Source organism: Haliotis asinina, chromosome 1 (genome assembly GCF_037392515.1).
Source record: "Haliotis asinina isolate JCU_RB_2024 chromosome 1, JCU_Hal_asi_v2, whole genome shotgun sequence".
In the NCBI taxonomy this organism is placed as follows: domain Eukaryota; kingdom Metazoa; phylum Mollusca; class Gastropoda; order Lepetellida; family Haliotidae; genus Haliotis; species Haliotis asinina.
The window spans coordinates 53,331,003-53,586,146 of NC_090280.1; the positions used below are offsets into that span (position 1 = coordinate 53,331,003).

Here is a 255,144-nt window from a genome sequence, read left to right on the forward strand (position 1 = left end):
TATCTGGAATGTAAGAGACTCATGGCAGTAATTTACCAGAACAACACAAATACTTTCAAGTTTGGATCACTTGAAACTTCGACTCCCGACCCACAATGACCAACCATCAACAACAATCGTGTGCGGACCTTGAAGGGAATATTTCATATGATATCATGCAACCAGGCAGTACAAATATGTAAACTGAGAACGTGTCTCCAATCTCTTGTATATCAACACGATCTACTCAGTTGTGTTCTTGTGTTCTCTGCAGCGATGTATTGAGTGAATATACTTCTACATGTGTATATTCAGCACTTTATGACTCAACAGCTGAACAAATATGTACTGATACTTAATGTGCATTAAACACTTGTAAACAGTTTGGAAAGAAGAAATCCTGAACACTTAACAACAGTCATACCCGTAAAGAGTGTGTATATATATCCACAATCACACGTGTTTGTATTCAGACTGCAACCATGAAGCTAACGCTGTATGCCGCTATCATCGTTCTGGTTGGGATAGCCACAGGTATGTATTCATGTGTTTGCGCTTAGATGATCGATTTCCTAGTTTTCCTAAATATCATGATCTATGAAACAACAGACTTTGGTCAAGAAGTAGCATACAACTCGTCCAAACAGACAGTCTGTAACGTTCTGGTCAGATGAATCTGCGAGTATGTCTATGAAGCGAAGGAATTAAAGAAAGAAAGAAAGAAAGAAAGAAAGAAAGAAAGGAAAGAAAGCATGTTGTTATGACAATGATGTTCACCAATGTGAACAGATATGTTATTATGCCAATAGTGTCCACTTACGACATGAACTATCATGGTGTTATAACAATTGTGTCCACCTGCGACATGAACGATCCTTTTGGTATGCCAGCTGTGTCCACTTGCGATGTTAACAATGTCAGTGGTGTCCATCTTCAGTATGAACAATAATGCTGTTCTGTCAGTTGTGTCCACCAGAAATACAATTCTGTCCACCAGAATAATCATGCTGCTATGTTAATGGTGTTTAGCTGGGATATCAACAAATGATGATGCCCTTATGTCATTGGTATTCACCAGCAATATGAGCAGTCAGGTTGTCATGTCAATGGTGTCACACTTAAAGAACTTCCTACACTTCAACAATTCATGTGGTCATGTCAAGTACATATTCTGCTACTATACGAGCACAACATCAGGTTATCTCTGACGACCATGATTGAAATTAAAATCAAACGCAATTATAAGTTAGAGAAGTTCCATAAACTTGGTACTATTTGTTTTCTTGGGCACAGTTGCGACCTTAAATCAGAACAATGTGGACTGTCCCGCGGACCGGAGGTTCCTGCATGATCTGAAGTCACTTTTGAGGTTACACCTGGGAGAGAAGATTATACCGCCTGAAACTGACTTTGCATACTGGACCAGCTCGGGTAAACGCTTAGCTAATTCTACGATGTCATACTGGATAACCGATGAAGAACCGGGATAGAACTGATCTTCAGTAGCCCATGCTTGCCGAAAGAGGCGACTAACGGGATCGGGTGGTCAGTTTCGCTGATATGGAAGACACAGGTCGACGCTCATGCTGTTGACCCCTTGATTGTGAGGTCCACACTCGATTATTTACCCTTGATTATTGACCTGCCGCCACATATCTGGAGTATTGCTGAGTACAGTGTAAAACTAACTCACTCACGTCGTCGTTTAATGAGACCTGATATTTTCTTTGATTTTCTTGTTTCATTTGGCGCTGCAGGAGCGACATTCACACGCTGGGGAAGGACAACATGTCCGAAAGGAAATGATGTCGTGTACAAAGGTACGTAAAAGCTGTGAAATCCTGTTTACGTGTGTACACTACTTAAACAAGAAACGTACAGCTGAAACTTGTTATGAGTTTATGCACTTAAGGTTCAGTAATACAGGACAGTAAAGAAAAACACCTGAATGAACATTAACGGTCCAATGCTGCAAGAAACTGTACGTCACAAATGACAAGTCTTCCAAGGTCAAGGTCGCAGAGCAGTCAGTATCTTGTGTGGCCACCGTTAGCATCAAAGGTTGCTTGGCATTGGTGTCCCATAGTTTGGACCAGATTCCGGATGAAGTGCCTTGGAATGTGTTCCCTCAACGCCACAAACAGTGCAGGTAACGTCTGTGGGTGAGGGTCACGCTGTCGCACACGACGATCCAATTCGTCCCACAAATGTTCAAGAGGGTAAAGATCCGGTGATCGTGAGGGCCAATCAAGAACCTGAACGTTGTTCTGGGCAAGGAAATCCCTGCTTATTCTTGCTGTATGCGACCAAGCATGATCATGCTGAAAAATGACGTTCTGGCGGTTCATGAAAGGAAGGACATGAGGTCTGATGATTTCATCACGGTAACGTCGAACTGTCCAATTGCCCTGAACCTGAATGAGATCTGTCCTGCCATTGTATGAAATGCTAACCCAAACCATGACACTTTCACCACTAAATCTGTCCACTTCCTGCACACAATGTGCAGCGTAGCGTTCATTACGACGTCGATGGGTCGGGACGTCGCAGCATGTAACGTGACTCGTCACAAAGCTAACAGTTTTCCACCTTTCCAGTGGTCATGGGAGATGTTGGCGACATCGTTGTAAGCGGTTCCTCACAGTCTGATCTGATCAGAGTCCTGGCACTACCGATGCTGCGAAGGATGCTGTGGTGAACCTGTTTCGCACATGTCGAAGCCGAATAAACCTGGAATGTGCGTGCAAAAGGAAACGTGTGAATTTTTGTCCCGTTCAGAATTTATTGCATTTATTGAGGAAAACAGATTTTGGTGGGTTTTGGCGAGTTGTCCTCAATGACAATGGATTCAAACTTGGAAATGCTTGCATTCAGCGTTCACCATCGATAATATCAGTATATTATACTGATTACATAGACACATGTGATTCAAATTCGAAAAGGGAAAATACTACCTATTCGTTTCTTGTTTTGAGTAGTTTACATAAGAAAGACTGGATGTGTTTAGTAGAAACGTTGATTGCACCTTTCTGAATATATATGTCATAGAGACAAACACATTTCCGCCAATAGGGGACACATTACACGTGTGAAAAACACATGCACATGCAGGTCAACATAAAGTGAGCATAAGGAATTGCTTCGGGGATGATTTGGGGCTCTGATGCGTCAAACATGGAAATAGCTCCAACGTGTCTGTCATGAAATCCTTTGGAAGCTGTATTGAGACCCTGAATGTTGTAGCCTTGATCAAAGAAGAGAGAGTGGGGTTGTGGCTCATGAGAAATTCAGTTGTGAATCAGTTGAAAAATGCAGTTGTGTTTACGTGTTTGAATCATTAGGTTGAATACCGGATATGACTCGTTGACATTATCCCGAACACCTGGTGTCAAAGTTTTCAGTGACGCTCTCCTTCAAATGTTACCGTTTTGTACACCTTTCAGATGGAAAATCTATTTAGTCTGTTTTGTTGATGTTCGACCATCTTGTAAACCCATGACGTCATTTTCTGTTCCCATTTCTCACTCACTCCACAAACCTAACGCATAATAGGGCCGGCGGTTTACGCATTCGCTCACCACACCGAAGACCCGGATTCAGGCCCATTTCCGGTAATAACCGCTATAAAAAGCGGCGTAAAACCATACTCACGCACTAACACATAACCACATGTTTCTATGTGATTCCAAAGTCTATTACGCACTGATATGTGTTTGACTAGTTGGATAGATTTTGCACAAAACACTAGGCGGTGCAAACAAATTGTCTACTTGAAATCTTATGTGTTTGTACGATGGCTGCTAAATTGAAACTTGAAAAAATACAGTATAGCATTAAACAATTTTAGAAACGAAATAACTCCCTTTGTTGACTTACTAAGTATGGTTTTATACGCTTTTAGCAATATTCCAGCAAAATCACAGCGGGGAACACCAAAATGGACTTCAAGCAATGTATGGAGAAGAATCCGAGCCTACGGTTTGACAGGAGAACCCTTGAACCACTAGATTGCCCGAAGCCCCAAGGATGTCAAATGGTTACATCATATGCAGTTCCGTCAGTAGTCATCCTCATCACCATTACTGTTAATTACGGTCAGAACTGTACCAATGTCATCAATTATGGACTAATTTCAGGTTATGCCGGTGGAAGTCATTATCAGGCGAAAGGGGGTCCGGGAACAACGCTGTGCCTCTCCGAAGCACCCATCTACGAAAAGTACACTAGTGAGGTATCAGATAGTTATATCTATGGAACTGAATATCAAACAGATAGAAAGGCATCTCCTCTTCACCGGCTGTATCAAGACGATGTCCCGTGTGTGGTGTGCTAGAGTCATCACAAAACAAGTGCCATCATGGTACCTGCCAGGAACGAGTGTTTTCCTGGATGGCACCTGGAATACAAGGGCTATCTGTTTGGTGGCCCTACTGCACACACTGCTTCCAGTGATTATGTCTGTGTAGATAGTGAACCAGAAGCTATCCCTGGGGGTAAAGCAAACACAAACGGCCATCTCTTGTATATGATCGACGCCAAATGTGGTGCCCTGCCCTGTCCCCCTTATGTCGACGGCTGGGAGTTGACATGTGCCCTTTGCACTAAATAGAAATATTGTAAACAACCTGTGTGTTATCTCAAATTCCGTATAAGTCGACTCAATGTAGCCTTAAAGGAGACTTTCCACGTTTTCTCCCGTTTGTAAATTGTTATAAAAGGAAACATCATTTGTGAATGAATTGAGGAAAACTTCTCATGTGGTATGTATCCACCAGTCCGCATATACAACAGATTCTGTATGGGTCGAAATGCGTATACTAAACTAGTGTTAAAAAGAAGGTGTCCAGGGTGTTTGACCAAACTTGAAAAGAAAAGAAAAACATCTATAAATGAACATCTATTATATTTCAAAACATACTTCTCTTTTACAGCAAATGTACACAATTTCATTTCATAATACGTCGAAAATACCGTTAGACTGACACTGAAGGACGTGGTATGGTTTTCTCCACAATGTCATCATAAGTTGAATCAATAGTAAGTGTGTCAACTATTGGTGTCAGTACACATCAAAACTCGTCGACTCATTGAGGATGTAAGCCGACGAAAGACGTTAGACGTGAATCTTGGTCATTCCCATGGGAACCATTGTTCAAACAACGATGAGATGTTATAAAGAAAGTATACAGATCGTTTGCGTTATCGTGATAGCAGACAATGCGACGTGGTAACTGCTGGTAAAATGGCCTCACAATTGGTTGCCAAAACCTTATGCCTTTGTCTTCGAGCATTCAGATTGTCATCAACAAGCAAAATTGTCGTTTTAAGGTCCCTGTCAGGCTACCGGCTCCAAACGGTTGAACGCATTTCGACGCTAAACCCACTCGTCTGTAAACACAAGACCGACCGTCATTACTCAAAACCTATTCAGGTCGTTGAACATCACACGTCGTCAATCACGCATCTGACAACGTCGATCTCCGACTGGCCCATGTCAGTCCACGACGTCGGTTATGAAGAGTCAGACGCAGTCCGCGGTAGGGTGCTCGAATACCATGTTCACTTAGTCTCCGATGCACTGTATATCGACTGATACGGTGGCCTAGTGTCGTCGCTGCCGTTGACGTCAACGTTACAAAAAGAATTCTCAGATGAATTTTGTGGCGATCATCACCGGACGTAGTCAGACGTGGTCGACCACTCCATGGTCTGTCTGACGTATTGGTAGTTTGTCTTAGTCGTTGCATCAACGTGATAACAATGGCTCTGATGCAGCCGATAGTTCTGGCAATGACGATCGACTCCTTGTTCAGCTCTCCGATAGCTCTCTCTTTCTTACGATGTGAATCAAACATGTGTTTTTCACAACTGGGTTGGTGGCGTGTCGCGTGGGCTGATTTGTAATGTCAGTATGCGTGTGCATGCTGTGTAGTTTTTTTTTGGTTTTTTAGCACTGGCTCATTTATCCTATTACATCGCTTTTAGGACTGAATATCGATATAGGTAATAGGTACCTGTAATCCTTAGCTTGATATCGATCAATCAAATACGCACCAACTCAACACCACTTTTAGCAATATTTCAGCAGTATCACTGCGGGGCATGCCAGAAATGAGCTTCACATATTGTACCCATGTGGGGAATCGAACCCTGGGTTTTAGGTGACAAGCCAACACTTTATCCATCAGGCTACCACACCGTCCTCAGGTTCATTAATGGGGTATGGTTCAGTCACTGTGAGTAGCAGACAAGCAGAGATGTGCATCAATGAGGGATCACCCAGGTCAGCATCGATATGGGATCGGATATATATATATATATATATATATGAGCATGGATACTAGCATTTGAATATACAGATCAGCATCGGTATCGGATCAAGTAGATCAACATAGATATGGAATCACATGGATCAGCATGTATGCTCAGTGTGTTTTGGTGGTTACTTCTGTACACTTTGTTACAGAGGAATGTTAGCAGGCAGCATATTTGTTCCATGTACCAACCTGGTGAGGAGTTATTGGCGTGAATAAGTGGTATCTGGAATGCAAGAGGCATATGGCAGAAATTTACCCGAACAACACAAATACGTTCAACTGTGGAACACTTGAAACTTCGACTCCCGACTCACAATGACCAACCATCAACGACAATTATGTGCGGACCTTGAAGGGAATATTTTAGATGATATCTTGCAACCAGGCAGTACAAATATGTAGACTCAGAACGTGTCAGTAGTCTCTTCTATATCAACACGATCTACTCAGTTGTTGTTCTTGTGTTCACTTCAGCGGTGTGTTGAGAGTACAAAAAGAAATTCACACACGTCAACCCTGTTGTTTAGGAATATACAAACGTATGTACATATTCAGCACTCTATGGTTCAACAGTTGGGGAAATATCTATTGATACTTAATGTGCATTAAACACTTCAAAACTGTTTGAAACGGAGACATCTTGAACACTTCACAACTGTCATACCCGTGAAGAGTGTGTATATAACCACAACCAAAGGTGTTTGCATTCAGACTTCCAACCATGAAGCTAACGCTGTCTGTTGCTACCATCGTCCTGGTTGGGACAACCAGAGGTATGTGTTCATATGTTCGCGCTTAGATGATCGATTCTCTTGTTTTCCTAAAGAACACGACAGTCTCTAAGACAACGGGCCTTTGTGATCATATCATATCATTCGTTAAAACTGACCCAGCCTGTAAGGGCTAATGAATCTGCAGGTATGTCTATCACACGAATGACTTCAAGAAACCATGTTGTTTTGACAGTGCTGTCCATCGTCTTTATTATACACAGTCATGTTGTTTTATCAGTTGTGTGTTGATACGATGTGAACAGTCATTTTGTTTTATCATTTATGTCTAGATACGATCTGACCAGTCATGTTGTTTTGTCAATTGTGTCTAGATATGATGTGAACAACCATGTTGGTTTACAGCTGTGTCAAGATAATAATCTGAACAGTCATGTTGTTTTATCAACTGTGTCTAGATAGGAAATGAATAGTCATGTTGTTTTATCAGTTGTTTCTAAGTACGATCTGAACAATCATGTTGTTTTTTTGAGTTGGTTCTAAACACCCTCTGAAAAATCATTTTGTTTTAACAGTTGTGTCTACATATGATCTAAACAATCAAGCTGTTTTATCAGTGTTGTCAAGATACGATATGGACAGTCATGTTGTTTGATCAGTTGTGTCTAGATACGATGTGAACAATCATGTCGCTTTATCAGTTGTGTCTAGATATAAGCTGAACAATCATTTTGTTTTATCAGCTGGGTCTACATACGGTCTGAGCAATCATGTTGTTTTATGAGTTGTCTCTACATGCGATCTCACCAGTCATGTTGATTTGTCAATTCTATCTAGATACGATATGAACAGTCATGTTGTTTTATCAGTTGTGAGTAGTATCTAGATACTTTATGAACAATCATGTAGTTTTATCATTTGGGTCAAGATACGATATGAACAGTCATGTTGTTTTCTCAATTGTGTCTAGATACGACATACATTGTCATGTTCTCCTATCAGTTGTGTCTAGATAAGATCTGAACAATAACGTTGTTTTCTCAGTTGGGTGTAGATACAATATGAACAGTCATGTTGTTTTATCAGTTGTGTCTAGATGTCATCTGAACAGTCATGTTGTTTTATCAGTTGTGTCTAGATGTCATCTGAACAGTCATGTTGTTTTATCAGTTGTGTCTAGATGTCATCTGAACAGTCATGTTGTTTTATCAGTTGTGTCTAGATGTCATCTGAACAGTCATGTTGTTTTATCAGTTGTGTCTAGATGTCATCTGAACAATCATGTTGTTTTATCCGTTCTGTCGAGATACGATATGAACAGTCATGCTGTTTTATCAGTAGTGTCTATATACATTATGAAGAGTCATGTTATTTTATCTGTTGTGTTTAGAGACGATCTGAACAACCATTTTGTTGTATCAGTTTTGTGTGGAGACGATATGACCAGTGAGTTTCTTTTATCAGTCGTGTGTAGATACGATATGAACAATCATGTTCTTTGATCCGATGTGTCTAGATACAGTATGAAAAATCGTGTCAAAATGTTGTGTCTATATACGATATAAAGAGTCACTTTTTATGGGTTGGGTCTAGATACGATGTGAACAGTGATGTTTTTTTCATCAGCTGGGTCTAGATGCGTTATAAAAGAGTCATGTTGTTTTGTAAGTTGTGTATAGATACGATGTGAAGCATCATGTTGTTCTATCAGTTGTGTCCAGAGACGATATAATGCATCATCTTCTTTTATCAGTTATGTCTAAATGCGAGCTAAACAATCACGTTGTTTTTTCACTTCTGTCTAGATACGATCCGATCAATAACGTTGTTTATCAGTTTCGTCTAGATACGATATGAACAGTCATGTTGTTTTATCAGTCTTTTGCAGATTCGATATGAACAGTCATCTTGTTGTGTCTGGATATGACATGAATAGTCATGTTGTTTTATCAGTTGTGTCTAAATGTGAGCTAAACAATCACGTTTTTTTCTCAGTTGGGTGTAGATACCATATGAACAGTCACGTTGTTTTATCATTTGTGTCTAGATACAATATGAACATTTATGTTGTTTTATCAGTTGTGTGTAGACACGATCTGAACAACAATATTGTTTTATCATTTTGTTCTAGATACGATATGAACAGTAATCTTGTTTTATCAGTTGTGTCTAGATACGACCTGAAGAATAACGTTATTTTCTCAGTTGGGTGTAGATACGATATGAAGAGTCATGTTTTTTTATCAGTTATGTCTAGATACGATAGAGATAGTCTTGTTGTATTATCAGTGGTGTGTAGATACGATACAAACAGTGATGTTGTTGTATCATTTGTGTCTAGAGACGATTTGAACCATCATATTGTTTCATCAGTTGTGTCTAGATACGATATGAACAATCATGCTGTTTTTCAGTTGTCTAGATATGATATGAACAATCATATTTTTAGTGAATAACGTCCACCTGCGATATGAATAATCACGTTGTTGTGTCAGTTGTGTCGAAAATAAAGAAGGGAGTTCCTACTCTGGGTATTATTTGTTTCGTTGACACAGCTGCTGCCCTGAATCCGAACAATGCGGACTGTCCCGCGGACCGGAGGTTCCTGCATGACCTGAAGTCACTGTTGAGGATACACCTGGGAGAGAAGATTATACCGCCTGAAACTGACTCTTCACAATGGACCAGAACGGGTAAACGATTAAGTTAACCTTACAATGTTATACTGAATTCACCGGTGAAAACCGGATTACACTTGATGCTTGTGGTAAGAGGCGATTAACAGGGGGTCAGGCTCGCTGACTTACAAGACACGGGTCGAGGCTCATGCTGGTGACCCCTGGATTGTATGGTCCACACTCGATTATTTACAAACCGCCGCCATGTATGTGGAATATTGTTGAATAGGGCGTAAACTAACTCACGCACTTGTACTCCATTACTATCTGATATTTTCTTTGATATTTGTTTCACTTGGAGTAGGAGGAGCGACATTCACACGCTGGGGAAAGACAACATGTCCCAAAGGAAATGATGTCGTGTACAAAGGTACGTAAAAGTGGTGAAATCCTGTTTACATATATGCATAAGTCTTGATTTGTTTAGTAGAAAGGTTGATTGCACGTTTCTGAATATATATGTGATGGAGACAAAAAGGCCTCCACCAATAGGGGACACACCCGGTCGTGCACGTAAGACGTGTCACAAACACATGTACAGACAAGTCAACATAAAGCCAGCATTAGGAATTGCTTCGGGCATCATTTTGGGCTCTGATGCGTCAAACGTGCAAATATCTCCAATGTGTCTGTCATAAAACGCTTTGGAAGGTGTATTGAGACCTTGAATGATGTAGTCTTGATGAATGTACTTTTGTGTATGCTGTTGTGGCTCACGTCAATTTCAAGTGTGAATCGGTTGAAAATGCAGTTGTGCTCCCGTGTTTGAATCATTAGGTTGAGTACCAGATATGCTGATCTTATTCACAACACCCGGTCTCAGACTCTTCAGTGACACTTTCCTTCAGTTGTTACCGTTTTGTACACCGTTCCGATGTGGAATTTATTTAGCCTCTTTTGTTGATGTTCAGTCAGTGTTCATCCTCATCATTATCATCGTCATCATCAATATTGTTAATTATGTACAGAATTCGAAGGGCACCCGTACAATATCAATTATGGTTGGACTAATTTCAGGTTATGCCGGTGGAAGTCATTATCAGGCAAAACGGGGTCCGGGAACAACGCTGTGCCTCCCCGAAACACCCATCTACGAAGAGTACACTAGTGAGGCATCAGACAGTTATATCTATGGCACTGAGTATGAAACAGATAGAGAGGCATCTCCTCTCCATCGGCTGGATGAAGACGATGTCCCGTGTGTAGTGTGCCAGAGTCATCACAAAACAAGTGCCATCATGCCAAAGAAGGTATGCAGGGTGTTTGACCAAACTTGAAGAGAAAAGAATAACATATGTAAATTAACATCTAGTATATTTTAAAACATAGTTCAGTTTTACAGCAAATGTACACAATTTCTTTTCATAATACATCGAAAAAAACGTTAGACTGACACTGAAGGACGTGGTATGTTTTTCTCCACAATGTCATCATATGTTGAATCAATAGTAAGTGTGTCCACTATTGGCATCAGTACACATGAAAACTCGTCGACTCACTGAGGATGTAAGCCGACGAAAGACGTTAGGCGTGATTCGTGGTCATTCCCGTTGGAACCATTGTTCCAGCTGTTTAGTCTTCTGATTTGTAGGTAGTCCCATAAGTGTTCTATCGGTTTCATGTCGCAGTAAAGACTGGACACAGCAAAGCTGTATGCGTTATCGTGTTGGCAGATAATGCCACGTGCTAACTGCTGGAAAACTGGCCTCACAATTGGTTGCCAAAACTTTATCACTGTATATTCGAGCATTCATATTGTCATTAATAAGCAAAATTCTGGATTCTAGATCGCCGCAGATCCCATCCCTATGAAGGATAGGGTTTGAACGCATTTCGGCGCTAACCACAAATCCTATTCACACATCACACATCGTCAATCACGCATCTGACAACGTCGATCCGGGCTGGCCCATGTCCAGCGACGTCGGTTTTGAAGAGTCAGACGCAGTCCGCGGTAGTAATCGTTGCATCAGTGTGATGACAATTGCTCTGATGCAGCTGAAAGCTCTGGCAATAAACCCCTGGTTCAGCCATTCCCTTAGATCTCCCTCTCTTTCTCTTACGATTTGAATCAAACATGTGTTGTTCACATCTGGGTTGCTGGCATGTCGCGTGGGCTGATTTGTGATGTCAGTATGCATGTGCATTTCGTTGCACATCAGAAAAAGTCGTTTTGCGTTTTTCGCGGGTTTGGTTTGTTCCCGGATGTGTTGGTATGTGTAACATCTCTCAGTATGTGTCGGTATGTGTGACATCTGTGTCGGTATGTGTGAGATCTACTCTGCGGTAGGGTCGAAGTGCTCGAATGCCATTTTCTCCTTGTATACTGTATATTGACTGATACGGTGGCCTAGTGTCGTCGCTGTCGTTGACGACGTTACAAAAGGAATTCTCAGATGAATTGTCCGAATGTGGCGACGTTGTCAGATGTGTTTGACCACTTCAAGGCCTGTCTGACGTATTGGCAGTTTGTCTTAGTCGTTGCATCAGTCCGATGGCTATTGATCTGATGTAGCTGAAAGTTCTGGGCAATGACGAAAAGCTCCTTGTTTAACCATTCCGGTAGCTCTCTCTCTGTATCTCTTATGATTTGAATCAAACATGTTTTTCACAACTTTGTTGCTGGCGTGTTGCGTGAGCTGATTTGTAATATCAGTGTGTACGTGTATTTCGTGTTACATCCGAAAAAGTTGTTTTGCGTTTTTCGCGGGTTTGGTTTGTTCCCGGATGTATCGGTGTGTGTAACATCTCTCAGTATGTGTACGTATGTGTAACATCTACTCTGAGGTAGGGTCGTCGTGCTCTGATACGGTGGCCTAGCGTGGTCGCTGTCGTTGACGTTGACGTTACAAAAAGAATTCTCAAATGAATTGTCCGAATGTGGTGACGTTGTCAGATGTGTTTGACCACTTCAAAGCCTGTCTGACGTATTGACGATGGTTTTCGCGGGTTTCTGAATATCGATATAGGTCCCTATAACCCTTAACTAAATAATGATCGATTTTCTAGGAATATCGGAGACATAGTTATGAGGAAATATGCCCCAACTCAACATATTTCACATCACGGTGTTTGTTGGAATTATTAGCAACAACATCCTGAAAATAATTTAGAAGTAGACCATTAAATGTAAGAAAATTACAGACTGTGTGAGGAACGTCTTTCCTCTAACAAAGGTTCATGTATGACATTATCAAAATGCAATTTTCATGTCGATTAAAATCTTTTCCGATCGAAAATGTTTCAGATCATTGGTGTTTTGGGGGTCAGACCAAAGCGGTTTTTCACATTTTGGACCTTGAGTGGTCAGGTGAATTTAAGGCATAAACTATGTTGAACAAGGGCTCGAATCTCCTATTCAGTCTGACAGTTTAGTTTGTCACGCCCAGATTCGTGGTCTTCATGACACTGGAGAATATCAACACAGTTCTCTTTGGCTTATCTACAACTCACAGAAATACATACATACAGGCGAGTAATGGGATTGGGTGGTCAGGCTCGCTCACATGTCATCGTGTTCTAATTTTGTAAATCGACGCTCATGCTGTTGATCACTGGAATGTCTGATCCAGAGTGGAATATCTAAAAACAGCTTGAATGTTGCTGAGTACGGCAACCACACGTCAGCATGCCTTAAACGGGTCATCGTTATACATTAAATTCAAAAATAATACTTACAGTTTTGTACACATATGTAAACGCAAACATTTTCTTGGGGTTGCACATTGGTTCTGGAATGTTTTATAAGATCATGCTTGACCAAACGCAACCAAAACTGATTTGGAACGGTGTTATCAATCAGGATTGTTATGATGTACGTGAATCTCATGCAGCACGAATATCAGGTTTCTCATGAGCAAAGCATTAGTACAGCATGTGACTATGAAAGATCTAAATGAATATCACAATTTCATCCACGATCTTTGATAGTATAGTACAGGAAAATGGGACGTCTCAACGCTGTCGATCGAAATCAGGCAATTGGATGATTGCACGCTGGCGAATCAGAGAGTGAGGTGGCGAGGATCTTCATCGTTCATCCCATTACATTAACTCGATTGTGGGATCGATTTCGTCAAATAAATCCGACAACTGGCCGTCTAAGATAAGAAAGACCTAGAGTTCCCACACCTGCCCAAGATCGGTAGATCCGGGTAACCCACCTACGTGACTGCCATCGTATCGCATGAGACACAGCACAAGAACAGTTTGGAGCCCGAAGAGTGTCCGATCAGACAATTAGGAACCGTCTCCGAGAAGTAGGAATACGTGCCAAAAGTCAAAAAGTTGTCTCCCTCCTAAACACGACTACATCGACGTCAACGAGTGAGATGGTCTAACACGGTGCTGTCATGGAACCAGACAAACTGGAGGCACATATATGGTTTAGCGATGAATCCCGTTATCTCCTCAGGCAACGTGATGGTAGAGACCGTGTCTACAGACGACGTCATGAACGTTTTGCTCCTAACTGCATCGTGCAGGTGAACAACTTCGATGGCGAGTGTGTTATGGTGTGGAAGAGAATCTCATACACCCACAGATTGGAACTTGTGGTGCTTGTCCAAGGAAATCTGACGGCCAATCGATACATCGACCAGGTTCTCCGTCCGCACGTTCTTCACCTTGTTGACTGTCAACGGCAGCTCTCCCAACAGGACAACGCCAGGTCCCACACAGCACGTGCCACCGTGGACTAGCTGGCCAATAACAACATCAATACCCTCCCCTGCCCCTCCAGATCGCCGCATCTAAATCCCATCGAACACCTTTGGGATCAGATCGATAGACGGGTACGTCGACATCGTAATCCACCACATAATCTTCAATAGTTGTTCCACATGCTGCAGGAGGAATGGAGACGAATTCCACAACAAAACATCCAACGACTGATTCGATCTGTACCCAGGAAGTGTCGAGCAGTGGTAGCAGTTGGAGGTGGTCATACGAGGTACTGACGTCAACACCACCTGTTGGACAGCAGTAATAACTGTGATGACTGGTATTCTCATGAAATATGGACAAGACAGCAATGCATTACTCCACAAAATTTCATTTACGTATCTTTGATCTACACGTTCTTAAATTTAGGTTTTTTCGTTTCAGTGTACATTCCAGCAAGATGTTGGTGCAAAGAGCTTTTGGGGAAACGGTATGTTTTCAAATGACTCCAAGACTACTTTCTAGTTTGGTGTGGACGGAATGAGTGGAATTACCTTCGACAAAAGGGTCGTTTGGGGAGGTTCAGAAATGAGTGGGTTTACGTCACTTTTAGCAATATTTCAGCAGTATCACTGCGGGGCATGCCAGACATGAGCTTCACATATTGTACCCATGTGGGGAATCGAACCCTGGGTTTTGCGTGAGAAGTCAACACTTTAACCGCAAAGCTACAACACTGTCCTCAGGTTCATTAATGGGGTATGGTGCAGTCGCTGTGAGTAGCAGACAAGCAGAGATGAGCATCGATGCAGGATAACCCAGGTCAGCATCGATATGGGATCACATAGATACTAATATTGGAACATACAGATCAGCATCGATATGGGAGATTAACATAGATATCGGGACACGTACATCACAATCGATTTGGGATCACATGCATTAACATCAATAAACGGATCACACAGATCAGCATTGATATGCAATTATACAGATGGGCATCGATATGGGATCACACAGAACAACACTGATATGGGATCATATAATCAGCATTCATATGGCATCACATACATCATCATCTACACAGAATCACTTACATCAAAATCGATATAGGAGCACACAGATCAACATCGACATAGAATCACATAGATAAGCATCGATGTGGGATCATATAGAAAAGAATCGATACGAGATCACATAGCACATTGATGTGGGATCACATAGATCAACATCAAAAAGGGATTACATAGATCAGCATCGATATAGAATCACATAGATCAACATGGATATAGCATCACACAGATCAACATCGACATGGTATCATACAGATCAACATCAATATGGCATCATATAGATCAGCATCCATATGGGATCACATAGATCAGCATCTATATGGGATCACATGGACCAGCATGGATATGGTACCATATAGATCAGCATGTATGTACAGTGTGTTTGGCGGTTACTTCTGAACACTTGGTTATATAGCAATGTTTAGCAGACAGCATATTTGTTCCATGTACCAACCTGGTGAGGAGTTATTCCCTCGCTAGGTGCTATCTGGAATGCAAGAGACACATCGCAGTAATTTCCCTGAACAACACAAACAAGTACAACTTTTGAACACTTAAGCATTGGACTCCCGACCCACAATGACCAACCATCAACGACAATGGTGTGCGGACATTGAAGGGAATATTTTATATGATATCTTGCAACCAGGCAGTACAAATATGTAGACTCAGAACGTGTCAGCAATCTCTTGTATATCAACACGATCTACTCAGTTGTTGTTCTTGTGTTCACTTCAGCAATGTGTTGAGAGTACAAAGAGAAATTCACACACGTCAGACCATTGTTTATGCTAATGTATATATGTGTTCAGCGCTCTATGGTTCAACAGCTGAGCAAATATGTACTGATACTTAATGTGCATTAAACACTTGAAAACTGTTTGAAACGGAGACATCTTGAACACTCCACAACTGTCAAACCCGTGAAGAGTGTGTATATAACCACAACCAGACGTGTTTGTATTCAGACTGCAACCATGAAGCTACCGCTGTATGTTTCTACGATCGTCCAGGTTGGGATAGCCACAGGTATGTATTCATGTGTTTGATACGATCTGTTCCTTTATCAGTTGTCTCTACATATAATCTGAACAGTCATGCTGTTTTATCAGTTGTGTCTACATAGGATATTGTTTCCTTGGTCACAGCTGTGGTCTTGAATCCGAACAATGTGGACTGTCCCGCGGACCGGAGGTTCCTGCATGACCTGAAGTCACTGTTGAGGATACATCTGGGAGAGAAGATTATACCACCTGAAACTGATTCTTCACACTGGACCAGATCGGGTAAACGATTAAGTTAACCTTACAATGCCATACTGAATTCACCGGTGAAAAAAAACAGATTAGAATTGATGCTTGTCGTAAGAGACGACTAACGGGATCGGGAGATCAGACTCGCTGACGTGGAAGACACAGGTCGATGCTCATGCTGGTGAACCCTGGATTGTGGGGTCCACACTCGATTATTTACAAACCGTCGCCATGTATCTAGAATATTGTTGAATACGGCGTAAACTAACTGACTCACTTGTACTGCATTACTGTCTGATTTGTTCTTTGATATTTGTTTCACTTGAAGCAGGAGGAGCGACATTCACACGCTGGGGAAAGACAACATGTCCCAAAGGAAATGATGTCGTGTACAAAGGTACGTAAAAGTGGTGAAATCCTGTTTACATATATGCATAAGTCTTGATTTGTGTACTAGAAACGTTGATTGCACCTTTCTGAATATATATGTGATGGAGACAAAAAGGCCTCCACTAATAGGGGACACACCCGGTCGTGCACGTAAGACGTGTCACAAACACATGTACAGACAAGTCAACATAAGGCCAACATAAGGAATTGCTTCGGGCATCATTTAGGGCTCTGATGCGTCAAACGTGCAAATATCTCCAATGTGTCTGTCATAAAACGCTTTGGAAGCTGTATTGAGATCTTGAATGATGTAGCCTTGATCAATGAACATTTGAGTATGCTGTTGTGGCTCACGTCAAATTCAAGTGTGAATCGGTTGAAATGCAGTTGTGCTCCCGTGTTTGAATCATTAGGTTGTGTGCCAGATATGCTGATCTTATTCCCAACACCCGGTCTCATACTATTCAGTGACACTTTCCTTCAGTTCTTACCACTTTGTACACCGTTCCGATGTGGAATTTATTTAGCCTCTTTTGTTGATGTTGTGGAATTTTGTAGACCCATGACGACAATGAATGTGGGCAATCGAACCCGTGTCTTTCGGGTGACGAGGGAACGCTGTCACCACTAGACTGCCCCAAATCTCCAAAGATGATAATGGCTACATCGCGTGCAGTTCAGTCAGTGTTTATCCTCATCATTATCATCGTCATCATCAATATTGTTAATTATGTACAGAATTCGAAGGGCCCCCCGTATCTTATCAATTATGGTTGGACTAATTTCAGGTTATGCCGGTGGAAGTCATTATCAGGCGAAAGGGGGTCCGGGAACAACGCTGTGCCTCCCCGAAGCACCCATCTACGAAAAGTACACTAGTGAGGCATCAGGCAGTTATATCTATGGCACTGAGTATCAAACAAATAGAGAGGCATCTCCTCTTCATCGACTGTTTGAAGACGATGTCCCGTGTGTGGTGTGCCAGAGTCATCACAAAACAAGTGCCATCATGGTACCTGCCAGGAACGAGTGTTTTCCTGGATGGCACCTGGAATACAAGGGCTATCTGTTTGGTGGTCCTACTGGTGACACTGGTTCTAGTGATTATGTCTGTGTAGATAGTGAACCAGAAGCTATCCCTGGGGGTAAAGCAAACACAAACGGCCATCTCTTGTATATGATCGACGCCAAATGTGGTGCCCTGCCCTGTCCCCCTTATGGCGACGGCTGGGAGTTGACATGTGCCCTTTGCACTAAATAGAAATATTGTAAACAAGCTGTGTGTTTTCTGCAAATTCTGTATAAGTCTGTGTATTGAGCGAATTATTTCAGTATTGACCATGACTGTCGTACATGTAGATTAGATTCAACAATAGGGACTTGTATTGCTGAAAATAGTACGTCCTGGGTCCAACAAGTGTGCACTGATATCCATATACATATAAAGAAGGAAAGGGATGTAACGCACTCAAAATTGTCAAACACCCCACTCTCGATTATGGGCGAATTCTGAGTGGGAACTTGTAGAAAATACAGCCGCGATTCTTACTGAAATAAGGCCAGAAACATTCCCAGATACATTCCCTCAACAGGCTTGCACCAACACGATATATCACGCCACGAAATATAAATAATACTATTATGTTTCAAAATATAGTTCAGATTTACAGCAAACGTACACAATTTCATTTTATAATACGTCGAAAGTATCGTTAGACTAACACTGAAGGACGTGGTATGGTTTTCTCCACTATGTCATCATATATTGAATCAATAGTAAGTGTGCCCACTACTGGCGTCAGTACACGTCAAAACAATTCGACTCACTGAGGATGTAAGCCGACGAAAGACGTCAGGTGTGATTCATGGCCAGATCCATGGGAACCATTGTTCCAGCTGTTCAGTCTTCTGATTTGTAGGTAGTCCCATAAGTGTTCTATTGGATTCATGTCGGAGAACAGACTGGCCACTGCAAAACAACCATGTGGGCGTTATCAAGAAAGTTGTTTGTCAGTCTAGCAGCCGCATGAGGCCTTGCGTCATCATGTTGGCAGATAATGGGACGTTGTAATTGCTGGAGAAATAACCTCACAATTGGTTGCCAAAACCTTATCCCTGTATCTTCGGGCATTCAGATTGTCAGCAATATGCAAAATTCTCGTTTTGAGATCGCCACAGATCCCATTCCTATCACGTTACTGGCTTCAAACAGTTTGAACGCATTTCGGCGCTGAACCCACTCGTCTGTTAACACAAGCCCGACCGTCATTACTCAAAACCTACTGAGGACGGTGAACATCACACGTCGTCAATCACGCATCTGCCAGCGTCCATCCCGACTGGCCCATGTCAGTCTACGACATCGGTTTTGAAGAGTCAGACGCAGTCCGTGGTAGGGTCGTCGTGGTCGTATGCCATGTTCTTCTAGTACACTGTATATCGACTGATACGGTGGCCTAGTGCCGTCGCTGCTGTTGACGTCGACGTTACAAAAAGAATTGTCCAGATGTGGAAATCATCACCGGACGTTGTCAGACGTGGTCGACCACTTCAAGGCCTGTCTGACGTACTGGCAGTTTGTCTTAGTCGTTCCATCAGTATGATGACAATTTCTCTGATGCAGCTGAAAGTTCTGGCAATGACCATAAGCTCATTGTTCAGCCATAGCGTGCTCTCTCTCTCTTACCATTCGAATCAGCTCTCTCTTTCTCACGATGTGAATCAAACATGTGTTTTACACAACTAGTTTCCTGGTGTGTCGCGTGGGCTGATTTGTAATGTCAGTATGCATGTGCATTTCGTGTTGCATTAGAAAAAGTAGTTTTGCGTTTTTGCGGGTTTGGTTTGTTCCTGGATGGGTCGGTACGTGTGACATCTCTCAGTATAGTTTTATCACTTTATCTTTAATTATGTGAATCCTTATGCAATATTCCTCGGTGTGTAGTTCTTTTAGCACTGATTCATTTATCCTATTATATTGCTTTTAGGACTGAATATCGATATAGGTCCCTATAACCCTTAACTAAATAATGATCGAATTTCTAGGAATATGGGAGACGTAGCTGTGAGGAAATATGCCCCAACTTAACATATTTCACATCACGGTGTTTGTTGGGATTATTAGTAACAGCATCCTGAACATAATTTAGAAGCAGACCATTACATGTCCGAATATTGCAGATTGTGTGAGGAATTTAAAACTTACTTTTTTCACAAAGGTTCATATACGACATTAACAAAATGCAATTTTCATATGAATTAAAATCTTTTCCGATCGAAGATGTTTCAGATTATTGGTGTTTTTTGGCCAGACCAAATCGCTTTCTCACACTTTGGACCTTGAATCTAAGGCTCAAACTATGCTGAAAAAGGGTTCGAATCTCCTATTCAGTCTGACATTATGGTTTGCCACGCCCAGATTCGTGCTCCACTTTTAGCAATATTTCAGCAGTATCACTACGCATCATGCCAGAAATGGGCTTCACATATTGTACCCTTGTGGGGAATTGAACCCAGGGTTTTGACAAGCCAACGCTTTAACCTCAAGGCTCCCACACCTCTCTCGGGTTCATTAATAGGGTATGGTGCAGTCACTGTGAGTAGCAGACAAACAAAGATGTGCATCAATGAGGGATCACCCAGGTCAGCATCGATATGGGATCGGATATATATGAGCATCGATACTAGCATTTGAATATGCAGATCAGCATCGGTATGGGATCAGATAGATGAACATCAATAAGGAATCACATGGATCAGTATCTATATTGCATCACCTAGGTCAACATCCGTTTGGCATCATATAGATCAGCATCGAGACTAGTATTGGAATATACAGATCAGCATCGATAGGGATCACATAGATCAACATCAACAATAGATTTTGAGAGATCAGCACTGATCTGGAATTACACAGGCTGACATCGACATGGGATCACACAGATCAACATACTTATGGGATTATGGTTATCCATATGGGATCACACATACTTATGAATCTTGATAATATTATGAATTATACAGTACAATGTATCCGCCCTAATATGCTCAATATCTGTTGATCATTGTTTGACCATCACCGTCACTTTCACCGATTTGCGAATGCCTTTCAGTTCAGAACAATTATGTAAACAAATGTATCAGATTGGTATAAACAGTAGTAATGTGTTGGTAATTAAGAACATAATACTGAGTGCAATTGGGTGATTTCGTAATTTGTATACACATCACATGTTCAACATTCGGGTTTGAAGCATCCATAAAAGAGTGATGTACGCATTGTCTGTTATTTCATATGGATTAAAGTGGCCAAAGGTAGTTTGTATATTATTCAGTTCACGAGTAATATGTATATAGAAACTATTTACAGAACTTGTATTGTTTTTTACCGCTACAAGGAATAAAGTCAACATTCCATGGGTTAACTTACTGTTATAAAATCTCGAATGAGATTGACACAGTACAGTAAATGAACCATATTATTTTCCCTAGCCCCGCCTACAGTGCTCTAAATAGGTCATCCGAGTTAGTCAGTAGTCCATGCTTGTCATAATAACCAAATAACGGCATCGGGTGGTCAGGCTCGCTGACTTGCGTTGAACGATGCTCATGCTGTTGATCACTGGCTTGTGGAGTCCAGACTCGAATATTTGCTGATCGTCGTCTTTTTCCTGGAGTACTTTCGAGTACAGCATTAAACAACAATAACTCAATAAGTTAATCAATCATTTTATTCTGAACATAGCTTTAAGTCGTAATACTTTATTGGAACAGGTCTTACATTTGCCAATTTCGACATAATAGGGAACGAGACAACATTTACAGGAAGGAAACTCAGTGTTATAATTACCATAAACCAACATGTATTTAGTCCGTGTGCAAGTCCAATCGGTATCCTCTTCTCTTCTCTAAATTGGGATGCTATAGTATACTTCCCTATTACTGCAGCTGTGTAGGTACAAGGTACTACCTTTACACTGTGTTTCATGGGATTAGTGATATTAGAGACTACCCCACCGTCGCTCTTTCGCTGGACCCTACTGGGTCAGGTCCTGCTTTGAGGAACAACACATCTTTGTTAACGTAACACTGAACTTGACGTTGCTGATGACATAGATGAGGAAGTCATTAGTGGAGTTAATGGACCAACCGAGAGACGTCAAAGAATGCATCATGTTTCTGAAATTTTTCTCCGGTTCCGTACGCCCAAATCGTTGTGGATTGTGTGTTTCGAGAACATGTACAGAGATAAACGGAATATACACGACTAAGAAAAACTCTGAAATTGTCGTCAAGGTCAATGTCACCTTCCAGTGTTCCTGTTCAGCTGGACCCATGAAGAATAGGCCTTTAGCAACCCATGCTTGCCACAGAAGGCGACTATGCTTTTCGTAAGAGGCGACTAACGGGATCGGGTGGTCAGGCTCGCTGACTTGGTTGACACATGTCATCAGTTCCCAATTGCTCAGATCGATGCTCATGTTGGTAGTCACTGGATTGTCTGGTCCAGACTCGACTATTTACAGACCACCACCATATGGCTGGAATATTGCTGAGTGTGGCGTAAAACTAAACTCACCCCTCACCCCTGTTCAGCTGTGCCAAAGAGGGACTTCCGTTGACGTCTGATTACAGCCAACTAAATCCAGATACCAATGTTCAATGCCAGAAGAAGACACGGTGCAATATATCTGAGAAATATTTTAATTACTATATTGTCGTAAGTTTTAGAAATGACAACGTGTTTAATGGACTTCCCAAACAAAGCGCGTTTGAAATATTTTAGGAATGTGCAACATACATATGATAAGAAACAGAGCAATGCTCAATGAGTGATGAAGAAAGTCTTTGCCTTGCTCGGAAAGGATATGACAATCAGTCTCTCAAGAGCCAAAAGACAGATGATGATTGCGGACACTTTGGGAAAGGCGAGTCCCATGTAGTGCTTAGTTGAAACAGTCAAAACAGATGACAAGTAATTAGAATACATGACGTCATACTGCGTTCATATGTCAGCTGGCAGTCGCAGGATTCCACAGAGGAGGAACCCACAGTCACATATCGGTAGGATATGCGACGTAACGATTTGTGTAGAAGTACACAACATCCGATGACATTCATCACTAAACCGGAAATACAAACGATGGGCCTTAGGATACGATTAACATAAAATGTTGTTCTTTCTACTGTGTGGGTGGTGACGATTCCTGGTGTTTTATGAGGCCTTTGCTTTGCTGGAGGTGATGAGGATACATTTCTATGAGTTGCCAACGAAGATACTGTGATGTTACTGCTCTCCCTAAAGGCAACAAGGAACTGGAGGATGAACACTTTTAAACTCAGTGGGATCATTTCCAAGTTTGGTGGTTTTCTCTACAACAGACAAAGGTTACATAACAGACGAACGTAATGTGAATGTATGTATAGGAGAAAACATGCCTCTGAGGTTTCGGTAGACAAGGGTTTGGAGGGAAATTTTCCGACCTGGATGATTTTACATTTTTCTACCAAAACTGAGGAGAAGTGTTTTCTTTAACATATATACCGTCAATGATGGGTAATTACAATGTAGATGAGCATTTAATGAAGCTACATAACAATGACTGAAGCGTGCGTAAAATCAATTTAACGACAGTAACTATATATAATAGTTTAACCCCACCACCTTTGTCGATCCGGTGGCCGTGCGGAAGAGCGTTTGCTATTAAACACAAATGTTTTGCGATTTGCGGTTCAACACCCCCTTCTGAAAACATTTGAATTGTGAGTTTAATCTTGAAAGATTTGAATGTTGATGTTCATATAAAGTTAGGAAAAGTAAAATCTGGGAAGTGGTCTTACTAACGAAAAGTAAAACCTGGGAAGAGGTCTTTCTAGCGAAAAGTAAAATCTGTCCCTCCAAAACAAAAACCTCAAATACGGTTATTCTGGGAAGGCAAGAGATGACCTAATATGTGTATTGGAGAAACGACGCCGCCGAGGTTTTGGTAGACAATGTAAAACTGGAGTGGGAGGGACCCCACCCCGATTATAACGAGCTGATTGCTATAACGCGTCCTTGGAGCTACAGCATAAAGCACAATTCTTAGCGATAACTTCTTTGTGAGGCATTTAGAAGTTTGGAATGATAACAAGATATGGGTGCATGAAATCTTTTCTCTGTTTTGCCAATAATGCCTGTCGTTGAAATGGTCGTTACTTAATGGTCCCAAAGAGTTCGTAACAAAGGTGGATTGTACGATGACCAAGCACCAAGTAACCTGACCCCCCTCAGACACAATCCGTCATGCCATACATTCTAAGAACACAACCCTTAGACGGACCGGATCTCTATTCATAAACAATCTAGATTGTTCTATACTTTATGAAGAGGTGCAGACAGCATGACCTTAAGTGAGACGTCATATACTGTCTCTGTTTGATGATGTCGTAAAATGATTCACAATGCATCTACTTCACCGGTTACACATGTTATGTGTTTTTAAGCATATTCAGCGTAGTTCTGTAACGCAGAATGAGACTGATATAATATCAGTTCCAAACCAGACCACCAAACCCTTCTAGCGGCAGAGCCTCGTTTTGAGATCGCCATAATTTCCTGGTGTCAGTTTGTCAGAGCACGCTTTACGACGTGTTTGAAAGAATTATGAGCATGGTGTTGCAATATACAAGTGCGCAGATGCATCGGATCATACTGAGTAATGTTTATGTATCCAGTTAAATGTATTAGTCTAGACATTCGGGACTGGTTATTGCACTAAATGGCACAATAAGACGGAATCCAATCAACAGGAAACGGGAATGTTGTGTAACCAGTGTTTTTACTTGATGGTTTGGTTTCTCTAATTACGATGAGGAGGTCGTACCCCTAGCCTGACTGTGAATTTTCAGAAGATGCAGTCGAAAGTTAAGAGACAGGAACTTTTTCTCCCACATACACATTTTATCGTTGTATAAAGACAAAATAAGCTAACAAATGTTTGGAATAATTCCCCCAATAAATAAATGAGTGAGTGAGTGAGTGAGTGAGTGAGCGAGAGAACGAACGAACGAACGAACGAACGAACGAACGAACGAGTAAATGTCGATGCTTGTGTATACCTGTTAAAAATTGAGCAGCTTATATGCTTCTGAAAAAGGGTTACTAACCTGATGGGGTCAGACTCGCTGACTTGAAAACTCATGTCATCATGTCCCCATTGCTTGGATGCATGCTCATGCCGTTGTTCACTTGATTGTCTGGTCCAGACTCGATTGTTTACAGACCACCATCATATCGCTTGTATATTGCTGAATTCGCCATCAACAACCAACGAATTAAGCAACCGCTGTTTCCAGAAACTAATGATAGAGTGGAAAAGCTCGGAGCTTGAATTTTCTGCAGCATACCGATGTCCATTTGCATGACATTAGATTCCGTGGGCTTTGAATTAGGTGTGGATTGGCATGTAGCATGTGTTTTAGAGTTTCCTTGCAGGTTAGCGCCACATTCATGCCAGCTGTTTGGTTACTGGCTTTTGTATAAAATGACTACGAGGATGCGTAGTGGAGCTCAAGGAAACACGATGTGTTATCCTGGGTTTCCGGGTCGGTGGTGTAACCATAGCGTTAAAGTTTCCCATCCCCATGCTAAAGACCCGAGTTCGATTCCCCACGGACAACGTGTGAAGCCCGTTTCTGGTATCCCACGCCAAACTACAGTCAAACCCCGTTGTGTCGAACTCGTCGGGTCCAAGGGGAAAATTCGACTTATCCGAGTGTTCGACACATCCGTCAGCACTGAAAAGACCAAGAACCAACACGACCCCGGTGCTTAACACATCGTTATTTTGCAGTAGGATACACATACGAAAAATATATCTTTGCAATAAACGTTTACGGCAGTATATATCTTTAAATTACAACATATACAAATGTAAATCAATTCAATCACTTTATTCGTCATGGCAAATAAATATGCATACAAAAAGATAAGAACAAGAATAATTTAACAAACTCACAAGCGATCCCATTTAGTTGACAGCACTAATTCATTTTCAGTCGGTATAAAAGTTGTATAGTTCATACAAACGAAATAATAATGTACATACGTGTACATGTGGGGAATTTATCTCTTAAAAAATCCGAAATTACAGTCTGTTTGGCGTTCGGGCATGGCATCAAGGAAATCACATGACCGCTAACATAGACTGTCACATGACAACAACATGCGCCATTGTTTGTTTAGAGATATCCTGTCGGTCCGTGATCAACGTGTCACTGATAACAACTTAATTATGGTTAATTGTTTGAGTAAAGTTCAGTTGGTAAGTGTGCTGACAATGTGTGTATAGATGCGTAGTTAAACATGTCACTTGATTGTTGAGTCCGTTAATCGTTACTTTTGATCTTTAGGTAGCACGTTTATGAGGATGACTTCCGATTGCGTGACTGAAGTTTTCAGTTGCAACAAGCAGCTTTGACAGTTCGAGACAAAAGGGTAAATTTCTACTTGTTAGAGCCTTTGGGGACCCTACAATGAGTTCGACACAACCGGGAATTCGACAGATCTAGTTCGACACATCAGGGTAAAAATAATGATAAATATAAGGAAATCGGCAGGGACCGAGATGTCAGTTCGACACATCCGAGAATTCGTCTCAACCGAGTTCGAGACAATGTTGTTGAAATATTGCTTAAGATGCCGTAAAACACAGCTCACTCACTCTCGCGGGTTTTCGCTTACTGCTTAGAATCTTGTCGATATCCGAATGCATAGCAGTGTTTTCACCAGCTCGAAATGTGTTCTTGGTCTTGCAGGAGAATAATGACAGTATCCAGCAAACACATCATGCAATACACTGAATCGGTGGAATTAATTTGCTGAAGGCAACCGTGGTGTTCCTTTGTAATCTCGACTTCTGGATTTATAAGGTAATGTAAAAGCATCACGAAAATACGGCCTTGCCTTTGGGGCACAACCGATTGATGAAGTATCAGTCTGCACGGAATTCTCTAGAGAACTCTACAGTAGATCATTTGTTCCAGCATTCAAGGTATATGGATGGACGGATGCGACAAGCGGAAAGATCATCTGTTCAGCTGTAGCTTGTTGCCAGACTGTAAGATGTAGTCTTTTACATCAATAGTGCATGTATGTATGATCCGGTCATCGCTAAGGTTGAAACCTTCACTCGCACTAAGATACCAAATCTAACACGCTCAAGCCCAAGCTGAACCCACAAACACCTAATGCCCAACCCCTAAACCGTTTTCGAATTCCTGGATTCGCCTTTTGTAATGTGTATGAGCGACCAAGTGTGAGTGAGTATGGTTTTACGCGACTTACAGTACTGTCATGGCAATTTTCTGGACGAGGACATCAGAAATGGCCTTCACACGTTGATGTGAATGGACACGGATCCTTGGCGTCACGTGCAAATGTTTTAAGCACTAGGCTGTACCGAACGACCAAGAAAACATTTCTAATAAAGCATGATGACAGATATTACAATTAGTGTTTCACTCCATCAATTGAACATCTACATTTCAAAGTCGGCGAAAAAAATGCTCCATGATAATAAGTTGAGTTGTACGCGGTACACTTTCACAATATTATTTAGACTCCCCATATTAGGAGAAACGTCTTATATCGAGATCTTAAAACAACATCCAGTAGTTTGACATATCGTAGTTTCACATCATGCCGTTGTGGAGCGTAATCTTGCGTCAAAACATTTGAGTATAGCGTAAAATCAAAACATATGTGATCGCATATCAGTGTTGATCTTGTGTGATCCCATATCGATGCAGATCTATGTGATCCCAAATTGATGCCGATCTATCTGACCCCATATCGATGCTGATCAATGTGACCCCATATCGATGCGCATCTTGTTATCCGATATTGGCTCTGATCTATGTGATCCCATATTTATGCTGATCTATGTTATCTATATCGATGCTGCTCTAAATGATACCACACCGATGTTCTTTTATGTGATCCAATATGGATTCTGATGTATGTGATCCCATGTGATCGCATATGGATTTTGATCTGTAATATCCAATATCGATGCTGATCCTTGTGGTCACATATCGATGCTGATCTATGTTATCCCCTATCGATAGTGATCTATGTGATCCCAAGTTGATGCTCATCTGTGTGATCCCATATCGATCTACGAAATCATATAGATCAGCATCGATGAGGGATCGAATAAATCAGCATGTATACACGGTGTATGTAGTGATTACTTCACTGCACCTGGCTAAAGAGTAACGTTTAGGAGGCAGCACATTTCTTCCATGTACCAACCTGGCGGAGATATTGCGTCACTAGGTGGTATCTGGAATGCAAGAGACTCATGGCAGTAATTTACCCGAACAACACAAATACTTTCAAGTTTGGATCACTTGAAACTTCGACTCCCGACCCACAATGACCAACCATCAACGACAATCGTGTGCGGACCTTGACGGGAATATTTCAAATGATATCTTGCAACCAGGCAGTACAAATATGTAGACTCAGAACGTGTCAGCAATCTCTTGTATATCAACACGATCTACTCAGTTGTTGTTCTTGTGTTCTCTGCAGCGATGTATTGAGTGAATATACTTCCACATGTGTGTATTCAGCACTTCATGACTCAACAGCTGAACAAATATGTACTGATACTTAATGTGCATTAAACACTTGTAAACAGTTTGGAAAGAAGAAATCCTGAACACTTAACAACAGTCATACCCGTAAAGAGTGTGTATATATATCCACAATCACACGTGTTTGTATTCAGACTGCAACCATGAAGCTAACGCTGTATGCCGCTATCATCGTTCTGGTTGGGGTAGTCACAGGTTTGTGTTCGCGTGTTTGCGCTTAGATGATCGATTCTCTAGTTTTCGTAAATATCATGATCTATGAAACAACAGACTTTGGTCAAGAAGTAGCATACAACTCGTCCAAACAGACAACCTGTAACGTTCTGATCAAATGAATCTGCGAGTATGTCTATGACGCGAAGGAATTAAAGAAAGCATGTTGTTATGACAATGATGTTCACCAATGTGAACAGTTATGTTATTATGCCAATAGTATCCACTTACGACATGAACTATCATGTTGTTATAATAATTGTGTCCACCTGCGACATGAACGATCCTTTTGGTATGCCAGCTGTGTCCACTTGCGATATCAACAATGTCAGTGGTGTCCATCTTCAGTATGAACAATAATTCTGTTCTGTCAGTTGTGTCCACCAGAAATAAAATTGTGTCCACCAGAATAATCACGCTGCTATGTTAATGGTGTTTAGCTGGGATATCAACAAATGATGATGCCCTTATGTCATTGGTATTCACCAGGAATATGAGCAGTCAGGTTGTTGTGTCAATGGTGTCACACTTAAAGAACTTCCTACACTTCAAAAATTCATGTGGTCATGTCAAGTACATATTCTGCTACTATACGAGCACAACATCAGCTTATCTCTGACGACCATGATTGAAATTAAAATCAAACGCAATTATAAGTTAGAGAAGTTCCATAAACTGGCTACTATTTGTTTTCTTGGGCACAGTTGCGACCTTAAATCAGAACAATGTGGACTGTCCCGCGGACCGGAGGTTCCTGCATGATCTGAAGTCACTGTTGAGGCTACACCTGGGAGAGAAGATTATACCGCCTGAAACCGACTCTCCATACTGGTCCAGCTCGGGTAAACGCTTAGCTAATTCTACGATGTCATACTGGATAACCGATGAAGAACCGGGATAGAACTGATCTTCAGTAGCCCATGCTTGCCGAAAGAGGCGACTAACGGGATCGGGTGGTCAGTCTCGCTGATTTGGAAGACACAGGTCGATGCTCATGCTGTTGACCCCTTGATTGTGAGGTCCACACTCGATTATTTACCCGCCGCCACATACCTGGAATATTGCTGAATACGGTGTACAACTAACTCACTCACACGTCACTGTGGTCGTTTAATGAGATCTGATATTTTCTTTGATTTTCATGTTTCATTTGGCGCTGCAGGAGCGACATTCACACGCTGGGGAAGGACAACATGTCCGAAAGGAAATGATGTCGTGTACAAAGGTACGTAAAAGCTGTGAAATCCTTTTACGTACATACACTACTCAAACAAGAAACGCATAGCTGAAATTTGTTATCAGTTCATACAGGGCAGTCATGAAAAAACCTGAATGAACATTAACGGTCCAGTGTGCAAGAAACTGTACGTCACAAATGACAAGTCTTCCAAGGTCAAGGTCGCAGAGCAGTCAGTATCTTTGGTGGCCACCATTGTCATCAAAGTTTGCTTGGCATCGGTGTCCCATAGTCTGGAGCATATTCCGGATGAAGTGCCTTGTGCCCTCAACGCCACAAACAGATCTAATTCGTCCCACAAATGTACAACAGGGTTATGATCCGGTGATCGTGAGGGCCAACCAAGAACCTGAACGTTGGTCTGGGCAAGGAAATCCCTGCTTATTCTTGCTGTATGCGACCAGGCGTTATCATGCTGAAAAATGACGTTCTGGCGGTTCATGAAAGGAAGGACATGAGGTCTGATGATTTCATCACTGTAACATCGAGCTGTCCAATCGCCCTGGACCTGAAAGAGATCTGTCCTGCCACTGTATTAGATGCTAACCCAAACCATGACACTTTCGCCACTACATCTGTCCACTTCCTGCACACAATTTGCAGCGTAGCGTTCGTTACGACGTCGATACACACGTGCTCTTCCGTCGGGACGTCGCAGCATGTAACGTGACTCATCACTTAATAACAGTTCTCCACCTTTGCAATGGCCATGGGAGATGTTGGCGACACCACTGTCTGCGTTGTTGCCACTGTTGACGTGTAAGGACAGGTCCTCGCAAATGTCTTCTTGAACAAAAACCAGTCTCACGGAAGCGGTCCTCACACTCTGATGAGAAATTGTCCTGGTACTACCGATGATGTGGAGGATGCTGTGGTGAACCTGTTCCGCATATGTCGAAGCCGAATAAACCTGGCCGGTGTGGGCGTGGTCACACGGGGTCGACCTGACCTGGGGCGATCACGTGGTGACCCTTGTTGCTGGTAGTGATGACAAAGTCTTGCTATGGTACTCTGTGACACATTCAGTTGCCTTGCAATCGAAGACTGAGAATGATGCATGGAATGTGCGTGCAAAAGGAAACGCGTGAATTTCTTCCCGTTCACAAATTATTGCATTTACTGAGGAAAACAGATATTGGTGCGTTTTGGCGAGTTGTCCTCAATGACAATGGATTCAAACTCGGAAATGTTTGCAGTCAGAGTTCACTGATTACATAGGCACCAATGATTCAAATTCGGAAAGGTACAGGGAAAATACTACCTATGCGTTTCCTGTTTTGAGTAGTTTACATAAGAAAGACGCGATGTGTTTAGTAGAAACGTTGATTGCACCTTTCTGAATATATATGTCGTAGAGACAAACACATATCCGCCAATACTGGACACTCACTCCTCAGATCTAACGCAAAATATGGCCGGTGGTTTAAGCATTCGCTCGTCACACCGAAGACCCGCATTCGATGAAGATATGGGTACAATGCGTCAGGCCTATCTGTGGTGTTCCCCGCCATACTATTGCTGGAATATTCCGTAAAGCGGCGTAAAACCATACTCACGCACTAACACATAATCACATGTTTCTATGTGATTCCAAAGTCTATTGTGCACTGATATGTGTTTGACCAGTTGGATTGATTTTGCACAAAACAGGAGGCGGTGTAAACAAATTGTCTGCTTGAAGTCTTATGTATTTGTACGATGGCTGCTAAACTGAAGCTTCAAAAAATACAGTAAAGCATTACACAATTTTAGAAACGGAATAACTCCCCTTATTGACTTACTAAGTATGTATTTTTACGTTTTTAGCAATATTCCAGCAATATCACAAGGGGGACACCAAAAATAGACTTCAAACAATGTAGGGAAACGAACCCGTGCCTGCGGTGTGACCAACAGACTGCCCCGAAGCTCCAAGGATGTCAAATGGTTACATCATATGCAGTTCAGTCAATATTCACCCTCATCATCATTACTGTTAATTACGGTCAGAACTGTACCAATATCTCATTAATTATGGTTGAACTAATTTCAGGTTATGCCGGTGGAAGTCATTATCAGGCAAAAGGGGGTCCGGGGACAACACTGTGCCTCCCCGAAGCACCCATCTACGGAAAGCACACTAGTGAGGCATCAGAAAGTTATATCTATGGCTCTGAATATCAAACAGATAGCAAGACATCTCCTCTTCACCGGCTGTATCAAGATGATGTCCCGTGTGTGGTGTGCCAGAGTCATCACAAAACAAGTGCCATCATGGTACCTGCCAGGAACGAGTGTTTTCCGGGATGGCACCTGGAATACAAGGGCTATCTGTTTGGTGGTGGTACTGGAGAAACTGGTCCCAGTGATTATGTCTGTGTAGATAGTGAACCAGAAGCCATGCCTGGGGGTAAAGCAAACACAAACGGCCATCTCTTGTATATGATCGACGCCAAATGTGGTGCCCTGCCCTGCCCACCTTATGTCGACGGCTGGGAGTTGACATGTGCCCTTTGCACTAAATAGAAATATTGCACACAACCTGTGTGTTTTCTCCAATTATGTATAAGTCGACTCTGTATTGACAGAATTATTTCAGTACTGACCATGACTGTCGTACATGCAGATCAGATTCAACGCCATACATGATATACAATGATTAATGATATTTCGATGACAGTGCAGATCAATGTAGCCTTAAAGGAAACTTTCCCCGTTTTCTCCTGTTTGTAAATCGTTATAAAAGGAAACATCATTTGTGAATGAATTGAGGAAAACTTCTCATGTGGTATGTATCCACCAGTCCGCATATACAACAGAATCTGCATGGGTCGAAATGCGTATACTAAACTAGTGCTAAACAGAAGGTATCCAGGGTGTTTGACCAAACTTGAAAAGAAAAGGAAAAACATAAATAAATTATCATCTATTATATTTCAAAACATAGTTCACTTTTACAGCAAATGTACACAATTTCATTTCATAATACGTCGTTTTTCTCCAGAATGTCATCATATGTTCAACCAATAGTAAGTGTGTCCACTATTGGCATCAAAACACATCAAAACACGTCGACTCATTGAGCATGTAAGTCGACGAAGGGCGTTAGGTGTGACTAGTGGCCATTCCAAAGGGAAACATTGTTCCAGCTGTTTAGTCTTCTAATTTGTAGGTAGTCCCATTAGTGTTCTATCGGTATCATGTCGCAGTAAAGAATGGCCACAGCAAAACAACGATGAGAGCGTTATAAAGAAAGTCGTTTGCGTTATCGTGATGGTAGACAATGCGACGTGATAACTGCTGGTAATATGGCCTCACAATTGGTTGCCAAAACCTTATCCCTTTGTCTTCGAGCATTCAGATTGTCATCAACAAGCAAAATTATCGTTTTGGAATCGCAGCAGATCCCATCTCTATCAGGCTACCTGCTCCAAACGGTTGAACGCATTTCGGCGCTAAACCCACTCGTCTGTAAACACAAGACCGGCCGTCATTACTCAAAACCTATTCAGGTCGTTGAACATCACACGTCGTCAATCACGCATCTGACAACGTCGATCCCGACTGGCCCATGTCAGTCCACGACGTCGGTTTTGAAGAGTCAGACGCAGTCCGCGGTAGGGTGCTCGAATACCATGTTCACATAGTCTCCAATGCACTGTACATCGACTGATACGGTGGCCTAGTGCCGTCGCTGCCGTTGATGTCAACGTTACAAAAAGAATTCTCAGATGAATTTTGTGGCGATCATCACCAGACGTAGTCAGACGTGGTGGGCCATTCCATGGTCTGTCTGACGTATTGGTAGTTTGTCTTAATCGTTGCATCAACGTGATAACAATGGCTCTGATGCAGCCGATAGTTCTGGCAATGACGATCGACTCCTTGTTCAGCTCTCCGTTAGCTCTCTCTTTCTTACGATTTTAATCAAACGTGTGTTTTTTCACAATGGGGTTGGTGGCGTGTCGCTGGGGCTGATTTGTAATGTCAGTATGCATGTGCATTTCGGGTTGCATCAGCAAAAGTGGTGTGTAGTTTTTTGGGTTTTTTTAGCACTGGTTCCTTTATCCTATTACATCGCTTTTAGGACTGAATATCGATATAGGTAATAGGTACCTATAATCCTTAGCTTGATATCGATCGATCAAATATGCCCCAGCTCAACATATTTCACATGAGTGGCTTGGTGTCGACAGAATGAGCGGACTTACGTTCGACAAAAGGGTCGTTTTTGGGAGGTTCAGAAATGAGTTGGTTTACGCCACTTTAAGCAATATTTCAGCAGTATCACTGCGGGGCATGCCAGAAATGAGCTTCACATATTGTACCCATGTGGGTAATCGAACCCTGGATTTTGCGTGACAAGCCAACACTTTAACCACAAGGCTACCACGCCGCCCTCAGGTTCATTAATGAGGTATGGTGCAGTCACTGTGAGTAGCAGACAAGCAGAGATGTGCATCAACGAGGGAGCACCCAGGTCAGCATCGATATGGGATCGGATATATATATGAGCATGGATACTAGCATTTGAATATACAGATCAGCATCGGTATGTGATCAAGTAGATCAACATAGATATGGGATCACATGAATTAGCATGTATATGGCATCGCCTAGGTCAGCATCCGTATGGCATCATATAGATCAGCATCAATACTAGTATTGGAATATACAGATCAGAATTGATAGGGATCCCATAGATCAACATAGATAAGGAATCAAATAGATGACAATCGATTTGGGATCACATAGATCAACATCAACAAGGGATCGCACAGATCAGCACTGATGTGGGATGATATAATCAGCTTTCATATGACATCACGTACATCAGCATCTACATAGAATCACATACATCAACATCGACATGGAATCACATAGATCAACATCAATAAGGAATCACACAGGTCACCACCGATGTAGAATCACATAGACCAGCATTGATATGGCATCATATAGCTCAGCATCGATATGGGACCACATAGATCAACATGCATATAAGATGACACAGATCAACATCGACATGGGATCATACAGATCAACATTGATATGCGATCACTTGATCACTTGATCAACATTCATATGAGATCACATAGATCAGAATCGATGTAGGATCACATAGATCAAGATCCATATGGGATCACATAGATCAGTATCCATATGGGATCACATACATCAACATCCATATGGGATCACACATACTTGTGAATCTAGATAATCTTATGAATTATACAGTACAATGTACTCGTCCTAATATGCTCCTAATACCTGTTTATCATTGTTTGACCATCACCGTCACTTTTACCGATTTGCGAATGCCTTTCAGTTCACAACAAATATGTAAACAAATGTATCAGATTGGTATAAACAGTAGTAATGTATTGGTAATTAAGAACATAATATTGAGTGCAATTGGGTAATTTCGTAATTTGTATGCACATCACATGTTCAACATCCGGGTGTGAAGCATCCATAAATGAGTGATGTACGCATTGTCTGTTATTTCATATGGATTAAAGTGGCCAAAGGTAGTTTGTATATTATTCAGTTCACGAGTAATATGTATATAGAAACTATTTACAGAACTTGTATTGTTTTCAGTTTTTTACCGCTACAAGGAATAAAGTCAACATTCCATGGGTTAACTTACTGTTATAAAATCTCGAATGAGATTGACACAGTACAGTAAATGAACCATATTATTTTCCCTAGCCCCGCCTACAGTGCTCTAAATAGGTTATCCGAGTTAGTCAGTAGTCCATGCTTGTCATAATAGCCAACTAACGGAATCGGGTGGTCAGGCTCGCTGACTTGCGTTGAACGATGCTCATGCTGTTGATCACTGGCTTGTGGAGTCCAGACTCGAATAATTGCTGATCGCCGTCTTTACCTGGAGTACTTCCAAGTACAACATTAATCAACCATTTTATTCTGAACATAGCTTTCAGTCGTAATACTTTATTGGAACAGTTCTTACATTTGCCAATTTCGACATAATAGGGAACGAGACAACATTTACAGGAAGGAAACTCAGTGTTATAATTACCATAAACCAACATGTATTTAGTCCGTGTGCAAGTCCAATCGGTATCCTCTTCTCTTCCTCTACATTGGGATGCTATAGTATACTTCCCTATCACCGTGTAGGTACAAGGTACTACCTTTACACTGTGTTTCATGGGATTAGTGATATTAGAGACTACCGTACCCCACCGTCGCTCTTTCGCTGGACCCTACTGGGGACGATTGTTTACCCTGTGAGCTACTGTTCCGGGTGGTCCAGACTGTGTGTTTTTGTGCTGACATGGTCAGGTCCTGCTTTGAGGAACAACACATCTTTGTTAACGTAACACTGAACTTGACGTTGATGATGACATCGATGAGGAAGTCATTGGTGGAGTTAATGGACCAACCGAGAGACGTCAAAGAATGCATCATGTTTCTGAAATTTTTCTCCGGACCCGTTCGCCCAAATCGTTGTGGAATGTGTGTTTCGAGAACATGTACAGAGATAAACGGAATATACACGACTAAGAAAAACGCTGAAATCGTCATCAAGGTCAATGTCACCTTCCAGTGTTCCTGTTCAGCTGGACCCGTGAAGGTCCCGGGGTAGAATAGGCCTTTAGCAACCCATGCTTGCCATAGAAGGCGACTATGCTGGTCGTAAGAGGAGACTAACGGGATCGATTGGTCAGGCTCGCTGACTTGGTTGACTCATGTCATCAGTTCCCAATTGCGCAGATCGATGCTCATGTTGGTAGTCACTGGATTGTCTGATCCAGGCTCGATTATTTACAAACCACCACCATGTGGCAGGAATATTACTGAGTGTGGCGGAAAACTAAACTCACTCCTCACCCCTCACCCCTGTTCAGCTGTGCCAAAGAGGAACTTCCGTCGACGTCTGATTACAGTCAACTAAATCCAGATACCAATGTTCAATGCCAGAGGAGACACGGTGGAATATATCTGAGAAATATTTTAAATACTGTGTTATTGTAAGTTGTTAGAAATGACAACCTGTTTAATGGACAAACCAAACAAAGCGCGTTTGAACCATTTTAGGAATGTGCAACATACATATGATAAGAAACAGAGCAATGCTCAATGAGTGAGGAAGAAAGTCATTGCCTTGCTCGGAAAGGATATGACAATCAGTCTCTCAAGAGCCAAAACACAGATGATGATTGCGGACACTTTGGGAAAGTTCCATGTAGTGCTTAGTTGAAACAGTCAAAACAGATGACAAGTAATTAGAATACATGACGTCATACTGCGCTCATATGTCAGCTGGCAGTCGCAGAATTCCACATAGGAGGACCCCACAGTCACATAACGGTAGGATATGCGACGTAACGATTTGTGTAGAAGTACACAACATCCAATCACATTCATCACTAAACCGGAAATACAAACGATGGGCCTTAGGAAAAGATTAACATAAAATGTTGTTCTTTCTTCTGTGTTGGTGGTGACGATTCCTAGTGTTTTATGAGGCCTTTGCTTTGCTGGAGGTGATGAGGATACATTTCTATGAGTTGCCAACGAAGATACTGTGATGTTACTGCTCTCGATGGGGGCAACATGGAACAGGAGGATGAACCCTTTTAAACTCAGTGGGATCACTTCCAAGTTTGGTGGTTTTCTCTGCAACAGACAAAGGTTACATAACAGACGAACGTAATGTGAATGTATGTATAGGAGAAAACATGCCTCTGAGGTTTCGGTAGACAAGGGTTTGGAGGGAAATGTTCCGACCTGGATGATTTTACATTTTCTACCAAAACCGAGGAGAAGTGTTTTCTTTAACATATATACCGTCAATGATGGGTAATTACATTGTAGATGAGCATTTAATGAAGCTACATAACAATCACTGAAGAGCACGTAAAATCAATTTAACGACAGTAACTAAAATAGTTTAACCCCACCACCTTTGTCGATCCGGTGGGCGTGCGGAAGAGCGTTTGCGATTAAACACAAATGTTTTGCGATTTGCGGTTCAACACCCGCTTGTGAAAACATTTGAATTGTGAGTTTAATCTTGAAAGATTTGAATGTTGATGTTCATATAAAGTTAGGAAAAGTAAAACCTGGGAAGCGGTCTTACTAACGAAAAGTAAATCCTTGGATGATGTCTTTCTAGCGAAAAGTAAAATCTGTCCCTCCAAAACAAAAACCTCAAATGCGGTTATTCTGGGAAAGCAAGAGATGACCTAATATGTGTATTGGAGAAACGACGCCACCGAGGTTTTGGTAGACAATGTAAAAGTGGAGTGGGAGGGATTATAACGAGCTTATTGCTATAACGCGTCTGTGGAGCTACAGCATAAAGCACAATTCTTAGTGATAACTTCTTTGTGAGGCATTTAGAAGTTTGGAATGATAACAACATATGGGTGCATGAAATCTTTTAGCTGTTTTGCCCATAATGCCTGTCGTTGAAATGGTCGTTACTTAATGGCCCCAAAGAGTTCGTAATAAAGGTGGATTGTACGATGACCAAGTACCAAGTAACCTTGACCCTCAGACATAATCCGCTATGCCACACGTTCTAACAACACAACCATTAGACGAACCGGATCTCTATTCATAAACAATCTAGATTTCTCTATACTTTATGGAGAGGTGCAGACAGCATGACCTTAAGTGAGACGTCATATACTGTCTCGGTTTGATGATGTCGTAAAATGATTCACAATGCATCTACTTCACCGGTTACACCTGTTATGTGTTTTTAAGCATATTCAGCGTAGTTCTGTAACGCAGAATGAGACTGATATAATATCAGTTCCAAACCAGACCACCAAACATTTCTAGCGACAAAGTCTCGTTTTGAGATCGCCATAATTTCCAGGTGTCCGTTTGTCAGAGCACGCTTTACGACGTGTTTGAAAGGATTATGAGCATGGTGTTGCAATATACAAGTGCGTAGATGCATCGGATCATACTGATTAATATTTGTGTATCCAGTTAAATGAATTAGTCTAGACATTCGGGACCGGTTATTGCACTAAATGGCACAATAAGACGGAGTCCAATCAACAGAAAACGGGAATGTTGTGTAACCAGTGTTTTTACTTGATGGTTTGGTTTCTTTAATTACGATGAGGAGTTCGTACCCCTAGCCTTACTGTGAATTTTCAGAAGATGCACTCGGATGTTAAGAGACAGGAACTTTTCCTCCCACATACACATTTTATCGTTGTATGAAGACAAAATAAGCTAACAAATGCTTGGAATAATTCCCCCAATAAATAAACGAGTGAGTGAGTGAGTGAGTGAGCGAGAGAACGAACGAACGAGTAAATGTCGATGCTTGTGTATACCAGTTGAAAATTAAGCAGCTTATATGCTTCTGAAAAAGGGTGACTAACCTGATGGGGTCAGACTCGTTGACTTGAAAACTCATGTCATCATGTCCCCATTGTTTGGATGCATGCTCATGCCGTTGTTCACTTGACTGTCTGGTCTAGACTCGATTATTTACAGACCACCATCATATCGCTTGTATATTGCTGAATTCACCATCAACAACCAACGAATTAACCAATCATTGTTTCCAGAAACTAATTATAGAGTGGAAAAGCTCGGAGCGTGAATTTTCTGCAGCATACCGATGTCCATTTGCATGACATTAGATTCCGTGGGCTTTGAATTAGGTGTGGATTGGCATGTAGCCTGTGTTTTAGGGTTTCCTTGCAAGTTAGCGCCACATTCATGCTAACTGTTTGGTGACTGACTTTTGTACAAAATGACTACGAGGATGCGTAGTGGGGCTCAAGGAAACACGATGTGTTATCCTGGGTTTCCGGGTCGGTGGTGTAACCATAGCGTTAAAGTTTCCCATCCCCATGCTAAAGACCCGAGTTCAATTCCCCACGGACAACGTGTGAGGTCCGTTTCTGGTATCCCACGCCAAACTATTGTTGGAATATTGCTTAAGATGGCGTAAAACCCAGCTCACTCACTCTCTCGGGTTTTCGCTTATTGCTTTGAATCTTGTCGATATCCGAGTGCACAGCAGTGTTTTCACCAGCTCGAAATGTGTTCTTGGTCTTGCAGGAGAACAATGACAGTATCAAGCAAACACATCCTGCAATACACTGAATCGGTGGAATTAATTTGCTGAAGGCAACCGTGGTGTTCCTTTGTAATCTCGGCTTCTGGGTTTATAAGGTATTGTGAAAGCATCAAGAAAATACGGTCTTGCCTTTGGGGCACAACCGATTGATGAAGTATCAGTCTGCACGGAATTCTCTAGAGAACTCTACAGTAGATCATTTGTTCCAGCATTCAAGGTATGTGGATGGACGGATGCGACAAGCGGAAAGATCATCTGTTCAGCTGTAACTTGTTGCCAGACTGTAAGATGTAGTCTTTTACATCAATAGTGCATGTATGTATGATCCGGTCATCGCTAAGGTTGAAACCTTCACTCGCACTAAGATACCAAATCTAACACGCTCAAGCCCTAGCTGAACCCACAAACACCTAATGCCCAACTCCTAAACCGTTTTCGAATTCCTGGATTCGCCTTTTGTAATGTGTATGAGCGAGTGAGTATGGTTTTACGCTACTTTCAGTACTGTCATGGCAATTTTCTGGACGAGGACATCAGAAATGGCCTTCACACGTTGATGTGAATGGAACCGGATCCTTGGAGTCACGTGCAAATGTTTTAAGCACTGGACTGCACCGAACGACCAAGAAAATATTTCTAATAAAGCATGATGACAGATATTGCAATTAGTGTTTCACACCATCCATTGAACATCTACATTTCAAGGTCGGCGAAAAAAGTGTTCCATGATTATGTTGAGTTGTACGAGGTACATTTTCATAATACATTCATTAAATTATTGAGACTCACCATATTAGGAGAAACGCCTTATATCGAGGGTAGACATCGCCTGCTTGAGGTCTTAAAACAGCATCTAGTAGTTTGACATATCGTAGTTTCACATTATGCAGTTGTGGAGCGTAATCTTGCGTCAAAACGGTTGAGTGTAGCGTAAAATCAAAACATATGTGATCGCATATCAGTGCTGTTCTTGTGTGATCCCATATCAATGCAGATCTATGTGATCCCAAATTGATGCCGATCTATCTGACCCCATGTCGACTCTGATCTATGTGATCCCATATTTAATTTATGCTCATCCATGTTATCCATAACGATGTTGCTCAAAATGATACCACATTGATGCTCACTTATAATATCCACTATGGATTCTGATGTATGTGATCCCATGTGCACGCATATGGATTTTGATATGTATCCAATATTGATGCTGATCCTTGTGATCACATATCGCTGCTGATCTGTGTGATACCATATGAGCGCTCGTACTTGTAATCCCATATCGATTCTGATCTGTGTGATCTTATATTGATACTGATGTATGTTATCAACTATCGATAGTGATCTATGTGATCCCAAGTTGATGCTCATCTGTGTGATCCCATATCGATCTATGAAATCATGTAGATCAGCATCGATAAGGGATCGAATAAATCAGCATGTATATACGGTGTATGTAGTGGTTACTTCACTGTACCTGGCTACAGAGTAACGTTTAGCAGGCAGCATATTTGTTCCATGTACCAACCTGGCGAGGAGATATTGCGTCACTAAGTGGTATCTGAAATTCAAGAGATACATCGGGGTAAAATTTACGTTCAACTTTGGAACACTTGAAACTTCGACTCCCGACCCACAATGACCACCCATGAACAACAATCGTGTGCGGACCTTCAAGGGAATATTTTATATGATATCTTGCAACCAGGCAGTACAAATATGTAAACTCAGAACGTGTCAGCAATCTCTTGTATATCAACACGATCTACTCAGTTCTTGTTCTTGTGTTCTCTGCAGCGATGTATTGAGTGAATATACTTCCACATGTGTGTATTCAGCACTTTATGACTCAACAGCTGAACAAATATGTACTGATACTTAATGTGCATTAAACACTTGTAAACAGTTTGGAAAGAAGAAATCCTGAACACTTAACAACAGTCTTACCCGTAAAGAGTGTGTATATATATCCACAATCACACGTGTTTGTATTCAGACTGCAACCATGAAGCTAACGCTGTATGCCGCTATCATCGTTCTGGTTGGAATAGCCACAGGTATGTATTCATGTGTTTGCGCTTGGATGACCGATTTCCTAGTTTTCCTAAATATCATGATCTATGAAACAACAGACTTTGGTCAAGAAGTAGCATACAACTCGTCCAAACAGACAACCTGTAACATTCTGGTCAAATGAATCTGCGAGTATGTCTATGACGCGAAGGAATTAAAGAAAGAAGGAAAGAAAGAAAGGGTAGAAAGCATGTTGTTATGACAATGGTGTTCACCAATGTGAACAGTTATGTTATTATGCCAATAGTGTCCACTTGCGACTATTCATGTGTTTTCGCTTAGATGATCGATTCTCTAGTTTTCCTAAAGTACACGACAGTCAGCAAAACAACAGGCCTTTGTTAAGGATCATATCATTCGTTAGAACTGACATAGCCTGTAAGGTCCTAAACAATTGAATCTGCGGCTATGTCTATGACACGAAGGACTCCAAGAAACCATGTTGTTGTGACAATGGTGTCATCTTCATTATGCAGAGTCATGTTGTTTTATCAGTTGTGTCTATAAATGATACGAACAGTCATGTTGCTTTATCAGTTGTGTCTAGATACAATCCCAGTGAACAGTTATGTTGCTTTATCAGTTGTGTCTAGATACGACATGAAGAGTCATGTTGTTTTATCAGCTGTGTTTAGATATGATTTGAACAATCATGTTGTTTTTTCAGTTGTGTCTAGATACAATCCCAGTGAACAATCATGTTGTTTCATCAGTTGTGTCTAGATCCGCGAATGTCCCGGCGTAGAATGAGCCTTCAGCAACCGATGCTTGCTATAAACGGTGACTGTGCTTGTCGTAAGAGGATCGTGTGGACATTCTCGCCGACTTGGTTGAAACAATGTCATCGGTTCCCATTGCTCATTTTGTTGATCAATGGATTGTCTGGACCAAACCCGATTATTCAAAGACTCCATGTACCTCGAATATTGCTGCGTGCGGCGTAAAACTAAACTCACTCACTCGCCCTGTTGTGTTTAGATACAGTGCCAGTCAACAGGCATGTTCTTTTATCAGTTGTGTCTAGATATGACATGAACCGTCATGTTGTTTTATCAGTTGTGCCTAGACACGATATGACCTGTCACGTTTTAAGTGAATTGTGTCCATCTGCGATATGAATAATCACGTTGTTATGTCAGTTCTGTCCACCTGTGACATGAACAAATGATGCCCTTATTTCAATGGTGTCCACCTGCGATGTGAATAATCTTCTTCTTGTGTCGGTGGTGTTGAAATTTAAGAAGGAAGTTCCTACACTGGGTATTATTTGTTTCCTTGGTCACAGCTGTTGTCTTGAATCCGAACAATGCGGACTGTCCCGCGGACCGGAGATTCCTGCATGACCTGAAGTCACTGTTGAGGATACATCTGGGAGAGAAGATTATACCGCCTGAAACTGATTCTTCACAATGGACCAGATCGGTTAAGCGATTAAGTTAACCTTACAATGTCATACTGAATTCACCGGTGAAAACCGGATTACACTTGATGTTTGTCGTAAGAGACGACTAACGGGATCAGGAGGTCAGGCTCGCTGACTTGGAAGAAACAGATCGATGCTCATACTGGTGACCCCTGGATTGCGTTTTCGACACTCGATTATTTACAAACCGCCGCCATGTATCTGGAATATTGTTGAATACGGCGTAAACTAACTCACTCACTTGTACTGCATTTCCATCTTATATTTTCTTTTATATATGTTTCACTTGGAGCAGGAGGAGCGACATTCACACGCTGGGGAAAGACAACATGTCCGAAGGAAATGATGTCGTGTACAAAGGTAAGTAAAAGCGATGAAATCCTGTTTACGTATATGCATAAGTAAGTCTTGATTTGTTTAGTAGAAAAGTTGATTGTACCTTTCTGAATATGAATGAAATTGAACGACGTAGCCTTGATCAATGAACTTTTGAGAGTGGGGCTGTGGCTCACCTCAAATTGAAGTGTGAATCAGTTGAAAATGCAGTTGTGCTCCCGTGTTTGAATCATTACGTTGCATACCAGATATGCTGACCTTATTCCGAACACCGGGCGTCATACTCTTCAGTGATACTTTCCTTCAGTTGTTACCGCTTTTGTACACCGTTCCGATTGGAAATCTATTTAGTCTTTTGTTGATGTTGTGGAATTTTGTAAACACATGACCTCATTTTCTTCTCCCACTTCTCACTTAGACCTCAGATCTAACGTATATTAGGGCCGGTGGTTTAAGCATTCGCTCGTCATACCGAAGACCCGGATTCGATGACGACTTGGGTACAATATGTCAGACCCACTTCTCCTGTCCCCTGCCTTAATATTGCTGGAAAACTGAAGAGGTACATACAATCTTACTCACTTACTAACACATAATCACACAGTTTCTATGTGATTTCAAAGTCTATCATGCACTGAATTGTATGACCAATTGGATTGTACCAAAACAGCAGGCTGTTCAGACAATTTTTTTCTACTTCATATCTTTAACTTGAAAAATAACAATATAGCACTACACAATGTTAGAAATAGAATCAGTCCTGTTATTGAAGACCATTTGATGTGAGGACAAGAGAATGTGGCTTTTGTCAACGCGTCGTATGTGATCAACGTGATTACATACATGCAATACTTTGACGAAATGATGAATGAATACGTTGATGAAGACGAAGACATAGTTTAGTTCGCACTTCTTTAGTTGGTTTCACAAGACATGACAAACAAGTATACACGAATGAGGTGAGCGGACTTCCAGCTCAACACCCGGGCCTTTCCTGCGAGCGGCATAATCCTGCTCGCGGTCGTCCCTACAAAGACAGTCGGAATGCCGGTCTCCACACTCACATCTCACCTCCCAGTATAGATGTGAGCATACATATATATAGGTTTTTAAGAACAATAGACAGGCAAAGATTCAACAATGGACAGATAGAGAAACTAATAGCACTTCCTTCTACAGTTGATGTGATGACAGACACAGCCAAGGGAGATGACCAATAAAGGCCATTAATGTCATATACAGTAATTAATGGAAGTGACAAAGAGGAGCAAGGTAGCTGACAAAACATTGTACTCTGCGGTAGTGATAAAGATCAAGATTGTAGATTGAATAAAAATAACTAAATATCATATAGCCTGGCTACCTAGTTTTTGTTCTGTAGAAATATTTGGACATGGCTGTCCTGACACTATAACACTTTGTTTTTAAACAAGGACTGACTGAGTATGGCTTTATGCCGCGTTTAGCAGTATTCCAGCACAGTCACAGCGGGGAACAACAGAAATGGGCGTCAATGAATGTGGGCAATCGAACCCGTGTCTTCGGCGTGACGAGGAACGCTATACCCACTATTCTGTCCCAAAGCTCCAATGATGATGACTGCTACATCATGTACAGTTCAGTCAGTATTCATCCTCATCATTATCATCGTCATCATCAATATTGTTAATTATGTACAGAAGGGCACCCATATCTTATCAATTATGGTTGGACTAATTTCAGGTTATGCCGGTGGAAGTCATTATCACGCTCTGCCTCCCCGAAGCACCCATCTACGAAAAGTACACTAGTGAGGCATCAGACAGTTATATCTATGGCACTGAGATTCAAACAAATAGAGAGGCATCTCCTCTTCATCGGCTGTTTCAAGACGATGTTCCGTGTGTGGTGTGCCAGAGTCATCACAAAACAAGTGCCATCATGGTACCTGCCAGGAACGAGTGTTTTCCTGGATGGCACCTGGAATACAAGGGCTATCTGTTTGGTGGCTCTACTACACACACTGGTTCCAGTGATTATGTCTGTGTAGATACTGAAGCAGAGGTTATCCCTGGGGGTAAAGCAAACACAGACGGCCATTTCTTGTATATGATCGACGCCAAATGTGGTGCCTTGCCCTGCACACCTTATGTCGACGGCTGGGAGTTGACATGTGCCCTTTGCACTAAGTAAAATATTTCAAACAAGCTATGTGTTTTCTCAAATTCTGTATAAGTCTGTGTATTGAGAGAAATATTTCAGTATTGACCATATGCATGACTGTCGTACATGCAGATTAGATTCAACGCTATACATGAAATACAACGCTTCGAAGACAGTGCAGCCAATCAATGAAGCCTTAAAGGAAACTTCTCGCGTTTTCTCCTGTTATGAAAGGGAAACATCATTTGTGAATGAATTTGGAGAAATTTCTCATGTGGTATGCATCCCTAGTCCGCATATACAACAGAATCTGTATTGGGCGAAATGCTTATACGAAGCTATTGCTAAACAGAAAGTATGCAGGGTATTGGATCAATTTGAAGAGAAAAGGAAAACATATATAAATTAACAACTATTATATTTCAAAACATGGTTCAGTCTTACAGCAAATGTACACAATTTCATTTCATAATACGTCGAAAGTACCGTTAGACTGACACTGAAGGACGTGACTTGGCTGAAGCATGTCATCGTGTCCTAATTGTGTAAATTGACGCTCATGTTGTTGATGACTTGATTGACTGATCCTGACTGGAATATCTAAAGACAGTTTTTATCTTGTTGAGTGCGGTACCCACACGTCAGCATGTCTTAGACGTTTTACCGTTATAAGTATCATCCGTTATCGTGCATTCATCGATATGGGATCGCATAGATACTGATAGGGATCAGTACCGATACTAGTATTGGAACATACAGATCACAATCGACTTAGGATCACACAGATCGACACCAATAAGGAATCATAGAGATCACCATCGATATGGAACCACATAGATAAACATCGATACAGGATCACATAGATCAACATCAGTATGGGATTACATAGATCAGGATCGATATAGAGTCACATAGATCAACATGGCTATAAGATCAGACAGATCAACATCGACATACTATCATACAAATCAGCACTGATACGGTATCACATAGATAAGCATCGATATGGGACCACATCGATCAGGATCGATACGGCATGATATTGACCAGCATCAATATGGGATCACATAGATCAACATCCATCTGACATCACGTAGATCAGCATCGATATGGCATTATATAGATCGGATCGCATGTATATACAGTATATTTGGTGGTTACTTCTGTACACTTGGTTACAGAGGAATGTTTAGCATGGAGCATATTAGTTCCATGCACCAACCTGTTGCGGAGATATTGTGCCAGTAAGTGGTATCTGGAATGCAAGAGGCACATGGCAGTAATTTACCAGAACAACACAAATACGTTCAACTGCGGAACACTTGAAACTTCGACTCTCAAGCCACAACGACTAATCATCAACGACAATGGTGTGCGGACCTTGAAGGGAATATTTTATATGATATCTTGCAACCAGTCAGTACAAATATGTAGACTCAGAACGTGTCAGCAATCTCTTGTATATCAACACGATCTACTCAGTTGTTGTTCTTGTGTTGTGTTCAGTTCAGCGATGTATTGAGAGTACAAAGAGAAATTCACAAACGTCAACCCTGTTGTTTAGGAATATACAAATGTATGTACATATTCAGGACGCTATGGTCCAACACCTGGGGAAATATGTACTGATACTTAATGTGCGTTAAACACTTGAAAACTATTTGAAACGGAGACATCTTGAACACTTCACAACTGTCAAACCCGTGAAGAGTGTGTATATAACCACAACCAAACGTGTTTGTATTCAGACTTGCAACCATGAAGCTAAGGCTGTATGCTGTTACGATCGTCCAGGTTGGGACAACCAGAGGTATGTGTTCATATGTTCGCGCTTAGATGATCGATTCTCTAGTTTTCCTAAAGAACACGACAGTGTAGAAAACAACATGATCATATCATTCGTTAAAACTGACCCAGCCTGTAAGGGCAAATGAATCTGCAGGTATGTCTATCACACGAATGACTTTAAGAAACCATGTTGTTGTGACAGTGCTGTCCATCATCTTTATTATAGACAGTCATGTTGTTTTATCAGTTGTGTGTTGATACGATATGAGCAGTCATTTTGCTTTTTTCAGTTATGTCTAGATACGATCTGACCAGTCATGTTGTTTTGTCAATTGTTTCTAAGTACGATCTAAACAATCATGTTGTTTTTTCAGTTGGTTCTAAATACCTTCTGAAAAATTATTTTGTCTTATCAGTTGTGTCTAGATATGATCTAAACAATCATGCTGTTTTATCAGTGGGGTCAAGATACGATATGAACAGTCATGTTGTTTGATCAGTTGTGTCTAGATACGATGTGAACAATCATGTCGCTTTATCAGTTGTGTCTAGATATAAGCTGAGCAATCATTTTGTTTTATCAGTTGGGTCTACATACGATCTGTGCAAACATGTTGTTTTATGAGATGTCTCTAGATACGATCTCACCGGTCATGTTGATTTGTCAATTCTATCTAGATACGATATCAACAGTCAGGTTGTTTTATCAGTTGTGAGTAGTATCTAGATACTTTATGAACAATCATGTAGTTTTATCATTTGGGTCAAGATACGATATGAACAGTTATGTTGTTTTATCAGTTGTATCTAGATACGATCTGCACAATGACGTTTTTTTGAGTTGTGTCTGGATACGATATTAACCTTCATGTTGTTTTATCACTTCAATGCAAAAAGGATATGACCAATCATGTTGTTTTATCACTTCTGTCTAGATACGATCTGAACAATCATATTCTTTTAACAGTTGTGTCTATATACGATATAAATAGGCATGTTGTTTTAACAGTTATGTCAAGAAACGAGATGAAGGATCATTTTGTTTTATCAGTTGTGTATAGAGACGATATGAAGTATCGTGTTGTTTTATCAATTGTGTCCAGATGTAGGGTGAATAATCCTGTTGTTTTATCAATTGTGTCGCGATACGATGTAAACCATCATGTTGTTTAATCCCTTAGGACTAGATAAGATGTGAAGAATCATGTTGTTTCATCAGTTGTGTCTAGACAGCATATGAACAATCATGTTGTTTTATCAGTTGTGTCTAGACACCTTCTGAACTATCCTGTGTTTTCATCCGATGGGTCTAAATACCATATGACTAATCATGCTGTTTTGTCAGTTGTGTCCAGATACGATCTGAACAATCATGTTGTTTTATCAGTTGTTTCTAGAGACGATATGAACTACTACGTTGTTGCATGAGTTATGTCTAGATAAGATGCGAACAGTCGTGTTTTTTATCATTTGTGTCTATATACGATCTGAACCATCATGGTGTTTTATTCATTGGGTCTAGATACGATATCAAGAGTCATGTTGTTTTACCATTTGTCTTTAGATACGATATGAACACTCATGTTATCAGTTGTGCGTAGATACGATGTGAACAATAGTATTGTTTTATCATTTCTTTCTAGATACGGTATCAACAGTCATGTTGTTTTATCAGTTGGATCTAGATACGATATTGGCAGTTTTGTTGTTTTATCAGTTCTGTTCTGATACGATCTGAACGAACCATGTTGTTTTATCAGTTGAGTGTAGAAACGATATGACCAATCATGCTGTTTTATCAATTGTGGGGCGGTTGGGTAGCCTAGTTGTTGAAGTATTCGCTCGTCAAGCCGACGACCCGGGTTCGATTCCCCACACGGGATTCCCTACAATGAGTGAAGCCCATTTTCTGGTGTCCCCCGCCGTGATATTGCTGGAATATTGCTAAATCGGTGTAAAAGTAAACTCACTCACTCACTCACTCACTCACTCATTTTCAGTTGTGTCTAGATACGATCTGAACAGTCATGTTGTTTTATCAGTTGTTTACAGATTCGATATGAACAGTCATCTTGTTTTATCAGTTGATTTTTGGATACTATATGGACAGTCATCTTGTTGTATGAGTTGTGTCTGGATATGACATGAATAGTCATGTTGTTTTATCAGTTGTGTCTAGATAAGATCTGAACAATAACGTTGTTTTCTCAGTAGGGTGTAGACACAATATGAACAATCATGTTGTTTTATTAGTTGTGTCTAGATGCCATCTGAACAGTCATGTTGTTTTATCCGTTCTGTCTAGATACGATATGCTGTTTTATCAGTAGTGTCTATATACATTATGAAGGGTCATGTTATTTTATCTGTTGTGTTTAGAGACGATCTGAACAACCATTCTGTTGTATCAGTTTTGTGTGGAGACGATATGACCAATGAGTTTCTTTTATCCGTCGTGTGTAGATACGATATGAACAATCATGTTCTTTGATCCGATGTGTCTAGATACAGTATGAAAAATCGTGTCAAAAAGTTGTGTCTACATACGATATAAAAAGTCACTTTTTATGAGTTGGGTCTAGATACGATGTGAACAGTGATTTTTTTTTATCAGCTAGGTCTAGATGCGTTATAAAAGAGTCATGTTGTTTTGTAAGTTGTGTATAGATGCGATGTGAAGCATCATGTTGTTCTATCAGTTGTGTCCAGAGACGATATAATGCATCATCTTCTTTTATCAGTTATGTCTAAATGCGAGCTAAACAATCACGTTGTTTTTTCAGTTGTGTCTAGATACGATCTGATCAATAACGTTCTTTATCAGTTTCGTTTAGATACGATGTGAACAGTCATGTTGTTTTATCAGTTGTTTACAGATTCGATATGAACAGTCATCTTGTTGTATGAGTTGTGTCTGGATACGACATGAATAGTCCTGTTGTTTTATCAGTTGTGTCTAGATAAGATCTGAACAATAACGTTGTTTTCTCAGTAGGGTGTAGATACAATATGAACAGTCACGTTGTTTTATCAGTTGTGTCTAAATACAGTATGAACATATATGTTGTTTTATCAGTTGTGTGTAGATACGATCCGAACAACAATATTGTATAAACAGTTGTGTCTATGTACGATAGAAACAGTCTTGTATTATCAGTGGTGCGTAGATACGATACGAACAGTGATGCTGTTGTATCATTTGTGTCTAAAGACGATTTGAACCATCATGTTGTTTTATCAGTTGTGTCTAGAGACGATATGAACAATCATATTTTTAGCGAATAACGTCCACCTGCGATGTGAATAATCACGTTGTTATGTCAGTTGTGTCCACCTGTGACATGAACAAATGATGCCCTTATTTCAATAGTGTCCACCTGCGATATGAATAATGATGTTGTTGTGTCAGTGGTGTCGAAAATAGAGAAGGGAGTTCCTACACTGGGTATTGTTTGTTTCCTTGGTCACAGCTGCTGCCCTGAATCAGAACTATGCGGACTGTCCCGCGGACCGGAGGTTCCTGCATGACCTGAAGTCACTGTTGAGGATACACCTGGGAGAGAAGATTATACCACCTGAAACTAACTCTTCACAATGGACCAAATCGAGTAAACGATTACGTTAACCTTACGATGCCATACTGAATTCACAGGTGAAAACCGGATTACACTTGATGTTTGTCGTAACAGGCGATTAACAGGGGGTCAGGCTCGCTGACTTGGAAAGCACGGGTCGATGCTCATGCTGGTGACCACTGGATTGTGTTGTCGACACTCAATTATTTACAAACCGCCGCCATGTATCTAGACTATTGTTGAATAGGGCGTAAACTAACTCACTCACTTGTACTCCATTTCTATCTGATATTTTCTTTGATATTTGTTTCACTTGGAGCAGGAGGAGCGACATTCATACGCTGGGGAAAGACAACATGTCCCAAAGGAAATGATGTTGTGTACAAAGGTAAGTAAAAGTGACGAAATCGTGTTTACATATATGCATAAGTAAGTCTTGATTCGTTTAGTAGAAAGGTTGATTGCACCTTTCTGAATATGAATGCAACTGAATGAGGTAGCCTTGATCAATGAACTTTTGAGAGAGGGGTTCTGGCTCACGTCAAATTCAAGTGTGAATCAGTTGAAAACGCAGTTGTGCTCCCGTGTTTTAATCATTACGTTGCTAGCCAGATATGCTGACCTTATTCCGAAAACCGAGCGTCATACTCTTGAGTGACACATTCCTTCAGTTGTTACCGCTTTGTACACCGTTCCGATTGGAAATCTATTTAGTCTCTTTTGTTGATGTTGTGGAATTTTGTAAACCCATGACCTCATTTTCTTCTCCCTTTTCTCACTTAGACCTCAGATCTAACGTTTTATTGGGCCGGTGGTTTAGGCATTCGCTTGTCATACCGAAGACTCGGATTCGATGAAGACTTGGGTACAATGTGTCAGGTCTATTTCTCAGCATTAATCTCGCACTATCACAGCTGGGGACAACAGAATTGGGCTTTAATGAATGTGGGCAATCGAACCTGTGTCTTCGGCGTGACAAGGGAATGCTGTCACCACTAGTCTGCCTCAAAGCTCCTAAGACGATAATGGCTACATCACGTGCAGTTCAGTCAGTATTCATCCTCATCATTATCTTCGTCATCATCAATAATATTAATTATGTACAGAAGGGCACCCATGTCTTATTAATTATGGTTGGACTAATTTCAGGTTATGCCGGTGGAAGTCATTATCACGCTCTGCCTCCCCGAAGCACCCATCTACGAAAAGTACACTAGTGAGGCATCAGACAGTTATATCTATGGCACTGAGATTCAAACAAATAGAGAGGCATCTCCTCTTCATCGGCTGGTTCAAGACGATGTCCCGTGTGTGGTGTGCCAGAGTCATCACAAAACAAGTGCCATCATGGTACCTGCAAGGAACGAGTGTTTTCCGGGATGGCACCTGGAATACAAGGGCTATCTGTTTGGTGGCTCTACTACACACACTGGTTTTAGTGATTATGTCTGTGTAGATAGTGAAGCAGAGGCAATCCCTGGGGGTAAAGCAGACACAGACGGCCATCTCTTCTATATGATCGACGCCAAATGTGGTGCCCTGCCCTGCCCACCTTATGTCGACGGCTGGGAGTTGACATGTGCCCTTTGCACTAAGTAGAAATATTGTAAACAAGCTGTGTGTTTTCTACAAATTCTGTATAAGTCTGTGTATTGAGAGAATTATTTCAGTATTGACCATGACTGTCGTACATGTAGACTAGATTCAACAATAGGGACTTGTATTGCTGAAAATAATACGTCCTGGGTCCAACAAGCGTACACTGATATCCATATACATATAAAGAAGGAAAGGGATGTAACGCACTCAAACTTGTCAAACACCCCACTCTCGATTATGGGCGAATTCTGAGTGGGAACTTGTAGAAAATACAGCCGCGATTCTTACTGAAATAAGGCCAGAAACATTCCCAGATACATTCCCTCAACAGGCTTGCACCAACACGATATATCACGCCACGAAATATAAATAATACTATTATGTTTCAAAATATAGTTCAGATTTACAGCAAATGTACACAATTTCATTTCATAATACGTCGAAAGGACCGTTAGACTGACACTGAAGGACGTGGTATGGTTTTCTCCACAATGTCATCATATTTTGAATCAATAGTAAGTGTGTCCACCATTGACGTCAGTACACATCAAAACACGTCGACTCATTGAGGATGTAAGCCGACGAAAGACGTTAGGTGTGATTCGTGGTCATTCCCGTGGGAACCATTGTTCCAGCTGTTCAGTCTTCTGATTTGTAGGTAGTCCCATAAGTGATCTATCGGATTCATGTCGGAGAACAGACTGGCACACTGCACAACAACGATGTGGGCGTTATCAAGAAAGTTGTTTGTCAGTCTAGCAGCGGTATGAGGCCTTGCGTCATCATGTTGGCAGATAATGCGACGTTGTAATTGCTGGAGAGAAAAACTCACAACTGGTTGCCAAAACCTTATCAATGTATCTTCGAGCATTCAGATTGTCATCAATAAGCAAAATTCTCGTTTTGAGATCGCCACAGATCCCATTCCTATCACGTTACTGGCTTCAAACAGTTTGAACGCATTTCGGCGCTAAACCCACTCGTCTGTTAACACAAGCCCGACCGTCATTACTCAAAACCTACTGAGGACGGTGAACATCACACGTCGTCAATCACGCATCTACCAGCGTCCATCCCGACTGGCCCATGTCAGTCTACGACATCGGTTTTGAAGAGTCAGACGCAGTCCGTGGTAGGGTCGTCGTGGTCGAATGCCATGTTCTTCTAGTACACTGTATATCGACTGATACGGTGGCCTAGTGCCGTCGCTGCTGTTGACGTCGACGTAACAAAAAGAATTGTCCGGATGTGGCGATCATCACCGGAAGTTGTCAGACGTGGTCGACCACTTCAAGGCCTGTCTGACGTACTGGCAGTTTGTCTTAGTCGTTCCATCAGTATGATGACAATTTCTCTGATGCAACTGAAAGTTCTGGCAATGACCATAAGCTCATTGTTCAGCCATAGCGCGCGCTCTCTCTCTGTCACGGTTTGAATCAGCTCTCTCTTTCTCACGATGTGAATCAAAGATGTGTTTTACACAACTAGTTTGCTGGCGTGTCACGTGGGCTGATTTGGAATGTCAGTATGCATGTGCATTTCGTGTTGCATTAAAAAAAGTAGTTTTGCGTTTTTGCGGGTTTGGTTTGTTCCTGGATGGGTCAGTACGTGTGATATCTCTCAGTATAGTTTTATCACTTTATCTTTAATTATGTGAATCCTTATGCAATATTCTTCGGTGTGTAGTTCTTTTAGCACTGGTTCATTTATCCTATTATATTGCTTTTAGGACTGAATATCGATATAGGTCCCTCTAACCCTTAACTAAATAATGATCGGATTTCTAGGAATATGGGAGACGTAGCTGTCAGGAAATATGCCCCAACTTAACATATTTCACATCACGGTGTTTGTTGGGATTATTAGTAACAGCATCCTGAACATAATTTAGAAGTAGACCATTACATGTCCGAATTTTGCAGATTGTGTGAGGAATTTAAAACTTACTTTTTTCACAAAGGTTCATGTACGACATTAACAAAATGCAATTTTCATATGAATTAAAATCTTTTCCGATCGAAGATGTTTCAGATTATTGGTGTTTTTTGGCCAGACCAAATCGCTTTCTCACACTTTGGACCTTGAATTTAAGGCTCAAACTGTGCTGAAAAAGGTTTCGAATCTCCTATTCAGTCTGACATTATGGTTTGTCATGCCCAGACTCGTGCTCTTCATGACACTGGAGAATATCATTCCAGTTCTCTTGGATTATCTACAACTCATAGAAATACATACATACAGGCGACTAACAAGATCGTCTGGTCAGGCTCTCTGACTTGGTTGAGACATGCCATCGTGTCCTAATTGTGTACATTGACGCTCATGTTGTTGATCACTGGATTGTCTGATCGTTTTCGGGAGGTTCAGAATGAGTGGGTTTACGCCACTTTTAGCAATATTTCAGCAGTATCACTACGCATCATGCCAGAAATGGGCTTCACATATTGTACCCATGTGGGAAATCGAACCCAGGGTTTTGCGTGACAAGCCAACGCTTTAACCTCAAGGCTACCACACCTCTCTCGGGTTCATTAATAGGGTATGGTGCAGTCACTGTGAGTAGCAGACAAACAGAGATGTGTATCAATGAGGGATCACCCAGGTCAGCATCGATATGGGATCGGATATATATGAACATCGATACTAGCATTTGAATATACAGATCAGCATCGGTATGGGATCAGATAGATGAACATCAATAAGGAATCACATGGATCAGCATCCGTATGGCATCACCTAGGTCAGCATCCGTGTGGCATCATATAGATCAGCATCGATACTAGTATTGGAATATACAGATCAGCATCGATAGGGATCACATAGATCAACATCAACAAGGGATCGGAGAGATCAGCACTGATCTGGAATTACACAGGTTGACATCGACATGGGATCACACAGATCAACATACTTATGGGATTATGGTTATCCATATGGGATCACACATACTTATGAATCTTGATAATATTATGAATTATACAGTACAATGTACCCGCCCTAATATGCTCAATACCTGTTTATTATTATTTGACCATCACCGTCACTTTCACCGATTTGCGAATGCCTTTCAGTTCACAACAATTATGTAAACAAATGTATCAGACTGGTATAAACAGTAGTAATGTGTTGGTAATTAAGAACATAATACTGAGTGCAACTGGGTAATTTCGTAATTTGCATGCACATCACATGCTCAACATCCGGGTTTGAAGCATCCATAAAAGAGTGATGTACGCATTGTCTGTTATTTCATACTGGATTAAAGTGGCCAAAGGTAGTTTGTATATCATTCAGTTCACGAGTAATGTGTATATAGAAACTATTTACAGAACTTGTATTGTTTTGCAGTTTTTTACCGCTACAACGAATAAAGTCAACATTCCATGGGTTAACTTACTGTTATAAAATCGCGAATGAGATTGAAAAAGTACAGTAAATGAACCATATTATTGTCCCTAGCCCCGCCTACAGTGCTCTAAATAGGTTATCCGAGTTAGTCAGTAGTCCATGCTTGTCATAATAGCCAACTAACGGCATCGGGTGGTCAGGCTCGCTGACTTGCGTTGAACGATGCTCATGCTGTTGATCACTGGATTGTGGAGTCCAGACTCGAATATTTGCTGGTCGTCGTCTTTTACCTGGAGTGCTTCCAAGTACAGCATTAAACAACAATGACTCAATCAGTTAATCAATCATTTTATTCTGAACATAGATTTCAGTCGTAATACCTTATTGGAACAGTTCTTACATTTACCAATTTCGACATAACAGGGAACGAGACAACATTTACAGGAAGGAAACTCAGTGTTATAATTACCATAAACCAACATGTATTTAGTCCGTGTGCAAGTCCAATCGGTATCCTGTTCTCTTCTCTATCTTGGGATGCTATAGTATACTTCCCTATTACCGTGTAGGTACAAGGTACTACCTTTACACTGTGTTTCATGGGATTAGTGATATTAGAGACTACCGTACCCCACCGTCGCTCTTTCGCTGGACCCTACTGGGGACGATTGTTTACCCTGTGAGCTACTGGTCAGGGTGGTCCAGACTGTGTGTTTTTGTGCTGACATGGTCAGGTCCTGCTTTGAGGAACAACTTTGAGTTAATGGACCAACCGAGAGACGTCAAAGAATGCATCATGTTTCTGAAATTCTTCTCCGGACCCGTACGCCCAAATCGTTGTGAAATGTGTGTTTCGAGAACATGTACAGAGATAAACGGAATATACACGACTAAGAAAAACGCTGAAATTGTCAACAAGGTCAATGTCACCTTCCAGTGTTCCTGTTCAGCTGGGCCCGTGAAGGTCCCGGGGTAGAATAGGCCTTTAGCAACCCATGCTTGCCATAGAAGGCGACTATGCTAGTCGTAAGAGGCGACTAACGGGATCAGGTGGTCAGGCTCGCTGACTTGGTTGACTCATGTCGTCAGTTCCCAATTGCTCAGATCGATGCTCATGATGGTAGTCACTGGATTGTCTGATCCAGACTCGATTATTTACAAATCACCACCATATGGCAGGAATATTACTGAGTGTGGCGTAAAACTAAACTCACTCCTCACCCCTGTTCAGCTGTGCCAAAGAGGGACTTCCGTCGACGTCTGATTACAGCCAACTAAATCCAGATACCAATGTTCAATGCCAGAAGAAGACACGGTGGAATATATGTGAGAAATATTTTAAATACTGTGTTATTGTAAGTTGTTAGACATGACAACGTGTTTAATGGACTTCCCAAACAAAGCGCGTTTGAAATATTTTAGGAATGTGCAACATACATATGATAAGAAACAGAGCAATGCTCAATGAGTGAGGAAGGAAGTCTTGAGCGAAAAGGATATGACAATCAGTCTCTCAAGAGCCAAAAGACAGATGATGATTGCGGACACTTTGGGAAAGGCGAGTCCCATGTAGTGCTTAGTTGAAACAGTCAAAACAGATGACAAGTAATTAGAATACATGACATCCTACTGCGCTCATATGTCAGCTGGCAGTCGCAGAATTCCACATAGGAGGAACCCACAGTCACATAACGGTAGGATATGCGACGTAACAATTTGTGTAGAAGTACACAACATCCGATGACATTCATCACTAAACCGGAAACGATGGGCCTTAGGATAAGATTAACATAAAATGTTGTTCTTTCTACTGTGTGGGTGGTGACGATTCCTGGTGTTTTATGAGGCCTTTGCTTTGCTGGAGGTGATGAGGATACATTTCTATGAGTTGCCAACGAAGATACTGTGATGTTACTGCTCTCGCTGGGGGCAACATGGAACAGGAGGATGAACACTTTTAAACTCAGTGGGATCATTTCCAAGTTTGGTGGTTTTCTCTACAACAGACAAAGGTTACATAACAGACGAACGTAATGTGAATGTATGTATAGGAGAAAACATGCCTCTGAGGTTTCGGTAAACAAGGGTTTGGAGGGAAATTTTCCGACCAGGATGATTTTACATTTTCAACCAAAACCGAGGAGAAGTGTTTTCTTTAACATATATACCGTCAATGATGGGTAATTACATTGTAGATTAGCATTTAATGAAGCTACATAAAAATGACTGAAGCGCGCGTAAAATCAATTTAACGACAGTAACTATATATAATAGTTTAACCCCACCACCTTCGTCGATCCGGTGGCCTTGCGGAAGAGCGTTTGCGATTAAACACAATTTTTTGCGATTTGCGGTTCAACACCGGCTTTTGAAAACATTTGAATTGTGAGTTTAATCTTGAAGGATTTGAATGTTGATGTTCATATAAAGTTAGGAAAAGAAAAACCTAGGAAGCGGTCTTACTAACGAAAAGTAAAACCTTGGAAGAGGTCTTTCTTGCGAAAAGTAAAATCTGTCCCTCCAAAACAAAAACCTCAAATGCGGTTATTCTGGGAAAGCAAGAGATGACCTAATATATGTATTGGAGAAACGACGCCACCGAGGTTTTGGTAGACAATGTAAAAGTGGAGTGGGAGGGACCCCACCCCGATTATAACGAGCTGATTGCTATAACGCGTCTGTGGAGCTACAGCATAAAGCACAATTCTTAGCGATAACTTCTTTGTGAGGCATTTAGAAGTTTGGAATGATAACAAGATATGGGTGCATGAAATCTTTTCTCTGTTTTGCCAATAATGCCTGTCGTTGAAATGGTCGTTGCTTAATGGCCCCAAAGAGTTCGTAACAAAGGTGGATTGTACGATGACCAAGCACCAAGTAACCTTGACCCTCAGACATAATCCGCCATGCCATACATTCTAACAACACAACCCTTAGACGGACCGGATCTCTATTGATAAACAATCTAGATTGTTCTATACTTTATGGAGAGGTGCAGACAGCATGACCTTAAGTGAGACGTCATATACTGTCTCTGTTTGATGATGTCGTAAAATGATTCACAATGCATCTACTTCACCGGTTACACCTGTTATGTGTTTTTAAGCATATTCAGCGTAGTTCTGTAACGCAGAATGAGACTGATATAATATCAGTTCCAAACCAGACCACCAAACCCTTCTAGCGGCAGAGCCTCGTTTTAAGATCGCCATAATTTCCTGGTGTCAGTTTGTCAGAGCACGCTTTACGACGTGTTTGAAAGAATTATGAGCATGGTGTTGCAATATACAAGTGCGCAGATGCATCGGATCATACTGATTAATATTTGTGTATCCAGTTAAATAAATTAGTCTAGACATTCGGGACTGGATATTGCACTAAATGGCACAATAAGACGGAATCCAATCAACAGGAAACGGGAATGTTGTGTAACCAGTGTTTTTACTTGATGGTTTGGTTTCTTTAATTACGATGAGGAGGTCGTACCCCTAGCCTTACTGTGAATTTTCAGAAGATGCAGTCGGATGTTAAGAGACAGGAACTTTTCCTCCCACATACACATTTTATCGTTGTATAAAGACAAAATAAGCTAACAAATGCTTGGAATAATTCCCCCAATAAATAAATGAGTGAGTGAGTGAGTGAGTGAGCGAGAGAACGAACGAACGAACAAACGAACGAACGAACGAACGAACGAGTAAATGTCGATGCTTGTGTATACCAGTTGAAAATTGAGCAGCTTATATGCTTCTGAAAAAGGGTGACTAACCTGATGGGGTCAGACTTGCTGACTTGAAAACTCATGTCATCATGCCCCCATTGTTTGGATGCATGCTCATGCCGTTGTTCACTTGATTGTCTGATCCAGACTCGATTATTTACAGACCACCATCATATCGCTTGTATATTGCTGAATTCGCCATCAACAACCAACGAATTAACCAACCATTGTTTCCAGAAACTAATGATAGAGTGGAAAAGCTCGGAGCGTGAATTTTCTGCAGCATACCGATGTCCATTTGCATGACATTAGATTCCGTGGGCTTTGAATTAGGTGTGGATTGGCATGTAGCATGTGTTTTAGAGTTTCCTTGCAGGTTAGCGCCACATTCATGCCAGCTGTTTGGTTACAGGCTTTTGTATAAAATGACTACGAGGATGCGTAGTGGGGCTCAAGGAAACACGATGTGTTATCCTGGGTTTCCGGGTTGGTGGTGTAACCATAGCGTTAAAGTTTCCCATCCCCATGCTAAAGACCCGAGTTCGATTCCCCACGGACAACGTGTGAAGCCCGTTTCTGGTATCCCACGCCAAACTATTGTTGAAATATTGCTTAAGATGCCGTAAAACCCAGCTCACTCACTCTCTCGGGTTTTCGCTTATTGCTTTGAATCTTGTCGATATCCGAGTGCATAGCAGTGTTTTCACCAGCTCGAAATGTGTTCTTGGTCTTGCAGGAGAATAAGGACAGTATCCAGCAAACACATCCTGCAATACACTGAATCGGTGGAATTAATTTGCTAAAGGCAACAGTGGTGTTCCTTTGTAATCTCGGCTTCTGGATTTATAAGGTAAAGTAAAAGCATCACGAAAATACGGTCTTGCCTTTGGGGCACAACCGATTGATGAACTATCAGTCTGCACGGAATTCTCTAGAGAACTCTACAGTAGATCATTTGTTCCAGCATTCAAGGTATATGGATGGACGGATGCGACAAGCGGAAAGGTCATCTGTTCAGCTGTAACTTGTAGCCAGACTGTAAGATGTAGGGTCTTACATCAATAGTGCATGTATGTATATGATCCGGTCATCGCTAGGGTTGAAACCTTCACTCGCACTAAGATACCAAATCTAACACGCTCAAGCCCTAGCTGAACCCACAAACACCTAATGCCCAACCCCTAAACCGTTTTCGAATTCCTGGATTCGCCTTTTGTAATGGACATCAGAAATGGCCTTCACACGTTGATGTGAATGGACCCGGATCCTTGGCGTCACGTGCAAATGTTTTTAGTACTAGGCTGTACCGACGACCAAGAAAACATTTCTAATAAAGCATGATGACAGATATTACAATTAGTGTTTCACACCATCAGTTGAACATCTACATTTCAAAGTCGGCGAAAAAAATGCTCCATGATAATAAGTTGAGTTGTACGAGGTACATTTTCATAATGTTATTGAGACTCCCCATATTAGGAGAAACGCCTTATATCGAGATCTTAAAACAACATCCCGGCAGTAGTTTGACATATCGTAGTTTCACATCATGCCGTTGTGGAGCGTAATCTTGCGTCAAAACATTTGAGCATAGCGTAAAATCAAAACATATGTGATCGCATATCAGTGTTGATCTTGTGTGATCCCATATCGATGCCGATCTATGTGATCCCAAATTGATGCCGATCTATCTGACCCCATATCGATGCTGATCAATGTGAGCCCATATCGATGCGCATCTTGTTATCCGATATTGGCTCTGATCTATGTGATCCCATATTTATGTTGATCTATGTTATCTATAATGATGCTGCTCTAAATGATACCACACCGATGCTCTTTTATGTGATCCGATATGGATTCTGATGTATGTGATCCCATGTACTCGCATATGGATTTTGATCTGTATTATCCAATATCGATGCTGATCCTTGTGATCACATATCGATGCTGATCTATGTTTTCCCATATCGACGCTGATCTGTGTGATACCATATCAGCGCTAGTACTTGTGATCCTATGTCGATTCTGATCTGTGTGATCTTATATTGATACTGATCTATGTTATCCCCTATCGATAGTGATCTATGTGATCCCAAGTTGATGCTCATCTGTGTGATCCCACATCGATCTATGAAATCATATAGATCAGCATCGATGAGGGATCGAATAAATCAGCATGTATATACGGTGTATGTAGTGGTTACTTCACTGTACCTGGCTACAGAGTAACGTTTAGGAGGCAGCACATTTCTTCCATGTAAGAACCTGGCGAGGAGATATTGCGTCACTAGGTGGTATCTGGAATGCAAGAGACTCATGGCAGTAATTTACCAGAACAACACAAATACTTTCAACTTTGGAACACTTGAAACTTCGACTCCCGACCCACAATGACCAACCATGAACAACAATCGTGTGCGGACCTTGAAGGGAATATTTCATGTGATATCTTGCAACCAGACCGTACAAATATGTAAACTGAGAACGTGTCAGCAATCTCTTGTATATCAACACGATCTACTCAGTTCTTGTTCTTGTGTTCTCTGCAGCGATGCATTGAGTGAATATACTTCAACATGTGTGTATTCAGCACTTTATGACTCAACAGCTGAACAAATATGTACTGATACTTAATGTGCATTAAACACTTGTAAACAGTTTGGAGAGAAGAAATCCTGAACACTTCACAACAGTCTTACCCGTAAAGAGTGTGTATATGTAACTATCAACAATCACACGTGTTTGTATTCAGACTGCAACCATGAAGCTAACGCTGTATGCCGCTATCATCGTCCTGGTTGGGGTAGCCACAGGTATGTGTTCGCGTGTTCACGCTTAGATGATCGATTCTCTAGTTTTCCTAAATATCATGATCTATGAAACAACAGACTTTGGTCAAGAAGTAGCATACTATTCGTCCAAACAGACAACCTGTAACGTTCTGGTCAAATGAATCTGCGAGTATGTCTATGACGCGAAGGAATTAAAGAAAGCATGTTGTTATGACAATGATGTTCACCAGTGTGAACAGTTATGTAATTATGCCATTAGTGTCCACTTGCGACATGAACTATCATGTTGTTATAACAATTGTGTCCAACTGCGACATGAACGATCCTTTTGGTATGCCAGCTGTGTCCACTTGCGATATCAACAATGTCAGTGGTGTCTTCAGTATGAACAATAATTCTGTTCTGTCAGTTGTGTCCACCAGAAATAAAATTCTGTCCACCAGAATAATCATGCTGTTATGTTAATGGTGTTTAGCTGGGATATCAACAAATGATGATGCCCTTATGTCATTGGTATTCACCAGCAATATGAGCAGTCAGGTTGTTGTGTCAATGGTGTCGCACTTAAAGAACTTCTTACACTTCAACAATTCATGTGGACATGTCAAGTACATATTCTGCTAATATACGAGCACAACATCAGCTTATCTCTGACGACCATGATTGAAATTAAAATGAAACGCAATTATAAGTTAGAGAAGTTCCATAAACTGGCTACTATTTGTTTTTTGGGGGGCACAGCTGCGACCTTAAATCAGAACAATGCGGACTGTCCCTCGGACCGGAGGTTCCTGCATGATCTGAAGTCACTGTTGAGGATACACCTGGGAGAGAAGATTATACCACCTGAAACTGACTCTCCATACTGGACCAGCTCGGGTAAACACTTAGCTAATTCTACGATGTCATACTGGATAGCCGATGAAGAACCGGGATAGAACTGATCTTCAGTAGCCCATGCTTGCCGAAAGAGGCTACTAACGGGATCGGGTGGTCAGTCTCGCTGATTTGGAAGACACAGGTCGATGCTCATGCTGTTGACCCATTGATTGTGAGGTCCACACTCGATTATTTCCCCGCCGCCACATATATGGAATATTGCTGAATACGGTGTACAACTAACTCACCCACACGTCTCTGTGGTCGTTTAATGAGATCTGATATTTTCTTTGATTTTCTTGTTTCATTTGGAGCTGCAGGAGCGAAAGACAACATGGGGAAAGACAACATGTCCGAAAGGAAATGATGTCGTGTACAAGGGTACGTAAAAGTGGCGAAATCCTGTTTACATATATGCATAAGTCTTGATTTGTTTAGTAGAAACGTTGATTGCACCTTTCTGAATATATATGTGATGGAGACAAAAAGGCCTCCACTAATAGGGGACACACCCGGTCGTGCACGTAAGACGTGTCGCAAACACATGTACAGGCAGGACAACATAAAGCCAGCATAAGGAATTGCTCTGGCATCATTTAGGGCTCTGATGCGTCAAACGTGCAAATATCTTCAACGTGTCTGTCATAAAACGCTTTGGAAGCTGTATTGAGATCTTGACTGATGTAGCCTTGATCAATGAACTTTTGAGTATGCTGTTGTGGCTCACGTCAATTTCAAGTGTGAATCGGTTGAAAATGCAGTTGTGCTCCCGTGTTTGAATCATTAGGTTGAGTACCAGATATGCTGATCTTATTCCGAACACCCGGTCTCATACTCTTCAGTGACACTTTCCTTCAGTTCTTACCGCTTTGTACACCGTTCCGATGTGGAATTTATTTAGCCTCTTTTGTTCATGTTATGGAATTTTGTAGACCCATGACGACAATGAATGTGGGCAATCGAACCTGTGTCTTTCGGGTGACGAGGGAACGCTGTCACCACTAGACTGCCCCAAAGCTCCAAAGATGATAATGGCTACATCGCGTGCAGTTCAGTCAGTGTTCATCCTCATTATTATCATCGTCATCATCAGTATTGTTAATTATGTTCAGAATTCGAAGGACACCCGTATCTTATCAATTATGGTTGGACTAATTTCAGGTTATGCCGGTGGAAGTCATTATCAGGCGAAAGGGGGTCCGGGAACAACGCTGTGCCTCCCCGAAGCACCCATCTATGAAAAGTACACTAGTGAAGCATCAGACAGTTATATCTATGGCACTGAGTATGAAACAGGTAGAGAGGCATCTCCTCTTCACCGGCTGTATCAAGACGATGTTCCGTGTGTGGTGTGCCAGAGTCATCACGAAACAAGTGCCATCATGGTACCTGCCAGGAACGAGTGTTTTCCGGGATGGCACCTGGAATACAAGGGCTATCTGTTTGGTGGCGCTAGTGCACACACTGGTTCCAGTGATTATGTCTGTGTAGATAGTGAAGCAGAAGCCATGCCTGGGGGTAAAGCAAACACAAACGGCCATCTCTTGTATATGATCGACGCCAAATGTGGTGCCCTGCCCTGCCCACCTTATGTCGACGGTTGGGAGTTGACATGTGCCCTTTGCACTAAATAGAAATATTGTAAACAAGCTGTGTGTTTTCTCAAATTCTGTATGAGTCTGTGTATTGAGAGAAATATTTCAGTATTGTCCATACATGCAGATTAGATTCAACGGTGTACTCGCTCCATAATATTTCGAAGACAGTGCAGCCAATCACCTGTTTGTAAATCGTTATCACAGGGAAACATCATTTGTGAATGAATTTGGGAACATTTGTAATGTGGTATGTATCCACCAGTCCGCATGTACAACAGAATCTGTGTGGGTCGAAATGCGTGTACTAAACTAATGCTAAAAAGGAACTATGCAGGGTGTTTGACCAAACTTGAAAAGAAAAACATAAAAAATTAACATCTATTACATTTCAAACCATAGTTCAGTTTTACAGCAAATGTCATTTCATTTCATAATACATCGAAAATACCGTTAGACTGACACTGAAGGACGTGGTATGGTTTTCTCCACAATGTCATCATATGTTGAATCAATAGTAAGTGTGTCCACTATTGACGTCAGTACACATCAAAACTCGTCGACTCATTGAGGATGTAAGCCGACGAAAGACGTTAGGGGTGATTCATGCCCATTCCCATGGGAACCATTGCTCCAACTGTTTAGTCTTCTGATTTGTAGGTAGTCCCATAAGTGTTCTATCGGTTTCATGTCGCAGTAAAGACTGGACACAGCAAAGCTGTATGAGGCCTTGCGTTATCGTGTTGGCAGATAATGCCACGTGTTAACTGCTTGAAAACTGGCTTCACAATTGGTTGCCAAAACCTTATCACTGTATATTCGAGCATTCAGATTGCTATCAATAAGCGGTTTGAACGTATTTCGGCGTTAAACCCAAATCCTACTCAGGTCGTTGAACTTCACACGTCGTCAATCACGCATCTGACAACGTCGATCCCGACTGGCCCATGTCAGTCTACGACGTCGGTTTTGAAGAGTCAGACGCAGTCTGCGGTAGTGTCGAAGTGCTCGAATACCATGCTCACTTAGTCTCCAATGCAATGTACATCGACTGATACGGTGGCCTTGCGCCGTCGCTGTCGTTGACGTCGACGTTCTCAGATGAATGTTTCGAATGTGGCGATCATCACCGGACGTTGTCAGACGTGGTCGACCACTTCAAGGCCTGTCTGACGTACTGGCAGTTTGTCTTAATTGTTCCATCAGTGTGATTACAATTGCTCTGATGCAGCTGAAAGTTCTGTCAATAAACTCCTTGTTCATCCATTCCCTTAGCTCTCCCCCTCTTACGATTTGAATCAAACATGTGTTTTTCACATCTGGGTTGCTGGCGTGTCGCGTGGGGTGATTTGTAATGTCAGTATGCATGTGCATGTGCATACATCAGAAAAAGTCGTTTTGCTTTTTTCGCGGGTTTGGTTTGTTCCCGGATGTGTCGGTATGTGTGACATATCTCAGTATGTGAACTTATTTGTGACATCTACTCTGCGGTAGGGTCGTCCTGCTCGAATGCGACTTTCTCATAGTATACTGTACATCGACTGATAGGGTGGCGTAGTGCCGTCGCTGCCGTTGACGTTGACGGTACAAAAAGAATTCTCTATTGAATTGTCCGAATGTGGCGACGTTGTCAGACGTGTTTGACCACTTCAAGGCCTGTCTGACGTATTGTCAGTTTGTCTTAGTCGTTGCATCAGTCCGATGGCAATTGCTCTGATGTAGCTGAAAGTTCTGGCAATGACGATAATTCCGACAGCGCTCTCTCTCTCTTATGATTTGAATCAAACATGTTTTTCATAACTTTGTTTGCTGGCGTGTCGCGTGGGCTGATTTGTAATATCAGTGTACACGTGCATTTCGTGTTACATCCGAAAAAGTTGTTTTGGATTTTTCTCGATTTTGGTTTGTTTCCGGATTGACATGGTTCAATATAGTTTTAGCACTTTATGTTTAATTATGTGAATCCTTAATATGCAATATTCTTCGGTGTGTAGTTCTTTTTAGCACTGGTTCACTTATCCTATTATATTGCTTTTAGGACTGAATATCGATATAGGTCCCTATAACCCTTAACTAAATAATGATCGATTTTCTAAGAATATGGGAGACGTAGCTGTCAGGAAATATGTCCCAAATCAACATATTTCACATCACGATGTTTGTTGGAATTATTAGCAACAGCATCCTGATCATAATTTAGAAGTAGACCATTACATGTCCGAAAATTGCAGACTGTGTGAGGACCGTCTTTCCTCTAACAAAGGTTCATGTATGACATTATCAAAATGCAATTTTCATGTCGATTAAAATCTTTTCCGATCGAAAATGTTTCAGATCATTGGTGTTTTTTTCTGACCAGACCAAAGCGGTTTTTCACATTTTGGACCTTGAGTGGCTAGGTGAATTTAAGGCACAAACTATGTTGAACAAAGGCTCGAATCTCCTATTCAGTCTGACGGTTTGGTTTGTCACGCCCAGATTCGTGGTCTTCATGACACTGGAAAACATCTTTCCAGTTTTCTTGGCTTATCTACAACTCATAGAAATACATACATACAGGCGACTAACGAGATCGGGTGGTCAGGCTCGCTGACTTGGCTGAAACATGTCATCGTGTCCTAATTGTATAAGTCGCCGCTCATGTTGTTGATCACTGGATTGTCTGATCCTGACTGGAATATCTAAAGACGGCTTGAATGTTGCCGAGTAGGGTAACCACACGTCAGTATGCCTTAAACGGATTACCGCTATACATGTCATCCGTTATTGTGCATTCAGTGAACGTGTCAGTTCTCTGTGCGTATCTACGTGCATTCCAGCGAGATGTTGGTGTCAAGAGTGTTTGAGGAAACGGTATGTTTTCAGTTGACTCAAGGACTACTTTCTAGGTTGATGTAGACGAAATTAGTGGAATTACGTTCGACAGAAAGGTCGTTTTGGGGAGGTTTAGGAATGAGTGGTTTAACGCCACTTTTAGCAATATTTTAGCAGTATCACTGCGGGGCATGCCAGAAATGGACTTCACATATTGTACCTAATTGGGGAATCGATCCTGGGTTTTCCATGATAAGCCAACGCTTTAACCACTAGACTGTGATACCGCCCTCAGGTTCATTAATGGGGTATGGTGCAGTCACTGTGAGTAGCAGACAAGCATCGATGAGGGATCACACAGATCAGCATCGATATGGGATCACATATATAAGTATCGATACTGGTATTGGAACATAGAGATAAGCATCGATATGGGATGACATAGATCAACATAGATATGGGATCATATTGATCACAATCGATTTGGGGTCACATGCATCAACATCGCTAAGGGATCGCCCTGATCAGCATTGGTATGGAATTAAACAGATTGACATCGATATGGGATCACACAGATGAACATTGATGTGGGATCATATAATCAGCTTTCATATGGCATCACGTACATCAGCATCTACATAGACTCCCACAGATCAACATCGACATGGAATCACATAGATAAGCATCGATATGGGACCACAGAGATCACAAGCGATTTAGGATCACATAGCTCAACATCAATAAGGAATCACACATATCACCTTCGATATGGAATCACATAGATCAGCATTGATACAGGATCACATAGATCAACATCAATATAGGATTAGATAGATCATCATCGATATAGAATCACATAGATCAAATGGCTATAAGATCACGTAGATCATCGACAAAGCATCATACAGATCAGTATCGATATGGGATCACATAGATCAACATCCATATGGGATCATATCGATCAGCATCGATATGGGATCCCATAGATCTGTATTGATACTAGTGTTGGAACATGCAGATAAGCATCGTTAAGGGATCACATAGATCAACATAGATATGGGATCACATCAATAAGCAATTGCACAGATCAGCATTGATTTGCAATTACACAGTTTGACATCGATATGGGATCACATAGATCAACATCCATATAGGAGCACGCAGATCAACATCGTCATGGAATCACATAGATAAGCATCGATATGGGACTACAGAGATCAAAAGCGATTTAGGATCACATAGATCAATAGCAATAAGGAATCACACAGATCACCATCGATATGGGATCACACACATAAGCATCGATGTTGGACCACATAGATCAGCATCCATATGATATCACGTCGATCAGCAACGATATTTGATCACGCAGATCGATATGGGACCGCGTAGAACAGCATCGATATGGCATCATATAGATCATCAACTGTATGGGATCACATAGATCAACATCCATATGGGATCATATAGATCAGCATCGATATGGGATCACATAGATCAGCATATATGTACAGTGTGTTTGGTGGTTACTTCTGAACACCTGGTTACAAAGGAATGTTTAGCAGGCAGCATATTTGTTCCATGTACAAACCTGACCAGGACATATTGCGTCGCTAAGTGGTATCTGGAATGCAAGAGACACATGGCAGTAATTTACCAGAACAACACAAATACGTTCAACTGTGGAACACTTGAAACTTCGACTCTCGAGCCACAACGACCAACCATCAACGACAATCGTGTGCGGACCTTGAAAGGAATATTTTATATGATATCTTGCAACCAGGCAGTACAAATATGTAGACTCAGAACGTGTCAGCAGTATCTTGTATATTAACACGATCTACTCAGTAGTTTTTCTTGTGTTGTGTTCAGTTCAGCGATGTATTGAGAGTACAAAGAAAAATTCACACACGTCAACCCTGTTGTTTAGGAATATACAAATGTATGTATATGGTTCAACAGCTGAGCAAATATCTTCTGATACTTAATACGCATTAAACACGAAAACTATTTGAAACGGAGACATCTTGAACACTTCATAACAGTCATACTTGTGAAGAGTGTGTATATAACCACAATCACACGTGTTTGTATTCAGACTTGCAACCATGACGCTAACGCTGTATGCTGCTACGATCGTCCAGGTTGGGATAGCCACAGGTATGTATTCATGTGTTTTCGCTTAGATGATCTATTCTCTAGTTTTCCTAAAGAACACGACAGTCTGCAAAATAACAGGCCTTTGTTAAGGATCATATCATTCGTTAAAACTGACATAGCCTGTAAGGTCCTAAACAAATGAATCTGCGGCTATGTCTGTGACACGAAGGACTCCAAGAAACCATGTTGTTGTGACAATGGTGTCATCTTCATTATGCAGAGTCATGTTGTTTTATCAGTTGTGTCTATAAATGATATGAACAGTCATGTTGCTTTATCAGTTGTGTCTAGATACAATCCCATTGAACAGTCATGTTGTTTTATCAGTTGTGTCTAGATATGATTTGAACAATCATGTTGTTTTTTCAGTTGTGTCTAGATACGATATGAATAATCTTGTTGTTTCATCAGTTGTGTCTAGATCCGTGAATGTCCCGGGGTAGAATGAGCCTTCAGCAACCGATGCTTGCTATAAACGGTGACTGTGCTTGTCGTAAGAGGATCGGGTGGAGAGGCTCGCCGACTTGCTTGAAACAATGTCATCGGTTCCCATTTCTCATTTTGTTGATCACTGGATTGTCTGGACCAAACCCGATTATTCAAAGACTGCCGCCATGTAGCTCGAATATTGCTGAGTGCGGGGTAAAACTAAACTCACTCACTCACTCGCCCAGTTGTGTCTAGATATAATCCCAGTGAACAGGCATGTTCTTTTATAAGTTGTGTCTCGATATGATATGAATCGTCATGTTGTTTTATCAGTTGTGTCTAGATACGACATGAACAATCACATTGTTTCATCAGTTGTGCCTAGACACGATATGACCTGTCACGTTTTAAGTGAATTGTGTCCATCTATGATATGAATAATCACGTTGCTATGTGAGTTGTGTTCACCTGTGACATGAACAATCATGTCAATGGTGTTGAGTCAATGGTGTTGAAATTTAAGAAGGAAGTTCCTACACTGGATATTATTTTTTTTTCCTTGGTCAAAGCTGCGGTTTTGAATCCGAACAATGCGGACTGTCCCGCGGACCGGAGATTCCTGCATGACCTGAAGTCACTGTTGAGGATACACCTGGGAGAGAAGATTATACCGCCTGAAACTGACTCTTCACACTGGACCAGATCGGGTAAACGATTAAGTTAACCTTACAATGTCATACTGAATTCACCGGTGAAAACCGGATTACATTTGATGTTTGTCGTAAGAGACGACTAACGGGATCGGGAGGTCAGGCTCGCTGACGTGGAAGACACAGGTCGATGCTCATACTGGTGACCACTGGATTGTGTTGTCGACACTCGATTATTTACAAACCGTCGCCATGTATCTGGAATATTGTTGAATACGGCGTAAACTAACTCACTCACTTGTACTGCATTACTGTCTGATATTTTCTTTGATTTTCGTTTCACTTGGAGCAGGAGGAGCGACATTCACACGCTGGGGAAAGACAACATGTCCGAAAGGAAATGATGTCGTGTACAGAGGTACGTAAAAGTGGCGAAATCCTGTTTACATATATGCATAAGTCTTGATTTGTTTAGTAGAAACGTTGATTGCACCTTTCTGAATATATATGTGATGGAGACAAAAAGGCCTCCACTAATAGGGGACACACCCGGTCGTGCACGTAAGACGTGTCGCAAACACATGTACAGGCAGGTCAACATAAAGCCAGCATAAGGAATTGCTCCGGCATCATTTAGGGCTCTGATGCGTCAAACGTGCAAATATCTTCAACGTGTCTGTCATAAAACGCTTTGGAAGCTGTATTGAGATCTTGAATGATGTAGCCTTGATCAATGAACTTTTGAGTATGCTGTTGTGGCTCACGTCAATTTCAAGTGTGAATCGGTTGAAAATGCAGTTGTGCTCCCGTGTTTGAATCATTAGGTTGAGTACCAGATATGCTGATCTTATTCCGAACACCCGGTCTCATACTCTTCAGTGACACTTTCCTTCAGTTCTTACCGCTTTGTACACTGTTCCGATGTGGAATTTATTTAGTCTCTTTTGTTGATGTTATGGAATTTTGTAGACCCATGACAACAATGAATGTGGGCAATCGAACCCGTGTCTTTCGGGTGACGAGGGAACGCTGTCACCACTAGACTGCCCCAAAGCTCCAAAGATTATAATGGCTACATCGCGTGCAGTTCAGTCAGTGTTCATCCTCATCATTATCATCGTCATCATCAGTATTGTTAATTATGTACAGAATTCGAAGGACACCCGTATCTTATCAATTATGGTTGGACTAATTTCAGGTTATGCCAGTGGAAGTCATTATCAGGCGAAAGGGGGTCCGGGAACAACGCTGTGCCTCCCCGAAGCACCCATCTATGAAAAGTACACTAGTGAAGAATCAGACAGTTATATCTATGGCACTGAGTATGAAACAGGTAGAGAGGCATCTCCTCTTCACCGGCTGTATCAAGACGATGTTCCGTGTGTGGTGTGCCAGAGTCATCACAAAACAAGTGCCATCATGGTACCTGCCAGGAACGAGTGTTTTCCGGGATGGCACCTGGAATACAAGGGCTATCTGTTTGGTGGCTCTACTGCACACACTGGTTCCAGTGATTATGTCTGTGTAGATAGTGAAGCAGAAGCCATGCCTGGGGGTAAAGCAAACACAAACGGCCATCTCTTGTATATGATCGACGCCAAATGTGGTGCCCTGCCCTGCCCACCTTATGTCGACGGTTGGGAGTTGACGTGTGCCCTTTGCACTAAATAAAAATATTGTAAACAAGATGTGTGTTTTCTCAAATTCTGTATGAGTCTATGTATTGAGAGAAATATTTCAGTATTGACCATACATGCAGATTAGATTCACCGCTATACGCGCTTCATAATATTTCGAAGATTTGTTTGTAAATCGTTATCACAGGCAAACATCATTTGTGAATGAATTTGGGAATATTTCTTGTGTGGTATGTATCCACCAGTCCGCATATACAACAGAATTTGTGTGGGTCGAAATGCGTATACTAAACTAGTGCTAAAAAGAAACTATGCAGGGTGTTTGACCAAACTTGAAAGGAAAAACATAAATAAATTAACATCTATTATATTTCAAAACATAGTTCTGTTTTACAGCAAATGTACACAATTTCATTTCATAATACGTCGAAAGTACCGTTAGACTGACACTGAAGGACGTGGTATGGTTTTCTCCACAATGTCATCATATGTTGAATCAATAATAAGTGTGCCCACTTTTGGCGTCAGTACACATAAAAACACGTCAACTCATTGAGGATGTAAGCCGACGAAAGACGTTAGGCGTGATTCGTGGCCACTCCCGTGGGAACCATTGTTGTTTAGTCTTCTGATTTGTAGGTAGTCCCATAAGTGTTCTATCGGTTTCATGTCGCAGTAAAGACTGGACACAACAAAGCTGTATGAGGCCTTGCGTTATCGTGTTGGCAGATAATGCCACGTGCTAACTGCTTGAAAACCGGCTTCACAATTGGTTGGCAAAACCTTATCACTGTATATTCGAGCATTCAGATTGCTATCAATAAGCAAAATTCTGGTTTCTAGATCGCCACAGATCCCATCCCTATCAAGCTACCGGCTCCAAACGGTTTGAACGCATTTCGGCGTTAAACCCAAATCCTACTCAGGTCGTTGAACATCACACATCGTCAATCACGCATCTGACAACGTCCATCCCGACTGGCCCATGTCAGTCGACGATGTCGGTTTTGAAGAGTCAGACGCAGTCCGCGGTAGTGTCGAAGTGCTCGAATACCACGTTCACTTAGTCTCCTATGCAATGTACATCGACTGATACGGTGGCCTAGTGCCGTCGCTGCCGTTCACGTCGACGTTCTCAGATGAATGTTTCGAATGTGGCGATCATCACCGGACGTTGTCAGACGTGGTCGATCACTTCAAGGCCTGTCTGACGAACTGGCAGTTTGTCTAAGTCGTTGCATCAGTGTGATGACAATTGCTCTGATGCAGCTGAAAGTTCTGTCAAGAAAATCCTTGTTCAGCCATTCCCTTAGCTCTCCCTCTCTCTCTTACGATTTGAATGAAACATGCGTTTATCACATCTGGGTTGCTGGCATGCCGCGTGGGCTGATTTGTAATGTCCGTATGCATGTGCATTTCATGGTACATCAGAAAAAGTCGTTTTCGGTTTTTCGCGTGTTTGGTTTGTTCCTCGATGTGTCGGTATGTGTAACATCTCTCAGTATGTGTAGGTATGTGTGACATCTGTGTCGGTATGTGTGACATCTAAGTGCGGTAGGGTCGTCCTGCTCGAATGCCACTTTCTCCTAGTATACTGTACATCGACTGATACGGTGGCCTAGCGCCGTCGCTGCCGTTGACGTTGACGTTACAAAAAGAATTCTCAGATGAATTGTCCGAATATGGCGACGTTGTCAGACGTGTTTGACCACTCCAAGGCCTGTCTGACGTATTGACAGTTTGTCTTAGTCGTTGCATCAGACCGATGGCAATTGCTCTGATGTAGCTGAAAGTTCTGGCAATGACGATAATTCCGGTAGCATGCTCTCTCTCTTATGATTTGAATCAAACATGTTTGGCGTGTCGCGTGGGCTGATTTGTAATGTCAGTGTGTACGTGCATTTCGTGTTACATCCGAAAAAGTTGTTTTGGATTTTTCGCGATTTTGGTTTGTTTCCGGATTGACGTGGCTCAATATAGTTTTATCACTTTATGTTTAATTATGTGAATCCTTAATATGCAATATTCTTCGGTGTGTAGTTCTTTTTAGCACTGGTTCATTTATCCTTTTATATTGCTTTTAGGACTGAATATCGATATAGGTCCCCATAACCCTTAACTAAATAATGATCGATTTTCTAGGAATATGAGAGACGTAGCTTTGAGGAAATATGCCCCAAATCAACATATTTCACATCACGGTGTTTGTTGGAATTATTAGCAAAAGCATCCTGATCATAATTTAGAAGTAGACCATTACATGTCCGAAAATTGCAGAACGTCTTTCCTCTAACAAAGGTTCATGTATGACATTATCAAAATGCAGTTTTCATGTCGATTAAACTCTTTTCCGATCGAAAATGTTTCAGATCATTGGTGTGTTTTTTTTTGGCCAGACCAAAGCGGTTTTTCACATTTTGGACCTTGAGTGGCTAGGTGAATTTAACGCACAAACTATGCTGAACAAAAGCTCGAATCTCCTATTCAGTCGTATCTGCGTGCATTTCCAGCGAGATGTTGGTGTCAAGAGCGTTTGAGGAAACGGTATGTTTTCAGCTGACTCAAGGACTACTTTCTAGGTTGATGTAGACGAAATTAGTGGAATTACGTTCGACAGAAAGGTCGTTTTGGGGAGGATCAGGAAAGAGTGGTTTTATGCCTCTTTCAGCAATATCTCAGCAAGTTCATTGCGGGGCATGCCAGAAATGGACTTCACATATTGTACCTAATTGGGGAATCGAACGCTTTGAACACTAGGCTGTGATACCGCCCCCAGGTTCATTAATGGGGTATGGTGCAGTCACTGTGAGTAGCAGACAAGCATCGATTAGGGATCACACAGATCAGCATCGATAAGGGATCGCATAGATAGGTATCGATACTGGTATTGGAACATACAGATAAGCATCGATATGGGATGACATAGATCAACACAGATATGGGATCATATTGATCACAATCGATTTGGGGTCACATGCATCAACATCGCTAAGGGATCGCCCTGATCAGCATTGCTATGGAATTATACAGATTGACATTGCTGTGGGATCACACAGATGAACATTGATGTGGGATGATATAATCAGCTTTCATATGGCATCACGTACATCAGCATGTACATAGACTCACACAGATCAACATCGACATGGAATCACATAGATAAACATCGATATGGGACCACGGAGATCACAAGCGATTTAGGATCACATAGCTCAACATCAATAAGGAATCACACATATCACCATCGATGTGGAATCACATAGATCAGCATCGATATAGAATCACATAGATCAAATGGCTATAAATTACACATAGACCATCGACAAAGTATCATACAGATCAGTATCGATACTGGATCACTTGATCAGCATCGATATGGGATCTCATAGATAAGCATAGATGTGGGATCACATGGGTCAGCATCGATATGGGACAACATAGATCAACATCCATATGGGATCATATCGATCAGCATCGATATGGGATCCCATAGATCTGTATGGATACTAGTGTTGGAACATACAGATAAGCATCGTTAAGGGATCATATAGATGAACATAGATATGGGATCACACCAATAAGGGATTGCACAGATCAGCATTGATTTGCAATTACACAGTTTGACATCGATATGGGATCACATAGATCAGCATGTATGTACAGTGTGTTTGGTGGTTACTTCTGTACTGTTGGTTAGAGAGGAATGTCTAGCAGGCAGCATATTTGTTCAATGTACAAACCTGCCCCGGAGATATTGTGTCGCTAAGTGGTATCTGGAATGCAAGAGGCACATGGCAGTAATTTATCCGAACAACACAAATACGTTCAACTGTGGAACACTTGAAACTTCGACTCCCGACCCACAATGACCAACCATCAACGACAATGGTGTGCGGACCTTGAAGGGAATATTTTATATGATATCTTGCAACCGTTCAGTAGAAATATGTAGACTCAGAACGTGTCAGAAGTCTCTTCTATATCAACACGATCTACTCAGTTGTTGTTCTTGTGTTCACTTCAGCGGTGTGTTGAGAGTACAAAGAGAAATTCACACACGTCAACCCTGTTGTTTAGGAATATACAAACGTATGTACATATTCAGCACTCTATGGTTCAACAGTTGGGGAAATATCTCCTGATACTTAATGTGCATTAAACACTTGAAAACTGTTTGAAACGGAGACATCTTGCACACTTCACAACTGTCATACAAGTGATGAGTGTGTATATAACCACAACCAAAGGTGTTTGCATTCAGACTTCCAACCATGAAGCTAACGCTGTATGTTGCTACCATCGTCCAGGTTGGGACAACCAGAGGTATGTGTTCATATGTTCGCGCTTAGATGATCGATTCTCTAGTTTTCCTAAAGAACACGACAGTCTCTAAAACAACAGGCCTTTGTGATCATATCATATCATTCGTTAAAACTGACCCAGCCTGTAAGGGCTAATGAATCTGCAGGTATGTCTATCACACGAATGACTTCAAGAAACCATGTTGTTTTGACAGTGTTGTCCATCGTCTTTATTATACACAGTCATCTTGTTTTATCACTTGTGTGTTGATACGATATGAACAGTCATTTTGTTTTATCATTATGTCTAGATACGATCTGACCAGTAATGTTGTTTTGTCAATTGTGTCTAGATATGATGTGAACAACCATGTTGGTTTACAGCTGTGTCAAGATAATAATCTGAACAGTCATGTTGTTTTATCAACTGTGTCTAGATAGGAAATGAATAGTCATGTTGTTTTATCAGTTGTTTCTAAGTACGATCTGAACAATCATGTTGTTTTTTTGAGTTGGTTCTAAACACCCTCTGAAAAATCATTTTGTTTTAACAGTTGTGTCTACATATGATCTAAACAATCAAGCTGTTTTATCAGTGTTGTCAAGATACGATATGGACAGTCATGTTGTTTGATCAGTTGTGTCTAGATACGATGTGAACAATCATGTCGCTTTATCAGTTGTGTCTAGATATAAGCTGAACAATCATTTTGTTTTATCAGCTGGGTCTACATACGGTCTGAGCAATCATGTTGTTTTATGAGTTGTCTCTACATGCGATCTCACCAGTCATGTTGATTTGTCAATTCTATCTAGATACGATATGAACAGTCATGTTGTTTTATCAGTTGTGAGTAGTATCTAGATACTTTATGAACAATCATGTAGTTTTATCATTTGGGTCAAGATACGATATGAACAGTCATGTTGTTTTCTCAATTGTGTCTAGATACGACATACATTGTCATGTTCTCCTATCAGTTGTGTCTAGATAAGATCTGAACAATAACGTTGTTTTCTCAGTTGGGTGTAGATACAATATGAACAGTCATGTTGTTTTATCAGTTGTGTCTAGATGTCATCTGAACAGTCATGTTGTTTTATCAGTTGTGTCTAGATGTCATCTGAACAGTCATGTTGTTTTATCAGTTGTGTCTAGATGTCATCTGAACAGTCATGTTGTTTTATCAGTTGTGTCTAGATGTCATCTGAACAGTCATGTTGTTTTATCAGTTGTGTCTAGATGTCATCTGAACAATCATGTTGTTTTATCCGTTCTGTCGAGATACGATATGAACAGTCATGCTGTTTTATCAGTAGTGTCTATATACATTATGAAGAGTCATGTTATTTTATCTGTTGTGTTTAGAGACGATCTGAACAACCATTTTGTTGTATCAGTTTTGTGTGGAGACGATATGACCAGTGAGTTTCTTTTATCAGTCGTGTGTAGATACGATATGAACAATCATGTTCTTTGATCCGATGTGTCTAGATACAGTATGAAAAATCGTGTCAAAATGTTGTGTCTATATACGATATAAAGAGTCACTTTTTATGGGTTGGGTCTAGATACGATGTGAACAGTGATGTTTTTTTCATCAGCTGGGTCTAGATGCGTTATAAAAGAGTCATGTTGTTTTGTAAGTTGTGTATAGATACGATGTGAAGCATCATGTTGTTCTATCAGTTGTGTCCAGAGACGATATAATGCATCATCTTCTTTTATCAGTTATGTCTAAATGCGAGCTAAACAATCACGTTGTTTTTTCACTTCTGTCTAGATACGATCCGATCAATAACGTTGTTTATCAGTTTCGTCTAGATACGATATGAACAGTCATGTTGTTTTATCAGTCTTTTGCAGATTCGATATGAACAGTCATCTTGTTGTGTCTGGATATGACATGAATAGTCATGTTGTTTTATCAGTTGTGTCTAAATGTGAGCTAAACAATCACGTTTTTTTCTCAGTTGGGTGTAGATACCATATGAACAGTCACGTTGTTTTATCATTTGTGTCTAGATACAATATGAACATTTATGTTGTTTTATCAGTTGTGTGTAGACACGATCTGAACAACAATATTGTTTTATCATTTTGTTCTAGATACGATATGAACAGTAATCTTGTTTTATCAGTTGTGTCTAGATACGACCTGAAGAATAACGTTATTTTCTCAGTTGGGTGTAGATACGATATGAAGAGTCATGTTTTTTTATCAGTTATGTCTAGATACGATAGAGATAGTCTTGTTGTATTATCAGTGGTGTGTAGATACGATACAAACAGTGATGTTGTTGTATCATTTGTGTCTAGAGACGATTTGAACCATCATATTGTTTCATCAGTTGTGTCTAGATACGATATGAACAATCATGCTGTTTTTCAGTTGTCTAGATATGATATGAACAATCATATTTTTAGTGAATAACGTCCACCTGCGATATGAATAATCACGTTGTTGTGTCAGTTGTGTCGAAAATAAAGAAGGGAGTTCCTACTCTGGGTATTATTTGTTTCGTTGACACAGCTGCTGCCCTGAATCCGAACAATGCGGACTGTCCCGCGGACCGGAGGTTCCTGCATGACCTGAAGTCACTGTTGAGGATACACCTGGGAGAGAAGATTATACCGCCTGAAACTGACTCTTCACAATGGACCAGAACGGGTAAACGATTAAGTTAACCTTACAATGTTATACTGAATTCACCGGTGAAAACCGGATTACACTTGATGCTTGTGGTAAGAGGCGATTAACAGGGGGTCAGGCTCGCTGACTTACAAGACACGGGTCGAGGCTCATGCTGGTGACCCCTGGATTGTATGGTCCACACTCGATTATTTACAAACCGCCGCCATGTATGTGGAATATTGTTGAATAGGGCGTAAACTAACTCACGCACTTGTACTCCATTACTATCTGATATTTTCTTTGATATTTGTTTCACTTGGAGCAGGAGGAGCGACATTCACACGCTGGGGAAAGACAACATGTCCCAAAGGAAATGATGTCGTGTACAAAGGTACGTAAAAGTGGTGAAATCCTGTTTACATATATGCATAAGTCTTGATTTGTTTAGTAGAAAGGTTGATTGCACGTTTCTGAATATATATGTGATGGAGACAAAAAGGCCTCCACCAATAGGGGACACACCCGGTCGTGCACGTAAGACGTGTCACAAACACATGTACAGACAAGTCAACATAAAGCCAGCATTAGGAATTGCTTCGGGCATCATTTTGGGCTCTGATGCGTCAAACGTGCAAATATCTCCAATGTGTCTGTCATAAAACGCTTTGGAAGGTGTATTGAGACCTTGAATGATGTAGTCTTGATGAATGTACTTTTGTGTATGCTGTTGTGGCTCACGTCAATTTCAAGTGTGAATCGGTTGAAAATGCAGTTGTGCTCCCGTGTTTGAATCATTAGGTTGAGTACCAGATATGCTGATCTTATTCACAACACCCGGTCTCAGACTCTTCAGTGACACTTTCCTTCAGTTGTTACCGTTTTGTACACCGTTCCGATGTGGAATTTATTTAGCCTCTTTTGTTGATGTTCAGTCAGTGTTCATCCTCATCATTATCATCGTCATCATCAATATTGTTAATTATGTACAGAATTCGAAGGGCACCCGTACAATATCAATTATGGTTGGACTAATTTCAGGTTATGCCGGTGGAAGTCATTATCAGGCAAAACGGGGTCCGGGAACAACGCTGTGCCTCCCCGAAACACCCATCTACGAAGAGTACACTAGTGAGGCATCAGACAGTTATATCTATGGCACTGAGTATGAAACAGATAGAGAGGCATCTCCTCTCCATCGGCTGGATGAAGACGATGTCCCGTGTGTAGTGTGCCAGAGTCATCACAAAACAAGTGCCATCATGCCAAAGAAGGTATGCAGGGTGTTTGACCAAACTTGAAGAGAAAAGAATAACATATGTAAATTAACATCTAGTATATTTTAAAACATGGTTCAGTTTTACAGCAAATGTACACAATTTCTTTTCATAATACATCGAAAAAAACGTTAGACTGACACTGAAGGACGTGGTATGTTTTTCTCCACAATGTCATCATATGTTGAATCAATAGTAAGTGTGTCCACTATTGGCATCAGTACACATGAAAACTCGTCGACTCACTGAGGATGTAAGCCGACGAAAGACGTTAGGCGTGATTCGTGGTCATTCCCGTTGGAACCATTGTTCCAGCTGTTTAGTCTTCTGATTTGTAGGTAGTCCCATAAGTGTTCTATCGGTTTCATGTCGCAGTAAAGACTGGACACAGCAAAGCTGTATGCGTTATCGTGTTGGCAGATAATGCCACGTGCTAACTGCTGGAAAACTGGCCTCACAATTGGTTGCCAAAACTTTATCACTGTATATTCGAGCATTCATATTGTCATTAATAAGCAAAATTCTGGATTCTAGATCGCCGCAGATCCCATCCCTATGAAGGATAGGGTTTGAACGCATTTCGGCGCTAACCACAAATCCTATTCACACATCACACATCGTCAATCACGCATCTGACAACGTCGATCCGGGCTGGCCCATGTCCAGCGACGTCGGTTTTGAAGAGTCAGACGCAGTCCGCGGTAGTAATCGTTGCATCAGTGTGATGACAATTGCTCTGATGCAGCTGAAAGCTCTGGCAATAAACCCCTGGTTCAGCCATTCCCTTAGATCTCCCTCTCTTTCTCTTACGATTTGAATCAAACATGTGTTGTTCACATCTGGGTTGCTGGCATGTCGCGTGGGCTGATTTGTGATGTCAGTATGCATGTGCATTTCGTTGCACATCAGAAAAAGTCGTTTTGCGTTTTTCGCGGGTTTGGTTTGTTCCCGGATGTGTTGGTATGTGTAACATCTCTCAGTATGTGTCGGTATGTGTGACATCTGTGTCGGTATGTGTGAGATCTACTCTGCGGTAGGGTCGAAGTGCTCGAATGCCATTTTCTCCTTGTATACTGTATATTGACTGATACGGTGGCCTAGTGTCGTCGCTGTCGTTGACGACGTTACAAAAGGAATTCTCAGATGAATTGTCCGAATGTGGCGACGTTGTCAGATGTGTTTGACCACTTCAAGGCCTGTCTGACGTATTGGCAGTTTGTCTTAGTCGTTGCATCAGTCCGATGGCTATTGATCTGATGTAGCTGAAAGTTCTGGGCAATGACGAAAAGCTCCTTGTTTAACCATTCCGGTAGCTCTCTCTCTGTATCTCTTATGATTTGAATCAAACATGTTTTTCACAACTTTGTTGCTGGCGTGTTGCGTGAGCTGATTTGTAATATCAGTGTGTACGTGTATTTCGTGTTACATCCGAAAAAGTTGTTTTGCGTTTTTCGCGGGTTTGGTTTGTTCCCGGATGTATCGGTGTGTGTAACATCTCTCAGTATGTGTACGTATGTGTAACATATACTCTGAGGTAGGGTCGTCGTGCTCTGATACGGTGGCCTAGCGTGGTCGCTGTCGTTGACGTTGACGTTACAAAAAGAATTCTCAAATGAATTGTCCGAATGTGGTGACGTTGTCAGATGTGTTTGACCACTTCAAAGCCTGTCTGACGTATTGACGATGGTTTTCGCGGGTTTCTGAATATCGATATAGGTCCCTATAACCCTTAACTAAATAATGATCGATTTTCTAGGAATATCGGAGACGTAGTTATGAGGAAATATGCCCCAACTCAACATATTTCACATCACGGTGTTTGTTGGAATTATTAGCAACAACATCCTGAAAATAATTTAGAAGTAGACCATTAAATGTAAGAAAATTACAGACTGTGTGAGGAACGTCTTTCCTCTAACAAAGGTTCATGTATGACATTATCAAAATGCAATTTTCATGTCGATTAAAATCTTTTCCGATCGAAAATGTTTCAGATCATTGGTGTTTTGGGGGTCAGACCAAAGCGGTTTTTCACATTTTGGACCTTGAGTGGTCAGGTGAATTTAAGGCATAAACTATGTTGAACAAGGGCTCGAATCTCCTATTCAGTCTGACAGTTTAGTTTGTCACGCCCAGATTCGTGGTCTTCATGACACTGGAGAATATCAACACAGTTCTCTTTGGCTTATCTACAACTCACAGAAATACATACATACAGGCGAGTAATGGGATTGGGTGGTCAGGCTCGCTCACATGTCATCGTGTTCTAATTTTGTAAATCGACGCTCATGCTGTTGATCACTGGAATGTCTGATCCAGAGTGGAATATCTAAAAACAGCTTGAATGTTGCTGAGTACGGCAACCACACGTCAGCATGCCTTAAACGGGTCATCGTTATACATTAAATTCAAAAATAATACTTACAGTTTTGTACACATATGTAAACGCAAACATTTTCTTGGGGTTGCACATTGGTTCTGGAATGTTTTATAAGATCATGCTTGACCAAACGCAACCAAAACTGATTTGGAACGGTGTTATCAATCAGGATTGTTATGATGTACGTGAATCTCATGCAGCACGAATATCAGGTACAATGACTGTTTCTCATGAGCAAAGCATTAGTACAGCATGTGACTATGAAAGATCTAAATGAATATCACAATTTCATCCACGATCTTTGATAGTATAGTACAGGAAAATGGGACGTCTCAACGCTGTCGATCGAAATCAGGCAATTGGATGATTGCACGCTGGCGAATCAGAGAGTGAGGTGGCGAGGATCTTCATCGTTCATCCCATTACATTAACTCGATTGTGGGATCGATTTCGTCAAATAAATCCGACAACTGGCCGTCTAAGATAAGAAAGACCTAGAGTTCCCACACCTGCCCAAGATCGGTAGATCCGGGTAACCCACCTACGTGACTGCCATCGTATCGCATGAGACACAGCACAAGAACAGTTTGGAGCCCGAAGAGTGTCCGATCAGACAATTAGGAACCGTCTCCGAGAAGTAGGAATACGTGCCAAAAGTCAAAAAGTTGTCTCCCTCCTAAACACGACTACATCGACGTCAACGAGTGAGATGGTCTAACACGGTGCTGTCATGGAACCAGACAAACTGGAGGCACATATATGGTTTAGCGATGAATCCCGTTATCTCCTCAGGCAACGTGATGGTAGAGACCGTGTCTACAGACGACGTCATGAACGTTTTGCTCCTAACTGCATCGTGCAGGTGAACAACTTCGATGGCGAGTGTGTTATGGTGTGGAAGAGAATCTCATACACCCACAGATTGGAACTTGTGGTGCTTGTCCAAGGAAATCTGACGGCCAATCGATACATCGACCAGGTTCTCCGTCCGCACGTTCTTCACCTTGTTGACTGTCAACGGCAGCTCTCCCAACAGGACAACGCCAGGTCCCACACAGCACGTGCCACCGTGGACTAGCTGGCCAATAACAACATCAATACCCTCCCCTGCCCCTCCAGATCGCCGCATCTAAATCCCATCGAACACCTTTGGGATCAGATCGATAGACGGGTACGTCGACATCGTAATCCACCACATAATCTTCAATAGTTGTTCCACATGCTGCAGGAGGAATGGAGACGAATTCCACAACAAAACATCCAACGACTGATTCGATCTGTACCCAGGAAGTGTCGAGCAGTGGTAGCAGTTGGAGGTGGTCATACGAGGTACTGACGTCAACACCACCTGTTGGACAGCAGTAATAACTGTGATGACTGGTATTCTCATGAAATATGGACAAGACAGCAATGCATTACTCCACAAAATTTCATTTACGTATCTTTGATCTACACGTTCTTAAATTTAGGTTTTTTCGTTTCAGTGTACATTCCAGCAAGATGTTGGTGCAAAGAGCTTTTGGGGAAACGGTATGTTTTCAAATGACTCCAAGACTACTTTCTAGTTTGGTGTAGACGGAATGAGCCGAATTACCTTCGACAAAAGGGTCGTTTGGGGAGGTTCAGAAATGAGTGGGTTTACGTCACTTTTAGCAATATTTCAGCAGTATCACTGCGGGGCATGCCAGACATGAGCTTCACATATTGTACCCATGTGGGGAATCGAACCCTGGGTTTTGCGTGAGAAGTCAACACTTTAACCGCAAAGCTACAACACTGTCCTCAGGTTCATTAATGGGGTATGGTGCAGTCGCTGTGAGTAGCAGACAAGCAGAGATGAGCATCGATGCAGGATAACCCAGGTCAGCATCGATATGGGATCACATAGATACTAATATTGGAACATACAGATCAGCATCGATATGGGAGATTAACATAGATATCGGGACACGTACATCACAATCGATTTGGGATCACATGCATTAACATCAATAAACGGATCACACAGATCAGCATTGATATGCAATTATACAGATGGGCATCGATATGGGATCACACAGAACAACACTGATATGGGATCATATAATCAGCATTCATATGGCATCACATACATCATCATCTACACAGAATCACTTACATCAAAATCGATATAGGAGCACACAGATCAACATCGACATAGAATCACATAGATAAGCATCGATGTGGGATCATATAGAAAAGAATCGATACGAGATCACATAGCACATTGATGTGGGATCACATAGATCAACATCAAAAAGGGATTACATAGATCAGCATCGATATAGAATCACATAGATCAACATGGATATAGCATCACACAGATCAACATCGACATGGTATCATACAGATCAACATCAATATGGCATCATATAGATCAGCATCCATATGGGATCACATAGATCAGCATCTATATGGGATCACATGGACCAGCATGGATATGGTACCATATAGATCAGCATGTATGTACAGTGTGTTTGGCGGTTACTTCTGAACACTTGGTTATATAGCAATGTTTAGCAGACAGCATATTTGTTCCATGTACCAACCTGGTGAGGAGTTATTCCCTCGCTAGGTGCTATCTGGAATGCAAGAGACACATCGCAGTAATTTCCCTGAACAACACAAACAAGTACAACTTTTGAACACTTAAGCATTGGACTCCCGACCCACAATGACCAACCATCAACGACAATGGTGTGCGGACATTGAAGGGAATATTTTATATGATATCTTGCAACCAGGCAGTACAAATATGTAGACTCAGAACGTGTCAGCAATCTCTTGTATATCAACACGATCTACTCAGTTGTTGTTCTTGTGTTCACTTCAGCAATGTGTTGAGAGTACAAAGAGAAATTCACACACGTCAGACCATTGTTTATGCTAATGTATATATGTGTTCAGCGCTCTATGGTTCAACAGCTGAGCAAATATGTACTGATACTTAATGTGCATTAAACACTTGAAAACTATTTGAAACGGAGACATCTTGAACACTCCACAACTGTCAAACCCGTGAAGAGTGTGTATATAACCACAACCAGACGTGTTTGTATTCAGACTGCAACCATGAAGCTACCGCTGTATGTTTCTACGATCGTCCAGGTTGGGATAGCCACAGGTATGTATTCATGTGTTTGATACGATCTGTTCCTTTATCAGTTGTCTCTACATATAATCTGAACAATCATGTTGTTTTATCAGTTGTGTCTAGATACAATCTGAACAGTCATGCTGTTTTATCAGTTGTGTCTACATAGGATATTGTTTCCTTGGTCACAGCTGTGGTCTTGAATCCGAACAATGTGGACTGTCCCGCGGACCGGAGGTTCCTGCATGACCTGAAGTCACTGTTGAGGATACATCTGGGAGAGAAGATTATACCACCTGAAACTGATTCTTCACACTGGACCAGATCGGGTAAACGATTAAGTTAACCTTACAATGCCATACTGAATTCACCGGTGAAAAAAAACAGATTAGAATTGATGCTTGTCGTAAGAGACGACTAACGGGATCGGGAGGTCAGACTCGCTGACGTGGAAGACACAGGTCGATGCTCATGCTGGTGAACCCTGGATTGTGGGGTCCACACTCGATTATTTACAAACCGTCGCCATGTATCTAGAATATTGTTGAATACGGCGTAAACTAACTGACTCACTTGTACTGCATTACTGTCTGATTTGTTCTTTGATATTTGTTTCACTTGAAGCAGGAGGAGCGACATTCACACGCTGGGGAAAGACAACATGTCCCAAAGGAAATGATGTCGTGTACAAAGGTACGTAAAAGTGGTGAAATCCTGTTTACATATATGCATAAGTCTTGATTTGTGTACTAGAAACGTTGATTGCACCTTTCTGAATATATATGTGATGGAGACAAAAAGGCCTCCACTAATAGGGGACACACCCGGTCGTGCACGTAAGACGTGTCACAAACACATGTACAGACAAGTCAACATAAGGCCAACATAAGGAATTGCTTCGGGCATCATTTAGGGCTCTGATGCGTCAAACGTGCAAATATCTCCAATGTGTCTGTCATAAAACGCTTTGGAAGCTGTATTGAGATCTTGAATGATGTAGCCTTGATCAATGAACATTTGAGTATGCTGTTGTGGCTCACGTCAAATTCAAGTGTGAATCGGTTGAAATGCAGTTGTGCTCCCGTGTTTGAATCATTAGGTTGTGTGCCAGATATGCTGATCTTATTCCCAACACCCGGTCTCATACTATTCAGTGACACTTTCCTTCAGTTCTTACCACTTTGTACACCGTTCCGATGTGGAATTTATTTAGCCTCTTTTGTTGATGTTGTGGAATTTTGTAGACCCATGACGACAATGAATGTGGGCAATCGAACCCGTGTCTTTCGGGTGACGAGGGAACGCTGTCACCACTAGACTGCCCCAAATCTCCAAAGATGATAATGGCTACATCGCGTGCAGTTCAGTCAGTGTTTATCCTCATCATTATCATCGTCATCATCAATATTGTTAATTATGTACAGAATTCGAAGGGCCCCCCGTATCTTATCAATTATGGTTGGACTAATTTCAGGTTATGCCGGTGGAAGTCATTATCAGGCGAAAGGGGGTCCGGGAACAACGCTGTGCCTCCCCGAAGCACCCATCTACGAAAAGTACACTAGTGAGGCATCAGACAGTTATATCTATGGCACTGAGTATGAAACAGGTAGAAAGGCATCTCCTCTTCATCAGCTGTTTGAAGACGATGTCCCGTGTGTGGTGTGCCAGAGTCATCACAAAACAAGTGCCATCATGGTACCTGCCAGGAACGAGTGTTTTCCTGGATGGCACCTGGAATACAAGGGCTATCTGTTTGGCGGCCCTACTGGAGACACTGGTTCTAGTGATTATGTCTGTGTAGATAGTGAACCAGAAGCCATGCCTGGGGGTAAAGCAGACACAAACGGCCATCTCTTGTATATGATCGACGCCAAATGTGGTGCCCTGCCTTGCCCACCTTATATCGATGGCTGGGAGTTGACGTGTGCCCTTTGCACTAAATAGAAATATTGTAAACAAACTTTGTGTTGTCTCAAATTCAGTATTAGTCTGTGTATTGAGAGAAATGTTTCAGTATTGACCATGACTGTCGCACATGCAGATTAGATTCAACGCTATACGAGCTTCATAATATTTCGAAGACAGTGCAGCCAATCACTTGTTTGTAAATCGTTATCACAGGGAAACATCATTTGTGAATGAATTTGGGAATATTTCTAATGTGGTATGTATCCACCAGTTCGGATATACAACAGAATCTGTGTGGGTCGAAATGCGTATACTAAAGTACTGCTAAAAAGAAGGTATGCAGGGTGTTTGAGCAAACTTGAAGAGAAAAGAATAACATACATAAATTAACATCTAGTATATTTTAAACCATAGTTCAGTTTTACAGCAAATGTACACAATTTCTTTTCATAATACGTCGAAAGGACCGTTAGACTGACACTGAAGGTCGTGGTATGTTTTTCTCCACAATGTCATCATATGTTGAATCAATAGTAAGTGTGTCCACTATTGACGTCAGTACACATCAAAACACGTCGACTCATTGAGGATGTAAGCCGACGAAAGACGTTAGGCGTGATTCATGGCCATTCCCGTGGGAACCATTGTTCCAGCTGTTTAGTCTTCTGATTTGTAGGTAGTCCCATAAGTGTTCTATCGGTTTCATGTCGAAGTAAAAACTGGACAGAGCAAAGCAGTATGAGGCCTTGCGTTATCGTGTTGGCAGATAATGCCACGTGCTAACTGCTTGAAAACTGGCTTCACAATTGGTTGCCAAAACTTTGTCACTGTATATTCGAGCATTCAGATTGCTATCAATAAGCAAAATTCTGGTTTCTAGATCGCCACAGATCCCTATCAGGCTACCGGCTCCAAACGGTTTGAACGCATTTCGGTGCTAAACCCAGATCCTACTCAGGTCGTTCAATATTACATGTCGTCAATCACGCATCTGACAACGTCGATCCCGACTGGCCCATGTCAGTCTACAACGTCGGTTATGAAGAGTCAGACGGAGTCCGCGGTAGGGTCGAAGTGCTTGAATACCACGTTCACTTAGTCTCCTATGCAATGTACATCGACTGATACGGTGGCCTAGTGCCGTCGCTGCTGTTGACGTCGACGTTCTCAGATGAATTTTTCGAATGTGGTGATCATCACCGGACGTTGTCAGACGTGGTCGACCACTTCAAGGCCTGTCTGACGTACTGGCAGTTTGTCTTAATCGTTGCATCAGTGTGATGACAATTGCTCTGATGTAGCTGAAAGTTCTGTCAATAAACTCCTTGTTCAGCCATTGCCTTTGCTCTCCCTCTCTCTCTCCCTTACGATTTGAATCAAACATGCGTTGTTCACATCTGGGCTGCTGGCGTGTCGCGTGGGCTGATTTGTAATGCCAGTATGCATGTGCATTTCGTTGCACATCAGAAAAAGTTGTTTTGCGTTTTTTGCGGGTTTGGTTTGTTCACGGATGTGTTGGTATGTGTAACATCTCTCAGTGTGTGTCGGTATGTGTGACATCTGTGTCGGTATGTGTGAGATCTACTCTGCGGTAGGGTCGAAGTGCTCGAATGCCATTTTCTCCTTGTATACTGTACATCGACTGATACGGTGGCCTAGTGCCGTCGCTGTCGTTGAAGTCGACGTTACAAAAGAAATTCTCAGATGGATTGTCCGAATGTGGCGACCATGTCAGATGTGTTTGACCACTTCAAGGCCTGTCTGACGTATTGGCAGTTTGTCTTGCTCTGATGCAGCTGAAAGTTCTGGGCAATGACGATAAGCTCCTTGTTCAGCCATTCCGGTAGCTCGCTCTCTCTCTCTTATGATTTGAATCAAACATATTTTTCACAACTTTGTTGCTGGCGTGTCACGTGAGATGATTTGTAATATCAGTGCACAACATAGTTTTAGCACTTTATGTTTAATTATTTGAATCCTTATGCAATATTCTTCGGTGTGTAGTTCTTTTTAGCACTGGTTCATTTATTCTATTATATTGCTTTTAGGACTGAATATCGATATAGGTCCCTATAACCCTTAACTAAATAATGATCGATTTTCTGGGAATATGGGAGACGTAGCTGTCAGGAAATGTGTCCCAAATCAACATATTTCACATCACGGTGTTTGTTGGAATTATCAGCAACCGCATCCTGATCATAATTTTGAAGTAGACCATTACATGTCCGAAAATTGCAGACTGTGTGAGGAACGTCTTTCCTCTAACAAAGGTTCATGTATGACATTATCAAAATGCAATTTTCATGTCGATTAAAATCTTTTCCGATCGAAAATGTTTCAGATCATTGGTGGTTTTTTTTGGTCAGACCAAAGCGGTTTTTCACATTTTTGACCTTGAGTGGTCAGGTGAATTTAAGGCATAAACTATGTTGAACAAGGGCTCGAATCTCCTATTGAGTCTGGTTTGTCACGCCCAGATTCGTGGTCTTCTTGACACTGGAGAATATCAACACAGTTCTCTTTGGCATATCAACAACTCACAGAAATACATACATACAGGCGAGTAACGGGATCGGGTGGTCAGGGTCGCCTACATGTCATCGTGTTCTAATTTTGTAAATCGACGCTCATGCTGTTGATCACTGGAATGTCTGATCCAGACTGGAATATCTAAAAACAGCTTGAATGTTGCTGAGTACGGCAACCACACGTCAGCATGCTTTAAACAGGTCATCGTTATACGTGAAATTCAAAAATAATACTTACAATTTTGTACACATATGTAAACGCAAACATTTTCTTGGGGTTGCACATTGTTGCTGGAATGTTTTATAAGATCATGCTTGACCAAACGCAACCAAAACTGATTTGGAACGGTGTTATCAATCAGGATTGTTATGATGTACGTGAATCTCATGCAGCACGAATATCAGGTACAATGACTGTTTCTCATGAGCAAAGCATTAGTACTGCAAAATGCTTGATATATGACTATAAAAGATCTAAATGAATATCACAATTTCATCCACGATCTTTGAAAATACCGGACACGAAAATGGGACGTCTCAACGCTGTCGATCGAAATCAGGTAATTGGATGATTGCAAACTAGCGAATCAGAGAGTGAGGTGGCGAGGATCTTCATCGTTCATCCCATTACATTAACTCGATTGTGGGATCGATTTCGTCAAATAAATCCACAACTAACCGTCTAAGATAAGAAAGACCTAGAGTTCCCACACCTGCCCAAGATCGGTAGATCCGGGTAATCCACCTACGTGACTGCCATTGTACCGCATGGGACACAGCACAAGAACAGTTTGGAGCCCGAAGAGTGTCCGATCAGACAATCAGGAACCGTCTCCGAGAAGTAGGAATACGTGCCAAAAATCCAAACGTTGTCTCCCTCCTAAACACGACTACATCGACGTCAACGAGTGAGATGGTCTAACACGGTGCTGTCATGGAACCAGACAAACTGGAGGCACATATATGGTTTAGCGATGAATCCCGTTATCTCCTCAGGCAACGTGATGGTAGAGACCGTGTCTACAGACGACGTCATGAACGTTTTGCTCCTAACTGCATCGTACAGGTGAACAACTTCGATGGCGAGAGTGTTCTTCCAACAGGACAACGCCACGTGCCACCGTGGACTAGCTGGCCAATAACAACATCAATACTCTCCCCTGCCCCTCCAGATCGCCGCATCTAAATCCCATCGAACACCTTTGGGATCAGATCGATAGACGGGTACGTCGACATCGTAATCCACCACATAATCTTCAATAGTTGTTCCACATGCTGCAGGAGGAATGGAGACGAATTCCACAACAAAACATCCAACGACTGATTCGATCTGTACCCAGGAAGTGTCGAGCAGTGGTAGCAGTTGGAGGTGGTCATACGAGGTACTGACGTCAACACCACCTGTTGGACAGCAGTAATAACTGTGATGACTGGTATTCTCATGAAATATGGACAAGACAGCAATGCATTACTCCACAAAATTTCATTTACGTATCTTTGATCTACACGTTCTTGAAAAACACCATAGTTTCACTGATATTTGGATTCGTTTCATTTTTTGAAGAGTATACATTCCAGCAAGATGTTGGTGCAAAGAGCTTTTGGGGAAACGGTATGTTTTCAAATGACTCCAAGACTACTTTCTAGTTTGGTGTAGACTGAATGAGCGGAATTACTTTCGACAACAGAGTCGTTTTGGGGAGATTCAGAAATGAGTGGGTTTACGTCACTTTAAGCAATATTTCAGCAGTATCACTGCGGGGCATGTTAGAAATGGGCTTCACATATTGTAGCCATGTGGGAAATCGAACCCTGGGTTTTGCATGACAAGTCAACGCTTTAACCACAAGGCTACCACACCGTCCTCAGGTTCATTAATGGGGTGTGGTGCAGTCACTGTGAGTAGCAGACAAGCAGAGATGAGCATCGATGCGGGATCACCCAGGTCAGCATCGATATGGGATCGCATAGATCAGTGTCGATACTAATATTGGAACATACAGATCAGCATCGATATGGGAGATTAACATAGATATCGGGACACGTATATCACAATCGATTTGGGATCACATGCATTAACATCAATAAACGGATCACACAGATCAGCATTGATATGGAATTATACAGATTGGCATCGATATGGGATCATACAGAACAACACTGATATGGGATCATATAATCAGCATTCATATGACATCACATACATCTAAATAGAATCACTTACATCAACATGTATATAGAATCACACAGATCACCATCGACATAGCATCATGTAGATAAGCAGCGATGTGGGATCATATAGATCAACATCAAAAAGGGATTACATAGATCAGCATCGATATAGAATCACATAGATGAACATGGATATAGCATCACACAGATCAACATCGAAATGGCATCATACAGATCAGCATCAATATGGCATCATATAGATTAGCATCCATATGGGATCACATAGATCAGCATCTATACGGCATCATACAGATCAGCATCGATATGGGATCACATAGATCAGCATGTATGTACAGAGTGTTTAGCGGTTACTTCTGAACACTTGGTTATAGAGGAATTATTAACAGACACCATATTTGTTCCATGTACCAACCTGGTGAGGAGTTATTCCGTCGCTAAGTGCTATCTGGAATGCAAGAGACACATCGCAGTAATTTCCCTGAACAACACAAACAAGTACTTTTGAACACTTAAGCATTGGACTCCCGACTCACAATGACCAACCATCAACGACAATGGTGTGCGGACCTTGAAGGGAATATTTTATATGATATCTTGCAACCAGGACGTACAAATATGTAGACTCAGAACGTGTCAGCAATCTCTTGTATATTAACACGATCTACTCAGTTGTTGCTCTTGTGTTCACTTCAGCGATGAATTGAGAGTACAAGAAATTCACACACGTCAGACCATTGTTTATGCTAATGTATATATGTGTTCAGCACTCTATGGCTCAACAGCTGAGCAAATATGTACTGATACTTAATGTGCATTAAACACTTGAAAACTATTTGAAACGGAGACATCTTGAACACTTCACAACTGTCAAACCCGTGAAGAGTGTGTATATAACCACAACCAGACGTGTTTGTATTCAGACTGCAACCATGAAGCTACCGCTGTATGTTTCTACGATCGTCCAGGTTGGGATAGCCACAGGTGTGTATTCATGTGTTTGATACGATCTGTTGCTTTATCAGTTGTCTCTACATATAATCTGAACAATCATGTTGTTTTATCAGTTGTGTCTAGATACAATCTGAACAGTCATGTTGTTTTATCAGTTGTGTCTAGATACAAAATGAACAATCATGTTGTTTTATCAGTTGTGTTTAGATACAAAATGAAAAATCATGTTTTGTTATCAGTTGTGTCTACATAGGATCTGAACAGTCATGCTGTTTTATCAGTTGTGTCTAGATACGATGTGAACAGTCATATTCTTAAGTTAAAGGTGTCCTCCTGCGATATGAATAATCACGTTGTTAGGTCAGTTGTGTTCACCTGTGACATGAGCAATCATGTCAATGGTGTTCAAATTAAAGAAGGAAGTTCCTACACTGGATATTATTTGTTTCCTTGGTCACAGCTGTGGTCTTGAATCCGAACAATGCGGACTGTCCCGCGGACCGAAGATTCCTGCATGACCTGAAGTCACTTTTGAGGATACATCTGGGAGAGAAGATTATACCGCCTGAAACTGATTCTTCACAATGGACCAGATCGGGTAAACGATTAAGTTAACCGTACAATGCCACACTGAATTCACCGGTGAAAACCGAATTACACTTGATGTTTGTCGTAAGAGACGACTAACGGGATCGGGAGGTCAGGCTCGCTGACTTGGAAGACACAGGTCGATCCTCATGCTGGTGAAGCCTGGATTGTATGGTCCACACTCGATTATTTACAAACCGTCACCATGTATCTAGAATATTGTTGAATACGGCGTAAACTAACTCACTCACTTGTACTGCATTACTATCTGATATGTTCTTTGATATTTGTTTCACTTGGAGCAGGAGGAGCGACATTCACACGCTGGGGAAAGACAACATGTCCCAAAGGAAATGATGTCGTGTACAAAGGTACGTCAAAGTGGTGAAATCCTGTTTACATATATGCATAAGTCTTGATTTATTTAGTAGAAACGTTGATTGCACCTTTCTGAATATATATGTGATGGAGACAAAAAGGCCTCCACTAATAGGGGACACACCCGGTCGTGCACGTAAGACGTGTCGCAAACACATGTACAGGCAGGTCAACATAAAGCCAGCATAAGGAATTGCTTCGGGCATCATTTAGGGCTCTGATGCGTCAAACGTGCAAATATTACCGACGTGTCTGTCATAAAACGCTTTGGAAGCTGTATTGAGATCTTGAATGATGTAACCTTGATCAATGAACTTTTGAGTATGCTGTTGTGGCTCACGTCAATTTCAAGTGTGAATCGGTTGAAAATGCAGTTGTGCTCCCGTGTTTGAATCATTAGATTGAGTACCAGATATGCTGATCTTATTCCCAGCACCCGGTCTCATACTCTTCAGTGACACTTTCCTTCAGTTCTTACCACTTTGTACACCGTTCCGATGTGGAATTTATTTAGTCTCTTTTGTTGATGTTGTGGAATTTTGTAGACCCATGACGACAATGAATGTGGGCAATCGAACCCGTGTCTTTCGGGTGACGAGTGAACGCTGTCACCACTAGACTGCCCCAAATCTCCAAAGATGATAATGGCTACATCGCGTGCAGTTCAGTCAGTGTTTATCCTCATCATTATCATCGTCATCATCAATATTGTTAATTATGTACAGAATTCGAAGGACACCCGTATCTTATCAATTATGGTTGGACTAATTTCAGGTTATGCCGGTGGAAGTCTTTATCAGGCGAAAGGGGGTCCGGGAACAACGCTGTGCCTCCCCGAAGCACCCATCTATGAAAAGTACACTAGTGAAGCATCAGAGAGTTATATCTATGGCACTGAGTATGAAACAGGTAGAGATGCATCTCCTCTTCATCGGTTGTATCAAGACGATGTTCCGTGTGTGGTGTGCCAGAGTCATCACAAAACAAGTGCCATCATGGTACCTGCCAGGAACGAGTGTTTTCCTGGATGGCACCTGGAATACAAGGGCTATCTGTTTGGCGGTGGTACTGCACACACTGGTTCTAGTGATTATGTCTGTGTAGATAGTGAAGCAGAGGTTATCCCTGGGGGCAAAGCAAACACAAACGGCCATCTCTTGTATATGATCGACGCCAAATGTGGTGCCCTGCCCTGTCCACCTTATATCGATGGCTGGGAGTTGACATGTGCCCTTTGCACTAAATAGAAATATTGTAAGCAAGATGTGTGTTATCTCAAATTCTGTATAAGTCTGTGTATTGAGAGAAATGTTTCAGTATTGACCATGACTGTCGTACATGCAGATTAGATTCAACGCTATACGAGCTTCATAATATTTCGAAGACAGTGCAGCCAATCACCTGTTTGTAAATCGTTATCAGAGGGAAACATCATTTGTGAATGAATTTGGGAACATTTCTAATGTGGTATGTATCCACCAGTTCGGATATACAACAGAATCTGTGTGGGTCGAAATGAGTGTACTAAACTAATGCTAAAAAGGAACTATGCAGGGTGTTTGACCAAACTTGAAAAGAAAAACATAAAAAATTAACATCTAGTATATTTTAAACCATAGTTCAGTTTTACAGCAAATGTACACAATTTCATTTCATAATACATCGAAGAAAACGTTAGACTGACACTGAAGGACGTGGTATGTTTTTCTCCACAATGTCATCATATGTTGAATCAACAGTAAGTGTGTCCACCATTGACGTTATTACACATCAAAACACGTCGACTCATTGAGGATGTAAGCCGACGAAGGGCGTTAGGGGTGATTCATGGCCATTCCCAAGGGAACCATTGTTCCAGCTGATTAGTCTTCTGATTTGTAGGTAGTCCCATAAGTGTTCTATCGGTTTCATGTCGAAGTAAAGACTGGACACAGCAAAGCTGTATGAGGCCTTGCGTTATCGTGTTGGCAGATAATGCCACGTGCTAACTGCTTGAAAACTGGCTTCACAATTGGTTTCCACAACCTTATCACTGTATATTCGAGCATTCAGATTGCTATCAATAAGCAAAATTCTGGTTTCTAGATCGCCACAGATCCCATCCCTATCATGCTACCGGCTCCAAACGGTTTGAACGCATTTCGGCGTTAAACCCAAATCCTACTCAGGTCGTTGAACTTCACACGTCGTCAATCACGCATCTGACAACGTCCATCCCGACTGACCCATGTCAGTCTAAGACGTCGGTTTTGAAGAGTCAGACGGAGTCCGCGGTAGGGTCGAAGTGCTCGAATACCATGTTCACTTAGTCTCCAATCCAATGTACATCGACTGATACGGTGGCCTAGTGCCGTCGCTGTCGTTGACGTCGACGTTCTCAGATGAATGTTTCGAATGTGGCGATCATCACCGGACGTTGTCAGACGTGGTCGAACACTTCAAGGCCTGTCTGACGTACTGGCAGTTTGTCTTAATTGTTGCATCAGTGTGATGACAATTGCTCTGATGCAGCTGAAAGTTCTGTCAATAAACTCCTTGTTCATCCATTCCCTTAGCTCTCCCCCTCTTACGATTTGAATCAAACATGTGTTTTTCACATCTGGGTTGCTGGCGTGTCGCGTGGGCTGATTTGTAATGTCAGTATGCATGTGCATTTCATGGTACATCAGAAAAAGTCGTTTTGCGTTTTTCGCGGGTTTGGTTTGTTCCCGGATGTGTCTGCATGTGTGCCGTCTCTCAGTATGTGTATCATCCAGTATGGTCGTCGTGCTCGAATGCGACTTTCTCATAGTATACTGTACATCGACTGATAGGGTGGCGTAGTGCCGTCGCTGCCGTTGAGCGTTGACGGTACAAAAAGAATTCTCAAATGAATTGTGCGAATGTGGCGACGTTGTCAGACGTGTTTGACCACTTCAAGGCCTGTCTGACGTATTGTCTTAGTCGTTGCATCAGTCCGATTGCAATTGCTCTGATGTAGCTGAAAGTTCTGGCAATGACGATATTTCCGACAGCGCTCTCTCTCTCTTATGATTTGAATCAAACATGTTTGGCGTGTCGCGTGAGCTGATTTGTAATGTCAGTGTGTACGTGCATTTCGTGTTACATCTGAAAAAGTTGTTTTGGATTTTTCTCGATTTTGGTTTGTTTCCGGATTGACATGGTTCAATATAGTTTTATTACTTTATGTTTAACTATGTGAATCCTAAATATGCAATATTCTTCGGTGTGTAGTTCTTTTTAGCACTGGTTCATTTATCGTATTATATTGCTTTTAGGACTGAATATCGATATAGGTCCCTATAACCCTTAACTGAATAATGATCGATTTTCTAAGAATATGGGAGACGTAGCTGTCAGGAAATATGCCCCAAATCAACATATTTCATATCACGGTGTTTGTTGGAATTATCAGCAACAGCACCCTGATCATAATTTAGAAGTAGACCATTACATGTCCGAAAATTGCAGACTGTGTGAGGAACGTCTTTACTCTAACAACGGTTCATGTATGACATTATCAAAATGCAATTTTCATGTCCATTAAAATCTTTTCCGATCGAAAATGTTTCAGATCATTGGTGTTTTTCTGGCCAGACCAAAGCGCTTTTTCACATTTTGGACCTTGAGTGGCTAGGTGAATTTAAGGCACAAACTATGTTGAACAAGGGCTCGAATCTCCTATTCAGTCAGACGGTTTGGTCTGTCACGCCCAGATTCGTGGTCTTCATGACACTGGAAAAAAATCTCTCCAGTTTTCTTTGCTTATCCACAACTCATAGAAATGCATACATACAGGCGACTAACGAGATCGGGTGGTCAGGCTCGCTGACTTGGCTGAAACATGTCATCGTGTCCTAATTGTATAAGTCGCCGCTCATGTTGTTGATCACTGGATTGTCTGATCCTGACTGGAATATCTAAAGACAGCTTGAATGTTGCCGAGTGCGGTAACCACAGGTCAGTATGCCTTAAACGGATTACCGTTATACATGTCGTCCGTTATTGTGCATTCAGTGAACGTGTCAGTGCTCTGTTCGTATGCACGTGCATTCCAGCGAGATGTTGGTGTCAAGAGCGTTTGAGGAAACGGTATGTTTTCAGTTGACTCAAGGACTACTTTCTAGGTTGATGTAGACGAAATTAGTGGAATTACGTTCGACAGAAAGGTCGTTTTGGGGAGGTTCAGGAATGAGTGGATTTACGGCACTTTTAGCAATATTTTAGCAGTATCACTGCGGGGCATGCCAGAAATGGACTTCACATATTGTACCTAATTGGGGAATCGAATCCTGGGTTTTGCATGATAAGCCAACGCTTTAACCACTAGGCTGTGATACCCCCCTCAGGTTCATTAATGGGGTATGGTGCAGTCACTGTGAGTAGCAGACAAGCATCGATGAGGGATCACACAGATCAGCATCGATAGGGGATCACATAGATAAGTATCGATACTGGTATTGGAACATAGAGATAAGCATCGATATGGGATGACATAGATCAACATAGATATGGGATCATATTGATCACAATCGATTTGGGGTCACATGCATCAACATCGCTAAGGGATCGCCCTGATCAGCATTGATATGGAATTATACAGATTGACATTGATATGGGATCACACAGATGAACATTGATGTGGGATGATATAATCAGCTTTCATATGGCATCACGTACATCAGCATGTACATAGACTCACACAGATCAACATCGACATGGAATCACGTAGATAAGCATCGATATGGGACCACGGAGATCACAAGCGATTTAGGATCACATAGCTCAACATCAATAAGGAATCACACATATCACCTTCGATATGGAATCACATAGATCAGCATTGATACAGGATCACATAGATCAACATCAATATGGGATTAGATAGGTCAGCATCGATATAGAATCGCATAGATCAAATGGCTATAAGATCACATAGATCGTCGACAAAGTATCATATAGATCAGTATCGAAACGGGATCACTTGATCAGCATCGATATGGGATCACATAGAACATAGATCAGCATAGATGTGGGATCACATGGGTGGGCATCGATATAGAATCACATAGGTCAACATCCATATGGGATCATATCGATCAGCATCGATATGGGATCCCATAGATCTGTATCGATACTAGTGTTGGAACATACAGATAAGCATCGTTAAGGGATCACATAGATCAACATAGATATGGGATCACATCAATAAGCAATTGCACAGATCAGCATTGATTTGCAATTACACAGTTTGACATCGATATGAGATCACATAGATCAACATCCATATAGGAGCACGCAGATCAACATCGTCATGGAAACACATAGATAAGCATCGATATGGGACTACAGAGATCAAAAGCGATTTAGGATCACATCGATCAATAGCAATAAGGAATCACACAGATCACCATCGATATGGGATCACACACATAAGCATCGATATTGGACCACATAGATCAGCATCCATATGATATCACGTAGATCAGCAACGATATTTGATCACGCAGATAAGCATCGATATGGGACCGCATAGAACAGCATCGATATGGCATCATATAGATCATCAACTGTATGGGATCACATAGATCAACATCCATATGGGATCATATAGATCAGCATCGATATGGGATCACATAGATTAGCATCTATGTACAGTGTGTTTGGTGGTTACTTCTGAACACCTGGTTACAGAGGAATGTTTAGCAGGCAGCATATTTGTTCCATGTACAAACCTGACCAGGACATATTGCGTCGCTAAGTGGTATCTGGAATGCAAGAGACACATGGCAGTAATTTACCAGAACAACACAAATACGTTCAACTGTGGAACACTTGAAACTTCGACTCTCGAGCCACAACGACCAACCATCAACGACAATCGTGTGCGGACCTTGAAAGGAATATTTTACATGATATCTTGCAACCAGGCAGTACAAATATGTAGACTCAGAACGTGTCAGCAATCTCTTGTATATCAACACGATCTACTCAGTTGTTGTTCTTGTGTTGTGTTCAGTTCAGCGATGGATTGAGAGTACAAAGAAAAATTCACAAACGTCAACCCTGTTGTTTAGGAATATACAAATGTATGTATATGGTTCAACAGCTGAGCAAATATCTTCTGATACTTAATACGCATTAAACACTTGAAAACTATTTGAAACGGAGACATCTTGAACACTTCAAAACAGTCATACCTGTGAAGAGTGTGTATATAACTACAATCACACGTGTTTGTATTCAGACTTGCAACCATGAAGCTACCGCTGTATGTTTCTACGATCGTCCAGGCTGGGATAGCCACAGGTATGTATTCACGTGTTTTCGCTTAGATGGTCGATTCTCTAGTTTTCCTAAAGAACACGACAGTCTGCAAAACAACAGGCCTTTGTTGAGGATCATATCATTCGTTAAAACTGACATAGCCTGTAAGGTCCTAAACAATTGAATCTGCGGCTATGTCTATGACACGAAGGACTCCAAGAAACCATGTTGTTGTGACAATGGTGTCATCTTCATTATGCAGAGTCATGTTGTTTTATCAGTTGTGTCTATAAATGATATGAACAGTCGTGTTGCTTTATCAGTTGTGTCTAGATACAATCCCATTGAACAGTCATGTTGTTTTATCAGTTGTATCTAGATACGACATGAACAGTCATGTTGCTTTATCAGCTGTATCTAGATATGATTTGAACAATCATGTTGTTTCATCAGTTGTGTCTAGATCCGTGAATGTCCCGGGGTAGAATGAGCCTTCAGCAACCGATGCTTGCTATAAACGGTGACTGTGCTTGTCGTAAGAGGATCGGGTGGACAGGCTCGCCGACTTGGTTGAAACAAAGTCATCGGTTCCCATTTCTCATTTTGTTGATCACTGGATTGTCTGGACCAAACCCGATTATTCAAAGACTGCCGCCATATAGCTCGAATATTGCTGAGTGCGGGGTAAAACTAAACTCACTCACTCACTCGCCCAGTTGTGTCTAGATACAATCCCAGTGAACAGGCATGTTCTTTTATAAGTTGTGTCTCGATATGATATGAACCGTCATGTTGTTTTATCAGTTGTGTCTAGATACGATATGAACAATCACATTGTTTCATCAGTTGTGCCTAGGCACGATATGACCTGTCACGTTTTAAGTGAATTGTGTCCATCTGCGATATGAATAATCACGTTGTTATGTCAGTTGTGTTCACCTGTGACATGAACAATCATGTCAATGGTGTTGAGTCAATGGTGTCGAAATTAAAGAAGGAAGTTCCTACACTGGATATTATTTTTTTCCTTGGTCAAAGCTGCGGTTTTGAATCCGAACAATGTGGACTGTCCCGCGGACCGGAGGTTCCTGCATGACCTGAAGTCACTGTTGAGGATACACCTGGGAGAGAAGATTATACCGCCTGAAACTGACTGTTTACACTGGACCAGATCGGGTAAACGATTAAGTTAACCTTACAATGTCATACTGAATTCACCGGTGAAAACCGAATTACACTTGATGTTTGTCGTAAGAGACGACTAACGGGATCGGGAGGTCAGGCTCGCTGACTTGGAAGACACAGGTCGATGCTCATGCTGGTGAAGCCTGGATTGTATGGTCCACACTCGATTATTTACAAACCGCCGCCATGTATCTAGAATATTGTTGAATAGGGCGTAAACTAACTCACTCACTTGTAATGCATTACTATCTGATATTTTCTTTTATATAAGTTTCACTTGGAGCAGTAGGAGCGACATTCACACGATGGGGAAAGACAACATGTCCGAAAGGAAATGATGTAGTGTACAAAGGTACGTAAAAGCGGTGAAATCCTGTTTACATATATGCATAAGTAAGTCTTGATTTGTTTAGTAGAAAAGTTGATTGTACCTTTCTGAATATGAATGAAATTGAATGACGTAGCCTTGATCAATGAACTTTTGAGAGTGGGGTTGTGGCTCACGTCGAATTCAAGTGTGAATCAGTTGAAAATGCAGCTGTGCTCCCGTGTTTGAATCATTACGTTGCATACCAGATATGCTGACCTTATTCCGAACACCGGGCGTCAAACTCTTGAGTGACACTTTCCTTCAGTTGTTACCGCTTTGTACACCGTTCCGATTGTAAATCTATTTAGTCTCTTTTGTTGATGTTCTGGAGTTTTGTAAACACATTACCTCATTTTCTTCTCCCATTTCTCACTCAGACCTTAGATCTAACGTATAATAGGGCCGGTGGTTTAAGCATTCGCTTGTCATACCGAAGACCCGGATTCGATGAAGACTTGGGTACAATGTGTCAAACCCACTTCTCCTGTCCCTTGCCTTAATATTGCTGGAAAACTGAAGAGGTACATACAAACTTACTCACTTACTAACACATAATCACATAGTTTCTATGTGATTTCAAAGTCTATCATGCACTGAATTGTATGGCCAATTGGATTGATTCTTTGTACCAAAACAGCAGGTTGTTCAAACAATTTGTTTCTACTTTATATCTTTAACTTGATAAAAAAAAAAACAATATAGCACTACACAATGTTAGAAATAGAATCAGTCCTTTTATTGAAGACTATTTGATGTGAGGACAAGAGAATGTTGCGTTTGTCAACGCGTAGTATGTGATCGACGTGATTACATACATGCAATACTTTGAGGAAATGATGAATGAATACGTTGATGAAGACGAAGGCATAGTTTAGTTCGAACTTCTTTAGTTGATTTCACAAGACATGACAAACAAGGATACATGAATGAGGTGAGCGGACTTTCCTGACACCCGGGCCTTTCCTGCGAGCGGCATAATCCTGCTCGCGGTCGTCCCTACAAGGACAGTCGGAATGGCGGTCTCCACACATCACCTCCCAGTATAGATGTGAGCATACATATATATAGTTTTTTAACAACAATAGACAGGCAAAGAATCAACAAAGGACAGATAGAGAAACTAATAGCACTTCCTTCTACAGTTGATGTGATGACAGACAAAGCCAAGGGGGATGACCAATAAAGGCCATAAATGTCATATACAGTAATTAATGGAAGTGACAAAGAGGAACAAGGTAGCTGACAAAACAATGTACTCTGCGGTAGTGATAAAGATCAAGATTGTAGATTGAATAAAAATAACTAAATATCATATAGCCTGGCTACCTAGGTTTTGGTCTGTAGAAATATTTGGACATGGCTGTCCTGAAGTAGACACTATAACACTTTGTTTTTAAACAAGGACTGACTGAGTATGGCTTTATGCCGCGTTTAGCAGTATTCCAGCACAGTCACAGCGGGGAACACCAGAAATGGGCTTCAATGATGTGGGCAATCGAACTCGTGTCTTCGGCGTGACGAGGAACGCTACACCCACTATTCTGTCTCAAAGCTCCAAAGATGATAATGGCTACATCATGTACAGTTCAGTCAGTATTCATCCTTGTCATAATCATCGTCATCATCAATATTGTTAATTATGTACAGAAGGGCACCCATTTCTTATCAATTATGGTTGGACTAATTTCAGGTTATGCCGGTGGAAGTCATTATCAGGCAAAAGGGGGTCCGGGAACAACGCTGTGCCTCCCCGAAGCACCCATCTACGAAAAGTACACTAGTGAGGTATTAGAAAGTTATATCTATGGTACAGAGTATCAAACACCTGCAACGAACGCTCCTCTACATCGGCTGTTTGAAGACGATGTCCCGTGTGTTGTATGCCAGAGTCATCACAAAACAAGTGCCATCATGGTACCTGCCAGGAACGAGTGTTTTCCGGGATGGCACCTGGAATACAAGGGCTATCTGTTTGGTGGCGCTACTGCACACACTGGTTCCAGTGATTATGTCTGTGTAGATAGTGAAGCAGAAGCCATGCCTGGGGGTAAAGCAGACACAAACGGCCATCTCTTGTATATGATCCACGCTAAATGTGGTGCCCTGCCATGCCCACCTTATGTCGACGGCTGGGAGTTGACATGTGCCCTTTGCACTAAGTAGAAATATTGTAAACAAGCTATGTGTTTTCTCAAATTCTGTATAAGTCTGTGTATTGAGAGAAATATTTCAGTATTGACCATGACTGTCGTGCATGCAGATTAAATTCAACGCTGTACATGATACAAAACGCTTCGAAGACAGTGCAGCCAATCAATGAAGCATTAAAGGAAACTTCTCGCGTTTTCTCCTGTTATGAAAGGGAAACATCATTTGTGAATGAATTTGGAGAAATTTCTCATGTGTTATGTATCCCTAGTCTGCATATACAACAGAATCTGTAGTGGGCGAAATGCTTATACGAAACTAGTGCTAAACAGAAAGTATGCAGGGTGTTGGATCAATTTGAAAAGAAAAGAAAAACATATATAAATTAACATCTATTATATTTCAAAACATGGTTCAGTCTTACAGCAAATGTACACAATTTCATTTCATAACACGTCGAAAGTACCGTTAGACTGACACTGAAGGACGTGGTATGGTTTTTCTCCACAATGTCATCATATGTTGAATCAATAGTAAGTGTGCCCGCTATTGGCTTCAATACACATCAAAACACGTCCACTCATTGAGAATGCACGACAATGAAAGACGTCAGGTGTGATTCGTGGCCATTTCAGTGGGAAACATTGTTCCAGCTGTTAAGTCTTCTGACCTGTAGGTAGTCCCACTTTATCACTTTATCTTTAATTATGTGAATCCTTATGCAATAGTCTTCGGTGTGTAGTTTCTTTTGGTCACTATTTCAGGTATCCCATATCGCTTTTAGGACTAAATATAGATGTTGGTAATAGGTACCTATAATCCTTAGCTTGATATCGATCGATTACCTATGAATATCGGAGACGTAGCTTTGGACAAAACTGTCCCAACTCAACATATTTCATAAATTAAGAGTCTGACGCATTTTTTCACAACGGTTCATGCACAACAGTATGAAAATGCAATTTTTATATCGATTAAAATCTTTTCCTATCGACGATGTTTCAGATTATTGGTGTTCTTTGGTCAGGCGGCCCGTGGAGGTCCCGGGGTAGAATAGGCCTTCAGCAATCCACGCTTACCATAAAAGGCGACTATGCTTGTCGTAAAAGGCGACTAACGGGATCGGGTGCTCAGGTTGCGCAGATCGATGCTCATGGTGTTGATCACTGGATTGTCTGGTCCAGATTTGATTATTTACAGACCGCCGTCATATAGCTGGAATATTGCTGAGTGCGGCGTAAGACTATACTCACTTACTCACTCATTTTAGCCAGACGAAACCTCCTTCTCACATTCTGGACCTTGAGTGGCCAGGTGAATTTCAGGCACAAACTATGCTGAACAAGGGCTCGAATCTCCTATTCAGTCTAAAAGTTTGATTTGTCACGCCCAGATTCGTGGTCTTCATGACACTGGAGAATGTAATCCCAGTTTTCTTGGCTACAACTACAACTCCTAGAAATACATGCATACAGGTGAGTAACGGGACCGAGTGGTCAGGACTCTCTGTCTTGGCTGAAACATGTCATCGTGTCCTAATTGTGTAAATTGACGCTCATGTTGTTGATGACTCGACTGACTGATCCTGACTGGAATATCTAAAGACAGTTTTTATTTTGTTGAGTGCGGCACCCACACGTCAGCATGTCTTAACCGGGTTACCGTTATACGTATCATCCGTGATTGTGCATTCATTCAGTGAACGTTTCAGTGCTATGTATGTATCTACATACATTCCGGCGAGATGTTGGTGTCAAGAGCGTTTGAGGAAACGGTATGTTTTCAACTGACTCAATGACTACTTTCTAGTTTGGTGAAGACGAAACGAGCGAAATTACGTTCGACAAAAGGGTCGTTTTGTGGAGGTTCGGGATGAGTGGGTTTACGGCACTTTTAGCAATATTTCAGTTGTATCACTGCGGGGCATGCCAGAAATGGGCTTCACATATTGCACCCATGTGTGGAATCGAACCCTGGGTTTTGCGTGACAGGCCAAAGCATTAACCACTAGGCTCTCACGTCGCCCTCAGGTTCATAAATGAGGTATGGTGCAGTCACTGTGAGTAGCGGACAAGCAGTGACGTGCGTCGGTGAGGGATCACACAGATCAGCATCGATATGGGATCGCATAGATCAGTATCGATACTAGTATTGGAACATACAGATCACAATCGACTTAGGATCACATAGATCAACACCAATAAGGAATCATACAGATCACCATCGATATCGAATCACATAGATAAACATCAATATGGGATTACATAGATCAGGATCGATATAGAGTCACATAGATCAACATGGCTATAAGATCAGACAGATCAACATCGACATATTATCATACAAATCAGCACTGATACGGTATCACATAGATAAGCATCGATATGGTACCACATAGATCAGGATCGATACGGCATGATATTGACCACATCACGTAGATCAGCTTCGATGTGGGATTATATAGATCGGATCGCATGTATATACAGTATATTTGGTGGTCACTTCTGTACACTTGGTTATAGAGGAATGTTTAGCATGGAGCATATTAGTTCCATGTACCAACCTGTTCCGGAGATATTGTGCCACTAAGTGGTATCTGGAATGCAAGAGACACATGGCAGTAATTTATCCGAACAACACAAATACGTTCAACTTTAGAACACTTGAAACTTCGACTCTCAACCCACAATGACCAACCATCAACGACAATCGTGTGCGGACCTTGAAGGGAATATTTTATATGATATCTTGCAACCAGGCCGTATAAATATGTAGACTCAGAACGTGTCAGCAGTCTCTTGTATATCAACACGATCTACTCAGTTGTTGTTCTTGTGTTGTGTTCAGCTCAGCGATGTATAGAGAGTACAAAGAGAAATTCACAAACGTCAACCCTGTTGTTTAGGAATATACAAATGTATGTACATATTCAGCACTCTATGGTCCAACAGCTGAGCAAATATCTACTGATACTTTGAAACGGAGACATCTTGAACACTTCAGAACAGTCAAACCCGTGAAGAGTGTGTATATAACCACAATCACACGTGTTTGTATTCAGACTGCAACCATGAAGCTACCGCTGTATGTTTCTACGATCGTCCAGGTTGGGATAGCCACAGGTATGTATTCACGTGTTTTCGCTTAGATGGTCGATTCTCTAGTTTTCCTAAAGTACACGACAGTCAGCAAAACAACAGGCCTTTGTTAAGGATCATATCATTGGTTAGAACTGACATAGCCTGTAAGGTCCTAAACAATTGAATCTGCGGCTATGTCTATGACACGAAGGACTCCAAGAAACCATGTTGTTGTGACAGTGGTGTCCATCTTCATTATGCAGAGTCATGTTGTTTTATCAGTTGTGTCTGGATACAGTTCCAGTGAACAGTCATGTTGTTTTATCAATTATATCTAGATACAATCCCAGTGAACAGTCATGTTGTTTTATCAGTTGTGTCTAGATACGACATGAACAGTCATGTTTTTTATCAGTTGTGTCTAGATATGATCTGAACAATCATGCTGTTTCATCAGTTGTGTCTAGACCTGTGACGGTCCCGGGGTAGAATGAGCTTTCAGCGACCCATGCTTGCTATAAACGGCGACTGTGCTTATCGTGAAAGGCGACTAACGGTATCGGGTGGAAAGGCTCGCTAACTTGGTTGACACAATGTCATCGGTTCCCTATTTTGCAGATCGATGCTCATGTTGTTGATCACTGGATTGTCTGGTCCAGACTCGACTATTTACAGACAGCCACTATATAGCTTGAATACTGCTGAATGCTGCGTAAAACTAAACTCACTCACTCACCCAGGGTGCGTCTAGATACAGTCCCATTGAAAAGTCATGTTGTTTTATCAGTCGTGTCTAGATAGGATCTGAACAATCATGTTGTCTTTTCAGTTGTGTCTAGATACGATATGAACTATCACGTTTTAAGTGAATTCTTTCCACCTGCGATATGAATAATCATGCTGATGAGTCAATGGTGTCGAAATTAAAGAAGGAAGTTCCTACACTGGGTATTATTTGTTTCCTTGTTCACAGCTATGGTCTTGAATCCGAACAATGTGGACTGTCCCGCGGACCGGAGGTTCCTGCATGACCTGAAGTCACTGTTGAGGATACACCTGGGAGAGAAGATTATACCGCCTGAAACTGATTCTTCACACTGGACCAGATCGGGTAAACGATTACGTTAACCTTACAATGCCATACTGAATTCACCGGTGAAAACCGGATTACATTTGATGTTTGTCGTAAGAGACGACTAACGGGATCTGGAGGTCAGGCTCGCTGACTTGGAAGACACAGGTCGATGCTCATGCTGGTGACCACTGGATTGTGTTGTCGACACTCGATTATTTACAAACCGCCGCCATGTATCTAGAATATTGTTGAATACGGCGTAAACTAACTCACTCACTTGTACTGCATTACTATGTGATATTTTCTTTGATATTTGTTTCACTTGGAGCTGTAGGAGCGACATTCACACGCTGGGGAAAGACAACATGTCCAAAAGGAAATGATGTAGTGTACAAAGGTACGTAAAAGTGGCGAAATCCTGTTTACATATATGCATAAGTAAGTCTTGATTCGTTTAGTAAAAAGGTTGATTGCACCATTCTGAATATGAATGCAACTGAATGAGGTAGCCTTGATCAATGAACTTTTGAGAGAGGGGTTGTGGCTCACGTCAAATTCAAGTGTGAATCAGTTGAAAATGCAGTTGTGCTCCCGTGTTTGAATCATTACGTTGCATACCAGATATGCTAACCTTATTCCGAAAACCGGGCGTCATACTCTTGAGTGACACTTTCCTTCAGTTGTTACCGCTTTGTACACCGTTCCGACTGGAAATCTATTTAATCTCTTTTGTTGATGTTCTGGAGTTTTGTAAACCCATGACCTCATTTTCTTCTCCCTTTTCTCACTTAGACCTCAGATCTAACGTATAATAGGGCCGGTGGTTTAGGCATTCGCTTGTCATACCGAAGACTCGGATTCGATGTAGACTTGGGTACAATGTGTCAGGCCTATTTCTCGCACTATCACAGCTGGGGACACCAGAATTGGGCTTCAATGAATGTGGGCAATCGAACCTGTGTCTTCGGTGTGACGAGGGAATGCTGTCACCACTAGACTGCCCCAAAGCTCCAAAGATGATAATGGCTACATCATGGACAGTTCAGTCAGTATTCATCCTTGTCATTATCATCGTCATCATCAATATTGTTAATTATGTACAGAAGGGCACCCATATCTTATCAATTATGGTTGGACTAATTTCAGGTTATGCCGGTGGAAGTCATTATCAGGCGAAAGGGGGTCCGGGAACAACGCTGTGCCTCCCCGAAGCACCCATCTACGAAAAGCATACGAGTGAGGGATCACAAAGTTATATCTATGGTACTGAGTATCAAACAGATAGAGAGACATCTCCTCTTCATCGGCTGTATCAAGACGATGTCCCGTGTGTGGTGTGCCAGAGTCATCACAAAACAAGTGCTATCATGGTACCTGCCAGGAACGAGTGTTTTCCGGGATGGCACCTGGAATACAAGGGCTATCTGTTTGGTGGCCCTACTGGAGACAGTGGTTCCAGTGATTATGTCTGTGTAGATAGTGAAGCAGAGGCTATGGCTGGAGGTAAAGCAAACACAAACGGCCATCTCTTGTATATGATCGACGCCAAATGCGGTGCCCTGCCCTGCCCACCTTATGTCGATGGCTGGGAGCTGACATGTGCCCTTTGCACTACATAAACATATATACGGATGTGTATTGGCAGAAACATTTCATTATAACATTCTAGGAGCTAAAGAGTTGAACCTTGACTATTTTACATGCAGATTCTACGATATCCATGGTTTATTATATTTCGAAGACAGTGCAGCCAATCAGCGTACCCGTAAAGGACCCTTTCCGCGTTTTTCTTTAAATCATTATCAAACTGAAGCATTATTTGTGAATTGGTTTCCATGAACACGTTGTGTTAACTTACTAAGTGATATCGAAAGTTTTTAGCATTATGTTCACAATTCCGAAACGTAACTGAAAATACATGGATTGAAATGCGTTTACTTGTTGACCAATTATACCGCTATCCTACTTTTCGGACTTTAGAGCGGCCAGGTCAACCAAGGTACAGGTTCATGCCGACCAAGATTTGGAATCCCACAATCAATCTGACTCTTGATGCTGTCAGCTTCACGCCCATCTTCATGATACTGGTGAATGTCATCCCTCTTTTCGCAGCCTATATACAGACCCGTGAAGATCTGTGTTAGATTTGGTCTTCAGCAACCCACGCTGGTCGTAAAAGGCCACCAACGGGATCAGGTGGTCAGGTTCGCTGACTTGGTTACATGTCATCGTTTCCCGAGTGCGGCATTAAACAGCAAACAAATACATTAATCTAAAGAAAGATTTGAACAGCATTTCAAGGGGCACTGATGCGGAGCAATTTCCGTGGACTGGTTTATACTTTTGTTACTGTTTTTCTCCAGTGAGTTCGCGGATGATATCCCAGAATTCGTGACAGGTTCGTGACCTCTGCTGCGCAGTCCGTTTGCGCAATTGATAGTTTAATTATAGACAGATCAACTAAAGTGAAGTCATTTTTACTTCATTACAAATGTATTATGAAAATAAATGAAACACTTTGAAGGTTAATCATCTGCCAGTGGTAGAAATGGTAAAAAACTATTAGGACGGAAAAATAACGAAGTCAATGTATGTCTTTATAGTTTGTCTCATGACCCTAATTAGTTTCTTGTCATAGTTGTATGATATTGAAAATTAATAAAAGAACACACGGTCTGCTTATACTTATAGAACACTGAATAGACTGCCATTGTGGATCCTGTTTAACACATACCCTATGCGCGATCTAGTGTGTGTTTTCCTACCCTCCAGCATGCAGCCCCAAAAAGGAGTGATTTACAAGATCAACTGTGAATGTGGCGATTCATATATAGGTGAAACCTCCCGCCCTCTTGACAACCGCATAAAAGAACACAAATCCTCTACAGCCAAGGCAGGCAGCAAATCGGCCCTCTCAGACCATCAACAGAAATTCCCTAGTCATCGCATCAAGTTCGACGAATTCGAAGTCCTGTCAACCCAAAACCAGGACGTCACAAAAAGGAAACTGTTGGAAGCCATCGAAATCCACCACCACAAACCTTTGATCAATAGACACCAAGGATACTACATACCATCGGACTATTAAGAACCGATCAAACCATAGACTATCTAAGCATTGTGTCTGTTTGTTGTTACTACTCATCCCACTCATTGGCTTCATCACTAGTGCTCATTGTTGTTTTAGCTCCCTACTGGCCTCCTCCAGTTATGTACCACTTGTTTACTCTATCACATGCTGTGGTTAATGTTAATCCGCTGTTTGTCACAACATACCACGTATATAAGTTTCTCACTATTTGGTTGTATTCACATTTAGCTTGAAAACGATGTAAGAATCTACATCGAAACGTCGCTCAACGTAATAAACAAGAAGTTGTAATCCAAAAAGCTGTATGTTTCATTTTTGCCTTTTGACAAATAAGCTGTAGAAGATAAAAGTAATTAATCAATCAGTGTGTTATCGGTTAATCCTTTGATTGATGTTTGTTTTTGTAACTCAGCTGATAAACCCTCTTGCATCACTTACATGAACATATTACATAACACACAATACATTTGCCACTACAGACCTTAATTTATAATGTTGAGTATTTACTCCAGACAGGAGAAATGCCAAATGGGAACCTTTGTTGAGTAATCTGAGTGGTGTTACCACAAATTATTTCTCTTATAAATTCATTAACTGACCATCAAGAGAATAATGACAAATAACACGTGTAGGTTTACATCATCAAACGCGAGTTACAGCAAGGAAGATGTAATCTCAGTGTCGCATGCAGCCTGAAAACGCTTATGGGCCGAAACTGTTTTGAGGATACCAACGGAACTTAAATTACATAAGAAATACATACAGGCAGTTGTTTTCTTTTTACGTAAGAAAATTTTCAGATTTCTCTACCAATGGCAAACTCATTGTTTTTAATTTACGAATTCAAATAAATTACTGAGTGTTTTCATTATCATAGACAATAAACCAGGGTAGCTACCAAAAGTTACGTATGATATTTGCTATCACAGCTTGGCCAACACTCAAAACTATCTGAATACAATGTATAAAGCTTTGCAATCTTTCGGACCGAAACTAATGGCTTGCTACGTGCCTGTAGACATCATATTTTTCACATAACATGATTCAATATCGAGGTAAAAATACAGAAATAGGATCAAATTGGATCAGTCACTATACCATCCAAGTATCCGAAAAAAACTACACTGCTGGGGTATTTTGTTACGATCAGACAAAGAACACCACGGATATTTTAAAATAATGGCATATGATGGGCATCCAGCGTCCTGTTTAAGGTGAAGAAATTCTGCTAATGTGGACCGGAGCCCAGTCCCTTTGTCCGTCACGGTCGAGGGAGAGGGCGCTGGCCAATTTGCAGATTGGTTTCGTAATTAGACATTTCGCTCCGCATCAGTGCCCCTTTCAGTGAGTCATCAACTGTCGGACCAAATCCGAAGCGGTGAAATACGATTACCCATGAGCAAGTTCACAACGCTACATACGTCACTGAACGCGAGATAATAGATTTCTGGTACATCAAAGGGAGGCAATTCTACATGGCGATTAATGGCGCCTTTGAAGCGTTGTGGGTTTAAAATGGGTTTTTAAAATATCTGAAATGCATGGAACTAAAAAAACCAACAAGCTGGAATTCCACTTTCCGCACAATAATTAATTCCATTCATTGTTTTTTTGTTTTTTTTGTTTTTTTTCTTTTATTTTTGGACTAGCAGGCTCACATTGTTACATAAAATGAATTTAACATAAAATTTAAACATAGTTACTCTCAGTACATGTAAGTTGGTGAAACACAAAGATGAGATAGATAAATAGTCTAAGAGGCCATGGTGGGCTTTTCAAACAGGGAATTGGGCAAATACTTAGAGTACAAAGCTGCTGTTCAACGGGTCACCGTTACTATGGACCACAGTATTCCTTGAGCTCCCATGCGGAACACTGGTTCCAGCAACATTCACAGATGAATCCCTGCGTCCCAGTCCGCTTGGGCAGGTAGGAGAACGCAGACTTTTTAGACGTTCGGTACTTCACCAGCTCCTGGCCTGATTGAACATCTGTAAGAAATATTCAGGTTTCAGTGGGATTGGAAGCGGATATGAAGGCTTAGATATGAAGGGATGGACAAACAAGGATGTATATGCAAACGGGTAAATAGTGAAGGGTAGATATGAAGGAAGGATACAAAATTAGGTCTTAGCGCTCGAGTTCGCTTACTCAGGCGATCTGATTGGCTAGCACATTACACTAAATTTATTGATTTTTATGTGTTTCTTTCTGAGATATTTCACGCATTTTAATGCCATTCTTACAATGGTAAAACCACAGACTGTGACATCTTAGACGAAAGACGTTTGAATTTCCTTCATATTTTCGCTCTTGTCATATCGTCAATCAATCTGATTGCGCTGACTTTTGTATACTTCCGGCACAGCAAATCGGCCTTCGTAATAAAATAAACCAACAAATGCACCTCCACGGAAAGTATGTGTTTATGCCTCCTGCGCATATCGATCATGTTGCCGTATTTCTGTGATCAATGCAGCTTTACATGTTAAATAGTGGGGGGGGGGGGGGGGGGCAGAGCCTAGATTTTCGAAGCTCTCTTACCGCTAAGTTGGTGATAATGTATGATACTTACGACTGTAGTAAACCTGGATAGTAAACCAGTACTAAGTTTAACGATTTTCACTTTCTGAAATACGAAAAAAGTTTCTTTTTTACATTTTCCCTACAATTTATACAGTTGATATGGGAAGTGTGAAATATCTGTTAATCTAAGTTTGGCCTAACTACAATTTCACCATGGCTTTATGCAAATTAGTCTGCGATAATATTATATTACAAATGACACTTTTTAAATGCCTATTATGAAGTTAGACTTAGCTTCATTAAAAATGTTAAATAGTAGGAGGGCAGAGCCTAGATTTTCGAAGCTCTCTTACCGCTAAGTTGGTGATAATGTATGATACTTACGACTGTAGTAAACCAGGACTAAGTTTAACGATTTTCTGACCCGCAGTAGGGGTCTGTGGATATCAAGGGAGTAGATATGGAAGCGTAGATATTAAAGAGCGAATATACAGGGGTAAATAGGCACGGAGGAGTGGATAGAGATATCAAGCGGGGATATGCGGGATAGATATAGAAGTGTAGATGTGAAAAGGTAAACAAGAAAGGGTGGAGGGATGCATATGTTGATGCCAAGAGGGGATAGACGGGTAGGTAGGATATATAAGGGTGCATTTATAGAGGTAGACATCCATGGGGATATAGGGAGGTGGATGTTATTTTTGTATATGTTAAGTTATATAGAGTTGAACACATCATGTCTTAAGCCCCTGAAACACTTTTGCGTATATCAGATATCAGATTCTTATGAGTTCCTTATAAAAGTTTTCAATACACAGTCGTTCGTTCAAAACTGACATAGTTTTCGATTACTGTGACATGTGTGTGACACACATGGTTGATATCATAGAAGTCAGAATCACCATCATTAATATTATAATGGTTAATACTTTAAAGATTCATCATCAATCAGTTTATTGCATGAAGGCTAGTGACCCATATACAAAATATATATGCACAGTATGTACAACATATACAACATATGACACATGTTACAGTGAGTCTCTTCTCAATATGAGCGCGTCATGGATAAATAGAGCTGTCTCATGTTGTAACAGGGATGCTAAACTTGAAAGTATTGAATAAAGTTTCGTAGCATTCTTGTATGATCTTAGCCATGGCGGGAAGTACATCTGCCTTAAATCAGTATATACAGGACAGATAAATAAAAAGTGAAATTCATTCTCAGTAGTGTTACAGAATGGACAGAACCTTTGTGATTTTATAAAGGATGAACATCTTTTTTGATTGATATATAACTCATTTAGACCAAGTCTCAGGCGTATAAAAGCATTACGAAGGTTTGTATTGCGTAGGTTGTATAGATACGACTCAGGTTCAAGTAGGGATTGAAACTCACGATAACAGTCATATCTTGAACTTTCATATAGTGATGAATGCCAGTCCTGTTTAAAGATATCGATAGCCCTGGTACGAAAATGTTTGATAAATGCATTAACATTGCCCAGGGTTGGGATAACCAGACGAATCCAAAGCCGTATCTAACAAAAGACTGCGAATACGGGTTGCCCAAGAGTTTTTACCAATATTATCAAGATGAACAATCATATTGTAGGTTTTTTGGGGGGCAGACGATGTTCGGGCATATTTATTATTTTACCCCGGTACTTTAAAGAGCGAGAGTAAGAAATTATGTACAGAGGATATCTCCCACATTCGCCGTACACCATACTATTAGGGGTAGACATACCAACATTTAAAAACCTTTTATGGGCAAGAAGCTGAACCTTTTCGATGACGTAAAATTCCTTGAAGCCCCAGATTTCAGACCCATAGAGGAGAATAGGCTGCAATTGGGGATCAAACAACTTGAAAAATATACTGGGACCAACAACCCCCAACTTCGGTATAACAGAGAGCAATCGTAGTAAAGCCTTATTAATATCATAGATATCACTTTTACATTCAACCAGGGGGATACTAACAATTGTACTCCCTGATTCAACGGACAATGTGTATGATAATATAATGGCTAATATTTTATGGACAATACTATAATGGTTAATATCATAAAGGTCAATATTATAATGGCTAATATTATCATAGTTAATATCATTAATGCTAATATCATAATGGTTAATATTACAAATGTCAAATATCATAATGGTTAATACTGTAACGGCTAATATCATTAAGGTCAATATCATAACGGCCAATACTATAGCGGCTTAAAGTACAATCAATACTATAATAGTTAATAGCATAATGGTGCTTTAGCAAGTTGTCGTTAATTATTCATGATAAACATGCGGACCTCGCCTTTGAAATGTCTCGCTTGCATCCCAAGTACACTGTCGTCAGGTTCCCCATTGTTCCCGGTGCCCTTGGTTTGGTACCTCCTGAACTCTGGCGCAGAGCGAGAGAGTGCCCGGCTTCACCACCAGGAGCACAGCCCTTCTGACAATCTGCGTAATGCAGAAGACTGCAGTGTTGGGGAGCCTTCATATGCTCCGGAAAGTTCTTGGTGTATTCGACAAGGCAGCGTTTCCTGGGAGAAGTCCCATTCGCTGTTTGGGCTGCGTGTCGAGGGGGCGAGGACCCTGAAGTGATGATGAGCCCAACCAGCATGACTGTGCCAGGATCAGCCGAACCCTCTCTGCTGCAGTTTTATCTTTAATCTGTAAAACATAATAGTACAATGGTTAATAGTAAATGGTTACTATCATGATGGTTAGTCCGAAGACCTGGACTTACCAACAGAACGCGCGTTTCTCCCGAACACACCGCACATCTCTCTCATTACTTCAGGGACATTGTCACAGACGCCCCGAGGGTGAGGGTTCCGGTCTTGGAGGAAACAGGTGCGTGTAGTTCCAGCGTACACTGGGCGTGCACCAAACATCATTTCAAGCACCAGGCAGATGGACCACAGATGGACACGGAGCAACATAACTGCAGAAATATAAACCATTATTTGGGAATATTATTGAGCATCATGTCATCTACAATGATCTTCCGAAGAGATATAGACCTGGCTTGTCAAGTCTTCTGAGGTGTGTCCCGTATACTTGTTAGGATCCAGAGAGATGTGCTCCTTCCAGTTCAAAATATTGTGAAAAATGTACATCGACATTTTAATAACAAACAGTACATAGCAAACAGAATTGTGTTTCATGAACAGTTGTTGACAGAACTAAAAAGAGGTGAACTGGTGAGAGATTCAAGTACACACATGAGACTTGTTTAAATAACGTCGCACAAGCGTCCGTTTGAATATTTCATCTGGCGATCTGTTTGTCCTTCCAGATTTATTTTAGTTTAATATCAATTGTAATATGTACTAAGATGATGTCCAAACATTATTTTAGGTTCATACTCGAGACAGTTTAAGGGCTAATAACCATATACAAGGCCAGACACACGAAGAACAAGATACAGCCAATGCACAGGGCAAGACACAGCCAATGCACAGGGCAAGATACAGCCAATGCACAGGGCAAGATACAGCCAATGCACAGGGCAAGATACAGCCAATGCACAGGGCAAGATATACAGCCAATGCACAGGGCAAGATACAGCCAACGCGCAAGGCCAGATGTAAGCAACGAACTAGGCCAGCGGCAAGCAATACACAAGGCCAGATGCAGGCAATGCACAAGGCCAGATGTGAGCAACGCACAAGGCCAGATGCAAGCAATGTCAGATAAAGAAACGGTCAGATAAAGAAACGTTCGAGGCAATTACTGTCAAAACCAACATAGCGGATCCTGAACGAAAAGCGACAATAGCAATTGTTGGCATGCGACAGCAACAGACTCTAACCGTTGTAGAGCATCCCTGATTCAACGTAAAATGTATATCAGACACGGAAGAATGTCGGCATATTGTAATAATGTCCATACGTGTTCCAACATTTAAACTACTAAGGTAATAGTATCGGGACAGTAGTCTAACTATTTCAAAGTAGACAAAGCAATTGGGAAGCCATAACGTGTCAAGACTTTCAAGACTGGAACATCTTACTGGTACTTAATGAATGGTTGTTAATTTATAAACTTTTTATGCTTTTATACTTTTCGTGTGGATATCAACTTCTTCTTTTTTATACGACTTTCCATAACTAATTCTTGCTCAGGTAAATGAAACATCATATCACCTCGATATTTAAGAACCCGGCCAAGACAGATAACAGCCTTACAGAGGAATGAGGCACAGCTGAATTAAAGTATGATGACACCATCACCGTGAATAAGTGAGTGCATTTAGTTTTACGCCCCACTCAGAATATTCCAGCTATATGGCAGTGATCAGTAAATTATCAACCAGGTGATCATGTGATCAACAGCATGAACATCCATCTACACAATTGCATCGCCATCACAGAGACAATGGCAAAGCTTTTAAACGTCGTATGAAGAATAAGGAAGCTAAAAGAAGGTGATATCCATAAAATCGTGTCATGTATTCATGTTCGTCCAACTTCTAAAAGCCTTTTAAGAATTTTAATATTATTCATACTGGTATTTGAATTCACGTCGAGGCGTAAGAATAGTTTGAGTATCTCCACAACGACATGTACGGTGTTCAACGTTCTTACTAGTAACGACACAGCGTGCTGATTTCGCAATGTAATTGTGAACATAGAAACTGCTTGTGCTCACAGTCTATTTGGCTCAAAAGTGGACCGATGAATTGCAATCTAACTTGAAAACTAATAAACATAAAATGATAAATGAAACGTTGATCATAATTCTGTAAGGCTGTTCGCAAAGTTTATGTCCTAAAAAATAAAAAAGTTGTTTAATGAACTATCATTGCTAAAACAAATTGACACCGACCAATATTTGTTACGGAGCAGCGCAGAGAAATGGGACAGACAGGTGTTTGAGAAGAGCGTGCACAATTGCAGACTACTTTATTGATTCATTAACCTGTGCTGTGCCGTCTCCTTACACCTGGCTGTCCCTTTCTCTGAACTCCACCCTCATAACAAATAGTGAACTCTGTCAACACTTTAATGATAATTTGTTTCACAACGTTTGTATTTTTAAGGCTTAAATTCTCAAAAAGGCCTCACAGAGTTTGGTCTGATGTTTTGTTTATGATCGGCGTTTCACTGTGCAATATATGTTTATTAGTTTTCGAGTTAGATTGAAGTTCATCGGTTCGCTTTTGAGTCAAACCGAATGTAGTGACAACTAACCTAATGGTATTCAGATGCACAAACACTGCCACCCTTTACACGAACCGCGTTCGGTCTTCCAGTCACGGGTTTGCTTGGTCCATATTTGTTTTGTCTGATTGTTGTTTAACACCACAGCAGTATTCGAGCTATAAGCAGCAGCTTCTAAATAACTGATTCTGTACCAGACAGTCCCTTGATCGACAGCATGTGGGATTTGGAATGCAATGACGCTTCAATAAAATCTGGGATCCTGACCACCCAGTCCCGTCAGTCCCCTCTTACCACAAGCATGGGCTGCCGAAGACCAGTTCTAACCTGGACCTTCACGGAGCATGTGCGCATTTACAGGCCACCGATGTGTCGAATACACGGTTGTCTCGAAACAAAACTCTAAAGCGGTCTTCATACATGTTGGCAAACTCGAGTTTGAGAATGTGTACACTCCGACAACTTGCCACCAACACAAATTTCAGAGGTGTGAAACTTTTCCATCAAACTTTCGGTGTTGTCAAACTTCGTGTGTTTGTTCCACAACTTTGTTTGACGTGTGAAATGTTGTCAAACTGGTGTTGTTCAGAAACAACCAATCGCAGTCAACGAAATTGTCGCGTGACCGCACCGATAGAGACATCGCGCTGAAATGCCTCAAAAGCCTGACAACAAGTGTGAACATGTTAAAATGTCAACAATATGTTTTGTCAAACGTAACTTTGCCGTGTGAAGGCCGCTTATGTCTTTTGGGGTTATGCGGAACTCGAAGTACTGACGTAAGTTGGTTATACTTCGAAACAAAGGTGTTTGCAGATGCAAAATCACTACGGCGTTAAACAACATACAATCACTAACTGGCACTTACCTGGCGATTCCCTGTGGTTGCCTGTGTGATTTGTATTTTTTACATCAAGAGAATGCTTTTATACGTTTCTTGTGACAAGTTCCCTCACTGAAGAAGCCTTATTTCAACTCCCGGTGATAATTATACAAGGCTGTAAGAAAACAAAAGGACATCCAAACGGACGGGGAACGCACTCATCAATGTGAAGACGGATTGTCTTGTTTTGAAACGATGTTTATTTAAAGAGATGTGAACCTCCAGAATAAACGTTATTGCATGAATAAAGCGCTGATGTGTGGCTTCTCGTGTTTGTTTTGCGAAATAATACATGGAAAATATTGCCATTTCACGCGTATGTCATATCACCATTATTTAGGCAGCAGAATGACGACGGTTAGAGGACTTGGGAAGACGAAGAGCGGAAATAAACACTCCCTCGTCCGCCCCCTTGTTCTGCCATGCTTTCACTTTTAGGAAAAATTGATAACCATTTGAAAACAAGAATGCTTCATGTGTTTATCGTAGGGTGGCTAGTTTCATCATTACTGTCATAGTCTGGACAGCCTTTTCAACACTGTTTGATCATTGTAATTACTGTCATAGTCTGGAGAGCCTTTTCAACACTGTTTGATCATTGTAATTACTGCCATAGTCTGGAGAGCCTTTTCAACACTGTTTGATCATTGTAATTACTGCCATAGTCTGGAGAGCCTTTTCAACACTGTTTGATCATTGTAATTACTGTCATAGTCTGGAGAGCCTTTTCAACACTGTTTGATCATTGTAATTACTGTCATAGTCTGGAGAGCCTTTTCAACACTGTTTGATCATTGTAATTACTGCCATAGTCTGGAGAGCCTTTTCAACACTGTTTGATCATTGTAATTACTGCCATAGTCTGGAGAGCCTTTTCAACACTGTTTGATCATTGTAATTACTGTCATAGTCTGGAGAGCCTTTTCAACACTGTTTGATCATTGTAATTACTGCCATAGTCTGGAGAGCCTTTTCAACACTGTTTGATCATTGTAATTACTGTCATAGTCTGGAGAGCCTTTTCAACACTGTTTGATCATTGTAATTACTGCCATAGTCTGGAGAGCCTTTTCAACACTGTTTGATCATTGTAATTACTGCCATAGTCTGGAGAGCCTTTTCAACACTGTTTGATCATTGTAATTACTGTCATAGTCTGGAGAGCCTTTTCAACACTGTTTGATCATTGTAATTACTGTCATAGTCTGGAGAGCCTTTTCAACACTGTTTGATCATTGTAATTACTGTCATAGTCTGGAGAGCCTTTTCAACACTGTTTGATCATTGTAATTACCGTCATAGTCTGGAGAGCCTTACAACGCCGTTCCATGCCACTGCACCAGTTTTGTCTCTGAATTAGATAACTTCTCGTACAATTCAAGTGTCGCTGCTTCGGTGCTACACTATTAAAAGTAAAACACTATTTCATAACATTGCACAATAATCTCAACGCAATTATATAACACTATTGTTATACCCCTTACGATTGTGTCAAGGCAATTGCAATATGTCTTTTAGTGGCATTTAGAAGTTGATGTAGATTGCCAAGATACTGGGAATTGGAAAGAATAAAGAAACTTAATCTCTATAATCATTTTCCAATTCAAAATAGCCTCAACGCAAATACAATAATAACATTCTACTGCTATACCACTGTACAAAAGTCTCAATGCAAATGTAATGGTAAAACATATAGAAGCAAAAGTAATAGTAAAACGCTATTGCCATACCCCTTTACAATTGTCTCATCGCAAATGTATTTGTAAAACACTATTGACATGCCATTTTACAATAGTCTCAAAGCAAATGAATAGTAAGACGCTATTGCCATACCACTGCACAACAGCCTCAACGCAGATGTAATAGTAAAACACTATTGCCATACCACTGCACAACAGCCTCAACGCAGATGTAACAGTAAAACACTATTGCCATACCACTGCACAACAGCCTCAACGCAGATGTAATAGTAAAACACTATTGCCATACCACTGCACAACAGCCTCAACGCAGATGTAATAGTAAAACACTATTGCCATACCACTGCACAACAGCCTCAACGCAGATGTAATAGTAAACACGACTTCCATACCAATTTCAGACGGCATTGCCATAGACTAAATCATGTCAATAAGTTTCCTTAAAACTTCATTTATTCAAACGATCTATTTGTTTCAATATAAGTCCAAAGTGCATCGAACTAAATTCTATCCCCTTTGTCTCTGTAATGCATTCAGCAAATAGTCGATGTATCCCCTCTTATCATAAACCCCCCTCCGGGCAGGCCCCTTAATTCTCAAATGCGGTCAATACATGTCAGTTAACACCTCCCTACGTTGGCCAATCTTACCTATGTACAGGTGCATGGGTCAGTGACCTTGCACAATGTGGCGTAATGGTCCAGTGTATAAAAACCTGACTGATAACATCAGTCGGGGAGACCATCCAGCGAGACCAACCACGGAAACGAGATCATCGACAGAAGTGGACGGATTGTGCGGCTAGTCGGAGTGTCGGCCAAGGCCGTCGCCCCACCTATGAGAGCGGTCAGTAAATAATCGAGTCTATACCAGACAATCCAGTGATCAAGATCACGAGCATTGATCTACGCAAAGATGACATGTGCCAACTAAGTCAGCCAGCCTGGCCGCCCGGTCCCGTTAGTCGCCTACTCAAGACAAGCATCGATTACTGAAGACCAAATCTAACCCCAATCTCCACGGGTCTGGTTACATAGTGATGACAAAATGTGGAGACGAAAATCCAAAAATCAGTCAGATCTCTGATATTTACAATTTTCGCGAAACCCATGAGCACAGATGAAGTTATGATACCGCCAAGAATCATTTGTAGCCATCACAGGATTCAGTAACGTCTAGGGGAGGTAACTCTAGTGGTTACACATATTCGACTAATGTGCAAATAACGTCAGAAAAATCGACAAAATCGGGCTTTTTGTTACATGGCAGTGTAATTCGTGGAGTGACACTGCTCCAATCAGTAAAAGGGTGGCGTGCTATATACTTAGACGTGTGCGTGGTATATCAGACACTTCTGGGAGGTATTACAGGTTACTATACCTATGGCTAGACCGATGGAACGAACTGTTGATGGATTGCAACTGTTGAGTCTCCGATAGCAATTTATCGATAGTAGAAACGAAAAAATCTATGCGGTATGTGTGTTTATCGGTAACTTAGTAATTGACTTCCTTTCAAAAATTCGCAGTGCAACAATACAGGAAGTACCAGTCATTCACTTTCATTACTATCCCCTTTCCATAACCTCCTGGAAGATCGCTATTCGACTTGTCCCGGGATAACACGAGTTGGTCATGAATGATTCACTTTGATTTAGAGTTATGCGCCCATGTTACATCTTAAACAAACTTCATCGGGGAGTTATGTTTCTTGTCAGTTAATAAAAGAGACTGAAACTACTTAAGGTTGTTTATATTCCATATAAACTAAACATTGATTTGAGAATATTTTCAACTGAGACAATTAAAGGAGAAACAAACCATTGCAATAGTATTGCAATCTAAAATTTGGAAATGCAAAATGCTCATCCGCCCTGAAAGTTGGAGTAACGGTGGATGTTGATACAGTCACCGCCTACTTGCCCCGAGTTGCTGATCAAATTGCAGCCAGATCATATGAAACAGCTCACCAAGTGTGAACACCCAACAAGTCAACATCAGGGCTGATCAGATTGCAGCCAGATCATATGAAACAGCTCACCAAGTGTGACTACCCAAGTCAACATCAGGGCTGATCAGATTGCAGCCAGATCATATGAAACAGCTCACCAAGTGTGACCACCCAAGTCAACATCAGGGCTGATCAGATTGCAGCCAGATCATATGAAACAGCTCACCAAGTGTGACCACCCAAGTCAACATCAGGGCTGATCAGATTGCAGCCAGATCATATGAAACAGCTCACCAAGTGTGACCACCCAAGTCAACATCAGGGCTGATCAGATTGCAGCCAGATCATATGAAACAGCTCACCAAGTGTGACCACCCAAGTCAACATGGGTCTGTTGAGGTTGCTGGGAATCACCAGCAGGTGGTCAGCTGATTAAATACACCGCTCTTATCCCCATTTTGGTCACCTGTGAGTACTGAGTGCACAAACATTAAACAATATTTTCCTCAACAAACTCCACATTCTATTTACTTTGTAACATCATTTGCAAAATATTTGACGAAAAGTGGATTAAGTACTTGCAATCCTGAAAGTCGTACCATTTGTGCTGTCCCAGACTATTCCAGTAAATACTCAAACCTCAACTAACGAAAGTCAATAGTTTAAAGGTGACATGAGTGAGTATGGTTTTACGCTGCTTCTAGCAATATTCCAGCAATATCAGGGCGGCAAACAACAGAATTAGGCCCATGTAGGGAATTGAACCTGGGTCTTCGGCGTGACAATTGAACGCTTTAACCACTAGGCTACCCAGCATGCCTCACCGGTGACAATCAGTGATGGTTTTTTTTGGGTCCAATTCTGTAAGTTGGTGGCATGGAGATAACAAAACTTTATAGATGTTCAACTTCCCCCTTTCTTTCCAGGCATAGCTTTTTATATCGTTTCAAGCATCAGTCAGAGATGGCTGAGTATCATGTTTCTCACAATCAAAATGTGAAAAGGAAGCCGAAACATGTGAGCAAGGCTCGCCGATAGCCAGAACATCACTCACAGCTTCAGCTGTAAAATAGTAATAATTATTTATGACAATTGTCGGAGGTATAATAAATCTGATTATGAGATTGATAACTGTTGAATTCATGTTGCGTAGTCCATACTTGATTATATACAGATCACCGCCATATAGCTAAAATACTGCTTAGTGCGGCGTACAACTAAAGCCACTCACTGACATGGATTCATAAACAAATGTTCTTGGCCTACTTGGAATTGTACAGTGGAGTCTGCTTTTGGCAGAGATTTTTGTTGAATACGGGAAGGTTGTTTTTGTTTTATTTCCATACGCCACGATACTGACAGATCTTGCTGAGAGCTGATTGCCACACACAATCTCAGAACACTTGATAATGGAAAACATGACACAAGTATCTTATGAAGAAATGTTTTATTATGATGTAAGAAAAATACTTACACGCATGGAAACATAACAATATATATGTAGAGTTTTCCATATAAAACATCCAGCATCATTCACTCACCGAACATATCAAGAAAATCACAAGATTAGTCTCTAAGACCGGCACTTGCCGATCTCCATCTTATCAACTCAATCATTTCAACAACAGTGTACAACCAAGAGAGAATTACTACAAAATCATTCCCGGAATTTCTACACTTTACAGTCATCTACAAAGAATGTGAACCTGTGGGCTGACGTACGGTAAACAGTGCTACAAATGACAAATACAACTATGCTGGTCACAAGACATACAAGAAAGCTTGTCAGGACAACAAGGTATAGCATGACATACAGCAAAATCACTGCAGTAAGTTTGAACATGGGAAAACAAACAACAAGTGCAATGTATAAATGGTAATTTTGTAAAAATAAGATTCTTTTACCTCCTTCTTTGGGTTGCATTTCAGAAATTGGGAAGTAAAATACAGATAGACTTTACAGTTAACTCTTTATATCGTGAGTGCAGTGTTTTGCTACAAATTCTTGTACCGTAGTCAAGCAGCTACAAGAATCTATATGGATAACTCACACAAACAAAATAAAGTTGTTAGCCAGAGTTTGTCCATACTGCACTTTCATGAAAGTGTCATACTCATTGGGATAAAATCAATGACACAGCAAGTACCGGGGGTTTGGGGACGGTGGGTAAGATTACAGGGGGACCAGGAGACACTTGGTTGATGGCGTGGACTGTTCACAATCTCAGTGGCGGGAGCGCCCGTCTCCATGATTTGCTGTCAACGGAATGTAGCGGAGTGCGTTTTTTACTAACAAACAAGCAAGATACGCTCTGCACAGCCTATAAAAGGCAGAAACAACTTGATAAGTAAATACTATTCATATGCTAGGTATCAGATCAACTAAAAGGTTTTGGGTGCGTCTGCTTCAAAGGACATTTATCTAGAGCAATTCCTCAGGACTGGTCGCTGCTTTTGTTCTTAGTTTTCCACCGCGACTACCGGATGGTATCCCAGTATACTTGACAGGGTTGCTGTCGCTGCTGCGCCACCGCGAGCGCAATTCGTAGTATAAGTATAATATGTAAATCCTCACACTGGTCAACAACAGCACCCAGCAACATTCTGGCTAGTAGCAGTGATCAATGGAACAGACAATCCGGTGACTGAAGTATCAGCATCAATCCACGGGGTGAGAAAACCATGACATGTCAACCAGGTCCACGAGCCTGACACAGTAGACTCGATCAGTTGGGGACTGACAAAGTGATGAATGTTGACTTGCATGACTGCACAACATCAAAGTAGTGACAAGACATGGATGTAAAAGAGTAAGACCTGAAGAGGTTGTAGAATACAAACAGGTAACAGACAGGGACATATAGGCAGAGTTGGTACATGTCTTTTGATTATCAGCCCTGGTTTGGGACTTGTTATATATCAAAAACACTGATACAAAAAATCCAACCTCACATTACAATTCCCTACAATAATTGCATAAGAAAATCTCAAACACTCCAGTTCAAACAGTCTACACCAAGGCATTATTCCTACAGCTGGACCATGCATACACTAACAAAATAGTATTAATACAGGTAACATAGCTTCTGCCTTTAGCTTATTCTGAAAGCAGCAGTAAAAATGTACGTTTGTGACCTGTCAAAAATGATATTCAACAATTGTTGGGAACTTGTTCAAAACATAATTAGCATTCTCCCAGGAAGCCAAGCATCTGTTTACTGGTAATTCGCGTTTGAATCAAAGACCTGGCATTTACGTAAGTGGGCAACATTATTTTTAAAGTTTCAGTTCACCTTTTAAAAATGAAATTTCAAGTGGAGAGCCAGGAGGGCATTTGGGGTATTCACTCACAATTTCCAGAAACATTTGATGGGCTGGATAGATAAAAAATGTAAAGATATCATCCTAACATTTTGCTGATTGAAATACTTCTTGCCAAGAAAACTCTACAAGGGCTTCCATCATAATTCTCACCAAAATACCTTCAGAGCTTGCCATACTGTCATGAACAGAGAGGAAATCGAATATGAAACAAGCACAGAAATGGGGAAAGAATGACCTACTTCCTGAAAATGGCATACTACTTCCAGCAAGACTATTCTTATAAATGGTGATAGAATTACCTACTTCCTGAAATGATACACTACATTTGACAAAACCCTGATTTAAAGAAAACATAAACGACAAAGAAACAACAAATCGGTCCATAAATTGAACATTCAGGGTCATTAAAACTCTGCAAAACAAATGCAAATACAGTTTCTATTTACAGCAAATGTTCCAATAATTACCAGCAGCCATGGATCTGCACACTGCACAAATAGAAACATCTGACTTGTAAGTTTCAAGTAAAACAGAAAAGAGTAAAATAGACATAGAGTGATTAGACAAGACAGATCCAAAGAAATATTGAGAAGAGTTAATGAGTGAATAGGGATTAATGTCTTCAGGACATTTGTAGCAGTATCACTGCAGAGTGCTATTCAATCAGAGCTTGACTGACCAGGAGGCAAACGTATGTAAACTTTCATTTGCAGGGATATGGACTGTCCACAACCTATACTGGACAACCAGCTAGGCCCCAAGACTTCCAAGAGTGGAATGATTAAATACCCTGTAAGGGCAATGGTTAACATCCGAGTTGATAGTCAGCTTTGGTACTTCAAATTTCTCAGTCGACATTCTTACATAGGTTTCACATTAATATTAGTAACGCTGTTAATGTTAATGCTGGTTTTTATATGAACAAGAACATAGGTTTATTTATCAAGACACTAGGTAATATTTTGCATGGACTTAGTGCCCTTTCCTTGGACAGGTCGCAGTTGCTGCAACTCAGTTGTCTGCACCAAGTACAAAAGTGCCAATAACCCGACAGTTTTGTAGCTTTAAGGAACATGATCTTGGCTTATCTCTGAAAAAACACAGTTTTCTATCATTTGATACAAAGTTCTAATTGACCAAGTTTGACAGTCTTTCCACCCCCAAAATGATTCCATGTTGTGTCCAGATCAAGAATAAAATTGTCAATAAACTGACTGTGTCTCTCAGGCCTACACTTATCTTTCTTAAATCAGACCTTTTTCTCAGAAACGGTAACTCACCATGAGGAGATCTCCAGCCCCTATCTGGTGGTTATGGCAGGCTTACAATGAGTGTACATTCATCATCAGATCAAAACGAAGCACGCATCAACAAATGCAATGTGAGCATCCTGTTTGATTCATCCTTTCTCTCCCACTTTTTCCATCCTTTTCTCATTTATACCATGAATGTAAAAACACGTATTGAGATTAGAAAGTTGACACAACCTGTTGCAGAAGGGTTGTTAGATCTCGATCTAGACTGAGTGAGTGATTACGCTTTTATGCTGCTTTAGCAATAACCCAGCAATATCAATGTACGGGACATAAGAAATGTGATTCACATATTGTACCCATGAGAAGAAGTGAACCTGGGTCTGACGAGGGAACGAGCAATCTCATCCAGAGGGGTAACCGAGAAACTGACCTAAAATCATATACGAGTAAGTGACCGAGTTTAGTTATGCCACACTCAGCTATATTCCAGCTATATAGCGGTGATATGTAAACAATCAAGTCAGACAATCCAGTGATCATTCTGCGCAGTTGGGTACTGATGACACATGTCAACCAAGCCTGACCATCCAATACAGTTAGTCATCTCTTACAACAAGCATGAGTTACTGAAGGTCAGTATATGTTTAATCTACTACTATAAGACACCACTAGTGGTCTGCTTCTCTGAATGGTGTTACCCAGTATGACCATTACATTATCTGGCAGCAATATAATATCAGATGCTGTGGGGTAGGATTGTGGTTGGATCATTTGCCTCTAATGCCAAAAAGCCCGGTTCGATTCTAGGTCCACAATATGTGGACATTTCTGGTGCTCCCGCATTGTGAAATTGTTGGAATATTGCTAAAAACAGTGTATAACCATACTCACTCACACCATGTATTACACGTTGTGTTGGTTTTGACCACCCAACAGTTATCTGCATAGACAAACATGTCACAAGGCTGGCCAGACATTCCACACATTCCAATCATGTAGTTGAATCTCCAGTAAATTTCGATATATTTCTTTCAGTTACCTGCCAGTTCTTATTTCTTAGTAATCCACTGGATAGAGATTACAGAAACAAATCACTGATGATAAAAAAAGCCACAGAATCACAGAAAATCTGACACACATATAAAAATACAAATTTTTTCAGTATAATAGGAATATGACGAGTTGCAGGTATTTGATCAAATAAGCAGGCATAACAGTCAGGAACTCAATACTGAGTGAGCGGATCAAAACTGCTTTCAACAATATTTCAGTTACGTCACAGCATGTGAGTTCAGTCAGGAGGAAAAGCCTTAAGTGATGAAGTGATATTTTTGACTTTTGTGAGACCCACGAACACACGGCTTTCAATAGTATCATCATATGATGGCATGCAAGTAAGTGAATGAGTATAGGGTTGTTTTTATGCCGCTTCTAGCAATATTTCAGCAATATCATGGCAGAAATGGGCTTTACACATTGTACCCATGTGTGAAACTGAAAACAGGTCTTCAGCTTGATGCGCAAACACTTTAGCAGGCTACTCCACCACCCCCATGGTATGTGAGCTCAGTTGGCAGAAAAAAAACTCAAGTGATAAAAGTCGCCTACAGTTACTTGCATGCCAATGTGATGCAATTCTGTACAGCTAATTGTAGAACATGAATGGGACACCTGTGCCTCTTACAAGATAACAAGTATTGGTGAAAATAAATTACATAGTAAATTTGATTATTAACACATTTCTGGGGAAAAACAGGTTACCAGTTCTGGCAGACCAGCCCACAGGTAGCATAAGTATTTGTGTGGAAAATAGTACAAAATACATCCCAAGCATTTAAATGAACCATGACTCATCTCATGTAATGCAGCCAATAAATCTGCTTATCAGTTGTGTGGAAATCAGTACAAGACTGCCTCCCGTCCATGTTTGTGAATGCACCGATCAACAATGCGTAGTGCGGACGAGGCCGCGTTGTTCATATGCATCATAAACTGATTGTCGGTGTCTTTATCTGTGTGCATCTCCTGCCGACTAAAGCCCGACCCTTTCGTTCTCTTTATCACCTGACAGGGAGAAAAACAATACAAATAATAAATAAACACACTGAACAGGACATCTGAGATCTATTACAGGAAGCAAGTCATGAAGCTCAGCTCAAGGACAATATGCAGAAAAATGAGATAGGCATTAAAGAGATAAAATTATCTTCTGGTGACTATGGCTCAGTAAATGACAGAAAAAGGAAAGAGGACAAGCTTATCTAGCATGGCTGCAATATATTGTTTGTCTCATTAACTCACCAGTAAAATTTTCAAAATATGTTCATTATTTTTATCAAGAGTTTTCTTAAACAAACAAACTCATTTCTTTTTCATCTTGTCTCCTTCCACTTAGCCTGCTAACTAAAAAAAAATGCACGTAAACAAATTCAAACTTTTGACAGGCTCAAAAACATAAAAATGCTGATATATCATATTCCTTGAGATATTTTGATAATATAATGAAATGCAAAGTCAGACAGTGATAATATCGTAAACAGTCAATGCCCACTCTTTACATGTGCAGATAAAACAACAGTTTATGGACTGTTTCAATCAAGAATATTCACTAAAGCAGAATGAAACACACAAGTTTAACACATACTGATTAAGGTGGGTCCTCACTGTGAGACTTGTAGCAATGACTTGTAGTAAAACCATGTAGCTTGCAATAGTTCTCACTGTCAGATTTGTTGCAATGACTTGTACGAAAAACTTTTAGCTTGCACCAGTTCTCACTGTGAGGCCTGTAGCAATGACTTGCAGTACAAACTTGTAGCTTGCAACAACAGTTGCAACTTAAGAACAACCAAATTGTAATGATTTGAAATCACAGACAACTATTCTCTGCTGAGCACTTAGACAAAGGAGTTGTCCCATTTCTTACCACAAGTCTGAAACTGTTGAGCAGTAAAATTGCTCATATCTGTGTCCAGTTGAGGATGCACACTGATTCTCTTCTTGTTTTAGTGACTGTGATATGTACACTGACATTAACGCTAGTGTTTTTCCTTCACTGGACAAATACATTTTATCAAGTAATACGTCAGAATCATGCAAGGTACAATGTGTATGTGACTTAAAAAGTACACAAATGACAAAGTTATTATGATTTATATGCGACAAACTGTCACTACAAGTCACACAGTGTGAACATACCTGTATCGGAATGATTCTTCTAAACAACTAGATACATTGACAGTGATGTGATACATGTAGTCAATAGATATGTGCTGTACTACCATGTTTATCATGTACTGTTATCTTTGGAAAAAAAAAAATTCAAAAGTATTTTTCAAAATTTCTGCATCACATTTCAGCAACAAAATCCAACGCACCAAAGTTGTTTTTTTGCCAAACAATTACATACTACATGTATAAGTCAGGAATTTGAATTTGAAAACAAATACCCTTTCATCTGACTATCAAAGGACACTAAGACACTGTTGAACATAACACAGTAATCAGACATGTGTATAAATATTCTTCAAAATATAAATCATAAAGAAGAAATTCAATAAAATAATATGAACATAAATCATTTGAAAGGACGAAATATATACGAATATGAGATGCATTGATGACATATTTTATCACGCTATCTCAAAAGACCTGTGTTATCAGCTCAACAATACAAAACAATGATATACTTGAACTGATATGTAGAGCTTCACTAAACAGTTTTGCAAAACATCTTTTGTAGTACTGACTAAATTTTGGGTTTTTTTGCCTGAATCAAAGCAGAACTGAAAACATGTTTCCAAATATATTATTTTAAAAAGTCTCTGACAGACACAAAAAGTCATTGTTTTACTGAAAGCATTACGATGGTAACTTTACTTCCAGAACCTGCCAGAAATGGGTGGAGTTACGCAGCAAACTCAACCTGATAAAACATTGTTATTAATCATTTGTAATTTTGATTCAGCAGATCAACAAACCACATTATCAGAGTTTTGCCGTAGCGGTATTGCTCAAGACTAAGTACTATAAATGATGATATGCTTCAGTCTACATGTAGTCAAAGCTAGATAACACTATGTGCTGTGCTCAAAATCAGTTGCAAGAAGGCACTATATGCTATCTGTCACACAACTAGTTCAAGCAATTGAATATCACAAAGTGTATGTAAAGTAAATTTGAGCTAAAAAATATATATCAAGCTTAAGATACATTTATGTAAACAACGAGATTCACTGAATATATTCACAATTAATATGAAGACATCATAACACATCTTGTTATAAACTACACAAAACCTTGTCTTTGTTTCGGCACTCTCAAAATACCTCTCAATCAAACATGACAGCAGATTTCACTCTCACACATAAAGAAAAATCACCCACCTATAACTGTCAATAACTGACAAACAAATGTCTATACATTGTAGTAAGGAAGTGAGGAGTAATTTAAAAACCATTTCTGAAATGAATAATTTCAGCAATAATTGATATAAAAACTGAAACATAAGAATGTACAGCGGACGTATAGCAACTTTTTTTCAGCACTTGGAGTATTTTTACCTTTAATACAACACTTATGTTGCAGAAATGAGCAAAAGAGTGCCCCTTTAAGAGATCTGGGATGTTATTCATTGTGTTTCTCAACCCATGTTGGTGTCTTCATACAATTCACATATAACAATAGTTAATTCGTAATGGGACTTCTCCTTCGGGATCACAATTTCATCATTGTCAGCTTTCTTCCATTTTCTCAAACAATTATCCTTTCATGGAGTTCAGTCCAAATTGTCTGTCAAATCATTAACCAAAGTGATAAATATTTAGTGAATACAAAATGCAGGATGCCAGTCAATTTAGTGTGAAATTTCATAGCAATGTTTAAAATTTTCAGACTTTTCAAATTTTAATGTGCCAAGAATGGGCTCTGAATCCAAAGGCGGAAACAGTGAATCATATTTGTGAGTGAACTAATGTTTACTAAATCTCCAAAATACATACAATGAATACAAGCTGAGCACTGGGTAATTGTTCAGGGTCACTATTGGTCATTGTTGGACACATGGACATATCAATAACTGGACGGGAAGTATGGGTGTCCATCTTATAACCAATCAGAGCTGGAACTCAGGTCATATTGTACTCTCATATAGTTGGTGTAATTCTTCGAGATGGATTTCAGCCATTCCTTACCAACAGTGGAAACACATATACAAATCAATATTCACAATTTTCATGAATAAAATGCACAATATTTTCAAAACAAGCCATAAATTATATCAAATCCTCATCACACTGGAGACTGTTAGTTAAATCAACATCTCTTCTAGATTTCAACCTAAATACTTCCAGAACATTATTAAACATTTGTAATAATTTGAATTTACTACCGACATGACTTGCTCCATGGTGTGATAATGACATCTATCACCCCTCAACTCCTACTCTGAGGACCTTCTCCAGCTAACCAGCTCTTTCATTATTGCTAGTGACACTGGCTGCAGCAAGGGCAATGACGTGTCAAAATTACTGCTGATACTGTGTACAGAAATTGAAATATCTAGCACTAAATTCTAAAGGTAGAATTTAATTTTGAATATCCTAGTTCAGGGATTTACCATGAGTCCTATGTCTGAGGGTCCCTGGGACTCATAATAATTTTCTGGGGTCCTGGGCTTCAAAATGAGTCCCAAACACTTAAATATTATCATCAATACTATACTATTGTGCATCATGATCATTACATTGTAACAGCAATTAAATTGCAAATGATACAAAAAGTATTTGGACTTTTTCTGTGTCCTTTTGGATGTGCTAATAATGTGTCTATTGTTCATATTTATGCATATAGGAGGGAGGAATTCTCATCCTGTAAATCCCTCATAGTGATTCAGCCCAACTGGTACTGACTGGCACCTGACTGGATGAAATATTCCAGGAATATCACAGGAATCACTTGCAAACAGCTACACCTAACATGAAGAGCTTTGCTTTTACAAAAAAAACCATAATATTTCTGATACCTGTCTTTATTTGACTTGCCCTAAGAGTTGATAGTTAATTCTGTTCTACAATGAAAAAACTCTCATCTGTGTACATTTTCTCTCAGTTTTAAACAGCTGCAGTTTCTTGCGAAACTAAACACGATAATGTTTGGAGTCCTCTGCCTCAAACTACAATAAATCATACCTTGATATAATGTCCTTCCTACTTTGGTTTTCAAAACATTGCTGACCTTCAGATCCTACAACCATTCTGAATCCCCAAGTCTAAATTGTCAAGTAAATGATCTTTCATTCATGTTACCATATACTTTGTAATCAAGTATTTTCGACACATTCACACAACTGAAACTGCCAGACAGCAGCCAATCAGTACAGCACGTCTTCCTTGCCAAACGTTCGAACACACTGATCCACAATCGACAACGCCACTGTAGCAGCGTCGTTCAGTAATATCGCAAACTCGTTCTCATTGTAGCTGCGGACTTGGAGCTCAGGAACAGAAAATCCAGACTTCTTCACCCTGCTAATGACCTAGATCAGAAAGGGAGGAACATGGATGATTAACAGTCAAAAATACATAGTCAGGGCAATACCACTCCCACCAGAATGAAGCCTGTTGTCCTTTTGAGTAAAGACATCCAACATGGACAGCCCAGCAGACAGGTAATTGTTACAGCTTGTAGTATCTGGGATAAACTTTGAGAGTTGCATGAAGCAGTCCGCTCGATGTTATTACAGATATCCTTTAGGTCAGGAGGAAGTTTGGGCCTTTTCAGTTCTGCTGACATGTGATCACAATTTTGGCAGATTGTGAGAATCAGCTACTTTCCCTGGTGTCATCTATTCAACTTATCATAAGTCACCAAATTTGGTATAAAACTAATTTGAAAAATATTCCAGATAAATAGCACAATGTCAGTTTGGAGAGAGTCTGACCTTTGTCCCTTTGATGAAACCATTAGCATAGGTGCTGTTCTGAAGATATTTTGGTTTTTCATTTAAAACTGTTCGCCCAAACACATCCAGTGCATACTGGTCGTGTCTCTATAATCCTGGTTGTGTCTCTATGATACATCAGAATGTTGTTGTCTCAGTATAACACACTTGAATGAAGCAAACTAACCATAGAGCACTGTAGTCATAGTTTTGTATTCATCACTATGCTTCATATTTCTGTAACCTATCTATGAATAAATTTTACCTCCATCGTGCACATAAGGTGTTTCATTGAGAAATATCTGTTCTTGCATGTGTGCATTTATTAGTTATGAAAAACAGTAATCAGAAAAAAAAAACTGGGTCTGATTACATTAAAAAAGTTTATATTTTGATTATAATAGATAGTTATTCTGCACAAGTCCTCTGATAATCGATAGTGCATTTGGTGTCTGATTCCCAAACCGAGTGTAAAGTACGATAAGCACATTCTTTTCATAGGCTATATATTGGTGTCAGTTTCTAATTAAAGAAAATATTGCAAAGTAAATTAATGTGATGTCATTTTAATGGAAAAGCTAATTTAAATACAGAGTTAAAGACTCCTGAGGTTTAAGGCTTCAAGGACTGTTGTTATTTCTATCATAAGCAACTGGGATACAGACTACAGACAGCAGCTAGTCCAATATTTCAATCTTACAAGGTGTTACTGAGAAATGGATACCTGGAAAACTGGACAGACGAAACACCATCAATTCCAAATGAATGACCAGACTCAAAGAGTTCAAGCAGAGAAAGAGTACTGAAAAGGTGCTGAAATTTTACAAATCAGCAAGGGTTAATTGTCTTCATATTTGCTGGTGTTATTGACGCTTTGATACCTGGAACATTTCATCCACAAAACAACCAATTACCAATGTCATCTAGTCATCAAATAATCAATAAGTTATATATCATAACCATGTTTTCTCATGTTACTGGGCATTAAATAATCTGAAGATTTTAAAATAACAACTCCCCACGATTTCTTCTGAATATCTGGACATTAAACAACCCAAACATATTTTTCAAAAGCAGACATATATTTGAATTATTCAAGCAATTCTCAACACTTTTGGGGAAGAGGGGAAGCCTAGAGGAGAAGGTGTTCGCTTGTCATGCCAAAGACCTGGGTTTAATTCCCCACATGGGCACAATGTGTGAAAATCATTTTTGGTGTCTCTCACTGTGAAATAGCTGGAATACTGCTAAAAGCAGTGTAACATGTAGCTCCCTCACTCAACACTTTTGAAGAAACAATGTTTCAATTTTTCGGACAGGGAACGACTGTAAATTTAGGCTGTGGACAGACCCTTGGTGGGCTGGCCATGGTGGACGCCTTGCAGCAGTGCAATGGCCCAGATGCTTTACTCTGTCAGAAAATAAACAAACCGAAGAGTTAGACGTTAGTTGTAAGAAGCAAACAAAAAGCATGCAAAATAATGCTTGGAAGTACAGAAACATGCATTTGTGACCCTAGGGTAACTGCAGCTTACTACCGTAGTCAACTTAATAAACACTGTGTTTGTAGTGTCAATATACTGAAATACAAGCAACTTTCATCTCAAGGTGTCATGACGTTATTTCCGATTTCCCCTCAAAGATGTACTCATTATTTACAGACTGTTGCAATACAACTGGAATATAACTGAGTGCTGAGTTAAACTACAAACCAACCAACCAGCCAACCAACCAGCCAACTCAGTACCCACTCGCAAATATCCAAAAGAAATCAGGAAAACATCATCGAAAAAAACTTTCCAATCACTGCTGAAAACTCATCTGTTCACTGCTACCTTTCTGTGAAAGTTATATGAACTATTTCCTTCCCCAATATTACCACAGCAAAACTGGGCATCTTTACCATGGATATCAGGCGCTTAAACAAATACATTATTATTATTTATTATTACTAAACTATTTGTTTCTGAATCAGCTATACCAGTTTATTGTCTTGAGACTGGACCAGAGAAAAATATCATCACTGAAAAGTATATGTAAGAAACAAGAAAATTTGTGTTGCTTTTAGAATCCCTTTTCCACCAAAGTGTATCTCAATGGAGCTGTGACATCATGGGATGAATGATGACCTGCTAAAAGCCTGGCCCCAGCAAGCAACAAACACCAGTCGCCAATAGGAATATGACCATTCTCATGTGATGTACTGCACATATCATGCCTAATTTCACACGCCTGGTCTTGGACTTGTATATCAGGCCCAACAAAAAGGCTGAGACTTTAATCTTTAGCTTCACACTACTGAATGTAATAGTAATATATAGTGTTTAGATGTATGCCATGATTTTGAACATGTGGTCCAAATATACAACTAAAATAACAAGTGTCAAAGCTTTGGAAGTTTTGACTAATGCATATTTACATATTACGGAAGCCAATGTTTCATAATGTTTCAAAACTGCAAAAAATATTGAAGTCAGTTCTTAATAAATAGTAATAAAAAGAATGCGTGTCTATATATGTACACAGATATTAAATTTAAATGATGTTTCCAGTATATATATATATTGTTCAGTTCTAGGATCACGAACACATGCTACAAGTCATGACCAAGGTCAACAACAACACTGTTAGCATGCAATAGTTAAAGGGAAGTACTGTCCACATGAAGTGAGATCATTAACCACGAATGCATGGTGACACTTTCCAGTTCAACTGAAATGACCTCAGTTATGCATGTACCTTGATTTTCATATTTCATAATTCAAAAGATGAAACATTGAGACATTTTAGGTACATCCCTTTAAATATTGTTGAAGATTCATTCTGACATTTCCAAATCTCTTCTTACAAGTGTTCATCTTCAAAACAGTATAATAACGAAAATGGCACGCATGTCTAATTTCGAAACAGTGGTATAAATCACAGGCAAACTATAGTGCAAATGGGTTGCACAGCATTGAGAAAATGACCAGTCTTCTTACATCCATTCAACTGGAAGCTGGCAGGGGTAATGGAGGTGAAGAACGATCTGAATACCACTAGTGGTGTTTAAAATGTTGAACAAAACATATTTTGCATGAGTAATTATTAAACATGGGATAGTAAATCTGGGAGCACAACCAAGTGAGGAAATGGTAGTGCACCTTTGATGGGGGCGATATTTTATTTTGACTTAAAAAATATTTTTCAATTCGAAGTGAGGGACGTACGTTGCCAACCTTCTCTCTCTTCGCTTGCATATAAGAGGACTTGTCACATTCTCTATGCTGCACAACCCCATTTGCACTACAATTTGCCTGTGTGTAAATATACAGTTGACAAGAGGGTTTCACATCGCAAGAGTGTAATAATGCACATTTATAGAGATCTCAGTACTTTTTTCCTCACTTGTTCCCTTCTCATTTTAAGACACAATGGACAAGAAAGGAATTGGAAAATGTCGATGGAAATATTTCAGTACAAACACCCAGAAAATATATTAAAACTTGTGCAACAAAAGAAAGTAGGATTAGCACTGAAATGAAGTAATCACATTAAATATGTGTCACAATAACATGAATGTTAAAACTGAATCACATTGCTGTTACTACAGTTACCAATATATTTGATCACAGGAATATTTACACAAAAGTGTGGTGGTGCATGACAAGCAGCGTTCACAACTTGTAGATATTGCTGTCAAGCAATACAAATAACAATCTTGTGCATGGGTTGAGAATGACATCAAAATGCTGTACTTGTTTCTTAAAGTATGGGAGCTGCAATAGTAATAGGGCCAGATTTCCTCATACAGCTTATCACTGATGCTCATCAGTGGAGTGAGTGAGTGAGTGAGTTTAGTTTTACGTGATTTTTAGCAATATTTCAGCAACTGCACAATGGGAAACACCAGAAATGGTCTTCACATTAAAATACAGGCTATTAAAATACAGGTGATCAAACATGCTCAGATGACCTCCACTGTTGTCATGTTCTGGATCTCATTCTATTACTAAAGCAGCTTCACTAAAAATCTGTCAGATATTCAGAATGGGATGGGCTTTGTGCAGCACAGTGTGAACCTATCTAGTGGGACAGTATAGCATTTATTTTACTTTATGTCAGTGAACCTATCTTGTGGGGCAGCATATGATTTATTTCACTGTTTATCAGTGAACTTATCTAGCGGGAGAGTGTATGAATTAATTCAATGCATGTCAGTGAACCTATCTGGTGGGACAGTATGTGAGTTATTTCACTGTATGTCAGTGAACCCATCTGGTGGGACAGTATATGAATTATAATACTGTATGTCAGTGAGACTATCTGTGGGGACAGAATATGGGTTATTTCACGGTATGTCAGTGAATCTAACTGGCACTGCAGTATTAAATTAAGACACATCAACCACTTTCAAACAATTACCATATACCTGTAACATTTGCAGCATTGTAGCCTAAACTGTAGTCTAAAATGCTAGCTGTAGCACTTATTGCCTAGACTACTAGCATTAGAACCTGTAGCCTAAATTGTTGACTGTACCACCTGAAGCCTAAATTGCTAGTATAGCATCTGTAGCCCAAACTGCTGGCTGTACCACCTGAAGCCTAAATTGCTAGTATAGCATCTGTAGCCTAAACTGCTGGCTGTACCACCTGAAGCCTAAATTGCTAGTAAAGCATCTGTAGCCTAAACTGCTGGCTGTACCACCTGAAGCCTAAATTGCTAGTATAGCATCTGTAGCCTAAACTGCTGGCTGTACCACCTGAAGCCTAAATTGCTAGTGTAGCATCTGTAGCCTAAACTGCTAGCTCTAGCATCTGATGAAGATGGCTTCTGTTATCATTTACACAAAGTTGTATCGCATTACTCAGTTGCAAACTATATTTATGGGCATTCGTTTATGTCATGCAGTGTCATGCAGTGTCATGCAGACTGACAATCGTGTCATTAGCTGGTGATAATAAACACTGACAGACTAACAGCACAGGGACAATATTCTCTTACATGAGACACACTCACAAAATCCTTTGATTATGAGAACAAAATATGACACATAAGTCCCAGGTGACCTGTGAAAGTCACAGCTCATGCCATCATACAGACTTTCATGGCCATAGCTTATGTAAGGACCTACAAGGCTTCAGGCTGGTGAGCAATTCTAAATACAAGTGAAGAACAAGCATTTACAAAAACACATTTTCCATGGCTATGGGAACAATCCATGCCGTTTGATGCAGACCCAGGCAATCAGTCAGTCAATCAATCCTGTCAGACAATCAATCCTGTCAGTCAATCAATCCAAATTGTCAATAATGGCACAACGGATTGACTATAGTAATGAAGAAATGGTTGTTTCTTCTGTTGAGCAGTGTACATAATTATACAACTTTTGTGACATCCACTCTACCACTGCTGTACAAGCCAAGAATAGATCAACAGAGCCTGGCATCAAGCTGCCTCTCAGGCTCAGTGCTCTCTACTGCCCTCTACAACATGCTGCATTTAGTGTCTGCAGAAGCACTGTCCTCAAGCAAACGACAATAACTAAATCTCTGTGTTATGTATACAACTCATGTTCACTGCTCTTGTCTGATGCCACACTTGGCAATATTCCAGCCAGCATCTGGGTCAGACAATCCAGTGATAGATGTCATGAGCATGGTTCTATGTTATTGTGTTACGATGATCAACAATGATCAGACAATCGAGTCTTCAAGTCTGACCTGCAGATCAGCTTAGTAGCTGCTTCAAACCATTCACCGTTGTCTGTAATACTGACTTGAGTGACCATCTCTCCAAACGTGTATCAATCAATCTGACTGGGTCTGAACTGTTTTCAACCACTACTGCACCAGGATCTATGACATTGTAAAATCATCTACAATGAGCTAGCTCTAAATAAAGGCACAAGTTCTTCTCCACTCCAGATACCTACAAAGGCAAAAGTAACTGCGCACATATTCATGCTTAGTACACCATATTCCTTTAGAAGAACAAAACAGTAATTCAAAACTTCAAGCTTAGAAAATACATATACAAGTATTCTAAATGTGTTTGACTGGCCAGACAGCATGGTTGATATAATGAATGAATCATTGCACTAAACAGTATTACTGATCTAAAGCTTTTTGTGTTAAATGTAAAATATGCAGAACTAACTTTTATGATATTACTAAATAAGATTGATATCAGGATTCACTATATTCACTCTGTTTACACAATTACATACCACAAATGCAAAAACTAATTAGTCTTAAGTGACAATAAACCATCATTTCAAAAAACCCTATTGTTTCCTTGAACAGACAAGAATCGCTGTTAGTTTTGCCTTTTGTAGAGGTGAGAGCAACTAGACCGTTGGAGCATCAGATGCTTTGGTAGGGACAACTCACCTCCTGCCCCAGGGAGCAGACAGAGGACGACTGAGGCTGGCCTTGAGGGGAGTGACAGCGGAAACAGTTCAGTGTCTTGTACACGATGTTGGGGAACTGACAGTGGAAGAAATAACCTGTTAGGTCCGTCAGTGGGTCTTGGAACGCCAGGTCCGCGTCAAAGTGGATCAAGTGACCTGCACAAAACAGAAAATGGGCAAGAAAGTTTACATGCTGCTTTTAGTCACATTCCATCAATATTACTACAGTGGACACCAGGAATGTGTTTCACAAATTGTACCCGTGTGGAGAATCGAACCCTGGTCTTCAGTGTGATGAGCGAAACCTTTAATCACTAGGCTACCACATCTCCCCACCCCTCCCCCGCACAGAAAATGTGTGTGAATGAGTGAGTTAAGTTTTATGTTGCTTTTAGCACTATTCCAGCAATATCATGGGGTGGACACCAGAAATGGGCTTCACACATTGTACCCATATGGGGAATCAAATCCCGCTCTTCGGTGTGATGAACGAACGTGTCAACCTCAAGACTACCACACTGCTACCTGAACAGAAAATGAAAGAAACACATCAATAAAACATACTTACAGTTAAAAAAAACTTTTTAAAAGAAAGTAAGAAACCACAATGATTTTATAATTTACAGAACTAGGCAGTGGAAGAGTCCAGGTCCTCCTCAAGCCAGATCCCAACACCTACCCTTGTAGCCAATGTGGGAGTTGGGTCCCTTGGAGATCTTGGCCAGCCACCACAGGAACACATACTCCAACTGCATCTTCATCAGTCTCGTAAACTTCGTGATGCTCGGAACAAGGCTCTTGAGGGGCTTTAAGGTCAGGGCCTCTGGTTTCATCACTTTCGGCATTGGGACGGAGAACAGACCTACATAACATATGGGGCAGTTAGCAATAGCATTGTGACTGAGAACAGACCTACATAACATATGGGGCAGTTAGCAATAGCATTGTGACTGAGAACAGACCACATAACATTTGGGGCAGTCAGCAATAGCATCATAGTGTTGAACAGACCTATATAGCATGAGGGGCAGTCAGTTATAGCATCGTGACTGTCATAATCATATATTCACTGCTGTATTTAACTAATAGACCAATAGCCTTACATAACAGATATAGAATGTATCAACCAGGCCAGGCCCATAGTCCTAGATATACACACTGTGGCAGTTGTTGAATCAGCGAAAACACATTCTGTTATAACAGTTTAACAGCCAATAATCCATCAGTTATGGGGCTGTATCAACACATAGTTGATAGTGATCTCATATTGCTAAGATAGTTATAAACGCCACACAGTAGCATAACGTATGACTTTCTTAGTGCTAAGAGAACTTAAAAAATCTGGGCCCTTGTGTGTAGCAGACACACCTCATGGCACCTGTCTGTCTCAAATCTAAGCCGGACTCATACCTATCAGCCTGTTGAATCGATATGCCAAATTCAACTGAGCTGTATCATCTCAGTGATTAATCAAATTCAACAAATAGTACAAATCTGCCACTCAACCACACGTCAATTGTGTTGCGAGTGTGTAGAGCATGTTCTAGTTACTAGGCAAAGCTGAATATGGAACTGCCAGTCAAACTGTGTAGTAAACATTCACGTAGTAGATATTCATGCCTCTATTTTTCATGGGACGAAACAAAGCATTTTTGTGGATAATCATAAAATTTTTTAATGAGATGGTCTTCACTTTGGCACTGCCATCTTCTTCACATAGTATTGTACAGCAGATGCCTAAAACCTCAGACAATTAGATTCCATGGAGACAAAATACCACAAGATATTATGATATTGACACTAATCTCGGCAGATCAAGGTAGCAAAACGATCAGTCGATGACACTGGCTGATCGTCACGACATGTCGTCCTGTGTGAGTGTCACTTTCAATGTTTCATGCCCAGTGACATGTCAGTGTGTACAATGATCTGGCACTCTCACCTTTAGCAGTTCCATCTTTCTCCAGGGTGATGGCAAACAAGTCTCGGAACTGGGACTCTGTGGAGAACTTCTGCACGAGATCGGCAGGGAGGTTGGTCATCAGGGAGGGAGGTGTGTGGTAGAGCTGGAATAACAGGTACATCAAGACAATGGCTACTGCTGGGCACATAGCAACAGTGAAACTGTCCTGGGTTGGATGTTTATACCGCATGCTGGTTAACCCATTTATGCAAAGGATCTTCATCAAATTTTGTTGGCTGGTTTCTCTTGGCAAGCAATGAAAGGAATGAGATCAATTTGCAAGTAAAGAATTTTTTCCATACTTTACTACACTGCATCATGCACCCCATAAAAGGGACAATACGCAGATGAATGGTCTCAAATTAAGTAATTTATTAGGTTCAGGTGGTGGGAGATCAACCTCTTACATCTTAAATTGACTCTTTTACTTTAAAAGCTTTCATGGAATACAACCAAACTGGCTTCTACATGAATCAGTGTATACTAACAAATTGAAGCCTGACATTGCATGGGTATTCTTGATCCCATAAAATGTTTTCTTATGAACTAAACATCATAGGTGATGAACGTATCTCTAAGTCATCTAAAAAACTCAAGTAATGTGAATGGTTCAACTACTAAACATTTACTCAGCTTCAAAACTGCAAGTTTCTATCTTCAACGATAGGAGAGAAAAGCTTTTTTGAAATACACGTCCCAAAAAGGGACGATATGCATAAATGGATTTATAAAAAGCAAAAGGAACATTGTCTATCAGTCGAAACCTTGTGCCAACGACTCCAACCTTGACTCTCTGCATCATTTTCAGATGTTGGTGCAGTCATATGGCTTTTACAACCAGTGTATTACTGAGTGAGAGTGTGTTAGTGCATGCGTGTAAGAGAGAAAGAGAGAGAGAGAGCAAAGCCAAAAAAGAGTGGTCTTGAGATTAACAGTATTAATTGTACAGTATTCAATCAATACACATGGCATCATCCTAAAGTGAACAGTATTAATTGTACAGTATTCAATCAATACACATGGCATCATCCTAAAGTGACGGAGGTATGAGACATTTACCACTTCGTGACACAATATAGCACTTGTCACTATTTGAAGACTAAATTCCTTACCCCAAGTAGTCTGTCAAGTTGGTAGACGATGGCGTACGAGCTGTGGAATTGTTCAGGACCTCTCTCGGAAATAAACAGAACCTTGGATAGAGACATTTGATCATTACTAGGGATGAACTTGAGCACTGCCTTGCCCCCCTTGGGCTGGTTTCCAGTGGCAGGAAGGATGCCAGACACAGACGCCACAGACTGACTCACCACAGCCCGGAACCAGTCGGTCTCTCGGTAGCCTGGAATGAAAAAACACTCTTTGTTTGTTTGTTTGTTTGTTTAATGCCACACTCAGCTATATGACAGAAGACTATAAAAAATAATCAAGTCAGGATCAGACAAACTAGTGACTGATATCATGAGCAATAACATGTGTTCCGAATGAAATCAAACAAGTCAGTGAGCTGAAAAACCTGATCTCATAGGTGGCCAACCACTTGAGACCACCCTAGTGAGTGAGTATGGCTTTAAGCCACTTTGAGCAATATTCCAGCAATGTCACAGCAGGGGACACCAGGAAAGAGCTTCACACACTGCACCCATGTGGGGAATTGAACCCCGGTCTTTGGCTTTAAGGTCGGAGCCCAAAACTATACACAGATGGTGTGTGGCCCCAATGCCTTGCCTCAACTGACTTTTGATACATAGCAATGCAGTATACAAGTACATTCCATGAAATATCATAAAACTAACTAACTGGTTCAGGCTGATGTTAAGTCTCAGTATAAAAAAGTATGTTATGAAGACTCACAGCAAAATGTATGGATGCAGAGAGTCTACAAAACATACATTTTGAAAATATATTCCTCATTTTCAAATCGCTCTGTGTCAGTCAGGTGGCCAGAGGAGGTGCGTTTCCATACAGACAAGCCTATGAGTGGGGAAATCATTCAGGGTTTCATATTTCACTCAGTCTGGGAAAATGCACCCCCTCCACCACTAGGGTTGTACACTTATCTGATGCTGACATCTCTTTGCTGAAGATTTTAGATTCAGAAAATAAGTAAAATTTGATGCTTCATACATGCTAATCCAATTAATCCCTTCAGTCATCAAAACATGTTGTGAAAGGGTTGTTGGACATTTACTATTAGGCACATGGCTATTATAGTAGCAAATTCCAATGTTAATCTTTGACATTGCTAGGCACCCATATCCCTGAAACGTCCTGTCACTCACAGGAAGATGTAATGTCCACTGCTGGGGAGTAGCCAGTGGGAGACTAATTGTAAACCCATAGGTGCTTTGGAGGTTTGGAGAACAAACACAGTTTCACCTCTAAGCTACTCCACTGCCTGAAGATGAGAAAGAACATAAGGCACACACTACCTATTGAGTCCTATTGACCAAGGTAACCATGGTGGTCACAAATGGGATATTATTATTAATGGGGATATTATCACAATCCATAGTAGCTACTTCAATATCAAGTCACATTCATTATTTTTCCCCTTTTCCCACGTGGAGAATCGAACCCGTCTTGTATTTGATGAGTGAACACATTAACCACTCGGCGACCCACTGCCTTGAGACCACCAAAGATTGATGGAGAACAATTTTATAACTGGAACTCCAAGAGGCTTTACACAATGTTGTTGATGTCTGTACCCACCTTTCAGTCCCAGGTGTGTCATAAGCCTCCTCTCTCGACTCTTGTACGCCTCCTCGTGGCTCATGAAGCTTCGCTTAACACACATGTCACGTGACATAGGCTGCTGCCCAGCAGGCGGCGCTCTGCCATCATTCTGGTCACGTGACTGCTCCTTCCTTTGTTCATCATCATTCTTGTTGCTCTGGTGATTGCTCTGAATGTTATTGTCACTGATGACATTGTTGTCCTGTCGATTGTTGTTAGGCTCATCATTGTTGATCTGTCTTGCTTTCCCTGCTCCTTCCCGACGAATGAACAGCGTGGTTCCTGCAGACAGCTGGGGGTTGGAGGTACTCGAGTTCTTCAGTATTATTGTCATCAGGTCTGAAGCACACAATGCCAATTGCTGTCATGTTCTTGAGAGCAACGGAAGCTGGGAAACTTCAGCATTCTTACCATTGATAGGCATATATATATATATATGTTCTTGAGAGCAACGGAAGCTGGGAAACTTCAGCATTCTTACCATTGATAGGCATATAAAAAATTTTGATATGATGACAAGTGCCAACAAAGTCAGTCAGCCTGACCACCGGATCCCATTAGTCTCCTGAATACCTATTCTAACCCTGGCCTTCATGGGTGAAAAGGAAACTGCAAATGAGTTATTACCTTTTCATCAACATTTTGTAAACTTGCAAAGCACAGGGCATTAAGATTTGCATCGACATTTATCCTTTAAAATAGTTTTAAGGTACCACTTGATGTATCAACACATAGTCTACAGCTGGTCTTATTGTAAACCACACTTTAGCAGCAAACATTGGACTGAAAGACCCAGTATATCACTCAAGCCTCAAACCTGATACTAACCGTTGGAGCCACAGACTATCAGATCTATATTCCAATTTGCCTCTTAACGAGGTATTTAATCCTTGTATTAGTAATAGGTTATAATATTAGTCTCTAATACAATACATGTAATTCTCTGTTTACCCGACTATTCATTTCAACCTTACTTTCAGTCTCTGGCTGTGAGCTGTAGATGACGATTGATTCACAAGCTGGGTTGCTATCACACATGTTCTGTGCATCCTGAATGCTCCGTGCTGTGAGGACACATCCCCATGTCACCCGTGAGTTCTCGCACCGGAAGTCGTAGATTCCCTGGTAGTTGGATTGGTCATAGCGGAGGTACTCGCCAGGGGACACTCGATCCCTCGTCTGTGTCAACAGACAGAACATTAATACAGTACAGACATTACAGATATTACAGACGTATACAGAGCTGGTACAACAAGATTCACTGATGTTGACACATCATAAATCATGAATTACACATCAACCTGAAGCAAACATTCCAGAACAGAACTTTCTCTACGTTTGCAGAACCTGGCCTGCTTTACGAAACTACTTGTTTAGATATGCAGTGAGAAAACATATGTAAAATGGTGACATGATGTTAATGTTATGCAATATATCTGTATCTCTTTTCTGTAACACAAACTGAAAAGAGATTTTTGTTAATGCAAATTTAAAGGTTGAAGGATTCACAGGACAAGATCTTAATTTCTCTGTGTCTCCAACACTGAGTTCCATCTGATATCCACATGAACATGAATAATTACTATAATAATATGCATAGTTCTGTTCATCCCAAACCACAAACAGAAACCTCTCAAACTTGCCTCTCTTCATTGTATCACTATCCCTCCAGAGACAGCATTGTCATTTTTCTCGTCACTGTATTACCATCAATATCTTCACTGTAGTACAACCAATCTTGTCACTGTACTATCATTGCTCTCATTACTGATTGTCATCAATATCATCACTGTCTTACCATCAATATCATTATTGTATCGCCATCACTATCATCACTGCATTATCACCACAATCGTCACTATACTACCATCTCTCTCATCCCTGAATTACCACCCCTTCATTACTGTATTACCCTCCTAATCATTACTGTATTACCACCCCTCTCATCACTGTATTATCATCTTTCTTGTCAATGTATTACCATGCCTTTCATCACTGTGTAACCATCTTTCTCACCACTGTATTACCATCCCTCTAGCCACTGTGTTACCATCCCTCTCATCACTGTATTACCACCCCTCTTGTCACTGTCCTCTTGTCACTGTGACTGCACTACCATCAATGTTGTCACAGTTTTACCATCCCTCTTGTCACTGTATTACCATCAATACTGACACTGCATAACCATCAATACTGTCACTGCATTACCATCAATGTCATCACTGTCTTACCATCCCTCTTGTCACTGTATTACCATCAATACTGTCACTGCATTACCATCAATACTGTCACTGCATTACCATCAATACTGTCACTGCATTACCATCAATGTCATCAGTCTTACCATCCCTCTTATCAATATGTTACCATCAATAGTGTCACTTCATTACCATCAATGTCATCACTGTCTTACCATCCCTCTTGTCACTGTATTACCATCAATCTTGACACTGCACTGTTACTGTGTTATAAGCCTCTCATTACCCTCGTACTTGATTGAATGCATTTCAAAGATTCAAAACAACAGAAATAACTGTTGTTTCAATAATTATTCTTAATTAGATTAATCATTCAATATTATTTTCATTGACTTTACCACATATACAATTCATTTACAAATTAGTTCAGATTACGAATATAGTGCCACAAATCATTAGTCAAGCTAAGATGCACAATGTTCTATCAGATGCATTAGATGTCACAAGTCCACTCCCAACACTGACAGCAACAACCAACACCTTACAACTGCAGCATGACCAATGAGTGAAGGAACAAGGAGTACACCCAGTCAGCTCAAAGATAATGATACAACAACATTATCTAAACTGTGGAGGTATTATGCTAGCCTAATACTCGATCCATTCTCATTATGTGGCCAGCTGATCGTCAATGAATTGTTTGTTTGCTTGTTAATCACACAACATCAGCTATATTCCACCTATATGAGGGCAGTCCGTAAAAATTGGAGTCTGGTCCAGATGATCCAGTGATTGACGCCATGAGCATTAGCATGGGATATGATCACAAGGATGCCTGATAACCATATATACTAAGTTGTACCTTAAAAGAAACATACCTACAGCCATACACATATATTCTTATACATAATACCCATTGGTAGACCCTAAATAACTCATCTTTTACAAAAACATGAGTTACCGGAGTTGTCTTTTATAATGAACACACTGTGAGAGACAGCCCAGTAAATAAATAAACATGTTGGGACATCAAGAATCAGCCTTAATCAGCTACTTGGAACACATACTCCATATCACATGACTACAGGCATTATGACATGAGGGTTGTATGCAGGCAGTATAAAGATCAGTAACGTGATCCAGTGTGACAAAAATGTTCATGAGGTCACAAGCTGAGAACTTCCATTCATCAAATTAATCACACCTTGGATGTCGGACATGATAATGTCCTTTTAAAAACTAAAACATGAGTGGGTTCTAATAACGCTGCTTTTAGCAATATCCCAGCAATATTATAGAGAGCAATCAGATATGGGCATGACGACTGAACATTCTATTAACCTCTAGGTTAACCCAATGTCCTTTAAAATATGACAATGTGTAACAGTTTGTATACCACTTTACCCACATGTAGCATCAAGCATTGCAACAAAGCCGGAACAAGAACACAGCGCCATAGCTTACCTTGATGAAATCCCAAACATATTAACCCACAACAGTAGCACTGCTCCTTGGTATCTAGAGGCTTACAGCCAATTTCTAAATTCTCACAATGAGACCTGTTGAAGCTGAATCACCTAGTCCTATATCTGGCACAAGTATGGTTCTTCACTGCTTTTAGCACTATTTTAGCAATATGGGGGAACAACAGGAACAGACTTCACACACTGTACCTATGTGGGGAATCAAGCCCAGGTCTTAGGTGTGATACGCGAACACTTTAACCATGAGGCTACCTCACCGGCCCTATTGGCATAAAGATCCTTTTAAAGTGAACTCCAACATATCCCTTGCCAAACTGACTCACTCCTATGTATTGCATTAGAGATAAGACATAGTGAGCTCTGCTTTTAGCAGTTTTTCAGCAATTTTCCAGCAATATCACCACAGGAGACACCAGAAATGGGCTTCACATATTTTGTCCATGTTGGGAATCAAACCTGGATCTTCAGCTTGACAAGAGAATGCCTTAACTACTTGGCTACCCTACCGCCTAAATATCTTATATAACCTTCTCTGTGCTATTTCAAATAATCATAGCAGAACAAGCATAATAAGGTTCTGGCAGCATCAGGTTGACGAATTCCAAGCTGTGGTATCTATGGCAACAATACAAACGTCTGGGTAATGCCCTCCAGACATCTTGTGTTACACTCGTATGCATGAAGCAAAAATCATATCTTGTCATTCCAAACTATTTCAGTGAATTGCATGGTAGAAAACACATGAACTGTCTTTTTAACTTTAATATGTTTCTATTTGGTTTTACATTTCTATATGGCTGAGAAAAAATGAGACAAAGAAAACAAATTCATCTTGGCTTCCCTGATCTAAGTGAGGGAGTTTAGCTTAACTGCCGTTTAACTATCTTCCAGCATTCATGACTGATGAGATACAACTGCACGTTACTGAGAACACCTAAAAAAACAGTCTACACACTTTGCATAGTGTTCCTGTGCTCTGAAGGAAGTTGACTTGAATCAGTAGCCTTATTTTGACTTTGAGTCAAAAGCTTATCTTTAAAAATCAGGGTATAACAGTGTACAATTTCTAAATTTGCTAGTGTCATCTGTCTGTGCCAACTTGCTGATGGCGACGGAATAACCTGTCCAGTACCTACAACACAAGGTCAAGGACAGTAATAATACAAGGTTAAGGTAACTACAGAGACAAGGTCAAGGACAGTTGGAAAACATGGTCATAGGTGGTACAAAGACAGCAAAGTAAAAGCCAGTGTGAAGTGTATGAGATGTTTCATGGCTATTCCTTGCAATAAAAACATGAAAGTAAAGGACGTAGAAAAGTAATGTAAGTTAACGTTGGTAAGTTTACACAGACTTAATTGTTGACAAACTGGGATAATGAAATTCTGAAATGGTTTCCATTTAACACTAATCCACAGACACACTCACTTACATTACGTGAAACATTGACCATGACACTTTTGTGACTTTTTGTGACTTTTGGGTTCACAGAATGTTATTTCATAAGAATTACCTTGAGCACATACAGGGCAACAAAACACAACTCACTTTGTCACCATATCCTAATACAAGCTGTTTCTTCTTCTTAGTCTTAGCTCGCTTCTGTAAAGTCCATGAAGAAACAGTCACGCACCTTTTACCACACCTGTATTCTTAATAACCTATTAGCACGGACTCTGCAGAGAGTTGGAAGTCTTGCATGTTTTATTTGGATCTAGCTAGAGTCAAGGGAACTCTCGTTAGCACTGAATCCATATACAGTCATCCCTTGCAATAACATTCTTTGCATCCAAAAGTTGTCCATGTCATTGAAACTAGGACATCAACAGATCCGCTGTAGAGCTCCGGCTAATCATGTTGTAATCCAGTGAAATTAAGTACGGACTGCGATGGATGGTGTTCATCGTACATATTATCAATATAGTTTTACGGTTTTCTTGAATAGTCTGATGAACAGCTTGGCCTTTATTCTGTGTTATGTATAAGTTACTATGATGTGGGTGGCTAATAACAAGGGCTCATGCACAGACCCCAAGACCCACGTTATGTCGAGGGATGACTGTATTAGCATCAATGTCCAAGAATGTTACATCAGTCATTTCAGAGACATTTTCAAAGCCTTTACTCCATATGTCTACATTCTAGTGCTACGTCGTAAGCCAGTGAACTTCTGATACTCGAAGTATTTCTTGCAAGAATAGAAATGTTTGATATATAGTTTATATTTTAATTGCAGACACTGCACTAGAATCACAAAAACACTGAATTACTCTGTCATGCTACAATGTGTTTCTTCATCTCCTCTGTCCCCATTCTCAGTGAGATGGACCACCTGAGACTCATCCTTTCAATGGCAATTGATTTTATAGCTAAAAAGGATATCATTAAAATGCCTGCACGTTATCAGAAATGAGTGGGCTCTGTAACTTGATAATGCCGCAAAATGCTTGACAACAAGCCATTATCAAGCCCATTGTTTGTTAGGTGACATAAGTAGCTCATCTGTTAAAGGTTTGTCACCAATGGCTCGTTTGAACTTGGGTTCCTTATTGATGATGTATCTGGCTCACATTCGTCACATGTACCCGTGCCATTATGCACTTTCTTGCCGGTGATAACTATAGCTATACCATAAATTACAACATACAGCAATAAAACATTGACTGGAAAACAATGGATGCCGGTAGTATCGGCAAAGGTCAAGGTCGATTGTCGTCACTCTCAACCGTGATGTCATGTGGGTTGTTCTATGACATGTTCATATTTGTAAAAAGTGTGTCAGTAACCTCCGTCATTTGTTGTTAGCAGTAAATACTTCTAAACTAATGCTGCTGTTTTTATACTTATTTTATTAAAAATTCCATTTTAGTTATAATATTTTTCAGGGCATTATGATTTGCAGCAGCCATCAGTCTTTTCACTGCCCTCCTTCGTCGGACAGTAAATGAAAGACCTCAGGCTTCTGAAAATGATAATGCCCTAAAAAATAGCGTTACCCTTATAATATCCACTTAGGACTGATTAGTTAACACATTAAAAATGATTTACTGTGTATGAGGCATCAAAATATAGTCCTAACTGACCTTAGCAGCATTGTTGTCACCATACAAGAATTGATTTTTTCTGCTGGGCCTGTTGAGATCAGGGTCATCCTCACGCTGGATAATGCGCTCTGGCTGCTCCTGCTGGTAGTGCTCCTGGTGCTGAACTGGAGGCTCTTGGGGCAGGCCTGCAGGGTAAGTGAGGGAGTTTATTTATCATTTGAGTGGTTGAGTGGGTGGTTGAGTGGGTGGTTGAGTGAGAGGTCGAGTGGGTGGTTGAGTGAGTGGTTGAGTGAGTGAAAATAGGCATTTCCAGGAGGAATATGGGTGGCACGGGGAATGCGAATGGCAATTTGTGTCAAGATTGTTTGGGTAAGGGTCAAAATCGGATTTCAATTGACTTGAAGAAATAACAATACAGAACTGGTAGGTAAAATGAGTAGTGATCGATAGGTCAATCGTCCATGATTATGATTAGATGAAGTTTTAATAGACAGCGTGCAATGGTTAAGCACTTCTGCATGTCAAGCAAAGCGATAACAAAGGCCTTTACTTGTACTAACAGACAATTTTTATCGTCCTTCCACTTCAGGGATTGACAAATGTCCACCATCAAATTTTAGAAGCAGACTGGGTTTCTGTAGCAATTACGTGATTTTTGCGATCTGTTAGTGACCACAAAAGCTGCGATGACCATTTTTGGGGAAATGAAAATACCAGTATCTGTAAGTTTGCAAGTGAAAGTGCGATCTGTCCTTTGAAAATGACGGCTAACTGATGAACATAAGCAGTTTCACTAAAAAATACCAGTTAGCAAGTTGTTACTACTGTGTATTTTTTAGGTAGCAAAATAGGATTTTGAATAGCAAACTTGCAACCACAAAGTGTTAATGTCAAACCCTGGTATAATCTGTTCTTTATTGAGAAAGTGTAATCCCCAAAATAACATACATGTATGTTACATGTGACCACAATGGCATGTTGTGTTCATACCTCAGTGGTTTGAAGACCTGCACCTGTTACAGGTGGGATAATCTTTTAATGAAGCATTCCACAACATGCATAGCAACTTCTTGTTTATTGCACGGTGACGTTTAGATGTAGATTCCAGCTTCTGGAATGTCGATCAAATAATAAGCTGCTCTTTGCACACAGACATAGGAGTGGGGCTCACCTGCTTGTTCCTGGATCTGAGTGAGAACTGTGATGAGTTCATGGGCAGAGATCTGGTTGTTGGTGAGTCGGTTGAGGATGTCGTCCACATGCTGGGCCTGGGAAGCAGGTGAGCTACGGAGGATGGGGTCCATCAACAGACTCCCCAGACGATGCAAGTTGGAGGCCTTGTTCAACCCAAGACATTGACCAGAATCACATTTTATACCTGTAACAATAGCAGCCACGTTACTCGGTGAAGATCTGCAGGAATCAGTGGGGTTACATTTGATAGTTTGTAGGAGAGACCTTAAACTCTGCAGGCAACTCATATCAACAGTGCCACCTGTATGCCTCCTGCCAACTATATTGGAACCCTTATCACCCCTTCCAGTCATATCCCCTGTGCCACCTGTATCCCTCCTGCCAATCATATCCCCTGTGCCACCTGTATCCCTCCTGCCAATCATATCCCCTCATGCCACCCGTATCACTGGTGCCACCCTTACCCCTCCTGCCAATTGCATCAATCCTGCCACCCAGTGTTTGAAGTGCTTTAATTTTCAGGTGGCCATCAGGGCTGTCCTGCCAATTGTGGTTCCACCTGTACCCCTCCTGCCAATCATATTTGCTGTGCCACCTATATCCCCATGCCACCAACATCCCCTTGCCACCCGTATCCATCCTGCCAATCGTTTTCCCACTGCCACCTGTATCTCTCCTGCTACATGTGGTGCCACTCTTATCCCTCCTACCAAACATATTCCCTGTGCCACCCGTACCCTTCCTGCCAATTGTGGTTCCACCTGTATCCCTTCTGCTAATCATATTACCTGTGCAACCTGTATCCCTGTGCCACCCATACCCATCCAGCCAATCATATCCCCCATGCCACCCATATCCCTCCTGCCAAACATGGTGCCACCCATATCCCTCCTGCCAAACATGGTGCCACCAATATCCCTCCTGCCAAACATGGTGCCACCCATATCCCTCCTGCCAAACATGGTGCCACCCATATCCCTCCTGCCAAGTATGGAGACATTTGTATCCCTCTTACAAATCATATTCTCCATCATGGAAAAATCACGGGGAAATATTCTGGTTGAAAAAAGACAAAATTGACATATAATTCTCCAGAGGCCACAAGGGCCTGCAGACATTTGAAACCCTCAGCCCGATACAATAACAACTGGCACTGGGGCTCCTGGCCGTCGATTATTTCAAACACTGGTGCCATCCATCCCACAAGTGCCACCCATTTCCCCTAATGCCAGCTGTATCCCTCCTCTAGTGACAAAGGGCAACCCACATGAACCCATAATGTTCCTGGTCCCCATAGCCTCTTTATCTACCATGCTACCAGTAGACTTCCATTACCCCATGTAAATCAGTCTGTCATGAATCAGGAGTGTTTTAGTAACATATTTTATTTCAAATAAAGTTGCAGCTGATACAAAATAATCACAACTACACAAATATTTATATTGATTCTCATCAATTTCCTATGGTCTAATAAAAACTACCAGAACAGTGATTTTCCATCATCGATTTAGTCGCTGTCACTGTTTCAGGAGAGTACCTACCCAGTGATTTGCCATCGTCGAGACAGTCGCTGTCAGACCTGCAGGACTTCTCATGGGGCATCATGTCGTCAAGGTCCACTAGCCGAAGTGAGTAGCCATTGTTCACAACGATGAAGTCCTCCATGCTGATTTTCCCTATCGCCACATTACCAATGGGGCTGGATTCTAGATACTCCAGCAGCTTGGCAAGTTGGAGAGCATACTGACACAGAAACAAACAGCAGGGCTATTAGAAAATTCTCCGAAGTACCACCTATAAACTGCAATTAGTTCAAACAGCTGCAGGGGTGGCAGGAAGAAAATAATAATGTTTAATGATTTGCACAATATGCCTTTGATCATTGAAAGCATGCATGGTCTGGGTTGTCCCAGCTTTGATCAATGAAAGCATGCATGGTCTGGGTTGTCCCAGACAAAACAGACTTATCCAATTCCATAGCATAGTGTTACAAAATCCCAGAGATTTTACATTGTATCATGGGAAATCTATCATGTCTATGAATGGATAGCATTCAGACAACAACAATCAACAATACAAAAAGTCATTGAAGTCAAATCTAAATTTCAAACTGCTACAATTTCTTGATTTAGTCATGTAGTTTTTGTAAAATAATTCATAGAACAAATTTCTTGTCAAAGAATTTTCTAAACAGAATATAACAGATCATTTGTTATTCTTCACACGTCTGGAGTGAATATTCTCAATGAAGCATTTGGCATAGGACTTGAAAAATTTGATAATTAAGCAAACTTGGCATATAACATGAAGTTCCAATTTTGGTGACTGATGCTCATGTACATCATCTGATTGTCCAGTCCAAATTTGAATAGTTACCGCCATCATGTAGCTGGAATATTGCTGAATGAGGTGTTAAACAACCAAGTGTATGATAACACTGCCTGACACAAGGCACCCAGTGTGACACTACAGTTCACATGGCTACCAAGGTTTCACTGTTCACATGTTTTATGCTATTGCAAAAGCATCACAACATATATAATAACATTAATGGCATACCAATTAATCAAAATAATAGAAGACTGGTCGCAGTGACCAAACGAACAAGCAATCAATTGCATTTTCTCATAATGGAAGACGAATGATTTTTTAACTATTGTAATAATCTTTGAAACACATGACAGTAGAACATACAGTGTTCCCAGAAATTATTGAGAAAATCTTTGTTTTTTTTCTAATGATGCTAAGATTGGAAAAAGGGTTTTCAGTATGAACTAAGCATGCTAAATAAGGGAGACAACTCTTGAAGGCTTAGAAGGCAGCCCATTACGTCAAGAGTTATCTCCCTTGTCTGAGCAGACGGCTTCCTGTGTTGACATGGCAGAATTTACAGCAAGAGAGAAAAGAAAGCTCATTCTAGATGATTTTGAAAGGGGTGAGGCTGATGCTAAAGTGTTAGCTTGTAGACATGGTATTCCTTTGTCTACAGTATACAGAACTTTGAAGAATATTCAAACAGGAACCGGGATAGAGCACAAAGCAGGGGCAGGTCGGCCTAGGAAATTCAGTGTTGTGGATCGCCGAAGACTTGGGCAGATTGTGAGTAGGGGCAAATTGAAAAGTGCAGAGGAAGTCCTCAGGTATGCAATGAAACAGTTAGGCAGGAATTACAGAGACTTAATTGGGTGAAAAAACGTGGAATTCCCTCGCCGTTGATGAAAGATGCACAAAAGGAAAAGCGTTTAAACTGGTGTCGGGCTCATGAAAATCAAGATTGGGATAATGTTTCCTTTTCGGATGAAAGTTTTGTTTGGCTTTTCCCTAATTGTGTGAAACTTTGGACCAAAGATACTGTCAAACCTATCTACCAGCGACCAAAACATAGCCCGAAGTTTCACATGTGTGGTGGCATATCGGCTCGCGGAGTGACGCCATTGTGTGTTTTCACTGGAAACTTGACAAAAGAAAGATACATTGACATTCTAAATGGTCACCTTCTTCCGACAGCACAAACATTGTATGAAGATGATTGGATTTTCCAGCATTATAATGACCCAAAACACACTGCGCGCTACACAAAACAGTGGTTGTCGGGCGAAAATGTTCAAGTTTTAGACTGGCCCAGTTACAGCCCAGACCTAAACCCAATTGAGAATGTGTGGGGAGTCATGAAGGAAAGAATAAACCAAAAGGGACTGAGAAATATTGACGATATGAAGGCCGAGGTGGTCCAATATTGGGATACCCTGTCACACGATTACCTACAAACTTTGATGGGTAGTGTGCCTGGGCGTATTCAGGCATGCATTGCTGAGCGAGGAGGTCTAACAAAGTACTAAAACAAGACTGAGACTGTAAAAGGATGATATTTTAACATGTTTATGTAAGTAAAACGCCAGAAGTTACTAAACGTAATGAGTTACATGACGCAACATGATTCTCAATAATTTCTGGGAATACTATACAAGGCCTGAAACCTCGTTTAATTCTTATTTAACAAACTGACAAGTCGACCCGTGATGGTCCCGGGGTAGAACAGGCCTTCAGCAACCCATGCTTGCCATAAAAGGCAACTATGCTTGTTGTAAGAGGCAACTAACGGGATCGGGTGGTCAGGCTCGCTGACTTGGTTGACACATGTCATCTGTTCTCAGTTGCTCGATCACTGGATTGTGTGGTCCCGTGTGGACTTATTTAGAGCTGGAATATTGCTGAGTGCGGCGCAAAACAAAACTCATTCACTCACTCACTCAACTGAAGAGTCCAGGTAGTGTATGTTCATGATAAACTAGTCATCACTCTAAAATAGCAAGTTGCATCATGTTATACATATCTGCAATAACAACCTGGATAGGAAAATCAGAAACATGATGCTAACCCATTTTTTATGACTGTTCCATGGTAATGAAGCAATCATCAGTTGTGAGATTTGAACTACTTCCCAACACTATAAAACAATACCACAATACAATTTCTGTATCAGTAAAAGTTCTGCCAAAAGTAGGATGTGTTGTCACTGAGGCTGAAATGATCATTTTACTCCCACAGTCGACTAGTTCATACCTATTGACTTTTCTTTTCAGAAACTACATGACATACCCAGGGGTTAGGAGACACTGGGGCCATGGGCCATTTTGCACATTAGAATGAAAAATGGCCCATTAAAATTTGGAAGTTTACTACTGACACAAGGGCAGTGGCCCATTCTAAATTTAGAAAATGGCTAACAATCGTGAAAATGGCCCATTGTCAAAGTTCTCTTTCCCAGTCCCGGCATACCCATGGTGAAAACTTACTCAGTTTCTGATTTTAAAATTTGTTGGCATATGTCATATTCAAACTGATACTTCATACTAGCCCAGAGATTAAGGAAGTTTGATAAACAGCTCACCAAGTCAATTCAGTAGACCATAGAAGGTTATGCTATTTCTCATTCAGAAATGAATAGGGTTTTGTACTTCTTTTTTGTTAAACAAAACTCTCGGGAGGTTTCCTACTATAAGATAGCAATCTGTGAACCAGATAATCCAGTGGCTGACATCATGAACACTGACATGTAAATCTCTACTGATATAAAATCTGAACTCTAAAAAATTTAATTATCACAAACACCTCTCTTTATCTGTAGACCTATGGAACTTACCATAACTTTGGTCTGCCATGGCATCGACACAAGAGAATGGTGACTCAACGGTGAGCCTAACTCTGTGACAACAATCAGCCCTTTCTTCCGAATCTCGGGGGAGATCTGGTCTCCACGAACACAGTAGCCCAGCATGTTGACTATCGTGGGGTGTCGCAGCAGAGCCAGGTACAGTATCTCCCTCATCATTTTGTAATTTCCCATCAGACTACAATATTCAAAATCATACACCTTCTTCATACACTTGATCTTTGTACTGACGTCAAACGACTGACTCTTCACCGTCACTTCATGTCGACTGTACTCATCAAAGCGACCACGCTCCACGTACCTTTTATCAGACCGAGCCATATTCCCACCTATATGAAGACTATCAATCTCCTTACAAGACATATTGCTCTCCAAACCAATATCCAGCAGCAACGACTTTAACTCCAAAGCAACCTCGTCAGTTTCTCGTGCTGCACCCCAGTCATCAGGGTAGAGTTCAGAAATAAAGTTATGGATTTTTTTCTGTAAAATGGGATTAAATTTTAAAGACCCAGACATTAAAGACTGTCTCCTGATCTCTTGTTCCTTGTGCCAGTCATTGCTGGGCTCCTGGTTACCGGAAGGAACAGGTGCTCTAGCGTTTCCCAGCCTCTGCTTCGCTGCTTGGAAGCGTAACCCTTTCCTTTTGTCCAGGGACGGGAATGAGTTGCGGCGGTGAGAATGTGAGGTTTCATGTCCACTGAGAGATCTGTATGTGAAGTACACACCACACAGGCACAGAGTCAATATCACCAGCATCAGGCCAGTACGACATCGTATTCCAAGACAACGACGACGCATTTTTAAACGAATCTGGCGGGTGGTCCAATGAAATACACTTCTGGACACTGTAAGAAAAAGAAGTACACATAAATACAGGTGCAACATACTGCCATGACCTCACACCACATCTGTGTAGAGCATTTACACTTCACCACTTTCACTACAGGCAAACCAGGCATGATCTTCCTGTACAAGCAGGCTTTTTAGTGACACTGTAAGTAATTCATACAGCTGAACCGATTCATTAGCATGAATAATTTACTCATACATTGATACACACCCCAATACATTGCACTGAGGAGGAGGATTTTAAAAGGAATGACCCATTTTCTTCTGGGTAAGTACACATGTACTCATGTACTAAGGGAGGGAGCATCCTCCATTTTGTACACGACATGGAGAGGGGTCACTTACTTTGAACATAAATTTTAGAGGGGTGGGTGGTGGTCATTCACACTGTACATGCTTCTCCATAAAAATCACCACCACCCCAACCTCAACCCCCTAGCCATAATTTATGAGGGGGTTTGTGTTTGAAAATGTTTTCGAAGTGTGTTTATAGGATGTGCAAGTGCTGTTGGAAATTAAAAATAGAGGCTTGTAACTAATTTAATCCATTTGGGTTACTACAAAAAAAACGCTTCTGTTTCTCCAGAAAAATCATGATATGTCTGGCTGTATCCTCTAAGGTTGGTTCCTCCAAGAAGATACAGAGACAACAGATCTAAACAGCTATAACGATGTGACCTAGCTGTTTGTTTGGACATAACCAGTAACCTGCATGAGGTTGCCATGGCTACAGACCATGCACGTAACCAAAGCAACTGACTTAATAGAGTGTGTCAGCTTACTATTAGCATAGTAACACTGTTTGAATATCACCACAACAGTTTCATATCATGTAGTCTCCCTATATAACATCAGGAAACACATGGTAGGTTAGGAACACACCGAATTGAGCAGTTTGACAACTGGAACAATTAATTTTGTATCATTTTATCTATTCAGCATTTCAGTTTAAGTATAATCCACAATCATCATTTGTTTGTACGTTTGGTGTAATGTTTGCCTGATAAAATATTATGATGCTACATATCCAGCTACTAAACAGTCTTCCCACAGATGTGTTTGTGGACATACTGATTAGCACAAAGTGGACCTATTGAGGCATTATTCTACTGAACAAAGCTACAATAATATTTAGATCAGATAAAAACTAAGTATATTTTCTAAAAATTTTGTAACTCAGTAACACAAGACATTTTTTGCAATAGATGATAGGCAGAATATGCAGATCGTCCAGTTACCATGGTAACTAAAAGAACCCAGTCAAGAAGATAATGTCCTATACTATCCTACACAATACAATTTTCAACTTGCATTCCTCTGTCTTAGGAGTTAAAGTCTTTAGTCAGATGTATTTCCTGAGCCATACGCAACACTCACTCACTCACTCATTCATGTATTTCATATTAAGCAAGGTAAACCAGGAAACCTGAGGATTCCAGCACAAGCATTCTAAAGGCAAAAACCCTGCATACAAAACAGCATCAGTCTTGACCAGTAAGTCACCCATGCCCCCTGCACCAACTTGAAACCACAGTATTTGTATGTATGAAATACATCGATAATAGACCACTTCCTTGACAGGCATTTTAGAAGTTGCAAACAGTGCAAGCTGTCTAAACCGGCACTCTCTTCGACTGAAGAAATAATCTACTTTTGACAATGTTCCGGATTGTAGAGCTGATGATAAATGTACAAACCACAGACAGGACTGAGATTTTATGCCAGTGTTGACAACTTGCCGATTTGGACAGATGCCAGTTTTGACAGCTTCCACTGTAGATGAAGGAAAATCAAGTTCTAGTACAAGTTCTGGATAGTCAACTTCTTTATTACAATGGATGCGACCAGGTCAATAAATGTAACAAATGTCAAGACTGCTATAAGACTGGTTTGGTTTGATAGTTGTTTAATACTGCATTCAACAATATACCAGTTATGAGGCTGTGGTCTGTAAATAATAGAGCCTGAACCAGATAATCCAATGATCAAAAGCATAAGCATATTTTTTTTGTAATTGGGATACAATGACATGTGTCAACCAAACCATTCTGACAATCTGATCCCGTAGTTAAAGACCAATTCTAACCCAGATCTTTACAGGTTGTTGGAACTCTATAGATGCATCACTGTCTGACGCTTATGTCACTGTGAAACATAACTGTTTCCTAAGCAGCTAAAGATTCAAAAGCTACTGCTTATCACTTGATATCGGTACTCGGTCTCAGTACTGATAATCAGACACAATCTGTCAAACTGATTACAAATTGATGTTCTTGTAAATTATTACAGTACATACATCTTACACTATATTATAGTGAGTGAGTTCAGTTTTATGCCGCACTAAGCAATATTCCAGCCATATGGTAGCGGTCAGTAAATAATCGAGTCTGGACCACACAATCCAGTAAGCAACAACATGAGCATCGATCTTCACAATTGGGAACTGATGACAAGTGTCAACCAAGTCAGCCAGCCTGACCACCCGATCCCGCTTACAACAAGCATAGCTGCCTTTCATAGCACTGGTTGCTGAAGGCTTATTCTAGCCCGGGACCTTCACATTCTTTTCCTTCCACTATAATACAGAGCATACAACCTTTTACATAACTGAAGTCATTAATTACATTACTTCATACGTTTCATGCATTCATTTAGACATCTCATTCATAATTTCACATATTTCATACATTCATTCATACATTTGCATCAATTCATCATCAACATAAGGGATCTGAGCCTGATAAAACCATGAAATATTTCTGATTTACTCCTTTTTGGACAATGATGTTGCTAAAAGACGATGTTGGCTCAAAAAAGAAGGTGTAACCAGGTAGTGAAGAATACTGTAAGATCCCTAGGGGTTATCTGACCATACAGTCTTTCACACAAATTGATTGTAAACATGATCACACTTTAGATAATTGCAGAACATAAAAATTCTTACATTACATTACATTACATTACATTACATTACATTACATTACATTACATTACATTACATAAATGAGGTAACAAAACAGGTTCCCATTATGCTACCTGACTGAAAACAATTTATTTCAATTAAGTAATTGTCTGATATTCATCATGAAAAAACTAATAACAATGCCAAGTCAGCATTAAAGACACAGAAATAAATATACCAAACTGTTGCTACAATAACACATTAAAGAATATGTAATTGATTGTGTCCAAGCAGATACTTCAGTTTACAAAATAAATATTAAATTAACTTTCCCATTGTATGTATACTCACAACTGTTACTATATACTATACTGTCCACTATACATTGATCTCTAAATACATTCATTACTTCTATTGAGATAAATATGTAACTAAAACATGTGTTACATGTATTTCTCACGCTCTTGAGGTCATGACACCATGGAGATTGCTCATGACTATAGTCTATAGGCATAACGTTGAAAGTGTACAGGACACCAATCTGAAGACATCTATCAACATTATAACACTAGAAGGTAGACCTTACCTGGCCTTGCTAATTGTGCATCTTAAAAAATATTATCTGCTTCCTGTAATGTACTTCTGTGTTGCAAAGCTTCACTCTTGCTTGTCAACGGTATAAGAAGCTATACCGAAACGTCGCTCTCATAAAGAAGTACTTTACTGTCTTATTACTCACGTCTAATATGCCTTCCAAACAGATCAAACATGTACTTCCTGTCCATCACTTACTTTCACATCAATGAAGCATAGCGTGGGTATGTCGCTCAGGTGAGCGGCAACCACATCAACACTATCCCGGCACTACTGAACCATCGGCGAGAACCGTTGTGTACCTGTTCTCGCCTTTACTCTAATATCTAAGCTATATCCAGTATTATCAGACACCTAAGAGTATCATTGTTCTCCCGTTCTGAGCTCGCATACTTAATGAGGTAATCGTTATTACCACGCGAGACATTAACCGTATTGGCTCGGACTTACCTACCAATCGAGGCAATTAGGACATGAAAGCTAGAACCTGTTCCGATACGCATCACAGGTTATGCCAATGTTAGAGACTGTAGTAAAAGTATTTGTGCTTTTTATTCCACTGGTTAGTAATTGACAATATGTGCAATAGAGAAGTCTAGCTCGTAGAAGTTACTCACCAGGGGTTGAAGTTATTCACAACTTTTAGTCTGCATTCTTGCATTTATTTGTTGTCGGACAAGTGTCAGTGCACGAGTTATGTCCCTTCCTGTAACATTGCAATCGACTATTAAATAAAACGTTTAGCATCGTTTTGGCTCCAGAGTGATCTGTTAATTTTAACAAGGAATTACATGCTGTATTTTGTTATACTACATATTTTTCACTTGTTGTTATTATTTGCTGCTCTACCACAACGTGTGCTGCATTGAAAACCGGAAGTTTTGAAAGCGTGAAAACTGGAAGACGTAAAATATGAATGCGCCACCGACTTTTGAATCATTTCTCTTATTTGAGGGAGAAAAGAAGTAGGTATCTTTCAGTAATCGAGAGCAGAATCATGCCTTTTATTTGAGGGAGAAAAGAAGTAGATATCTTTCAGTATCTGAGAACAGATTACCTGTTGGGTCATGGAGACATCGTCGCTATTGTAGAGAAAAGATTCTTTGATTTGAATGATGTATCCTCATTTAATCATCAATTCGCTTACTCACCTACGCTTAAAACAAACACTCTCAAATTGTAATTTTGACCACTAACTTCAAAGAGAACTTTTCATGTATTTTGATTCCTTCACAGAATACAAATCGAGAAAGATACCAAGGTTCCAAATGCTGCCCTGTTTACAGTGAACAAGGAGGATCACACCCTAGGCAACACCATTACAGTGTAAGAACACAGGTCGGGAAGGGTGGACGTGACAAGACAGGAGACTGCTATCTTGTTCTAAATGGCTCCTGCTTTCACTTGCATTAAACCCAACTCCGTCCTGAGCTGTTTGTTTTCCTTCCAGTGACACATCCTTTGCTGAACTGTATCAGTACACAAACTCCACTGTTACTTATTGTGTGTATTATATTTGATTGGCTAGAGTGCAGTTTACCGGGCGCGCGACCCGGGACTGCTGAGCGTTCGCTAATGAGCGCGCTATAGCGCGCTGTAGAGCTACTGAACTGTCTCACTTTACCGCGCTGATGTATCCTTAGGGTTAGGGACCCCCCTTCTAGATCCTTAGGGTTAGGGACCCCCCTTCTAGATCCTTAGGGTTAGGGACCCCCGCTTCTAGATCCTTAGGGTTAGGGCCCCCCGCTTCTAGATCCTTAGGGTTAGGGACACCCCCCCTTCTAGATCCTTAGGGTTAGGGATCCCCCCTTCTAGGTCCTTAGGGTTAGGGACCCCCCTTCTAGATCTTTAGGGTTAGGGACCCCCCCTTCTAGATCCTTAGGATTAGTGAGTAAAGGTTAGGGTTGGCAAACCTTAGATGCGATTATATCCATCCACGAATCGAAAGTCAAACGATAAACGTCATCATATATCATAGCTTCGCTGGATTGGCTGCACAACATCTTGAAAACAATGCCTAGGTGTGGCTTCTCGCTTTGATGAATGGGTAGGCGGGGCCTAGCTCTGCGCATGCGCAGTAAATGAAAACAAACCATAATAGCTTGTTTTCATTCACTGCGCATGCGCAGAGCTAGTGGGGTAATGACCCGTTAAACGAGCACTAACAAACTGTGATCGCACCGGTGGTCCCGAGGTAGCGTGTCCGCTAATTAGTCTAATTAGAATCCCACGACCCCTGCTGAGAGCATTCGAGCCCCGCCAGCACAGCGAAAAAAATCGGAAAAAGCGCGCCCGGTAAAGTGCACTACTCCCATTTGATTACATTCGGAAACAATCCTAAACCCCAATGGACACCTTACAACTCATCACTAGGTTTTAACAGTGACCATAACTGAAAGAATACAAGAATCACATCATCCCAGCAACAAAACGCCCCAGCAAATTTGGTCAAATCGCCCCAGGTTTGGTCAAGTCGCCTCAAGGGGGTAGTCAAAATGCCCCAATTTACTTTATGTTGTTTAATATAGGCCAGAAACGCATAATGTTTGTCAACTTCCATATAAAATTCTTCACACTATTGTGTAGTAATATTTCTGATAAATTTCCCATTAGTAAACTGATAAGAGCAAAAGTAATGTGTAGACAACACTGTAATAACAGTTATTCGGTAAAGAATTACAAGAATAAATTAAAGGTTTGTATAATATGTTTATTGTAAATGCTGTAAATGCATAGTTTTTCTGTTTTTTTTGTGGGGTTCTTTGTCAGCATATGGCACTGAGTAATCGTAACAAGTATGGTATAATACATGTAGAAACTACCTAGAGTTTTGTCATCAGGGATATTGGAACTCTTATACAGAAGTTCCTCATACAGGACATCAGTTTTCACTTTTTAACTTTTGTCTGCATGGTGGGGAGGTCCATGAATGCAGTTGCTGAACTCTGAACTTTGTTCAGAAAGCAAAGATGTCCTTCTCAGCTGTGGTTGATGGCTCCCAGAGATGGCTCTCAATTTGTTCTCCTTCAGCAGGAGGACCTTGATTGGGAGCAGGGATGCCGATGCAGTGCTTTGATAAGTCCGTATAGTCCTAGATCTCTGAAGAAGTGATGAAGGGCAAGGCCATCAGTTTCCAAATAAATCGAAAAACTGGGTTCTTTTTCTGTATACCACCTGTAACAAGAAACTCAGTATCCAAGTCCTCTGGATCCATGGTCTTCCTTGTTAGCTGATCCTTCTTCTCTCCAGCTCCATTTGTTGTAGTATCTGGCTGCACTATGGTTGTAACCACATCCTCCACAGCAGTTGCAGCTGACTTGGATAACTCCTTTGTGGCATCCTCTTTATCTCATAAACTGAAATTTATCATTTTGCAATAGTTGTTTGAATACTGATCAAGTAAAATTGCCTCTTTATAAAGGCGAACTGGATTGTGACAGCCTCCTGATCATAATTGGAAATAATTAGCAGAAGCTCTTGATGTTAATTGGATTAATTGATTAAAGAAACAATTAAGCTGCAAAACTTTAAGAGGTTTATGTGATGTGACTGATAACTTGCCAGGGTTATCAGTATGGTTGTGAGGCGTATGACTGGGTGTGAAGTTAGTTCCCTTCTGAGTGACAGTAGCAGAGCAGCTGTGCTTCTTGTTGTGGACACTAAATCTTGTTCCTTGTGTTTAGTGAACATGTTTTAATACTAGTACGCTTTTATCCACATGTTTTGACAAGAAAAATAAAAAAGCTCAAGATAGTTTTGATACACATTCTACCATACTTGTTTACAAATCTATGCATTTACCGCCTCACTATTTGACAAGAGTAATTAACAAAAGCTTTAAATTGTTTTGATACATATTTTACCATACTTGTTAAGCAAGGGTAAAATGTGATATTGTTTCTTCTTGACTTTGTGCACTGTGTATTGCAACAGGATTTGAGGGAATGTGGGGTGTCAAGTGTGGGAATTATGCAATCATGCAAACCTCACAGGTTTCATTCCACTTACCCAACTTGCAATAGAGACTAGCATTTACACATCAGTGATTGTGCAGGGTGAATTTGTTAACCATGATTTGACTGTCACATAACTACAATTCGGATAATTTGATTCTAACCCAGTTCATGAAACTTACCCATTAAGTGTAAAAGGTGTGCTGCGAAATCTGATGTAGTATGTGATATGATCATGTTGTACTAAGTTGTATAAATGGATAACTTGTCTATATAACTAATAAATGCAGACAAAAATTGAGTCAAAAGTAGTAGTACTATTTAAATATTTTATGTGCCATTTGGTCCCGGACACTATTTCACAGGGAACAAAATAAGGGTTTAAAGTGGATTATCACACCCCAGTGGTTTCTCTACTAAAACCATAAGAGTTGGGTAAGTGGCACCACTCCAGCCTCACAGCATATTGACCCAAGCTGACTCTGTAAAATAACTGACAGTCTGTCTAAAGTGACACTAAACCCTGTCATTTAGCAGAATGACAGAAGTGCAGCTATGGTATCACAGACTTGGTTTTGTTGCAGTCAGCTGCTGAAGGACCCCCAGGTGTTGTTTGCTGGATACAAAGTGCCCCACCCCCTAGAACACAAGTTTGTAGTGAGGATACAGACCACCCCTGACTACAGTCCCCAGGAAGCCTTCACTAATGCCATCACAGATCTCATCAGTGAGATCTCACTACTGGAAGAGAGATTCAAAGTACAGTGCACATTGAAACTATACTATTCAATTTTTAGGCGTTTTTTTTTCAATTCGCATGACACCAAAAATTTAAAGTACAGTGTGTTCATGAAATTATACACTAGAGCTGCACTACATAGCTTCTAATAGGGATGATTTTAATTTCCATGGTGGGCAAGATTGATTCTAACATGTTTTCTGAACATCATGACAGAAATGAATATCAAAAGATGGGAATGATATCTTGGCTGTCTTCTGGCAGTGTGCAGCCAAAATGATGGAGAAATGCTGTATTGAACAGTTAATGTAGTTTTAGTGATTACTTTTGCTTTTACTGTGTACATTAAACAATACCTTAAGTTTAATCAGTGTGTCCCAGAGACTAAGTCATTTATCATGATTTCTGAAGACCATTTTGACATTTGACAATGAGGTGAATTTGCAGAGTGATAAATATTCAGTGCTTTCAACCACAAGCAAACTGTAGTGCAAATGGGTTGCACAGCGTAGAGAAAATGACCAGTCTCCTTACATGCGAACGAAGTGAGCAAAAGTTGGCAACATACTTCCTCGCTTCGGTTCAAAAAATATTTTTCTTGTCAAAATAAAATATCGCCACAATCGAAGATATACATCCATGTCTTTACTTGGTTGTACTCTCACAAGTGAACTATTTTTTATTCAACATTTTAAGCGCAACTTGTGGTACATCAGACCGTTCTTCACCTCCATTCCCCCTTCCAGCTTCTGGTTCAACGGAGTGAAGGAACAGGAGGGTATTATTGCATATGGAATGCTTACAGTTGCCTCCCCTGCTTCATTTGCCCATTACGCCAGAAGTGTTTTTATGTAGAATAAATGTTATGAAAATTCTAACAATAGCCACGACATATCAGACAAATAAACTCCAACAGGTTCATGATATAATTAGGCAGTGTGGTATTTCTTTTTAATTTCTACTTACTCTTGTTCCGTCTCTCCGTTCAACTGGTAGCCGACAGAGGTAATGGAGGCGAACAATCTGAATACTACAAGTGGCGTTTAAATTGTTGAATAAAACATATTTCTTGTGAGTAATTATTAAACATGGGGGAAGGAAATCTGAGAGCACAACCAAGGGAGGAAATGGGAGTGAACCTTTGATGGTGGCAATAATTTATTTTGACATGAAAAATATCCAAAGCGAGGAAAGTATGTTGCCAACCTTTGCTCGTTTCGCTCACATATAAGAAAACCAGTCATGTTCCTTATGCTGCACAATCCCATTTGCACTGCAGTTTGCCTGTCTTTCAAGTAGTGGTCAGATACAGCATATTCACTGTTGCTGATAAATCACATCATGTTACACCTATTTCACAATTCTCTTGCAGGAGTCGGTGAAGGAACGACAGGAAGGAGACATATGAAGAGGAGGAACCTGAACGAAATATGACGTTTTAAAAGTGAACATTTCTTTTGAGTCTCAACTGACGTAGTTATTTGTGGTTTCCTAGTGTTTAGTTGTATTGGTAACCATGGTAACAGTCATCAACATTTTACTCCAAAGATTCAAAACTGTTCTCACTGGATGAGTAATAGAAATGTTAGAACTTGTGTAAATTTATTTGGAGGAGTTTTGTATAGAATGTCAGTTACTCCCTTTGTTACAATAATTGAGTTTGTTTTGGAAGGACAACCAGGAATCAAAACACATTTCTGAATCAGAAGCAGTGGAGTGGCCAAGTGAATAACGCATTCACTTTTCCTGCCAATGGACTGGGGTCCATTTCCCCACATGGATGCTAATGTGATTCTTTGATACATGCAGATCAAGAGACTACAGATTTCCTTTAACTTTCACCTGAGGGTGAACCATGCAATATTGAATAACAAGTGACTTGAGGTTATTGTGAGAAGTCGTCATATTTGGTTTCATTGCATACATTTGTAAATAAATCATTTACATCATGATAGTGACTGACAGCCTTTCTAATTTTCTTGACATTCGTCCTAATCCAAGAAACCTTTTCCGTATATACTTGTTTATGGTCATTATATAACTTTGATTTGTTTCAAACTTTCATTTGAAAAACAAGATGGCCGACATGCCTGGTTGGTGATCACTTGGCATTACAGTATTTTCTAGATTTGTCTGCATCATATCTGTGCTTCTGCATTTTACTTAAGTGGTGAACATCTTGCATCACTTCAAAGTTTCCTCTTTCCGTATGTGACCGGTAAAGATCTGGATTAGAATTGATCTTCAGTAGACAATGCTTGTCTTAAGATGCAACCGACCGGATCAGGTGGTCAGTCTGGTCTGGTCCAGATTCAATTATTTACAGACCACCACCATACAGCTGGAATATTGCTGAGTGTGGCGTAACACTAAACTCACTCACTCACTCCTACAGTATGCTGACGTGACTTGAATTCTGTTAAGGCAATCAATCAATCAAGTGAAATCAAATTGAAAGTGGCAATAAATCCAACTCATTCACTCCTGTATATGTATATATGGAGGAGATTCTCTAGTTTGGTTTGGTAGTGATCAATCTTTTGAAAACATGAAATGCTGTTATGTGATGCATCTAGAGCAGCTGAAATGCACAGTGGATGCAGTCTTGCTGAAGTGAGTATGAGTCATCTTTCACTGGAGATCCATAAAGACTACTTCAGGTAAACACAAGGGGTTTGAGTGAGTGAGTGAGTGAGTGAGTGAGTGAGTTTAGTTTTACGCTGCACTCAGCAATATTCCAGCTATATGGCGGCGGTCTGTACATAATCGAGTCTGGACCAGACAATCCAGTGATCAACAACATGAGCATCGATCTGCGCAATTGGGAACCAATGACATGTGTCAACCAAGTCAGAGAGACTGACCACCCGACCCCGCTTACGACAAGCATAGTCGCCTTTTGTGGCAAGCATGGGTTGCTGAAGGTCTGTTCTACCCCGGGACCTTCACGGGTACAAGGGGTTTGACTATCCAGTCACACTGAAGCACGACTTAGTCACTGATTTAATTCAAAGTTTTCTTTCTAAAATGGTTGGGCCATAGCACCTTCATTTCAGAAATTGAGAATGGAAATCATACATTGTAAGAGAATTTGCTCTGGATGAGTGAGCTTAGTTTTATGCAGCACACAGCAATATTCCACCACTAAGGCAATGGTCTATAAATAATACAGTCTGGAGCAGACAATCCTGTGATCAGCTATTTGGGCATCAATGGACGCAAGTGGGATACGACGATGTGTCAACCAAGTCAACAACAGAGATGTAGGTGAAGTGGGGCTTAACATACTTGAGAATACATGTATATCACTCTTATGACAATGTGCATGTGTGTGTAGGAGTGGCTGGTTTCATCTCCAAACCGACCTGTCCTCGTACCCATTGACACTAAAGTTTGAGACATTTTTGAGACATTTTATTAAGAATTCACCTGTCAGCGAGTCTGATACACACACACAATTACAAAATGTCAAACACAGTGTTAGAGGTCACATCTGAATATCACAACCAAGTTTCATCGATGCTCATCCCAGTGATCTGCAGTCTATCAAACTTCCAGTATCCAACAGATTTACATCTTGCGTCGAACTCCTTCATCGAGACAGTCACACAGAGCAATGGAAGTCACCAATACACCTGAAAGGAAGTGGTACACAGGCATTGTACTGACTACAGTTATATACAGAAACCAGGAGTCTTCAATGACACATCTGATTGAGAAATCTTGAGCAGAATATAATATATCAAGAAGTCAGCTGGAATGACTCGCTAATCTTGCTTGGGGGTATGTAACTTTACTCATCAAATAACAACAAAAAGTTAACTGCAATACCTGCAGGAATATGTGACAATAACTGAGATTACAAGTCTTCACATGCATAATGCATGAACCACTTAACAGCCAGTTGAGTGGCTATACTCCATCCTGATCTGATTGAGAAATCTTGAGCAGAATATAATATATCAAGAAGTCAGCTGGAATGACTCGCTAATCTTGCTTGGGGGTATGTAACTTTACTCATCAAATAACAACAAAAAGTTAACTGCAATACCTGCAGGAATATGTGACAATAACAGAGATTACAAGTCTTCACATGCATAATGCATGAACCACTTAACAGCCAGTTGAGTGGCTATACTCCATCCTGATCTGCAATGAACGGCAGCCTTTTAGAAAATCTTGAAATTAGGTCAAAACACGCCATTTCATGCCCTGTATTTATTTTGCCATGGTAGCAGAAAATTATATTGGGAAGAAAATGTAGACAGCTCCTGGGCCAAGATTTTTGAAGCTCTCTTAGTGCTACAATAGTTGCAAATGCAATGCACGAACATTAACTTAAGGCTATTACTACTAAGAGAGCTTTGAAAACGTAGGCCCTGTAACGAAACGTCCTTTTCCCAGCAATTAATAGAAACAAAACATACAATATAACAATAATTATCATTTGTAAACCATACTAATGTAAATAAGTTACAAGTAATATCATGCAGCCCCTAGCAAGCAGGTATCTTGGCTGCCTTGCTATAGTAAATGACTTACCTTAGCTGTAACTTTACTTCAGGTTCTTTTGAATCTCCTTAGCTATGACATCACTGTCCGGGAACTTCAGCTTCCTCGGGGGACCTTTCTTGAGGCCGGTCCACACAAGGATATCTGAAACGTAACTAGACAGTCTCAAATACTGAAGTTTCGAGGGGTGGGGTGATGGGTTCATGACTGACATTGATACTTTGTTCAACAACTGAAAGAATGTGCAGTGTCCCTAGATAAAAATTCTGACTTCAAAGAGGCAGGTTTACTAAAAATCCTTGATGGCAACAAGGTGTCCAAAAACAATGAGCTAATGTTTACAAGAACATTGCCTTCTGTCAAAAACAGATTGAAATTTAAACTAAAATATACCAAGTTATTGCATAGGGTTTAATTAAACGTTGGATTGCAAATTCAGAATTGGCATAATCTACTTTGTGCGTACGATTACCCAAACTTGTTATTCATTAATCTAAAATTTTTCAAATGTGACATGTTTTACTAAACCCATCCTAACACCCATGCCCCACTAATATTCACTTCCCTTTCCCTACAATTTTTCAGGCCATTCATATGACTGAAATACCTCCCTCTTCACTACCCTGCTTCTGTGGCATGGGTGCTTGGGGCATTTTGCTGCTACTTTCCGAACGCACATTTACCTGATCCATCCTCGGTGTTCAGGGTGACCTCAAAGCTGCCACGGCGTGGCTTCTCAGGGTTTAAGGTCAGGTTCACTTCACTGAAGTGACTGCGCAGAGCATCAGCAAGTTCCGTAGCTCTGCGCTCAAACACTCGTCAGGATTTGCTGGAAATATAAGAAAAACATTCACTGGACACTGGACCATCAATGTGTCTTTGCTTCAAACAACTCCAGACAGTGATATTATGTGGGGACATTTCTAATTCTGAATGATATGTTATATTCACCTGATGAAAGAGGTAAGAATATACTAAGAAACGTCATGTTCCTCATGATAAAGATGATGACATCCACAAAGTTCACCATTTTTGATCAGCTGTATTTTATCCACATGCAGACGAACAAATCATCACTTATCAAACAAAACAACACCAAACTCGTTAGATCCCAACCCCATTCACCACCATCCCTCCCCCTTCCAGAAAAGTCTCACCCAGTAATTCCAGTCATACTGTCCCTTAGACTAATCCAGTCCAGAAAGTGCGGCAAGTCTACATTCTGGGCTCCATTTGATAATTTTTTATCAACACAATCCAGAAGCCGATTTCATCCCTGTGAAATATATTCATTTCAGAAGGGGCCATATTATTGATCAATTCATGATGTCAGGTTTCTGAGACGATATTAGATGCTAGTCTAAGGCAGGCTATTGTACAGTAAACTGACCAGTGTTCAATGGTGAGGTTGATGATGTGATTCACATCGCTAATTTCTCTTGTTGACAATTTCGGTTTCTTCACTTCTGTTGCATCGTCTGCCCCAGCTGCAACTTCGTCTTCCGATAACCTAACTTCGTTTTTTTCCGTCGTTTTACCTCGTCTTCTGTTCTTCCTTTCCATGCTGCCCTCGCTGATGCTGACCCGTAAATCGGACAACGGCAGACTAGTTTACTCACATCAATGCGCTGCTGATAGACTATATATACAGACGGAGCCGAGTTTATACAGGGACGTGATATTTTCCCGCCGTTTCGGCTTAAATCTTCCTTGGTAAAATTAGTCCGGCCGACAGTCCTTTAACCACATTATATTCCCTACTGCCAGTCCTTAAATGAAGCAAGTCTAGATTTCCTCTGAATCTCTGGTCTCCCTGGGGCTTCTTCTCAATTTATATGAGTTCGTATGTTACCATCAAGATTACATATATTCAGAGACCAAGCATTAGTCAATCTACTGTGAGTGGCCAGTTTAACCATTATTTCAAAAGTAACCACCACGAAATTTATGTTACAAAAATTAAAATAATTGTTGATACTTTTAAATTTATTGTTTAATTGGGTCTCCGAGCGGAAATTCTAAAATGGCTTTTCGGTGGCTAAGGCACGTTTTGATCGGTGGGTACTGTAGTTTGTAAAATCACGTTAAATAAATTATACTTAAAAAATGCATATGAAATTTGATATAAAATATAGTTTTGAAATGAGGTTATATTATTTACGTTTTGTCTCCGACAACAACATGTTTCACACGTCCACCATGTTTTGAAACGTTTTAAATTTCTGATCATGCATTCCACAAGGGGTTTTCCAAAGAAATGTTCGTATTTATATTTTTTCTTATCTGAAGGTGGTCACTGTGATACAAGGGACAAGATACATAATGACAAACGTGCATATAAACAGACAGATAATTACATTAATTTCAACCATTTATCATGCCAACTATCAGTCCCGATATGGCATATGAAAAATCAGAGACTATTTAACACACACACACACACACACACACACACACACACACACACACACACACACACACACACACACACACACATGTGTGTGTGTGTGGTTGTGTGTATATACAGAGGGAGAGAGAGAGAGAGATTAAATAGATAATTATATATTTATTCTATGGTGTCTGGTTAAATATAGGTCTCGAACACTAAGAACCTGAATCATATTTGGTATTTTGTAGGTGATTCTCGTGAAACATCAGCATTGTAACAAGAATAACAAGACATGTTTTGAAGAAATGTAATATTGAAATATATATGGCCAACTCGTGACAGCTACACTTGGTTGTGTTCGGCGTGTGTCATCGTGAACTATATATGTTCTGGTTTTTGGTTCGTCTCCTAGCTGTCCCCAAGAGAAAGAGACCAACTCATGATGACAGTGACTACGCAGGTGCAGGCAGTCGTAGCCACAAACTGAAGTAAAATATCCACTTTTTAATCTAAATTTTTAAATAAGGTAACTATATGTTTGAGGGAATAAATTCAGCCTACAGATCTGTTGTCTCCATGAGCTAGCTGGCGGTGGAGCATTATACTAAGCCTTGTGTTAATTGACAACATCAGATGTATTCCGTATTCCACAGTCTGGTGCCTATTTCCGAATGGTTCCAGACACTGTGGTTATGGCACGTGTCATGCCTGCTTTGAACGTGAGCACATCTACGAGGATATATAGACATTTTATCCTTGCTTGTTATTCCACTGTATCAGCTAGTGCTATAAATAAAGTTATCTGTTGTGAGAATGTATATCCACAAAATGTTTATATATCAACATTACTGTGATCGGAGCTAAGTCAAATGATTGCCAACTGTTTCTAAAGTTGAGCTGGATTTAATTTTAAATATATTTTCAGGGTTGCTGGAAGCAGACGAGGTTGGTAACCCACAACTCAGTGACGGGGGCAGAGGGTGGGGTGGTGGTGTTTGTTTGGAATTGGGATTATCCAAACGTGTTAGAATTGACAATTGACCAAGCGACCATTAGAATCGCTTTTTGCAATTCAGTTTTATACACGTGCCTGTCTATTATATTCAAGAGAATATATTCAAATATAACAGCCCAAGTCCCGAGTGTAAAGTGGCAAATGGCAAATCTAGATTGCCACAGATCAATGCTGAAATCAGGCTGATGAGGTCGGGATTTGCACTTCGTTTATTTGTGTGTGTATATTATTTTAAATATGAGGTATAAATGTTAATCAATCATTTTATCAACACTATCACCCTATGCCGTCTTCAAACGTGTGCGAATAGATCGTGTCTTCCGTGTTAAACGCACTTCGTTTTACTTTTGGTAAAAATTCAACTTCATGGACTGAAACTAAAACAAGGAAGTACAAACAATAAACTGTGTGACACTGGCACATGTGCTTCGACCGCGGAGATTTGGGCTACCCTCAAACGAATGCTAAAATCAACTCTGAAGGTAAATATCAAATATGGCGGCCTCCATGTGTCGAGTTGTGTAATTGTTTTGAAATCGCTATAGTTCTGGAGCTAGGTGAGTTGCTTGTGTCTCACATTAAAACGAATACATTTCCGTATATTCGAGGACATATATGCAGAGACTGTCACATGATTTCGCTAAGTTTCTCTTTACTTAAATCTGAAAATGACCAAATTCAAATCGTGGCAACTTGGCATTGGCACGTTTTGGTCACAGTACGCGTCAACTTAATAATAGTAGACTTACAGCCTTTGTGTAGTGGATACATTCAGATTGCGAAGCATCAACGGTCCTGTGGTCTGATACAGCTTGCTCTAATTTCCCAAAAGTGTCTTGTGATTTGAATTTTCGGTTTCTTAATCGTGTTAATGTGTAACATCATTGTCGAGAAATATCTGGTCAGAGTTCCACATGTAACCCCCGTTTGAAATGTCAAAATGGTGTTTGGTACTGAAGTGAAAATGAAAGTAATTGGGTAAGTAATCTCTATATTAAAGCAAGTGATGTAATATCATCATAAAAGTTTAAACAACATACTAATATTAAAAACCCTCAATTCTAGGCATGGAATGATGGAAAAATTGGGGGTTATGAGCGGAAATCTTTCCATAGATTTTACTGCCAAATATTGATGACTGTGGACTTTGACAGCTGATACAGTTTTCTAATAAGATTAGACTTTACATAATGATCATAATCAACAAACCTAACTTTTAGCTTTATTCTCAGCTTTTAAAGGGGCACTGATGCGGAGCGAATAATGTTTCTCGCCAAGGGTCTAATTACGAAACCAAACCGCAAATTGGTCAGCGCCCGCTCCTTCGACCGTGACGGACAAAGGAACTGGGCTCCTGTCCATATTAGCAGAATTTCTTCACCTAAACAGTCAGGAGGCCGGATGCCCATCATATGCCATTTGTTTACAAATATCCATGGTATTCCTTGTCTGACCGTAACCAAATATCCCAGCAGTGTAGTTCTTTTCGGATGCTTGGATGGTATAGTTACTGATCCAATTTGATCCTATTTCTGTGTTTTTAACCTTGATATTTAATCATGTTACATGAAAATATGATGTCTACATTCATGTAGAAAGCCATTTGTTTCAGTACGGAAGATTGCAAAGCTTTATATATAGAGGTAGTTTTGAGTGTTGGATCAGCTGTGATAGCAAATATCATACGTAAATTTGGGTAGCTGTGGTAGCTACAATGGTTTATTATTTATGATAATAAAAACACACAGTTGATTTATCTGAATTTGTAAACAAAAAACGATGACTTTGCCTTTGGTAGAGAAATCTGAAAATTTTCTTACGTAGAAAAACCCTGATTTCACCTATTTACCCAAATACACAAATGCCTGTGTGTATTCCTTATGTAACGAAATTCCGTTGGTATCCTCAAAACAGTTTTGGCCCATAAGTGTTTTCAGGCTGCATGCGACACAGAGATTGCATCTTCCTTGCTGTAACTCACGTTTGATATTGTAAACCTACACATGTTATTTGTCATCATTCTCTGGATGGTCAATTAATGAATTTATAACAGGTATAATTAGTAGTAACACCACTTCGGTTACTCAACAAAGGTTCCCATTTGGCATTTCTCTTGTCTGGAGTAAATACTCAACATTATAAATTAAGGTCTGTAATGGCAAATGTATTGTATGTTATGTAATATGTGCATGTAAGTGATGCAAGAGGGTTTATCTGCTGAGTTACAAAAACAAACATCGATCAAAGGATTAACCAATAACACACTGACTGATTAATTACTTTTATCTTCTAGCGGATTTGTCAAAAGGCAGAGTGTGTAGATGACTACACCCTGTCGTAAAGAGTGAGTGCAAAAACAACATCCTCCCTTCAAAGAATTAACCACCCTTGCGTTGATTGATTGATTGCTCATTATTGCTTAACTAAATTACTTTTTCGCAAACTAGACAGTTGTAAGACACACGACACAGAGCAGGATTATTTACCAGCTGCAGATGAAAGGAATACGATTTCTTTTACGTGGATATTGATGGATACATTCCTTAACAAGGTAGTAGCCTGACATTGTTGCTATAAAATTAGTCTGTTTTACATTCATTATTTGCATTTTGTTTTAATTTATTTGTTGTAGCATTCAGCAGAATCTGTATGACAGAAAACACACACTAGATCGCATACGTGTGTGAAATAGGATCCACATTGGCAATCTATACAAAGTATAAATGTTGCTGTTATGTTAGAAATTTACTATGAGTATAAGCAGATCGTGTGTTCTTTTATTAATTTTCAGAATCATACAAATATGACAATGAACTAATTAGGGTTATGAGACAAAATATAGAGACGTACATTGGCTTCGTTATTTTTCCGTCCTAATAGTTTTTTACCATTTCTACCACTGGCAGATGATTAACCTTCAAAGTGTTTCATTTGTTTTCATAATACATTTGTAATGAAGTAAAAATGACTTCACCTAAGTTGATCTGTCTATAATTAAACTATCAATTGCGCTTACGGAATGCGCAGCAGAGGTCACAAACCAGTTACGAATTCTGGGATATCATCCGGGTACTCACGGGAGAAAAACAATAACAAAAGTTTAGACCAGTCCACAGAAATCCGCATCAGTGCCCCTTTAAGACGTTGATTGCTGCCACGAGTATGTGCATAGTGTTAACGTCTGGCCAAGTTTGCTACTATGAGTTATCGCAACAAAGAACACTAGGAGATGTTGTTTCTTGTGCCTGTTTGCCAACCTGTGAAACTTGCTTTAAAATACCACTGATTTAGGTACAAGATAGCTCGTAGTGGCAAATTCAACCAGAACTGATACTATGAGTATGATCATGAGAGACAGTCAATGGGTTTCATAAGATAATACTTAAAAGAGGTTTTACTCTGTCCAAGGAAACTGCTTCATGGTATAGTTTTCAGAGCATCCATCAGCAGAGTGTAAGATTACAGTGCTAATTCCCATCCATGTCATACCAAAATATAGCATTTGTTGGGCCCTGGCACCAGGCATTCATGGTATAACAAGGACTGATCGGCCCGGAGTCAGTATAACATGTCTGAGTGAGATATGTGTCACTGTGGCTAGCACTACAAAAACAGATTGGCGAGTACAAGCAGCTACACAAACAAACACATGCACGTTATGATATGAATGAAATATTCTTAAGTACGACGTTAAACCTCATCTTACCTCACCTCACCTGGCAAAGGTACATTTGTTGTTTCCTCACTATTTACACAAATTGCTCCAAAACATGTCTCCAATCTATAACTATATCTCAAAAACAAGCCATCTGATTTACTGTTGACAATGTCTGAGGAATGCCCTTGCTATAGTGAGAGTGATGTATAAATGTATGATGTCCGCAATATACCATCTGACAATACTGTGCTCTTAGAAAACAAAAGTAATTAGTGTTACCCTGGTTGTTGCAGTAGATAGCCATGCTGGAGAAGTTCCTGACAAGCCAGGTGTCCGAGTACCTGTGCCTCCCTGTGTGGACTGTGCTGCTGGCCACTGCCTGTCTTGTGTGGCTGCTGTACAGTGGAAGCAGGGGGATCAGTGTTAAGGTGAGATCATTGTCAAGGTGAGATCAATATCAAGGTGAGATCAGTCAATGTTCCCATAACCAGGATAAAGGTTGGGAGTGAAAGATGCAATGGATGGCCTGATTTGGTCGTGCCATTAATCCATTCAGTGCTGTGTTATGATTTTGATACATTTTCTAACCATGACTCCTGTAAATATCTGCTACCTGATGCCAAAGCCATCAGGGTTGCAGTGTTCACGAATACCATCTGACCCTCTGACAAGTCCAGCAGATACACCAATGGTCAGATAGAAGTCACAAACCTGCTGGCCCCAGTGTCTGACAAAATATTTCACAATGACTTTTTCTGAAGTTGTTATTTGTGGCATGTGACACTTGTTTGCTGTTTGTAAATCTTATGTTTGTTATTATATAATGTTAATTATTTCATTGCCCTTTTTAAGCAATATTAAATCTGAAATGTGTGTTCAATTTTTTTCTATGGGCTCTTTGAATTTTCAGTGGGTCAGATAGACATCTGAAACTTACAGGGCCCAATGTCCTGTTACTTTGGAACACCATTCGTGAACACTGGGGTTGGCGGTGGGATTAGCCTAGTGGGTAAAGTGTTTGCTTGTCACACCGAAGACTCGGGTTCGATTCACAACATGGATATTGTGAGTGAGGCATTTCTGGTGTACCCGACCGTGATATTCCTGGAATAATCGGTAATCGCGTGTGTAAACATACAGGTGCTCAACCATCCGGATATACATGACAAAAAATGCACATAGTTTTGTGTTTTGTATTTTGTATGTGAAGATGACCATACAGTTACGGAAACCGGATTTCCGGATAAGTGAGTAATTTTACAACTTTGTAAATTCGTTTTAAGTAGTTTTCGTTCGGATGGTGAGTTTTCCGGATATCTGAGGTTCGGATAAATGGGGCACGACTGTATATGAATAAATGTTGACGAAATGCATTGTCTTTTAGTCTGTATATTATGGTAGCTAACACTGTTTCTATTGTTCCCATGTGCAGAAAGCAGTGCGGGACTATGCCACAAATGATGTTGTAAAAGAAGGAGCTGAAAAACCGGCTGAGAAGACCAAATCAAGAAAAAAACAGAGGGAGAGACGAAAATTGAAGATTTTCTATGGGACACAAACAGGCAACGCAAAGGTTGTAATAGTTCAAGTGCCATATGACAACTTTCAGAGTATGTCAGGAACCATGGGTCACTGTAGTAGTTGCCACTGTTAATTAAACATCAATTATACCAGAGATGTCATTTTGAAATTTTTGTTAATCTTCGTGACTGGTCATTGACTTGGATGGGTGAATGGCAGTGGTTGCCAAATGGAATATCAGCAAATACAACATCAATTCTTAACTGACTATCAGGGGTTGGGGTAGCTGAAGGTCATGCTGAAAATCTGATTTCGATGCCTCACATGGGTACAGTGTGTGAAGCCCATTCCTGGTGTCCCTCGCCGTGATATTGCTGGAATATTGCCCAAAGTGGTGTAAGTCTAAAACTTGCTCTCTTAATTGACTATCAAAACAGAAAAGGTGACTATGCTTGTCATAATAGGATCGGGATCGGGTGGTCAGGCTCGTTGACTTGGTTGACAAATGTCATTGATTCACAATTGATGTTTATGCTTTTGATCACTGGATTGCCTGGTCCAGACTAGATTATTTGCAGACTGCTTCCACATAGCCTGAAAATTGCAGAGTGTAGTGTAAAACTAAACTCACTCACTCACTGTCAAAACTTATGATGTTTACAGTTTTTAAAATTACCAGTTTTATGTTGCTCAGATCTGAAACATGTTTCGCAGGGTAATAAATTACTAATGCATTTGTTCTTATTGTTCTTCAGAAATTTGCCGAGGTCTTGGCTGCAGATATAGAAGACAAAGGTTATCAAACATCAACTGTTGATCTCAAGACCTATGACCCAGAAGATGACCTCTCTGAAGAGGTAATGGTAAATCATTCTGTCCTGTTTCAAAGGTACACAAGATGATATGGGTTGGCATTGATTTTCACCAACCCGTGCTTATCATCAGACTCGTTGACTTGGATATACGATATCATATCCCAAATGAGTAGATTGATACTCATGCATGATTCTGTTGATCACTGGATTGTCTGGTCTAGACTTGATTACTTACCAACCGCCACCAATATAGCTGGAATATTGTGTGAGTGCAGTGTTAACCAACCAACTAACATTTTAAAAGTTTTCACTCAGTCCACATTCGATTCAACTGTTTTGTATTTTCATTCAGCTGAGTCACCCAGGAATACAATGAGTGAGTGAGTGAGTTTAGTTTTACACCGCACTCAGCAATATTCCAGCTATATGGCGGCGGTCTGTAATTAATCGAGTCTGGACAAGACAGTCCAGTGATCAACAACATAAGCATTGATGTGCGCAATTGAGAACCAATGACATGTGTCAACCAAGTCAGTGAGTCTAACCACCCGATCCCGTTAGTCTCCTCTTACAACAAGCATAGTCGCCTGTTATGGCAAGCATGGGTTGCTGAAGGCCTATTCTACCCTAGGACCTTCACGGGTCCCCAGGAATACAACAGACTAGTATGTGGAGGAATGACATGTTACGAAATGAGTCTTTATCTACTCTGTCTGTGTTAGTCATGTAACCCTATTCTGTACTTGAACTTTATGCAATCCACTATTTCATTAAAATCAGTTTTCCATACAAAACAATTCCATTTATTCTCCTCCTCCCAGATAGCAGAAAATAACAGTATGACACTCAAGCTGATTTCATAATCTCTATTCCATACCAGAATTATTGTGATGTTTGTGTTGCAGTGTTATATTTTATTTCTTTAAGAGTAACATAACTGTGTTTCAGACCGACCATTTGTGTGTGTTTATTATCTCCACCTACACTGATGGGAAGCCACCAGGGGGCACTGAGTGGTTCTACAAATGGCTGCAGGAAACCGCCTCTGACTTCCGTGTCCAGAAGACGCTGCTTAAGGGCCTGCACTATGCTGTGTTTGGCCTGGGAAACTCACTGTATACAGAAAACTTTAATAAGGTGAAAAATTAAATGTTCAACAGAATTTTTGATAAATTCCTTTGATGTCAAATAGGATGAATGCTCTCTTGGTGTTTGACTAGCAGTATGACCACTATTGAATGTGAAGTAATTGTCAGTTTTGATATTTGAAAATAAGCTTTAGGTCTGTCATTCAAATTTGACATGCTTATAGCTCAGTCTAATTACCTTAGACTCAGCATTATTCATTACACTGCTTATGCTAACAAAACTTAGTAGTTTCATTTCACCCATAAAGACCTTTTCATTGTCTTTTATATTGATACAGACTTGCAGGACTTCATGACTTAATTCTGTTACAGGTAGCCAAGAATGTGGACGCATGGTTAAGGGATCTTTCTGCACTCAGAATTGAATCTGTTGGACTAGGAGATGAAAATGTGGCAAACAGTGAAAATGCAGGTAAATGAGACACAAGCAGACACTGTGTCAATGTATTGCAGTGTCAGCTGTAATCCATGGGTTTTCCAAACAGGAAGATGTCTGTTTTACTCAATGGACACAAGTGTCATGGTCGTCGATGGCAACAGAGTTCTATCCCGTGGGCTGGCCTAAATCGTACAACATTTGTGGGTGGATTCCCAGCTGACACCTGTAATGTTTCTATAATAATAAAAGTAATGCACTTGTTGAGCGCCATAGCTGTTCAATGGTGCTTGTACAGGCTCAGTGGAAATAGGTAGGTTTTCAGTTGTTTCTTGAAAGAGACCAGTGATGTGCAGGATCTAAGGTTGATAGGAAGAGAGTTCCAGAGAAAAGGAGCATTGGTTGAGAAGACTGATCCTTACTTCTGTCTTAGAGTCTGTCGTTGCCCTGTGATCTGAGAGTTCTGTTTGCTGGGTAGAGATAGAAGAGGTCATTGAGATATTGTGGTGATTCAGGATTGTGCATGGTTGAGTAGCTGATGGATAGGACTTTGTACTTGATCCGTTTATGGATAGGGAGTGAGTAGACACAGTTTAGTACTAGTGTGATGTGCTTTAGTTATGTTACCACTTGTGCAGCTGTGTTTTATACTCATTTAGTGTGTTGATGGAGGTTGTTCCAGAAATCAGGGAGTTACCGTAGTCGAGCCTGGAGGTCACAATACTGGATTGGGAGTTTGGTGGTCTCATTGCCTAGTGCCTGATCTTCCCAACTCTTCCCAATGTTATTAGGTTTCTCAGTACCATACATTTTCTCTTAGGTTTCACCAGAGTGGTGAACATCTAACATCCCTTGGGGCTTTCCTTCTACATTAAGGTGACCAACTGTGATGTGTGACATTTAAATTGGTGTTAAACCAACCTTGTTCACTAACTCATTCATCCTTTAACTTGGTGTTTTAACATCCATTAACATTCATTTGGAAATCTCAGGCAGAGTATACACAACAGTCCATGCGGGTCTCTCAGTGTGTGGGTGTGGGTAGCCACTGGCCTACTAGCCAGAGGCTAGGAGAAATCCAGTCAGGCCGGTAAATCTCCAAAGTCACAGGCCCAACTTGCAAGTGAATTGGGGCCATTTTGTAAATGTCACTCTCTCCGACATGGTAAATTATAATACACTTGTACATCATGTAAGATTACGACCTGATGAAAATGTCCATCATATGAGCAGCTTTATGATGGAACTCATGCCTACATTATAAATTTCGGGTTTGTGAATTATTGTGTGGGCTAGTAGCTTTCAGACATAGCTAGCCTGACTGGTTTTCAAATTTTGGAAATTGTTTCGCACTCTGGTTTCACTGTGTGAATTCCAGGACACAAGTCCTTAGTGTCATATGCCAGTCTACCTGTGAGGAGTCCAGTGAGGGAAAGGTTATCATTATTCGCTTCTTGTCTTCATTTAGAGATTCCTATAGTTGGTCTCACGATCCTCAAACCACATTACTTTCCCGTCTGATGAGCCATTTCTGCAATTCTCAAGCCCGTAATGACACAAGTTCTGAATCTCGGGACTCAATGGACCTCCTTTTCAATTTGAATGGGATTATTTCTTCCTGTCCAGTTAAATGTATGGAGAGACGAAGCGTTAGTCTAGGACAGGAGGTGGCTAGTATCCTGTGGCTGGTCATATGTGGATCCAAAAGTGAGGGATTAGGGGAAGTACTGCTCCCCTCGAAATATGTAATTCTGTCAATATTTTTGTTCTCTCTAGATATGTACTTTCTAGAAGTGTGTTATTTAGGGAATGAGTTTGCTGTGGTTTATAGGATTGGAAGAAGATTTCCAGGCATGGAAGAGACAGTTTGTGAAGGCTGCAAGGCCAGTGTTGAATGGACGAACTGTGAAGCGGTGCGTGGGTGAGAAGTGTGGTGGCAAGTGTGCGTGTGTCAAGACAAAAGACACAGCAGAGGCTGATGGGAAGACCTGCAGCAGCGAGGGAGAATGCAGCAGCGACGAGGTTGGTGAAACAAATATGTCTTCATAACATATGACATTTCTTAGAAAGAGTATGCATGACGATGCAGTACAATATGTTACTGATAGCCATGTTAGCTGTATCCATTATGACGTCCATATGTATTGCGTTGTCATTTCTTACGTCGTTCTGGCCCTGTGATGTCATAAATGCAACGTAACAGTTAACTCACTAGTTAACTTGTTTATTAGTTGTACCTGATGACGAGGCTGAGCAGACCCTGAAACATATCAAAGGATATAACAAGATGAAGTACAGAAAATTCATTATGTTCATCAAACAGCATCTTATAAAATGCCAATCAAGCATCCTTGGAGGTGGTTGGCTATTTCACAATAACTACTGATAGAAAGATAAAAAGAAACACCATGGCCCACTCGCACAAAGCGATCTTAGCGCTACAATGATTGTAACTCCCATTCTCCAACATAAGCCTAAGATAGTTGTAGCGCTAAGATGAAGGTAAGGTAGACCCTGGGTGAATAGTGGATAGTGGGAGAAGATTTGATTTTCACTTTCCACTGTGTTAATTTACAACATATTACTGAACTTCTTATTGCTCTTGATTCATACGTGCTACACAAGCCCCTTTCTCATGACATTAACGTGTGTGCTCTCTACTTCAGATTTTGTTTGAAACCAGTAGCGAGGACGAGAAGGTGACGGGTACGACCAAGTCTAAAGCAGGGATCGTTGATCTGGAGGACCTCGGGATGATGATGAAGAAGAACATCAAGAAGGTAAGCATGACACACTGATACATCTTGACTAGAAGCAAGTCTGTTTTCACCGGAAACATGGTGCCTGTGTCTGTGTTATCGCCTGGGACATGGTACCAGTGTCTGTGTTATCACTTGGGACATGGTACCAGTGTCTGTGTTATCACCTGGGACATTGTACCTGTGTCTGTTGTATCACCTGGGACATGGTACCAGTGTCTGTGTTATCACCTGGGACATGGTACCTGTGCCTGTGTTATCACCTGGGACATGGTACCAATGTCTGTGTTATCACTTGGAACATGGTACCTGTGTCTGTGTTATCACCTGCTACATGCTACCAATGTCTGTGTTATCACTTGGGACATGGTACCTGTGGCTGTGTTATCCTGGGACATGGTGACTGGGGCATAGTAACCATGCCTGTGTTAACACCTAGGACATGGTAGATGTCACTGTGTTATCACCTGGGACATGGTACTTGTATCTGTGTTACCACCTGGGACATGGTACCTGTGTCTTTGTTGTCACATGGGACATGGTACCTGTGTTACCAGCATGGACATTTTTGTTGTGTCTGTTACGACACATATTCCTGTGCATGTACATGGCTGAGGTCACTCTTCACTTTAACCCCCTGGATGCCGAGTTTTTTTTCAGGAGCACATTTTCGTAAGGTTTGAAAAGTGAACGTTGTGCGAGATTTGCGCTCGCGTGGTCCTGTATCCGCGTACGGCTATGAAATTGCACAGACATGTAGAATATTTAATTTCCTATCCGTTGGTATAAATATAATTGCGGCTACCTCAGGGGTTTGAGAAATAGACACTGCTAAAAGTTGTCCAAAACTTTTGTGTGTGTTCAAAAACAGTAAATTTCTCAGTTTTTTATCGTGCACCAATAAAAGCACTCTGCTACGATTTTTTTAATTTTGCATCTTTACAGAAAGTGTGAGCGAAGAAAATACGGCTTGATATCTGAACGACATAAGTGTATATGAAATGGATGCATGTGCTAATGCATAACGTCATACTCGCAAAATCAAAAATGACCCGCAATAAATGTCAAAAATCGATTTTCTACTATGACGTCAAACGTCGATAGAGAGGTCATGCACGTATTAAGACAAGGGGGCATAAGTCAGCTATGGTTTACATTAGGTCAATGTAACTCCGATCACATGAAGAGAATTTGCTGTGGATATGGACAGTATATTTTCGTGATGTTTTGTTCACAGTGAACCAAACTATTCCAATACAAATTTCCCCAATGTGAGAGGATACCTTTTGGTAGTTTCACATTTTGTAAGAAAAGATGGAAATGTACTACATCAAAAAGCAGGCAATAGCGATTTGGATGTCCCTATCCGATACATATATTAGTTCTTAGATTCCCATATTCTCCTGTTTGTGTAGATGTATTTTTATTAATTTTCCATCATTATTAACGGACTAACAGCCACATTTTCAAACATAATGAAATAACTGAAAATAATGCGACATTTTAGTTGACGTCACAGCATGTTTTGTGCATTTTGTGACGTCGGAAAAAGACTACTCTGGTTGCTGATTAGTATATATCTAACCTAATTTCTACTCAATGTGTAAAAGATCTCGGCTTCTGTGTCAGAATTCAACACTTTTTAGCCAAAATATAAAATGAATGGTTTTATCACTGAAATAGTGTCCTGAATATATCAACAATTACACGGTTTTACTACATATCTTATTGTGAGCAACACGCGCACCTGCCTAGCATCAATTTAGCGTAAATGAAAATTTCACAACACCTGAATATTCATTTAGGAAAAAGACTTTTCTTCTCATGATTATGAAATCAATTCCCTTCATAAGTATGCAATGAAAGGTATAAAGAGATCGCTTTTTCAGTAAAGAAGTATTAGAAAATGGACGTAAGGCTTGTCCAAATTAAGACTTGATCTGATTTATATATTTTTAACAATTTCCGCGTAAATATTGTTTGAGTTAGACATTCTGCCATCAGATATATCTTAATCGCATTTGAATTGACTTTATTATCGAAAAACAATGATAATGAATCATGAAACGTTTTGACAAACTCGCACCTGGTCAATTAATATTCATAATAGTTTTGTCTATAAAAACGACACAAACCAATACAATGAACAAGACAATTCCTTTAAGTAGTAGTATGTGTGCTCCTAAATTTGATAAAATGTACAAATCATTTTCATTAGTATTATCCGTTTTACTTATAAGTTGGAAGTAAATCGCTGTTTATTAACCTGTTCATATGAAACTGCAATATTTGTCCCAACGTATTGAATATTGCACATGACGGGAACTAAAGCACATGTTGCAGTAATGGCTACGTGTGATCTTCCAACACTTGTGTAGAGGCTTAAAATGTGGTATAGTACATTTACTGAGTCAATTTCCCATGTAAATATTATTCAAACAATCAAAAGCTTTCAAAGAATGAAAAACGGATACCTTATATCCACACATGATATGGTGTTGAACATGGATATATGTAGATACTGAAATCAATTTCATGAAAAAATATCTGAACGATGCGCAAAATATACATCACAATACTAAAAGTGCAATCGGAATGGTATGGACATTGTGTTTACTCTTGTTCAACCGACCTTCACCTCAAAGAAATTGCCTAATATGTGGAACAATGTTGACGTGTGACATCACTACTGATGACCGATTTCTTTCAAAATGGCGGCTTCGCTGGCAAGGGTACGCAAGATTTTGCGAGGACGTTTTCCTCGTTTCAGGGATCTTTTGTACATAAATGTGAGATGTAAGTAATCAGAATTATTCTGACTATCTGTGTATTGTTATATGTTCTTATCGTTTACATTGTAAATGACGGAAGAAGCCAGAAATGCCGATAAGTACCGTTGTCGTTCTGCGTGATTTTGCGTCAGTCATGGCGTCATGCTGCACTAAAAGTTTCTTATGAATTACCAAATTATTTCATTGTATCTATTTTCAATTTGCTATTTTTTGCCACGATACTCTTCCCCTGAATATACTAAGCGTATTGAGCCATTGTAAGCAATGATTAGAGGGCTGGATGTTGGAAAATTTCCGAAAATGCTCGGCAGTGTAAAATTGGAATTTTTCTTTGTTTACATTTCAGTCAAGCGCTGTCTTTCGAGCACAGCGTTCGTTTTCATACAAAGTATATATTGTTTCGTTTTGTCTAGACAGTTGGTATTGGTGACAAAGACCATTTGTAATTTGATTCTAAGATGCATGGGGAGTTCAATGATGCATTTGTCGTAGCTAACTATGAAGTATACATGATGTAATAGGCTTCTCAATACCGGCCTTTTCGAAACGTGATTTTGTAAACACTATCCAATATGGCGGAAAGCGCACTTCGGCGTTCGTGTAAGTGCATTTTTGAAAACATCCCAACCGATTCTGGGTACATCGGTGACGTTTCAGAATTATCATTCCTGGTTACATGAAAACTTGATATCAGTGATCATTAATATGCTGTTTTTGAAATTCATTAATCCCAGTAATTATCCGATTTTCACATTTCAAAACAAACTGCAAATAACGCTGTGAATCTCGATTTTGTACAGTTTGAAAAATGGCGACATTTACGATGAAGCCTATTTTGAAAGGCGATTTTAAGCACTTTAGCTTGGCCTGAGATAATAGTGGATGGTATCAAGAAAGTGGGAATTTTCCGCAGAATTCAAAACTGTGAAGTATTTATATATGCGTGGTATATTTAGAATTTTATTGGACTTCCAAGTGAGGTATGTAGAGGAAGGACATATATGTCCCTGTGGCATCCAGGGGGTTAAGTGGACATGCCAAGTTCTTACATAGTTGATTGTGGTATGGACTACTCAGGGTTTGTGGTTACTGTCTAACAGTGAAATACAGTAGCATAGGTACTGCCCCCTTGAACTGATCTTGATGGATATAAACATCAGTGTGCCGAGCAGTGAATGGGTACCCGGTAACTGTGAACCTACTGACAGCTTGGGTTGGATAATCCCTTGGAGAATGAAATGAGTTCGACTTGATCCATTGAATAGGTTTTTAATTATGTACTAGCTCCAAGCTATACCAAGCTTAATCCAGACTATGTTCATGTTGATGATGTTTTTCAGAAGAAGCAGATGGAGGTTGAGGAAGATGAGGATGAGGGTGGGTCATCCACAGAGCTGAGGGAGATGATCACACCACTCCTGCGACAGTCACTGGAGAAGCAAGGCTACAAGCTGATTGGTTCACACTCAGGGGTCAAACTGTGCAGATGGACAAAGGTCAGACACTGTTCAAGTGTTTTAATTGGCTACAAATGACTTGTGCATGAGATGCATGTTGTTTTTGTTGTTGTTGTTGTTGTTGTTGTTTATTCCATTTATAAAGTTCATTAACATCAGCTGGAAGAAGACAGGAATGTTTTCAACTACCTTCCAATATTAGTCAATATTTGTTAAACTGTCTTGTTGTAACAGGAATTTATCTAAGATGTCAAACCAAGTGCTTTTGTCTGGCATTATGTAAGTAAGGAAGTAATATAGATATGGTGAAATATTGTAAAGTATATTGTAGGTAATTCTTTTCTCATATGGCCATCAATGGACCTTATTTTGACAGTCAAGGAAGCATATCGAAGTGTGTGAAGAGATCTGTTTTCATCAGCCGTAATTGTAAAGTTGAATCAAAAGTATGAACACTGAAAGGATAGAACCGAGTATCATGTAACCATGGCAGGATGACTGTTTTCATGAAGTTACCGTTAACTAAGACAGACATTGTTGTTTCTCAGTCCATGCTTCGTGGCAGGGGAGGCTGCTACAAGCACACATTCTACGGTATTGAATCTCACCGCTGTATGGAGACAACGCCCAGTCTGGCCTGTGCCAACAAGTGTGTCTTCTGCTGGAGGTAAGCATGTGAGTGGTTTTGTGAGTGTCTGCATGAGTATGTGAGTCTGTTGTGAATGTGTGTCTGCATGAGTATGTGAGCCTTATGTGTGTGTATGTGTGTCTGCTTGAGTATGTGAGTCTATTGTATGTGTGTCTGTGTGAGTATGTGAGTCTATTGTGTGTGTATGTGTGTCTGCGTGAGTAGGTGAGTCTATTGTGTGTGTATGTGTGTCTGCTTGAGTATGTGAGTCTATTGTGTGTGTACGTGTCTGCTTGAGTATGTGAGCCTTATGTGTGTGTATGTGTGTCTGTTTGAGTATGTGAGTCTATTGTGTATGTGTGTTGGCGTGAGTATGTGAGTCTATTATGTGTGTACGTGTGGTTTTGTGAGTCGATTCTGTGTGTATATGTGTGACTTTGTGACTGTGATTCTATTCTGTGAAGTTGTGTGAGTGTATTGTGTGTGTGGCGAGTGTGTCTTCTGCGAGAGAGTGTGTGTGTGTTTGGGAAATATGTTGTATATATGTCTGGTAAATATGTATGTGTGTCTTGTGTATGTATCTTCTGTTGGAGGTAAGTATGTGTGCCTGCTGGGAATGTCAATTAGGTAAGCCCATAAGCTGTGTCTCTGCCAATCACCTCTGTGTGCCTGATCAGCATCTGCTGTTTGTTGTTTTGTAACTTGTCTGCTTAGTGTTTCTTTTATGTTTGTTTAAAATATTTGTATCTCTTTGTGTCTTTTACTTGTGTGTGTCATGCCAATCTAGTGTCTAGTATGTCTGTTTTGCGTTTGTTACTTGTCTGTTTTGCCTATTTATGTGTGTATTGTGAGAGACTTCTTGTCTCTGCAGACATCACACCAATCCAGTTGGTACAGAGTGGAAGTGGAAGATGGATGATGCTGACACTATCTTCCAGGGGGCGCTCAACAACCATGTCAATCTCATCAAGCAGTTTCGGGGTCAGTTAGCACATTGTCTCCTAGCCACATTCTCACTAACATTAGGCACCTTCTTTCAACACCTCTTTGCTTTCCTTCCCCATCCCTTCTGCTTTCCTTTGACATCACGTCTGTTTTCCTTCAATATCACTTCTGCTTTCCTTCAACATCAAGCTCTGATAACTTTGTTACTGCTCACAGAAGAAGTAAACTCAATGTCATTATGTACAAATATTTGAAAGAAGGAATGTATTCAAGAGATAATTGCCTCACTTACAAAGTTGTTAATACAAAGGTGTTCCTGGAGTGCAGCCAGAGAGATTTGCTGAAGGCCTAGAGCCCAAACACTGTGCATTGTCTCTGGTTGGAGAGCCCATCATGTACCCCGAGATCAACAAGTTTGTCAATCTACTCCATGGCAAGGGGATTTCCTCCTTCCTCGTCACCAACGCTCAGTTCCCAGATGCAATAAAGTAAGCAAGGAAGATATCCACTTGTCTAAGCAGTTCACTATATTAGCATTAACCCTCTGCCGTGGCCTAACTGACCTTTGATTCCTGAAGTACTGAAATGTGTAGCCTAAAAGGTTCGAGTTAGATAAACAGACACGGAGAACAATCAACTGTGTTCTCTCAATCCTGGACCACATTGCATCATTTACAGACAACCCTTGTACATCTGGAATATTTCCAAGTGTGGTGTTATACAAAAAGACCCAAACAATTACAGTACGTTTTAATGTATGGCAGGGACCTGAGCCCAGTCACTCAGCTGTATGTGAGTGTAGATGCCAGCACCAAAGAGAGCCTGAAGAAGATTGACCGCCCACTGTTCCGGGACTACTGGCAGCGATTCCTGGATAGTCTTGAGGCTTTGGGCAGCAAGGGGCAGAGAACTGTGTACAGACTGACCCTGGTCAAGGCCTGGAACACTGATGAAGTGAAGAACTATGCTAGCCTCGTGTCCCTGGGACAGCCAGACTTCATCGAGGTCAAGGTAGGAAATAGTTTAGTGATCTTCATGAGAAGACAAAGCCGCACTGCCCCGTTTTCTTGATCGGAACTGTCACACTGCATTGGAGTCGTTCAACTGTGTTGTACAGAATTGAGCGTAGGCTATGAGCAGTATTAGTCACATCAGGCACAAGAGACATACAGTGGAAGCTGTCAAAACCGGCATCTGTCCAGTCTGGTAAGTTGTCAACACTGGCGCAAAATCTCAGTCCCATCCACAGCTTGCACATTTATTGCCCAGTGAGTGCCAGTTCCACTGAATGACAGCTTCCACTGTAGATGTGCTCACATTGGTGATGTGGATTTCCACAGTATTTACATGATGTCTCATGTTTAGATCTCTGTAAATCCTAAAGATATTGAAAGCATCAAGATGATCAATGATGACTTCACAGCCTGGTAGGAGAATGTAAACATTTGAAAATTTGAAATTAATGTCATTCTGCACAATGATGCAACACAAACCCCACCTGTTCTATTACCTACCAATCAAGAATCATTTATCTTCAGTGGGTGTGTTAGAAATTTGTTTCAGCTTATGGTAACAGAAACATGGCTATGTGAGCCAATAAGATGTCACAGAATCACTTTAATAAATTTGCTCAAATTTATCTGTTTCCAGGGCGTGACCTATTGTGGAGAGTCCAAAGCTTCCAGTCTAACGATGGCCAACGTCCCCTGGCACCAGGAGGTTATTAGTTTTGTACAACAACTTGCAGATGCTCTGCCAGACTACGAAATAGCTTCCGAACATGAACACTCCAACTGTATACTCATTGCACACACAAAGGTGGGTCATGTGACCGATGAAGGACTGGCTGGACTGTCTTGCTTCTTTCCTTCTTTCCAGATGGTAGGACTGCCATACATCTATGGCACAGTTGAACTCGTGAAGCTCCTAGTTAGGATATTGATCTTCAGTAACCCATGCTTGTCATAAGAGGCGACTAACAGGATTGGGTGGTCAGGCTCACTGACTTGGTTGACACATCATCTGTTCCCACTTGGGTAGATCGATGCTCATGCTGTTGATCACTTGATTATCGATTATTGATACACAGCTGCCATATAGCTGGAATATTGCTGAGTGCAATGTAAAACTAAACTCACTAAATCATTATGTTACTGTATAGGCTGTACAACAGTCATAGTGCAATGATGTGTTTTGTGATACGGGGTCCTGTTCCTGATTTAAGGCCAAGTGTGTCTATAATGTTCTCAATGCTTGTCACGAAGTCAAGCAAGTACGCTTAAGATTGTACCTTATTAAGGTAGGCACAGGTACTTACAAACAATCTTCTTCTCTTACAGTTCAAGATCAAGGAAGAATGGTGGACATGGATAGACTATTCTCGATTTCACCAGCTCATAGCAGAATACAACCAATCAGGAGGCCAGAAAACATTTACAGCAGAGGACTATATGGCCCCAACTCCTCACTGGGCAGTGTTTGGAGCTTCAGAGAGAGGGTTTGACCCAGTAGAGACTCGGTTCCATAGAAAGAAGCAGAAGGACATCAGTGGATGCTAACATTTGCTGTTTGACCTTGAGGTCTGATGTTGCCATTTGACATTTAGGACTTAGGAGGATGTGTTCAGGATAAGGGATTGGGAGTTTTAGATGGATAGATATATTGAGTAAACAGGCTACTGGAAGCACATAGGTGTGGATGTGTTTTACAATCTCGGGCAATAATTTGAGGTGTTGCGATTTGCAGTTTGGAGTTATTTCCCTTAGGCATTCCAGTAGTCTTTGATCTTTTGTAACTCTTTTGCTGGTTCGTTTTGGCTCAATTATTGCTCTAACATGCTTCTGTTTGGGTTTTTGTCCCACTTCACATTAGGTTCATGGACATTACTGAAGTACTGTTCAAATGGGTGTTGAAGTAAACCCTTTCACAATCTCACTCACAACTATAAAGTTCATGGTTATGAAAGCTGTTAATAATAAAGACCTCTGCTGCAGTGACTTGTGTGCTTGTAGCAAGATCCCTTTTGTCACATGTCTGATATGATAAATACGGTATATGTCAGGAGATATAATGTATTAGGCCAAATAAAAAAAAGTGAAATGTTTCTCGGGCATCGGCGCATCACTTTTGTGTGAGTGTAGCAATTTGTCATTGCCATTTAAAAATATAATGTTTACTTTGACGCATCCTGGCCGAGTCCTTTTGTCCACTATAAGGACGAGTGTCTGTAAGAACGAGTGTGACTGAATCTACAACTCATTAACACATGCTAAACTTCCCAAGCTGTATTTCTGAGAGAGAAAAAATGTGTTCCTTCCTCGTTACTTTTTTCTATCAAAAATGTTTTAAAACATCCTACCGCCCTCATCATTTTTGAAAAAAATGTGCATGAGAAACATTTAATTTTTTCTGAAAACTACCATTCAGTCAAACCATGCTTGTCTGGACTCTTCCATTTCCATATATATATATTGTGATGAATGGGTGGCCAAATGCCTGAATCTGATCTTATTGTGTGTTTGTTGTTTAGTGCCGGTAATACTCAGTATTATTTCAGTAATACAATCTGTAAACATTCAAGCATGGACCAGGCAATCCAGTGATTAATGTCATGACAACTGATTTACGCAATTGGGAGGATCACTTGTCAATTAACTTGCCTTGCATATTGTGCTATTCTTCCAACGGAATGTCCATCTTTCATGGGGGTCTGTGTCCTGGGATAAAAAAACAAGAACACCTTCGTAATGTTTCTGTTCACTCTTGAAGCATAAGAGATTTCTGTGAATGCTCTCAAAGCAGCTCTATTCATTGTGTTATCTATCATTGTACCAAACAGTCTCATGCTTCCCTCACTGGGTTATACTAAAACACTTTAAAGCATAGTACTTTCTGTTTCCCTGCCTTGTGCTCATCATTAAGTGGCAAAATAAGACAAGGTTGACTGTTTATAGGGTTGAAGCAGTTTCCATTGAAAGGACTTACTCTTGATGCTTTGACTATTATTTATGTGATGTAAAATATTTTGTTTATGACTGAACTGTTTTTGTAGAAAGGAATTACATTCTGTTCTATCATGTTTTATAGAATCATTTGTATTGTCCATCTGGTGATTTGCATGAAACATGGTCTTTAAATGCACTTTATATCAAATGTGGCTCTGTTTTACATTATAATTACAGACTGAAAACTACATTGTGTAAGCATTTAGATATTTAATAAATGCAACATTATTTGTGAGAAAGTACATGTCAGTTCATGGCCTTCTTGCTTAATGATGAAATCTTTGAATTTTGTTACAATTATTGAATTATTGAGTTATAATGTCACATGAGAACCATAGCAGTTGATTGTATGGATACTTATACACCCTGTGTTATCAATACAAGGTACTGGTGGAATTCATTGCGGGAATACTTCACATTCTTCACATTTAGTGAAGGTGGGATTTAGTTTTGGATTTGTTTATTGTTTATCACTGCTATCTGCAATATTCTGGACATATGGCCGCAGCTGTAAGTAATCAAGTCTGGATCAGACAGTCTAGTGATCATCAGCATGACCATCGATATACGCAACTGGGATAAAATGAAATGTGTCAACCAAGTTGGCAAGCCTGACATCCCGATACTGTTTGTCGCATTTTACAAGAAGCTTGGCTTGCTAAAGACAAATTCTAACTCACATCTTCATGGGTATGGCATTTAGTTCTTGCAGGTGTTTACTTTCATGTGAGTGCCATGCTAGTTGCTAATGGGTTTCACCATGTGGAAATGGATTGAAACATTGGTTCAGTCGTCAGGCAGATCCATCAAGGCAGATATACTACTCAATTATGTTAAGATAGACTACTCAGTTATGTTAAACAACAGACATTGAACCTGGGAGGACACCTGCACTTGTGAAAAAGAAGACAATGTCAGTCAGTCACTGAATATATAATCTTTTATCATTCATGTATTATCTGGGGGATGTGTGTCAACAATGTTTCATGTATAGCTGGATATACTGATAGAAAAATTAAGGGAACATTTAAAACAGGTGAATGAGGTTGTGAATTTTGACTCTTGCCATAATGTTGATAGGTGAGTTGAAAATTTCAGATCTGATGTGAGTCTGCCAGTGTTCTATGGCATGAGCACCCCATAGTGTTTCTGTGGACTCGCATTGAACACTCGTTGCTGGAACAACAGACATTGTTATTTGGTTGTATGGATGTTAAAGACATAGTTGGGTGAGGTTCCCTGGGCAGTCCCCATAGCACTGTTGCAGAAGTCATAATTCTGTATTACAGCTGCCTGTGTGGTTCACAAAGACACAATTGTTTATGAGATAATGCACTGTACAGTGTTGTTGAGTCCCTTGCACTTGTTAGGATCCTGTTAATGTGAACTGCATTACATTAATCTGACATGAATCTGGAATACTTTTTATAACCCTGTTAATGCCTGGATACTCCTTCACTCACTATTGCTATATGTTCCTTTAGTTTACTCTGTAAGTATATCTTTTTTATGCTGACGTTTATGATTTATGTGTACATATCTGTATTAAGTTTATTTTTACCCGGTTAGGGACGAATGTTGTAGTAGAACTTTCGATACATATTGATTAAATGTAATTGGTATTATTTCACGTATTCACTGGTTGGAATGGATGAAATGTTTATGATACTGAAACCAGTGGTGCAGCTAGTCACCTCAGCAGGAAAATATTCATTCAAGAGTTGGCAGATATTAGCCCTGTAGACAGTGTGTTTGTTTGCTGAGGAGAAACAAGGTTTGAATCCAAACAGCATAACATTTGAGCCGCGTAGCCATTCCATAAGTGCCAACTATACTTGCTGCTGGCCTGTGTTTTCTATCATGCTGCTAGAAATTGAGGTCGGGTGTGTTCCATGTGTGTGTCAGAACATTGTTCTTGTAAATAAAATATTACCCTCTACAGAACTTGCTGTTGTGTCATAGGAAAGCTGGAAAGCTGGAAGTAGCAACTTGCCCGCTAGCCCCTTAGCAGCAAACAATTATTTAACATCCAGTACATCCCAGCAGTCACTGGCATAAATGGTTCATGAATTTCCATGGGGTCATTTTATGAATATATTACTCTCTCAGTTCTCAAGTTATAGCACATTCATAAATCAAGCGAATTACGGCCTGATAAATATGTTCATCGTATTAGCAGTTTAATGATGAAACCCGTGTCAGCATTCAAATTTCCGACTGGTGAATTATTTTAAGGGCTAGTAACGACTGACTAGCAAAATTTGGAAACTATTTTTTTCCACTGTGTATTGGTACCATGTGGGAAGAAACATTCTTTTATTGAAGATGCTCCAGAGAGTCTGCAGTCAGTTTCTTTATTTGCATATACAGACATACCTGTGGGTATTTGTTGGAATTGATACCATTGTATATACTGATATATATTACCCTTATATATGCTGATATATATTACCCTTATATAGTATACTGATGGTAAAATTTGAACCAACACATGAAATCTTAAGCAGCGAAAGCTTTCATATGCATGTTTGGTACACAAAATGCAATCTGACCTTCAGAAATGGTGCGTGAATACATTTGACTGTATCTGAAAAGTAACTGCAGCGACAAAACACTGTATATTTATGAGATCAAGCTCATTTGTTCCATGGAGACATATTTCGGTGAATTCACCCGAAATGGATACACCAAAAGATATTTACATTTAGATCAAAATGTCTTCCATCTTGCTGACTTTCTAATGTTTTGTGGAGCAACAGAACTTATTGAAATGAAATCGAAGAATGACATTTGAAACAATAAATGGGTCATCAGTAGTGCGTGTATTTGTCATGACCCAGAATCACCCTTTGACATCGTTTCCTCATCGACAGCATGAGTTTACGAACAAGAAAGACATGGGCTGATTGTTGCATGCGTCAAGCACGGTCTGCCCGAGTTCTCGAATGTCAGATAACTGGTTGTGAGTCATGTAACTGAGTCACCAACCCAAACAGCGCTAGCCTAAAACAATGTATTGGTAAATGTGTACATGCATGTATTTCACCTGTATGCACAAGCCAAACATGTAATGCACGTGTATATTCTGGGCACGCACGCACCTTGGAAATTTAAGGCTGTTCTACCACATGATGTCTCGCCGTGGTTCAAGAGAATTCCTCGAATCCAAAGGCCTTGTTTTCGACAGTCAACAAATTACTTGGCAAAACCCAGGAATCTTCTCTCCCTTAAAGAGATCACCAGGAGTTAGCTGGTAAGTTCAGCTCTTATTTCACTGCCAAAATTGCAAAACTCAGAAATGAGCTGGGGGCATATTGTCACGACTTGTCCTATGATTTCTCGGGATCCAATCTTAGCGTCTTCAGCCCTGTCATTGAGACTGACATCAAGAGATTTGTTCAAATGCCCAAGCCCACATCATGCCAAATGGATACGATTCCAACAGGATTCTTGCTTAAATTTCTTGATGTCGTGCTTCCCACAGTTACTAGGATTGTCAACCATAGTCTAAGTACAGGTGCCTTTCCTAATATGTATAAACGCTTTGTGATAAAACCACTGCTCAAAAAGTCCACCCTGAATGCTGAGATATATGGTAATTACCGACCAGTCTCCAACTTAAACTTTGTCTCCAAGGTAATGGAGAAAGCCGCGAAACAACAGGTCATGGAACATCTGCACCGGTACGACCTCCTCGGTGAGTATCAGTCTGCGTACCGCACTGGGCACAATATAGAGACAGCGTTAAATTGTGCAATGGACAGCGTCATGAGGTCTGTAGACTCCAAAAAAAGTCGCTGTTTTGGTGATATTGGACTTATCAAGTGCCTTTGACACTATGGATCACGGAGTGCTTCTAAACCGTCTACAACCCGAATATGGTTTTCGTGGCACAGTCCTGGACTGGTTTGAATCGTATCTCACTGGGAGATCTCAGTTCGTACGGGTCCAAAATGCAACCTCGTCTGATAGTGCCCTTTTGTACGGGCCCCGCAAGGATCCACTCCTGTTTGTACTCTACACTCGTCCGCTCAGTCAACTCAGCTCCGAACAAGAGGATGCAGACGACTTGACAGCTTTCATGTAGATTCTACAAATCAATGTGTGGCTGTTGCCACAAACTCTTGCTTGTCCTCGGTCAAGTCCTGGATGCTGGACAACAAACTGAAATTAAATGACAGTGAGACTGAAGCTCTCGTAGTTTCAACCAAAGCCCGCCTGTCAAAGTGCACAATTGACAAAATCACCACTGGAAGTGCAGACATCCCCTTCTCTCCAGTCGTAAAACACCTTGGTGCCTTTTCAGATTCGGGACTTACCATGGCAGCTCATATAAGTTATTTGTGTAAAATCTGTCATCTACATCTTAGAAAGATAAGAAATATCCGCCACCTCATCACGGAAGACACTGCTGCCTCGTCGGTTCTGTGATTTTCTCTCGCATAGATAACTGTAACAGCCTTCTCTGTGGAATTTCCAAAAGTCAAATCCGACGCCTACAGAAAATTCAGAACCATGCCGTTCGTATTGTCACTCGCTCATCTTCATCATCCAGTGTCTCCTCTATCCTGACTTCTCTTCATTGGCTTCGGGTCCAAGAAAGAACTGACTTTTAAAAACTGCATCTCACGTACAAATCTCTCCACAACTCCTCGCCAAAGTATCTCCAGAATCTTATCAAGCCACACATCCCGTCAAGCCCTCTTCATTCTGGTAGCAACTTGCAGCTCGACATCACAAGAATCAACCTAAAAGCCTTTGGACGATGCTCCTTCCCTCACAATTCTGCAGTGTTCTGGAACTCTCTACCTCTCCATGTAAAAACAGCTTCATCTTTTGATCTCTTTAAGTCATGTCTTAAAACACATCTTTTAAAGCGCTACCTCTAACATAATTTTCATTTCATCTTCACTGTGTACCAGTAATGATTTTACCTCATATTTGTACATATTTGTAAATTTTCTGTTTTTTTTACGGAATATATTTCAAGTTTTTGTCACGCGCTTGTGCCTAGCACGTGGACTTGTGCGCTTTCTTATTATTATCATATTGTTTTCTGAACTGGTGAGACGAATATATGGGCCTTTGAGTTTTTTGACCGTGTAAACTAAAGTATGTACAAAACACCCCACCTTTCACTGACCTTTCCTGACCTGTGACGTCCTGCCTACATTAACATATTGTTGCCTTTCGTTCATACATTGTGTGGGATCACCCGGATCAACCAAATCTACCATCTGGCGAACCTTATAATACGGATCTCCTTAAATGCAAACAAGTAATGCAACATTCCCACCGAAGAACAAGTTTATTCAAATTGGTACCAAGTATTCAGATGATGTATACATGAAACTGCGTCATTAATTTACAAATTGTTTATGAAGAACTATCAGTCAAATACTTTTAATACAATTTATATGCTGTGACTTTCTGTGTGTAGAATGTGATACATGTTATACTTGTACCCAAACATCATATTCATTAACACATCCAGGCGTCCATAAACACGTTTCAGTGACGTTGAATATGACATGAATAAAGGAATGTATTCACAAATATACAGCCCAAACATGTTAACAGCTATGACAGGTAGTTTTTACATCTTTGATAAAATAAACATGGATTATATTATTACCACAATTAAAAAGTTAAATCTTAAAAGTTTGGTGAAATATAGAACATGACTGTGTTAAGTTTTCATGGGAAAATCACCAAGTCATTTTAACGATAACGCATTATAAACTAACAGGAAGCTTGTTACATCTGTATTTCTAGTCAAACGTACTCCTAGCTTGTAAACTCATCAAATCACAAACGTCAAATGATGGAAGAATTTCTTTTCTTTTCTCTCCTGCTGACTGGGCTTCATCTTCAAAATTTATATCCCAAACTCTACTTGTGAGTCGACCAGGTTGAGTGTGCACGGATATTCCAGTTGACCTGGCTGCACGCACCGCAGGAGCATGAAGCTGAACAAACTGTCCCCGGGACACTGGCGACTCTGTAAGGAGCCCAACTCACAGCTGAAGAACGACTTGCACGTGGCATCCTGCCAGTCAGGATAGCTGAATGTTGTCACGTTGTTTGGGCATTCGTAGCGCGGGCATGTCGTGTCTAGAAATAAAGAAAGGCACGATTGCTCATAGTCTGTCTCACAGTCCGTGAACCACATTATTTTCCCTTTTCTACCTAGCCCCCTCTGTAATGCTAAAGCTCCAAATGACGTCAGTATAGAATCTCTGATTTCCCTGGGGCTCATCTTCAGTTTATTTGGGTTAGTTTGTTACTATCAAAATTATGTAATATATTCAGAGAATAAGCATAAGTCTAGATTGCTCACACAATATCTCAGTGCAAAATGAGTACTGCTTGAAGCGCTTGTAAAATGATTGAGTAAGTCATAAAGAGTACCCTGTGCATGTACGCTTAAGTCGTTATTTTCACGTGCTATTCTAGAAAGTTTGTGTGAGCGCGCGCCCGCGTGCATGCGTGTGTGTGTCTGTGCGAGCGTGCGTGTGTTTTATACCACGGACGAGGTTACACAAGAGCCAACACCAACAAATGCTATCTTCTACACACATGGTAAGGCTCCTGACTTTGGTGGTGCATGTCATATCATATCCAAGTAGTTTAGGTCGACGTTTACTTTGTTATTCCCTGGCCCCGGTTACTAACCTCTTGCCATCATAAATCTTATGTAAAGCTCCAAATGTCGCTAACACTAGTACTATTGTATAGACGATTTCCGATTACAGGCAATCAGGGGCATATTTACATAGCTCATACCCAAGGTTGAACGATTTTTTTACGTACAGGGGACTCAACTCCGCCTTAGATGAGCGAGGTCACCCGTGACCTCGTCCATATATGTGCGTGAGTGAGCGAGTTTAGTGTTTCGCCGCACTCAGCAATATTCCAGCTGTATGGCAGCGGGCTGTAAACATTCGATCCTGGACCAGACAGTCAAGTGATCAACAGCATGAGTAGTATTCAATACTGTCAAGAAATCGATGCATAATAAACCTAGTTGGTTAAATATATGTGTATAGTTCAATACGTTGTCATCATGCAGTTACACAAATCACCATCCCTACCAAACGTTGGGCAGCATGTATACATGTTATTAGGGGAACAATATACTACTCAACAGAAGATAAAGAATACAGAATCTTAAGATTCTGAGAGAATCGGATGTTCTTTAGCTCGCTTGTGTAGTTTATGAAGCGGACAGATAATAAATTATGTTTGTAAAGAAATGCTCAGACATCTAAACAAACACGCCTGAAGAATAACAAAACAATCAAATAGTCTTTGCACAGAGAAAACACATATTCACCAAACGGCAGTGTGGTTTCCTATGCAGACATAGGCATAAGGAATTGGCTTGCTCCTATTTGGTTCGTTCGAAAGGTTCATGGTCAGTTTTGTCCATACACATTAAAATGAGCTGAAAGTTGTCTCGGGTTTTATTATAACAGCAATGAAAACCCCATTAATCCTTTTGCTGAAGTTGTGAGGATATTCACTTCTTCGAGAAGGTCAACGACTTTGGACTGATCTTCCAAGCAAATGTTGAGAAGTATACAAATCACGGTATATAGTCTATATAACATAAGACGAGTACATGGATGTCACCTTCCTCTTTTTGGTATAACACGACGTCCAGAAGAAGGGACGAGAAGTAGCCCAGAAACGTTTTATACAATAAAGAGGAAGTTGCCATCCATGTGCTTGTGTTTTTATATTCACCAACTTCTACATGCCTCTCAATAATCTCAGATTTTGTGATGACACTGTATTCGCAGGCATTCCTGAGTTATTCCCGATGTTTAGAATGGTCCTATGCCACTCTGTGTACACGATCTCAGGCAAACATCTGCCTTAGAACCACTCTATCTTTTACTCGTATCTTGCTTGGCATACCCTATCCAGATTCTACCTTTTGCAGTATCAGTAGACTATGGTCCGACTAAAAGCACATGAGTACAATGTGTGATTCACCGAAGCCAGATCCTGGTGTGCCCCACCGTGATATTGCTGCAATATTGCTATAAGCGGCTTATTCATATCACTCTACGGTATGTTCTGTACCGGATTATGCTAGCAAGTCTAAGGGACAGTGACCTTATGTCAAACAAACTGTTGAACAGTTCCTATATTCCCTGGAAGAAACTCTGACATGCTGTCTGCCACAATGCCATGGCGAGAAAATGATCTACGTCTTTGGACGGTTATATGCTTGGTGCTCGGTGTAACGCAAACGCAGTATACCAAAGAATCCATGCAATATATCTACAACTAAATGATATTGAGAAAGCATGCATATTAATTAAGGACATCGTGCCTGGATATGAGCCAGGTGACGATGTCGTTAAACAGAAAAGAATAAGGAATTAGGACAAGGAACCAAAAAGAAACGAAATATATATGATTCATGGCCATTTATGAAATATTTAAGAAAACAAATATTCAAATATTTACCCTCTGCTGTGGTGTGTTCTGAATGTACACACGGCTCGGAAAACTGATGCCTCTTTGTTTAGTTTTTGTTGTTGTTGTTTTGTTTTTTGTTTGTTTTGTTGTTGTTGTTGTTGTTGTTTTTTTGTTGTTGTTGTTGTTTTTTTTTGTTTTTTTGTTTTTTTTGTTTTGTTTTGTTTTTGTTTTTGTTTTTGTTTTTGTTTTTGTTTTTTTGTTTTTTTGTTTTTTTTGGGGGGGTTCGGGTTTTGGGGTTTTGTTTTTAAAATGCGTCATTATTTTTAATTTGAAATATTATTTGCCTGTTATGAAATACAGACTGCGTTGGTGCACTTCCAACAAAGACAGTGAGCTGATGTTGCCTGGATGATAGCTTTTTAAAAACCGTTGCAAATTTGCCGTTTTACTTGTTACGAATCGACCTTGGATTTGGCCATTCGATGTGTTTTCATTGACACACACTGAGCGATTACACGCGCCTGTTTATAGAGGACAATTTGGTTAGAATTTCTAAACTAAGTTAGTATCAATGCAAACCTCACCTATATCCCTTCTCAGTATATGTTACATTTCTTGCGCATATATCGCAAACGTGAAAGGATTCCGGAACCAGTTTATAGTGTAACGGCGTTATGACGGGAATTCTACTTAGCAGTGGGAGAAGCGGGATTTGTTAGCGAAACAGGAGAATTAGATATACTATACCTTATAACATAGATTCTATCTACAACTATGGAAGGGGTGTAGGGGTTACACTACTGCACGGAATCATATTCAAACCATGACCGGAAGCTCTAATTGTGACCTTGACCTAGGGTCATCTCACGTGACCTTGGCAGTAGACCCCAGTGAAGCTGTTAGGGCAATCGCAGTAGACATTGTTGGTAGGGGTCACGCGACATCTCCCGCCGTTTTGACATGGGTTGTTCTGACAGGCGTCTAGTCCTGTGTACACATGGGGCAGGTCATGCACAACACGACATGTCATGTCATTACTCGAAAAATAAATAATAAAATAATAAAACACAACGGACAGGAGAAGACACATAAAACCAAATGTGAAAACAGGAAAATATCGTAAAAAGAAATTCCAGATGCGAATGTAAAGTACCTTACAATCAATATTTCAAGAACCATGCAGAAATTCATGCTTGTTTGGCTGAAACAAAGTATGAAACATGCTATATAGAGTGAAACCCCGTCAATCCGGACCGGACAATTTTTTGTGAAATTTCACAATCGATTAGCGGATAAATACTTCAAGAACGGGATTTCAGCATTCATGGGGTGTCATGACAGGGCTTCAGAGTAGTGCATTACAAAGAATTAATATTGCTGACAGAATTGGTCAAGGGGCTATGAACTTGAAGTAGCGATGGTTGGTGATAAGCAGATGCAATAGGGTGAATGAAGAAGAAAGCAACACATATAGGTCAAAATGGTATGAATATACATTCCTGCAAATGTAAATAAAAACATTCATTACTGACAGTGTTGTCAATGTTTAAGGTGCAGTTATAAAGGTAAACTGATAGAGTGAAACATTACAACCGTTATAACAATAATCGCCAGAACACTGAAAGCATACTGTAGAAAACACACTGTTAATAACCGCGTTACATATATCAAATAAACATTTCTTATTTGTTCCATATTGATAGAACATCAAACATTGGTGTTTTCTTTAGTACGCAACTAGTTAACGTTACCAATTCATCATAAACAGTTTATTTAACAAAACATTTATAGAAAAAGCACATATTAGCATTTGTATTTGTATGTGGTTTGGTGATAATTCCATTTCTCATAGGTGCACAAGAAAAGTCACTTTAAGTAAAAAAATGTCGTACATTTCATGCGCATGTCGTAGTTGACACACTTTGTCATGCACATTCTGGCAGTGCTTGCGTCTATTACATGCATTGTCTCATGCAAATGGTTGACGAACATGCATTGATTTCAAAGAGTGGTGACGGAAACTAGAAGTGAATACATTTGATGAAGACTCACTGAGGGAGCAGTCGTTTCCTCCGTAGTTGTCTCTGCATGTGCAGCTGTAGCCCAACCGGTTACTTACGCACGTGCCGCCATTTTGACATGGGTTCGGGTTACACACTGTACACATAAAACATTCACCGTTCAAAACAGTTCAAACAGAGTTATCATTTCGAGAAATCTTGTCAAACTGAAGATATTTTTGCTTTGTTTACTGTTGGGCGCCAATTATATGCCGGCTGTGTGTAAACTGTAAAGTGGGGACCAGACAATCCGGTGATAGCCAACCGCATGATACTTTTAACCAGGAAGTAGATGTGTCATATCTCTGTACATCGATACATAGCTTTGTGCAATAAATGTTCAGTTATTTCGACAATTTCCGAGTGCATTAGCGTGGTGCTCTCGTATAATCTCCGAACGTCAGTTCTATATAAACTGAGTCACCTCGATTATTTGTTTTTCTAAATTGTGTATTTCTAATATTTGCTAATGTCAGCAGTGAATTCGACATAGCATTAAGAAGTTATTTCAGAACTTGTCATCTACGATAATGCGTACGATATATCCAATACGAAAGGCGTAATATCTACATGCTGGAGTATAATGTTGAGTACGAAAGTTAGTTGTGTGTATCAAACCACCTCGTTTCCAATCCTGATTAGGTATTCAACCCCCTAGAACACACTGCACAATAGTTTTTTTTTTATCTAAAAACAAAGAACAGTGGAAAGAATGTCAAAATGAAACAAAGGCGTGAATCGAGATGCACTTACATCCTTGCGGGGGGGCACACATAGGCGTCTGGTCCGGCCAGTTGCACACGTTGTGAATCTCGTCAAAGAACAGCCCGCGTGGACATCTCTTCTGGTACCAGCGTTCATGAGCACACTGACAGAACCGGTTACAGTCACCTGGGTCCCGTCTGAACTTTCCATTCCTGCACTCTTTACCAAGGTCATTGCACAACCCGGAAGTCATCTCGACCAGAACAGACACTGTAAAGAAGGACATGGAAAGACGTGAAACCCAACTGTGCCTGTGCATTTAAAACGAACTAATCTTGCCATGTGTAAATGTAATCAAAGTGCTCTGCTTACTGAGAGCAAACTGGGTATTAAAAACCGAACTGTGCTCTGTGCATTTAAAACGAACTAATCTTGCCATGTGTAAATGTAATCAAAGTGCTCTGCTTACTGAGAGCAAGTTGGGTATTCAAAACCGGACTGTGCCTGTGCATTTAAAACGAACTAATCTTGCCATGTGTAAATGTAATCAAACTGTTCTGCGTGTTGAGAGCAAGCAGGGTATTAAAAACCGAACTGTGTCTGTGCATTTAAAACGAACAAATCTTGCCATGTGTAAATGTAACCAAATTGTTCTGCGTATTGAGAGCAAGCAGGGTATTAAAAACCGAACTGTGTCTGTGCATTTAAAACGAACAAATCTTGCCATGTGTAAATGTAACCAAATTGTTCTGCGTATTGAGAGCAAGCAGGGTATTAAAAACCGAACTGTGTCTGTGCATTTAAAACGAACAAATCTTGCCATGTGTAAATGTAGCCAAATTGTTCTGCATATTGAGAGCAAACAGGGTATTAAAAACCGAACTGTGTCTGTGCATTTAAAACGCATTGTGCCCTGTACATTTCTGCGGACAGAGAACAAGCGGTGCCCTGAGTATTAAAAACAAACTGGAAAAATGCGTATGGCATTACTGGTACCCTAGCTGAGATACAACCTACTTATCAATAAGACGACTTGCATTTTTTCTTGTCATGCGTATACATGTACTCAATTTGACATAAATGCACACTGACGCGCTGGATGTATCGATGTATATATACTAGTAGTTCAAATCAGTGTGGTAACGTTTACTACACAGTTTAGCCGATACGGATATATGTATAGGGTTAACAGTGACAGCTTGAAACATTATGCTTATTGTATAGTTAATAGTCCATGATTATACCCAGTCTGACAAACAGGATCGGTCGACATATTTTATATCTACAAAAGCCAAATCCAGAGATAGGGGTTAAAGAGAGCAGAATTGGGAGCAAGTTTCTTTTAAAGCAATATATTCGGAAACACGAAACATAAACGTGTTTTCAGGTTTAGAAAAATACGTGAAACTGATATGGTGAGTGTTGCGTAAAATTCCTCGACCTACACGATTTCGTTTCACATCTCAAAAGAGTTAACAGAACTGGCAGTTAGAGACAATACTACTCAAACAAGGCGTGGGTGTTATCAACGTAACACACATGAAGATATTTTGGCCAATAGGGGGCGCTATTGAGATCATTTATTGTAATTCACATTCCATGCTGTATCTGTCGCCATGTTTGTTGAAGCGGTAACAGGGGCGGAAAACTAAATCAAAGTGAACCAATCTGGTACTTCCTGTATTTTGCGCTGCGCAGTTGACAAAAGTCATTTACGAAACTGCTTATAGTCACACATACTATGGATGCATCGATAGCTTGTCGTTTCTACCATCGATTAATTGTAATTGGAAACTCGATAACAATTGCAATATCCATCGATAGTAATAAGCATCGTTACAGCCCTAGTGTCCAATACACATGAAGCACACCTGTTATCACCATGATATCTACTGGAACACGGGCAAGAGCCGTTGTACCATCGTCCCCATGAAATCCCCTACAAACTGCCATGTATTGACCGTGCCCTGCACATATTTACATGTCAGGGTAGAGCATGTGCGACCCTCGCGAGGCATGTGACTTCAGGTCGTTGCGGATGGCGGTTTGCACGGTGTAGTTGTGAAGGCTTCACTGCACAGTTAGAAAGGTCAAAGTAAGTGAGAAATTTCGCACATAGTAAGTGTCAGTAGAGTAACTCCCAGAGTTGGATCAGGGTCAGAATATTGACCCTCGTGTCCACACGTCTTCCGAACACAGACAGTGGCGCATTGTGTGAATAATAAATGCCAAATCAGATGCATGTGGAGGGATAGCGTTTGTAGCTTCAACAGTGCGTGGAACAATATCAAATTTTTAAAATATCTTCGTTTCAAATTGTTTTCACCAGTGGCAGACCGGGGTCCGAGGATGGTGCGTGGCCCAAATGGCCCGACACTACCCAATGCGTAAATTTGCTCCAGGTGTATACATGACACCTCTGTTTTTTCGAATCTGTGTTCAGAGGAAAACTATGTATGTAACACTGTCAAATGTAATTTGAAATAAAGTTGTAACTGTGTCAGATCTAAATAACTACATTTCTGAGCTATTGGTCACATTCAGCAACTCCCCCCCACCCCCCTTCAACCCCCACCCGCACGCACACACACCACCTGCATACTGAATGTGCGCAGTGACTTGCGAAAAAAATACGTCACACCTCAATTGACATGGAACAATGAGCATTTTCCTATAAAAGGCTGGGCAGTAGTTCATATACCATTCTATTTAGTTTACTATAGACAGTAAAGTTGACCAGGTGTCACAAGTCGCTATGTTGCGTTGCTTTAAATTTAGGCATGACAGCATCCTATGCTACTGGGTTCGAGCTCTAGCCGTGAAACCATACTGGTTACAAGACAGAAAGTCATTAAACGTGGGTGCACGTATATCATATTGTGAATTCCGTCATCATTAGTCATTAACCGTCCATACCTGAACCATCACAACCAGGAAGGTGGATACAACAGCATTGCACTGCACACATGCCATTCTATTAAGTACTTAACATTCAGTGAAGGTTTGAAAACGTAAATGATCAACTTTGATTAGGATGTGCAGCTGTGTATACTTCTATTACCTTCCCCTAACACCTGATTCCGAATTATAAACCGTGGACATATATGCACGCTGATTTGTATGCATCGTGAGATGATATAACTGTTCACAAGTACGCAAAACAAAAGAGCTACTTTTAAAGAAAGTCGTGTTAAGCGAGCGTTTTTCTGCTCTTGCTTGTGTGCAAACATGCATTAACCTGTATAACGCAGTTATGCCTGGCATGTCCCTGTGCCTCCATCCCTGTAGGGTTGCTGTCGGCCGTGGCTAGGCATGCTTCGTGCTGCAAGCCTTGCTGTCGTATGTGAGCAAGTATGGGTTTTCACCGTGTGTATCGTTATTAAAACCGTATTTGAAGAGGGTATTATGGAAGGAAAAATAATGGGTACTTGAACAGATCCTACGCACTCATCCTAATTACAAATAGCACGTAACCAGGTTTTTCGGTATCTAGTCAAAGCTCTTAAGAAGCACAAAAAATGCAAAACAACAACTAAAAAAGTTAAACAAACCACTCAAACAAAACAAACAAACAAAACCCAAACCCCAAAAACAACAATAACAAAAAAAACAAACAAATTAAACAAACAAAAACAACCCACAAAAAATAAAAATAACAAATATGCACATCGAAAAACAATCCAAATTCGCTTATTAGTAAGCAATACTATTTCTTTTTTCTATAATGATGTTAAACGCAGATGACGAATGGACCATCCTTGACCTGTTTCCTCAACTGTATCATGACTGTCTCTGCTTTTTTGTAACACCTGGCATTCTGGCGGCAAGCAGAGACACAACCATCGTCATCTTGTATTTTCTACAACTTTCCAACAGGCAAGGGATGCATGTGGACGTTTATCAGAATGATACTGATGTGAACACTTCTCAGAATGATTTCAAGATGACCGTTTATCAGAATGATATAAATGTGAACATTTATCTGAATAATATCAAACTGATCGTTTCTTTCTGAATGATATCATCGTGAACATTTTTCAGAGTGATAAGGTTTAGCTGAATGAGATAAATGTGAGGTTTGTCAGAATGATATGAATATTTATCAGAATGATATGAAGGTGAACGCTTATAATACTGATATGAATAAGGACATTTATCTGAATAATATCAATGTAAACATTCATCAGGGTAATATCAGGTTTATCAGAATGATATGAATATGAACACTTATCTGAAGGATGGTTTGAGAGAATGATAGGTATGTGAACGCTTATGAGAATGATATGAATATGAACGCTTATCATAATTAGAGTTTATCAGAATGATATGAATGTGAAGATTTATCAGAATGATATGGATGTGAGCGTTTTTCCAGAATGATATTAATCTGAAGGTTTATCAAAATGATGGTGTATCAGAACGATACGAATGTGAAGGTTTATCAGAATGAAATGAATGTTAACGTTTATCAGAAGCATATAAATGTTGACTTTTATCAGAATGATGTGAATGCGAACGTTTATAACAATGATATGAATGTGAACGTTTTTGAGAATGGTATGAATGTGAACGTTGTGAGAATGATATGAATGTGAACTTTGTGAGAATGATATGAATGTGAACGTTTATAACAATGATATGAATGTGAACGTTTTTGAGAATGGTATGAATGTGAACGTTTTTGAGAATGATATGAATGTGAACGTTGTGAGAATGATATGAATGTGAACGTTTATAAGAATGAAATGAATGTTAACGTTATGAGAATGAAATGAATGTTAGCGTTATGAGAATGAAATGAATGTTAACGTTTATAAGAATGAAATGAATGTTAACGTTATAAGAATGATATGAATGTGAACGTTTATGAGAATGAAATGAATGTTAACGTTATAAGAATGATAGGATTGTGAACGTTTATGAGAATGATAGGATTGTGAACGTTTATGAGAATGATATGATTGTGAACGTTTATAAGAATGAAATGAATGTTAACGTTATAAGAATGATATGAATGTGCATGTTTATGAGAATGAAATGAATGTTAACGTTGTAAGAATGATATGATTGTGAACGTTTATGAGAATGATAGGACTGTGAACTTTTATGAGAATGATATGATTGTGAACGTTTATGAGAATGATATGATTGTGAACGTTATGAGAATGATATGATTGTGAACGTTATGAGAATGATATGAATGTGCACGTTTATAAGAATGATATGATTGTTAACGTTTATAACAATGATATGAATGTGCACGTTTATAAGAATGACATGATTGTGAACGTTTTTGAGAATGGTATGAATGTGAGCGTTGTGAGAATGATATGAATGTGAACGTATATAAGAATGAAATGAATGTTAACGTTATGAGAATGAAATGAATGTTAGCGTTATGAGAATGAAATGAATGCGCACGTTTATAAGAATGAAATGAATGTTAACGTTTATAAGAATGATATGAATGTGAACGTTTATGAGAATGAAATGAATGTTAACGTTATAAGAATGATATGAATGTGCACGTTTATGAGAATGAAATGAATGTTAACGTTATGAGAATGATATGAATGTGCACGTTTATAAGAATGATATGGATGTTAACGTTTATAAGAATGAAGTGAATGTTAACGTTTATGAGAATGATATGATTGTGAACGTTTATGAGAATGATATGATTGTGAACGTTTATGAGAATGATATGATTGTGAACGTTTATGAGAATGATAGGATTGTGAACGTTTATAAGACTGATAGGATTGTGAACGTTTATGAGAATGATATGATTGTGAACGTTTATGAGAATGATAGGATTGTGAACGTTTATAAGACTGATAGGATTGTGAACTTTTATGAGAATGATAGGATTGTGAACGTTTATAAGAATGATATTAATTCGAAGGTTTTCAGAATGTTATGGAGGTGAACCTATATCAGGATGCTATCAATGTGAACGTTAATCATAATCATAGCTATGCGAACTTTATTTATCCCATTTTCAGTTACTTCTTCAAGATATGTGGTTCTGGTTGTAGTCAAATAGGACAACTGTAATAAACTGCAAGAGAAAGAACTATATGACCCACGTTTGATGGTGCTAAAATGAACTGTTTATTTGATGGTGATTTACATGATAGGATTTTTCCACCATAGTAGGGTAGTTGATAGTGTAGGTGGGTCTTTGATAGGGGTGTTGGACCTTTCATATGGTTGTTGGACCTTTGATAGGGTAATTTGCAATTTTCTTTATGCGGGCGTATAGGCTCAGGTAACCAATAAAACTCAACATAATCATTCCGTACTCAAATACATACATACATCCTAAAACCGCACCCAATGTACCATAGTTCAAAAGTCAGCGTATTATTTTAAGCGTCAAAAGTTTGTATCTAATTTGTGTGAAATTAAACGAGAAGTGGTAGAATTCGTATCGGAGAGTGTCTGTTGACTTGTAGATTAAACCACGACCAGACCACTTTACATACACTTGACGCTGCTAAGAAAACACGTCGAAGGGACAGGAGGAAAGTCCTGCTAATTGGATGTCCACAGAGGAAGTACATTCGGACTATGTCAAGCTTTCAGATTTGTTCTTCATACTCATTTATTCTGATAAGCTGAATATTGGAGTTGAGTACGCTGGAATTTGAAAATAGAGTAATCTCTTCATTCTCACATACATTATTTCCAAATGTCAGAAAACAATATTAAATATTGGTATTGACATTTGAAATGCCATGAATATGCATGGTCAATATACCCTTCATTAAACGTATAACGGTAATTTAACTGATGCATGCAGCCCAAGACTGAGGTTTCTGTAGAAACTGAATCTGTAGTTTAAGTATGCCCTTACCCTTGCTAACGTTATGTGACGAAATGTTTTTACATCCGTGTAGAGTTGTCAAAACTGACACACACATACATACACAAGATAAGTACTTGCGGAACAACCTTATGACATTCTTGACAAATATGTGTTGAAACTGAGTATTTGTGGCTGCTCCAACTGAAGTTCAGCATTCACCACATGTTGATCTAGTGTCCCCGCCCCCATGTGTTGCTAGTAGGATTACGTCATCACGGAGATGACTGGGGTCAGTACCAACCGCGTACCAGGATGTCAGCTACCGTGGTGATTTAACCTGTTTCAGCCATTGTCATTTTTTTTTGTTTTGCTTTGACATGGAAAACCACCCATTTATAATTACCAGAGAAAACCTGCAGGAACCAGGTACCTTTTGAGTCACTTCTTCAATGACAAATACATGTCATTTAAACAACCCGGTACCCGGATCTGCTGACATAATGTTTATTAGAATGTCTTATTTACGTGGATATATCTCCTTTCAACAAATTCATTCGATTTTTACTTGCTTTGAAAATACTAAAACTAAGTGAAAACAAATAAATAAAGAAGCACACATCATGGATGGCAGTTGAATTGTAATTTCACGAAGCTGAATTTCGTGCATTTAAGTCAATACCCAATACCTTACCCAAACAGTAGAGACACTGATTATAACATGCAACGAAGTATATGAATATAGCATCCACAGAGTAATGACATTGCCTTTATTTCATGGTAATTAGGTGTCGTCACTGAATTCCAGTGATTATTTCATTTGTTTCATCACTATATTGCCTTTGATGTTCATTGGAAGCCTCGTCTTCATGTGTTTATACGTGATCAGATGTGTTATCTGCATTAGGCTGCATAAGAATGAATTGTTTCTAGGGCGGTAGGACTTTTGTTTTTAAGTTTTGCCACAGAAAAAGAGTGACGAGGGAGAATTCCTTTTAATTCTTAATTCTTTTTCTCTCTCAGCTTGGAAAGTTTAGCACGTGGATGATCAAGACTCCAAATCAGAAGACCGTGACAGAACTTACCTATGTATGTATGTGTGTGTATGTGTGTGTGTGTGTGTGTGTGTGTGTGTGTGTGTGTGTGTGTGTGTGTGTGTGTGTGTGTGTGTGTGTGTGTATGTATGTATGCACGTAGGTGTGTGGGTGTCTATACGTACAGTTTTGTATGTATGTGTGTGTGTTCACATGTATGTTTGTATGTACAATAATACACATATTCAAACGACATGCGAACTTTGTAGCTTATAAATCATCTATGCTGTTAACTTCGGGATTGCGGAAATTCAGCTTTAAGTGAATGAAAGTTACCAATATTCTGTCAGCTCGACGCAGGGAGGTCGAGCGCAAGTGTGTCCAAATGACCACACCGCTGCCCAGCGCTACTGACCTACAACCTGTAGATAAGGGACACAAGCACGAACGAAGCAAACCTCACGTACGTGATGTAATTCAGTTAAACAAACTTTGAAGCAGAGATGACTTAAAGGAGGCTGGACAACAAAGAAAGACCGACATGTGAACTATGTGGGAAACAATATCGATGTGTACTGTTCATTATGGAAATGTAGCACTCCAACGCTAGGGAATAGTCTCAAGTAACACCCGAAACAGATTCCTTTGGAATAAGAAGGTAAAAATCACGGTGTAGCTTACATAAATGAACCAGGTGCTCGCGCAATAGATGAGCACTAGTAAGATTGTTTTAGGACATAAATATATTCTTACAGATATTATTCCATTCCCAGATATGTTTTATGGATACCTAATAATGAACGTTGTATGTTAATAATCTATTCATTGTGGTTGTTTGGATTAATTTTTCAGAATATTGAACGCGTTGATGCTTCCACGAATAAATTTACCAACACTGATTATTACTTGCAATATTGTAAGAGTAATGACAATTCTAATTGATTACTAGTATTTCACTCCTATTGAGAGCCACATTTTGGAACGGTGTTGTCAAAGACCACACATACATTCTCAGCGGATAATAATCACTTGTCATGCCGAGCAGAGGTTTTCACAATCTGGTTATTCTGTTATTTAAGTCCCACGCATAAAATACACACGAATTTAATTACTCCGCCCTCCTTGATGAAGTACGCTTCTGTAACAACAGTCCATATATAACCTCTTATAAACTTTAGGATCGGTTACTCCGAGCTTTGATGGTTGTCCTAAAGACTCGACAGCACGTTTCTCGAAGCCCATCCTAACGCGATTATCAGTCATATCATGTAGAGTGGTTCCCTGAGGTTAAAGCTGAGTACACATGACAAAGACATAAGAATCTTTGCTTGTTCGTTACATCTGCCCACTTACTGTAAAACGGCACTCGCACGTGTGTTTCTCCATAACAAGAATTACAACGCCCATACAATCGTGGTCTTGTTTAAAACATTTTTTTTATGAACGCGTGACGTTATAACATAAAGCCACATCAGCAACAATGAGTATTATGTAACACACAGATATTGCTTGTAGTGAATTTCTCTGATTTTAAAATTACATTGTGTTGGCTTACATCTACATATTCGACGTAAATGTCGAAAACAAATGAACGTATTGGAGATTGATTTCAGAAGAGAGGTTAGCATATTCCTCATATTCCTGTGTTAATTGAAATTCGTTTTCGATGTTTGGATTAAAGAATGTAAATGATATCACTGATTCATAACTGATGACGCCATTTTTCAAAACCCGATGATGAAAGTTAATGTGTCTTACAGTATCACATCGCTACACTTCATACCAAACATGCTTGTTATATATCACGTGCAACTCTCGACCACGGGTCAGTTATTGCACAGTGTCCTATTGTGTGCACAACGATAGATAAAACAAATGAATATCATGTACGGTATCATGTATGATGCGTGACAATTCATCTCCTCTTCAAAAATGATTCTCCCCATTTCATGCTGAACTTACTGTTATGGGACGTGGGATAGCCTAATGGTTAAAGCGCTCGCTCGTCACGCTGAAGACCTAGGCTTCGATTCCCCACATGAATGTGGGTACAATGTGTGAAGTACAATTCTGGTGCCCCCAGTCTTGATATTGCTGAACTATTACTAAAGGCGGTGTAAAACCATACTCACTCATCCATATTAACAACGTTGTAATACCCATTCGCCAGGGCTTAAAATCTAAAAATACTGTGTATACATTGATAAACTTTGATAACTTCCAACGAACTGATTTGTCCTCAACAGGCTGCACGGAACTGAACTGCTAGTACCAGCATCACTCAGGTGAAGTCTTTGTCTAATTTCACCACGTCAGATCTCAATTCGCATCTCGCACACGACATCTCGTTATCTAATCTACTCGTGTCTGGATCAGTCTGTAGGAAGATAAACACCAGCTTGTACTAACAAGGCAGACCCGGACCTTTGGGTAACTAAAGGCTCCTGTTCGATGCTGGCAAATACAAACCAACGAAAGTGATGCGGGACAATAGAGAACCCAATGTTTGGATGCCAACCCGTCTTGTTTAATGTGCTGAGCACATGCTTTCGATGCCATAATTAACTATGGACGGGCTTCCTGATTAAGATCCTACGCGGGTAGAATGTCAGATCATTGAAGGTGTGGATTTTGATTTGTGTGTAGACGTCTGGATGTGAGGGTTTAATTGTGTGTCCTTGAACACTGAAGAGGCAACGGGTTGTGAAAAGCGGTGTTTCTGTCTTGCCGCTGTCGCTACGTCTCCAGCATGTATTTTGCTAACTAGATAAAATTACATCAGAAACAACTTCCCAGCTGCCAATGTCACAATGTTATGCTTTCGTCGTCACAACGTTATTCTGTGGACTTCCATTTACGTTGTCACAACGTTGTGTCCCGACGTTATGAAGCGTCAATTTTACGTCGCCTCACGTTTAAAGTTATTTGAAGCTAATGTGTTTCAGGTTGTTGTAACGTTCTATTTAACATTAATTGTTAAAACGTTTCCCCGGCAGTGAAGGGTACATATGAAATAAAGCAGAAATTCATTTCAGTGTCTAATCGTGATATTGTTCTGTTCGTGAGTTTTCTGAAGCTGTAGTTGGAAATTGAGGAAAGAATGTCAAAGGGAAATGCTTGACAGAAAACTCTCGTGACACTATGTGATAAGCAACGCAACGAAACGCAACGCAACGCAATGCAAATTTGCAAAGTTGTTATTACGTTGGAACATAATGTTATAGAACTACGTAACCGTCATCGTGTTTCATTCTTGCATGGGAAGAGTCTGTTGTATATAAAGTCTGTTTTCGCATTCAAATCTCACTGAATTCTAGTTACTGTGTGGCTAGGTTATTGCCACATTGGTTTTGTGAATAAGCTATGGGCTGGTTAAATTATATACGTAAAACAAAAAGCTGCACTGGTAACTCCGGTGCGTTAAAATGCTGACATGTCTTTCACAGCAATAATTAGGCACGGAACTAACAACTGGCAGTAATCTCATGATCTTTTCATGAACGATCTAACCATTCTTTTTAACTTAGTTACCTACTGGGGTGTCCTACATACTTGTGCTTATTAACAATTTGTTCAATACGAAAGCAAGGAATACAGTTTATACAGCAATCATTCGGCTGACTAGTATAGAGAAAGCATATATTTAAACTGCTGAAACAATAGAAGACAACGTAATTTAAATTTGTGTGGGAAAATGCTGCATATTTAGTTCTGTTAATTGTGACGTAACATACAAGACAGCAGCTTACATGATAGTAAAAGGTAAGATAGCAATAATATTCATTTTTTAAATGCGTTAAATATATTATTCAATAATTTAGAAAAGCCTTTGAGATCGCTTATGCTGGTAGTAGACAAGAGCTTCGTGAGGACGGACAAAATTAGGAATTCTAGGTATTTCGTGTCCAGAGACTTGTCGCAGTTGGAGAAAAGCTTTACATCTGAACAAATAGTGAAACTCGTCTCCAACACTCGTCTGATACACAAAGGGGACATTGTAGGTCTTCACGAGGAATACCCAACTATCGGACAGTCTCATTTAGTAAGATATTCTAAACTTCAAAATCGGGTAGTATATAGTTTTAGGAAGAAGAAGATATTTTTCTAAGATTGGTTGGGTTTTGAAATGTAGTAATTCGCCTTAGAACTTGCATCAAGTTGAGACTTCTAACTTTGGAAGAACTGAGCTCTGTAGGTATTTTCGACCACTGAGACAAGCCAGGGCGTTGAGCATACAGACGGATTTAGAAACACGTTGGGTAGACGGCAGTTATCACAGATATGTTTCACAAAACGTAACCAAGGAATTTGACTTGCATTGTTACAGATGTGGTTAACACAGTTATATATAATATGATATGGTATCAGCATCTCCCACCTTTGATGTTTACATTTCACAGCCTGAGAGGTAACCTCAGGTACCCCTCTCCGCAGATTTGGGAGTGCCTCATATGAGTCTTCAAAGGTGATTGATTGTTGTAGCGATCTCTGGTAGAACTTCTTATTGACTTTCCTTTGGCCGTCTGATGGAATTTTCACATCTGACCTGTGAAGGTCCCGGGATAGAGCAGGCCTTCAGCAACCCATGCTTGCCATACAAGGCGACCATGCTTGTCGACTAGCGGGATCTGGTGGTCAGGCTCGCTGATTTGTTTGACACATGTCATCAGTTCCCAGTTGCGCAGATCGATGCTCATTTTGTTGATCACTGGATTGTCTTGTCCAGACTCGATTATTTACAGACCGCCGTCAAAAAGGTGGAATACTGCTGAGTGCGGCGTAAAACTAAACTCACTCACTTACTCATTTTCACATATGACGTATGATTTACAAAAATGATGTTTTCATTTGCCATGTTTTCGAGTTTCGAACATCTGGAATTGATGTGGGAATGTAGCACACTTGCTTAAAATTTCCATTAGTGTCTAATCACGCTTGGAATATGTGGCTCGTCTTGCTATCAGGAACCGTCTGGAAGCGCAATTTCCATTTGTACGGAGAGTTTTCTTCACATCGTGTTGTTGTGTCTAAATTACATACATCGGTTACATTTACAAACTCCACCTTCGGTAATTTGATGATTTACATTCATTTTGTATGTAATACAAACATGTATTTGAGATATACAGCCGAACTAATGTATCAAGCAGTAACAATATTTTATGAGGACGTTCAAACGCTCTTACACGGCATAACATAGCAAAATATAATTTGAAGCGTCCTCCAAGAACATCCATCATACTAACTATTGTAACCATATTTAAAAAGTCGAATTGTTCACTCACCTGTTATCAGCAGAACAGCGTTAAGCATAAACACCTTCATGTCGGCAATCTTCAAAGAGAACACCTGCCAGGTAAGTATATGTATAACTGGACGCTGCAGGTAAATATCACTTTGTAAGAAAGGTACGGTATATGCAGAGTAATGCTGGGGTGTACAACATCGACGGGTGGACTGAGAGGCGACAGCAGCGAGACAACTACCTGTACAAACCACACATGTAGGGTGCACAGTAAACTCTCCGGGTATCAAAGGCTGTTTCCGTCTATATTGAAATCCACGGCTCGTGTCGGGAGATCGGCCCACTACATTGTATTTACATGGGCTTTTACCTTGTTTGAGAAGAGTTAGGGCGGAAAACTAGTCCTGGACGAACTCACGTATCGTGGTATTTCACCTGCTCTCTTCCGAACTTTGGGTGAAGATGTGAATTTGATGCGAGGAGGGGATTATAGGGGTTATTGTTTACATGGGTATCTCCTGATCGTAGACTGACTAACACGTGACCTTTGGGTGTCTTATACCGGTGTTTTTAAAAGGGGACAAGGCTCAAAATGACAGCCCAAGAAAGCTTGATTCAAGTCGTTCAAACATTGGTATGACGGCCAAATCGGATTAATTTGGATGAGTTTAACATTTATATTTTGGTTTAATTATCAACCACATCAGGTCCATGCCGACTTGGAGTGTGTTTACACACCTGACACATGGGTCACAAAACTGATATCTGATACAATTCTCTGTGCTGACTTGTGCCATGTGTTTATCAGGTTGACAAGCGCTTGCGTGTGTTTGTGACGGGAGCAACTGGTGGTATTGGGTGAGCTAATGAATGAGTAGGATTTACGCCGCCTTTAGCAATATTCCAGCAATATCACGACAGGGGGAGACCAGAAATGGGTTCAACACACTGTACCTATGTGGGGAATCGAACCCGGATCTACAGTGTGACGATCGAAAGCTTTAGCTGCTAGGCTACCCTACCGCCCTCTTTATAAGCTACCTGTTTGTTAGCACTATTTGATAGTGATTCATCAGCATAAGCTTGCGTTAAGGAATCACTATCAAAATAGTATTGCCACCAGGTGTTCATGTAGAGGCCTGCAACTGATGACAATACGGTGTCAGGTAAGAGCTTCAACAGTAAATATGTACTGAACTTAAGCACATATTTGTAAAGTGTCCTCTTTTCAGGTTTCTGTTACTGGTTATATAGAGCTGATTAAAAAGGTTTATACTTGAAGAAAATTAAACATACCTGGAAAGGTCACTAAAAACGTGATTTCATTTTACTGTTTTACCGAACAATATGCAAATAAGGATCTCTTACCTTCATTTAAAATTTAAAACATCTTTCTGTTTGTTTACGCAACGACTATAAAGACTTTTAATTGTTTTCATCATCAGTGAAACAATCCCCGCTTTTCAGTCGGGGGCATATTCACAGCACATTGTCAAAGACAAACAGTAGACTGACATTACGTACACAGTGCGATGCTTTCATCAGATCACGGTGGAATTTCAGTCCACTTTGTTAGGCTATTCTGGTCATTAAGTGACGAGAAAAGAGTCGACAGCTTCACCCAGACCTTCCATGTTGACTAGTGGCTGTGTTGGGGGCTGGTCTCGCTCTGCCCTTTGTTCGAGAGAGGATGTTTTCAAAACCTCAACAGGCGTAGGTCACCAGGTTCGGCGTCTTGAACGAACCCACAAATACACCGTCGTTTACTACTTACACTTTATCAATTACCACAACTTTAAAGATAATACGACCAGTGAAGATCCGGGAATGAATGGGTCTCCAGGACCACCAACCTTACCACTAAAGGTGACGAGGCGACTAATGGGACCGGATGGTCAGCCTCGCTGACTTGGTTAACACATGTCATCAGTTATTACTTGCTCAGATCGATGCTCATGCTGTTGATCACTGGCTTGTGTGGTACAGACTCAATTATTTACAGACCGCCGCCATTTAGGTGGGTAATTAGTTATTACTTGAGTGCGGCGTAAAACATAATTCACTCACATAACGGTAAAACGATGATGTGTTGAGATGCTCGTACTCGTATGCGTACCCAAATATGCTTCAAGGACCTGTTGCTTTCGAACTAGTTGATCTATTTGAGTAAAATAACTGGAAATGTTGGTAAAGAACACTGTCCAACAACACTCCGAAGATTAGTCTAGAAGTTGTGAAGGCTTAGAACTGTTTGTCCAGCCCTCTTGTGTGTGTTTGTAACAAGAGCAAGTTTCGGAACGCTACGCTACACTGATTTTATGTCTGCCTCGGCGATCAGTGAGCACCATCAGTATATATCAGCTCACATTTTGATCTTTTGGATTGTGGTTCAGTTCAAAGACCCATTTTCTTTCCACTCTATACAAAAACCCAGTAACATATTTTGGTCTTCAGAGATATTTCTGATAAGACGGTCAGCAAATTTAAGACAGCCTTAGCATGGGAGCTGCTTCTGTATTCCCAACACAACAGCAAGGTAATGAAACAACCAAATGCCACGACAATCATAGTCATAAAATATCAGTGTCTGGGAATACCCAGTCACGGTTGCCATCGGGCCAAACAAACAAAAGCAGGTGAATTAGATGAATGGAACTCTGGAATTCACGGTAGATGCTCGTCAGATTGGAAATGATGCCCCTCCCTTCATGTAGAAATCTGTGTGAGTCTGTTATTTTATCCTACATTGCTTCACCATCAGCAAACCGGGGTGGAAAGGTCCTCAGTGACCCATGCTTGTAAGAGGCGACTAACGGGATCGGATGGTCAGACTCGCCGGCTGGGTAGACAACATGTCATCGTAGATACCAGGTTAAGAAGTGTAGTCACAGACTGAATACAGGAGTCGCGATTGTAGTGCGTCATTCCACAGGAAGATCGTGTCAATGATATGATATTATCAGGAAGTGACGTCATCTGAGCAGCATGAGCATCATAAAGAACGTTTTGGTGACAGTTCTGAAACAGCTCAGAAGCGATCCTTTGTTCCGTCAGTGTCCCAAAGTGTCCCAGCTGGAGTCCCAGCAGAGCAAGTGAAGCGCCTTTAAATTTCTGAAATACAACAGGATGGCTATTTACTGACATTTACTGACATAACTGACGTTAAAGTTAAGTCTATTACAGACACCACGTCGGTTAAGGTCTCTGGTATCATCGAGCATACATGGCACATGCCCAGTGTGATCTGGTAAATAAATTTTGCTTTCCTGACGTCACATTCAGAAAACGTACTTGATAATCCGATTTGAAAGTTGTAATAGTTCAGATATAAACTTCCTGATTCAGCAGCTGATGCATGGAATTCCGTGCCTGTTCATCTCAAGGCGTAACTTGAGCCAACATAATACTTGGTGTCTAGTCTGTGCCTTCATTCCCTTAAAGTATGGTTCAACGCCGATTTTAGCTGTATTCCCACAGTATCACGTCGGGGACACCAGAAATGGGCACCACACATTGCACCCATGTGGGGAATCGAACCCGGGTCTTCGGATGATGAACGGCCGATTTAACCACTGCCCAATATCCCATCAAAGATAATGGTGACTTATTACTGTTGGCTAAAATGATCAGCGGGCATAATATTTTTTTTTTAATTCTCACGCAATATGCAGTTTCAGGACTTTAATAGCGGTCTGATTCTTATTCATTTGTTTTATATTCAACATATATCATCCATTCGAGTATGAATAGGTATGTTTGTGTATAAGTTGTGTAAGCTGAGACTCACGATTCCTGACAATTAAAGACAGGGCATGGCGCTGTCACGGAGTGTTGTTTGTTAGGAACAAATCTACATTTGCCATTTTTGCAAGACTCCTCTCACAGTCCACCCCGTCGCTGAATATTTCCCGTTACTGTTGACGTGAACACTCTGTCAGGTAAATGGGACGCCAGCTGTTTAAGGGGATACTGACGTAATATACACAACGTAGGTATAACTGCTTTCTATCACTATACAGCTCTTGCTGCTACTACTACCACTTGCACTACTAGTTCAACTTACTACGACTACTCCTACAACGACTACGACTACGACTGCTTATACTACTACTACTTAAAATACTAGTTTTACTACGACTACTTGTACTACAATGAGCACTTATAATACTACTGTTACGATTACAGACTACGATCACTTGTAATGCTACTACTGCAACTTACTACTACTACTACTACTACTACTACTACTACTACTACTACTACTACTACTACTACTACTACTACTACTACTACTACTACTACTACTACTACTACTACTACTACGACTACTACTACGACTACTACGACTACTTTTACTACTACTACTCTCACTAGTACTAATAATACTGCTACTACCTGTGAAGGTCCAGAGGTAGAATAGGCCTTCAGCAACCCAAACGGCGTGCCACAAAAGGCGACTATGCTTGTTGTAAGAGGCGACTAACGGAATCGGGTGGTCAGGCCCGATGACTTGGTTGGCACATATCGTCGGTTCCCAACTGCGCAGATCGATACTCATGTTGTTGATCACTAGATTTTGTGGTCCGGACTCGATTATGTGCAAACCGCCGCCATATAGCTTGAATATTGCTGAGTGCAGCGTAAACCTAAACTCACTCACTCACTCACTGCTGCTACTACTCCTTACTACCACTACGTCTACTACTTACAATGCTATTACTGCTTCTACATCTTCTACTAATACAACAGTTACTCCTTACTGCTACTTCTGCTTATTACTTCTACTACTACAGCTACTACTGCTGCTACTATTACTTTTACTTCCTATTGCTACTAATGCTATTTCTACAACTACTACTACTCGTGGTACTACGACTACTACTGCTACTACTACTACTACTACTACTGTTGCTGCTGCAACTACTACTACTACTGCAACTACTACTACTACTACTACTACTGCTGCAACTACTACTACTACTACAGCAACTACTACTACTACTGCTGCTACTACTACTACTACTCATAATCATCACTCATTGATATTATATTGTAGTGATTGCAAATCGTCAATTAGGTGTAGTTATCGATCGCTTAATATCACTGTTTGCTATCAAAGTGTACTTGTTGATGCCTCATTTTCTAAAATATGGAGTAATTGAATATTAATTAGTACAAATTACGGTATATTTTGATTATTGTGATTATTTCAAGACTGAGGTTTTCTAGTGACTATTCGATATAATTATTCAATGTTTCTTCTCTTCACTTTACAGTTAATGCCCATCATACGTTCTTGAACACTCATGGTAGAACGACCCCCCGTCTGGACTTCCACATGTACCCTCTCTACTCACTCGTCAGGAACACTCATGGTAGAACGACCCCCCGTCTGGACTTCCACATGTCCCTTCTCTACTCACTCGTCAGGAACACTCATACTACTAGGGCCACCCTCAATACCAAGCACCACCAATAAACACCCTAACTTCCATATTTAAATATCTTAAAATAATAACCGTTCACGACAGTATTAAATGCAGATGTTTCTGTATATTGCTTATTGATATCAGTATTGTTAAAACACACTAGCAACAGAGAACACACACGTTCCGACTCGTCTATCTATCTAATGTAATGTATTGCAACCTGGATGATGCCGAACTACCCACACACGACTCGGGCGTCATTTGTTAGCTAAAGACCAACAACTGTGATCGGCGTTTAAATAACTACATGTGTTGTAGTGTTAGAAAGAAGTAACGAAAAGGTGTTCCTAATTACTTCACAGGTAAAAAGTCACCGGGTCTGTTCCCATGGCATTACAGGTGATGTAGGCATGTACAGCCACTGAATCTCTCTGACGCCACTCTGGATGTAATGACCACAAGGCCTCATGTCTTAGCGAGCATTAAAGATAGATAGATAGATAGATAGATAGATAGATAGATAGATAGATAGATAGGATAACCCCCTGACTCGAAATGCTTCTCAGTTTTATCATATGATATTTATATAGCACACATATCCACTCAACTAGTACATGCTCAAGGCAATGCATCTTGATTTATTTGGGAGATAAACATCATGTGTTGACCAATTTCCGGGTGTTATTGAGTATTTGAAGCGCAGAAATGCATTTGGAACCAACCATTTGAAATGATTTATTGCACTGTGAACAGTGTTTGCGGACCCAAAGTCTCTGAACGAAATTTGCAGGCCCGTGTTCTTAAAGCCAAACCAATAAAAACAAAATAGACTACACTGTAACAATTTCACACTGTTTCTACCAAATCAGTTCGTCAGAGCAGAATTTTCCTTTCCTATGTGCAAAGCCTTGAAAAACCAGGAAGTGAAACTGTAAGTTATTGTAACATGATGGATCATGGGAGATCCCCGAACGTTAATAGAAAATAGAACATTCCAGTTGAAGAAAAAATGAAAATTTACTGATGGCCGCAAGGGCCAACAGATATTTGAAAGTGCCGCTCCGATATAATAACAACCGGCGCTGGGCTTACTTGTTTCGAGCGCTGACTGTGAAGCATTTCGAGTCGGGGATCATCTCAATTCTTAAATATTTTATTATTACTTTTTTATCCTTATTTCTCGTAAAGACGCTGGTGCCCATGGTAATGACTACATTCTCCTATCGGACGCCATTGCTCTTCAGGTCACGTGTCAATGAAACGTGAGGTGCAACGTCAGCCATATACATTTAATTCTCCATTTATGAATCAATTTAGAAATGAATACAAACATGCTCATGCGCGTCCTATTTAATCATAAAAATGCACATTATTTCTGTTTATTATGTCATGAAATCTGGTTATTTCCCGACTCTCATTTATGCAGTTCCGAAGCACATGTCCACCACAAAGCCAGATTTGCGGTAGATGACGCAGACAAACCTAGTTACTTCCCTTTACCCAGTGCATTCAGAAAAAAAACATCGGTACACTTCGCATTGTATTTTACTCAAGATACGTTATGGGTCAAGAGAGTTATGTAAGGCGTGTGACGAAACTCATAGTTGCACCAGAAGGAAACAGATATGATTCACCTTTAGTCTTGAGTATTAGTTTTGCACACGCCCCGACAAAATCTGGGCCAAACATGCTGGTGACTGATACTAGAAGGCACGTCCAATGCCGTCGGGTTAGGATAACTCGCAAAATGTCAGCAGTTATGACATACCATCAAGCAATAACATAAACCAACACGTGGGCTTCCCAAACCTCCTTCCCATGTACAGAGTCGAACCAGGGTTGAAAGTAAAACCCACCGTTAAACCAGTAAGCGACCAATTCCACGAATGGTGTAAATGCACTCACAGCAATGTACAGTCGGTACATGCCAGTGTCGAGATCTCATGTGCGACTTCTACAACCAAAACAATCCAGATACATACATTTCATGACATTTTATTTTCCGCAGAAATCACAGAGATAAACATTATTACAAACGCGGATGTCTTGAGGCGCCAGGACCTTTATGCGCATGCGTTGAGCTGCACGGACCATATTCCCGAAGGACATTGGTAACTTGACAGTTGCTTGTTGTTGCAGACAACACCTCTTGTGTTATCTTCAAGGTCAGGGAATATAAACACAGCATTCGCGGGACATGGGTACTCGCACGCTGAAAACACACATAGGCATTAATACTCATAAGGGGCCATTCATTATTTATGGCAAGTGGTGTGATGACGCTGTTTATGGGGACGTATCTAAAGATGTACAAATAAATAATCGAGTCTGGACTTGACAATCCAGTGATGAAGAATATTTTGTTTATTTTTTACTTCTTTCTTCAGCCTGCAAGAGTGGTTTCTCGAAAAATAAGTTTACAAACGTATCTCTGGATACGCTCTCTTTGCAATATTATATTTCCCATTGATTTTGTGAGTTACGTGGGTATACGAATTCGTCTCTAAGTGTTTTCTTAATACTTACCATCATGTATACCAGCCGTCTCATCACACCGGGTATTGCTTCCAGTAAATCATAACGTATACTGTCATACTAAGTAGACGGCATTTTCGCACTGATTTAGTTTAGCTGTTGCCTACTTTCCAAGGATATGTATTTGTAAATTCCAGAAACATATCGACTTTGATTGTGTAACAATCACCTCTCCGAGCTACAAGATTCAGTACTACTGACAGCAAAGAATACAGGAACAGACAGCAAATGCACTGATTTATGCGTTATGATGCACTGGCAAAAAATAAAAAACCCAAAAACAAAACACACCCACACAAGTGGAGGTGTGTTTGTTTACTCATTTTTCACGTCATAGGTTAGAGTATTCAAACGTCATCAACGATATCTATCTACAGCATCGATTCTGGCAACAGAGATGCGATTTAATTCATAAAACAAGGTCGGCTAGTCTGACCCGTTTGTCGGGTCTAAAGATTAGCGTGAATTATCAAATATCCATCCTGCTCGCCATGGGAAGTACAATGCAAATGAGTAAATCATGAAATCATTTTTTATGATCTATATTATGAAATACCCATATTTTAATTATTACAGCTTGACCGTGCGATTCAGCGAATACCTACATCTACCTAGACTATACTGTTCATACATGGAGAATACTTAAATCCATCTAGACTATATTATTCTTAAATGGAGAATACTTACATCTACCTAGACTATACCGTTCATACATGGAGAATATTTACACATACCTAGACTATACTGTTCTCCACTTGCATCTCGTTAGGAACCCATAGAAATGTAATTAAATGATAACCATAGCCGAAACTCATAAAAATGTACCAACAGTGTGTCCATGTAGCACTAGACAAATCACATGTAGTTTTTAAATGTGTGTGCAATAAACTATGGCTACGACGAACTCAAAGGGCCAAAATGTTCGTTGTAATCGTTGTTCACCTTACGTAATTTGAATAGAGTTAACTCCAAGTGGCCTTGGTCAAGAAAAACCCACAATTCGTTGTATCCTAATACGCGTATGCGTATTCGTTATACAAGCAGTTTACCGTATTTGTGGAAGGAAAGATCCTCTTTTAGAGAAATCCACAAAGACGATCGAGAAACGAAACTTTTAATGACCACCAGTTACAGTTCGCTGACTGAGTACTGCGTTAGATGCAGTTATTTTTAGCATAGCTGTAAGACGTTCCTGCAGGACAGTCCCTGGGAATCGCTTGTCCCTGGAAACAGCTGACGAATTTGGATGGGTTGGTGAGGTCGGGGAAGATGATGCCGACATCGGGGGGACAGGGGTAGTCACATTCTGAAAACACACGACCGGGGACCATCAAGGCGGTGCGTCACTTAGGGTCACGTGACCAGATACAAGATGGCCACGAAACTTGTCATTTGTTTTAGTAGTTAATGAATAGAGTATGTGAGTTAGCTGATAGAGTTTTATGAGCGTTATGAGCAAGAGAATGAGAGAGGGCGAGCAGAAGGACCACTGGCCTGGGAATGACAGGAGAAAAATGATACTTGTCCATGGTCAATCCTGGAACCTGACATAATTTATTCAGTTTCTCAGTGACAAGTTTCACGTCTGCTGCACTGGAGACAGTGGGTCTCTGGGATATTGACTCTGGGTGCAGTACTGGACATGTTATCAACACGGATATTGAGCAAAAGGAAAGTGAGTGAGAGCAGTTTAACGCCATTGTATGCCGCACTCTTGAGGACACCAGAAAGGGACTTAACACGCTTACCATTTGGGATAATTAGCCCCAGGTCTTGAATGAAAAGAACGAACGCTTTTACCATAGGTCTACCAGTAACTGAGTAATGAATAATTAGCTGCCAATAGTTAGCTGGCGTCATAGAATGACCTTGACTCACTCCATTGACAAGCATGGGAGACTAGTGTGTTAGATGAAGATTGGAGTAAGAGACAAGTGGTGGTCATCAAGAAGCATGACAGTGTTTAGGGGAGGTGATAAGGAACAGTTTTATGTATAAATGCGAACAGTTGCGTCTCGAGTCAATGCACTGACTGCTCCAAGGGTTAGCCTAAGTTTAGATCAGAAGGTGGTCACGCACGTCAGACAGTGGGTTCAGTAGTGTGGCTACAGCGACAAAGGACACGCATCCATGAGGTTAGGATGACGAACTGTATAACAGGGCTAGAATTATCGATAATCGGAAATATCGTCGACAGGAAAAAATGTCGATGATTATCAGCATACAAAGTGTGTTATGTCGAACTTTTTTGTGAAAGAGGAAAATTTCCTCACACAATATATACGTTTAGGACTTTATTCATCACCTGCTTCTAACTTATGTCCAGGATGTCTTGCTGAATTTTTGGCAATGTCAGTGTTACGTCCCTGATTACATTTGATGATAACCGATCGACATTTAGTCAACTATTATTGATCTGTATGATCTCTATTGATAGGCAATCCTGTGTAATGTATACAAAAGGAAGTTCCTGAATACACCCCGCTTTTCATCTTGAATACAATTGTTTTCTAGAAAAATATCAATGATCTGTTGGTATTGTGCTTTTTAATGGTTAACCGCAACAAAAAGTCCCTTTCGGAGGCCAATACAACATTCGCAACCTTTCTCATCGTAAGCCACAGGGAAGAATTCATTTGTACTTGATATTTCTGCACATGTCATCCCGTTATTATGATTTTCAGGGTTGGAAACACAGCGCTCTGGTTAGAGCTGAGTTGCCATTATCATTTTTAGAGCAGTATACATACTATTATATATGTTATGCTGATAGTGCAGTTCTCAACAATACCGGAAAAGACAATGTATACCTCGGACATGTATACAATACACAGTCTGGTCTGTCATCAAACAATATATCGCGTGAGTGAGTTTAGTTTTAGGCCGCTTTTGAAGGAATTATTCTAGCAATATCACGGCGGGGACACTAGAAATGAGTTTCAAATATTGTTCCCATGAGGGGAATCGAACCTGGGTCTTCGGCGTGACAAGCGGACGCTTTGCCCGTTATTCTAGCCCACAAAACACGTGTGTATATCTCATGCTGTTTATATTGATCTGTCGATTTAAGCGTGCATGCATATAAAAAATTATCCAGTTTTCCAAAGACCAGTCCAGTATGTCACTTCCTGCGGTATTATATAGTCATTCGGCATATAAAAATGTGAATAGCTGCGTGATCTTGTTAATGAGGACCCAGATGGGGGTTAATGAGACACAGAGATAATAAAATACAGACAGGTACAGAGTTAGAGATATTAGGACAGGGAAACACAAGACTGACATTTATGAAGTTTACATGTTATCGTGACAACCACACCCAGAAACAACAAGCATACCCTAAACGTAAACATAAGTGCAACTTCAGCTAAAGTAATATGTAAACTGAAATATTCGAGACATGTTATTTTTTCTCTGTTAAGCACAATGTAGGTACAGAGATATTACTCTATATAAACGCATCAGTGAGGCGAGCGTGTTGACTATCACAGGTAAAAATGAAGATATGATTTTGAGAGCGATATTACTATACTTGGGAACAAAAGAAACCACACGTCAGGAATTCAGTAAAGTATCTTAAGTTAGCCATTGAGTCACCACCCCCAGCCCCCACCCCCACCCCCACCCCACACACATCATACCGAATACAACCCCAACCTTAAACAACAATCCCAACCCATCCCTCCCCGAAACACACACACACACACACACACACACACACACACACACACACACACACAAATATTTCACGCAAGTAGCAACTACTGATAAGTACCTTAGATTCATTATTTCTGTAAACAAATAAATCTCCGTTTTCGATCCAGTAATAATGATCTTATGGTTGTAAATACATTTCTTAGCACAGTAACACTCATATCAATCAACCAAACCACACGTGATGACTGATGATTAAAATAATTATATTCAAATTATTTCAATTCAGTTATCACTTATGTGTATACTTTCTTTCCTCTTTCAGTATATATTTGCTGTTGTTACCTTGTTTCATGATCCCTATTGCAGTTGACTCCAAACATATTCCAGTTCGAGCAATTGAATACTTTACTCATAATACTAAGTTACTGAAGTACCTATTGCAAGCTCGCCCAAACAAATGCACACAGGTCACACACAGGAGTGCCGATGTCATACTATATTTACTACACGAGTGCCTAAATCCCGAGTGTATCTCCCGAGCGAAAGCTACCTACATAAGACATGTCACACATGGCTTACCTACGTCAGACAGGTCACACATATATCACACATGTGTTACCCACATGAGACAGGTCACAAACACATCACAAATGGCTTATCTTCATAAGACATGTCTCACATATATCTCATATGGCTTACCTACATAAGAAAGGTCTCACAAATATCACACATGGCTTACCTACATAAGACAGGTCACACAAATATCACACATAGCTTACCTACATCAAACATGTCACACATATATATCTTACCTATATCACAAAATGTACCGACTCTGTTCACGGGACATTCACATGTGAATACCGTTGCAGAGACATCGACACACGTTCCGTTATTACATGGCTGGCTGGCACAAGCTGAAACACACGTGCATGTTCGTACACAACTGACGTTATATTATTGTCTGAGGACTAGTTACAACCAGCCATTGGCCAGAAACCATTTCGTCAATGGTGATCAAATGGATGTTGTGCAGACATCATGATTGGACAGCTCACTGTGATGATGAGCGACGACAGCGGTCTATGCCATTAGTGCGTCTGGTATTTCAGATTTACACCTTAGAAACATCACCGTGTCATTCGCCTCAGATACAATAAAGGACATGTTACTACACACAAGGATATTGGTGTAGAAAGAAGGTTACTAGACACAATAAAGGAAATGTTACTACACACGAGGATGTTGGTGTAGAAAGGAGGTTACTAGACACAATAAAGGGCATGTTACTACACACGAGGATATTGGTGTAGAAAGAAGGTTTCTAGACACAATGAAGGAAATGTTACTACACACGAGGATGCTGGTGTAGAAAGAAGGTTACTAGACACAATAAAGGAAATGTTACTACACACGAGGATATTTGTGCAGTAAGGAGGTTACCAGACACAATAAAGGTAATGTTCGTACACACTAGGATATTGGTGTAGAAAGGTGGTTAGTAGACACAATAAAGGAAATGTTACTACACACTAGGATATTGTGTAGGAAGGAGTAGACACAATAAAGGACATGTTACTACACACTAGGATATTTGTGTAGTAAGGCGTTTAAGTTTAAGAGGACACAATAACGGAAATGTTCGTACACACAAAGATATTGGTGTAGAAAGGAGGTTATTAGACACAATAAAGGAAATATTACTACACACGAGGAAATGTTACTACAAACGAGGATGTTGGTGTAGAAGAGAGGTCACCAGACACAATAAAGGAAATGTTACTACACACGAGGAAATGTTACTACAAACGAGAATATTGGTGTAGAAGAGACGTCACCAGACACAATAAAGGAAGTATTACTATACACGAGGATATCGGTGTAGACAGGAGGTTACTGGACACAATAAAGGAAATATTACTACACACGAGGAAATGTTACTGTACACGAGGATATTGTGCAGAGAGGAGGTTAATAGATACAATAAAGGAAATGTTTCTACACAAGAGGCCATTTTATATAAAAGAGGCTACTGCACACAATGAAGGCAATGTTACTGTACACCGAGATATTGATCTAGAAAGAAGGTTACTGTATACGGTGAAGGCAATGTTACAGAGGGATGTTTTTTTAGGTTTCGACACAAGGTTTGCTGGTGCAGAAAGATGGTTACTGCTCAGAGCAAAGGAAATGTTAATGCGGAGGAAGATATTGGAATACAAATAATGTTAGAGTACACAAAGAAGGTAATGTTACTACTCAAGACACTAGTGCACACAATTTTGCACAAATTGGTTAATACTAACTAAAGTATAGGCAGGATTCTACAGAAAAGAGAAAGATGAACACAGAATGTCACACTAACGACAAGGACTTGTGTTGCACAACTGCACGATGGTGTCTGTGTTGTCGCCCTGACATGTCAAGCCTCCATTTGAAGGAGGGGGGTTGGTGCAGGTTCTAGTCCGGGAGACCTGCTGCTGTCCAGTACCGCAAATCTTGGTGCACGTTGAGGGCGTGCCCACCACTGACCACGCGCTCCAGCCGCCGTTCACTGCCAGAGAGGGAATACATGTTGTTAGAAATTGAATATTCGATGACTATGATGATTGCTTCGTTCCACTGGTCGCGAACGTTACAACAACGGTGAACAAACAGATGGACAAATCACTGACAATCAGTGATGACGTGTGGTTGTCGTAAAATGGGAAAGCATGGCCTGCCTTCCTTGCCATCCTTCTTGTCACCCTCCACTTGTAAACTTCAACATGTACGTGTTTGTTTGGCGCACACTGTCGAAACCAGCAGTACTCCTGCCAAATGCAATGGCCAAAGGCAAAATAATCGTAACCCTTTGTTAGGTATCGAGTATGTGTTGCCAAAGGCCAGGAAGCAGTTTTCAAAGATGCTGACAGTCACAGATATTCCTGTGACTACAAGGATGATTTTGTTAAAAATCATATGCATGTAATGGATATGTCAGTTTTGTATTAGCTGTTTTGTGTTAAAAAAAACTAGAGTGGATAAATACAACACTTGTCGGTTTCTTTGAGAGATTGTATCAGGGCTTTGCTAGTAATTGGTAAGTACAGCAGCTGTTTGATGCATGTAAGGCTGGCCGTGCCTTTGGCGAGTCTTAGGTTTATCCAGAACTGTGTAAGTATAGTGTATACTTGATACATTCAAGCTGTTTGTGTCTTTGACAGACCCATTTCGAGGTGTTTGTATATTATAGCACATTTCAGTTTGTATTTTTGGGGGAAGAGTCCGGGGTCCATCTCGTAATGAGAAAATATATAATATTTTTGATGCAAGCAGTACTTTATCTTGGAGAGATCTGTATCAAATGTTTATGAAAGGTAATTTAAAGTTGTTTGTGTCTTCGAGAGATCAGTACGAAGGGTCTATGACATATAGTACAATGTTGTTTGTGTCTTAACGAGATCTGTGTCAAGCGGTTGAAACGTAACACAAATCAATTTGTGTCTTTGAGGATGTGTGATGGCAGTATCCGGTATTGTGTGGATATAGTGCATGAAAGGAGAGGTCTGTATCAAGGGCTTGTTGAATTTTGTACAATGCTAAATTTTGTATATGTCGTTGAGAGATCTGTATCAAGGGTTTATGACATATAATACAATGCTGTCTTGTCGTTGAGAGATCTGAATCAAGAGCTTGTGAATATAGTACAGTGCTGTTTGCGCCTTTCAGACATATATGTAAAGTGTTAATGAAATATAGCACAATGTTGTTTGTGTCTTTGAGAGATCTGTATCAAGGTTTTATGAATACAGTACCATGTTGATTGTGTCTTTTAGAGGTCTGTAACAAAGGTTTATAAATAGAGTACAATGTTGTTTTTGTCTTTGAGAGATCTGCATCAAGCGTTTATGAAATATATGTAGTACCATATTTGTTTGTGTCTTTGAGATCTGCATCGAGTATTTAAGAAATATAGTCTAATGTTGTTTATGTCGTAGATAGATCAAGGGTTCAAGGGTTTGTGAAAAGTAATAAATCTTGTTTGTGTCTTAAAAAGTTCTGTGTCGAGCATTTGAAACGAAATACAAACCATGTTGTGTCTTTGAGGATTTGTGTGATGGTTGTATCCGGTATCGTGGATATAATGCATGAAATGTTGTTGGTGTATTTGAGAGGCTGTTTTTACGAATCTACAAGGTTTGAAATGTTCTTGCTGATCTAAGACCTTACGAGCTGAGTTATGAAACGTGCCATCTAAATTCTAATTCATCCACTGAACCTTCAGTCAGTATAAACACCAAATGTGCAAATATGCAAACATATGTGACCATGAAACATTCATTTGGTCTCGATCATATACAGAGAGAAATAAATGAATCAGCTTAAACAACTGGTTGTATACTACTACCACTGGTTGTTTTTGTTTTTTGTTTGTTTGTTTGTTTGAGTTTTCTTCTCTTTTTTTTTCTTCTTGTTTTTGGTCAAAATTCGTATAACGAACCGTACTTATGAAACAGAAATACGTGCTCGATTCAGTTTGTATTAAACGTAGTTACTGTTACACAGAAACAGATTAATGGTTTTCTTAAAAGAAACGATAATATACTCGAAGCAACGAGAAATTACAGAAAGTAACGAGAACAACGTAGACATAATTGAAATGTTCAGAAATGAATTGAAACAATGAAAAAACATACGTGACATGGAAGATTCATTTAAGGATTAAGTTCTGAGGCTGCAGATTTGTTTGAGTATTTGGAATTTCTCCTTCCCATATTAACGTTACATTTGCTGTCACAACCTAACATGACCCATTACCAAAGGCGGTTTCAAAATGTTGGGTTCACATGTTCAGTGTGGGATCCAAAAGCTAGATCTTTAAACACAGAAGTCCTTAGTCATAGGTAGGGAAATACATGAAGCAGCTTAAACAGTTGCTTGTGATTTGTCAGAATTACGAGTATGACGGTTGATGTACTCACCAGGGACAGGTGTCTCACAGTTCGGCTGAGCATAATTAGGCAAACAGGTGCACATATAGCTGGTGCCGAGGTTTGTGCAAGATCCCCCGTTCTTGCATGGGCTCGAGTCGCAGGGCTCTGGAAACAGATGCAGAACGGAAAAAAAGATGTATTCCGGACATAGGAACAAGTGTGGAAAGGGGTAAGATGTGTTGTTATTACAAAAATAGGAATGTTTTACGGGAAAGATGTGTTGCAGCAACAGATGTATTACAGAAACGGGAACAAATGTAGCAGAGGGAGAGATGTGCGGAAGAAATAGATGTATAACACAACTAGGAACACATTATTACGGGAACAGATGTGTTACGGATACACATATTCTGTAGACTACGTTTATAACGAAAACAGATGTTTCACGGAATTGGGGATTAATGTATATACACCAAAAAGAAATGTGCTGCACAGACAAATGTATGACTAACACTGGTTGTATTCTTTTATCAAATTTCGCAACGAACTACGGATAAAGGAAACTATAATGAGTGTTGTGTTTGAGTTCCTTCTAACTTGAGTTACTGTTGTACTGAAACAGAGGTTTTGAAAGAAACCAGAATATACTCGCAGCGAGAAATTACTCAGAGTAACGAGAGCAAACAGAAAATAAATATCGAGAAAATAACTGAAATACCAAGATATTAACAGTTACTGAACTAGCGAGAAAATACTCCCATTCGCCGACAGAGTAATCGAAATTTCACTGAGACTATTTCACGCGACAAAATTGGCAGCATTGGGCTGTAGTACAACGACGCTTCTGCTGTACGGAAGGGTCTGTATGGTCAAACGTATCAATATATGTTCACAACTAGTGTCATCATCCCTCTGTATAGTACTGACATTGGATCTACATGTAAAGATACGTCGTGTAGATGCCGACTAATGGCTAACAAGCGTAGACGCCGTCGACCTAAACAACTGGAACTTATGGAAGCTTACGTGGAGGAATTTCACAGGTTTCTCCGCCGTACCCCGTGGGGCACTGACAGCTGAAGCTGCCGCCAATGTTGCTACAGACGCCGTTGTTTAAACATGGATTTGAATCACAAGGTTGGTCGTTAGTGGTAGCTGCAAAACACATCATTTACACAAACAGTCACAGAAAGGTAGGATCAGCAGGCGGTCTCAGGACAGTAAAAAATTGCTAAGTGAATGATTATGGTTTTACGCCGTCTTTATCAGTAATCCAGCAATATCATGGCGGGGGACACTGGCCGTAGGCCTCACACATTGAACCTATGTTGGGAATCGAACCCGGACCTTCACCGTGATCAGCGGACGCTTTTACCATTAGGCTACACCCCCATCACTTCTTGTTGATGGAGCAAACACTGACATCATCATGCCTTTTTCTCAAAGTCAGGTAACATATATTATAAGTTATTTTCTGTCAAAAACAACCGAAATGCCACACGGATTCTAAAATGTAAGGGGAACTGTCTCGCGGCGTTTTTCAATAAATACAAACGTACTTTTTCATTCCAATATAGCTAGCGTGGCACCGGTGGATATGCTTGACCAGTTCGAAAAGACCATTTTGTTTTTAACAAACTAAACAAACCGTACTCACTACGAAGTTGAATTAGAACAATGTCACAACTATTATATTGTTGCGTGGGTCCAGTCCATATTTACCAGCCGACTTTTGCAAGACACCTGGTGTAGGCTTACGAGTTCAGTTCAAAATGTCCATGTCTGCTTTACTGGAGCGCTAGCAAAACGTATTCAGATTCAAATATAACTCAAGTTGGTTATATCAACACTGAAGCTGACAGAGACGTTATCTTTAGTCAAATACCCAACAGTCAAAGACATCTCGCAATTAATGGTGGGTTAGCCTAATGGTTAAAGCGTTCGCTCGTCACTCCGAAGACCTGGGTTCGAGTCCCCACATGGGTACGATGTGAGAAGCATGTGCAGGTGTAGTCCATTGTTGCTAGAATATTTCCAAAAGCGACGTAAAACTAAACACACTCTACCAATTAGCGTCATCAGAAATATATTTGAATATTAATGACTTGTAGCGTAAGCATGGAGACTTGTTGTCAACAAGTGCTACATTATGTGATTCGCTACTGATCGAGGCAGTTCTCTGTGTTAGCTCACTACCCATCACGTAACGTTGATTATACACATGTAGTTGTACCTGTTGGGCATTCGACGTCGTTGGAACAATCGTTGATGGCGACATTGTATCTGTACCCAGAGGGACACCTGTAGTGGATCCATTCTTTATTGACGCATCGGTAGAAATCATCACATTCAAGGCCGTTGCCAGAGAGACGAGTGTCGTTTGTGCAAGATGCGGGCTTACCTACAGATGAAATAATGGACAGGTCAGATTATCCCTTGTCCAAGACGCTCTAATTAACAATGACCCACTCTACTCGGTTTGGGATTAAATTTCCTTAGAGAAATAACTGAAGATTCTTTGAGCTAGCCACATGCATTCTGATTGGTTTGTCGCCTTTTTCACGTAGCTTTCATCGATGAAGAGATGAATATTGATGAAGGTTATTGCTTTTGTTCTTAAGGGGCTGCTTTTGTTTGTTGTTAAACGCCGCACAGAACAATATTTCAGCTATATGGCAGCGGTCTCTAAACAATCCAACATCATGAGCATCGATCTACACAATTGGGGAACGGTGACATGTGTCAACCAAGTCAGCGAGTCTGACCATTCGATTCCGTCAGTCGCCGATAAGCATGGGTTGCTGAAGATCAGTTCACGGGTTGAAAGGGGCAAGTGGTGAAAACAGAAAACCTACCGCATTGCACGTTGTAGACATAGTCGCATGTTCCCGTCGTTTCGTTGAATAATGGGACCGCGGCAGGACAAGTAAACTCAATCAAGACTTGGTCGACGCAGGCGTAGAATTTTTGGCAGTCGTTGGGGTTGGCCTGGTACACGTCGGAATTGGTGCAGGCCGCTGTAACGTAGAGTGAGTTAAATGAATGCGTATGCAACTGCTTTCTTCAACTGAGTTTTGTTACGCCCCGTCTGTAATGATTTAGAATGTCTTCTGCGAATCACTTAATGCAATATAGACCAAACTCGTTATACAAGGCAAGGATACATGAATCCGTTTCGGAGCGTCTTTCATAAGAATAATATAATAATATGAATAATATGAGTTGTTATCGATAAAGTCTGTTCTATATTATACTTCCCAACTTCTAAAATTCCACTCAAAGATGTGAAGCACATAGTGGGTGTTTACAATGATTGTGTTTGCTGAAAAAAACAGAATTCCATTCATAAAGACACTTAGTTTCGAACTAAGGATTAGCTGATAATGGCACGACCAAGGCACTTAGCTCTACGCACACAAAATACGACTTACAAGAAATCGGCTTCACATACTGTATCCATGTAGGGAAATCGAACGCGAATTCTTTACCCCTAAGTTACCCACTCGCCAGGTTTTCGTAATAACAAATCATTTGGGTACTCCTTGCATCCAGTAAATATTTTAGGAATACACGCTACTTCACACTTTCTTCACAACATTGGTAGGATGCAAACTCACACGAGCAGTATAGTAAGAAGCGGGTTGAATATTTTCTCATAACAATCTCGATGTATGCATTTTTACATTTTGCGTAAATTTATTATTCAAAGCACTTTCTTGTTGATATTAATGATTTGAAACTAATCTGTCTAATTGTACTTTACCTCCTGGTCCATCGGCTGGAACATACAAAAACATCATTAATATGAGTTCTTTGATATCACACTATATGCAATATCCGTGTCTATTTTTCTGTACATGATCTTGTACAGTGAGCGGTGAGCAAAAGGATTTATAGTTTGAAATATATGAGTTCAATAAATTACTGAAACAGTTTGAACATATTCGCGGAAAACAAGAAATATTATGTCAAACACAAAATCGAATAAACTTGTTTTAATTTATGACATGTATCAACCAAAGATGTATGCAATCTACTTTGGTCAAACTTAAATGTGCACTTTCTTTACTGGATCAAACACAGAAGTATGCATTCTGCATTGGTCAAACATAATTATGTACTTTCTTCACTGGATCAAACACAGATGTATACATCCTGCATTGTGTCAAGCAGATGAATATTCAGGGGGATACCAGAAATGGGCTTCACTCACTGTACCCATATGGTGAATCGCACCTATGTCTGCGTCATAAACATGTGGTGTCATATTTTGGAGTACGTAAACACGCAGACACGCAAACTATATAAACAGATCAGATGCCGAATTAATCCATTCGGATCAAGTATACAGGCTGACCCATGCAGACTGTTTCACTCACATGCAATGGGGGTCTCGCAGTTGGTACCCTCGTGTGTGTTGGGGCAGGTGCAGATGTAGGTAGTCCCGGAGTTGGCACAGGATCCGCCATTTTGACAGGGGTTGGAGTCGCATGGAACTGGAAAAACGAAATGGACGTTGTGTGGCAAGGCGCCGACACTGCCAATAAAGAAGTAGGAACCAGAGAGGTACTTGCTGGCACAATTACTGAATTGGTCCAAGACAGCGGTGGACAGACCCCCCTGTGGGTCCGGAACACGTGGGTGATGTAACAGGTTCAGAGTAGTACATTATTCAGATCTGTAATGGTCTCTCACATAATTACCACATTCTCGCAGTTTTCATCCTTGAGAAAAGTGAAATGTGAATTAAAATACGTTTAATCTGATGGACGTTCATGACTTAACATCCGACTGTCAGCATTGTGTAGACCTACGGGAACTGATGTTGCACGTTCCAGTTTTGTGTATTCATACTTACTTGTTGGGCAAGGGTACTGGGTGGGATGAAAACAGTCTTTCTCCTGGGGATTATACCGTGAATTGACCGGACACGTGTAATTCACCCACGCTCCACTCACACAAAGTCTGAACAGACTACAGTTCAGGTCATTTAGAGGCTCTCGATCGCCGTCCATACAGGTTACTGCAAAATACAGTCAAGCAAACCCACAGCTGATAACAAGCCACCGATAAGCTAAGAACAAGCCGCAAACATGGCAACTAGTTCCTTTCAAAATAAACTGTTTCCAAGCTAACAGAAAAGCTGACAACTAGTCCCTTTCAAAATCTGTTGTTACCAAGCCTCCAACAAACTGAAAAGCTGGCAACGAGGTCGTTTAAAATCTGTTGTTAGCAAGTTACCAACAAGCAAAAATGCTGGCAACGAGTTCCTTACAAAATCTGTTGTTACCAGGCTACCAACAGGCCGATAAGCTTCCAACACAGTTCTTTTCAAAATCTCTTGTTACCAAGCGTCCACCAAGTGGAAAAGCTGACAAGCTACCGCTGCATCCTAGCCAGGAGCAGGCTGACTAAAGAGCAACAGCAACAACCTTTCAGCAAGCTCTACCAAGTTACCAAAACGCTTTTTGCATCGACGATAGAAGCAAACGGTTTTATGGCAATTGACATTTTCAGGCGGAAATATCTGTCCTTGATAAATATACATTAAAGGTTTAGGTATGGCGTGTGGGTAAAGAATGGCCGATCTAGAACAATAAGTGACATAAAATTATCGTTAAAATGAGTCTTGCAGCGTAATTAGACAATGGTTAGACAATGCCATGATTTAAAAAATTGGTCAAATGTAGCATGTGTGCTAGAATTTGTACTTTACGTTGCTTGTAATCTCAATTATAACAAGGAGCGTTGCCGCGAAATAATCCTGTATATATTATTGTTCCCTTGGCGAGAACGTAAGAACGCTTAACAAATTGCACCAATGGTAACAATGCAAATTTAGCAAAGTTTTCGTGCTGTCACCCAGCACCGATGATCGTGGAACAGATACGGAATTTTCTAAGAAGCGGATCTGCGTAAGGAACCAAACAAAACCAAAAACAATAAATCACAAAACAGTCTAAAGCTGCTGATTGCGTTATAGAAATTCCACAAATCCAGCTTAGCGATGAGTGTACTGTACCCGTCGTTGTGGCGACCTCGCAGTTGGTGCCGGTGTAACCTGACGTACACGTGCAGACGTAGGTGTTTCCGGACGCCGCGCATGACCCTCCGTTCTGACACGGAGTGGAACTGCAAGCTGAAACATTGACCACATGTGTTAAAATCCATCAATCCACCTACTGCACTCCATCCAGTCTATTTCCGATAGCACCGCCATGATGCATATATAATCCAAAACTGTGTTCCACGGGAGATATCGCTTGTGTGAGGTCAGACGATATCTCCTAGGAGATATCGTTTTCACACTAGATTTTGCACGTTGCCCTGACAATGTTATGACGTCAAGAACTTGATGACGTCACAATGTTATGACATCGCTGCACTGAAAACCTAATGGCAGCGCTGTGTTAATTTGTTACTTTATCAGTAGACACTTTGGTGAGATTCTCTCCCCCCCCCCCCCCCCCTCTCTCTCTCTCACACACACACACACACACACACACACACACACACATTGAGGCAATGGCGGTCCATTGTTCAAAATTTAATATATAATTTTAAGATGTAATTGCACGTTCTGTCACACAATCTGAATGATTCGGTTTAAAATTGAATACTTTACCATCTGTAGTGTCGGAGGTGGCTGAAAAGAAACAAAGGTACTGTCAAAAATATGCGTTCATGATACCAGTTGATGCATTGACGTGTTGTGAAGGGAATTGTATAAATATGTCGATAAGTAATAACATATACTTTATTATTGTTTTCTTTATTAACAATTGGTGTCACAGACTTGAGGTGATCATTCAAATGCGAAGTCACTGAAGTACTGTTTTCGTGCTGCTTCCCTTTTCGTTTTCAGTTAAACGAAAACAGACCTACATGTGGGACCGACATCGTGACTTACTACTAACGTAAAATTTCCGCCATTACGATTAATCAGGTTATTTCATTTGGGTTTTATAAGCCCTTGGATCATGTACATCAGAAAACAGTTTGCAATATAGAGGATAGCAAATTATACAGAGAAAAACTTATTACAGAAGATGTACTAGCTTTTCTAACAGAAAGAACTTCTTTAATCTAGATTTCGGAGTGTATGGGTAGAATTGCTGCGAATGAAATGAAGATATTTGGTCAGCATGCTATCCTGTCCACAAAACGGAAAATGCTAATCTCTATTAAAATTTTATGTTGTACATTCACACATGAAGGGAGTTTCATCTTCACTCAAGCTCCTGTCACACATTTTACACATATTATCACATTAAATGCATCTAACATTACATCTCAGTTGCAGTGCATGTAACCCAAGAAAACATATATTACGACTACCGTACACTGGTGTAACTCGTACTACAGTCGTTACGCCATGCACTCCAACGATTCTTAGACCATGACTTTGGTATTGAAGATGGCGCATGTGCAAATAGAACACCTTCGATCTCGTATCCCTAGACATATCCACACTCTTTACTCACAGACCACCATGACTACTGAAGGTCTTTTCTGTGCCCAAACACAACCCACCCTGTACCGACCATCCCCTTCTGTGCAATCTCCCGGCAAACACTCACTTGTGCACTGCACATTGTATGGCCAATCGCAGACGTTGTTCACTGGGTTGAAGTACAATCCTGTGCCACAAGCCATCAACTTCCATCCAGTGGTATCGCATTGGTAGAACTTGTTGCAGTCATTTTCATGGGGTTCGAAGGCGACAATTCCGAAAGAACAGTCCTCAGCAGGTGGTATTGCTTCACACACGGCCATCACTGTCAACACAATACAAACTGTAGTCCGGGGCGTTCGTGTAGAGGATAGAGGATTCACCTGAAACTACAGCCTTAGCGCTGTATTTTGACATGGGAAACCTGTCGAAATCTACCACTGATATTCCGAGCAGTGATACATGTGTTCCATTTCCGTGTGAATAGAAATGCAGTCAGGTGTTATTTGCGTGGAAGGGGCTCATTTTAACGCTATGTTGTCATGTTACCACTAGTTGCTAGCAAAACAGTGCCGACACCACCGGAAACATTGCCAAAAAGTCCCATTTCCGGTTATCTAATTTGCATAGTTATGTCATTGAGGATTGACATATACGTTTATGGTATAAAAGACAGATAGTTGTGAGTTCATGTTAACGTATAGCACTTTCGACTATCTAAGCGCTACGAGAGTTTCGAAAGTCTAGGCCCTTGTCCATCCGCATCTCACTCAGTGTTCATACTGAGTGTGTAAGTGAGTTTAATTTTAGCACTATCCCAGCTACATTACGGCGGGAGTACATCAGAAAAGGGCTTTGCAAATTGTGAGGGAATCGAAACCGGATCTTCTGCGTGATGAGCGAATCCTATAACCACAAGGCTACCCCACTGCCCAATACTATCATGAAGGAAGCTCGAACCCTGGTGTCATAATATACCCATGGAAAAAATTAAGGGAACGCAAGAAATAGCTGTGACTTTTAATCTCTGAAACAGTAAGAGAAACGTTTATACAGGTGAAAAGGCTTATGTCAAGTGATGAAAATCAATATCGGGTGTGTCCCCCATGTCTCTGGAGAACTGCTTGGCATCGTCGTGGCGTGCTGCGAATGAGTGTACGGATGGTACCAATCGGAATTCTACGCCATTCTTCCTGGAGAACTACGAAAAGTTCATCCGAATTGTTGCGTTGAACAGGTCTGTCCCGAACATTGCGGCCAGGAACACCCCAAAGATGCTCGAAGGGGTTAAGGTACAGGACTTTTAGCCGGCCATTGCAACACCCGGACACCTGCAGCCCTCAGTCTGTCCCGACAAACATGAGCGATGTGAGGGCGGGCATTGTCATGCTGGAACTTGAACATTCGACCTGCTGTACGCGCAAAGGGGATCACAATCGGGTTCAAGATCTCGTCCAGATATCGTACAGCTATTATCCTGCCATCAACACGCACAAGATCTGTTTTGTGGTTAAAGGTAAACCCGTCCCATACCATAACAGAGCCCCTCCATAGCGATCATGCTGTTTGATGGTGTAGGCACTGTGACGTTCCCCAACGCGTCTCCAAACTCGAATTCGACCGTCATTATGGTCTAGAGTGTACCTGCTCTCATCACTAAACACGGTTCTTCCTCCATGCTTCCGTGCCCACTGCAGTCTCAAGCGCTTGTGTCGCTCAGCCATGTTGATTCCAACCAATGGACGGCGACATTTTAGACCAGCCGATTTAAGACGATTACGCACTGTTCGTGAACAAATTCTGACGTTTCTTCTTCGCCTGAATTCCATATTGATTTTGGGGGAGGATTTGAACCTGTCTCGCAGAGCTATAAGGCTTAGGGTCCGGTCATCCTGTGGGGTGGTTTTCTTTTTCCGTCCCCGACCACGACTCATTTTGACGTCACCAGTCGCTCTATAGAGATTCCAAAGTCTGTATATCAAGCTATCTGACTTGTGAAAGGTTGTTGCTACCTGTCGTAATGCGCTTCCACCATTAACCATGCCAACTGCCTCCCATTTCTGTGCCAAAGTTAAGTACTGTCTCGCCATGTTAACAATGTTTTCAGCCGTTGTGTTTGACAGTGCACATACATGTTACGTGTAAATCTAAGTGCATGTGACTTTAGGAACATGTAGTGCACGTGGACGTTAAGCATTATGGAGAGTTTGAGTGAACTGATCTTCACGAAAACGATTATACACGGCGCTGAAGGTAGTAAACAGAAATTTTGAATTGCCCTAAGAAACATGCGTTCCCTTAAATTTATCCATGAGTATATATGTTGGTCGTGAAAGACACATGAAGATCCGGCTTAGAATTTATCTTCAATAACCCATGCTTGTCGTGAGAGGCGACTGAAGGGATCAGGTGGTCAGGCTCGCTGACTTGGTTGGCACATGTCATCGGCCCCCAATTTCGTTGATGATCAAGCTGTTGATCACTGGATTGTTTGTTCCAGACTCGATTATGTACAGACCACCGCAATATTGGAATGTTGCAGAGTGTGGTGTATAACAACACTCTATCACTCACTCGGACACCTCTCGTGAAAGTGAGGGAATGATTCGCGATGCCACATTTCAATATTTAAACTATTCCACAACGAGCTGTGCATTATGGAGACACACAAATAGTTCATATCTCTCCAAAAACATAGGTTTACTGAAGACCAATTCTAACCTAGAATCTAAGAAGATGAGTATCAGTGTTCAAAAACATCTGCGTTGTCTGTATATTTAATAAACAACACATTATACTTATTCCTTTGAAACGGTGTGATTTCATTGTGACAGGGCTGTCCAGAGCAGCAGTTGGTATTAAAAAACAAAACATTTTCACAAACCATTTTGTTTTGTGTTTCACTTAATCTTCTTAACTTAATGGAGCGATTGAGAGGCCTAGTGGTTAAAGTGTTCGCTCGTCATGCCGAAGGCTTGGGTTCGATTCACCACATGGGTACAATGTGTGAATCCAATTTCTTGTGCCCTCCCACCGTGATGCTGGAATATTGCTAAAAGCGGCGTAATACTGTACTCACTCAATAACTCTTCACTTTGTATTACTTGGCTACACCGTATATGATCTTATTGCACGAATCTTAGTATCACTTGCCAAATAATACTTGTTGCTAATGTGGTGTTAAGATAGGCAACAAGGCTTTTTTCATATTCAGAGGACATATCTGCCAGAGTCGACGAATAATACTTGTTGCTAATATGGTGTTAAGATAGGCAACAAGGCTTTTTTCATATTCAGAGGACATATCTGCCAGAGTCGACGAATAATACTTGTTGCGTTTTATACAGTCACTAAAACATAGGCGTCGCTCGCAACTAGTCGGAACAAAATGTTCCATATTGGATAGTAAGTAATGGAAAACAATACCTTGGATTAAACCCTTCATGCTCTCACGGGATTCACGAAGGAAGGATTCAACGTAAATGTAATTTTTCACATTATACTTTGTCATGAAAGGCTGTTAACATTGAACTCATACCAACACTACATTATGTATGGACAAACTGAAGCAAATCTTATTATTTAGTCATTATTTATAGAACAGGTTAGTATTTTTTCTCCTATCTGAGAGTAATGATGAAACCACCTACCGGCTGTGAAAAACAACACTTTCCACATATCCAGCATCTTGGTAAAGCACGAATAAAGATTGAATTCTAACTCTGAAAATGTCAATCTACCAGTGAATTCTATTATACCACGGCGACAGTGTCAATCAAGGAGGAATATATTACAACGAACCTTCCCGGAAAGGAGAAAAGATGATTGGTTCAGCATTTACACCAACGACAATCTGATTGGATACTGTTACATGAGAAGCCAGGTGATTGGCTGACAACGGGGAGTGGTGATGGATCAATCATGTACCTCAAATGATTACCTTCCACGTTGGTGAATATATCGAAGAAATGTGTTCAACAAATAGGGTCGTATGTTTCGAACAAGCAAATGTGTGCTCGAGCAGGAGCATATCTTCTTTCAACAATAAAACAAATGTGATGTCTGGAGTAGCACATAGTTCCGCGATATACTCCTACGTTGTGACATGTTCCAAAGGCTTAATGACAATATGATTATGAATTCTGCTTATGTAGACTGCAATGTAAATTTATGTGTATTATGAAAAAGAAAGCGTTTTGAACTATCTCTATTCGGGATGCACCATTTAATAGTCAGGGTGGAGCTCGGCTTTTTCAGTATTTTTCAAGCAGTTCTACAGAACACATTCAGGGCAGTAGACATGTAATGCAAATGCAAACACTGTCCTGAATATGAATGACCGGCCAGTAAAGAGGTTCCCACCGTTACTCACTATGAAGTGGACATGACAAATGAACTTTGTTCCTAGGTATTCAATCCGTTTGATTGAAACCAATACAACCGATATACATTTAGTGCCGTAGGAATAAAGTAAGTACATTAAATACAGTAAGTAATTAAGAGCAGTAAGCACAATAACGGAAGTAAACACAGTAAATAAAGTACAGTAAATAAAGTAAGCACAGTAAGTACAGCAAGTGCAGAAAGCATACTATGCACAATCACTACAGTAAGTGAAGTAAGAACAGTAAACACAGTAACTACAGTAAATAAGGTGAGTAAAATAAAATACAATGAGTTCAGTAAATAAAGTAACTACAGTAAATAAAGTAACTACAGTAAGCACAGTAAATAAAGTAAGTATAGAAAGTTACAGTAAGATAAGTATATAAAGTATGTAAAATAAGCGCAGTAAGTAAAGTAAGGACAGTAAATAAAGTAAGTATAGAAAGTTACAGTAAGATAAGTATATAAAGTATGTAAAATAAGCGCAGTAAGTAAAGTAAGGACAGTAAGTAAAGTAAGTAAAGCATGGACAGTAAGTAAAGTAAGGACAGTAAGTAAAGTAAGGACAGTAAGTAAAGTAAGGACAGTAAGTAAAGTAAGGACAGTAAGTAAAGTAAGGACAGTAAGTAAAGTAAGTAAAGCATGGACAGTAAGTAAAGTAAGGACAGTAAGTAAAGTAAGGACAGTAAGTAAAGTAAGGACAGTAAGTAAAGTAAGGACAGTAAGTAAAGTAAGTAAAGCATGGACAGTAAGTAAAGTAAGGACAGTAAGTAAAGCATGGACAGTAAGTAAAGTAAGGACAGTAAGTAAAGCATGGACAGTAAGTAAAGTAAGGACAGTAAGTAAAGTAAGGACAGTAAGTAAAGTAAGGACAGTAAGTAAAGTAAGTAAAGCATGGACAGTAAGTAAAGTAAGGACAGTAAGTAAAGTAAGGACAGTAAGTAAAGTAAGGACAGTAAGTAAAGTAAGTATAGAAAGTTACAGTAAGATAAGTATATAAAGTATGTAAAATAAGCGCAGTAAGTAAAGTAAGGACAGTAAGTAAAGTAAGTAAAGCATGGACAGTAAGTAAAGTAAGGACAGTAAGTAAAGTAAGGACAGTAAGTAAAGTAAGGACAGTAAATAAAGTAAGTATAGAAAGTTACAGTAAGATAAGTATATAAAGTATGTAAAATAAGCGCAGTAAGTAAAGTAAGGACAGTAAGTAAAGTAAGTAAAGCATGGACAGTAAGTAAAGTAAGGACAGTAAGTAAAGTAAGGACAGTAAGTAAAGTAAGGACAGTAAGTAAAGTAAGGACAGTAAGTAAAGTAAGTAAAGCATGGACAGTAAGTAAAGTAAGGACAGTAAGTAAAGCATGGACAGTAAGTAAAGTAAGGACAGTAAGTAAAGCATGGACAGTAAGTAAAGTAAGGACAGTAAGTAAAGTAAGGACAGTAAGTAAAGTAAGGACAGTAAGTAAAGTAAGTAAAGCATGGACAGTAAGTAAAGTAAGGACAGTAAGTAAAGTAAGGACAGTAAGTAAAGTAAGGACAGTAAGTAAAGTAAGTATAGAAAGTTACAGTAAGATAAGTATATAAAGTATGTAAAATAAGCGCAGTAAGTAAAGTAAGGACAGTAAGTAAAGTAAGGACAGTAAGTAAAGTAAGGACAGTAAGTAAAGTAAGGACAGTAAGTAAAGTAAGGACAGTAAGTAAAGTAAGGACAGTAAGTAAAGTAAGTAAAGCATGGACAGTAAGTAAAGTAAGGACAGTAAGTAAAGTAAGTAAAACATGGACAGTAAGTAAAGTAAGGACAGTAAGTAAAGTAAGGACAGTAAGTAAAGTAAGGACAGTAAGTAAAGTAAGTACATTGAGTACAGTAAGAACAGTAAGTGGACAGTATCCCATGTACAGTTACCCGTCAGTCCCATAGGAGTACTCAGACAGTGTCTGGAGTGAGTAAGTGAGTTCACTTTTTCGCCCTCAGCAGTATTCTAGCTATATATGGCAGTAGATAATCGAGTCTGGATCAGACAATCTAGTGATTAACATCATGAGCATCGATCTGTGCGATTGTGAACCGATGACATGCGTCAGCGAGCCTGACCACCCGTTATAGTGACGGTCGATAACAAAATCGAGTCTAGATCAGACAATCCAGTGATCAACGTCATGAGAATGGTTGTACGTAACTGGGAAACGACGACACGTGTTAGCCACGTGAGGAAGCAAGATCATCCCATCCCGTTAGCTGCCTCTTACGACAAATGCATGGTTTGCTCAAACCAGTCAAGCCTGGATCTTCAAGGGAGAAAACCACGAGTTACTGAAGACTGCAATATCCACGTACCTCATCGTCATAGCACCTCAGTAATAGTACAGAACGTTGGGATGGGTCTGAGAGGATAGGACAGACCTTTTGGTATTTAGTCCTAGAAGGACTGTTGCGAATTATTCATAAATTGTTGTTATGGTAATAGATACTGGACAAAATGAGTTAGAGATAGTGGCATTTATATGATTGATATTTCATCAGCGTGTGAATGCATAAATAGATCATTGTTCAAAATTTCATAATTTTGCATATATCCGTAACTGTTTTTGTCCAGCATATGGTAGATTGTAGTCATTGACTGGAACTCCTACTGAGGTTCAATATATATAACAGACTACTGCATATTATACAGTGTAAATCTCGCATTTGGTTTCAGTTTGAATCAGATCCTCCACGTTGCGCAAACGATTAACATGACGCTGTAGGGTATTTCACTAATCACAACGTTATCTTTACACGGTGGTGTTGTCTTTACCAAACTGTTCAACAAACAGATTGAGAGGTGTGTTAAAGATGGTCAGACTTCCCACAGCGGTCGACAAAATGGAGACGTGATGCTGTCGCTGGGCTTCAGCTTGGGGATGATGTATTTAGACAAGGTATTATTGTTCGATAATTTGATACATTCGTGAGTGCCACAATGCCCTGGATCGAAGAGTCTGGCGCGGGTTATGAGCGCGACAACACGGCATGTTGGCTCTGTTTTGTAGCCGAGTTATGACAATCGAACGCTACAGGTGGGATCAACAGAATCAACATGGCGTGAGACGGGGAAATACCAAGACGTGGCGTAAACAATGGTCACATGGACGCCAGGGTGGTGGGAGTGAGAGCCTCTCCCTACATGACTCAAATCTGGGAAGCACCTTGATGCAGTTCATAGCCGATAGTAACATGTTATTGCAGTATTTAGGTTACATTGTCCTTCACCTCTCAACATCCGGGCTAGAACTGGTCTTCAACTACACGGGCTTGTACGTGGTGATTAGTAGGACTGGATGGTGTGCCTGGCTGATTTGGTGGGTGTATGCGTACATCGATGCTTATGATATCCCTCCCTTGATTTGAAACCCCAGGCTCCATCATTTACGGACCAACATGCCGTCACAAATATTCATCCACCTCAAAATTGACCGCCATGCTGACCGTCACCATGACGTATGCTACAGGACTACCTGCAGAGACAACATATGTCATATTTGGGATTTCACTTTCTCAGTAAAGTACAAATTCTAGGACTTTTGTGGTTGAGTCTGTGAAGTTGAGGTGGCTGAGCGGGCTAGGCGGCTGACTTTGTGTGCTGGCGACTAGGTGCCTGATTCTGAGGGTGCGGGTTCGAATCCCGGATGGGACTCGACCATAAAAATACTAGAATTTGTGCTTTACTGAGAAAGTGAAATCCCAAATATGACATATGTTGCATTTGACCACTCTCTAAATGGCTAAACGTGTAATCATGCCTACAGAGAAATATCCTGAATATATTCATAGCTATACATAAATGAACAGGTGGAAATTTAGAGTAAGCGTGTTGGACTGCCAGACTGGGAATTCAAATAATGTACCCATCTATGAATCGACTCGAGGCACTGGTTTTGTGCTTTATCCACTGGGCTAACGAAGCATTGGCTTTCAACTTTATCAACTGACTAACGAGCCATTGGTTTTGCACTTTATCTACTGGAATAACGAGGTATTGGATTTGTACTTTATCCACTGGGCTAACGAGGCATTGCCTTTACACTTAATCTACTTTGCTAACGAGGCATTGCCTTTACACTTTATTCACTGCCCCTTAATGTCAATGATTTGCATGTGTAGGTCGCTCTATCCATGGAAACTGGAGGAGGACAACACACATGCATTGACAGTTCAGGTATATCGCACTTTCGGACACTTGCTAAAAGGATTTTGCGAGGGAAAAGTCCTACGTGACGTACTCCACTGCACGTTATCAGGACGAGATTCTGGTTCCTATAGCAGTACCATTCCAGCAAACTATGCATGTCTTTTATGGTCAGCCCGTTGTCTACTGGAAGACAACGCTGGGCTTCATATAGCCAGGACTGTCACGGGATTCCTTAGACATCAGCGTGTAGAGCGGATGGAGTGACCAACATGCTCGCCAGACCTCAACCCAAATGTTTGGGATGAACCCAGCACCAATGGATCTCCCAGGACTCCTAAGGCCTCTAGCTGGTGAATGTAATTCCGCAACCTTTCTGTATGAACTTGATTGTTTAAACTCTTTTGCCGAACGTACAAAGTGTTATATGGCTTTGTAATGCATTGTTGAGCAATGTATTAAATGTGTCACGTTGTTTCTGATCAGTTTCTGTTTCAAGTATCAGCTCAAGTTTAAATTGAAACACTAATTAGTTGTCAGGAATGCTTCACCGCGTAATGTAAGCAGCGATATGGAAGTTACTATGTTACATTGTTCTCTTCTCGAAAAGCATTCAAACAAATCCATTATTATCCAGAGA

The 255,144-nt window shown here is 40.4% G+C and overlaps 14 protein-coding genes and 5 pseudogenes across 19 annotated transcripts; 12 read left to right on the plus strand and 7 right to left on the minus strand.

The window, feature by feature from the left end:
- The first annotated feature begins 461 nt into the window (after nucleotides 1-461).
- On the plus strand, nucleotides 462-4,588 carry LOC137273687 (uncharacterized; annotated as a pseudogene).
- Nucleotides 4,589-16,412: 11,824 nt separating this feature from the next.
- LOC137280734 (uncharacterized) lies at nucleotides 16,413-20,362 on the plus strand. Its single transcript, XM_067811957.1, has 4 exons — nucleotides 16,413-16,469; nucleotides 16,589-16,726; nucleotides 17,022-17,090; nucleotides 17,872-20,362. Exons 1-4 carry the CDS (start codon nucleotides 16,418-16,420, stop codon nucleotides 18,342-18,344), a joined length of 732 nt encoding a protein of 243 aa, XP_067668058.1. The 5' UTR covers nucleotides 16,413-16,417; the 3' UTR covers nucleotides 18,345-20,362.
- Nucleotides 20,363-22,119: 1,757 nt separating this feature from the next.
- Nucleotides 22,120-24,674, minus strand: LOC137273697 (uncharacterized; annotated as a pseudogene).
- Nucleotides 24,675-28,821: 4,147 nt separating this feature from the next.
- Nucleotides 28,822-33,097, plus strand: LOC137280744 (uncharacterized). The gene is made up of 4 exons (XM_067811966.1): nucleotides 28,822-28,921; nucleotides 29,644-29,781; nucleotides 30,102-30,164; nucleotides 32,209-33,097. The coding sequence occupies exons 1-4, from the start codon at nucleotides 28,870-28,872 to the stop codon at nucleotides 32,679-32,681; spliced, it is 726 nt and encodes a 241-aa protein (XP_067668067.1). The 5' UTR covers nucleotides 28,822-28,869; the 3' UTR covers nucleotides 32,682-33,097.
- Nucleotides 33,098-37,022: 3,925 nt separating this feature from the next.
- On the minus strand, nucleotides 37,023-43,999 carry LOC137273705 (uncharacterized; annotated as a pseudogene).
- A 71-nt stretch (nucleotides 44,000-44,070) lies between these two features.
- Nucleotides 44,071-53,181, plus strand: LOC137273714 (uncharacterized; annotated as a pseudogene).
- A 4,032-nt stretch (nucleotides 53,182-57,213) lies between these two features.
- LOC137273721 (uncharacterized) lies at nucleotides 57,214-59,741 on the minus strand (annotated as a pseudogene).
- Nucleotides 59,742-63,014: 3,273 nt separating this feature from the next.
- Nucleotides 63,015-65,558, plus strand: LOC137273731 (uncharacterized). The gene is made up of 4 exons (XM_067806542.1): nucleotides 63,015-63,066; nucleotides 63,787-63,935; nucleotides 64,248-64,305; nucleotides 65,086-65,558. Exons 1-4 carry the CDS (start codon nucleotides 63,015-63,017, stop codon nucleotides 65,556-65,558), a joined length of 732 nt encoding a protein of 243 aa, XP_067662643.1.
- Nucleotides 65,559-70,444: 4,886 nt separating this feature from the next.
- LOC137273739 (uncharacterized) lies at nucleotides 70,445-73,246 on the plus strand. The gene is made up of 4 exons (XM_067806556.1): nucleotides 70,445-70,496; nucleotides 71,495-71,632; nucleotides 71,928-71,993; nucleotides 72,774-73,246. The coding sequence occupies exons 1-4, from the start codon at nucleotides 70,445-70,447 to the stop codon at nucleotides 73,244-73,246; spliced, it is 729 nt and encodes a 242-aa protein (XP_067662657.1).
- A 13,559-nt stretch (nucleotides 73,247-86,805) lies between these two features.
- On the plus strand, nucleotides 86,806-91,162 carry LOC137280755 (uncharacterized). Of its 2 annotated transcripts, none has more exons than XM_067811974.1 (4): nucleotides 86,806-86,945; nucleotides 87,107-87,244; nucleotides 87,540-87,608; nucleotides 88,390-91,162. In XM_067811974.1, exons 1-4 carry the CDS (start codon nucleotides 86,894-86,896, stop codon nucleotides 88,860-88,862), a joined length of 732 nt encoding a protein of 243 aa, XP_067668075.1. In that variant the 5' UTR covers nucleotides 86,806-86,893; the 3' UTR covers nucleotides 88,863-91,162. The 2 variants fall into 2 exon arrangements, with proteins under 2 accessions (XP_067668075.1, XP_067668080.1); XM_067811979.1 differs by having other exon boundaries at nucleotides 86,889-86,945; nucleotides 87,543-87,608.
- Nucleotides 91,163-94,474: 3,312 nt separating this feature from the next.
- Nucleotides 94,475-99,033, plus strand: LOC137280773 (uncharacterized). The gene is made up of 4 exons (XM_067811989.1): nucleotides 94,475-94,531; nucleotides 94,962-95,099; nucleotides 95,395-95,460; nucleotides 96,242-99,033. The coding sequence occupies exons 1-4, from the start codon at nucleotides 94,480-94,482 to the stop codon at nucleotides 96,712-96,714; spliced, it is 729 nt and encodes a 242-aa protein (XP_067668090.1). The 5' UTR covers nucleotides 94,475-94,479; the 3' UTR covers nucleotides 96,715-99,033.
- A 2,685-nt stretch (nucleotides 99,034-101,718) lies between these two features.
- LOC137280785 (uncharacterized) lies at nucleotides 101,719-106,429 on the plus strand. Its single transcript, XM_067811994.1, has 4 exons — nucleotides 101,719-101,776; nucleotides 102,773-102,910; nucleotides 103,191-103,271; nucleotides 104,980-106,429. The coding sequence occupies exons 1-4, from the start codon at nucleotides 101,725-101,727 to the stop codon at nucleotides 105,450-105,452; spliced, it is 744 nt and encodes a 247-aa protein (XP_067668095.1). The 5' UTR covers nucleotides 101,719-101,724; the 3' UTR covers nucleotides 105,453-106,429.
- Nucleotides 106,430-108,444: 2,015 nt separating this feature from the next.
- LOC137280794 (uncharacterized) lies at nucleotides 108,445-112,982 on the plus strand. 2 transcript variants are annotated; one of them, XM_067812008.1, is made up of 4 exons: nucleotides 108,445-108,559; nucleotides 109,491-109,628; nucleotides 109,927-109,989; nucleotides 110,739-112,982. In XM_067812008.1, the coding sequence occupies exons 1-4, from the start codon at nucleotides 108,508-108,510 to the stop codon at nucleotides 111,209-111,211; spliced, it is 726 nt and encodes a 241-aa protein (XP_067668109.1). In that variant the 5' UTR covers nucleotides 108,445-108,507; the 3' UTR covers nucleotides 111,212-112,982. The 2 variants fall into 2 exon arrangements, with proteins under 2 accessions (XP_067668109.1, XP_067668103.1); XM_067812002.1 differs by having other exon boundaries at nucleotides 108,503-108,559; nucleotides 109,921-109,989.
- A 1,537-nt stretch (nucleotides 112,983-114,519) lies between these two features.
- LOC137273743 (con-Ins Im1-like) lies at nucleotides 114,520-118,159 on the minus strand. The gene is made up of 3 exons (XM_067806569.1): nucleotides 117,964-118,159; nucleotides 117,606-117,809; nucleotides 114,520-114,674 (listed from the first exon to the last, which is right to left on the minus strand). The coding sequence occupies exons 1-3, from the start codon at nucleotides 118,157-118,159 to the stop codon at nucleotides 114,520-114,522; spliced, it is 555 nt and encodes a 184-aa protein (XP_067662670.1).
- An 8,188-nt stretch (nucleotides 118,160-126,347) lies between these two features.
- LOC137293917 (uncharacterized) lies at nucleotides 126,348-165,668 on the minus strand. Of its 2 annotated transcripts, none has more exons than XM_067824758.1 (12): nucleotides 165,590-165,668; nucleotides 160,595-161,472; nucleotides 156,993-157,194; nucleotides 155,429-155,635; nucleotides 154,297-154,442; nucleotides 148,506-148,710; nucleotides 147,508-147,870; nucleotides 145,905-146,134; nucleotides 144,772-144,895; nucleotides 143,509-143,691; nucleotides 142,810-142,985; nucleotides 126,348-131,559 (listed from the first exon to the last, which is right to left on the minus strand). In XM_067824758.1, exons 2-12 carry the CDS (start codon nucleotides 161,423-161,425, stop codon nucleotides 131,395-131,397), a joined length of 2,832 nt encoding a protein of 943 aa, XP_067680859.1. In that variant the 5' UTR covers nucleotides 161,426-161,472; nucleotides 165,590-165,668; the 3' UTR covers nucleotides 126,348-131,394. The 2 variants fall into 2 exon arrangements, with proteins under 2 accessions (XP_067680859.1, XP_067680868.1); XM_067824767.1 differs by lacking the exon at nucleotides 126,348-131,559 and adding an exon at nucleotides 134,036-136,030.
- A 168-nt stretch (nucleotides 165,669-165,836) lies between these two features.
- Nucleotides 165,837-171,616, plus strand: LOC137293925 (DNA-directed RNA polymerase II subunit RPB11-a). The gene is made up of 4 exons (XM_067824781.1): nucleotides 165,837-165,937; nucleotides 166,209-166,298; nucleotides 169,510-169,684; nucleotides 171,037-171,616. The coding sequence occupies exons 1-4, from the start codon at nucleotides 165,885-165,887 to the stop codon at nucleotides 171,070-171,072; spliced, it is 354 nt and encodes a 117-aa protein (XP_067680882.1). The 5' UTR covers nucleotides 165,837-165,884; the 3' UTR covers nucleotides 171,073-171,616.
- A 1,480-nt stretch (nucleotides 171,617-173,096) lies between these two features.
- LOC137280811 (selenoprotein H-like) lies at nucleotides 173,097-174,995 on the minus strand (the record flags this gene model as incomplete). Its single annotated transcript, XM_067812016.1, has 3 exons — nucleotides 173,097-173,299; nucleotides 174,207-174,320; nucleotides 174,860-174,995. Coding segments are annotated over 2 exons (237 nt in total), but the record flags the coding sequence as incomplete, so codon positions are not given.
- A 3,063-nt stretch (nucleotides 174,996-178,058) lies between these two features.
- LOC137293931 (S-adenosyl-L-methionine-dependent tRNA 4-demethylwyosine synthase TYW1-like) lies at nucleotides 178,059-199,627 on the plus strand. 3 transcript variants are annotated; one of them, XM_067824794.1, is made up of 15 exons: nucleotides 178,059-178,137; nucleotides 181,532-181,666; nucleotides 182,671-182,811; nucleotides 183,515-183,616; nucleotides 184,523-184,711; nucleotides 185,035-185,134; nucleotides 186,930-187,120; nucleotides 187,765-187,878; nucleotides 191,990-192,145; nucleotides 192,655-192,773; nucleotides 193,606-193,715; nucleotides 193,990-194,167; nucleotides 194,444-194,690; nucleotides 195,330-195,497; nucleotides 196,019-199,627. In XM_067824794.1, exons 2-15 carry the CDS (start codon nucleotides 181,541-181,543, stop codon nucleotides 196,235-196,237), a joined length of 2,160 nt encoding a protein of 719 aa, XP_067680895.1. In that variant the 5' UTR covers nucleotides 178,059-178,137; nucleotides 181,532-181,540; the 3' UTR covers nucleotides 196,238-199,627. The 3 variants fall into 3 exon arrangements, with proteins under 3 accessions (XP_067680895.1, XP_067680903.1, XP_067680914.1); XM_067824802.1 differs by having other exon boundaries at nucleotides 191,993-192,145; XM_067824813.1 differs by lacking the exons at nucleotides 178,059-178,137; nucleotides 181,532-181,666 and adding an exon at nucleotides 182,280-182,303.
- A 3,514-nt stretch (nucleotides 199,628-203,141) lies between these two features.
- Nucleotides 203,142-222,159, minus strand: LOC137294018 (adhesive plaque matrix protein 2-like). Its single transcript, XM_067824940.1, has 5 exons — nucleotides 222,009-222,159; nucleotides 208,930-209,151; nucleotides 208,169-208,273; nucleotides 206,990-207,103; nucleotides 203,142-203,797 (listed from the first exon to the last, which is right to left on the minus strand). The coding sequence occupies exons 1-5, from the start codon at nucleotides 222,046-222,048 to the stop codon at nucleotides 203,562-203,564; spliced, it is 717 nt and encodes a 238-aa protein (XP_067681041.1). The 5' UTR covers nucleotides 222,049-222,159; the 3' UTR covers nucleotides 203,142-203,561.
- Between the last annotated feature and the right edge of the window lie 32,985 nt (nucleotides 222,160-255,144).

Excerpts from the sequence above, each read along its gene's own strand:
- LOC137280794 (XM_067812002.1), top strand. The coding sequence starts at position 108,508 with ATGAAGCTACCGCTGTATGTTTCTACGATCGTCCAGGTTGGGATAGCC. Across the intron at positions 109,629-109,920 it reads TTCACACTGGACCAGATCGG|CTGTAGGAGCGACATTCACA; the intron begins GTAAACGATTAC and ends TTTCACTTGGAG. Across the intron at positions 109,990-110,738 it reads AAATGATGTAGTGTACAAAG|GTTATGCCGGTGGAAGTCAT; the intron begins GTACGTAAAAGT and ends GACTAATTTCAG.
- LOC137273743 (XM_067806569.1), bottom strand. The coding sequence starts at position 118,159 with ATGTTGCTCCGTGTCCATCTGTGGTCCATCTGCCTGGTGCTTGAAATG. Across the intron at positions 117,810-117,963 it reads GAGAAACGCGCGTTCTGTTG|GGTCCTCGCCCCCTCGACAC; the intron begins GTAAGTCCAGGT and ends TCATCACTTCAG. Across the intron at positions 114,675-117,605 it reads TCTGCGCCAGAGTTCAGGAG|ATGTTCAATCAGGCCAGGAG; the intron begins GTACCAAACCAA and ends TATTTCTTACAG.
- LOC137293925 (XM_067824781.1), top strand. The coding sequence starts at position 165,885 with ATGAATGCGCCACCGACTTTTGAATCATTTCTCTTATTTGAGGGAGAA. Across the intron at positions 165,938-166,208 it reads TTATTTGAGGGAGAAAAGAA|AATACAAATCGAGAAAGATA; the intron begins GTAGGTATCTTT and ends ATTCCTTCACAG. Across the intron at positions 166,299-169,509 it reads CTAGGCAACACCATTACAGT|TCAGCTGCTGAAGGACCCCC; the intron begins GTAAGAACACAG and ends GTTTTGTTGCAG.
- LOC137293917 (XM_067824758.1), bottom strand. The coding sequence starts at position 161,425 with ATGCGTCGTCGTTGTCTTGGAATACGATGTCGTACTGGCCTGATGCTG. Across the intron at positions 148,711-154,296 it reads GTGACAACAATGCTGCTAAG|ACGAGGGATCGAGTGTCCCC; the intron begins GTCAGTTAGGAC and ends CTGTTGACACAG. Across the intron at positions 144,896-145,904 it reads AACTTGACAGACTACTTGGG|CTCTACCACACACCTCCCTC; the intron begins GTAAGGAATTTA and ends CTGTTATTCCAG.
- LOC137280773 (XM_067811989.1), top strand. The coding sequence starts at position 94,480 with ATGAAGCTACCGCTGTATGTTTCTACGATCGTCCAGGTTGGGATAGCC. Across the intron at positions 94,532-94,961 it reads CCAGGTTGGGATAGCCACAG|CTGTGGTCTTGAATCCGAAC; the intron begins GTGTGTATTCAT and ends CCTTGGTCACAG. Across the intron at positions 95,461-96,241 it reads AAATGATGTCGTGTACAAAG|GTTATGCCGGTGGAAGTCTT; the intron begins GTACGTCAAAGT and ends GACTAATTTCAG.
- LOC137280755 (XM_067811974.1), top strand. The coding sequence starts at position 86,894 with ATGAAGCTACCGCTGTATGTTTCTACGATCGTCCAGGTTGGGATAGCC. Across the intron at positions 87,245-87,539 it reads TTCACACTGGACCAGATCGG|CAGGAGGAGCGACATTCACA; the intron begins GTAAACGATTAA and ends TTTCACTTGAAG. Across the intron at positions 87,609-88,389 it reads AAATGATGTCGTGTACAAAG|GTTATGCCGGTGGAAGTCAT; the intron begins GTACGTAAAAGT and ends GACTAATTTCAG.
- LOC137273739 (XM_067806556.1), top strand. The coding sequence starts at position 70,445 with ATGACGCTAACGCTGTATGCTGCTACGATCGTCCAGGTTGGGATAGCC. Across the intron at positions 70,497-71,494 it reads CCAGGTTGGGATAGCCACAG|CTGCGGTTTTGAATCCGAAC; the intron begins GTATGTATTCAT and ends CCTTGGTCAAAG. Across the intron at positions 71,633-71,927 it reads TTCACACTGGACCAGATCGG|GAGGAGCGACATTCACACGC; the intron begins GTAAACGATTAA and ends CACTTGGAGCAG.
- LOC137280734 (XM_067811957.1), top strand. The coding sequence starts at position 16,418 with ATGAAGCTACCGCTGTATGTTTCTACGATCGTCCAGGTTGGGATAGCC. Across the intron at positions 16,470-16,588 it reads CCAGGTTGGGATAGCCACAG|CTGTGGTCTTGAATCCGAAC; the intron begins GTATGTATTCAT and ends CCTTGGTCACAG. Across the intron at positions 17,091-17,871 it reads AAATGATGTCGTGTACAAAG|GTTATGCCGGTGGAAGTCAT; the intron begins GTACGTAAAAGT and ends GACTAATTTCAG.
- LOC137273731 (XM_067806542.1), top strand. The coding sequence starts at position 63,015 with ATGAAGCTAACGCTGTATGCCGCTATCATCGTCCTGGTTGGGGTAGCC. Across the intron at positions 63,936-64,247 it reads CCAGCTCGGGTAAACACTTA|CGAAAGACAACATGGGGAAA; the intron begins GCTAATTCTACG and ends GAGCTGCAGGAG. Across the intron at positions 64,306-65,085 it reads AAATGATGTCGTGTACAAGG|GTTATGCCGGTGGAAGTCAT; the intron begins GTACGTAAAAGT and ends GACTAATTTCAG.
- LOC137280785 (XM_067811994.1), top strand. The coding sequence starts at position 101,725 with ATGAAGCTACCGCTGTATGTTTCTACGATCGTCCAGGCTGGGATAGCC. Across the intron at positions 101,777-102,772 it reads CCAGGCTGGGATAGCCACAG|CTGCGGTTTTGAATCCGAAC; the intron begins GTATGTATTCAC and ends CCTTGGTCAAAG. Across the intron at positions 103,272-104,979 it reads AAATGATGTAGTGTACAAAG|GTTATGCCGGTGGAAGTCAT; the intron begins GTACGTAAAAGC and ends GACTAATTTCAG.
- LOC137294018 (XM_067824940.1), bottom strand. The coding sequence starts at position 222,048 with ATGAAGGTGTTTATGCTTAACGCTGTTCTGCTGATAACAG. Across the intron at positions 208,274-208,929 it reads GTGTGCCCCCCCGCAAGGAT|TGTGTAACCCGAACCCATGT; the intron begins GTAAGTGCATCT and ends TTATGTGTACAG. Across the intron at positions 203,798-206,989 it reads CACTGGGGTCTACTGCCAAG|ACACGACATGCCCGCGCTAC; the intron begins GTCACGTGAGAT and ends CTTTATTTCTAG.
- LOC137280744 (XM_067811966.1), top strand. The coding sequence starts at position 28,870 with ATGAAGCTAACGCTGTATGCCGCTATCATCGTTCTGGTTGGGGTAGTC. Across the intron at positions 28,922-29,643 it reads TCTGGTTGGGGTAGTCACAG|TTGCGACCTTAAATCAGAAC; the intron begins GTTTGTGTTCGC and ends TCTTGGGCACAG. Across the intron at positions 29,782-30,101 it reads TCCATACTGGTCCAGCTCGG|GAGCGACATTCACACGCTGG; the intron begins GTAAACGCTTAG and ends TTGGCGCTGCAG.
- LOC137293931 (XM_067824794.1), top strand. The coding sequence starts at position 181,541 with ATGCTGGAGAAGTTCCTGACAAGCCAGGTGTCCGAGTACCTGTGCCTC. Across the intron at positions 185,135-186,929 it reads GGCAAACAGTGAAAATGCAG|GATTGGAAGAAGATTTCCAG; the intron begins GTAAATGAGACA and ends TGTGGTTTATAG. Across the intron at positions 193,716-193,989 it reads TCTCATCAAGCAGTTTCGGG|GTGTTCCTGGAGTGCAGCCA; the intron begins GTCAGTTAGCAC and ends GTTAATACAAAG.